This window comes from Sus scrofa, chromosome 6 (genome assembly GCF_054392235.1).
Source record: "Sus scrofa isolate SSC_HxYL_T2T_F1_AM1 chromosome 6, Sscrofa_HxYL_maternal_Yorkshire_Landrace_v2.0, whole genome shotgun sequence".
In the NCBI taxonomy this organism is placed as follows: domain Eukaryota; kingdom Metazoa; phylum Chordata; class Mammalia; order Artiodactyla; family Suidae; genus Sus; species Sus scrofa.
The window spans coordinates 68,771,901-69,043,743 of record NC_139388.1 but is presented as its reverse complement, the minus strand read 5'-3'; the positions used below and the strand labels follow the sequence as shown (position 1 = coordinate 69,043,743).

The following is a 271,843-nucleotide window of genomic DNA, read 5'->3' as shown; positions in this document are numbered from 1 at the left end:
CAGGCTCGGGGGCAAGAGGGGCTTCACCGGAATGTGTGGCTTTGATCCATGGGGCCCAGGGCGGCAGAACCCTGAGACCGGGTAGGGGAGGCCGCCCAGCCGAGAGGGGACCATGGCTGAGGACTCAGTCTTGAACAGTAGCCTGAACCGTGGCTCCTTCAGGGTCTCGGGCCCTACAGAAAGATTTGGGGGACCTGGGAGCAGAAGCCTTCCTGGGGGCCCTTTTAGTTAGTTAGTTTGTTTAGGGCCGCACCCACAGCCTATGGAGGATCCCAGCCTAGGGGTTGACTTCGAGCTGTAGCCGCCAGCCTGCACCACAGCCACAGTGACTCAGGATTCCAGCTACATGTGGGACCTACACCACAGCTCACAGCAATGTCAGATCCTTAACCCACTGAGCAAGGCCAGGGATGGAACCCATGTCCTCACGGAGACTAGTCGGGTTCGTGTTCCCTGAGCCACAGTGGGAGCTCCTGGGCAGGGGTGGGGGGCGGTGAATCTTTTCCAGGTGACCTCACAGGGTCTTGGGGCTCCAGCTTGATTCCAATTGCCTGGACTTCCCTGGCCCAAGGTCGCCCACAATCCTACTCCAGCCTCTCCCCCTCCTCACCCATCAACCCCTCAGCCCTCCCCACTCCCCCCACCCCCGTCTCCAAACCCACAATCTTGGAACCCAGAGCCTCCGGGGTCCCTGGGGCCTCATACCCCAACCACCCGGCCTGGCTCTGGTCAGCTTCTGGAAGGCTCCAGGTGGTGGAATGCAGGCCAGCAGCCACGTGCCGCCAGGGCGGGGCGGCCACACAAAGCCCGCATTCTCCTCCCCGCTGCCCTCTCTCCCGGGACGGGAAAGCCACATCCAGATTTTCCGTGAAGCTTTCCCATCCTGTGCCAGGTGCCTCTCCTGGCAAAGCCTCTTCGTCTCCCACTTCCTGGCTGGCCTCCCCCTCCATAAACGCCTTCAACTTGACAGCCTGGGCTCAGGGGGCAGCTGGGCTCAGCCCCCCGACCCGCCACCAGCCTGCAGACCCCGAGGGCCCCCTCCCTCCTTGCTCTCTGCCCAGGACCAGCAGGGCAAGGGCACAGACCCCTCCTGGCTCCCCGGGTGGTGGAGGGAAAGGCCTCAACTCCTGCCCAGTCCTCTGGCCTCGGGCGGGACTGGACATGCCCGTCGAGGACAGGGAGGGTTACAGAGCCTATTCCTGCAGCATCTGGGTCCCTCGTGTCTGCACGCGATCACCCTGCACGAGGCCGCACGCGGGCCACGTGGCGTCCCAGCACCAGGGGGCCATGTGGTGTTTGCTGTAAAGAGCAAAATCAATAACAAAAAGCACAAAAGTGTGGACACCTTGGTACCAAACAGGCCACGGAACAAACCCTTGTCCCGGTGGGAGCTGACACTCAGCCAGGGGCACGCGTCTGTGAGTGACCACGGAGGGGCCGTGGGGTCGATGTGGGGGCCTCAAACACCGAACCTGTCAATAAAGCGACTCAACTCCCCTGCCACCACCTGCTGCGTCCCTGGAAAGGGGGCGTGCGCTCCCCACTTACATCTCAAAATGACTCCAGAGAAAGTTAGGCAAAGCCCCGCTGGGAGAAATGAAACACCCCGCATGGCAAGGATGCCCTTCCTGCCCCACGGTCCACTGGAGGCAGAGGACCCTGCCTGGTCCCCAGGAGGTCACGGCCCTCAGCCCGACCACTCAGAGACACCCTTTTTGGGGGGACCTGGTGCAGCAGGGGAGAGAGCAGCCAGGAGACACTGTCCCCAGCATCTGGCTGTGGGAGAGCACTCGGGACAGTCACCCAGGGCCCATTCTCCACACGCCAGCTCCCAGCCCCGGCTGGCTCTATTAGGGAGCGTATGTTTTATTAATACCAGGCATTAAAGTTTAATACTGTGATTACAGGGGGAAAAATGGGACTTTACCTTCGAGGAGTATTAGAGAGTTCTGAAGTGAGCCTGCAAGGGACAGGGACGTTTGTCACCATTGGGCAGGGTGGCTGCCCCATCCATCATGCCCCCCGAGCCTCTGCAGCTGGCCGGTTGGCCTCGTGCTGTAATTGCCCCTGCAGGGTTCTGCGGGATCAGCTTCCACCCAGAGTGCTAAGGCCACCAGGGAGGACACATGGAAGAGGCTGGGTCCACCTCGCACCCAAGCCCTCCAGGCCTCTCATCCTATGAGGGGCCTGTGGGAAGCATCTCTGTCCCCTGGGCCCTCCCCACCCTTCCCTGGGGGTGGCGCCCAGCGGGCAGGAGGCTCACGCTCCACCCCTTGGAGCCGGGGTCCAGCAGGGCTGCTGGGGAGGAGGTGGAGTCCAGAAAGGGGGGCACAGATATCCACCATCCTCCCAGCCCATCTGGGCAGAGGAATGGGGCAGAGAGCCCCCCAGCGAAACTTCGAGGCCCGGCCACAGCACCACAGCTCAGGTAGCCGGGACACCTGCCACTTGCTGCAGAGACCCACAAGCCTGATGACTCCCCGCTCTGCCCGCCCCACCCCTGCTGGTCACAGCTCATGCTTCTCCCCACGGTGGGCCCTGCTGCCCTGCCCCACCCCACCCAACTCCCGACCCACAGCTTCACCCACGGCTTCAGTGGTTGCTCTTGGGAAGACGATGCTGTTGATGAAAAGACCTGGCAACCGGTGCCAGGGCGGGGGTGGCCCCCCAGCACCCACCCTCCCAACTCAAAGAGGCCAAGGCTGGCCGGGCGGGGCAGGATCCCGAGGAGAGACACGGCGGTTCAGGCCCACCTCCGCAGCCACTCCGTGGCAGGCATCACCAATCTACCGCCACGTGGCGAGCTCAGACCCAGCAGGCCCACGTCAGGGTGCGTTCGGAACGGGAGTGCCAGGCGAAACCAGATGTCGGAATTTGATGTGGGAACCCGAGCCGTGGAGGGGGCACCCAGAGCTCCCCGGTTCCGCTCGGAAGGAAGCAGGACCTTGGACCCCAGCCCAGCTCTGCTCCAGGCCGTGCTCCTGCCCCCACCCTGGACTCAGTGTCCAGCACAGAGCTGGGCACACAGCAGGGGCCTAATAAGAGTAGGTGGCCTGAGCAGCCACGTGTACAGAGCCTCCATGAGGGCCTGGGGAGACCTGGGAAGGCCCAGCCCAGGCCCCCTCGGCCCAGGTGAGAGCAAAGGCTGCAGCAAGGACCCTGGACTGCCTCCTTGAGGAGCTCCAGGGACAGGACCAGCCTGGTTCAGGGCCCCAAGGGTCCAGGGGTGCAGGCTGGAAGTGGGGAGCCAGCGGGAGAAGCCGTTCTGGAAGGTCCCGCAGACGGGATCCATTAGCTGCGGCCACCAGGCCCTTCCTGGGAAGCAGGTGGTATCAAAAGTAGCAGAAACGGTGAGTAGAGACAGATCCCAGCAAAGGGGCCCCAGGGGAGTGACCCAGAAGCCACCGATGGGCCATAGCAGCGTGGACAGGTGGAGACCCCAGCAGGAGACCCAGCCCCCCCTAGCTCTGACCTGCTCCCAGCCCTGGGACCAGACCTTCGGGGCAGGAGCCAGGATGGGGGATTGGAGGGGGCACACATAGCCTAGAGAGGCTGGGGGGAGGCTGCGGGGGAGGCCGGGGAGAGGCAGGGAGGAGGCTGGTGGGAGACTGGGGGAGGAGGCAGGGGGAGGCAGGGCTCCTGGGGGCTGCTCTTCACTCCTGGGTCCCCACACCTAGGGTCAGCCCTGGCCGGGGGCTCTGTGTCTCAGCAGCTCAGAGGCCATGCAGAACCAGGACTCACAGCCAGAAATTCCCACCAAAACTCTCATGAGGCCCTTGGTCTATACCCGATCTGTCCGTCTGTCCGTCCGTCTGTCTGGGGCATCCTTGAGCAGCCCTGACTTCAAGGAACCTAGAGCCTGGTTCTGACTTAGAAAAGCCCAGCGGGGGATGGGGGTGGGGGTGGGGGGCAGAGTGAGGATGGAGGTTTTAGGGGGTGGGGTGTCACTGGCAGCCCCAAGGCTGGAACACAGGAGGTGCCCCGCCCTCCACGGACCCCTGCACCCCTCCCTTGTGACTGGAGGGGTCAAAAGAGGAGCAGATGGAGAGAGGGGCTTGCTTCCCACTGGAGGCTGTTGTGCTTTCTGAACTTCATGTTATGTTTTAAAAAATACAATCCAATTAAAAATAAATATCCTCACGCTTGTCTGACTGTATATTTCCCTCACCCATGAAATGCTATTTGCCCCCAAAACTGAGCGGGGAGGGGGGGGTTACAGAGACCCAGGACCGCCTCTCTGTGTCAAAGATTGCATCTAATGCAAGAGGACGTGGCCAGAGCTTCAAAACCTACCGCGAGATGCAGTAGCCACTAGCCGTTGGTAGTGATTACATGAAAACTAATTAAAATAAAGACCATTTAAAATCCAGCTCCCGAGTCACACTGGCTACATCCAAAATGCTCAGTAGCCACAGCAGCCGGTGTGGCAGCACAGATACAGGATGCTCGTGGCGTGCACAGAGCTCCGAGTCTCGCCCTCGGCCACCATGGCCTTGGACTCCCCCGTACACAGTAGGAGCTCAGCACATACTCGAAGAGCTGCATCCTCACTCACTGCCTATGGCAGTGGGGGAGGGGGTGCACCCAGAACAGGGCACAGCACCTGAGCAAGGAGAGGGGCTGGCCAGGGAGGGCTTCCTGGAGGAAGCAGAGCCACAGGCAGGAGAGCTGATGCGCAAGCAGAGACGCTGCGCCCCTGGTCAGCACGGACCCTGGAGGCAGAGCTGAACGATGCTGAAATGACACACACCCAGGTGTGCCCAGACCCCGGGGGCAAGACTGACACGGGCTCCTGATGGCCCATCCTTCCTGGCCATCCGTCTTCTTGAGGATTCCGAGGAGCAGGGGTCCCCCGGGAGGGAGGTCTGCACCCTGCGCAAGTGGGAGGGGAGAGGGCACAGGGCGGATACTGGGCAGTCGGCGCCTTGTGGACAGTGTACGCCGGGCATCCCACAGGGGGAGCCGGGACCCTGCGGAGCCTGGTGGTCTCGGAGTCTCGATGCCATGGCACCACCTCCTCCGACCCCGAGAGCCCAGGCAGAATCCCGCGGCCTGAGTGCCCTCTTCCCACCTGAGCCTCCTGGCTGTTCCTTCAAGCTGGAAAGAGCAATAAGGCACCGAAAGAGACCCCTTTCCTCGTGGTGTGTTTTTTATTTAATTTTCCAACGAACACACTCTTTTATCATCCAAAACCGTGAAAGTAAATTAAGAAGAAATGGGTTTCTTTCAATTAGGCTCAGCGTTGCTTTGAGTAACTGCCTATAATTCTATTTAATGAAAAAAATAAAATCATTATTCCCCGTCTCCCCCTGCCCTGGCACAAACCCACAGACGGCCTCCATTAGCGTGTACCGTAGATTTATTTAATTAGAAAAATATTTTGTTTTCTCTGATTCTTTGGGAAAAGGGAAAAAAAACCCTCCAGGCACAAAATTAATCAAGTCTGTTACCTGGTGGTTAATGGCCCCTCCGCCAGGCACCTCTCCGCCCTCGCCACCGTCCCCACCCCTGCTTTCCACCCAGATCTGTACGCGAACCGCCCACAGGCCGCCCCGCGCCTCCCAGGCCGTGCCTGGCAAATTCGGATGCCAAGACCCTTGCCGCCAGGGTGGGGACCCCCATGGCAGGCACAGGGGGAAAGGGGCCAAATTCTTCTGTCGCCAGAAAATGTCAGCGCCCTGGGCATGTACATAATGCACAGGAAGCCAGCCGGGACGCACACGTGCTGCTTGTTAAAAGCAACCCCCTGTGACGGTGCCAGCCCGGGGACCGGACCCCCGCCCGGGGGCCTCCTCTGGTCCCCAGGGACCCGAGCGGGTCTGTGTGGTGGGAGGGACCAGCTAACGGTACAGAAGCTTTCACTCGCACCCTCCGCAGGGGGAGAAGCAGGGTCAGGGCTCAGGCTCCAGTGACCCCCAGGGTGACCTAGAGGGACCCCCAGCCCAGAGCTTCGGTGTCCTCACTGTCCTGCAGGCTTGTCCCTTACAGAGTCCCCAGAGCCATTGTCTTGGCACTTTGGGCCACCTGGGTCCTTCACACAGATGCCGAGGTGCAATGTCCCCAGGTCCGTCGGGGGTCCTGGGAGGGGGGACAGAGCAGGGCCCTCCCTGCCTTCAGGATGAGGAAGCTGGATGAGCCACAGCGAGACTGGAGAGCCGCTCCCAGGAGGCTCTGGAAGACACTGCAGAGCTGTGGATGGAGAGAAGCGGCGAGGCCGGGACTCTTAGCCCCATGCCCCAACCCCTCCGGCACCCCTTTCTCCAGGGCCAGCAAGCAGTGCCCCTCATCCATTTCAGGAGGTACCACAGGTCACCCTCCACGATCCTGCATGACCAGAGTGAGTGTGGGCATCCCTGAGGGAACAAGAGGTGGGAGATCAGCACATCCCCAAGGCTGTGGCGGGCGGGGTGGGCCGTGGGGTCACATCTGGAGGCCAGGCCTGGGCCCTGGCACCTCCTGGCCAGGCTGGACGCAAGGGACAGTCCAGGAGCGGGGCTTTCCCAACATGAAGGTGCGGCAGCCGCGCCTGGCAGGGTCGGACCCACGGCTGAGACCACGTCCCTCTGGAGGAGGGGTGTGCCTGTCCCCTGCGGCACCCCACACCCCACACGTGGCCCACAGGGGACAGGGTGAGGGACACCCACAGACAGCCTTACCTGGGGGAGTTTAACTGCCCTCGTGGAGCTCCAGCCAGGGACCCCAGTTCCACCACCCAGAGCTCAAGCTGTCCTTCTGGCCAGCTGGGGGCCACAGCCAGCCGGTCCGGCTCAGGCCCTAGCCCTTGGGCCTCCACCCTCGCTCCCCCAGGAAAGGCCTTCATCCCCAATCCAAGGGCCCACCACAGCTCCTTGACCATGGACCAAGGGTCTGCCCAGCCCACCTGAGAGGGGGTCATCCACAAGCCCAGTCTACACAGGATGGACTTCAGGCAGTGCGGACGGCTGGGAAAGTGGGAATCAGAAAAACCTTTCCTCCAGACACAACTTAGAATAGATTTACAAGGAGATCCTGCTGAATAGCATTGAGAACTTTGTCTAGATACTCATGTTGCAACAGAACAAAGGGTGGGGGGAAAAAATGTAATTGTAATGTATACATGTAAGGATATAACCTGACCCCCTTGCTGTACAGTGGGAAAATAAAAAAATTATTAAAAATAAATAAATAAATAAATAAAAGCTATTAGAATTTTGATATTAAAAAAAATAAAAACCTTTCCTCGAACTCACTAACCCTGGAAGGACAGGGTTTGGGAGGCAGGCCATGCTCTAAACCTCCGGCTGGTGAGTAGGCACCTGGCGGCAGCCTCGGCTCAGGGAGCAGGAGGCCGTGTGTGTGAGGACCAGACGCTGGGGCATCAGAGAGAAGCTGGACCCCTGCTGCCCCGAAGCCACCCCACCTTGTTGGGGAGCGTCCTCAAGTTGGGGAGCTCAGTGGGGGCTCACAGGGAGATGGGTGCTGCCAGGGCGACCCCACCCCCAAGACCGTCCCACCAGGTCCCGGCATTTGCCTCCCCCTCGGCCGGGAAGCTCCACCTGCATCCAGTTTTCCCATTCAAACAGAAAGACGGAGAAACCCAGAAACATCAAAAGAAGTGAGCCGGTCAAGCACAGCCCAGTGTCCAGAGAGGAGCACAGCCAGGCCTCCGTTCACTGCCCTCAGCTGGGTTCCCACACATTCTGACACAGTTACGACCATCCTGGCCACATGGTCAGCTCAGCCATGGTCCCTGGGATGGTCCTGTCCTCCAGAAACCGGCTGTGTAAACTCCCGTGGAAGTAGGGTTTTCTAGGAAAACTGGGCCAGCAGGATGTGCACAGGGAGAGAGACGGACTGGTAAGAAATTTGCTGGGTCCATGATGACAAGGCCTCCACACCTCGGCCAGCTGAAGACCCAGGAGACCGATGGAGAAATTCTGGTCCAAAATCCAGCAGATGTGAAACCCAGGAGGAGCGATGCTTGGGTTCAGAGTCTCAGGTCGAAGGTCGGCAGGAACAGGACTTTTTTTGGTTCAGACCCTTCAGCTGATGCGCTGACCCCCGACATCTGGGGGGTCCACCTGCTCCGCCTGATCTGCCAACTGAAACATTGTCTCTTCCAGACACACACTTGCAGCTGCCCCCAGACTCATACCCCACACTGACCGAACGTCTGGGCACCCATCGCCCAGCCAAGCTGACAGGTGAATTAAACCTCAGCCTGGCAAGAGGAGTTTACGTAAGTTGAGATTAAGTTAAGGACCTTGAGACGGGGTTATGCTGGATTTTTTTTCAAATTTTTTTATTACAGGTGATTTACAATGTTCTGTCTGCACAGCAAAGGCACCCAGTGGTACCTACGTGCCTTCTTTGTCTCCCGTTATCCTCCATCCCGTTCCATCGCAAGTGACTAGATACAGTTCCCTGGGCTATACAGGATCTCATTGTTTATCCACGCCAGTGCAGGAGTTTGCAAATATGCTTGATTAACAGGAGGGGCTGAATGTGACCCCATGGGTCCTTACTAGAGGGAGGCAGGAGGGTGGGGGTCAGCCAGGGGACATGAGAGGGAGCAGAGGTCAGAGGACAGGGAGACTGGGAGATGCTGCCCTGCCAGCCTGAGGATGAAGCACAGGGGCCACAAGCCAAGGACTGCGGGCACCCCCAGAAGCCCAACAGGCCGGGAGGCGGACACTCCCTAGAGCCTCCAGAAGGAACCCGGTTCGTCCACTCCTGCAGGACTCTGACCCGCCACATTCCAAGGTAATACATTTGTGTTGTCTTCAGGCACTAGATTTAGGGTCACTTGTTACAGCAGCCGCACGTAAGAAACACGGGCAGCCCTGGGGTTTTTCCTCTTAAGATAACTTAGTGAAGTGAGGGCAATTCCCCGTCATGACTGTACAGCCATTTTTCAGCCGCTCCTCCGGTCCCGGGCGTTTGGGGGCATCATAAGTGACCCTTGAGGGGTCTCTGGGTTCACAGCGCCCCGTGCTGTCCCGCGCTGTGTCCCTCGTGTGGATTCCCAGCAGCGGGATTGCTGGCTCCAAGTACCTTTAAGGCCGTTGGCACGATTTCCGAAAGCCCCGGCCCCTGTCACCTCTGGACGGGGCACGGGTGCTCATTGCAGGGTATCCTGGCCAGCGGTAAGGACAGCTTGCTTCGGTCCAGGCTTATTGGGGGGGTGGAGCTCTCATTCCCTCACAAACGGGAGGCAGGTTCCACCCCAGTCCCTGAGCCTCTGAGCCCCGCCGGTCACATGGGCTCTTCTGCCCTAATGGGCGCCAGCCTCTTGGCAGACGGGCTGAGGGCCCTCCTCCCAGGTTAGTGAGGCCATTTCTAGGCCTCTGTCCACTTTGTCCCCAGCCTGGAGAGGTGGCCGCTCGCTGAGCACGTGGGGCAGACCACAGCCCACCCCGGGATGTGACACACCTGGTCCTGTGGCTCCGAGACCCATGTGAGCAGAACGAGACGATGGAGGAAGCCCGGCTGTGCAGTATTCATGGTCAGAACCCCTCCCAGCCCCGGACACTCCCCCCACCGGGCGGGGGGGTGGCGGGGCAGTGCCCACTTGGTCTCCAGCCTGAGACCCAGAAGAGCTGCAGGCTGTGTGGGTGTGATCAAGCCCTTGCCTGCCTGCCCTGTGTGCCCTGCTCCCCACTCCATGGAGCACCAGGGGGGTTGGGGTGGTGGACGTCTGTCTGGCAATCATCTTCCAGACAAGCTTCTGGGGCCAAGTGTGGCCACTCGGATGGCAGCCCCAGCCAGGAGGGCACAGGGCCAGCAGCCTCTCCCCCACCCCTGCCACCATTCATGGTGACGGCGCAGAGACCACGTCAGAGCCCCTGCAGAGTGCAGAGCCCCCTCCCCACCCCGTCTTTGTGCCTCTCTCCTCCTTCCCTCCCTCCCTCCCGCACACACTGAGGCGAGGCCGCGCGTCTGGAAGGCCCGGCTGTGCGTGGAGCTCGGCCCCCCTCTGCTGGCACCTGTGCGCAATGACCACAGGAGGGAATGGCCACCTTGGGGCCATCACACCTTGCACCACAGGACCCAGAGGGCAGACCCTTCCCGCTGAGCGGAGCTGCGGACGCGGCCCCGCAAGGCCAGGCGCTGACTGCAGTGGGCAGAGCCGGGTCTGCCAGGGACTGAGCACGGGCAGAGCGACCCTGAGCTGTCCTTGGGGGTGGGCTCCCTGACCCCCACAACCTCGAGGGGCATCATTAGACTGTTTCATCTGGAAGGAAACTGAGGCGGGGGAGACACAGCGATCCACAGACGAGACTTTGCTCCATGGGGACCCCTCTTCCCAGAGGCCATGCCCCGTGGACAGGGAGAGCCCCCGAAGGCATCGCAGTGGCCAGCCACTGCCCAAGTGGAGAACTGAGGCTCGAGGACCAAGTCACCCCAGCCGTCGGGAGCGCTTCCCTCTGCAGGGACAGCTGACGCAGGTGGGCGGGTCCTCCCAGAGGCTCCCAGCCTGGGTGCCTCCCTCAAGCCCCCACAGGTTGAGTTCTCTGAGCCTCTCAACTGCCGTGAGTTCAGGGTCATGGGTACGAGGAGAAAACGGAGGCCCCGGAGGTTAAGGCAGGTGTTCCCTCTCACTACCAGCCTGGGGGCCCGTCCTCACACACACATGAGCACACTCACAGGTACAATATGCACACACGTGGAAACGTGTGCACTCATGCACAGCGCACCCAAATTCACACACGCTCAAATGCACACAGGTGCGCACACAGGTACACACGCAGCATGCAGGCGCACACGCGCGCACACACACATACACACAAATGCAGCACCAACACTCACCTGCAGACACAGCTCCCAGGCCGGTGCACACCCCTACCCACACGTGCAGAGAGCACCCATGTCCCTGGGGCTCTAGAAGCTCGGGGCATCCGGGTGAAGCAGGCAAGAGTGGAGCACGTGGAGGAGCTCTGAGGCTCAGGTCAGTGGCACGCAGCACTGTGGCACCCCTCCTCTACAACACCCCAGGAAGGAGGGCCGAGGAAGGCTGTGGGTGGGCTTGGGTCTCTGCAGTGCTGGTATGGGGGGCATGAGAAGCCCTGCGCAGTGAGGCCTCCAGTCGGCACCCAAGGGCCTGTCAGAAATGGGCCCAGCACATGTGGCCCCAGCCCACACCTAGAGCACTTGGCTAGTGCTGAGCCTGGAGGGGCCCAGAAGCTTCTGCAGCACCTCGGAGCAGGGGGCCCGGAACACACGACACTGCACCCCCACCTGCCCACACAAGGTCAGAGGTGGTTTTGCTTGAGTCTGAGAAGAAAAAGCACTCAGACAATTCTGGGACACCTGTGTTGTGGGGCCAAGGTCAGAGCCGCCACAACAGGGGAGAGCATGCAGCCTTCACAGGAGTGTGGGCCTTGTCCCCAGAGCCATGAGAAGGTGCTGGACGGGGCTTTGAGGGCAGCAATGCTCCTGGGATGGGTTTTGCTGACCAGCCGACTCAGCCCAGGCAAGGCTTCCCAGGACCCCTGCATCTCAGCGTCCCATAATACCATGCTATTTTTAAGACCTGAGACCCTGGAAGGTGTGCTGGGCACTGCCAGGATCTCGGTGTTTCTAGAAGTTCCAGGCTTCACGTTTCGCATCATGGAATTAGGGCCAATGATGGAGTGCTTGGTTTATTCAGAAGGAAACCCGCAGAGCTTCCCGAGGTCTAGACGGGGTACCCGAGGGAGCCACAGCCAGCAGCCACGTGGCCGCGGCGGGAAGCCGGAGGCATTGTAGCTCCAGCCCGAAGGGGCGCCAGGAAGGTGCAGTGTGAGCTCAATGGGGGAGAGGGTCGATACATTTCCAGCTGTGTCAGGATCTCCACGCAGACCCCACAAAACCCAGCAGACAAAGACAAACAGGAAACGCTAAACAACAGTGACGACGAGCTGCCAGTAGAGCAAGGACCATCCCTTAAAAACTGAGGGCATCTCCCAGTCCGCAGAGCAGTCATGACCAATCCTTATCCTCCCCTCATTGCCGTGGCCACAAGCTGGCATCATCAAGGCCCCACAGAGGTGGCATCCACCCCAACCCTTTGCTTCTGGGCCAACAAGCAAGTCCAAGGCTGCCTGGGTGCCCTGTGCTTTATCCCTGACTCTCTCTCCTCACCCTGCTTCTGCCGTGAGAAGAGCTCGGACTGCCCTGTGGAGGACACAGTGTGTGGACAAGGCTCAGGGACCCGGCCAACCCCCCCGTGCGGGACCACACAGGAGATGCGGCCTGGCCTGCAGAGTCCCTCTACCTGACCCGCTGCCAACCAAAGAGACACAAACAAATGACCAGCACTGATTGTTCTAAGTTCTGAGTGGCTTGCTACACAGCTGTAGCTGACTGATACAGAGGGGTTCACGGGAGGACAGAAGGATCAAAGATAGATATTTGGAGAAATCGGGCTCCTCACCATTCTTCTAAAGCATTGAGATGCAGAAAGAGCTTTTGTCCAGCTGGGTTGCTTTTTTTTTTTCAATCACATGACATTTAATTTTTTGTCCAAGATTCTTTGTCTTAATCCCTACCCCTACCCCCTGCCACGGGCATTCCAGCCCAGGCCTCTTGTCCTTATAAAGTTAAAATCCAGGGGAGTTCCCATTGTGGCACAGTGGAAACAAATCCGACTAGGAACCATGAGGTTGCAGGTTCGATCCCTGGCTTCGCTCAGTGGGTTAAGGACCTGGCGTTGCTGTGGCTGTGGTGTAGGCCAGCAGCAACAGCTCCAATTTGACCCCTAGCCTTGGAACTTCCATATGCTGCAGGTGCGGCCCTAAAAAGACAAAAAAAAAAAAAAAAAGTTAAAATCCGGCTCATCCTTAAGCTGGGGTTTAAATCCAGAGTAAAGCACAGAAACCTTACTATTTTTTTCCTGACTTTAAAATTGCAACAATAATTTTGTGTGTGTCTTTTTAGGGCCACTCCCATGGTATATGGAGGCTCCCAGGCTAGGGGTCGAATTGGAGCTACAGTTCACGGCAACACTGGATCCTTAACCCACTGAGTGAGGCCAGGGATCGAACCTGCATCCTCATGGATACTAGTCAGATTCGTTTCCACTGGGCCACGACGGGAACTCCAGCAACAATAATTTTTAAAGGAGGGAAATACCTGTAAACATGTTAGACATTGATGAGGAAATAAATCATATTTCCTTTTAAAATACTTCCATTTTCTGACAAAGCAAAACTCCCCAAGTACTTGCCAAATAACCCTTACAATTCCAATGAGTTAAACTTGATAGATAGATACATACATACATATATACATATAAAAAAATCTTTAAATTCTCTTAAAACGCCGACGCTGTTCACACTTAATAAAATGACGTCATTCAACTGAAAATTACAAACCTGAATAATTATTACAAATTTTCGAGTAGAAGCACAGGGCCAGTCTGTTGGACGATCTGGTATCCCAGCGTCTCTTAAATACTGCAAGTATCTAAAACACCAGGAAGAGGGAGATTTCTAAATTTAACACATTTAACAAACTGAGTCATTCTGCCTGTCATCTCCGTGCCTGATTCCTGCTCCCCAAGGGGACAGTGGGGGCTACTCACCAGGGAATGGTGGCTTGCCCACGGCCCGCTGACCTCTCTCATGATCCGCAGGGCTGAGCTTTTTATAGCCACGGCGTGGTGGACTCCAGACCTAAAAAGGGTTGGTCCCACAGTCCAAACCTTGGGTTTAAATCCGGGCATTGCTCGGTGCCCCTAGGGAAGCCAGCCGCCCCTGCTCAGCCCCAGGCTGGCCTGGCTCCTGGAATAGAGTTGGTCAAGACCAGCAGAGGCCCAAAGAGTCACGGTCAACCAAGTGTCCATGCCATGTGGCCAAGAAATGGCTGTTGTGAGCCACCAAGATGCAGGGCAGGGCTGTTCCTGCAGCCAAAGTGACCAGAGCACCTGTCACTGGTCCCCTGGAAACACAGCAGCATCTTCTGGGCCAGAGCAGCTGCCATCCAGCCTCTCACCCCCCTTCTTCCAACTCGGACTCCCCTCATCTTGCCCCCAGGAGGGGGTGGGGCGGGGGGGTGTCAGGATGTTACTATTATGACAGCTTTTGGCATTTTTCAGCAATAAAGCACTTTTTGGTTAAGGTGTGAACATTGGTTTTTAGGCATAGTGCAGTTGGATATTTAGTAGAAACACAGCGTGGCACAAACATAACTTCTCTACACACTGGGAAACCAAAAACTGTGTGTGACTGGCTCTGTCGCAATAGTCACCTTACTGCGGGGGTCTGGACCAAACCCGCGACATCCCCGAGGTACCGGTAGTCAGTTCCAAAACCACACCCTGCCTGCGACGTCTCCCAGTCGGGCTCGGCTGCTGGTGAATAAGTCCTGCGGGCCAGGGAGGTGGTTTTTGATCAAAGGTACCTGGGAGAGGCTTTGTCCCAGCGCACCCTTTCAGCCTGTTCAAGGCTCTGAGAAGTCCTGCATTAAGAAAGCACAGTTAGTTGTCTTTAACCCTGTATCTTCCCCACCACGTTACGTTGTTTTCACGTAATCCCTGTTGAAGTCTCTATCGCTTGTTCACAGCTACCCTTCCCAGACCCGCACAGTCAGAGCATCTCCTTCCCCCTGACGCGGGGCCCCGTCATGCCACTTCGGCTCCAGGGAGGGTCAGCTCTGCCCTCTGGCTCTTGGCCTCCGCTAGCGGCCATCAGCCTGGATCCGCCGAGAAAGTGACCGAGAAACGCACACACTGTTGTGAAGGGGACGCGTGGGTAGCTGTACAAACAGAACTCCACTCCATACTCAATATTCTGTGATGACCTACGTGGGAAAAGAATCTGAAAACGAATGGATGTGAGCGTATGGAAAACTGAATCTCTTGCTTGCACAGCAGACATGATCACAGCCTTGGGAATCAACTCTCCTTCCATAAGCCTTTTAAAAGGGAAAAGAAAAGGAAGGAAGGAACGAAGAAACAAACGCTCAGCACGAAAGGGCTGGGGGCCGGGGGGACCTCCGAGATGCCGCGCGTGTCTGAGGCCAAGCCGACTGAGGCCAAAATGCTCCAGTGACCATGACAGCACTGCGACAGCAGCTTTGTCGGAGAGGAAACTCAGGAGGCTGCAAGAGTGGAGACCATGTTACAATTCCTGAAGTGGAAGCCTGTGACAGCAGGAGGGCAGATCTGCGCCCAGTGGGCAGGTGGCTCTGGGCAGGTCTTTGGCCTTGGGTCGTCCTTGACCAAAGGCACCACAAGAGGGGGGTCACGGCCCCTTGGGGTTCACTGCGGCCCTCAGAGGAGGGGGACGGCCCGCCTCACAAAGCAGAGGAGAAGTGGTGCCCACAGAGAAGCGGGCCACGGGTGCTGCAGGAGGGCGGAGCCTGGCAAGTCAGGGAGGGCTGCCTGGAGGCAGGGGCCCGGCACCTGGAGCTGGGGCCCGGCACCTGGAGCTGCATCCCAAAGGATCGTGAGCTGGGTGAGAGGCAGTCGAGGGTCCAGAAAGAAGCAAAGGGAGGGTGAGACCCGCCTCACGCCCCTGAGATGGCATGTTTCCTCTCTGGAGGGACTGAGCCTGCCATTCCCGATCTGGATGGGGCTCCAGGCTGTCAGGCAAGGGGGCACAAAGAACGCAGGCCAGGGCCTGGAAGGGTGTTCTGGAAAAGGAAACCAGCCAGGCATGCCTGTGGAGGGTGAGGGGCGGAGAGGAGAGGGTGGGCGACCTGGGGCCGTGCACGCAGCCCAGGGCCCCAGGGTCCCACGTGCTCCCCCAGTGCCTCCCCCATACACCGGCATCAGGACCCAGGGGTCTCACTCCTGGGACCAGGGACCAGTCCCAGATCAGGGTGAGGCCTGAGGCCCAAGACCGAGGCTTTGGATTCCCAGGGAGGCATCAGGCCAGACCGCAGGTGACCGTGCTCAGGCCCGTGTGACCCTTACGAGGGCCACTACCCAGCCCCCCAGGGCACAGGGGTAGGGGTTGCATCCTCGCCTTTCATGAGCCCCCTCCAGGTCGGGTGGCAGTGTCCCCCTGTGCTGCTCGGCCACCCCGCTCCTGCGTCCCCGAGGGAGGCTGGCACCATGGAGGGTGGCCTGTCCCATGTGGAGCTGTACTGTCACCCTGGTCCCCCCAGAATGGGAGGGCACGTGTAGCAGACTGCAGCCCCCCGCCCCCCCCACAGCCAAGCTGACCAGGCGGGGCCGACGCAGCCCAGGGGACCCAGCAGAGGAGGTGGGCGAGGGGGCTTTACTGCTGGTTCCAGTCCAGGGAGGACCGGCGCCCTGGGGTGTCCCCAGGAAATTCTGTGGATGTGGAGAACCTTGGACACACTCAGCACAAAGGGTACGGGGGTCTCTCTCCAGAGGACCAGCCCCCTCGACAGGCGCACAGGGAACCTAGTGGAGGCAGAAGCTTCCCCTGCGAGCCGACAGGCCCTGTTTCCCAGCTCTGGGGTTCTTCAGCCGCAGCGCCACCCCAGCCCCACCTCCAGAGACGGCACCAATGCCTCCCATCCCTCAACCCCCATCCTTGGAACCTTAGCACCCCAGGGTCCAGGGGCCCAAACAGGAATTTACCTTCTCACAGTCTAGAGACTGGGAGGGCGAGAGCCAGGCATCAGCAGGGCTGGTTCCCTTTGGAGACCAGGGAAAACCTGGCCCAGCCCAGCATCTGCTGCTGCTGGCACCCCTTGGTGTTCCGTTCCGTGGCCTGTAAACGCACCGCCCTGATCCCTCCCCTCCCTGCTCCCACGACACCTCCCTGGGCGTGTCTGTGTCCAAACATACCCTTTCCACTAGGACGGTCCCCTGAGACTGGGGACCACGCACCTAATCGTGTCTTCAATGTCCTCTTATCTCCAATTCGAGTCACGTTCGTGGGGGGCAGGGGAGGTAGGACTCCAACACATCCTGGGAACATGATCCCACCATTACACTTAGTGAACAGTTCTCCTTAAAGACCCTCTCACCACCACCCCCCCTTTTCCTGGTTGCTTTTGTGACCCTAGCATCCTGGGGGCTTTTCTGGGCTCTACTCCTTCCGCCTCCCAGAGCCCCCACCCCAAGACCACAGCATGTCCAGGCATCTCTGCCCCACATGCTCCAAGGGGCAGTCCCGACAGCCTCTGGGACATGGAATCCCAAGTCACGAGAGAACGCTCCCATGGAGCCACCCCGGCCAGCCTCGCGGTCCCCCTCGCTGCCCAGCAGCTTCAGGGGCCACGCTCACGGGGTCCCGCATCCTGCACACTGGCCGGCCTGGGATTCCTTCCAGGAGGAGCCTCCCTGGAGGGCTGTGCTGAGCCCTCCCCAGCACTGTGGGGGTGGGGCTCTGGGAGAGAGGGGTATGCTACGAAGTGTTGCCTCAGCTGAGGTCCCCAAATGGTCCCTGGTTGGCAGGGAGAGCGGCCTTGCTCCTCTAGTTGGAGGCGGTCTGCTTCTGCTGCCCAGAGGACTTGGGGCCACGTGTCCCCAGCCCTGCTCCCAGGGTGCTGTTCCTCTGTGGTCACGACCCTGCCTGTGCCACTGACCCCAGAGGCTGAGCACCCAGCCACCTGTGCCACCCTGCTCCCCAGCTTCAGGGGAACTTGCTAAGAAGGCGTCCCTCCCTCCACCCCACACCCCCCCACACCTCCTTGTCATCCACCAGCTGCCAAGCCCACCTTCTTCTCTCCCTGAGGCTCTCCGGACAGAGAAGGCTGCCGCCCTGGTCCTCACGGATGTCACCAGGCTTCTCGGTCAGTGCCACAGCCACCCAGCACCTCACCTCCACCTGCACCTCCACTCCCGAGAGAGCCTTGGCCCCACGTGGTGGCTGCAGCCTGGGGAAGTCACTGCCCCACTCTGCACCAGCAGCCGGGCTCCGGGAGCCCCTCCCTCAGTGGGAGACCTGCCTCCAAAACTCCCTCCTGAGGGCCCGCCTTCTAGGACCACCTTGGTCTGGGCCCCGCAGAAAGCACAGCCCAACAGGGAGGCTTTGGGGCTGTGCTCTCATGGGGAGCAGAGCGAGAGAAGTGGGGCCAGGGGTCCCCAGGACAGGCTCCCATGTGCCTGATCCATGGGGCCCTCACGGCAGCCTTTGCGCAGGGAAGGGGTGTCAGCTCCCAGTCCCCGGGGTGTTCACTGCTACAGACTCTGGGCATGGCCCATGCACATCAGCAAGACGCCCTCTGGGACCAGGAGGTGTCGGCGCCCACGCCTCCATGGGCTGGGGAGGAGCTGGTGTGGCCGCAGGGTCTGAGTGGAGCCTGCGGGTGTCTCAAGCAGCACGTGTGGAACCCAGAGTCCAGGGCGTGCCCAGGGCGACACCTCAATCGCGTCATCACTGACCCCACAGCCAGGGGTGGATGAGGAGACCATAGCCGCTCGTCAGCACTGGACAGCGGCTCAGCGGACGCGAGGGCAGGACAGCAATGTAGGAGGTGTTAAGCGGAGGAAGGAAAGCCAGTAGCTTCCAGGGACGCCATCCTGGGCCAGCAGCATCCCCCGGCATCGGCCCAAGGGGGTTCTAACTGACGGGAAACACCAACAAAGCGACCAGGGCCAGAATTAACCTGGAGAAACCCAGGAAACCTGCGTGCAAACGCCACCTCGGAATATACGATGGAAGCGGTTGCTCGTGTGAAAAGCAAGGGGGAAAATGATTAAGTGGGTCGGAGTGGCTCAGAAATGGGCCAGCCTTCCTGAACTAATCAATACATTTGATCAAAATCCCCCTAAAATAAACAACAAGGACCTACTACTGTACAGCACAGGGAACTGTGTTTGATGTCTTGTAATAACCTATCGCAGGAAAGAATCTGAAAAAGAATAGATATCTGTGTGTGTGTGACTGGATCACTCTGCTGTACACCTAAACTGACAGAACGCTGTAAATCAACTACACTTCACTAAAAACTGTTTTTAAATCCCTCTAAAGCATAGCATGCAGCTTCTTATTGGAACCAATCAGACTTTAAAGCTCACGTGGGAAAGTATGACAGGATATGCCCAGTCTGGCCCCTGGCTGGTCCTGTGAGCTCACAATGGTTTATACACTTTCTAACAGTTGGAAAATATGAAAGAAATGAATAATATTGTGGGCCACGGGGAAATAATGAGATTGAGGCGTTGGCATATCCACAACCGCAGTTTCACGGGCACCCGGCCAGTCTATCTGCTGATGTCTGAGTGACCCTTTCTGTGCCCCGACCGCAGAGTTGAGTATTTGAGACAGAGACCTTCTGACCAGTGAGGGGGCCACTCCTGCTCTGGAGTAACTCAGAGCCAGGCTTGACCCCAGCTCCCCAGGGCTCCCTGAGTCCTGCCTCGGGCCAGGCTATGCCAGGCGCTGGTAAGGCAGGGGTCCGTGTGGCCCTTCCTACCCTGGTAAGCTGACCTTTCAGCCAGTGAGAGAGAGAGTAAAACACGTGACCAGGTGGGTCTGGAGGGGCTGGGGGGGGGGTCCCTCTGAGGAGGAGTATTCTACAGACCCTAACAGAGGGGCACAAGCGAGCCTACCAGCATCTACCAGGCAGGTGCTTTGGGAGGCAGGAGAGGCAGGTGCCAAGGCTGTGGGCAGGAAACCCTGTAAAGCAGTGCAGTCAGAGGGAGCGGGGGGCTGCACAGACACCACGTCCCGCTCTTCCGCAGGGGTCAGGGACAGGAAACAGGTGCAAACCTGGAGAATATGGGCCTACTGTTCTTTCTTCCTGCCTTCCGGCATATGGAAGTTCTCAGGCTAGGGGTCCAATCAGAGCTACAGCCGCTGGCCTACGCCACAGCCACAGCAATGCAGGATCCAAGCCATGTCTGCAACCTACACCACAGCTCAGAGCAACACTGGATCCTTAACCCACTGAGAGAGGCCGGGGATTGAATCTATGTCCTCACGGATTCTAGTCAGGTTGTCAGGTTCTTCACCCACTGAGCCACAACGGGAACTCCCCGGACCTTGGGTTGACGAAGAGTCTCCTCTTGGCAGAGCCTCAGACCCTGCCTGGAGCCCAACCCCCCACCATGCTCCACCCCTGGGCCCTGCCTCCAGCCTGGCAAGCCCGGGGTGGGGGCGGGAATCCTGCTGAGTCTGTCAGGGGAGAATGCCCCCAGCCTGATGGCTGATCACGTCAATACTGGGTCAAATTCCTCCTCCCCCCCACCCCCCGGCCTGCCCTCAGCAAGTCTTCTCTCCCCTTGATGTCTGTTCCTAGTGTCCCAGCCCCTTACCCCACCCCGTTCCTGGGCTGTGATCCCCTTGTCCTGCGGCTTCCAGAGTCTGACCTCTCTCCCCTGCTGCAGTAGCCTTGAATAAAGACGGCCTTACCATGGTCACAGGTATCAGAGCCGTACACTCTCTAACACGAACCGCAAGCCTGGGCCGCGGTCAGAGCCTCCTGCCCATCCAGAGACCACAGCCTGAGCAGGGGCACTCAGGCCCTGGACAGGGCCAGGGCCAGCCTGAGGATCCATCCAGCCGCAACGTCGAATCACAGAGCCGACTCCCACCCAGGCACCCCCCCCCCCGCCCGGGAGGGGCAGGTCCTCGGAACTTTATTAATCTAACGCTGGTTCACGTGTCAGAGTGCACGGCAATTTCTTGTAAAAATGATCCGGCTGCTAATTAGGCTGTTTATAACTTGTTTCCCTGGTCGCTAATGATAATTAACATGCAAATGAGCTCGGGGAGGGGAGGCTCTGGGGCCCCCAGTTCATTACCACGTTAATTACTGTTTGCATACTTAAGCATCGTGGATATAAATGGCGGTATTTAGTGTAATGGGCAAGATGATAATTAGGCCAGCGACATTTTGAAAAGTCATTTCGCTGTGTTATTTTTCTGGGTGATTAATGATTCTGTGCCTGGTTGATAAACTTCGTTAGTTCATAGCAATATAGGCTGTGTACACAAACGGGCCAGCAGGCCCGGCCCATTAATCTCTGCATCCCCTGATGGCTGCAAAGTTTCAGGAGAAGGAAAAGGCAACGGAGAAAGTTCGGCCACTTTGAGGAAAAGTGAACTTCCTGCACTTTCTGCTTTTAAGGAGCTGGCTCCCCAGAATCTGCTCTCAGCCATGGCAGCTGGTACCTGCTAAATTTGGGGCGATCCATGACTCAAGGCAGCTTCCTTTCGGGGAGCAGGGCCGGCCTCCCCGCTTCCTTCCTCCCTTCCCTCCTTCCATCCTTTCCTTCCTTCCTTCCCACCTGGCAGGTGCCTGCTGGGCAGTGGCGGCCCAACCCTGCCCTCCTGCAGCCAACATTCCAGCAAGAAAAGCCAACAACAAACAAGGGGACAGTGCCAGGCAGTGACGTAGGCAACGGGGCAGAGAGGGACGGGTATGTGGGGGGGGTTAGCACAGAAGTGAGTGAGGAAGTGGGGGCGGGAGGAGGGGGGCCAGCAGTGCAGAGGCCCTAGAGCAGGAAGAGGGTACTGGGCAGAGAGAGCACAAGGCGGGGCCAGAGGGCTGGACTGGAGGACCAGGGTGCTGGGAGATGGGCGGGGTTGGGGGCAAGTGACATGGGCAGGAGCTGTTGTTTAGGGGAGCCCCAGAAGCCTCCCTGATAAAAACAGGGGTCATCTCCATCAGCCTAGGACGTAAACATCGCACACCTGCTCCTAACAGGAGTGTCACCCACAGCAGTGCCCCTGAGGCAGAGGTGGCCCTTGGCAAACCGCAGCCACTGTAATTGAGATGAAAAGACAGGTGGGCGGTGGGTGAGGGGAAGGTGGGGATGCACCTCCCCTGCTGCATTATTGATGAGGCAAGGCTGCTGGGGACAGGTGTGGCCTCCGAGCCCGCTCGTGGCCTGCCGGGCCTGCAGGAGGCTCAGGGTGAGGCCAGCGAAGGAGGGGTCCAGGCCTGGGGGTGGTGAGGGAGAGGAGGGGCTACGAGGAGGAGAGGTCTCCCCCTCCCCAGCTCCGGGCCTGCAATTCCTGCCCACCTGCCGGCAGGGATGAGAGACTGAAACTTCATCTGATGACGACCAGGCCCCCACTCAGCCCCGTCCCCTGGATCCCGCCAGTGTCCCTGCCGGTGTGCTGGTGTTCGGCCGCTGTTCCACAGGTGAGCCTCCAGGGCTGGGGAGTGGGGGTGCCGCAGAGAGCGGTGGGGGTGCCCTGAGCCCTGGCAGTGGGGCCACACACCCGGGGAGCACAGCATGCTAGGGGGCTGCTGAGCCCAGAAAAACAACCAGAGCCTCTCCTGGCTCCTGGGGAGGGAGGAGAGCAGGGCCAAGAGCCCAGCGTCACCTTTCGGGGTGTCGGGTGCAGCCGTGGGCTGTGGCCCTTCTAACTGAGGCTCGTGGTGATGAAGGGAGCCTGCCTTCCCGGTGGGTGCCTGGGGAGGAGGGGAGGCCAGTGAACGAGGGTCCCCAGGGGAGCTTCCAGGGATACAGGCGGGGGGCTGCGTGGGCTCTCCCTGCCTCGTGTGCAGGGTACAGACCAGTTTGCCTCCAGGGTCACACCAAGGCCCCAGCTCGGAGCCCTGCCCCAGGCCTGTCTGCGGAGGCAGCTCACAGGTTTCTGGGTGGAGGAGGGGCAGCCTCGAGCTTCAAGTACTGGGGCCACAGCGGGGTCTGCGGGCCTGGCCGTGGCAGGAGCGGGACCAGGCCTGGCACCCACGCTCCAATTTCTGGGCCCGGTGCTGGGATCAGGTGGGGTGGGAGCGAGTGGGGGGAGTAAAGGCAACTGCTTCGGGGAAGGTGACAGGTGCACGGATGGTCCCCAGCCTGACACCTGCCAGTCCCTGTCAGAGGAGCCCCGGGGGACCAGCTCAGGGAGCTCGGAATGAGCTCCAACAGGCCCAGAGAGCTGGTCATGGGCCAACGACCCCACCACTCTGTGCCTTTCCGCAGAAAGGGCCTAGGAGCGCCCAGCACACCCCCTCACAGAAGATAAAAGCCATACAAGGGCAAGGTCAGCCTCAAGGCCATCACCAACCATCTGCGTTCATGAGCAACTTTTATTTCCAACTTCTCAGCTCTGCCCCTGCTCACTCCAAAGGCAGTTCTGGAAACGGGCCCAGAGCTTGCTCCAGCCACCAGGCCTTCACCCCAGTCAGGGCTGTGACCACGATGCATCAGGAAAAGGAGCCCCTGCTCCTGGTGGGACTGCAACATGGGTGACCGTGTCCCTCAGGGTAGTCATCCTGGCCATTTCGGGGAGTCCCTGCAGGGGAGGAGTGGTGGCACCCCAAATCCGGCCCAGTCTGCCCACATACAGGGCCAGCAGGCAGGCTGGACGGAAGCAGGAGGTCCAGCCCCTGGGGTGTCGGAACTTCCTCACTGCGAGCAGTAACGACCCCTGACCCATGACCTTCGGGGGCTGTGGGCTCTGGCTGGATTCTTACTGGGCTCCTGGCTCAGGGGGGCATCTGCCTAAGCATGTTCAGCCAGAGCTTAGTGCTTCCATCCCAGTGACACCCCGTGTGCCCCTGAGGCTGTCGGTGAACCACAAACTCCCCACAAAGTCACGGCCTGGCCTGTCAAGGCGGGGGGGGGGGGAGGCAAACAGTGCAAAGGGCAGGTGTGCAGGACCCCCTCCACCTGGACAGAGTCAGGATGACGGGAGCCCCAGACAGGAAGTGGCCTCCTTCTGAATCCAGTGGTCACATCAGGGGTAAAGTGACACACACTGGCACACAGGACACCTGCTCCTGGTCCTGCATCCTGAAAGGTGCCCTGGGGTTACCTGTATCCAGGTGTGCTGCTCCCTGGTAGTGGCTGCGATCATAGCTGCCGGCGCACGAAAACCACGGGGATCATCTGGCCAGCGCCCGAGGGTCCACAGGCACCATGTGCCAGAGCAGAACGCGGGGGTGGGGGGCGGGGGGCCATCAGGCTAATGAGACGGCGAACATCGGGCAGCCCTGCTGCCTGCGCGCCCCGGGCCCTTCCCACAGCCCCTGTGACAGCCGCGCTCCATTACGGCTCTTGCCTAATTAGGGTAATAAAATGAAAGCAGTCAAAACCATGGGAAATCTCTCAATAGGCTGTCACTGCTGTGTTCACCGCTCCGGCGCTGCGCCTTTGTGAATGTCAAGGAGCTAGAGAAGGGGCCAGGAGCCAGACCAGGGGGCTGGGCCCCGCCAGCCACACCTGCCTGACTCAGCAGACCTTGACCCCAGACGCTGCCTGTGCCCGTGGATGGGCCACGTTCCGGGGGCAGAACCCTGGAGGGATGCCAGAGAAGCAGCCCATCCTGCCTCATGCACACAGGACCCCAGTAGGCACCCCACCTGACTCCCTAAGCCCCACGAGGACCAGGTTCGCCTGGCATCTGAGACCTGTGGCCCCTCGAATTGGGAGGGGCTCTCACAGGACCACCTCTTCAGGGCCCTGCAACTCACCCACCTTGCGGGGTGTGGGGTGGGGGACACCAGTGCAGCAGCCCCGCCCACCTCTGCTGCTCCCCTGCACCCACCCTCCTTGCTGCAGGAAAGGACCATTCCTAAAATACCACCTGGCTTTCCTCAACCACAGGCAAGGGGACCCTGGGCCAGCAGGCACAGCCCCTTAGGGCCACCTCCTGGGGACAGGCCCTCTGATCAGAAAGAGGGAAAGGGCTGGGTGTGCAGACAAGGGTCTGGTCTGCCTGCTGGTGCTGCGTGTAACCTGTGGGGAGGAACACCCCCAGCCGGTAGGAAGGCGCACAGAAGCCCAGGGGGACCGGGTGACATGGGGGCCGGTTTCCTGGGAAGCAGCCTGCAGGAAGAGGGACGCAGGCTGGGTGGAAAGGGGCCCCAAAGTGGCCAGGGCAGAGTTCTGGGGATGGCAGTGGCCCAGGCCCCCGCACCTGCGGAAGCGCCTTCCTCACCTGTGATGATGGTGACGATGTGAGAGCAGCGAGCCGCCCCCCGCCCCACCGCCTCGGGCTCCCAGAGTCCCCGTACCTACTGCACCCCAACAAACTCCGGGTTCAGGCTGTCAGAGCCGGGTCCTGCTGCGGAGCCCCTCCCGGCCCCTCCCTGACAGCAGGCAGGACGCGGGGTCAGCGGCGCGGGGGAGGGACGGGCGGGGCGCTGGGGCGCCTGGCCGCTGGGGGCGCCGCGGAGCTGCGGGCCGCCCGCGTGTTGACGGTCTCCCGGGAAACGGACCCCCGGGCGCCTCTGGGAGCCCAGCCCCGCGGACCCTACGCTGGAGCCGCGCCCACCGCCCCTTCACCGCCCACCCGCAGCAAGCCGGGTGGCACGAGCCTTTCCCTTCCCAGCGCATCCGGCACGGACCCGAGCACAGGCGAGTGTGAGCGCGGGCGCACAAGAGAAGGGCACGTGTGTGCATGTGTGGGTACATGCGTGTGTGTGCGCGCACACATGTGTGAGTGCCTCTCAGCGTGAGTCCTGTATTGGGGCTGGGGGCTTGTTTGTAGGCACTTTGGGACCCAGGGGAGAAAGGACCGCGAATGATCAGGTCTTCGGGTCAGAAGGCTTCGGGAGGGGGGAGCATGTGGCAGGGCAGGTCCTGGAAGTGACCCCAAGGACTGCCCCTCTGACCTGGGCCAGCACGGCTCCGGACCCACACCCAAGCGCCAGGCAGGTGCCCCTCACCACCCCAAGGCCCAGGAGTGGGAGTGGGAGGGGCTGAGGCCCTGAGGTCTGGGGGTCCTGGAACATGCTCAGAGCGCTGAGAAGGTGAGGGATGCCTGAGTGACCTGGATTCATGGAAGGGGGGCCATCTTCGCAAGGGGCTCCGTGCTGGGAGGAGCAGCAAGTGGAGCGACTCCTCCCCATGTGGATACTCAGGGCTCTGAGGTCCACCGAGGGTTGATTGCTGAGCAGGGTCCCAGCCCCAGCCTCCTGAGGAGTGAGCCGAGGCCTAAAGCAGATCGTGGGCTGGGGCCCTGGCCTGGAAGATGTGCCCCGAGCCCGCAGAGACCACCTCCGGGGCAGGCCCCACTGATGCCCCTTGATGGCAAGTTCTCTGGCTTCCCTCAGGGGGCTCTGCCCTGACCCTGAGGTCTAGTGGGGGAGCCCTCTCTGAGGCAGGGCGGGGCGACCCAAGGGCAGGGGTGCGGATGGCCACCTGTGCACTCACCACACTCCCCCTCCAGGTGCCGTGGCGGCTGGACACGGGCCCATCGGAGGTCCGGGCATGATGTCAGCTCAGGAGCTTGTGGCCTGCCTTTGCCAGGAGGGTGACCAGCACCTGGCCCTGGGGGACACCCCACTGGCCGCCGCCTTCTACCTGGCCGCCTTCAGCTGCCACGCCCCTTCAGCCGTGCGGCATGTCCGAGCCACCCTGGCCGAGGTTCAGGGGTCGCCCGTGGTGGCCACCCTGGAGGCCTGGTGCCGAGGCGACAGCCAGATCCCGGCCATCCACTGGGACGGCATGGTGGTGGTTTCTCTGACCGGGACCATGGCCTCCGCCCTCCTGGCCACCCTCTGCCCGGAGCACCCCGCCACGGTCCTGCACTCCCTGGCCAGCCTGCTGGCACGTGGGCGCCACGAGGAGGTGGTCCAGCGCTGTGGTGCCCTGCTGGACACACACTGCCAGCAAACCCTGGAGCTGCAGCTGACTCGTGCCCTGGCCTGCATCCTGTCCGGAACACAGACGGACGACGGGGTGGCCGACTACCTCCAGGCCTTTGCGACAAGTGCTGACCGGACCGTGGCCTTCATTCACACACACCAGCAGCCCTACCTCCCGGCGCTGGTCAGCACCCTCCAAGGCTATGTCGTGGGGCACCAGGAGGCGGGGAACAGTGCCAGCCAGCAGGAAACTGACTGCTGGGAGCTCCTGGCAGCCCTGGACCCTGGGGGCACTTGGAGCAACGCCCTGTCCCCAGAAGCCCTGCTCCGCAGAGGCAGGTATGCAGACTGCAAGGAGGCATGCAGCCAGGCCCTTGACGTCGACCCAGCAGGCAGCAGACCCCAAGGTAGGCGTGCCCTCCTTCCCCTCCAAGGTCTGGGGAAGGCTGCTCCGCCATCACCTCACTACATGGTTAAATCCTGCCGGTAGGGGGGTGGGAGGTTGCGCTGGGGCTGGGGACACCAAGGGGACAAAATGGACAGGCCCCTGACCTTATGGAGCACCAAGAAAAGAAGCAAAACAAAACTTGTGCTTCGAAAAACAGATTAGGCAAGGCGCTACTCTAAGCCTGGTGATCAGGGAAGGCTTCATGGCGGAGGTGTCATTTGAGCTGAGACTGAAGGATTCCAGGCAGCAGAAACAGAACGTGAGAAAGAATTCGGGAGCCAGAATGGCTGGAGGGGCGGGGAGCAGGGGGAGATGGGGGAGCCTAAAGACAGGAGCCGTGGATAAGCCCTCCTGGCCTCAGAAGACTTTGGATTTTATCCTCAGAGCAACAAGATGCCATGTTGGCAGCACGGGGCTTTCAACTGTGGAGGGAGGTCTTCCGAGCCAGAGTGAGAACAGAACCTGCTCAGTCAGATTTCAGACCACGGTCCAGGTCTGAAACATCGCTGAAATGGCGAGATTATGGCCGGATGTAAGGATGGAGAGAGGCGCACAGAGAAAGAGCGAGGGATGGCTTTAAGGGTTCGTCTTTGGCAGCTGGGCTAGAGGCGGGGAAGGAGAGGGCAGGAGAGAGGGCACTGGGGTGGAGACACCCCCGCTGGACATACGGCTCCTGCCCGACCCCTTTGCTGGATCCCCTTCCCGGGGTGGGGGCGGGTGGCTGGGAGCATCCAGGAGCCACAATCCCGGCTCCCTGCCAGCAGTGGGCCTCCGTGCACACAAGGGGAGCAGCCACACCCACTTCAGAGGGTCGCAGTGCAAATTCAGCGACATTGTATCTGAAAATGGTGGCCCCCACCAGGGGCTCGATCAAGTGGCCAGGTCCCTAGGCATCTGGACACGGGGGCGTTGAGATGACGCAGGCCTGGCATGGGGCAGGGATGTGGGAGTCACCCATCCACACAGGAAGGGATTTCCAGTCGAGGTGGAGACGGGGAGGGGGCCGAGGAGAGGGTGGGGCCATGTTGCTGCCATTCACTCAGTGGGTGGACTCATTTTATGGGCTTGATAGGCATTTTCATTGAATCCACGCAGCAAAGGGTGCTGGCACATCCCCACGTGCCCACGGGCCTGCCAGGGGAAGAGGTGCGCCCCAGGCTCTGAGCTGCCGCGGCCGCGTCCACGCAAAGGGAGCAAGGAGCGGCTGCCGAGTGTGCCCGGGGCTGTTGGTCACCCCAAGGTGAGAGGGGGACCAGGCAGAACTGAAAAGGGAGCAGGCACATTTCCTTCTGGAAAGAGGCCAGACCGCATACCCCGAAATCCTTCTGCTGTAAATTACCGAAAATCGCTCAGCAGAGTCACGGAGAGCCGGGAGAGGAGGCCCCCAGTGCCTAAAGGACCAGCGCGTGGTGGCCCGTGAGCTGGGGGCATTCGGCACCTCCCAGGTGGACAGGCTTTCCAATCCCCATGGCCAGCAGAGACCCCTGCAGAAATCAGAGCCCCCAGAGGGCTGCAGCCTGGGGAAGACCGTTCCAGAAACACCTGCTCCCCACGGCCTCTGTCCCGCCTGGGTGCTGAAGGGATGGAGAAGCCTTCCCTAAGGATCGCAGCATCGACTGGGCCCAAGTCCCTTCTGTCACTGGGTGTTGTCACACAAGCCTGGCTTACCGTGTGAATAGAGACATCTGCCTAGAACACACTTCTTACAGACGTGGCGTCCTGACCCAGATGCATTCCAGCCTCAGGGTGACTCATCTGAAGTCCTTGGAACCATCGAACCAGCCCTCCCATATTTAGGGACATGCTCTGCCCTCCTTAGCCGGTGACACACAGCGACACGGCAGATGAGGACAAGACCCAGAACAAGAGTGGCTTTAACTCGCATCTCCTGGCATGTGAGTGTCCAGGGGCCTTGGTGCCCTGACGGCTTATCCTCTGAAAGGCCCCAGGGCCTCCGTCTCCACTTGTTCAAAATTCCTCACTAGGAGCTGCTGGGGTAGATGAGAGTCACAGCCAAGGCTGTCAGAGCTCCTTCCGGCACAGACACAGAGCGGGCTTGGCTTGAGAAGCGAGACCCACAGAAAACCGTGGAGAGACGTCCCGTGGTTCTGGAGGCCAGGCCTCAAGGGATGCTGCAGGCTCTGCCCCCACCCGCTTGGAACATTCCTGGTGCCAGGCAAGGAGGTGAACTAGTGCACCAGGAGGGCACACCCAGAGAGGCAGGTTCAGCCAACGCCAAGGCCCCAGACACGTGAGTGAGGCCACCGTACACCCTCCTGCCCAGTCAAGCCACCAGATGGCTGCAGCCACAGGAGTGCCCCCAGGGAAGACCCACAGAAGGACAGCCCAGCCCAGCCCAGCCGAAACTGAAGAAGAATCCTGGGCAGATAGAGATGGCTGTTGAGGAGTTCTCATTGTGGCTCGGTAGGTTAAGAACCAGATTAGTATCCATGAGGACGAGGGTTCGATCCCCAGCCTCGCTCAGTGAGTGAAGGACCTGGCCTTGCCGTGAGCTGTGGTGCAGGTCGCAGAAGCAGCTCAGATCTGGCACTGCTGTGGCTGTGGCGTAGGCCAGTGGCTATAGCTCTGATTTGACTCCTAGCCTGGGAATTTCCATATACCGAGGATATGGCCCTGACAAGATTTTAAAAAGAGAGAGGGAGAGAGAGGGTAGAAGACAAAAAAGATGAAACATTGCTGTTATTTAAGTCACTAAGCTTTGGGGCGGCCCATCACACAGCAATGGTAGCTGATACAACTCTGAGTCAAAGCACTGGGTTTTGATGCTTCAGCCAAAACCAAGTTGGATAATTCAGGACATTGAGGCTTATGTTTCCATAATAATATAACTTTGTACATTCGTTAGTGGAAGAAAGAAGAATATATTTTCATTGCAATAAATGAGGGAAAAGTATTTTGTAATATTTAACATCTCCAAAATGTAACCAGTAATAAAAGGAAACACTTCATTGAAAATGATAAAAATTTATCAAAAACCTACCAAATTACATTTAGAATGGATAAACAACAAGTTCTTTCTGTAGAGCCCGGGGACCACATCCAGGCGCCTTGGATGGACCCTGATGGAAAAGAATATAAAAAAAGAATGTTTATAGGAGCTCCCGTTGTGACTCGGCAGGTTAAGAGCCCAAAGTAGCATCCGTGAGGATGCGGGTTTGGCTCCTGACCTCACTCATCTGACACTGTGGCAGGCTGCAGTAGAGGTGGCAGATGTGGCTAAGACCTGGCATTGCTGTGGCTGTGGTGTAGGCCAGCAGCTACAGCTCCGATTTGACCCCTAGCCTGGGAACTTCCACATGCCACCGGTGCGCAGTAAAAAGAAAAAATAAATACATAAAAGGATGTATATATGTATATACCTGAGTCATTTTGCTGTACGGCAGGAATTGGCAAAACACTGTACATCAACTATAATTTAAAAGAAATAAATCGAGGAGTTTCTGCTGTGGCTCAGCAGGTTAAGACCCAAGTAGAATCCACAAGGATGCGGGCTCGATCTCCGGCTTTGCCACAAGCTTAGGCATAAGCCACAGACAGGCTTGGATCTGGTGTTGCTGTGCCAGCTTCGTTTCAGCCCCTAGCCTGGGAACTTCCATATGCCTCAGATGCAGCCCTAAAAAAAAAAAAAAAAAAGACATACTGAAGGAGGAAATGAGAAAGCAAAATTTGATACCTTTGATGACATTGAAAGTTTTAAACTTTTCTTTCGCCTGTAAATATAGAAAAGAAAAGTACAGGCGTTCCCTTGCAGGAACTCACCAGGTTAAGGGTCCGGCCTTGTCACTGCAGCAGCTCGGGTCGCTGTGGTGGCGTGGGTTCTGTCCATGGCCCAGGAACTTCTACATGTCACAGGCGTGGTGAGAGAAAGGAGGGGAGGGAGGGAGGGAGGAGGGAAGGAAGGAAAGAAAATGAAAGGACAAAGCCCCAACAGAAAGAAAACACCTGCACGATATTCAGTGGGCAGAAGATGGGTGAGTACTCAGCGTATTTGAAGAATCCCTTCCTACCGATAAGAAAAAATGCAGGACGAGAATTGGCAAACGCATTTGCCCGAAGAGAAAACACGAGATGGCTAAAACACCTGTGGAAGATAGTCCAACATCACAGTAACGAGGCAAATGCAAATTAAAACACTGCGGCACCATCTCCTACCCACCGGATTGGCAAGGAAGCATTTTGAAATAAAGGAGACTCACCAGCGATCAGGAAAAGAAAAATTAAACCAACAAGGGGGCGGCATTATAGCATTCTCTATCCCCCCACCACCAGACGGTCGAAATGTTTCAGTCTAACAATGAAGATTCCGGCTCTCGGTAATGGTGAAGTAGCTTGACTAGATTGTGTACCCCACAGATGAGAACTGTAACATCTGGGCAAACTAGAGAATGCAGGAAGGCCGCTGGTGGCTCCGTGGGTGAAGGGGGTGGGGTTGTTGCTGCTATGGCACAGGCTCAATCCCTGGCCCAGGAACTTCTGCATGCCACGGTGTGGCCAAAAAAAATTTACAAAGAAAAAGCAAATGCAAATATTTCGCAAAACTGAAGAGTGACAAAATGCAGGCAGAAACTGGAAATTGATCCTTAAAAGATGAAGACCGTGCAAGGTCAGATTAGCAGGCTTGCAGCTTTTCGCCTGGGGAAATTCCTCAATCCGCGGTTTATCCATGAAAAACAGAAAGTTGCCACTTTACTGGCTTGAAATCAGACAGAAGTTGGGGTTAAGAAATGCAGCCGTAAGGTTAGAACTCCTGGAGAGGAGGAGCGATATTCAAGAGGGAAGTGGGTGAGACCCCAGATCTGTGTATAAAATCCACTTAAATCCGTGGCTGGCCTCAAACTACACACGTGGGAGAGACTGCGGGGCCTGAAAAAGCAACACTGGCTTTTTGCTGCACGAACTAAGGGGAGCTTTCAGTCTTGGCCCCATTGAGAAGCCAGAGAGCAGGGGGTCTGATCCCAGCCACCTGACGTGCCTGCTAAAACAAAAGTCAGTTCTCTCCAGAGGAACAAAACCAAACCCAGCTTCCACAAAGAATCAACCAGATCTCTAGGATACAATTTTTAAAAAAATTACTGGTCATGCAAAGAAACGGGAAAATCAAACGTGAGCCACAGTCAGGAAAAAAAGAGGTCAACAGAGGAGTTCCCTGGTGGCTCAGTGGGTTAAGAACCCAACTAGTATCCATGAGGACGTGGGTTCCATCCCTGGCCTCACTCAGTGGGTTAAGGGTCTGGCTTTGCCACAAGCTGCAGCATAGGTTGCAGATGTGGCTCGGATCCGGTGTTGCTGTGGCCGTGGTGTAGGCAGGCAGCTGCAGCTCTGATTCAACCCCTAGCCCAGGAACGTTCACATGCCGAGGGTGCGGCCCTAAAAAGAAGGAAGAAAGAGTCAGCAGAAGCTGGCCCTGTTCCAGGCACTGGACATCCATCAACCATGTCATCCCGAAGCCCTGTGGGCATAGGCGTCTTGCTGTCCCATTGCCAACAGACAGGAAGCCGAGGTGCGGGCGATACAGCGTCCCCCCTCCACCACCACCGCTAAGCGGCCCTGGCTGCAGCATTCCTCCCTCCGGGGCCTGATGGGGCGACCTCATTTCAAAGATGGAAGCACTGGGTTCCCAAGTCACCGAAGAACACATGAAGCAACGTTGCTGCGGTGACAGCTGGTCCCTAGGAAAGTCACAGGGTCAGAACTTCAGCTCTGACCTGGGGGTGGGGGGAGGCGGGGAGGCAGAAGAGGGAATTTACTCCTAAAATCTATCACTGAAAGAGCCAGGAGGTTATGACTAAATGTCCACGCTGGCTGGGCTGGCTTCGAAGCCACGTGGAGGACTGCGCTGGGGAGGTACGCCAGGCAGGTGCCACCCTGGTTGCCCCCTGCTTCTGATGCTGCTAATGGACTTGGGCCTCCCGCCAGCACCGCCCCCCCAACAGGTGTGATGTGCTGGGCTCCCAGGAGGCTCAAGCGTATCGCCATGAGATGCTTCAGAGGGACCAGAGCACTCGGGGGGGGTGGGGCCCGCAGGTGGCACGGCTGGAGGACGTGGCCCGAAGAGCAGGACCAATGGCTCTGTTCTCTCCCCAGGGGCGCGTCTGGCCACCCTGCTGGTCACCCGCGCTGCCGCAGCCTTCTTCCTGAACAGCAGGGCCCAGGACCTTCTCCGGGACCTGCACGAGGCCTTCCATGAGAGCCCCTCGGCAGCACGAAAGCAGTTCGAGTCCGTGCTCTCCACCACAGACCAGGCGTGCCTGCGGGCCCGGGTGCTGGAGGCCGCGGAGGTGGGCTTCACCCACTTCCAGGAGGCCGTGCGGAACCGTCCAGAGCTCCGGGAGGACTCGGACCGAGAGCTGCTGGCCCCAGTGACCCGCGCGCTCCGTGTCCTGGTGCGCATGGCACCACCCGGGGCGCGTCCAGCACTGGGCACCCGCCTAGCCGAGTGCCTGCTGCTGGCAGGGGACGCAGCAGGCGCCCGGGCACTGTGCGAGCGTTTGCTGCGGCCATCACACACCGGGGACCGTGCCAGGGACCGCGCGCCCCTGCTGGCACTGCGCGGGTTCTGCGCACTGCACACCGGCGACACTCAGCGCGCCCAGGAGGACTTCCAGAAGGTGGTGGAGCTGGGGCCGCCGCACCCAGGCAGCTGCTTGCGAGCCCTGTGCGGCCGCGGGCTGCTGCGGGTGCTGGCGGGCAGCGAGTTCCTGGGAGCGCTGGACTATGTCACTGCCTGCCGCCTGCGGCTAGAGGAGGCCCTGCTCGTCACCAAGGCCTATGTACCCTGGAACCAGCGGGGGCTGCTGCTGACCGTGCTGCGGGAAGAGGGCCGCAGGATGCTGCAGCGGAGGCCGGACCCAGGATCCAAGAGCGCGCCAGGCTGCCGGCGTAAGGCTGCGGAGATACATGGCCCTGTGGCACAGGAAGGGTAAAAACTAGCCCTGAGCCCTCACCTGGGCTGCTGCTTCATTCTGGTCTCTTCCAAGGTCATCGGGGGGGGGGGGGGGCGGTATTTCCTACTACTTTGCAGATGAGTAATTTGAGGCAGGGAGCTGCTAGGCCATCTCCCTAAAGCACTGGGTCAGGTTTAGTGCCCGGGCCCAGGTCTTAGGACCTCCGATCCCAAACAGCAGGACGCGTTATGGACCTAGTTGACGTAGAAAATTCGAAACTCAAAAATGGAAGTGAGAAAATAAAACGTATCTGTAATCCCACTGTTAGCATTTCCGTGTAGCTGTGTCTCTTTGTGCATATAAAATATTGTACACAGAGATCCCATTGTGGCTCAGTGGGTTCAGGACCTGACATAGTCTCCATGAGGATGCGGGTTCGATCCCTGGCCTCGCTCAGGGGTTTAGGGATCCAGCGTTGCCACAAGCTGTGGCATGGGTTGCAGATGTGGCTTGGATCCTGCATGGCTGTGGCTGTAGCCCAGGAACTTCCACATGCCGCAGGGGAGGCCATAAAAAGAAAGAAAAATTGTTCACAAAACTGAATCTGTGCTCTGCATGCAAATATACTCCACTTTTTTAACCCCCTAGATCATGAACTTTTCTTTGCCACTGGACACGTTCCTCGGGCCACCAGCGCCCACACTGCGACTGAGCCATCAGCCCTTCGGGCGTCCCAGAAGCTCTGCCCTTGGCTGTAACCAGCCGGGTGACGTCCGGTCTCCACGATGCTTTGCCCAAAGGTGGAGGCACAGATGGAGTTCCCGGGTCCAGAGCATGGCCTCCCGTGAGGTCCTTGACTTCAGGAGCTGCCCAGCTGCCCATGTGGGCCGTGCACTCCAGCCCCGATACTCCTCTTACAAAAACTGTGGCTAGTGTAGCCCAGTGAGTGCGCGTGCAGCTGCTTGGATTTGCTTTTTCTGGTGGCAGGAAGGTGTTTTAGCAACGCTAAGAGCACTGAGCTGGAGGCCCCCTGGCAGGCATGTTTGATGTCAGCCCCCTACACACACATGCACGCACACACGCGCGCACACACACACACACGCACACATGCAGACAAGCCCTCCCAGTGCATTAATTTACTTGCTTTGATTTGCTGCTAAGGAGGAACTTTCCATTTTGTTCCAGGCCCTTTAGATCTCAAGGTTCCGGCCGCCCCTTTTCCAGTAGGAGCTCATCCCCATTCCCAAGAGGGCACCAGGGTTCTTCCCAGTGCTGCCTCTGTCACCCAGATGTGCTGCAGCCCTCCTGAGCCCTGCGCGGCCAACACTTTTATGTTGTTTTTGCCGCAAAGAAAACCAAGGCGGGGTTGGCTGGGGGTCAGCATACAGCCTCAATTCTTCATCTGTAAAATGCCTGCCCCACGTGGTGGGCAGGATGGGGGGTGAGGGCTCTGTGTCCGAAAGGGCAGCCATGGGCTCTGGGCATGGGGTGGGCGAGGGTCCTATCAGCAGATTGGTCTCTGAAGCCCAGCAGGAAGGGAGCTGCCTGGACCAGGGGCACAGGGCTGCCCTTTGCCTGCAGCCCCCCTCCCTGGGCAGGTGAAGGGGCTGCAGGGAAGGGTCAGCTGCTCTCTCTGCAGGGTTGCCCACGGTGTGTACCAGCTGGCCACGCTCCTGACCGAGCTGGACTCAGAAGATGAGGCTTCGCGCCTCCTGGTGGCCGATGCCCTGTACCGCCTGGGCCGCCTGGATGATGCCCACAAGGCCCTGCTGGTGGCCCTTTCCCGGAGGCCTCAGGCGGCCCCCGTGCTGGTGCGGTTGGCCCTGCTGCAGCTCCGGAGGGGCTTCCTCTACGACGCCAACCAGGTGAGGGGGCCCAGTGGGCTTCAGCAGAGTGGGCGCACACGGGGCCCAGCTCTGTGGCAGGCACCTGGCCTCCAGCGGCTGCGCACTCATCACCCACAGCCCAGACTTGGGAACAGGCCAAGCTTGTTCCAGCCCCACTCTGCCACCTCCAGCAGGTGCCTGGCCTCTCTGACCCTCAGTCTCCGCATCAGTGCCCTGGTCTTTCAGGTTCTCATGAGAATTAGCTGCAGCAGGCGGCCCAAGGCCCAGCCGGTCTCCAGCCAGCAGTGGGTGCTCGCTGCTCTTGTGTTATTTAGAAAAAGGGCCAGGAGTTGAGTGTAAGCAGGGCTTAGTCCCCAGTCTCCCAGGTAAACTAGGCTTGGCGGTCACCCTGTCCTGGGGAGGGAGCAGAGGAACCCCCAGGCCCTTGAGCCCGGCCTGCCTCCCCTCCCTCCAAGACCGCTCTGCCCCCAGGAAAAGGCTGCCCTCACGCCCTCAGGTGTTAGGAGAGCTTCCCAGAGCCTGGGCAGGAGACCGTGCCCCAGCGGGAGACATGGCTGGGGGCGGGGGCTGCAGGACCCAACCGCTTCCTTTCTCTGCTCTGGCCTGGTTTGGGTCCCACCCCCCTGTCCTGAGCCATAAGGGTGGGAGGGTGGGTGCTCTGGGCCTACCCGTCCTTCTACTTTGGGACCCGCGGCCACCGCGCAGGGCAGGGGCAGTGTCCGTGGGCCTCTGTGACGTTATGTCCACCCGCAGGGTCTCACTCAGCCCAGAGCAGGGGCTGGTCCGGGGCTTTTGCTCTGTGCCTTCTGAAGGACTCCCCCCCCCCGCCCCTTGTCACTTTACCATTTGAAAGCCCCCTTTCCCTAAACTTCTCAGACCAGAGGTGCTGGGCCCTGAGGCAAGATCTCCACCCCATGGCACAGAGGAGGAGGGGCAGCTCAGGGACACGGGGACCTCCACGCCCACCCCCGCAGCTCCTGAGGCGCAGTAGAGACAAGCCGCCCAGAGCCGGACCACACCACCTGGACCCCAGCTTAATCGGGGGGTGGGGGGGGGTACTGGGACCGGAAGTCTCTCCCGTGAGCCACGCCCACAAACCACGCCCCTGAGGGCTACATCCCTGAGCCCCGCCCCCAGGAGCCCCCTCCACACTCACACCCGTTGGGCCCCGGAGGACTGGGATGGAAAGGTCTGGATGGGGGTGCACCGGGCGGCACTGCGGTGACGCCCCTGCCCCTGCAGCTGGTGAAGAAGGTGGTCCAGTCCCGGGACACTGCCTGCCTCCAGCCCACCCTGGACGTCTTCCATCACGAGGACCGGCAGCGGCTGCGCGGCCACTGCCACGCGAGGGCCCTGTCCATCCTGCGGGCACGACCGGGAGGTGCCGAGGGTGGGGCCCACACCAGGGAGGCCATCGCTTACCTCTCTCTGGCCATCTTCGCTGCAGGTAGGAGAGCCCCGCCTGTCCCTGGGGCTCCCATCCTGTGCGGGGTATGTGGCAGCAAGGGGAGCCTCTGCCATGGGGGGAGTGTTGTTCAGGGGGAGCGCCTCTCCCTTAAGCCCTTCCTGGGAGCATGGGGGGGCAGATGCGCATGTGCCTGCTCTCGCCACACACCCAGGCAACCCGCCGTGCCCCTGGCGCTGGGTGCCCGAGGGTCAACGAGCGGGGCCTTCTGGTCCTGGCACCTTCACACCTGCAGCCCTTCGGTGACCAGCCCTTGGACCCTCCCCTCCCAGCTCCCACCCTCAGGTGCAGCTGCAGTGCCCCAGCAGCCCTCCCAGATGCCACCTCTCCGGGGTGGGCTCCCCATGTCCCGCAGCCAGTGCCCCCAGGTCAGTCCAGGCTGCCCTTCTGTCCATCTTGGTGCCGAGGGTCTGTGAGCTCCCTGGTGGCCCCAGGACTGGTACACCCCTGCCCCGACCCCTTTGGGCACCAGGACAGGTGCAGTAAGTGCTGGATGCGGGCAGACACACAGGACCTGGCAGTGCCCAGCCTCGGTCGCATCCTGATGCCGCCCCTCTTCCTCCAGGGAGTCAGGCAAGTGAGTCCCTGCTCGCTCGCGCCCGCTGTTACGGGTTCCTGGGCCGGAAGAAGACGGCCATGTTCGACTTCAACTCTGTGTTGAGGGCTGAGCCGGGCAACACGCAGGCGCTGTGCGGCCGGGCGCTCCTGCACCTGGCCCTGGACCAGCAGAAGGTACCGGCCCCACCTCCCCATCTGGGGCTGCGCAGGCGGGGGGCGCTTAGGGGAGGTATCCTCCTCTCAACCCCCGAGGACACAAGCAGCAGGGCCGGGCCAGCTGAGGGTGAGACATCCAAACCCCGCCTACACTGGGGCTCACATCCTGGGTTTCGAGGCGTCCTTGCCTGTCATCTGGAGTCCCCATGCTTCCCAGTGCAAGTCAGGGTGGACAGACGTGCCTCCTTGAGACTCCTGGGGGCCATTCCGTGACCAGCCTGTGGACCCTCCTCCCCCTCCCCGGCCCCACCCCTGGCCTCACTCCTGCAGCTGCAGTGCCCAGCAGCCCTCCCAGATGCCACCTCTCTTTCGAGTCATGAGAGCAATGGAAGCCTGCCTGCCCTCTTGGGTACCACCCTGCACTGTCTACACGGGGACTGTGGGTGCAGGTGGGCAGCGCGCAGCGGCCAGACATCGTCCATTGCCAGGCACAGAGCAGGTATTTTCCACAGAGAAGATGTGCCCAGAGGCAGCCGCAGCCCAACAGCCCTGGACAAGGGCACTTCTCAGCCAAAGGCAATGTCATTGGCGACTAATTGAAATCGACTGTCACCCTGATTCTTCACTGGGTCAAAGTACAGCCCAGAGGTGGCCTGCCTGCCAGGTTTCTGAATTTCTTAAGGGCCGGAGTCCTGAAACAAGACACGCCCATCTGAGATGCCCCTGGATGAGAGAGAGCATCTCAGGAAGGTGTGTGTGCCTGTCAGGGGCGGTTTCCCCCAAGGGCATTGGCGGCCTGATTTCTGTTCCAGCTGGGCACACACTTGTGGTTAGGAGCCCACCGCGTGCCCCTTCCTATGCTGGGCAAACACCGTGGTTCTCAGGGACAAGCCCATAAACAGAGACGGCTGCAGCCAGGAGGGCCCTGCTGCAGGAGACACACCCCCGGAAACCCACCCCCACTGCCCTCAGCAGGCCAGCAGCCCCTCTGAGAGATGCCTCAGATTAGCCGCTTCTCTCACTCTGCGCCGGGCAAGTGGCAGGTTGCAGGGAAAGTCAGCCTACATGGCCGAGAATCAGGACGTGGGAGCAGGGGCTACCCCACCCATCACACCCTTGACCTTCCTCCTCCTGGCGATGGGCTGAGGCCGAGCACCCACATGCCCTCTGGCCCTTGACCATGAGAGGGGCTGTGAGCAGCCTGCCAGGGTCCAAAATCCAGAGCGCTGCTCCCCGACCTCCAGTTTTCTGAGCAAGTCCTGTGCCACCCCAAGCCGTGTTTCAGAATCAGTGAAATGGGGCTGAAGGGCTTCTTCAAGGCCGTCGGATGCTCAGCCTGGTACCTGATCCCTAATGAGGATTCCATATGTGGCAGCTGGAATTCCCATGAGCCAGCAAGGAATTGGGCTTTTTCCCTGCCAAGGTAACCAGCTGGTCAGGTTTGCTGGAAGGTAAGCCCTGGCCACGGTGTAGGAAGGACCAGAAAGGACCGTCCTGCCATCCATCCATCTGACGTCTCTGTCTCTCCAAAACCTGCATCCCCTACACGCCTGTTCCAGAAGAGCCCCAGGCCTGGACTTTAAAAGTACCTGGACAGGGGTTCCTGTGGCGGCTCAGTGGGCTAAGAACCCGACTAATATCCATGAGGATGCGGGTTTGATCCCTGGCCTCACTCAGTGGGTCAAGGATCAGGCATTGCTGTGGCTGTGGTGTAGGCCAGCAGGTGCAGCTCCAATTCGACCCCTAGCCTGGGAACTTCCATGTCCCGCAGGTGTGGCCCTAAAAAGAAAAGAAAAAAAGTCTCTGGGCAAACTTGCAGTTCCAGCCAGGAGAGGGTAACTGGTGTTGGGCTGCTGAAGATAAAACACATGGAAACTACCCTCAGGCCCTGAATGACAGGCCGTGAGGAACAGCAGCCCTGAGAGAAGGGGAACCACGCGAGGGCAGCCCACGGTCCCCGGCTCTGCCTGGGGAGGCGTTCCTGTCGTTCAGTGTGCAAGGAAGGGCGGTGGAGAAGATGAGGCTGGCATGACCGCAGCCACCATCCCCCTCGCAGGAGGCCGTGGACGACATCCTATCGGCTCTGCAGCGCGGCCCGAGCACCGCAGTCCCTGAGATCCGCTCGCTGAAGCCAGAGGCCCAGGCCCTCATCACGCAGGGCCTCTCCTCCCGCTGCCGGGCCCTACTGAGCCAGCTGCGGGACACCGGGGCCCGCCTGAGCGACAAGGACACCCAGAGCCTCTTGGCGGCGGGGAAAGCGCTGATTGAAATTGACGCGGGGCAGCCCGGTTGGCACGTCCTCCTGGCAGATGTTCTGGCCACAGTGGGTAGGTGTCAGCCCAGGCGGGGAATGTGGGTGCCCGGCCCGGCCCCTCCCACTCCTGGGTTCATTCCTGTAAAATGAGAGAGAGAGACCCTGGACTCAGTGGCTTCTAAGTTCCCTTCCACCGGGAATCCCAGGGCCCAAGACCTGGTCCCCATGCAGGCTGCCAGGAGGGAGGCAGAGGAGTGCTTTGGGGTCTCATAAAAGGCTTAGTCAGATACCCGGGCCTCCTCCTTAGCTCATGTTTGCACAGCAGGTGTCACTGGGCGCCCTGTTCTAGGTGAGGTTATCTTGGGCCCACATGTGCCAAAATGTCAGTCTTTTCTGCAAAATCTTGAAGGTATTTCAGCGCTATTTTGAAAGGGGATCTCTCTGCAGCCTGCATTTCTGGACCTGTCACTGTCATTTCCAAGCCTGTGAGGTGCCTCCAGGTGCCACAACCTTCGGGGACCCGGGTCTGCCCTGGTCCCAAGCAGCCCTGCTCAGGAGAGAAAGCAGGTCCTTGCGGTGTCCGAGTTGAGGGGGCTCAGAGCCCTGCTGCTCTACCTGGGGTCTTAGCTTTTAGGGATGCCCCCGGGTCAGGGGACTGGGTCATCAGGTGAGTCCATGTGGTGCTTCTTCCCTCTGGGGCTGAGCCCCTCCATCAGCTGGCCGCTCCCAGAGCCAGCACTGAGGACAAAAGGCCCCCCGGCCCAGCCCCCACCGTGACTGTTCCTCCCCATCCCCGACAGGCAGCTTTGAGGAGGCTGGCACCTGCCTGCAAAAAGTCCTGCAACCCACCCCTCCAACAGAGGCGGCCCGGGCCCGGCGTGGCCTGCTCCGGCTCAAGAAGGGAGATGTGTTGGCCGCTGCACATGACCTGCAGTGCCTGGCAGAGTCGGACACCCAGGACCTCGGCTTCCTGCTGCGTCTCCTGGAGGCCTCAGAGCAGCAGCGTCTCACCCAGGTGCGCCCAGCACCCTAGCCCAGCCCCTTTCCAGCACCTGCTGTTAGACCCCCCGGGCCCCAGGCTCAGGGCGGCTCCACCTCCCCATGCCCCTGGTTTCAGCTGGGCGTGGGGCGGGGTGGACATGTGTCTGTCCTCTGAGCTGTCTGGCCAGCTCAAGCGGATCACCCAGCCACCTCCAGGCTTCCTCGCATGAGGCGTGTAGCCACAGCTGACTCAGGATCCAAGAGAGGGAGGGGACCCAGTCCTCAGAGCAGATTGAGCCAGCCGAGGACACCTGGCCCTCGCCGGCAGCCCACCAGGTCTGGCCAGGAGAGGCAGGTCCCTCCCAGTGAGCAGGTGGCTGTGGGGCGGGTTCCAGCACCTGGGGAGCTGAGAGTCCTTGAGTGGACTGGGCTGGACAGCTGCCCCTTTGGCTGTGTGACTTTTTGTTCCACGGCTTATTGGCAAGAATATAAAAGTAACTTCCACCAGGCACTGGGTGGTGCCACTGCCCACACTGGTGTCACCTCTCAGGCAGGACTCCTGGGGGAAGGGGGCTCCCTCAGAGGGTGGTGGCATCAGGAAGACCCTGAAACAGGGCAGTAGGTTATGGGGTGGCCCTGGAGGTGAGCCCATGATGGTGTCAGAGGCCAAGGCAAAGGCCCGGGGACAGGAAGGAGCTCAAGTGTTCAAGAAACAGGCAGTCAAAATACAGCCAGAGTGGGAGTTCCCATTGTGGCTCAGTGGTAAGGAACCCGACTAGTATCCATGAGTTGCAGCTCTGATCCCTGGCCTTGTTCATTGGGTTAAGGATCTGGCATTGCCGTGATTTGTGGCATAGCTCACAGACAAGGCTCAGATCCCACGTTGCTGTGGCTGTGGTGTAGGGGGGCAGCTACAGCTCCAATTCGACCCCTAGCCTGGGAACCTCCATATGCCTCTGGTGCAGCCCTAAAAAGACAAACAAACAAACAAATGTAGCTGGCGTGGAGTGCAGGGGGAGCTGCTTCGGGTGGCGAAAAGGTTTCCAGGCTAAGCTCTGACAGATGGAGGAGCGGGTGGGGAGGGGCAGAGGACAGGGTGTCCTCGAGTCCTCCGTGAGCACCTTATCCCCTCCACCTGCCGGAGGCAGAACCCAGCCTGGCAGGTAGGAGAGGCAGGCTGGGGGACAGAAACTGCACAGTGGACTTCCCTGCAGTGGCCGAATTTCCTCTTTTTGTTTTGCTTGAGGGGCAGAGGAGTGGTGGATGGGGAGGGGACCGCTGGGGGGCGTGGGGGGGTGGCCAGTAGCGTCTGCAGTCTTTGGAGTCTTAGTGACTCAAAATCAAGCTCCCACTGGGCCTGCGGCAAGTATTTCACCCGCTTAGGCTTTCGCCTGCCGACGGCTCTGGCGGCTCTATCACTCAGGGTGCGTCAGGATAACAGACCACACTAGGTGTTTCCACGAAGGGGTCAACAGAGGAGCTGGCTAAACAGGCCTTGGGAGCAGTAAGAGCAACGCGAGCAATGGGTAATGCAGTGGGGAGAGCCCTGGCAGGGCCGAGGGGGCCAAGGAGCAGAGTTTCCAGGCCCTATCACTCCCAGGAGCGGCCGCGGAGCCTGGGGATCTCAGAGGAGGGGGTCTGGCTGAGGTCCCAGAGCCCGGAGACGGGGTGCTCTGAGCTGGGAGGAGGGATCTAGGATAGGGTCTCGGAGTTCACAGGACGGGTCTGGGCAGGGGTCTGTCTCTGAGTTCGTAGGAGGGGCTGGGCGGGGGTCTCTGAACCTGCAGGAGAGCCCTGAGCGGGGCCGCCTGGAGGCGGGTTTTGCTACCGGGAGAATTAGCTCGACGCTAAGTCGTTGCCGGGCGACACGGACAGACCCGGAAGTAATCCGGAAGTGGTTGATCCCCGTTTCCGGCTACACTGCACCTGCGCAGTCGAGCAGGGACCAGGTGGAGTCAGGCGGAGGGGGGCGCTGCACAGAGAAATCTGGCTGCCGATCCACTTACCGCAGGGCCAAGCTTGCTCCCGTCCCGGCTCCGGCTGCTGCCCGCTCTGTGCGCGATCTGACGGGTGGGAAGGCAGGGCCACGTGCTCACCCTGTGCCCTGTGCTTTGCTGGGGACGTGGCGAGGGCGGAGGCCTTGGTACAACCTGGCCGCAAGGAGAAAGGAGGGAGAGCGGGAATGGCAGGGTCTGGAATGTGCCCTTTCAGGCCAGGGAGAGCCACGGTGGGTTCTTGCGAGCAGGAGATGAAGAATGAGGCAAGAGGTTTTATGCGGGGCGGGTGGGCATTTTGGCGGGTTTCGTCGAGAGGGGGCTTCAGCTACACTCAGAAAAGGAAAGTGAGCCTGAGGGGCAGAGGGGAGGCGTGGGCCCTCCAAGCTGGGCCACCCAGGCAGAGGGGGCCAGGCCTCAATCCAGCAGTCCCCAGAGAGAAGTGCTAGGGTGGACAGCGCCTTCTGGCCTCGCCCTGCAGCATCCACCCAGGCTGAGGTCCAGTCCACCACCACCCTCCCAGAAGCTCCAGTTCCAGGGGAGCAAACGCTGAACCCCTGCCCCGGGGTCATGCTGCCAGGCGCTGGCAGCGCAGTGGACGATGAGGGTCTCCCCTGCTTTGACTCTGGCGCCACAGAGTCTGCAAGAGTGGCTTGTTGATGAGCAAAGTGAGAAACAGACCTGCCTTTCTGACCTGGGGCTGAAGGGGCTCCTTCAGGACAGCAGCAAACAGCACCTCTACCCAACTGGCAGGGTGGGAGGCCAGGCAGCCCTATCAGTGGGGCCTGTCGGGGAGGTGACTTTGTGGGGAGAAGTGGAGGGAGGGGGAGGGAAGGGAGGAGGTCACCCAGGTAGAGAAGCTGGGCCAGCAGGTAGGGCAGTGAGAAGGGGGAGGACGCCTTCTGGGCAGGCCTTGCCCGCTGGAGAGCTTCCAGGGTGGTGGAATTGAGGGGTGGGAGTGCATCTCTGCCCTGGGCCTCCACCCCCTCCAGAGCAAGGGGCAGCTTTTGCACAGGGAGCAAGCAGTGGCCACTGTGCAGGGCCAGCGAGGGGCCTGCCATGTTCTGGGATGACCTGGTTCCCCTCCCTCCGTCCCCTGCATGCAGGCTGCAGCCCAGGAAGCTGACACCCTCCTGAACTCAGGGCAGCCGGGCCAGGCGCTAGGTTACTGCTCGCTGGCCGTCCTGGCAGGTGGCGGCCAGGCCTGTCACCTGCGCCTGCGGGCCACCTGCCTAGCCGAGCTGCACGAGTTTGGCCGGGCACTCAGGGACCTGGACCACGTTCTCCAAGAGGGTTCAGGGGACAGCGACCTCCAGACTCAGGCAGCGGACTTCTGCTCCCAGGGCCGCCTGCTGCTGAACCTGGGGGACGAGGCTGGGGCTGCCAGGGCCTTCTCCCAGGCCCTCAAGCTGGCGCCAACCCTAGCCCAGAGCAGCCTGCAGGAGCAGCCAGGCAAGGCCCCCACCACCCGCGCGCTTCTGTGCCGGGCACAGCGCTGCCTGGAGGAGCAGTGTTACACCGAGGCCTGGACCGCAGCCGAGGGCGGCCTCCTGGTGGATCCAGAGCACAGGGGCCTGAAGAGGCTGAAAGCGAGACTCAGGAGGGAGACATCCTCAGGCTGCCGGCTCCACTGACCACGGCTCCACTGACCCCGCGCCCTCCAGGCCCAGTCCTGGGGCCACCCGGTCATTATCTTTCCTGGTCCAGACCCCCGGCGTGCACCCTGCCCCCAAGTCAGGGATGCACTCACCTACCCTCCTCCCCTTCCCCCTCCTGGGCCAGTCGGTGTTGGACAACCAGCCTTGGGAAGAGCTTCCTGCTTGCTTGGAGTGACCATCCCGGGCAGCTCAGAGCCCCTCACCTCTGCGGCTACCTGGTCCCCAAAGCTGGGGCCGTCTTGACCCACACATGGGGCTCAGACCTCAGAGAGCAGTCTTGGTCCTTGTCCCCTGCTTGGTTGCAGGTTGGGCAGGATTCGGGTGGCCCTTTGTGGCCCTGGGGAGACGATGCCAGCCCAGGAAGCCCTTCTCCAGGTGTGAAGCAGTCCTTGACCCTGGCCCGACCTTCCAGCCAGCCTCCTACAGGGCCTGGGCCCCTCAAGGCCAAAACTCCCAAGCCGGGCAAGACCTTTTCTTTCATCCAGGTTGTTCTCCATGGAACCCAGTGCCTTGGGAGAGCGGATGTGCCCCCCGCCCCTGCCAAGCAGAGACCCCCAAGGAGCCCCTGATGGGCAGAGCAGCCAGCTCTGGCAAAGCTGTCTGACGGAAAGGACCAGCCTACGTGGGGGAAGCTCACCCGCCCCCACCACAGTTTGCCTGGACAACCTCTCCTGCAAGGAACAGAGAAGCCCAGCCCTTGTCCCGTTGTCACGGATGTCACCTGGCACAGCTGCAATTGCTATAGGCTCACAGCAACCTCGGGAGGTTCAAAGAAGCCAGGTCCCAGCTCTGCAGTTTCTCCCCCGTGTTCGAGAGCATGACTGCTGGATGGGCCATTGGGCGAAGTGGTGGATTCACTCCTGCTCCCCCTGCCCAAGACGTCCTGCCCTCATCCGTCCACTCAGGACCAGAGCTCGTCACGCTGCGTCTGCAGGTGCCTGATTTCCGCCCTGACTTTCCAGGAGCTGGTGCTCTTTGCAGACCCCCCTGCCCCAACTCCTCACTCCCTGGCTGGAGGCTGAGGAGCCAGGCCTGGATGTGCCCCAACAGAGCAGCCGTGCCGCCTGGCTCATCTCCGCCAGCACGCAGGTGGGCTCTCAGCCTGAAGCTTCCTCTCCCCCAGCTCCGGGGCAGAAGCTCGGAACCAACACTGTCCACCCCCGCCCCACCTGGCACTTGAGTGGTGCTGGGTGCATTTCCCAGGAGGTTTCCACGTGTGTAAATTGCTTTCTTTTTTCCCTGGAGACTGGGGAGTCTTGTCCTGTAAGCTAGATTTGCACGTGGCCACAGTCAAGGTAGCCAGGATGTACGGGAGCTACTCCTGAGCTCCTGGCTCTCCAGGCAGCAGCAACAGAGCACAACCTGGGAGCGGGGGGCCCTGCAGAGAAACCCTAATCCTCCCAGCTCCACTGGCAGAGCCTCTCCTGCCCGAGTCTTCCCTGCCCACGTCAAGCTGGGCGGAGGGCCGTGCCCACGTCTGGAGGTACACGTGAGGGATGTGTCATCACCCCAACCTCCCGCCATGGCGCTCGCGTGGACAAAAACCAGCAGACGCTGGGCAGCCTCCATCAGGTGGAGCTGATCTAAGCCAGACTCTTAGCCGAGAGCAGAGGCTGCACCTTCTTTTCTCAAAATCACAGTTTAGGTTACCAAGAAAGGGCCATGGGAGGATAGAGAGAGGACCCCCTAATTCCAGACAATCAAGTCTTGATCCCCTGCAAGTGAAACAATTTTGGGTCCAAGAGGGAAACAAATCCGAAATTTCGAGGTCCTGGGAAAATAATAGTAACGAAACCAGTCCAGGAGAGCAGCTGTGGGTTCCCACCATGGCCGTTCAGCCTGAGCATGTTACTGACCAGTGAAAATGAAGCACGTCCGCAATACGAGAAGTTAAAAAAAGACGGTAACCTGGAGGAAGTCAATGGACAGGAGTTAATAACAATAAAAGCAGAAATTGATAAATCATAAATAGAAAATGGAGGAGCTAATGCATCCAAAATATAATTCTTCACAAATCAAATTTATGCACCGAAAGCTAACTTAATCTAAAAAGATGGGAAAACACAAAGATACACAAAATTGTGAAGTAGCAGGGACAAAATCACACGGAGGAGGTTTAAAGAATAATAGGACATTACTAGAGTTCCCACTGTGGCTCAGTAGTAATGAACCCAGCTAGCATCCATGAGGACGCAGGTTCCATCCATGGCCCCGCTCCGTGGGTTAAGGATCCAGCATTGCCATGAGCTGTGGTGTAGGTCGCAGACATGGCTCAAATCCCACGTGGCTGGCTGTGGCTATGGTGTCAGCCGGCAGCTGCAGCTCCGATTGGACCCCTAGCCTGGGAACCTCCATAGCCCACATGTGAAGCCCTAAAACGCAAAACATAAGTAAATAGGAAATGACTTTTCTCAGGTGCAGGCAAATAAGTCTGAAGCCCGGGGTGAAGTGCCTCGGTTCCTAGGAAAATACTGCTTAAGCTGACTCCAGAGGAGACGTAAAAACTGCCCAGGACCATCACCACGGAGGAAAGAGTGGAGGGAAAGGGAGACTGTTAAGGAACTTTCCCCAAAGTGGCTCCCGTTCCAGATGGTGTCGGGAAGCTCTGCCAGCCTTTAAAGAACAGTCGATTCGTAATTGCTTTCAACACCTTCATAGCCAAGAAAAAGAAGACAAGCTTCCAAGTTCTTTTTTATTTTTATTGACATATGGTTGGTTGACAATCCCGTGTTGGTTTCAGGTGTAGCAAAGTGATCCAGTACACACACACGTATACGTCTGTGTTCTTCTTCTTTAGTTTGTTACAAGGGATTGAGTATAGTTCTTTTCTTGAAGAAAGCACAATCTCAACCAAATGAGAGCCACAAACCAGTTACATTTATAAATTCCCAGTTCAGAAACCCTCAATGAAATACCAGCAATTCTGAACCCAGTGGCACGTTGCCAGAATAACCTATCATGGGGACAAAAGGACCCTTCTACACTGCAGGTGGGAATGTAAGTTGGTGTAGCCACTGTGGAGAGCAGCATGGAGGTTCCTCAAAAAACTAAAAATAGAGTCACCACATGATCCAGCAATCCGGGCTTATATCTGGACAAAAAAAAAAATAACTCAAAAAGGTGCATGCATACACCCCAACGTTTATAGCAGCCCTAATTACAGTAACCAAGACATGGAAACAACCTAAATGTCCATCGGCAGATGAATGGATAAAGAAGATGTGGCACATATATGCAATGAAGTATTACTCAGCCATAAAAAAGAACAAAATAATGCCGTGGGATGGACCTAGAGGTGATCATGCTAAGTGAAGTAAGCCAGAGAAAGACAAACCTCATCGGGTATCACTTATATGTGAATCTAAATATGACACAAATGGGAGTTCCCATCATGGCGCAATGGAAACAAATCCGACTAGGAACCATGAGGTTGTGGGTTCAATCCCTTCCTTGCTCAGTGGGTTAAGGATCCAGCGTTGCCGTGAGCTGTGGTGTAGATCACAGATGTGGCTCGGATCTGGCATTGCTATGGTGTAGGTGGACAGCTGTAGCTCCGATTCGACCCCTAGCTCGGGAACTTCCATCTGCTGCAGGTGTGGCCCTGAAATAATTAACAAATTAATTAATTTAATTTAATATGACACAAATGAACTCTTGTGAAACAAAAACAGACACACAGACATAGAGAACAGACTTGTGGTCCCCATGGGGGATGGGCGCGGGGGAGGGAAGGATTGGGAGTAGCAGATGCAAACTCTCACCTATAAAACGGACTGTAGTTCCGCACAGGGAACTATAGCCGATATCCTGTGATAAACCATCATGGAAAGAACATGAAAAAAGAATGTGCGAATAACTGAATCACTTTGCTGTGCCGCAGAAATTAACACAAACTTGTAAGTCAACTCTATTTCAATAAAAAATAAACAAGAATTGCGCACCATGAGCAAGGAACACAGGAAGGCAAGGCTGGTTCAAAATTAGGAAACATGTTCCTGTGGTCTATCACAGAGAGAGAGCCAAGGAGAAAGTAAGCCCCGTGCCCTCTCCTGGGGGCCGTAGTGGGGGCACCAGACCTGCATGAGAGGTCCGCTCCAGCACGGCCTCTCCCTGCCCCTGTGGGCTCCTTCCTCTAGATGATACGCTGGGGGTCCCAGCATCACAGCCTCGTTTTCTGCAGCCCATGGTCAAGTCCAGACTTCACTCAGCCAAGTGGACTGTTAGAGTCACTCCCCGCAGCTGAGGTGAGCCAACACATGCAGTGAGAATCTCTGCCCATCGCGCCCATGTGGACAGAGCCAACCCGGCCCAACGCTGCACTCCCTCTGTGTGGTCTGACACCCTAGACGCCACTCCCACGTATAAATACGGGGTTTCTCGGTGTTCATCATGTCTTGAGCTTCTTTGGGCGTACACACACTCTCTTCCTGGGTCAGACTCTGTACTTGCCCCCAGTACAGAATGTGCCGAGACTGGATCCTGCTTATGGGTCTGGGGCGGATCGTGGAGGCTGAGTAGAATGAGTATCCTCTTGCTCGGCCCCTGTGAGGCCTCACAGGGTTTATGGGGGAAAGGCTCACCTCCTCCGACACGGGAGGGGCTCAGAGGACCCGGCGGCTCAAGGCTCCTGGCTTCACCTGAGCCAACCAGAGAGCCCCATTCTTAGTGTCAGGTCCCCATTCCTTCACAATCCGTGCACAGCTTGCTCATGAGAAACTTGGTGAGGCTGTGAAGGCAACGGCACAGTGACTGTACCACTCACAGGATCAAAGGTCCCATTTGACGTTCAGCCACATCAGCCCCAAGGCTGTGAGAAATGAGGGGGTGTTCAGGGCCAAGGCTGGAGCTGGGCTCAGACCCGAGCTCCCGTCCTTCTCATCAGCCACGTGCCAGCTCGGCTCCCGAGGCCCCAATGCAGCTGGCACATCACAACCAAGCACAGTGGCAGCAGGGTCACTCACGAAGCCGCTGCATGCCAGGAGTCAGAGCCCACGGCCAGGCCCCGGGACACCACCTGGCCGGCCCTGAACCCCATCTTTGGGGGTGTCTCCTGGGGCCACTCCTAGTGCCCATGTCTGTATCATCGGGGCCCATTCAAGAGACAGAAACCGCACGGTGACGCGACCAGCGAGAATTTAATAAAAAGCAGTAGTTGGATAGAACCGTGTTCATTACGCGATGGGGGGAATAACTCTTGGGATCGTGGAAGGAGCAGCCCCAGAGTCCCAAGCAGCCCACCAGCCCCTCCGCACAGGCGGTCAGCCATCACCTGCACCCCTCGGCCCCTCCGCAGAGCCCCGAGCCCCTCCCAGGGGTTCCCCAGCCAGGGCGCTGGGCCTGCCCTGCCCATCTGTCCTGTTCTGACTCGTGACAAACCTTACAGGGAACGGGGCGGAGGTTCCAGCTACCGGGACTGGGTCGGGGTCTCAGTGATGGATACCTGGGCGGAGGCAGCCTCCCCAGGCCCCTGCCCTCCCAACCCTAACCCACGGCCGGCGGGGGCTGGCAGGGGGTGCCCAGGCTCCCGAGGTGCGGCTCCCAGCTCTCCAGTTGCTTCTCCCAGTGCCACACCCTGTGCCCACCTGGACCTCTCTGGAAGGACCCAGCAGTAAAGGGCAAGCAGGCATCTGCAGCAACAGTGGGGACCCTGGTTCCCTCCTCCAGACCTGTCCTGGTCCTGGGACTGATGAGGGCAGGGTCCCCACCCTTCCTCCACTGGAGGCTGCCTCCTGGGACCCCCGGGCTGAGGCTGGGCCTTGGAACTCCACAGCCCACATCTGCTGGCTGCAGAGAGACAGGGAGGGTGGGCGAGGAGCCCCCCTGGCCCAGGGGTCCACCTGGGAGAGAGGAAATAGCCGCAGAGGGAGGGTCCCAGGCGGAGGCGGGGGCAGCCTATGCCTGAACACCGTACACCGGCTTCCGGCCACGGGGTCCCGGCTGGGGCTGCAGGGCTGTGGCTCCCTGGCCTGGAGACTCTCCCCAGCTTCTCCAGCACCTTCTTCCTCTCGGTTCCCCCAGAACCTCCGGCCTCCGTGCCGCTTGCTCACTCACGGTTTCTCTTTTTCACTGATGGAGCTACAGATGGGAGAGCAGGAAGGAGGCAGTGTGGGTGGGAAAGAGATGGGCCAGGCCCTGCATCCACAGGGCACAGGGCAGGGCAGGGGCCTCACCCTCTAGGAAGGAGCCTCTAGCCAGCGGGCTGGACCCCGAGCCACCTCCGTGGCTCCCAGTGTTGGGGACACGGCTCGGATCATCAGTGCGGGAAAATGAGACATGTGAACATGGGGAGATCCCGACAAGGCGCTTTCCTTCTGCAGAAGGGCGCCAGTGCTCAGAAAGCGCTTGCGAAAAAGACAAGACCCTCCCTACGGATCCCTAACTCAGGGGATGGACCTGTCCCCTTCCCATGGGTCAGGTCAGGGTGCACATTCTCCTCAGGTGGCTCATTTGAAACAAATTGTTGCTGGGAGAAGAGGGGCAGAGGAGGGGGTCGCAGGAAGGCGTTTCAGCCCAAACCAGAGCACAACGGAGTCCCCAAGGTTTCTTTGGATGGAAAAGACATGTTACTTTCCACACCAGGAAGGGCAGTTCCAGCTTCTCAGTCCCCTGGCCTTGACCTCCTCCATTCAGGCCAGCAGCCCAGGTCACTCCTGGCAGGGCTGGGATGGACGGGCAGCGGGGGGCGGGGGGTTGCATGGGGATGCTGCCAGGACAGCCAGGGGGCCGAGGAGAGCCTTGCCTGCAGGGCAGGGATGGTTTCTGGGATCCGAGCCCCTGCAGTGTTGCTCTCCCCCCAGGGCAGGGGGCACCCTAGGAGGCCACCTGAACGTGGGCTGGAATATCCCAGCAGGACCCAGCGCGGGCCTTCCGTGAGCAGGCAAGGCAGCCACCAGTGGACCCTGGGCTCTGAGGCCTGGCCCTGCCCAGACACCCCAGGAGCCTGGGGGATCCCTCGGTCCCTGGGGTTCTGAAACGGAAGCAGACCCGTGCTGGTGCTCTGGTGACCAAGTCAGGCCTGAAGAAGGGACTTCTGGGTTGTGACGGGGGTCTGCTCGAAGCCCCCCAACTCCAGACCCATCAGTGAGTTGCACGCTGAAGCCCTGGGGTGCCACTGCCAGGCCCGGAAGCCTCTCCTGTCCCCAGCCAAAGCTGCCTGCCTCCTGGGGGGCAGGATATTAGGCTCAAGTGTCCCTGGTCAGAGGGAGGCAGCTGGCCACATGTGGGTGTTTCTGGGTGGGCACTCTCCCCGGCAGCTCTGCCCCTGCCCCGTCATGATGAGCAGGCATGCCCCCCTTATATCCCAGCAAGGCCCCAGGACCCACCACCCTCACTGGAGGTGGAGGAAAAGGAACCCCACGGCCAGGGTGGTTCTCAGGCAGGGGGGCAGGATGAGAAGGGTCTGGTCTCCTTCCCAGGAGCCTTGGGGCCCATTTGGGCTGAAGCATCAAGAACGAGGGCAGGGCAGAGGGGTAGGAGGCAGGGCCTACAGCCTCCCCTTCCCACTCAGCAGGGGCCCCAGGGGCAGCTCTCTGCCCCTCCCCCCCAACCCGGATGGAACTTACTGACTCTGAGCAGGAGGGGTTCCCACCTCCAGGGAACGGACCCGCATCACAAAGGAGGCTTCCAAGCCTGGAAGCCTTACCAGCCACGCGGCCCCGCCTGCAGCCACGTCTCCAGCCCCCCGACCCAGCCTTCTGAGACCTGCCTGTGGGTGGCGGTCCCTCCTGAGTGACCTGACGGTGAGCTGCGGCCAGGTTTCCTGGAGAACCGCCTCTGAGCGCCAGCCCATTTCCCAGGCCGTGAGTGGAGCATCGCACACAGGGCCTCACCTGTCTCAGGAGTTGGCAGCCCCCCCCCTGCCCCGCACAGCCTCCCAACCCCTGCCCCGCCTGTAGGCACCCCTATTGGTCCAGTGGGCTGGAGAGGCTAGAGAGGCCACAGGCATGTCTCCAGAGGGGTGGGGACTTCAGCTGCCTATCGCTGGCCACCGCAGCCCACTTCTGCCATTCTCGGTGCCCGGCTCTGTCCTCAGCCCTCCACTTGAATGTCTGTACTGTGTAAGTACCTTTTGTCACACGGGCGCCTCAAAGCCAGCAGGACAGAGGGACATGGATGACCAGAGCGTGAGCTCAGTAGCCCTGATCAGAGAAAGAAGATGCTGGTGAACCAGGGCCACAAGCTAGGCAAGGCTCGGACTCACCCAGCCTAACCCCCCTCACTCCTCACTCATTCATTCAACAGAGGTTGATGGACGGCTCCAGGGGTAGGGGCACGAGTCCAGGTCCTGGGGGCCAGGCAGAAGGCGCCCCCTGTTCCCTGGCACTGACATTCCTGAGGGGGAGGGGGCAACAGAAACAGAAATAAGGGCCATAGACGCAGAACCAAAGGTGCGGTGGTGAGAAGCAGGTCAGGTCTGGGGGCAGGTGAGTCCGGACCCGGGGAAGGCCTGGCCAAGGTGACCCCGAGCAGGGACTTCCAGGGGAGGGGCATCAGGGACCTGGGGTGGAGGAAGGAGGGCGGTGGGGGTGCAGAGAGAGTGATGGGGGCAGAGGCTGCTGAGATCAGAGCAGGCCTGGCTTCTCTCTCATCAGGCCATGTGCCAGGTGAGGCCAGAGCATTGAGAGACGCAAGACCCACCCCCTGTCCTGGGACAGGACTCAGGCAGACCCCGGGTGCTGGCAGGTGAGGGCATCTCACCCAGCCCTGGTGGGCCTTGGGGCCGCGCTTACCTGCCCGTGGGCAGGACAGGGTCTGTCCTCTGACCTGGCGCAGGACTAGGCTCCAGCCCCCTCCCCCCCCAGGAGGGTGAGCTCAGATCAGGACTGGAAGCCCTGAAGGACAGCCAGCTCTCCCCAGGGGCCCTTTCAGAGGCAGGCCTCCGAGTGCACACTCACAGACATGCAGCCAAGAACATGTGCACACGTGTACACACACATATGCACACTCACGCACTCATCTGCTCCCCTGCACGCTTACATGCCCGCAGAGGGAGCAGGTGCCACCGTGAGCCCTCGGGCAGTCGTCCCCTCCTGACCCGGGCAGCAAACTCTCCTGCACCACTGCTCACTGCCTGGCTGTCACGGCCCGGCTGGCTGGAGAAGGCGCCCCCTCTGTAGTGACAGGGAGGAGAGCTGCCCTGCCTGGTCCTTCCTTGGCCTGGGAGGTCACTGCTGCGTGAGTGCCAGTCATTCTCGCCTCCCCCTTGCCCCTTGGGCTCCAGACAGGAACAGTGGGCAGGGAGCCCAATGGCCCAAGCCACCTCCCAGAGGGTGTCCCTGATGGCAGCCTGGCCCACAACTCCAAGACCCCCTCCCCCCCACAGCTGGAGCGCCCCCAGCAGGGGCCACTGCAGAAGCCCCTCCGCAAGCCCGGGAGCTGGGCCTCCAGGGTCGTGTGCCTACCCCAAGCTGTGAGCCTAGTGTCCCTGGACCACCCCTACCAGAGAGCATGCTTGGAAAGGCCCAACTCGAGAATGGACTGCCACCAGGGCCTGCAGGCACAGCCTGTCCCACCCCCAGCACCCCGAGGCCCTCTGTCTCCCGCCCAGGGAGGAGGAAGCCCCTGAGCTGACGGCCGCTGTGGACTTGGGATGGAGAGGGGGCCAGGCACCCGACATGCCCGACACCTGCTGCCCGCTGGCCTCAGGCTGGGCCTCCGGAGCTGCACGTCCCCCCTGCCCTGGCGCCCCACCCTGGGTGGACACCGCCCCTGCCCTTGGCCTGGGGCATCTCAGCGGTGCGCTTTCCCGGTCCAGAGACTTGTGATGGGGAAGCCCGAGAACCCAGTGGGGACCGTGCAGATCGCAGGCCACTCGGGGCAGAAGCACCGAGGCTTCCTGGAGGGGGCGCTGCTCCTGTTGCTGATCCTGGTGACGGGCGCCCTGGTCACCCTGGGCCTCCTCTACGCCCACAGCCGAGGTGAGTGGGGGCGCCCCCTCCTCCCGGACCCGCCACCCAACCTCCGGAAGGTCTGCGTGCCCGCCCGCTCTGGACGAGCCAGCCTCGTGCAGTGGGGCAGGCGGGGTCTGCGCTGGGTACCGGAGGCTGCAGGGCTGTGAGGCAGCCTGGAGAGGAGGGGCTCTGACCTGCCGGGGGCCGGGGCCCCTTCCAGAAAGCTCTGCCCAGGCGCGGGCTGGCACCAGGCTGCTTCTGCAGGCTCCGAGCCTGCGGGCCGCTGCGGGCCTCCCGAGATGCGGCAGACCAGGTCCCCCGATCCCGCGGCCCCCTCCACTCCGCGCAGGCAGCGCGGCCCTGCTGCCCGGGGCGCTGCAGTTCCCGGCCGGCCCAGCAGCAGGAGCCCGCGCTCCGGCGCGGGGGACCGCAGCGCAGCGGCCCGCCCGCCCGCCAGGCTCACTGCCGCCTCCCCGGCTGCCGACCTGCCGAGAACCTACTGGGCTGCTCCTCCCGGCCCCCCGAGGGCCCAGGTCTTCACGAATTCCCGGGCTCTGCTTATTGCAGGATGAGGGGAGGGGCCCGGGCTGGGGTCCGCGGGAGATGGGGGCGCCAGGGCCGCCCTGCGGAACTGCCCACTCTCCTGTCCCGGCCAAGGCCGATGTAGAGGAGCCGGGACGGTCCCCTCTGCGGTCAGGAGCATGGCGGGCGGGGGTGGGGGCTCGCGTGCCTGGCCCTGGGCACCGGGCGGCCCCGGTCCAGTCCCAGCGGCATCCAGGCTCAGCCTCCCGGCGCGCGCCTGGGGGGCTCAGCAGCCCTGCCGGCGGGCTCAGCACTCTGGAGCCCCTGCCCTCCCCGCAGCACCCCCAGCAATCGGGAGCACAGCCTTGGTACTGGATGTGCCCGCACTGGCTGGAGCCGCCCCGCGCTGGGGTGGGGCCACCCACCCCCGCCGTGAACCAGAAGTGGGCGCTGCCCAAGCAGGCGGTGGGCGCCCCGCCCTCCCCGCCCCCGGGGGCTGCTCTCCCTGACCAGGGGCCTGGCGCGACCCTGCCAGTGCGGCCGTCTCGGGCACCTCCAGGGCTCCGGTCAGGGTCGATGGGCACTGCACCTTCCTGGGCACCAGGCGGGGCGGGCGTGGAAGGAGGACAGCTTTGATTAGGTCCATTCTCTGGGTCGTTCAATTAGGGAAAGACGGGTGTGCTAAAATCTTGTCCTAGACAACTGTCAGTTTTCCCTGTAGCTATGGCAAGTGTTAAGCTGCTTATTTTCAGGCTACATTTTTGTGTGAATACAGGTTTAGCATCAGGCCTCTTCACTCAGTGTGGCTATGCAGTGACCCTTTGTCTTAAGAATGCCTTCTGCTTTCTTTTGGTTTTGTTTTAAATTCTGTACTGTCTGATATGAACTAGCATTTGCTCTCTACATGTTCGTTCTTCTTTGAAACTGTGTCTCTTTAGTTTTGGGTGTGTGGCCCCCTGTGTAGCTGGATTTTTGTCTCTATTTTCCACCCAGAGGATGTCGTCTCTGTATTCACTGTGATTGTGGAAATGCACATTTTCTCCCTGTTCTTTGGGGCTTCTGATGCCTCTTTTTTCTTGACTTCTTTGGCACTGACCCATTATTTTTCACTCCATTTTCCCCCAGCTAGCTTGGCAGTTTTATATTTCTAGTCTTTTAATGGTTGTTTTAGATTTTTTGTTTTAATATTTATTTCAAAAGTTATAAATCTTTTTCAGAGAAGGAAATGTTTGTGTTTTTTTAATAAAATTCAGAGCAGGGGGGGAGTTCCTGTCATGACTCAGTGGTTAACGAACCCCACTAGCATCCATGAGGATTTAGGTTCTATCCCTGGCCTCCATCAATGGGCTAAGGATCCAGTGTTGCCATGAGCTGTGGTGTAGGTCCCAGATGCGGCTCGGATCCCACATTGCTGTGGCTGTGGTGTCGGCCAGCAGCTACAGCTCCGATTAGACCGCTAGCCTGGGACCCTGCATATGCCGTGGGTACGGCCCTAAAAAAAAAAAAATTTCAGAGCAGGACATACTGTCCCTTGCCCACACTCCTGCCTTCCTGGCATCCTGCTCCTCAGAAGCAGCTATAATCGTCCAGTGCTAAGGTCGCCAAACTATGGCATGTGGGCCATATCTGGCCCACTGCCTGTTTTTGTAAATAAAGTTTTATCGGAACACAGCTGTGTCCATTCACTTATGTTTGGTCCATGGCTGCGTTCCTGCTGCAAGAGCTACGTTGAATAGGGGAGACAGTCTCATGTGGCTCCCAAAGGCTAAAATATTTCTGAGCTGGCCTTTTATAGAAAGACCCTGCACTGGGCAGGGTGTCTTCTCACATGTCTAAATCTCGTCTCTGGTCCCTTCTCTCTTTGTTGTCTGTGTTCGATCACGGGAAGGTGCCACGAGGTTGTGGTTAATAACCCCCTGAGTCCAATAGCCTGGCTGGGCTTTACCGGCACCCCTCCCACCCTATGCCCCCCCCCCCACGGCCAACAGCCTGGCCTGTGGGCTAGCCAGCCCCCCCTGCACACACGCATCCTAGCTCTGTGACCCTGGAAGTTTTATTTCATACCTCTTTGCCCCAGGATCCTTATCTGCAAACTGGAACATAACACAGAGGTATATACATGAGGGTTCAATGATTCGGTGCCTCAATAACCCTAGGAAAATGTCTGTCATGCTCTTTGATCAGCTTTAATAATGATTTTGTCATTGACCTACTATCAATATTGTTATTGACATCCCAAACGGGAGGCCAGTTTAGCTCCTCAAGCCACGCAGGCTTCCGCTGTCCTGGCAGAAGTGTATCCGTTACTTTGGGATAAATCCATCATCATCACTACAGTGGTTCTATTAAGTGGGTATTTTTTACAGCTGAGCTACGAAGAATCATTGGATTACATTTCCTTTCCTTCTTATTATTTGATTTTCTTATCACTAATTACCTGATTTAAGAAGTTTCTTTTTTTTTTTTTTTTAACCCATTATTTAATGACAGGAAGTTCCCATCATGGTTGAGCAGGTTACACACCCGACTAGCATCCATGAGGACACAGGTTTGATCCCTGGCCTCACTCAGTGGGTTAAGGATCCAGTGTTGCCATGAGCTCTGGTGTAGGTCACAGACACGGCTAGGATTCTGCGTTGCTGCGGCTGTGGCTGTGGAGTGGCCTGCAGCTGCAGCTCCAATTCAACCCCTAGCCTGGGAACTTCCATGTGCCTCGGGTGTGGCCCTAAAACAGCAAAAGGGAGCAGCTTTTTATTTTGCACAATGGTTTACAATTTGCTCTCTCCTGTGAAAGGTTATCAGTTTGAATGAAAAGGTCCTTCCGACAGTTCCTGACCTGAGACACAGGGCAGAGCTGGTTTGATGGGCTTTGACCCTCCATGACTTATTCTACTTGCTTCTGAAAGATCCTGCTCACCCCTGAGAGCCAAGGAATCTGTAAATCTTCAAAATAGGATAATCCTTTCTCTTCACAACAATCAGCAGGTAGTTATCAGGTGTGATAATATCAGTGGAGCCTACACAAAATCAAGGATGTAACTGTCTTTCCAGAATTCCATGAATTCTAGCTCTGGGTGAGCCTTACCAGGCTCGCTCAGCTTTTTTCTTTTCCTTAGCCAATGCTTTTCATTCTTTAAGGAGATCCAAATTCCCATCTGGCATCACTTTTCTCCATAAAGAACTTTCTTTAACATCTGTTGTAGTGCAAATGTGCTGTCAGTGAATTCTCTCAGCTTCTGTTTTGTCTGAGAAAGCCCTTGTTTCATTTGCATTTTGAAAGATATTTTCTCTGGGCATAGAATTCAGGGTTGGCAAGTTTTTTTGCTTAGTTACTCTGTTGCCTTCTGGCCAATATAGTTTCAGGTGAAAAGGCTACTGTAATTCCTATCTTTGCTTGTCTATGGGTAATGTTTCTGCTTTGTCTGGCTACCCTCAAATTTTTCTCCTTATCTTTGGTTTACAACAGTTTGGCTGTGTCTAGGGGGGGTGCATGTGTTGGTATTTATACTGTTTGCCTCTTCGGGAATTTGGGCCTTTACTGTGTTTCACTAATTTTGGAAAACTCTCAGCCATTCTATTCAAATATTTCTCCTGCCCCTCTCTCTGTCTCTGTACACATGTCTATAGGGTGGTCTGATATTATCCCACAGTTTTTGGATGCCCCATTCAAATTTTGTTCTTTTTTTTTTTTTTTTGTCTTTTGTCCTTTTAGGGCTGTACCTGTGGCGTATCAAGGTTCCCAGGCTAGGGGCTGAATAGGAGCTGTAGCCACCAGCCTACACCACAGCCACAGCCACAGCAGATCCAAGCCTTATCTGTGACCCATACCACAGCTCACAGTGACGCCGGATCCTTAACCCACTGAGCGAGGCCAGGGATCGAACCTGCAATATCATGGATCCTAGTCGGATTCACTTCCACTGAGCCACGACGGGAACTCCTTGTTCATTCTTTTACTCGTTGTGATACAGTTTAAACAATTTGACCCTAATTAGTCTTCAGGTTCACTGGTTCTTTCCTCAGCTATATCCATTGCACTGGTCAGCCAAAGAAATTCTTCACCTCTGATAACATGCTTTTTTTATTTCTGATATTTCCATTTGACTCCTTTTTATAGTTTCCATCTCTTTGCTGAAATTTCTTATCTGTTCATTCATATAACCCACTTTTTCTATTAGATCCACTGTAATTTTGGAGTCCTTCTCTGATAATGCCAATATCTGAGCTACCTCTGAGTCTAGTTCTCTGATTGCTTTCTCATGTAAGTGGGGGGTGGGGAGGTGGAATTTTTACTGAGTGCCGAACACCCTGAGAGAAACAGCAGAGACCAAGGTGAGCAGTCATACCCAGAAATAGGCAGCCTGTTCTGTCAGTCTGTTGGTATGAGAGGCAGAGATCATCTACTCAGGAGTCGGCCGATTTGGGTTTTTTTTCACTCTGTCCCTCTCGGTGCACCTTAGACTTCACCTTTCTCCAGCTATGATGATGCTTACCTGTGCTTAGAGAAGAGAGCCTAGAGGGCCAGAGGTTCCCCTCTGTTCTGCTCCAGCCTTGGCTCTCGGCAGTCCCTGGATGTGTGCGACATAGTAGGTTCTCTCCATGCTGCTGCTCCTCCATTGGTGGTAGTTTGTTTTTTAGTGTTTGGCTCATGCTGGGGTGGGGATCTGGTGTTTGGCCCAGTCTCAATCTTGGAGTGGAGCTGTCACAGCATCCCTGCCCCATCCCTGTGTCCATCACACTTTGCCTTGTCCCTGAGTCTCCTGCCCTTCCCCTAGTGGCGGGAGACCTCTAGCCAAGTCAGTCTAGGATATTCGCACCCAGAAATGGGCAGGCATATTAGTCAGTTAGTCTAGGGACCTGGAACACAGCTTTAAAGCAATCTTTCAGTAATGAAACTTGTTTATTGAAAAAGGCTTTATTTGGCATTCAAACTTCAGTAATCATTTAACCAGTTAAACAAATCCAGGCTTAGTTACATTCTCTCAATATCTTGAAGATTTAATTTCACTGTCTTCTGACTTTTATTGCTGCTGTTCAGAAATCTGGTACAAACTAATTTTCATTCTTGTCAAGTGAACTTTTCCCCTGCTGAGCTATTTTCCCTTTGGCATTCTGCATTTTCACCATGGGGTATCCAGCGATGGAGCTCTTTCTGTTTATTCTGCTTTGGATCTGTTGGGATTCTTGGGAGTGAGCATTAATAACTCACCGATTTTTGAAACTTGTGGCCACTGTGTTTTGTTTTGGTTTTGTGTGGCCACACCCATTGCATATGGAAGTTCCCAGATCGGGGACTGAATCTGAGCCACAGCTGGGGCCTACACCACAGCCATGGCCACACTGTATCTTTTAACCCACTGCACCAGGCCAGGGGTTGAATCCACACCACCATGGCCACCCAGGCACTGTGGTAGGATTCTTAACCCACTGTGCCAAAGCAGGGACTCCACCACTGTCTTTTTAATATTGTGTGTCTCACATCATCTCTGTTCTTCCCTAAAATTCTGATTACATATGCACTCAGTTTTTCTCCATCTTCCATGTCTTTTAAGGAAAGGTTTATGTTTCTTTGACATTGCCCTGCATTCCAGGTAAATTCTTCAGAACTACATTCAAATTCACTAAATCTACCTCCAGTTCTGTTGTATCTACCACTTAACCCATCCATTTTGGACTTTTTAAAATTTAATTTCAACAATTACATTCTCTTTATTTCTAGAATTTCCAAGTGATTCTTTTCTCAAGTAATTCTTTTTCCATTTTTCTTTGCCCTTGTTTTTAACTTTTCTTTCAGTAGTTCAAACACATTTGGGTTTTTCTGCATTAGCTAGCTACTGCTGCCTAACAAACCACCCCAACACTCAAGGGGCTTAAAACGACAATTATTAATCCTAACAGACACCCATAGGTGGGCCCTTGTCAGGCTCAGCTGGGGCAGCTCTGTCTCATGATTTTCACCCTCCTCTGAGGACCAGCAAGCAGGTCACTCTCCTTACAGATGTTCAAGGGACAAGCAGAAACACACAAGTCCTCCTGGACCCAGAGGTGCAGTGCATCATGTCCACCTCATTCTGTCACCAAAGCCACAGGACAAGCCCACAGTGAAGAGAGGGGGAAATAGTCTCTGCCCTCAGTGGGAGCAACTCCAAGAGCACAGCTGCAGGGGGACATCAAGGTGTGGGGCCCATGATGCCAGCTTCCACATTATGGGTCAGATGATCCCCAAATATGAAATCCTTGGGGTTCTAGTCTGCTGTGTACTGTTTCAGACATGGAAGCTTGTCTGTTCATAAACATGAGTCCGCATTCAAATTGGCTTTGTCTCTGAGAATCCCGTGTTACTTGGGCTGAGAAAGTTTCCCTCCAGAGAATACGTGTGTTTGTTTCCATCAGGCACCCTGGGGTGCTACCAGCCTAAAATTAATCTCTCAGCTTGAGGTTTCCTTGACCACAGGGTCAAAGGAACTCACCCCGAACCTGCATGCCAACCAGCCAGTGGTTATATGTTCTCCAGGGAGGACGGCTGTTTTCCACTCAGTAAAGTTCTTCCTGGCCCTCTCCTGTTAGAGACAGAGCGAGACAGCCAGACAGACACAGAGGGACTGAGACAGAGACAGGGAGACAAGACAGAAAAAGGAAACAAATTATTTCCATCAAGGCCAACCTTCAGGAGAACAACAAAATTTTCAGAGGAAAATGTCAGTTGTTATTTTTTGTTGTTGTTGTTTTAATGTAGAGCGTCTACGTGAAAATAATAGGCATATTCAAGTTATTTTTGCTTGAATTTATTCAAGCAAATATAAAAAAACAGAGACACACGTCAATTAAGGACAAGGAAGGCAACTCCCTCTGGAATCTCAATGGGAAAAACATCCCTGTTTGGGGTCTGTTTGCTGTGTGTCTTCTTGCTCCTGTTCAAGCATAAGAGGAAGATTTCTTTTGGTTTTTTATTTTTCTTTTTTTGTTTGTTCGTTTGTTTGTTTTTTAGGGCCACCCCTGAGACACATGGAGGTTCCCAGGCTAGGGGTCAAATTGAGCTGTAGCTGCCAGCCTATACCACAGCCTCAGCAACATGGGATCCAAGCCATGTCTGCAACCTACACCACAGCTCACAACAATACCAGATCTTTAATCCACTAATTGAGGTCAGGAATCGAACTCGCATCCTCATAGATAATAGTCAGGTTTGTAACCCGCTGAGCCACAGCAGGAACCCCAGAAGATCTCATTTCTATCCAGCCTTTGTGGCAAAGGCCTTTCTGTTTTGCTTTTTGGCTTGCTCCGAAGGACAGAGATTTTGAATGAGAATATGGGGGCCGGATGCCCAGACTCCGCCCCGGCTAGTGTCCAGCCTCAGGTGCCTCACCCCACATGCCTGTTGGTCTTCTCATCAGGAAGATGGAGGAGGGGACACTTACAAGCTTCTGTGATGATTCAACAGGTGGCGTGAGTTAAAGTGTTGTGTGCAAAAAACATGACCATCTTGTCTGGTTCCATTTTGGAATTGTTTTCCCAAGAGCCCACTGCATCCTCAGGCAATCTTCTTTTTTTTTTTCCCTTTTGCTTTTTAGGGCTGCACCCGCAGCATTTGGAGGTTCCCAGGCTAGGGGTCAAATTGGAGCTGCAGCCGCCAGCCTACGCCACAGCCACAGCCGCACCAGATCTAAGCCACATCTGCCACCTACCACAGCTCACAGCAATGCCAGATCCTTAACCCACTAAGCAAGGCCAGGGATCGAACCCGCGTCCTCATGGATGCTAGTCAGGTTTGTTCACTGCTCCTCAGGCAAATCTGGAGCTATGGCATCCAATGACCTTACCCCACGTATTCCCCCCAACTGGAAGGTTATGGCAGCCCGTGCTGGGAATGCTGGGGGGGAGATGGGAGGGGTACAGGCATGGAGAAGGCGCAAACTTACCGTCCAGGGCTGGCCATTTGTGCTGGTTTTGTCTGTCTAGCTGCAGGTGAGTCTTTCAGAGGCCGTGTGGGTTCCAGGAACACATCATTTACCCGGTTGACCCTCCACTTACCATCCTGGTTCTGATCATCATTCCTTCCCACCAACCAGGGCATCCACCTGGCGACCTGCTCTTTCTGTGTGAAGAGAGATAGTGAGAGAGTCTTTTTAAAAATATTCCTTTCCATCATGGCCTATCCCAGGAGATGGTGTACAGTTCCCTGCGCTGTATGGTGGGACCCCATTGCTTCTCCGTCCTCAGTGTAATAGTTTGCATCCACTAAGCCCAAACTCCCCCTCCCTCCCTCTCTCCCCCCTGGCAACCACACGTCTGTTCTCTATGCCTGTGAGTCTGTTTCTGTTTTGCAGATAGGTTCATTTATGCCATATTTTAGATTTCACATATAAGTGATATCATATGGTATTTGTCTTTCTCTTTCTGCAGAATGTCATAGAATTAGAATCAATGTATGCAGCTTTTTCAGCCTGCTTTCTTTCACTTAGTAATAAGCACTTAGGATCCATCCATACCTCCTGTGGCTTGGCAGCTTTTTCCCCTTACTGCTGAATAATAATTCTGTTGTATGAATTTAATACAGTTTGTCCATTAACCCGTGTTTTCTTCCAGTTTTTTGAAGTTATAAATAAAGCTGCTCTAAACTTTCCCATTCGGGTTTTTGTGTAGGACATGAGTTTTGAAGGCATTTGGGCAAACACCTAGGAGTGGATTTGCTGGATCCTCTTGCAGCACCGTGTTTGCTTTTGTAAGAAACTGCCAAACTGTCTTCCAAGGTGGCTGCACAGCTTTCTTCCACACTAGCTATGACAGCTCTGCACTGTCACCAGAAGTTAATATCATCAGTTCTCTCTCTCTCTCTCTCTCTCTCTCTGGCTGCACCCTCAGCATGTGGAAGTTCCCAGGCCAGGGATCAAACCCACACCAAAGCAGCAACCCAAGCCACTGCACTGACAATGCCAGATCCTTGCCCCACTGAGCCACCAGGGAGCTCCATCATCAATTATTTATTTATTTTTTTTAGACATTCAAATAGGTGTGCAGTGGTGTCTCGTTGTTTTAATTTACAATTCGCTGGTGATAAATGATTGATTTGCACATCTTTGCAGAAGTTAATTTTTCAACCTTGTATCTTCTTTGGTGCCTTCACATCCTTTGCCCAGTTTTTAGTTGGGAATTTGTTTTTTCACTGTTGAGTTTTGAGAGCTCTTCATCCTTTTTGGATATCAGATATGCGTCAGCAAATATTTTCTCACAGTTTGTGGCTCATCTCTTCATTCTCTTGACACATCTTTCACAGAACAGTTTTCATTTTAATAAAGTCTCACTTGTTAGCTTTTTCTTTCAGGGCTCGTGTTATTTGCCTTGTATTTGGGGGGCCTGACCCATGGCATACAGAAGTTCCCAGGTGGGATCGAACCTGAGCCACAGCAGTGACAACACTGGTTCCCTAACCTTTGTGTTGTATTTTAAAAATCATCATCAGACCCAAGGTCATGTAGATTTTCTTCTGTCTTCAGGAAGTTTTATAGCCTTGGGAATGGATAAGCCACGAGAGCCTTCTGTATAGCGCCGGGAACTACATCTATGTCCACTTATGATGGAGCCCGATAATGTGAGAAAAAAGAATGTGTGTGGGTGTGTGACTGGCTCACGGCTGCACGGTGGAAAACTGACAGAACACTGTAAACCAGCTAAAATGGGAAGAAATAAAAATCATTAAAAAGAAAAAAAGGAAATTTTATAAATGTGCATTTTTCTAAATAGCTGCACCTGCCGCATATGAACGTTCTGGATCCGAGCTGCAGTGGAGACCGACACTGCAGCTGCTGCAAGACCGAACTCTTTAACCCATTGTGCCAGGCTGCGGATCACACCCACACCTTTTGCAGCCTGAGCCACTGCAGACCGATCCTTAACCCACTGCACTGCAGTGGGAAATCCAAGATGTGCATATTATCTTTAAGTCTGTGGTTGGTTTTGTGCTAATTTTTGTGCAGGCATAAGGCCCGTGTCTAATTTCTTGCTTCGTTTTTGTACTTGAATGTCCAGTTGTTCCTTTGGGTACATTTCTTGAATGGCTATACTTTCTCCAACAAATTGCCTTTGCTCCTCTGTCAAAGAAAGGTACCTGCATTTGCGTGGATCCATTCCTGGGCTCTCGAGTCTGTTGGACTGATTGATCTATGGGTCTCTTCTTTTGCCAATACCATGCATCCTGGATACTAGCAGCCTTATCATAAGTCTTGAAATCAAGTCCTGTGTCTCTTCCAGCTTCCATTCTCCTTCACCACTGGCTGTTCTAGCTCTCTATTTTTGCTCTACAACCTTCAGAATCAATTGGTCAATAAACACAAAATAGCTCACTGGGATTTTGTTGGGAATTATCTGGAATCTGTAGATCGAAGTGGGAAGAATTGACAATAATACTGTCTTCCAACCCATGAACACAGACTATCTCTCCATTGACTTAGATGTTTTATTTTTTCATCAGTGTTTTATAGTGTTTCACACACATGTCCTGTACATATTTCGTTAGATTTATACCTATCTCTTTCATTTGTTTAAGGTGATATTGTATATTTTTGTTTTTGTTGGTTTGTTTGTCCTTTTTCTGCAGCATATGGAGGTTCCCAGGCTAGGGGTCCGATCAGAGCTGACGCCACCTGCCTACACCAGAGCCACAGCAACATCAGATCCGAGCTGTGTCTGTGACCTACAACACAGCTCATGGCAACACCAGATCCTTAACCCACTGAGCAAGGCCAGGGATCAAACCTGCATCCTCATGGATGTTCCCTGGGTTCGCTAACCACTGAGCCACGATGAGAATTCCTAAGGTGATGTTGCAAATGGCATTGCCCTTATAATTTAAAATCCCAGCTCATTGCTGATATACAGGAAAGCAACTGACTTGTTACGAATGTTATGTTATGTATGTTATGTATGTTGTATGTTATCCCTGTGTCCTGAGACCTGCTATGGTCTCTTGTCAGTTCCAGGGGGGATTTTGCTTGATTCTTTGAAATGGTCTACACAGACGATCGTGTCATCTGCAAACAGAGTTTTATTACGTCCCGTTCTACCTGTGTGTGTACCTTTTATTTCCTTCTCTTGTTGTTCTGAACCAGCAGGACCCCATGCGGTGCTGGCTAGGACAGCGCTGCCTGTCCCCGTCTTAGGGGACGTTTCCCGTTAGCCCTGCGTGGTTTTGTACATGTCTTGCTCCGTTCCATTTCTTTTCATCTTTTTCTTTGTGGTTCAGGTTGGATAACTGATACTGACCTTTACATGCTGACACTAGCACTTTCGTCTGTAGAGGCAGGGGGTTGTTAAAGCTAAAAATTGAATTCTTCGCCCCTTGTCTCACATTTCCACTTAGTTCTTTTTTATAGTTTCCGTTTGGTAAAATTCACCTCATAGCTCCATGCATTGTCCGTCTTTTGTACAAGACCGTGTGACTTCAGCATTGGGGTCATTTTAAATACTTTGCTGACTCTGACACGTGATCACCAACAAACGCCCCTCTTTGCGCTGTTTCGGGTCCCTTTGGCCTGCTTCCTCGTGGGGGAGGGTTTCTCCCAGCTTTCCTGCCCCGCCCCCGCCTTCAGGCACCGCCTCCGTGCAGGGAGGGGGGCGCCGGTGAAAGAACCTGAGGGCAGGTGCGATGCTCTCTGGGCTCTCGGGAACCTGGATCCCTCCCAAGCCAGCGGCGAGCTCGGAGCGCTCCTTAACTGGGCCTCCGCTCTGAGGCCCCGCCCCTTGCCCGCCCCTTGCCCCTCCTCCTTCTCCGCCCCCTGCCCCTCCTAGAGTCCCCGCCCCGCCGCTGGTGAAACAGCCGCTACCCCCAGTCACTCCCGGGAGGGCTGAGCTGTTTCTGGAAGGCGGTTCTTTTGGTCTCTTTATGTTGTTGGCTCTCTGCCGCCTTCCAAGACTCTCCTGTCTCCTCTCCGGCTTGCTGTCCTTGTTCGGTGTGTCTCTTTGGCGGCCACTCTTCCGCCCCCTTGTCCCGGGGCTCCCGGTTACTGAGCGCGGCAGACGCCCCGGGTGGCAGCCAGACGCCCCCACTCAGCACTTCCCGTCTCTTTCTCACCCGTGGGATTTCCTTGTCTTCTCCGAAGCTCAGATGGACCTTTAAACCGCGGGCCTCAATCTGTGTATCACTTTTCTCCCGTTTGCCCGGGACTGGGCGCCCCTTAAGGACGGGGCGGGTCGGGGACCCGGACTTGAATCTCCAGAACGCGGCCCGGGGCTGGCTTGTGAGGTTAACAAGTGTCAGGTTCATGGACTATTCGTGGAAGTGGAAAGAGCAGCAACAGACAGGAGCAAAAGAGGCACCTGTCCCCACCCCAGCCCCAGATGACACGTCTGGTGAACACTCCTGCCGATGGTCTGGCCCCCCAGGGCCACCCAGCTTGTTCAGGGCCTCCTGTCCCCTATGCAGGCTCGAGGGTGGGCTAAACTGGGTCCCAAACCTGCCCAGAGCCCCAGCCTGGACGAAGCCCTGTCCCCTCCTGCCCGTCAGGCCTCCGTGGGCTCCCTGGAGGAGGATGGGCAGGCCTGCTGGGCTCTTCCCTGGGCCTGAGTCTCCTCTTCCCCCCAGCAGCCCTCCTCCCCACGCCCCCTCCAGGTGTGGACAGCTGTCCCAGAAGATGCCGCTGCTGACCAGGCAGCGCTCCCACCCCGCGGGGCAGACAGATGGGGCAGGGCTTTGAACCTCCAGCTGCCTGCAAAAGTGGAGGGGCTGGAGCAGAGGGTGGCCAGTGGGCCAGAAAGTGACCCCCGGAGGACCTCCTTCCCCCTGAAGGAGTTTATCGCTCTCCCTTGGCCCCCGGGAGCTGCCCACTTGCCCAAGGGGACGCCCTGGCCCCCACGGCAGAGGAGGATGTTAGAGGGCCCTTTAGGGAAGAGGCCCTGCCTCAGGCGCTCGGCCCGGCCGCTGGGGGCCCCCAGACAGTAAGGCTGGCAAGCCAGGGGAGCCCCTTCCCCCTCCGCTCGGGTCTGACTTCGGCTGGGGTCCCGGTGTCCCGGTTCCCTGGTGACCAGCCCTCACGACAGCAGCACACTGGAAGCGCCTGGACTCCCCCGCCCGCCCGGAGGAGGAGGATGCCAGGGTGGGTCCAGGCAGGCCCCAGCCCAAGACGGAAGGCTGAGTGCTGTGTTTCTCCCCAGGGAAGCAGCTGCCACTCTTTTCTAGCCGGCTTTGCTTCTCAAAGGAAGAGAAGACCGTTGTAAAACGAGCACCCCGAGGTAGCCCCGCCGTCCCCACCTCGGCCCGAGCAGCGGGCTGGGAAACCGGGCCGGGCTCCACAGCCAGCCAAGGGCGTGTGGCAGGAAGGCGGGGCCCTGGCCCTGCCCAGGCATCAGAGCTTGGGGGGAAGAGAGGGCGGTGGCAGGGATGCAGCCGAGTTCACCCGCTGGGGGCGGGATGCTCCTGGGGCTCAAGAGCCGCTCCCCTTGACACATGCGGATGCCACAAGGGGGTGGCGGTGGGGAGAGCATAAGGCTGTGCGGGGATGGGACGGCATGGCAGGCTGCCTGAAGGAGGTGACCCCTGGCGGGGTGAGAGCTGGCTGGGCAGACAGGCAGGAGGGCAGAAGGGCCGGCTCCAGCCCTCAGGGGTCTGGGGAAGCTATGGGGGTCAGTGGAGCCAGAGGGTCTAAAGGGGCTCCCAGGGCACTGCTGAGATCAAGCCAGAATGAGCTTATGGTCACTCTTAAGTGGCCCCAGGCCCGCCCTCGCCCCACCCCCCAACCGGGGAGGGTGCAGGCTGCCCCCCGGACGCCCTCAAGGCCACAGGCCAGAACACCCACGGGGCGGGGGCAGCGTGGAGACTAGACCCTACCTGCCCCATCCCTCCCCACTCCCTGTGCCCCTTCCCGCAGCCCCCCCCGCACCCCGTAGGCCCCTACGTGCTCAAGCTGCTCCTTGTCCTCAGACCTCAAAGCGCCCGAGGATGCAGTGGAGCTCTGCACCAGCCCGGGCTGCGTGATGGCAGGTGAGCCCCCCGCCCTCCAAGCCTCCCTCCGTGCAGGGCTGAGGCCCGAGATGCTGGCTGGCAGCAGGGCCTCCGCAGTGGGTGGAGGAAGCAATCTGCTCCTGCTTCTCACCCACCACCCCCAGGCCCCCAGGAGGCCGCGCCCTGCCCCTCAGGCCCCTGTGACCCCAGCGAAGCTGCCGGGACCGCAGGGCCTCTTTTCTGCCTTCGTGAAAGATCGCTCTCTCTCTCACTCACACACACACACACACACACACACACACATGCACATGCACATGCACACACTCCAGGTTTCTCCCAGGAGTTCGTCTTAAAATTGGGCGCCATATGCCATCATTTGCAGATAAAACACAGTGAAAAGGGTGTGAAGAAACACTGGTGTAAAAACCCAGAAATGTGATTTTTCAGCCCCTTTGGGGTCCGGGATGGAATCCTGGGGGGGTGCCTCCTGTGAGGTCCCATCTGGGTGGCACAGTGTGAGGGAGGGTCCCGGGTGGGCTCCAGCCCCGCCACCTCAGCTGGAAGCACTCAGCCGGGGACCTCGGCCACACGCTCCCTGCGGACTCGGGCTTCTGGGGTAGAGGCATCCATCCAACAAAAGGGAAGCCTGCGGTGGGTAAGAGCCCCTCGCCGGGGACCGGCTGGCCGGGCAGGGGCTCCAGGGGCAGGGCCAGCTGCTGAGCCCAGAGGTGCGGTGTGGACTTGGGTGGGGGGGCTGGCCACGGGTTCCGTTGCCTCCGGAATCCCCTGCTCCACCCTTGAGGCCAGAGGGTGACCCCGCCCCGTGGGCAAGGGCTGCATTTCCGACAGCCCCTCGGGCCGCCCACACCGCGATCCCCTCTCCCCCCAACCCACCCACCCCGGGGGCCCGCAGCCGCCAGGATCCTCCAGAACATGGACCCATCCAAGGAGCCGTGTGACGACTTCTACCAGTACGCCTGCGGGGGCTGGCTGCGGCGCCACGTGATCCCCGAGACCAACTCCCGCTACAGCGTCTTCGACATCCTGCGGGAGGAGCTGGAAATCATCCTCAAAGGTGGCTGTGGCCTGGAGCTGGGGTGGGGCCGCCGCCGAGCCCTCCTCGGGCCGGGGCACCCAGGCCCAGCGGGGCAGGAGGGACGCCTGTGACTGCATGTGGCCGAGGCATGGCCACCTTCGACCTGCCCCCCAGCCACCACCTCAGGCCTCTGTCCAGCTTCCTCCTCTGCCCACAGGGGTGCTGGAGAATTCGACCGCCAAGGACCGGCCGGCCATGCAGAAGGCCAGGACGCTGTACCGCTCGTGTATGAACGAGAGTGAGTCGGCGGGGTGGGAGGTGGGGGGGCGCTGCCAGGACCTCGTCCCCCTCCAGGACCCCTCGGCCCTGGGGCAGAGCGGGATGGAGTGGTACCACTCGGAACTCACGCCAGGGGGGCTGTGTGCCCCCCCACCCCGTCCCCGGGTCCAGGCTCCCCGTGGAGTCCGTCACCAGCTCACCCCCTGACCCCAGGAGGCCACAGTGTGTCCAGGCAGGAGGAAGACGATGCGGAGCCTGCCTGAGCCCCAGGGAAAGTGCATGCGTGCATGTGTGTGTGTGTGTGTGTGTGTGCGTGCGTGTGTGCGTGCGTGCGTGTTAAGGAAACATGATCAGTGACACTTGCTAAAGGTGTGAGGCAGCCTATTTAGGGCGTCTCAGTAGGTGCAGGAACCACTGCAGTGGGGTTTGCGGGGGGAGAGCCTGGCCTCCACTCCAAAAACGGGGCGTCGGGGGGGCTAGTGGGGATGTACAGCCGAGGAGCAGGGGCTCAGCCGATGGAAACCGCTAATGGGGAACACCCGCAGTGTTGGGGGGCTTGTCTGGGAACTAACCTAATAGGATGCTTGCTGAAGGCAGGGCCGCTGGGGCCAGTGGGGGACGAGGACACTGAGCAGCCGTCTAGAGGGACCAGACATGGAGGGCGGGGGTTCTGTCAAAACGACCGCAGAGTCTCCTCCAAACCACTTTGACCAGGAAGCGCACTGATGTGCCCAGTGGGGGTTTAGGAGCCTGACTGAGGAAGCAGAGAGTGTGTGTGTCTGTGTGTGCATGTGTACACATATGTGTGTGTATGCATGTGTGTGTCTGTGTGTGTGCAGGCATATGTGTTTCTGTCTATATGTGTGTGTGGGTTTGTGTGTGCATGTGTGTATACGTGTCTTTGTGTGTATGTGTGTTTGTGTGTACATCTTTGGGTGTATCTTTGTGTGTCTGTTGTGTATGTGAGTTTATGTGTCTTTGTGTGAATGTGTGTGAGTGTTGGGGGGGTTCGGGATTTTTCTCGGGGCTTTGAAAGCTATTAATTTTTTTTTTTTTTTTGGCATTTTCTTGGGCCGCTCTCGTGGCATATGGAGGTTCCCAAGCTAGGGGTCTAATCGGAGTTGTAGCCACCAGCCTACGCCAGAGCCACAGCAACGCTGGATCCGAGCCATGTCTGCAACCTATACCACAGCTCACGGCAACACCGGATCGTTAACCCACTGAGCAAGGGCAGGGATCGAACCCGCAACCTCATGGTTCCTAGTCGGGTTCGTTAACCACTGCGCCACAACGGGAACTCCTGAATCCTATTAAGAGGATCCATTTAGATTTCCCGTTGTGGCTCAGCAGGTTAAGAACCCGACTAGAATCCGTGAGGATGCAGGTTCGATCCCTGGCCTCGCTCAGTGGGTTAGGGATCCCGCATTGCTGTGGCTGTGGTGTAGGCTGGCAGCTGCAGCTCTGATTCAACCCCCAGCACAGGAACTTCCATGTGCTGCGGGTGGGGCCATAAAACGAAGAAAAAGAGGATTCTCGCACTTGGGCACCTGCAGGCTGACCCACCCCCAGCCCCGGGAGCCTGCTTGGGGCTTGCAAACCCAGCCTGTGGCGTCTGCTCCCCTCTCCTTGGCAGCAGGGGTCAAGGCCGGCTGTTTCCCAGGGGTCTCCTGGAGGGCAGGGCTTGTCGCCTGGTACACCTGACCCCGGTTACGGGGGTGTGTCCGTGGGATCCCCACTTGCGCACTCCTCTCCCCTCCATGGAAGTGCAAGGTCACGTCACCCAGGCTGGCCAGCACCCACTGAAGGAGACTTCCTGCGTCCCTTCCCTTACGGGATTTCTGGCCTGAAGGCCTGAATGTATGTACAGAGGACAAAGGCCAGACTGCATGTCAAAATACACCTCTGCCCAGTCTGCCGCCAGGAGGCCCGTCCATCAGCTACGGGACCAGCCCGGGAAGCCAGACAATAGCACTTATAATGGCCAGCCCTGGACAGCCAGCCCTTGATCCGTCACTGGCGGCTCTTACGTTTTGTCCCTGCTTCCAACTCAGGAGCAAAGAAAGACAGCTCAGAGTGCCCCACCAGCCACGCGGGACACCCCCCTCCGGGCGAGCCTCAGGGCTCACCCAGGCCCTTGGCTCCTGGAACCTCCCTGCCCCCACCCGAGGGCTCCCTTCCCAGGCTCCCGCAAGTCCAGTTGCCCGGCCAGGCCCTCCCAGCCCAGAAGACTCTGCCCTCGCAGTGGGCCCCTCCCTATTCCCGCCTTCGCTTGGTTCTTGACCGAAGTTCTCCCTAGCTGCCAGGGACGCTTTGGTCTGTGCCCTGTCCAGCAGGTGCAGGCTGCCCGGCGCTGGAGGGCTTCAGGGCTTCCTGACCCAGTTGGCACCCCCCACCCCCGCCACCAGGTGCCCAGTGCCACCCTTTCCCGCACCCATCAGAGCACTGCCTGGGCACCCCCCCCATGGGGCCTCCCCTCCCCGCCCTCGTCCTGGTGGCACCTGTGCCTTCACGGTCCGCAGCCCCTTTCACGCCTGACTCCCACCTCTGCTCCTTCCAGTCGCTGCAGAGGCTGTGACAGGAGGGCTGGACTTTGGCAGGGGAGCAGCGCCCTCCAGGTCTGTGTGACAGCGGCTGTCACACCCACCGGGCATCGGGGTGAGTGACTGCTCCCTCCCCCTCAGGTGTGATAGAGAAGCGGGACTCAAAGCCCCTGCTGGACATCCTAGAGGTGGTAGGGGGCTGGCCAGTGGCCATGGACAAATGGAGCGAGAACGCAGGTAAGGCCATGTGTGGTGGTAGCTCGCAGGGGTGGGTGGCCCTGGGCCTGAGGCTCCTTGGCACTGAGGCTTCCAGGCCCAGGCCGGGGAGTTTGCCGTAGCTGCTGGCGGGCTCTGAGCGGCTGGTCTGTGCCGGCTCTGCAGAGGGGCATCCCTCCCAGAGCCCAAGAGGGGGACCCAGGGCTCAGGTCCCCAGCACGTGTCCTGCTCTCTGCACTGGTGGGGGGGCGCCCCTGGCCATCGGCAGCCACCCCCACAGGGCTGCTCTCAGGGAGCCGTTGCTCCCTGTGGACAATGTGGGGAAGCAGACCCGAGTCCCCCACCCCAAGGCCCGCAGGTGTGCTTGCCACCAAAGGCCGGGCAGGGGTCCCCCGTGCCCCCCAGTTCTGGGCTCAGGAGCCTGGGATTCGCCGTCGGAAGAGGGCTGGGCTCGGACGCCAGGGCCGGCGGGTCTCCAGCATGGGGCGCTGACCCCCAGGCCCCGGGTGGGAGCTGGAGCGGCAGCTGGCCGTGATGAACGCGCAGTTCAACAGGCGGGTCCTCATCGACCTCTTCATCTGGAACGACGACCAGAACTCCAGCCGGCACATCATCTACGTACGCGCCAGGGCAGGGCACGGGCGTCCCCGAGGGCCGGGGTCGGCAGGGGGCCGGGGGCTGGCTAGAGGCTCTCACAGGGCCATGGCCAGGGGCACAGGTGGGCTCTGGGTTTCTGTTGGGCCCTCCAGGGCCTGAGAGCTGGCCCATGCGGCCCATGTGCCGAGCTGGCCCTCGGGACCGTCCGGCCAGGCCCTTGGCACCAGTGCAGAAAGCCCAGCCTCGGGGCCACCGCGGGCCACAGCCAGACCTGGTGCGGAACGTGCCCACCGGCAGTGCGGCCCCAGAGCAGGGCAGTCCAGACGGAGCTCCTGTCCCCACCGGAGCTCCACGCCCAGCTCCATGCCCGGTTCCCACACTGTGTCTCCAGATAGACCAGCCCACCCTGGGCATGCCGTCCCGGGAGCACTACTTCAGCGCGGGCGCCAACCAGAAGGTGAGTCAGGCTGCCCAGCACTGTCCTGCCTCCCCCCACCTCCGCCCATCACTTCAGGGCCACCCGTGGCCCCGGGTGTCCTCCTGACCCTTGCCCCCCACGGCGAGCCTTTGAGGGCACCTGCGTGAGTCAAGCCAGTGCTGAGGGCTGGGGACGCAGGCATGGACCTCTGCCTTTATCACCACCATCCGGGCGTCCCTGGACACCTAGAGCCGGGCCCGAGGACCAGCCCAGCCCGGCAGCCCCAAGAGGCACACCCGTCACCCCCATTTCATCAGGGCAAGACTGTGGTCCACGCTGCAGGCTCACTGCATGGGGCCAGGAGAGATCTGAACGCAGGCCGGCCGGGCCCTGGGCCTGCCCCTTGAGCCATGCTGCTCCTGCACCAGGAGGAGAGAAACAGGAACTGCTGGCAGAAGGCGGGCAGGACAGGGCCAGCGGGGCCGATGGGGGGAGTCGGGGGAGGGAGAATGGGGAGCAGATTGAAAAGGCAGGAGGCAACATGACCCACGGCCGTGAGGCGATAGGGCAGACCTCCGGGCAGAGGCGGCGATGAGCGAGGTTGAGAAGGGTGGGTCCAGTGTAACCAAAAGAAGGAACTGTGGCTGGGGCAGTGCGGCCTGGACAGCAGACCAGGGGGCCCGACTCAGAGCAGCCGGGACCCAGCATCTAGAAGGGCACACCTGGCAGCCAGGGGTCAGGTGGGCAGCTGCTGGCCAGGACTGGCCTGGGGGCCTCAGCAGGAGGCTGACTCACTGGGAGAAGTTGGCCTCTGCAGTTCTTGCCTGCAAATGAGGGAGCCCGTCCAGACAGGCCACAAAGAAGGCGGCCGTGGGGGCCTAATTCCTGGCTAAGGCAGCCCCCTCAACCCTGGCACCAGGTGGCCCTGGCCTCTCCTGGCACCTGCTGTGTACCTGGCACTCTGTAGGCGGCCATGTGACTCCCTGGACTAGGCCTCCAGGTCCCAGGAAGCTCAGGAACCGAGTCACATATGGAAGTGGGGGAAGGAGGAGGGAGCCCAGCCCTGAGAGTCTGGGTGTGGCTCCGGTGCAGCCCATGGCGTGGGTCTGAGGGAGCAGGGCCCACCCGTCCACGGAGCCCACGGCCCCCACCCCAGCTCGTGGGGGTGTGAGCCCCTGATCTGGAGGCATTCGCTGCCTGGGCCCCCCTCCCTCAGGGCATCCTGGGGGCTGTTCTGTGCACCCCGCCCCCACAGAGAGCTCCATGGGGGCCCAGGTGGCCGAGGCCGCCAGACTGTCCCGCATCCTCTGGCCCAGGTTCGAGAAGCCTACCTGCAGTTCATGGTGTCAGTGGCCACGATGCTGCGGGCGGACATGAGTCTCCCAGAGGACAGCAGCCTGGTGCAGGAGGACATGGCGCAGGTGCTGGAGCTGGAGACGCAGCTGGCCAACGTGAGGCCGCAGCCCAAGGGGGTGGGGGGACCAGACCCGCCACCCGCCCCCACGTGACCACCCGCCCGCCCCCCACAGGCCACGGCCCCCCAGGAGGAGCGGCACGACGTCACCGCCCTGTACCACAGGATGGACCTGGAGGAGCTCCAGGACAAGTTCGGGCTGAAGGTGAGCCCCGGCCGCCGCCCGCCTCTCCTCTAAGCTTACAACCTGCCCACCCCAAGCAGCAGCCTTGGACCTGATCACCCAGCCACTTCCCGGACAGCAGGTGCCAGCTGTGTGGGGATGCAGGGCCACCCCGTCTGCGAGCAAATTCACCCACTCGAGTCGGACAGACTCCCATGCAGGGCCTTCTGTCCCCACGCCCAGCTCGGGACCCCAGCACTGTTCTCCCCCTGACGGAGGGCACAGACCCGCCCCCTCCCCACTGGCCGGGCCTTAGGCTTGAGGGCCGGGGCTGGGGAGGGGCAGCCTAGCCCGGAAGAGGGAACTCGGTTTGCAGCCCCCCAGCCCCCACACTGCCTGCTCTGACCACACTGAGCAGAGGGACCTCGGCCTGTGGAAGGAGGGGCAGGAAGGGGGTTCCAGCCACCGCCCACTGACTGCAGCAGCTACAGGCCCAGGTCAGAGGGAGGAGGGCGCAGCTGGGGACAGAACCAGCGTCGGAGGGCAGAGATGAGGCCCGTAGCTCCTGCCTCCAACCAGAAACCTAAACATCTAGAGCCAGAGCGCAGGACGGGAAAGTTAGGGGAGCCCCCTGAGGGCTCCTTCGCCAGGGGCTCCAGAAGCCCGATGGTCCCTGGATCTTCCCTCCTGGCTCCCAGGGGGACCCGTTGGGGCACCCCTCCCCTAGAGCCTAACGGCTCGCCCCCTTCCCAGCAGGCACTTGCTGGGGCCTCTCCCTGGACAAAGCTGGCAGCCCCGCCTGGAGTCTGGGTCAGGAAGGAGAAGTAGCCTGCAGAGTGGGTCAGGGGACAGGCAAGGGGGGATGAGGGCAGCCAGGAGGCTGAGCGCGGGAATACCTGGAGGGGGGCCAGCGAGTGCCAGGGTCCTGCCGCACGGGCGAGGGCGGCTAGAGGCCAGCCAGGACCAGGGAGGGTGGGTGGATGGACTGCGCCAGTTTGATGGGACAGGACTTGCCTCTGATCGAAGAGGATCTGGCTGCTGAGCAAACAGGAAAAGGACCGAGGGCCAGAAGCAGGGAACGTGGTCGGGAAGCAGCACCGCCCAGACGGGACGAGGCGGCAGCAGAGGCGCGGGGAGAGGTGGCTTCCCAGTCTGTTTAGAAGGAAAACCCGGAGTTCCCGTCGTGGCGCAGTGGTTAACGAATCCGACTAGGAACCATGAGGTTGCGGGTTCGGTCCCTGCCCTTGCTCAGTGGGTTAACGATCCGGCGTTGCCGTGAGCTGTGGTGTAGGTTGCAGACGCGGCTCGGATCCCGCGTTGCTGTGGCTCTGGCGTAGGCTGGTGGCTACAGCGCCGATTCAACCTCTAGCCTGGGAACCTCCATATGCCACGGGAGCGGCCCAAGAAATAGCAACAACAACAACAACAACAACAACAACAAAGACAAAAGACAAAAGACAAAAAAAAAAAAAAAAAAAAAAAGAAGGAAAACCCAACACACCAACACAACCTGCAAAGGGACCAAGCAGGTGGAGTGAGAGATGGGAGGGAACACAGAGGCCCAGAGGTCCCCCCGAGATGAAACGCGGAGCAGGCGTGAGGGCCCGCGCAGGAGCCCAGGGCTTGGGCTGTGGGGTTTATAACACTTAGAGTTGCTGTGTGTGAGCCTGTCCACACAGCCTCACTCAGATCAGGAAGGAAGCCGTCCCTGACACCCCACCTTGTGCCCTTCCCCCCAAAGCAGCCCCCACCCCCGGCCCTTCCCACCACAAGCTGGCACCGGCTTCTTTGGGTCCACGTTTTGTGGGTGAGACCTCGTCTCCCCAGGGAGGCAGCAGCGACCTCTCTCTCGCTCTGAACACACGACCGCCACACCCCTGTGCTGCTCTAGCTGGGCCTCTGGGTCAGTTCTTGTTCTGGATCTCCCTGAATGGTATGGCTTGGGTTCGTCCGTGTGCGTGCCCTTTGGAGAGCCCGTGGCAGCATCTGTGGCAGGTGTGCTCCTAGGGAAGAAGTGGCCAGGTCCTGACATAGGTCATCGCACAGCTTTACGCGCCCTGACGGGAGCGTGTGAAACGCCCTCTCTGGGCTCTGCAGTGTCCGTTCCTTCCCTCTTAGCCCATCTGTGGACATGCCGTGGAATCTCACCCGGGCTGTATTTGTCTTGCCACCAGCGCGACTTCACTGACTGGCCAGCGGTGGTCCTTTTGTGAAGCCTCTCTTCCTCTGTCCCCGTCGGGGCTCTGCCTTCTTCTCACCGGCTTTACTTCTTTGTATGTTGGGCATGACCCCTTGGCCAGTTCCGGTGGAGCAAACATCTTCTCCACTTGGTGGCTGTGCTGCTTTCCTCTCATGCTGGCTCTTTTTCTTAAAGGAGGTTTTAAAAGAGTCCGATTTAGGAGTTCTCTGGCGGCCTAGCTGGTTAAGGGTCCAGCATTGCCACTGCTGTCGCTTGGGTCACCACTGTGGTGCAGGTTCCACCCCTGGCCAGGGAATTTCTGCATGATGAGGGCGTGGCCAGAAAGAAATAAACAAAATGAAAAGAGTCCCGTTAATTGATCAACTTCTTCAAGATGGAGCAACCTTTGCTCTTGGCGAGTGTTCTCTGTGTCCTGCTTTGCCTGTCGAGGCCGTTTAGGTCTACAGTCTACCCTGAGTTGACTCTTTATACGCAAGGAGAAGAAGGAACGGTTTCATTTCTACCGGGTGGCTGTCCAGATGGTCCAACACCATTTATTGAAAAGACTCCCTCATTAGCCATTGCGCTGTACGCCACCTTTGTTAAAAACCGAGTTCCCGTTGTGGCTCAGCAGGTTAAGATGCTGACATGGTCTCCACAAGAATGTGGGTTTGATCCCCGGCCTCGCTCAGCGGGCTAAGGATCCAGCATTGTGGCAGGCGGCAGTGTAGATCGAAGAGGTGGCTCAGATCCCGCCACATTTGACCCTTAGCCTGGGAACTTCCATACGCCATGGGCGCCATGGGCACGGCCCTAAAAAGACAAAAGAAAGAGGGAGAGAGAGAGAAGGAAGGAAGAAACGGGGAGAGAGGAAGAAAGGCAGAAGAACAAAAAAACAAAAACCGAGTGTCTGTGTGTGTGTGTGCGCATGTGCCTCCGTGTGTGTCTGTGTCCCTGTGTGTGCACCGGTGTGGGTCTGCACTCTCTTCCATTCCATTGGTCTGTGTGTTCCCACACCAGCACCTCCTGCCTGCATGGCCACAGCTCTGTGATGAGCTTCGATGTCAACCGACCTGTTCTTCAAGATCAAATCCATTGCTCCCGATCTTTTGCATTTTCTCACAAGACCCAGAGTCTGCTAACCTGGGGTTTTTGTGGATTTTTTATTCCACAAAAAATCCTGCTGTGATTTTTTTTTTTTTTTTTTTTTTGTCTTTTGAGGGCTGCACCTGCGGCATATGGAGATTCCCAGGCTAGAGGTTGAATAGGAAGTGTAGCCACTGGCCTACACCACAGTTCACGGTAACACCAGATCCTTAACCCACTGAGCGAGGCCAGGGATCGAACCTGAAACCTCATGGTTCCTAGTCGGATTCGTTGCTGCTGTGCCTTGATAGGAACTCCTCCTGCTGCAATTTTGATAGGGATTTGCTCCAAGTCTAGGTTTCCGTTTGGGGAAAATCAGCGTCTTTATGAGGTTGCATCTGCGGATCTGTGACCTCCCACGTATTTACTTCCGTGTGTTTATGTTTCTTTCATTTCTCTCAACACGTTTTATAGTTTCTATTTCAAGGCTTGATACATCTTTCATTAGATTTGCATTGGATTTGTTCCTAAGTGGTTTTTTTTGTTGGTGGTGGTCGTGATTTCGTGTGTGTGTGTGTGTGTGTGTGTGTGTGCGCGCGCGTGCTTTTCAGGGCTGCACCTGTGGCATATGAAGGTTCCCAGGCTAGGGGGTCCAATCAGAGCTGTAGCCACCGGCCTACACCACAGCCACAGCAACATCAGATCCGAGCTGTGTCTGCAACCTACACCACAGCTCATGGCAACACCAGATCCTTAACCCACTGAGTGAGGCCAGGGATCAAACCCACATCCTCATGGATGCTAGGCGGGTTTGTTACCACTGAACCACCAGGGGCACTCCTGATGTTTGAATAGCATTGTAAATGGTATCATTTTGTAATTGATCTTATGTTTTGTTGCTAGTATATAGAAATACTTGCATTCAGCAAATTTACTCAATGCATTAGTAGTTCCAATAGTTTATCCTTTCATGTTTTATATACATCCTCATGTCCTTTGTGAAAAACGTGATTTATTGCTTCCCTTTCAGTCCTTACTGGTTTTATTTTTTCTTGTCTTTTTGAATTGGCTAGGACTTTCAGCGTAATGCTGCAAGTCCTGACAGTAGGTATGTCCTGATCTCAGAAGAAAAGCTTGCAACATCTCATTGCTTAATTTCGTTTGCTGTAGAGTGGTTTTTGTTTGTTGTCACTGCTGTTGCTGTTTAGACCCCTTTATTAAATTATGGGACTTTTTCTAATTTACTAAGAGTATCACGAATAGACAGCTTTCGATGCCTTTTCGGCATCTATGGAAATTACCATGTGATTTTCTGTCTTCATTCAGTCATCATAGTGAATTATATTGATTTTCAAATGTTAGACCACACTGTATTCCTTGAGTAAACCTATTTGGCAGTTGCATTATCCATTTTATATGGGTATGGATGAATTCCAATTACTAATATTTTGCTTAGAATTTTTGTATCAATTATCGTAAATGAGACTGGCCTATTTTCTATCAATATCTTCATTTCAGTATTAAGGTTGTTCTTGGCCTCAGAGATAAATTGCAAGAGTTTTCTCTTTTTCCTTTCTCTGGGAAGTTGGAGTGCTCCTGGCAGTGTGTAGTCCTTAAATGTCAGATAGCGTCCACTGGAAAAGCCGGATGAGTCTGGAAATTTCTATGTGGGAATATTTTAAATTCACTCCCCAGTTTATTACACATCAAACCATTTATATTTTCTATGTCTTCCTTCATTTGCGCTAATGCATGGTTTTCCAGGGACTCTTCCGCTAGACTTGGGTTGTCAAATCCATCAGCGTCATCTCTGCTCACACGTTGTAGGCCCTGTAGTGACGTCACCTGCCTTTCTCCTGATTCTCCCTGCGCCTTCTCTCCTGGTTCTTGCATGTTCTTTGGTGGGGGCTGGGTCTTAGTAGCCCATGAACTGTGTCGGCCCCTCCCTTCCCCTCTCCCCGCCCCCTCATCCCTCTTCCCCAGGGATTTAACTGGACTCTCTTCATACAAGCCGTGCTGTCCTCCGTCAACACCACGCTGCTGCCAGATGAGCAGGTAGTGGTGTACGGCATCCCCTACCTCCAGCACCTGGAGGACATCATTGACGTCTACTCCCCCAGGTGAGGCCCCGGCACCCTCCCTGCTCTCTCCCCACCGCCAACGGCCCCTCCTCTCAGGACAGGGCCTCGCAGAGCGGTACTCTGGGGCACCGGGGGGCATGATGGGGGCAAACAAGAGTGACCCGGGGAAACTGGCCCTAGAGAGGTGAGCCCCTCCCTGAGGCACCCAGGGGCAGGCAGGATGGAGCTGGGGGACTGTCTTAAAGCTTTTCTCCGCCACCCTGCACTCCCTGCTCGGGTAGAACCTGCTGTCCAAGGGCCCACAAGACACATCCTCTGCGGGGCAGATCCAATACACCTGTCCCAGCGCTGCCCTCTGCCCTCTGCCCCTGCTCAGGACCATGCAGAATTACCTGGTCTGGCGCCTGGTGCTGGACCGTATCAGCAGCCTGAGCCAGAGATTCAAGGACGCCCGTGCCAGCTACCGCAAGGTGAGCAACACCCCCACACAGCCTGACTGGGCACTCGTTCACTGATGCTGCCGAGCACCCGCTGTGGGCCGAGCTCGGAGGTCCCCTCGGGGCCCAGAGCACAATCGAGGCAGACGAGGCACCAACCCTCTTGGCCATAGGCCGTCGACAAACCCAAGATCTGCTCTTTCCAAACCAGTGAGTCAGAGGCAAGGGGTGGGGAGGAGGCAGGGGGAGCCTCTCAGTGAAAGTGACCGTGAGACCTTAAGGCAAGAATGGCCCAGATGTGAAAGGACAGCGAGCGGGTTCCCAGGGAGCAGAGACCACCAGGCCCCCGGGGCCACGCAGAGGAAAGGATGGGATGGGTCAGGGCGGGAGGCAGGGCCGGCAGTCGAGGGCCAGACGGCACCTGGTCCACTGGGGTGTTCAGAGTGGGAAGCTGCCATGGAGTAGAGGGTTAAGAATCCCACTGCAGTGGCTTGGGTCACTGTGCAGCTGTGGGTTCCATCCCTGGCACAGCACAGTGGGTTAAGGATCCGGCACTGCTACAGCTCTGGCATAGGTCACAGCAGAGTGGGGTTCAGTCCCTGGCCTGGGAACTCCATATGCAGCAGGTGCATAAAAAAAAAAAAGAGTAGGGGGGAGTTCCTGTCATGGTGCAGCAGAAACGAATCCGACTAGGAACCATGAGGTTGCAAGTTCAATCCCTGGCCTCGCTCAGTGGGTTAAGGCTCCAGCGTTGCCGTGAGCTGTGGTGTAGGTGGCAGACGTGGCTCGGATCTGGCGTTGCTGTGGCTGTGGCGTAGGCCGGCAGCTATAGCTCCAATTAGACCCCTAGCCTGGGAACCTCCATATGCTGCAGGTGCAGCCCTAAAAGGATAAAAAACCAAAAAAAAAAAAGAGAGAGAGAGAGAGTGGGAACCACAGTCTGATGTCCTGCTCATGTGGTCATTCTTGTTGCTGGGGGGACACAGGCAGAGCAGAAGCAGGTGCCACCACCCAGGTGGGGGCTAGGGGCTGGACCAGCAGCAGGTGGAGGTGCTGACACCAGGCAGTTGTGTGGTTGAGGGACGAGGACCCGGAGTCCCCAGAGGCAGGGCAGAGCAGGCTGGGGCGAGTCAGGCCTCCTGCTTTGCCACGCGGGGCTGAAAAAATTACGAGCCGAGCATAGGGAAGGGAAGCAAGTCCCAGAGCACAGAGGAGAGAGTCATATGACTTCCAAGGGGGCGGGAAAGCCCAGGAAGGTGTTTCCAGATGCTGGGCAGAGCTCCAGGTTGGCTGAGATTTGCGGCCAGAAACCTAACGCTGGACACGTTTCCCTCTTGTGCCCAGTGTCCCTGGGGGCAGGTGGGCAGGCATTCTCTCTGTCACTTTGGAGACGGGAAAGCCAGGGCCCAGACAGCTGACGGCTCAAGGCTGTGCTGGATGAGGCCTCCAAGGTCAATGCCACCAGCCTGTGCTTTGGGGCAGGGGGCGGCTAGAGCCCATGAGAGCAGCGTCTGGTCAGACAGCCAGGCCAGGTGGCAGGGACGGGGACAAGGAGGCACTCGGGGCCGGGATCCCTGCCGTCCCAGCTGCTCCCCTGTCCTCCCACTCCCGGGCCGTCGTTCAAGGGTCTGTCTGCGCTGACATAGCAGGCCTCAGCGGCCCCTCGCCCTGCTAGCGCCACCTCCGGTGTGCAGCAGTGACTCGGCAGACCCCAACTGAGCGCCTGCTGTGTGCTCGGGGCAGAGTTCCTCCTGCAGCCTTGACAGGGGCCATGCGCATGCACACGCATGCACGCGCACGCATACTCACCCCCCCACACACACACACCTTCACACACTCACACCCTCTCCTCCAGGACAGTAACAGGAGGGTCCCCAACCCCTCCTCGGGCCATCGCCCCGTGACCACTGCCTCCTCGAGGCCACATCTAGAAGATTCTTTTTCCCTTCTGTTACTCTGTAAGCTCTGAGGCATTTGGAAAGGCATGAACAAACCCTGGGCCAGAGGATGCCCGGGGCTCCGAGAACCAGAAGGGGCCCTCTCCAGGGCTCTGTAAGGGCTTCCTGCCCACAGCTTAGAGCAGGCAGTCCCAAGCGCCAGGCCTTCACAGGCCTCCAACCTTTCTGTCAGACAAGGCCTCCTATGCTCTTCCTTCCTTCATTTGTTTTAACGCAACAGACTTGCTTTTAACTCACTCACCAATTTTAGTCGCATGCTAGGCAACCCATCCCTGCAGTCCCATGGTAAGTGCACAGAGTTAAACATGCAAATGAGTGCAGAGCCCCTAGGAAAACACAAAGGAAGTATCTGCGTTCACCCGTGTCCCCCACCCGCCGTGGGCACCGGGGTCCGAGGACAGGGAGGAGGTCGGTAGGCGCCGTGGAGGATGACCGAGCGGGGCCCGCCAGGCGCTGTACGGCACGACAGTGGAGGAGGTGCGCTGGCGGGAGTGTGTCAGCTACGTCAACAGCAACATGGAAAGCGCCGTGGGCTCGCTCTACGTCACGGAGGCCTTCCCTGGGGACAGCAAGAGCGCGGTGGGTGCTCAGCGACCCGCCCCACGGGGACCCCAGCCCTGCACCTCCACGCTCACATGGTGACTCAGCCCCAGCAGCTCCTGTGCGCTCAGTGGCACCTCAGTGGCACACGTGCTCACCCGGTGCCCCACTTGTGGGGGGGGTTGATGCGGGGAAGCCCAGCCTGCCCCCATCCCCAGCCCCGAAGGCCACCTGGTGTGAGTCCAGGGCTGGCAGGACTCACCCAGGACAACACACCGCCAAGGGGGCCCTGTCCTGGGGGCCTTTCCTGCCTCCCAGCCCCACCACATCCAGAGTGGCCCGCACGGGGCTTTGGGCCAGCCCCCCGCAGAGACCCCAGCGCTGGACGTCCAGCACCAGGGCCGTGCGCTGCCCACAGGTCAGAGAGCTCATCGGCAAAGTGCGGGCGGTGTTCGTGGAGACGCTGGACGAGCTGAGCTGGATGGATGAGTCATCCAGGAAGAAGGCTCGGGAGAAGGTGGGCAGGAGACCTCGGCCAGGCCTCCCACCAAGAGAGGGCAGCGCCTGAGGGGTGATCATCACCAGGAAGGGGCTGTGGGCAGAGGGGAGACGGGAAGCCAGGCCTGGGAGGCCCTGGCAATTGGGGGGGGGCACAGGAGCAGGAGCCCCACCCCAGGCCCTGAGCTGGTGGTGGGTACCAAGGTCGGTCTTCAGCCGACCCCTTCCACGTTCTGCCCCCTAACCTCCCTACAGCCCTTCAGCCCCCTACCCACATGGCAGGGGGCAGAGCCAGGATGCCCACGGTGTGGTGGGCACAGACCGGCCCTCTCCTCCCCAGGCCATGAGCATCCGGGAGCAGATTGGCTACCCTGACTACATCCTAGAGGAGAAGGACAAGCACCTGGACGAGGAGTATTCCAGCGTACGTGCCCCCCCCGGGTCCCCCCAGGCCCCCTGTCCCCCACCCACCCAATCTGCCCTGAATCGGCCCCATGGACCTTGGGCCCTCACCTGCCTAGGGTGTGGAGTTCTGCCCATAACTCAGCCGTCTGGCCACATGCTGGGCACTGGCACTACCCCGACACAGACGGGCAACTGAGGACGGGAGGGGCTTGGACCTCCCCAGTCGCATACGTGCACAGAGCCAGGCTTGGTCCCTGAGTCCCGCTGCACGCAGAGCCTGTTGGCCACGTGCAGGACTGCCTGGCAAGTCCCAAGGCCAGTCCCCAGCCGCCCTCGACCTCCCCCGGCCCGGGCCCCTGGGGGACTCCGCACGCCCGTCAGAAGTGACCCGCCCCTCTCCTGTAGCTGAACTTCTCAGAGGATCTGTACTTTGAGAACGGTCTGCAGAACCTCAAGGCTGGCGCCCAGCGGAGCCTCAAGAAACTTCGGGAGAAGGTGGACCAGAACCTGTGAGTGGGGACGGCCCGTGGGCACCAGTGGGCTGGGCGCCGGGCAGGCAGGAGAGGGTGGTGGGTCTGATCAGAGCCCCACCCCCACCCCACGCTGGCCCTCTGCTTGTGGGACCCCAGGGAGAAGCCCAATCTTTGGGTGGGCAGCGCTGGCCCCATGGGGGGCTGCTGTGCATGCACCCTCGCGGTGGGCTCTGGTCAGAGGGGTAGGGGGGCCTGGGCTCCAAATGACCCACTTGTCTATCACAGCTGGATCATCGGGGCCGCCGTGGTGAACGCGTTCTACTCTCCAAACCGAAACCAGATCGGTGCGTTCACGCCCTCCCCCCACCCTGTCCCTCCATCCCTCAGCACCAGAGAACCTGAGCAGCACAGAACAGCAGAGAGAACTGAGTCCCGGACGCACCACCACGCGCCCAGCCCTCTGGGCTTCTGAGCCTTAGTTTTCTCCTCTGTAAAATGGGGGTGGGGGTCATACCTCCGCAGCTGGGGTGTCAAACGACAGGACCCCTGGGGTGGCTGCCCTGGCTGGCACACAGGCGCGCCCGCTCACGGCTCATTCCGTCTCCCCTCCCCCGCGGCAGTGTTCCCGGCCGGGATCCTCCAGCCCCCTTTCTTCAGCAAGGAGCAGCCCCAGGCCTTGAACTTCGGGGGCATCGGGATGGTGATTGGGCATGAGATCACCCACGGCTTTGATGACAATGGTAGGGGGCCCCCTGGGGGTCAGAGCGGCACCTCGGATCACAAACACACCCCAATTGCTGGCACCCAGGGAGGCTGGCTTTCCCACAGGGCTGGACCGTCCTGACCTTGTGAGGGCGGCCCTGTGTCCCCAGGGTCCACGCACTCCCCTGACATCACAGCAAGGGTCATTAGTCCACAGTGCCCCTGGGGTGCCAGGACCGGAGACCCCAGGCCCTAACCTTGGGAGCGGCACAGGCACCACTGAGCCTTCGGCCTCCCAGAGCCCAAGCAGCCCTTCGGGGGCCCACTCTGCTCACAGACGTGAGCTCCAGACCCCGCGCCCCCTGGGAGGACGTGCTGGAGGCCCGGTGGGCAGCCCCCTCTGCCCCTGCCCCCTGGGAGGACGTGCTGGAGGCCCGGTGGGCAGCCCCCTCTGCCCCTGCCCCCTGGGAGGACGTGCTGGAGGCCCGGTGGGCAGCCCCCCTCTTCCCCTGCCCCCCAGGCCGCAACTTCGACAAGGACGGCAACATGCTGGATTGGTGGAGTAACTTCTCGGCACAGCACTTCCAGGAGCAGTCGGAGTGCATGGTCCACCAGTACGGGAACTACTCCTGGGACCTGGCAGACGACCAAAACGTGAGCGGCCACTGCCCACCGCCGGCCTGGGAGCGGGAGGGGAGGGAGCCGGGCAGCCACCATCCTGTCTCCTGCGCAGGTGAATGGGTTCAGCACGCTGGGTGAAAACATCGCCGACAATGGAGGGGTGCGGCAGGCGTACAAGGTGGGTCCGAGTAGGGCCCCTCGAGGTGGGGAAGGGGAGCATCCAGCCCAGGGACAGGACCCTCGGCATGGCAGGGACTACCCTGCCACACTGCCGCCCAAGCAAGGCCTGGCCAAGGTCCCTTCTCCATCCGACTGCAGGGGCAGCAGTGCCCGGAGGGGCCTGCCGGCCGCAGGTGGGCGGGCACCATGGCCATCTGCCTACGTGCTACCCCACCCTTAGCGGAGACCTCCACACCCTGGGGAGGCCACTGTCCAGTCCCAAGTAAGACAGTGACAGTCACCGCACGCTTTCCAGCCTCAGCAACTCCCGGGCACTGGCAGCCTCAGACCCTGGGCGTCAGGAGCTCATTCTGGCGGGGCCGGGGGGCACCCTGTGGGGGCTGCCTGGCAGTGAGCCCCCCCAAAGGTGTGTGGATGGCCACTGAGTAATTGCCACGGTGGGCACCCACCGCTGGGTGTGCTCAGAGGGCCCCTCACTGCAGAAGTGGGACTGCCCACGGGGGAGGCCAGGGAGCCAGACCTCCATTCTGCCCTGGCCAGAGGACTCTGGAGTCCTGGCCAGGCTGGTGCTGCCCCGGGGTGGGGATGGGGGGCCGGGCCGGCCGGGACAGCACCCTGTTTGGTGCCTACAGGCATATCTAAAGTGGCTGTCAGAGGGCGGCAAGGACCGGCAGCTGCCAGGCCTGGAGCTGACCCACGAGCAGCTGTTCTTCGTCAACTACGCACAGGTGGGAGTCACGGCCCCCCGCGCCCCCGCACCAGCTGGAAATCCGCCGCCCGTCCATATCCTTGGAGAGCCCCCACTGTGGGGTGCCTCCCGGGACGCCACGGGCGGGCAAGTCTGGCAGAACCAGAATTAACGGGCCAGGAAGGCTTCCCAGAGGCAAAGGATGGCAGGGCCATTGGAGCTGGGGAGGAGCCTGACGTGGCCGTGGAGGAACCGGGGCCTGGCGGGACCCCTGTGCCCAGAGAGGAAGGAAACCGCACTCCATTCTTGCGGCGTCCAGGGGCGCCCCGCCTCCCCAGGCCCGCCTCCGCCCCCTCCGGGGTCCCCGCGGGTCCCCCCTTACCCCGCCCAGCCCCGCCCCCAGCCCCGCGGCCTCGCCCCTCGTGCCCCCGCAGGTGTGGTGCGGCTCCTATCGGCCCGAGTTCGCCGTGCAGTCCATCAAGACTGACGTCCACAGTCCCCTGAAGTACAGGCAAGTGGCCCCCGCGCCCCCGCGCCCCGCGCCGCGCGCCTGGCACCGTCTCAGGCTCCTCCGTCCCCCCGCAGGGTGCTGGGCTCGCTGCAGAACCTGGCGGCCTTCGCGGACGCGTTCCACTGCGCGCGGGGCACCCCCATGCACCCGAAGGTGCGATGCCGCGTCTGGTAGCCAAGGCCGAGCCGCGCTGCGCGGCCCACGCCCACCCGCCGCCCCGAGGCGCCCCGTCCGCGCTGAGACCGTACAGCCGGCGGGAACCGGGCGTGCGCCCCGCGCCCGTCTGGCCACCTGCGCCGCGCCCTGCCTGGAGCGCGGCCGCCGCCCCGGGCACGTGCGGGTGCGGGAGGCCCGGCCCGGCCCCCTCGGCGCGGGAGGCCCGGCCCGGCCCCCTCGGCGCCCGCTCGCCCGCCCACGATGGTGTACGCCGACCACCCAGCCCTGTAGACGCAGCTATCGGTCTTCCCGCCCGCTCTCCAAAGCGCTCCTCAGTTGTCCACCAGCTTCCGATCTAAGTAAACGCTTTCGAGAAGCGCGCTGCCGTGTTTGCGTAGCAGGGGCCCCGAGGGCAGTGGGGTCACAGTGCGTGAGAAAGTGCCCGGTTCTGCCGCTGACCGCTGGTGGCCAAATGGGGAACTGCAGGGCGCTCAGGGGAGGAGGGGGCACCCCAACAACCTCCCCGGGGGCTTGGTGCTGGGGGCACAGCAAAGACCAGGAAGCCCCCGAAGGTCCGCCCTCAGGGGGCCACGGGTCAGACACGGGGAGAGGCTACTGACTCAGGAAGGCGCTGAGGTCCAGGATGGGGCAGGGGGCCCCCAGGTGCAGCCCACTCTGGATCTGGGGCTTTGTGTAACTGGAAGCCAGTGAGGGGTTAAACCTTGTCACCTGCCTGAGTTTGGTTTTGTTTTTTTTGCTCTTTAGGGCCACACTGGGGGCATACGGAGGTTCCCAGGCTAGGGGGAGAATCGAGCCACGGCAACGCCAGATCCCCGACCCACAGAGGGAGGCCAGGGATCGAACCTGCATCCTCATGGATACCAGGTGGGCTCATTACCTCTGAGTCACAATGGGAACTTCCTGCCCTTTGTTTTTAAACGACCACAGAGAGGATGGGGGACCAGGGAGGCCAGCTGGAAGGCCACTGTGGGCATATCCAGGCCTGGAGCAGGAGCACAGGGGAGGTGCCGTGTGTCATCTGGACCTAATCAGAGGAGGGGGGGTGGACCGGAGTCCTGCTCTAGACCTGGTAGGTGTTGGGTGCTTGTCACCCCCTTATGCTGGTCGAATAGGGGGAGCTGGACATGTCAGCTGGGCCAGAAGCCCCCTAGGCTGGCCACCCCCAGGGTGCAAATGACGATTCTCCAGAGAGTGAGGGTCCTTTCCCTAAAAGTCCCTGATGGTCCACCAGACGGGCAGGCAGGATGGAAAACATCTCCTTGGAAACCATGAGCTGCGACCCAAACCCTCAGGGGCCAGGCTCCTCCTCCCAGGGCCTGGGGCGATTCCTCACTACCAGCCGGAGCCCGACCCCACCCCTGTCCCCTGCTCTCTGGGCACCCCCAACCCGCCAGGGAAAGCAACTTTCCTTGGTGAGGAACGCGACGCCTCGTGCATGACCGCCCCGCTGGCCCGGGCGAAGCCAAGAGTCGGAGGCAATGAAGAAACGCTGCCCAGGAACCACCCTTTAATGCTCGATGCTGCCTGTAGACCAGGCGGAGTTCAGCCCAGCCCAGAGATTCCGGAGTTTCTTCACACCCAACTTGCAGTGTGTCCAGGGCGGGAGTCATGGGGGCCTGGGGTCTTCACCTAGAGCACGCCTCCTCATCACACTGCGGGGACAGGGGCCCCGTCAGGCCGGCCACATGTCCCAAAGCCAGGAGCAGCTGACCCCACCCTCCAGGGTGTGTGGCCCAAGCAGAGGAGAGAGACAGTCCCCTCCATTTAGGGCACAGGAGGCCGGCCACCAAGACCATGCTAACATGGCTTACAGTCACCCCCCCCAAGGCTGAGAGGATGAGCGGCCCCTCCGCCTGCAGCCAGAGTAGCCCACAGGCCTCTGCAGAGGGCCCTGCTGTGCCTGCTCGTCTGGCTACCCTGCCCTGGCCTGCCACTGCCGTGAGCCCAGAATCATCTAGAGCCCACAAAGTCCAGCTTAGCATCTGACCACATCAAACATTCAACCCAGGGGAGTCGGGGGTTGTGGGGGATGGGGTGGGGTCTTAGCAAGCAGCCTGCCCTAGGCCGGGCTCACCTGGGGTGGCTGGTGGGTGCAGGCCGCCTCTGCAGAGATGCATAGAGCCTGCAAGATGCTCTCCTGGGGGGCGTAGTCGCCCGGAGACTTCTGCACAAAGTGCAGCAGCACTTTGTCACCACCTGCAGCAATGGGTGGTCAGGGTGTCCCTGTATGGCCACCACCCACCTGAGTACCGAGAAGAGGGAGCTGTTCTGGCCACACCACCCAGCTAAGACGAGACTCAAAGCTGGGCCACGTCACACGGGGGACTGTGGCAAGATCGATAAGCCGGAGGGAGGGAGGGAGGGAGGGTCAGGGCAGGGTCAAGTTCAGCAAGACCTTCCCACTGAGTACTGGCCCCCTTCCCGCTCCCCAGCCCAGGACCAGTGTTGGCCCCTGATGCCCCTCCCCTGGCCCACCTTTGGCCACCACCAGCAGCCCTCCACTCTGCAGCAGATCCCCAGACAGATTCCCCTGGATGCCCGCAGCCTTGGCCTGGAGGGAGGGGAGCAGGCCCAGGTCAGCCCCAGGCAGAGGCCCCTGCAGCCGAATCCCACATGACCTTGGCCGGCACAAACCTTGGCGGCCACATCACGAACGGGCTTCCCCAGGGCGGCCGGCAGGATGCTCAAACTGCTGTACCTGCCAAGACACAGTGGGCTTGTTCAGGCTCTGACTTTTCACCAAAGACAGCCCCAGCACCTGCCCACCGCCCCCCCCCAGCGCAGCCCCAGCACCTTTGCCCCACACCGCGTGCCTGCCCCTCCCCCAGCACCTGCCCCCCAGTCGCCACAAGATGCACAGTCCAGTCCCTACAAGCAGGCCCCACCCCTTCTTAGCAGAGGCTCGGGACACAGGGCAGAAAGACCAGCAACCGCCCAGCCAGGAGCAGCTGCCAGAGCCATGGGGCACCCAGCCTGTGGCCTGGGGCCCCACAGAGGGTGTGGGAGGGCAGACTGGGTAAGCCTGGGGAGCTGGCTCAGCTGGTGCTGCCAATCAGACGAAACAGCCAGCCCGTGGCCCAGGCACGGGGGTGATTGGAAGGGACCCTGACTGGGGCACTAGACCCAAGCCCCCTGTTCAGCCAGCTGGGCGCGGGGGGGCCCTCGGTGAGAAGCCTAATTTTCAGCTGATAACAGATACCCAGCACCCAAGGGAGAGTCCGGCAGAGCTGGCAGGAGGAGCAGTTGCGGGGGGGGGGGGGGGCGCAGGGAAAAGAGGAATAAAGAAACAGTGAACCCCCATGCCCCAGCTCACCGCTTGAAGCCCAGCTCCTTGTAAAACTGCTTGCTCTCATCCAGATAGAGATCTGGAAAGCAGAGGGCACAAGTCTGGGCCCTAGGCCCACCGGCCACCCCAGCTCATGCTCCTGCATCCTGCCCTCTGTCCACCCTTGGTGCCCAGCTGGCCCACCTAGGGCCAGGAGGGGCAGAGCAGGGCTGAGTGTCCCCACTGTTAGAGGTGAGCAGAGGCCCAGAGGTGACAGAAAGGGAGGAGCAGGACTTGTCTGAATTGTGCCACTGGTCCCAGGGCTCTGCAAGGGCACATCCTGGGTGCAGGGGAGAGGCCAGTGGGGTGGGGGTGGGAGGCAGCCGCCAGCTGGGCCCTTGTCCCAGAGGGTGGGGAGGGGATAGAAGCATCTGGGGACCTTGGATCTGGCGTCTGGGTAGGTGGGGAGCTTGCAGCTGATTTGGTCAAGATTTTTGGTCCTGATTGGAGGCCAGAGTTACTGCTGAGCCAGTGTCCCTCCACAGAGGAAGGAACAGCATGGCTGGGGCAGGCGGGTAGAGGCCACAGCTGGGGATGCAGAGGAGGGGAGGGGACACAGGAGCATATCAAGGCCCCTTCTGGAGTGAGAAGGGCCAGGGCTGGGCAAGGAGGAGGCAGTGAATGCGAGCAGAGTTTGAGGAGGGGGTTTCAGGGCGGTTGGGCAGTTTAGGGGGTGTTGCTCCAGGGGCAGGAGGGTAGGGAGTGCAGGCACCTCCCGCGAAGTAGCCACCGTCCAGGAACTCCTGCAGGCCCAGGGCCTCGGGCCCCACGCCCACCAGGCGCACGCCGTGCTGGTCCAAGAGCCCCTTGAGGCTGCTGAGGTCCCGGGCGATCCAGCGACACACCATGCAGCCGAAGCGCCGAAGGCCGGCCACCACGCACGCCTGCTCCTGCCACAGGCTTCGTAGCTCCACGGCCTGCGCGGGGGCGGGTAAGGGGCGCTGCCAGACCTCGGTCCCCGCGCACGTCCACACCCCCAGCCCCACTCCGCCCCACGCCCCGGGCCCGCAGCAGCACCGAGCAAGCCCAGCCTACTCCCCCGGCCCCGGCCCCGCCCCGCGCCCCGGCGCCGGCCTCCGATGCCCCTGCCAGGCGCCGAGGCGCACCCACCGCCCCGGGCCCGTCCGGCCTCACCTCCCCGGTCACTGCGTGCTTCAGGACACACGCTCCCACGCGGGCAAGGTCCACCGTGCTCATGGCGGCGACCGCCCGGAACCCCTGCCGCAAGCCCGGCTCCGCACCAGCCCTCTCCGCCTGCAGTCCTGCGCGCGACCCGGCTCCGCCCCAGACAGGCCCCCAGACGTCGCCCCGCCCCGCCTCGGGACTGCGCGCAGCCCGGCTCCGCCCTGGCCCCGCCTACCCCAAAATAGGTTCTCGCGGTATGCAAATTAGGCTCTTGGTCACCTATTTTGTATATGCATAAGCCTGTCAGCCAATGGAGCCGCCGCACTGGTAGCGGGGGGGAGCTTGGCGTCCAGGCGCGGTGCGCCTGCGCAGAGTGCCTGGCTGGGGGCGCGCTCCCGTCGGGTAGACATAGACTTTGAGAGATAGAACAGCGGCGGGGGCCCCGGGATCACCCGACAGACGGCAGCAGGAGCTGCCACCCGAAGTTGGAGTGGCGGCGACGAAGCGTGCGGTTTGCAGGGCAAGGTTAAGGCGAGCAGACTGAGTGTCCCTATCACGGATGGGGAAGCTGGCGGGAGTCCCAGCTGGCGGAGGAGTCCAAGGGCTTTTAGCCTCTCCTGAGATCTGTTTCATCTTGAAAATCCGTGAGAATGCAGCGTTTTCTCAATTACACGTCCGTGTTGGCTTTAATCATAAAATACTATCAATTTAGTGCCAGCTAAATATCTGCTTTTGACCCCAAAACTTCGGGTACAATGGTCCCAAAAGAGATAGCAGCTTACTAGGTGTCTTGGGAATTTGCCTTGGTTTCTTCCTCACGACGCCTTTCAGGATCACCCAGTTTTTACCCACGAGGGCCCAGGCACGGAGGCCGAGAGTGGAGCCAAGGTTACACAGACAGTGGGGTCCCACCTGGTCATGCCTGAGCCCCACTCCCCACGGTGGGTCTGCGACACCTGGCCCTCGGCCTCACTCCCCAGCAGACAGCTCCAGGCCCTGGGCCAGGCTGCAGAAGGAAGGGGCAGGGGTCTGCCCTGAGTTTGAAGAAGCGGGAGCCCCCCCTCTTGACACCACACTGTATTCCATAGGACCCCCAGTAGAGAGGGGCAAAGCTGAGGCCCAAGAGGGGTGCTGCTGCCTCCTTAGCCTGCCCTTGGGCCTGGGAGGATGAAGGTGGGAGTGGCTGAAGGCCCAGGCCTGGAAACGGAGTTACTATGTCAAAGGGAGAAAGATTCCGTTTCCTGGTGTTGAAGGTAGGAAGAGCAAAAATAAGGGCAGGCCCTACGGAGACAATCTCTGCAGGACCCCTGGGCCAGCAGGAAAGGAGAAGCAAGGGGGAAGTGGCCCTGTTTCAGAAGCAGGAGCGCAGCCCCAGGGGCCGTGGTACCTCCTGGGTCTCCGAACACAGGTGTCCAGGTGTCAGTGCGCTGCTCTGCATTCCCACCTCTGCTCTCTCCAAGGCACAGCAGCCCTTTGGGATGGAAGCAGACCCTGGGGCCAGCAGCACAAACGTCACATGTTCTTCCTGGAGCATTGACCCGTGGTTCTCTTCCCTGTCATTCCTGGGGAACGTGGCACGGTATAGGGCAATGCACGAACACCAGAAGGCCACCTGGTGAGCCATAGCTCTGATCGTATCCAGGCTCAGGTCACAGCTCCAGGACCCTCCAAGCTCCATCCCTCCAGTCTGGATGAGGCAGACCCCAAGAGTATGTCAGGCATCCTTTGGCCCCTTAGAGATATGGATTTCCCTGGAGCCAGCGCCACCATGTCACAGGACCTCTCGAGGGTGTGGGGACAGGACGGGGAGTCCCTGTCCAAGGGACCCTCTGCCTCCGCGATGCCCACTCCCTGCCGTGCACTCAGAGCTCCCGGCCACCCTCAGAGGGCAGTGGGAACACAGGGCAGCTGCACATACCTGGGAGAGGTACTGGGATGAAAAGTGAGAGGCCCCGAGGGCAAGGCTGTGTCCCCGCCGAGAGCCTAAGTGTCCCTCATGCCTTTAATGCTTCCTTGTCCTCTTTCTGCCCTGCTCCGGACTCCTTGCCTGGGCCAGGTCCTACCCTCATGACTTTAATGCTTCCTTGTCCTCTTTCTGCCCTGCTCCAGACTCCTTGCCTGGGCCAGGTCCTAGCTGGGCACCAGGAGCCACGCTGCGGAGATCCAGCTGTGGCCTTTGGGAGGGCCCAGGCCTCCCCAAAGGGGCAGGGACTCAGCAAGGTTGGCGACAGTCTCAGGTGGTGTCAGCAAATCCTTGCTGTGTCCTCATCCTGGGCCCCCCAAAGGCTCTGGCGGGGAGGCCACAGCCGAGGTTGCTGGGCAGCTCTGGGTGTGACCTCAGGTCTATCTGACCCTCCAGCCCCCCCCCCCCCCGGGGTGAGGGGGAAGAAAGCGGAAAGAGAACCAGGACCAGGATGAGGAGGGAGAGAAGAAAGGGGAGGGCAAGGGCAACAGGAGCAGGGAGGGAGTGAGAGCAGAGACGCGGCACGGCTGGTGCCACCGCCAGTGGGAGGAAAGAGAGAGGAGCCTGCGCCCCTTCTCTGCAGCAGTCGCCCCAGTCTCCGACCCCCTCCCAGCCAGGGATCAGCACCTAAGTCAGCTCAGGGAACGGAGTGGGCACCGGGGGTCCTGCTGCAGGAGGAGGGGTCCTCGCTTCTTCAGGAACCTCCGTTACCACCTCCCTGTGACTCCAGAAGGGCAGGAAGTCCACCCTCAGGCCCGACCCAGAACCACAGGGGCCCAGAGATCTGGCAGCTGCACCCCGGGAAGCTGGTACATGCTGACACTCGGCTCTGCCCTGCATGGCATGTGTGCAAGCCCAGCATGCAAGCAGGTGTCTTCTAGATGCCAGCCCCAGACAAGGAGCAGCCGGGTCAAGCCTTTGGGCTTCCTCCTAGGGGAGGGCCCTTATCTCCCAGGGGGGCGTGGAGGAGACGCTCCCAGGGACCACCTACGGGCCCAGGGCTGGCACTCCTCCGGGGTCCTGTCCAGAGAAGGTCCCAGGCGGGCCTTCCACCCAGTCCTGCCACCCAGTGCCTGAAAGATGAGAGGGGCGGGCAGAGGTGCCCAAGAGCCCAGGCCAGGAGGGGAGCTAGGCTTGCAGCCCCAGGCCTGGGTCTGGGATCTGTCTCTTCAGAGGACTTCACTGGGCAGGGAGACCTGGAGGTCGAGAGGCCCAGCACCTCCGGCCCCCCTCTCTTGGCCTGGTCTGCAGGTGGTATGGGGCCTGGCCCCGGGACAGTGATCCCCGTTCTTGCTAATGCAGAAGTGGCCTTGGTGGCCGCCACACGGTACTGTCCATGCTAGTTCACTTCTGCCTGGAACCGGGCCCATGGCTGGGGTCCGAGAGCAGGAGCTGAGAGCAGCAGCAAGGACTCCTCCGGGCGGTGGTGAGCACCCAGCCTGGGGGGGGACCAAGCAGAGGCCTGGGCAGCCCCTGAAGAACTGAGGGCTCCTACGGGGGTCCAGGCGACATGGGGTGATGGGGCCTCAGCCAGCCCTGCAGCCCAGGGGTGTGTGTCTGGCCCCAATTCTGCCTCCACCAGAGAATGGGCAGGTGCGGCCCCAGCGCAGCCACGTGTGGTGCCCAGAGACGCCAGACACAGGGGGTGTGAGGCCCAAAGGGCCTTGAAGGATATTAGGAGCAGCGGCAGTGGGGGGGCCAGCCAGTGGGAGGATGGGCAGGGGGGGCTGAGACGTTCTCTCCCCTGGGCTCAGACGGGAAGCAGGAACCACAGTCAGCTAAGGGGGCAGGTCCCCGCCCAGAGCCACCCACCCCTGAAGACCCACCCCTCAGACGGGACTTAGTATGCAAACCAGGCTAGTCAGATGGCAGAGACAGACCCGTGAGAGCACCCCCTCAGCTGGCAGTGGGGTGGATAGGGAAGGCCTGACCCCCTTCTGAGGGACAACCTCATGTGTCATTGCCCCCAGATCCCACCCCAATCAGAGAGGGGTTTTCTTGGGGGGGGGGGAGTAGGATCGGTATGCACCTTGAAGCTCTGAGCCCCAATCCCTGCCCTGCTGATCCCCAAAGCATTCCAGCCTCCAATTTGGTCTGTCCTTCCTCCAGGGGTCCCGCCTCCCCAGACCACATGCCCTGGGCAGGAAGGCCAAGGGTCCGAGTACTGAGCCCGCAAAGAGGGCCCCTGCAGCTGTGGTATGTGGGGACCATCAGGGCCTGAGCACCTGCCTCCAGGGACCACAGGCCATGAAGGCATCAACCGACCCTCTTCTCTGGCGGGGACTGTCCCAGGCTTGGGTGCCCATGACACAAATGTGTCCTGGAGCTCAGGGCCCAGGTGACAGGGTGATGGGGGGCTCACAGGTGTGAACCGAGGTCCAAGTCTCACGTGACAGACCCCCCTCAGGGAGCACCCCTGGGAGACGGGCTTGACCGGGCGGAGCAGCAGCAGTCCTGCAGGTATGGGTGCATGGTGGCAGCAGGATTCGGGGTTGCAGTCAGCTTTCTCACCCCGGTCATGGACTCAGCATTGCAGACACTCGCTCAGGCCATCGAGGCGGGTGGCAGAGGTCCCAGGGTGCAGGGAGCACACAACATGCTGGGCACCTTCACCTGTACCCTGCAGCCCGGGGTCCATGGCCCTCGGGGCTGGGAGGGGCTGAGTGCCAAGGGAGCCCGCCCATCACTGGTACCTGGACACACTTTGCAGTCATGACACCACCTATGGGGACCGAAAGGCCCCTGAGCCCTTCCCACCCAGTAGTGCCTGCTGCTCCCACCAGGGAGCCTGCAGGGGGCAGGGGGTGAGACCACTGGGTGAGAAGGTAGAGGCCTCCATGGACACCCAGGTCTGGGGCTGTCACAGCGCCCGCTCTGAGCCCCTGACTCAAAAATGGGCGAGCCAGTACCCGGGATGGGTCCCCCGAGCAGTGTGGCTGTGAGGGTCTGGGGGGGAAGAGCGGAAGCTGAAGGGGGTGCCCTGGGGCGCTCATGCCCCCCACCCCCAGTCTGTGCCCCCTGCCAGGGTTTTCAGGCCGCCCTCGGTGGGGGGCGCTGCGAACAGAGGAGCTTCTGGATGCGGAAGGGGCAGAGTGTCTGCCCTCAGCCCACGGCACTGGCCCCCCAAACTCGCCCCCAGAGGAGGTCCCTCCAGGACTGCACTTGGGCAGCTCTCAGCTCCTCCTCTGTGCACCTGGTCACCAGCAGGGCACCCCAGTGGGAGACCCCAGAGGAGGAGGCGCAGTGCCTATGGGAGATGGCATGGCCTTGGTCTCGCCCTCTGTGAAGTGGGGCAGCAGCCCCGGCAGGGGGCAGTGCCCAACAGGGGTGACACGGATGGACCCAGGACAGGCTCCGAGAATGATAGAATGCCTCCCCCCTCCACTCAGGCCTTTCCTTTGCCTGCCCTGGGAAGCCCTGAGTCCTCTGGACTGGCCAGCCTGCTGGCCTCCCTGCTGCCTGTGCGGGGCCTGCTGAGCCCTGGGAGCAGCAGGGGCAGAACAGGGAGGCGCTCAGGGGCTCACAGGCCCACCCAGCAGGGGAGTCAGGCTGCTCTGGGCCTGGAGCTGGGGGAGGCCTTGGGGGGGCTTGGCAGTCAGGGGCTTCCCTGAGAAGTAAAGGCCTAGCCTGGCAGGGAGGGTGCCACCCCGCCCACCTGTGGTCTCTGCCCCCATGGCAGCAACATTGGTCCTTATCAACCAGGACGGCTGCTGGGTGCAGGTGGAGTTCAGGGTTCCTCAAGGGACGTACCAGCCAGGCTTTCCAAAGGTACCGGGAAGGGAGGCACCCTCCCCAGGTCAGGCTCACCCAGGGCCCTGAATGGGGCTGGGGCAGGGCACAGAGGAGAGTTTCTGCTGGTGTGGACATAGCTTTCCTGCCTGTGTCCCCCAGTCCCTGAGGTCAGGCACTCAGATCTGGCACTGCTGTGGCTGTGGTGTAGGCCGGCAGCTGCAGCTCCAATTCGACCCGTAGCCTGGGAATTTCCATATGCCACAGGTGCAGCCCTAAAATAGCAAAAATAAGAAAAAAGGGTTTTTTGTTTGTTTGTTTTTTCAGAGAAAGTAGAGGTGGTCCTTGGGGTGGTAGAATGTCCTGAGCTTGACTGGATCAGCGCCCCCTGCTCCGATCCCCGGACCACAGGCGTTACGGTGGGAACACCAGGTGATGGCCCCTGGGATCCTTCTGCGCTATTTCTGACAAGTCCCTGTAAATTATCTCCAAACAAAACATGCAATTGCAAGAATAAAGAGAAAAGAGAAGCACTCCGAGTTGAAGTTGCATGAAGAGTTGGCCAACAGGAGCTGGAGCTCACGCTGGGGCTCCTGCACCTACAGAGGTGACACCCGGGGGTTTCACCAGCTTCCGTCCTCAGCCGGAAACAGGAAATGCTGCCTGGAGGCGGCGATGTGTGGAGGGCTGGGCGTTGGAGGGCTGGTAGTCGGAGGGCTGGAGTTCCCTTCCTGTCCACCTTCAAGGACGATAGTTTCTCTGTTTAAAAAACATGTGGGCGATCCTGTCGTGGCTCAGCAGAAACGAATCTGACCGGCATCCGTGAGCACGCAGGTTCGATCCCTGGCCTCGCTCAGTGGGTTATGGATCCAGTGTTGCCGTGAGCTGTGGTGTAGGTTGCAGACGAGGCTTGGATCCTGCATTGTGCTGTGGCTGTGGTGTAGACTGCAGCTGCAACTCTGATTCAACCCCTAGCCTGAGAACTTCCATATTTCACGGGTGCAGCCCTAAAAAGACCAAAAAAAAAAAAAAAATGTGAACCATATCATATTTTCCCCCTGAATTTTTTTTTTTTTTTTTTTTGGTCTTTTTGCCTTTTCTAGGGCCGCTCCTGTGGCATATGGAGGCTCCCAGGCTAAGGGTCTAATCAGAGCTGTAGCCACCAGCTTACACCAGAGTCAGCAACACGGGATCTGAGCCAGGTCTGCAACCTACACCACAGCTCACAGCAATGCCAGATCCTTAGCCCACTGAGCGAGGCCAGGGATTGAACCCGCAACCTCATGGTTCCTAGTCGGATTCGTTAACCACTGAGCCACGACAGGAACTCCCTGAATTGTCTTCAGAAAATAAAAAGATCACTCCAGCTGGCCTGCCTCCTTTGTTGAAATATGGGCACAGGATGTAATTTCACAAAGAAAGCCTGGGACAGTGAAGGGAACATTGGTTTGTGGCCACAGCCACTCACCCGTTCTTGCCGGTTCGAGCAGCGTTTATGGGGCAGCCCTGAGTCCCCACCCCGCCTGTGAAATGGCCAGGCTCACCAATGTCCTCCGCAGAAGGACTCAGGCAGCCCTTGGTCGGCCCCCAAATAATCTATCTTGTCCGGGGCACCCCTGCACTGCTGCTGCGGTATCTGACAGGTGACGGATCCGCTCCCTGGATTTGCCCCCGAGCCGTACTGACCAGCTGTCCACAGGACCCAAAAGCAGAGGCCCGTGTTTAGGGCCCCAGCCCGGCCCTGGACAAAGGCCCTGAGGTAGGCTGGCCGGCAGAAGAGGGGCGTCTGCGCAGGGACCAGGCAGTTGCCTGTGGCAGGGCTAAGGGTCTCTGACAGGGAAGCTGGAAGGCGCTGGGCAAGCCCCAAGGCCTGGCTGGGATGACTGGGTGCACGGAGCCACTCCCCTGCCACAGACAGTACAGCACTTGTAACACACAAAACCCTGGTCCGGGACCCCTCCTTCCACCCCCGGCAACTGCGGTAGGCTGGGCTGCCCAGCCTTGGCCCAGGTGGGCAGGAAAAGGAGAGGAAACCAGTCTACACTTCGGGAGGAGCGCTGCGCCCAGCCAGCCCGGCCCCCTCCTCTGGGTCCAGGAGTTCTTGCAAAGCCGCACCAGGGCCTCCCCAGAACCCTCGTGGGAGGGCTGCACGGGCACGCTGCTCGGATGCAGCGGCGAAGGGGAATTCTTCTGGAAATCACTCTTCAGCTCAGCCTGAAACCCTCACTGGCTAGGAGAGGTCCAGAGGGCTTCACGGAGGCGGCGCGCCTTCCCGGATCCATCCGCGGTGCGGGCAGCGTCAGGGAGGCTGCTCGGCGGGAGGGGAGCGTGCGCGCAGCCGGTGACCTCGCTGCGAGAGCAGGGGCAGTCTGGCCGCCCGACCCTCAAGCTCGGGTGACATCCCCCGCCACCACCCGCTCCAGGCTGGGTGCGGTGATCACCAGGGGTGGTGCCACCTCAGTCTCCACTGTGTCCCTTCCCCAGCTAGGCCCTGGGCTGGCGCCGCGCAAACTTCTCGAACATAAGGGAGAGCAGAGACAGTGCCCCCCACCCCGAGTGCGCCCTGCGCCCTAATCGGGGTTCATTTTAAGGGTGCTCAAAGGGCCACGCCTGCCGCCAGGAGCGAGGAGTCGCGGCGTCAGGCATGGAAGGAAGGCGGGAAGGCGCTGGCGGAGGTGCCTTTATGGGACGGGGTGGGGGCGGTCCCAAGGCTAGGCGCACCGCCCCCACGATGGGTAGCCAATCGGCGGCCAGAGCTGGACAAAGCTGGGGCTGTCAGAGGCCGATGGGCTGGGAAAATGACGTGCCTCCGCCCCCAGCAGGTGGGCTGTGGGCGGGACCAATGGGGGACACGTGGGGAGCCAACCGGATGCCCCTGCTCCTGAGTCCAGCCCTCGAGCCCCCACAGAGCGGCCCCAGCGGTCCAGCCAGGGGTCCGGGAGGCAGGGCCGGGAGAAGTGTCCTTCCGTTGCGTCTGAAAACCCAGGGCGGTTCCTTCCCTGACACCAAAGACAAGGGTCCCTGCTGGCCACCCTCTGGTTACCCTCTGGTCACTCCCTGTCCACCAGGGACACACTCGGTCCCTCCCATGAACCTCTCCAATGCCTCACACCTGACCAGCAGCTCTCTCCACCAGGGGACCTGCTGGACCTGGCCATTCTCATCAGGTGACAAAAGTGGCTGCAGGGGCCACCCAGGATGTGGGAGCAGCATGAAAACACAGCCTGCAACAGAGAGGGTCCTTACCAACAGGGCTGAACAGAGGGGTCAGGGCCCCTGGACTCCCGCTTGCTTTAGAGAGGGCCGGCTCCTCCTCCAGGACACTACCCTGACGCCTCCAGGCTGGTCCTCATCTGATGTGGTCTGGGCACTTAATTTCTGGGGGCAGGTACCCTGACGTCCCCCCACCCCACCCCACCTCTGCTCCTCCAGGACCTGTTTCTATTGTTGTTTGTTGTTCTGTTTGGTTTTGGTTTCGTATTTTTAGAGCTGCACCCGCAGCATATGGAAATTCCCAGGCTAGGGGTCGAACTGGAGCTGTAGCTACTGGCCTACACCACAGCCACAGCAACACCAGATCCAAGCCTCATCTGCGACCTACACCACAGCTCAGCACAACACCAGATCCCTAACCCACTGACCGAGGCCAGGGGTCGAACCTGCGTCCTCATGGAACCAATCCGACTGGTTTCCTCTGAGCCATGGGAACTCCAAGGATCTGGTATTTTTAAACAGCTGAACCCCGGGGGGCTCTTCCTGCATCTCAGATGAAGAAGCTGAGGCCAAGGAGGAGGCCCTGCCAGCCCTCTGCCCCATGTCCCCTCCTGTCACCTGCACTGTGTGGCAGAGCAGGGTCAGGTGGGTGAGAGTTTCCAAAGAGGAGGTAAGAGCACACGGCCAGACTTGCAACGCGGTGGCAGCACAGCGGCCGGCGAGGGACGGTCGGAGAGAGAAGGCCCAGAATGAGTGATGGGGCCCAGGAAGTGTGCCAGCCTCGGGCAAGTGGCGGGGCGGGGCAGGTGGCTGGCCTGGGTGGCCGCGCAAGAGCCTGAAGTGCTCAGCCCCGGAGACCAATTGGGGCCCCTTGGCCAGCGGGCAGGCGCTGCCCCATGGACGCCGGCGGTGCTGGGGGGTGGCCAGGTAGCCCGGCTGCGCCTCTGCTCACCCCGCCCGCCTGCGGGCCCTGAAAGGCTGGGAGCCTTTTGTGGGAGAGCAGCTGGCGGCCGGCCTTTATGTGGGGCTGTGGGAAAGTCCTGGGCCAGCCTCTCACAGCCTCTCAAAGGCAGGGATTATCTCGGCCTGCGGGGACATCCTCTCAGGGACATCCCTCCCGGCGTGGTGGGGGCAGGGCGCCTCCGCAGAAGTCCTGCTGCCAAGCCCTGGCCTCACAGGCCCCTTGGCCAGGAAGGGCCCCCTGAGTGGACCCCCCGACCCTCACTCCCTGCCTCCAGCCATCCAGCTGCCTGGCTCCGAACCGCCCGCCACCCAAGGTGGGGCTTTGGGGGAACCCCACCCACTTAGCCCCCGTGGGGCTCTCCTTTCTGATGGGCCAGGCTCCTGGCCCTTTGGGGGTCACAGCCCCCTCCCACCCCACTCCCACAGCTGGGCTGACTCAGGGCAGGCCCAGGGCTGTGGTCGGGGGCCTGGCTGGGAGGGCGGGGTGTGCACATGTGGCACCTACTGCGTGCGTGCGGGCAGAGCAGGACGCACACTCATTGGACTACCTGAAATCCTGAGAGGCGGGCAGACGAACTCCTGCCCCGCCGAGGAGGGGACAAACCCAGACCCAGCTCCCTGCCACTGTCACGCCTTCACCCCCTCCTGGGTGCACTGCAGCCCCAGCACCCAGCCAAAAAGCTTTCCTGTGCCATTAGCTAGCTTCTAGGCGGCCCAGAGGTGGGCAGGGATCGCCCACCCAAGAAACCAGACCAAGTGGGCAGAGACCAAGGCTCTAGATGGCCCTGGCATTAATGCCCATGGCGACTGCGAGCTGCCCAAATATCCTGCCATTATCCACTCCCTCCACCCTCAGCACACGCCCGTGGTACTGTCATTAGCCCCATTTTACAGACGAAGAAACTGAGGTCCACGGAGACCAGCCACTAAGTGGCGGTGCCTGGACTTGCATCCTGAGCCCACAGCCCTGTCCCGAGGCCGGGCTGCCCACAGAGGGTCTCCGGAGACTCATCCAAGCAGCAGCAATCTGAGGTGGGGGCGGGGAGGTGGCCCCGGGTGCCTCTGTCGTGCCTAGCTGTGCCCAGCCAGGGCGTGCAGGCACCGCCCAGGGGCTGTGGGACAGGAAGACAAGGCCAGGCCAGATGTGCGGCCTTCCAGCACGTTGCTGGGAAGCCGCTGCTGCTTCCCCAACCTTCAAAGGCGACTCAGGGCCCCGCCCGCTGGACGACTGCTCCCCAGATGGCCTCTGGGCCCGCAGCTCGGAACACAAAGCCGGGCGGCCCGTGTGAATGAGTTTGTCGCCGGGCACGCGCCTTTTGTGCTGAATGAATGCCCTCCTTGGGGGGCGGGGTGTGGGAAGCCACCCGGAGCGGGCCTCCCGCCCGATTCCCGCTGGTCTGGGGTGGGCAGGGCGGCGGGCGGCGGGCGGTTATGAGGAACACAGCCCAGGGCCAGGAGCTGGCAGCCGCCGTGGACAGCCCACACTCTGTGCCCACACTCCTGGGCCTTCCCAAGTGGCATCAGAGCAACAGAGACCCCGGGGTCCTGGCAGGGCCGTCCCGTTCCCGTGAGAGCGGGCTCCAGGGTAGGTGGCAGCTGCCCCCTGCTAGACACTTCTGGTTGCAACCAGGAGCCACCTGAGATACGGAGGGCAGGGCAGGACAGTGAAGACGGGTCACTGCCAGACTTGGGGGCAGCCAGGAGGGGCCACCTTCCAGAGCTGTCACCTCTGTCACCTCTACCCAGTGCCTTCAGCCATCACCTTGCTGAGCCTCACCCATGGCCAGGCTCTGGGCACTCTACCTGGCACACAGCAGCCACTTTAAGTGGGTAATTATTGCCCAGCCAGGGGTGGGCAGCCTTGCCATTGCCACCCCCTAAGCCTTCTGCTGGCCAGGATCCCACCCTTGGCTTCATCTGTGAACCCTGCCCCACTGAGTGGACCAAAGGAGACCCCCAGCCCCGCAGTGGGTGGGAAGCCCCGAGCCCCTGCCAGCAGGCCCTGACCGCCAGCTATGAGGCGGGGTCTGCAGGAGGCAGGGCCAGCAGGTACCCGAAGAGAATGCTGAAAAGACTTGTCATTTGGAGTCAGGGCAGGGGTCCTATGAGGGGCTGGAGGAGTCCAGGATGAGGGTGGAGGGCCCTCGAGGGCCACGGAGCCTGCGCCCCACATCTGTGATCCGTTGGTCCCCTAAGACCTGGCAGCAGAGGGTCCCGGCTGGGATGGTACCTGAAGAGCTGGGGTTCTTCTCTCCTTTTGCCATCAGAGGACTCAGTTGGGGGGGGTGTCAGTCCAATGAGGTAAAGAGAAAGCACTTCCAACTCGGCACCCCAGAGCTACAGGTCCCCTTCCCACCCGCTCCATCCCCCTTAGCTGATCCACCAGCAGGTGGGCAGTCCTGACCTCAGGGCCCTGTGCCCTCTCCTGCCGTCCCCCAAATCCCTCATCTTCAGCATCCCCCGCCCCCCACCCCGCCAGAAAGCAGGATGCCCCCCACCTGGCTTCATACGCAAGTCCCCAGGGACCTGACCAGGAGGCAGAGGCGCTCCTTAAAGACCAGCCAGGCCAACCCAACCATCAGATGGGGAAAATGAGGCCCAGAGCAGGCGGCCTGGTCTCCAGCAGGCCCACAGCTGAACCACTGGTGGATGTGGGGCCTGGCTGAGCACATGTTGTTAAGAGCGAACTTAGCCAGGGAGCGGAAGCGGGGGCGCTCTCAGGACAAGATGGATCTTCCACAGGTGTGCCATGGTACACGTGTTCTTGGGGGCGCTGACCACCTGGTGGGTGAGAAGAGAAAGATCCCCCCAGGCCCTAGAAGAAGCACAAGCGGGGATCTGGAGGCTGAGTGACCTTGGTGCTTTCTGGGGGAGAGGGACCTGCCCCATCTGCCTGCCCCGGGCTCCAGTCCAGCCACCAACGGGCTGCTTGGTCTGGGGCACAAACTTCAGTGGGCTTTGGTTTGCCTGCCTGTGAAGTGGGCATGAAGTAGCCACCTCAGCAAGGCGGCCACTCCTGAGGGGCTCCCACACCAGCCCCCGGGGTGGTAAGGACAGAGGTTAACACGGCCACAGTGAGGGGGCAGAGTCATCTGTTAGGGTCCAGGCGGCTGCATCTCACCCTTGGCCCTGCCTCGCATCAGGAAAGCAGCAGTCTCGGTGGTAAAGCAACTGCCTGGCTGCATTCCAATGAAAAGTTATTTATGGGAGCTGAAATTTGAATTTCAGCTCATTTTCAGGCGTCTCAAAATATTTTTCTTCTTTGGGTGGTTTTTCAGGGATTTAAAAATGGAACAACGTCCTTCTTAGAAGGCACAAAAATGGGGGGCCTGATGCTAACCCAGATCTCAGCACCCTACCTTAACCCGGTGGCCCCTCCAAAGCCTAGCAGGTGGGCGCTGGCGTCGCCCTGCCCTCCTTAGATAAGGAAGCGGAGGCGCCCGGGTCAGTGCCCTACCCTAAGTCGCCGGGCGAGACACCGGGGAGGGTCTCAGCAGTCCTCCGGCGCCTCCCACCCGCAAGCCTCCCCACGGGCTCCCTGCAGCCCGGGCGGGAGCTCCGCAGGCGCCGATCCGCGCCCCTCCCGCGGCGGCGCGGGCTGTGGGTCCGCGCTGCCCGGCGGTTCCCACACTGCGGCGGCGGCCACGGAAGCGTGCCTGCCCCCCGCGGCATTAGTGCCGGGGTCTGCGTCTGAATGAATGAGGGCGGCCGCGGGGGGCGAGGGGGGGCAACTCCCAAAAGACCATCTGGCTCCGCGTTATAATAGAGCAATAAAGGGCTTGTCTGCCTTTCAGAGGTTGGGAACGAGCTGCTCTCTGACACCGCGGGGTTTTTAACCAGCTGGGGACAGCGACCCGGCCCTGCCCCGGCCTCGGGGGGTGGGGGGGGCGGGGGCGGGGCGCGGCCACGTGGGCCGGCGCGGCCCCTAATCCGGAGGCGCCCGTGAGACGCGCGGCCTCCGCGCTTTCCCACCGCCCACCTCTGCGCGTCCCTGCGGCCACCGCCCTGGCCCCGCTGCGCACCTGCGAAACCAAACCCTGGCCCAGGAGGCCGCGGCTGGTCGCGCCTGGGCTCTGGCCCAGGAGGTTCCACCATCCGAGGGTCGCCCTCTTTGGACGTGAAGCCTGGTTGGGTCGGGAAATGCCAAGGTCCCCAAGTCTGTCCAGGGCACTGGGCTGGGCTGCCATCCTGGCGGACCCCACCCCCACTCCCGAGTCCCTCATCTACTGACGCTCTGCCCAACCCCACCATCAGGTCCCAGGGGAGCAACTGACCTGCATCAGGTGAAAGGAGGCGGCGGGGGGGGGGGGGGGGGGGGGGCGCTGGGCAGCCACCCCAGGGCAGCTTCTGGGGAAAGGTCCAAGCCCCTGAATCACAGGATCTGATCAAGTCACTGGGTTGGTGACCTGAGCCCCCAGGGGGCGGACCCCAACTGGGCAGGCCTTGGAGATGGACCCTTGCTCTGCCTCCTGGACCCTTGCACACAACCCTCCCTGGGCCCCCTTCTCCGCCCGGGCCCCCACTGCAGACAGAGAGGTTGCTGCATGGATGGGGACGTGGAAGACCCCGTTCCCTGACAATATGGCCCTGACTCAGTGCACCCCGTGAGAATCACAGGCAACTCCAAGTCGTCAGCCCCAGCAAGCAGGCTCCTTCTGGGCCAGGGGCCCAACAATGCCTCAGCCCCCCTTCAGCCACCCACAGTCCCCTCCAGCAGCCTGGACCCGGTCTCTCCATCAGGTGGTCTTGGCAGGGAGAGTCCACCCTGCACAGGCAAACTGAGGCCCAGAAGACCAAGGGCAGAGCCCAACGTCAGCCTGGACGCCCCCTGCACCCAGCCCCCCCACCCCGTGCACTACTGAAATGCCCGTGCAAGACCATCCTCAGGGATGTGTCCACACACGTGGGGCACTACAGACCCAAGAACCTGGCAGCCAGCTGTGGAGCCCGGCCGACCAGGGGGAAGGCCATCGTGGTGCCGTCTGGCATCCAGGGGGAGGTGCCACCAGGTGCCCCCAGCAGAGCCCCTGGAAACCGCCCCACCTTGGATGGGGGCTGCGGCGGGACTCTGGGCACCCAGCCTGGAGAACTGCGGGCCTGGGGATCAAGTCAGAGGCTGAGAGTCTGGCCCTCTGGGGCGGGCCTGGGCGGGGGGTCCATCGGGAGGAACAGCCCCGGGCCAGAGCCAGGGGTGGGTAGAGAGGAGCCAAGCACAAAGACAGAGCTGCCCGCCCCTGACCCGGCCCCTCCAGCCGCACCTCTTCTGACCTGTGGGCAGGAGGGTCTGCAGGGCCCCAGCTGTCTGGCTCTCACTGTGGCCTGGGGCCAGTCCCCTCCCCTTCCAAAGCCTCAGTTTCCTCATCTGTGCAATGGATGTGGGAGTTATCATCCCTAAGGCCCTTGGTCGCTGTCTGGGGGGAAGACCCTCCCCTGCGCTTGGGTGCAGAGGGTGCTCAGGAAGGGCCAGCTCTACCTAGGGCACTGGGGGCAGCCTGGCTGACAGGGTGACTGGTGTCCACCTCGGGCAGATAAGATGCCCAGCCCCGACAGAGGAGACGCAGTCTACAGGTCTGGCTGGAAGAGGCTCCCTGCATGGGGGCTGGTGTGTGTGCCCATGTATGTGTGCCTGCCTGTGCGTGTACACGCCTGTGTGCGGGAACCCCAGGAGGGGTGGCACAGAGCAGTGCTTGGCCCAACTCAGGCACCCCTCCCTTCGGGGCCTCTCATGGCCAGGCAGCGGGGCAGGGCTGCAGAGGACACCAGAGACGTGTCCACACAGTGACCAGCCAGGGAAAGAGGGCCAAGCTGGGGGCCGGCAGGGGTCGGGGACGGCAGTGCCAGGCCCTTGATCTCAGGCACAGCGCACAGTCACAGGCGCACATGGGTGGGCACACATACCAGCACCCACGCGGGGAGCCTCTTCTAGCCAGACCTGCAGACTCCCAGCCCCATTGCAGCTCACGCCCAAGTCAGCCCAGCCATTCTCTTTGCCTGGACAAAGCTCCCGGAATCCCTCAGGTGGGACACACCCAGTCTCCCTTCAAGGACCTCCTCGGGCATCGTCTCCTCCAGGAAGCCCTCCTTTGGTTTCCCCGCCCTTCCTTTCATCCCCCGAAATCCAGGGCCCTTCTGAAAAATATCGGCGCCTTGAGTCTTCCCCAAGACACTCCCACACTCCCCTGGCCCCTGCAGGAGCCTCAATGTGCATAAGTCCTTCTAGAAATTTCAGTGGTAGGTGCTCCTTCAAGAAAATCTGGACAGTAGTTCCCGTCGTGGCACAGTGGTTAACGAATCCGACTAGGAACCATGAGGTTGCGGGTTCGGTCCCTGCCCTTGCTCAGTGGGTTAAGGATCCGGCGTTGCCGTGAGCTGTGGTGTAGGTTGCAGACGCGGCTCGGATCCTGCGTTGCTGTGGCTCTGGCGTAGGCCGGTGGCTACAGCTCCAATTCGACCCCTAGCCTGGGAACCTCCATATGCCGCAGGAGCGGCCCAAGAAATAGCAGCAACAACAACAACAACAACAACAACAACAACAAAAGACAAAAAGACAAAAAGAAAAAAAAAAGAAAAGAAAAGAAAATCTGGACAGAAAAAAAGAAAAAGAAAAAGGAAATCTGAAGAATGAAGACAGAGGAAGAACTCACCCAATTTCCGGCCCCCAAACCGCTGGCATTTGGGAGCTTCCCCTCACCTCTCACCAGTGTCAGGTGGGCCTTGTGGCCACAAGCTGGTCTGTCTTCAATGTCACTCCACGGTGGGCGGGACCACACACCCAAAGTGACTCCTACATGTAAGGGTCTCTCCAGCTCCAATTTCAGCTCTTCTCTGGCCACCCATGCCCAGGGCAGGGGCCCGGGCTCAGTCCCCTCTCAGCCCAGCTGTGCCCAGGTGTCTGCTGCCCAGAGAAGGGAAGCCTGCAGGGAGAGGAAGGAAAGAGCTCCGTCTTCTATCCGGTTCTTTGGTTTGGTTCTGGGGGGTGCGGGGAGCTAGGATGGAGGGGGCTGGGGAGCGGAGGGCTGGGACATCTTCCTGCACACACCCCCCCCGATCACCCCCACTGCAGTGCAGCCATGCAGCGGTTGTTTCCACACTTTGGGATCCACGCCTTTGCATTCAAGGCAACAAGGCAGCCCGCATGCCTGGCAGGCCCCCTGACAGCTGCGGGCACCCTCTGTCTGCTGTCCTGGTCACCCGTCTTCTGGAGCGCAGCTCAGGCCAGGGGTCCACGTGGAGGGGAGAGCCCAGCCCGGCTTGGCGCACCCCTTCCCTCCCTCCACCCACCTCCGCAGGTTTGAGTCCCCCCGCCCCCCCGTGGCTCCAGCAATCTCTCTATGCCCATGGGCTCTGGGCAAAGGGGATACCAATGCTGGCTCCGGTCCGCAGGCAGGTCTACGCTGGTGCATATACCGGGGTGCTTAGCCCTGCCCGGTGTGAAATAGCAAGAAGTGGTTGAAAACAGTGTCTCATCGTCATCACCCAGTCAGCTGTCCCGAGCACAGGATCCCGGACACGGCTTAACCTCCGTGACCCCCGGGTCCCCGCCGTGGAGGGGGTGCCCTCACCTCGCAGGCCCTTCTAAGGAGGTGGATTCCTGCTCCTGCCCAGGGCCTCATAGAGGCGCAGCAACTGGGACTCTCCCCACTGCCCCTTCAGCCCTGCCAGGCTCCCCACGGAGAGACCAACCCCCTCCCGGCCCCCAGACACAGCAGCCTACAGTCCCAGCCCTCCAGGGCCCCCAGGGGGCTTGCGTGGCAGGGACTGGACTCCCTTCACACCTGGGACATGAGCTAGCGCCTCCCTGCTGTCCTGGGCGCCTCCTCAGGGGTCTGCAGGGGGGGGGCGGGGGCACCGTGCTGCGTTTGGAGGGGCCAGGGCCAGGGCCAGGGCCCAGAACAACCCCAGGGGCGCCTGGCTCCGTGCTGTGTGCAGCCTGGCGGCCACCATGGATCATCCTGTCCCCCCTTTCCCAGGGAAGCCCAGCCTCACTCCTGCCCTCCTCCGCCTGCCTCATCCCCACCTCCCAGCAGGAAACCCTCTAGGGGCCACCTGCTGCTCCTTAGGATCCCACTCTGCGGCAGGCAGGGGCTGGGGTGTCCCCTCAGACCCTGTCCCCTCTGGCACAGGGTCAGCTGAGACTGGGCGAGGGCCTGGCGGGAGGAGGGAGGGGCTCTTTGCCAAGGAATCGTCCTTGTTCAATTTCACATAACCTGAAATTCACCATCTCACCCACTTCTGAGTGCCCAGCTCAGTGGCATGAAGCATGTTCCTGTCCTGCAACCGTCACCCCCGCCACCTCCAGACCGTTCTCTTCTTCCCAAACGAACGTCCCGTCCCCTCCCCGGCCCGGCCCCATCCTCCAACGTTCCGTCTGGACTCCGGCTCCTCCAGGGACATCGGGAGTGCATCACACAGGCCTCGGGCCTCTGTGTCGCTGATGCCACTCGGCGTGACATCCTCAGGGCTCGTCCCCGCAGCCGCGGGCATCCGTGTCCTCCCTTCCCAAGGCTGAGTGTCACTGCCCCAGGGACAGACCGTGTGTTCTCATCCTCAGCTTGGGATGGACCCTTGGCTTCTTTCCACCCCTCAGTGACTGTGAAGACAAGGCATACAAGTGTCTCTTTGAGACCCTGCTTTCAATTCTTGGGGGTACAGAGCACGAGTGGAATTGCTGGGCCTCGTGGGAAGTCTGTGCTTAATTCTGGAGGAAGCACCACAGCCTCCTCATGCTCCACAGAGGCTGTACCACCCGCATTCCCACCCAGAAACTTTCCCTCGACCTGGGGGCAAAGACCGCTGGATTCCACCCCCACCCCCAGCCCCATGGTGCCCTGTGCTTAGCGGTCAGCCCGGGAGGGGTGGAGTTGGGGGCATGGGCTATTTAGAAATGGGTAATGGTCCTAGTTTCCTGAATTCCAGCAGTATCATACCCGCTGTGGGGCATGGAGCAAAGGCCTCATGGCTGTTTCCAGGGGCATCGACTGTCGGCACCCAGCCCAGCCTAACTGGCCAGCCCCTCAGGCCTAGCGAGCTCTCAGGGTGGGGCAGGACGAACTCTCCTCCTCACCAGCTGCCGGGCAGCCAGCGCGGAGGGTCTGGCCCCCCTCCACATTCTGGGAGCTTCTGCGCAAAGCCTGCCAGCCATGAGCGGCCCTGGCCCTCCCCCCCCCCCCAGCCCACCGCCCTCCTGGGCAGCCCCCCCAGGCTGCAGGGCCACTCACCTCGGACGTGTGAGCCGGGAGCCCAGCGACTTTCCCACACTTTGGCCCCATTCACAGCGTTAAACGGCCCACAAAGGCCAGGCGTGTGCCTCGGAGGCCGCGCTGCCATCTGGCCGGCACTCGGGGAGGGAGCGAGGCTTTCATCCAGTGGCCTGAGATTTAACACCATGCATTTCATATTTCCCACACCTTGAAAGTCGATCAAAGCTGCTCCAGTCCAGGGGGAGGGGGACAGGGGAGGAGGAAGGGAAGTGGCCGCCCCCACAGGCCACCCGCCACCCTCACCTCCACCCTGGCCCACTGAGGGTGGGCGTGCAGTTGGGGTGGGGTGGGGGCTGGACCACATCTCCTGGCACGTGTCTCCTTTGGGCTGGGAGCTGGCTTGGGGGAGGCAGCCAGGGCAGACACACGTCCCAGTCAAGTGGCCCCTCCAAAGCTGGGGGGGCAGGGGGACACCCAGCCTGGGTGCCGCCCTCAGTTCCAGGCAGAGCCTTGGGCCCCCCGCTGCCAGCAGCAGCCCTGGGGTAGGCACACGTGGGCATGTTTCCAGCTGATGGAGGCAGCGGCCCAGGCTCAGCCCCCTGGCCCTGTGACCCCTCTTCCTTGGCCAAGCACCTTCTTGGTGCCAGGTTGGCAGGGTGTGGGCCATGGGGACCCAGGTGACTAGGCCATGCTGCCCTGCCCTTCTCAGCCTGCCTCTGGGGAGTACTCGGGAAGGGGAGGGACCCAGAGAAACGTGGTGGCCACCCAGCTCAAGCCCTGCTTTGGCTGCACAAACGGCTCCACGAGTGCCAGCCCACTGAGTGATCTTTGTGGACTGAGGAACCTGCCAGCCCACGCTGACAGTGCCAAAGGCCGTGGAGCAGAGCACGTGTCCTGGGCACTCCCATCTCCAGTTTGCCCGATAAGGCCAGATATCTGGGGTAGGACTCCATCTACCCAAAGCACAGCCTAGGCTCGGGCTGTGGTGCCCCTCCCCCTCAAGGGCACCTGCCTCCCACGGCCTGTGCCCTCAAGACAGGTACTCTGGGGAGGAGCAGTTACCAGAGGCGAAAATGGGCTGCCTTCCATCCCCTTCCAAAGTCACCTGAAGCTTTCACCCTGGGAGCCCTGCAGCCTAACCCATCTCAGCAGGTGACCGGCTGGCTCTCACTCCAAGCAGAGCCCAACCTGGTCGTCCCAACACCATCCGCCTTCCCAGATAGGCCCATCTCTGGGTTACCAAAGGCTCCCTGTGCTGCCGACTCTTGAGCTGGTCCACCTGACAGGCCACTCGTGGCTCAGAGTCACTGCCAAGACCCTCGTGAAGGCCCTGCTACACTCGGATGTGGCTGCCATCCAGGGAACTGGGCTCCGTGAACACTGACTAAAGCGCCCTGATGCCAGCCGCCGGCTCCCCGCTGGACCTGGCTGGCTCTCACCCTGCCCCTCCCTCCAAGGCAGCCCCAGCCTCACCCCCTCCCCCAGTCCCTGCAGACCTGGACTCCTGGTTGCAGAAAACCAAAGGAAAGCAGCTGTTCTGGGCGGAGGGGTCCCTCCCCTGGGGACCCAGCGTGGGGCTGGGGGCTGGCCTGACCAGGTACCGAGAGCCTCTGTTCCTCCGGTGGGTCTGAGCTGGTACAGCATTCATGTGGGCTCCACGCAGGAGCCTCACCATGTCGGCCACCTGGCACCCCCTTCCCACTGCTGGCAGAATGCCTAAGGCCGGCAAACCCTACACGTGCTCGCGGGCTGTGCAAAAGGCCGTGGGCGGCCAAGGCTCGAGTCGCGTGGCAGCAGTGACCGCACCCCTGCAGGGAGCATGCAGGGAGTCATGTGCCCTCCCTCGCATGTTCACTGGATGGCCTCCCTCGGACTCCCATCCAGATGGGAATGGGGGGACCCTGGAGGGCAACTGCTGGTTCAGAGCACCCAGATGCCTCAGCCTGTAAACTGCTCCCTGGAGGATGGGGTGGTGCAGCAGCCCTGGGGGGACTGCCTAGGTGCCCGGCTCCATGCGGGACGTTGCAGGTACGCTGGCGCCCTGAAGCTGCCCAAAGCCCAACCAGGGAGGCACGGCAGCCCTTGTTCTAGCTTGAAGTCACGTGTCCCAGGTGACAGTCTGGGGACTTGCCACCTATGCCAGGAGGTCTGACCCTAAGAGCCTGGGCACCTACTCCACCCGTGCGGAGGGAGACGGCTGTGCCTGTGCAGGAGAAGCGAGGCTTCCTCTGATCCCCCCCACGCCACCCCACCCCACCCCCGAGGGGCAGCCGGCAGGTCCCGGCGGGGAGGGCGCCCATCCCCCTGGGAGCCGCTGCACTTGTGTATTCTAAAGCTTTTCCTTGATCTGCCAGCAGCGGGGAGTCGGTGGGGAGGAGGGAGGGTGCAGAGAAAAGGGGAGGGGAGGGGCGAGGAGGGGCGCCGCTCCTTCCTGCCCCCACCCTCGGCCCCGCGGCCTGGGAAAAGGCAGCATATTGAGGCGCGGGGCTCCCAGCATCAGGCCCCGGGATGCTAATGAGGGCGAGCGCGTTCCCACAGCCCGGACATTGTGCCGCGCGGCCCACCTGCTCCTCGGGGAGCGCCCATTGTGCCCGCGCCAATTCACAGGCAATTTAGCGTGCGCTAATGGGCCGGCGCCTTTGTGCGGCCCGCGCCGCCATTGGCCGCCGAGTGTGGGAACGGCCGCGGCGCCCGGACCCCAGGCGCCAGCCCGCCGCCCGCGCCTATATAGGGGCCGGGGTCCGCGCCAGCCCGGGACGCGCCCGCTCCGCTCCCTGCCTCCTCGCCGACTCGCCGCTGCCCGCGCCAGGCATGGCCCCCAGCACCGTGGCCGTGGAGCTGCTCAGCCCCAAAGAGAAGAACCGAGTAAGTGCCCGGGCCGCCCGGAGCGCGGCCCCCCGCCGCCCCCGCGCCCTCGCGGCCCCGCTGACGCCCCCTCCTCCCGCAGCTGCGGAAGCCGGTGGTGGAGAAGATGCGCCGCGACCGCATCAACAGCAGTATCGAGCAGCTGAAGCTGCTGCTGGAGCAGGAATTCGCGCGCCACCAGCCCAACTCCAAGCTGGAGAAGGCCGACATCCTGGAGATGGCCGTCAGCTACCTGAAACACAGCAAAGGTGAGCCGGCCCCCCGCCCCGGCCCGCCCCGCGCCCCAACGCCCCCGCGCCGCGCGCCGTTCGCCTCACCGCCTCCCGGCTCCCCGCAGCCTTCGCCGCCGCCGCCGGCCCCAAGAGCCTGCACCAGGACTACAGCGAGGGCTACTCGTGGTGCCTGCAGGAGGCCGTGCAGTTCCTGACGCTGCACGCGGCCAGCGACACGCAGATGAAGCTGCTCTACCACTTCCAGCGACCCCCGGCCGCGCCCGCCACGCCCGCCAAGGAGCCCAAGGCGCCCGGCACCGCGCCCGCGCCCACCCCGGCCAAGGCCGCCGCCGCCGCCGCCGCGCGCCAGCCCGCCTGCGGCCTCTGGCGGCCGTGGTGACCGGCGGGACCGGCGGGCAGCCTCCCTGACCCAAGGACCAGAGGGCCAGCGCGGGCCTCCGGCGGAGGGAAGGGCCTTCCCCTCGTCTGTGCCGCCCCTGGCTTGCACCAGCCCCTCTCCAGGGGCTCTCTCTCCAGGCTGGCGGGCCAGCGGGAGGGTCATTCTCAGAGAATGTGTGCGCAGAGTCCTTGTCACTTAGGACAATCAGGGCCCATCTTCTGCCAAATGTCCGACCCCATGGGGTTGCTCTGTGTTTGCATTTCAGCAAGTGACTTCTGGGAAGTCCCCGCTGCTGCGGGGGTTCTATGATATTTGTAGGCGGCGGGGCTCGGCCAGCCAGCGCCCCGCGAGTAGAGGGCTTGCTTCAGATCCGGTGCTGCCGGGCCAGCGGGCCGGCCGTGCCATGGGCACATTTGCCTTTTGTAAAGGCGGAGCTCAAGGTGTATCCTCATAGGAAAGAGAGTCAGCCTGGATGGGTGCGGAAGGACCAGGCAGGGCCATGGCTGAGGGGCCCCTGCGTCGGCTTGGTCATCTGGTTCGGGGCTCACAGTGGGCTGTGTGTGGGGGGGGAGGGTCCTCCACATGATCCTTAAAGGATTCCCGTGTGGGTGGGTGTGCGTGGGCACGACTCTGTACTCAGAATTTGAACTCTCGGTCACGTGGGAGCCACGGGACTGCTCTTCGAGACTCTTCTAATAAAATCTGACTACTCAGCCCCCTCCACCGCCTGTCTCTTGTGCCTCACATGGGCCCCTGGCAGCCGCCTGGCAGGCGGGTCTGCCGGGATGAAGCGGGGGGTGGGCTCTATGCTGGCATGCAACCACGGGTGGGCAGTGTCCCGGCCAGTGACCCTCTGGAGGAAGGGCTGGGCACCCACTGAGGGGAGGAGGGAGGAAGGAGGAGGGAGGGGGGAGGGAGGCAGAGCAGAAGCCAGTGTTGAGGGGCAAGGGAACAGGCCCAGAGGCAGGGGAGAAGCAGGGCTTGGGGAAGCAGAGGAGAGGCGGGCTGGAAGGGAGCAGGCCTTGTGGAGCTCCCTGGATGCAGGAGGAGGGGATGCGGTGGGGAGGAGCTGGGGGGCCTGGGTTCCAGCCCTAGACCTCTCTAGCTCCCTGCGGGTGGGGGTGGGGACCTTCCGGCTCTGTCCAGCTGAGAGAGACCAGAAAGCCACAGCCTGCCAGGGATCTCTTGCTGCAGCAAATGGGGCTTAGCTGGCTCCAACGCACAGGAGATGGTGGCCTCTCCCTGCATATCCAACAGCCTTCGCACTTGGACGAGCTCCTGAGGGCACCTTCCTGGACAACCCACAGGTGGCTGCCCAGACTTCCCTGCAGCCCGACTGCTCCCTGGAGCAAAACAGGCAGTGCTGGCAACAAACCTGCCAAGGGCAGGCCTTGCCTTGGAAAGGGCATCTATTTTTAGGCAGGCCACAGGCTGCAGGAACCTGGAGGTGCCCAGGCTGGCCCTCCCTCCTTCCTGCTCGCCTTCCATCCCTGTCTGTCCACCCTGCGGGGGACGTCCAGAGCAGTGCTGCTAGTGGCCTCTGGGGTCCCTGCTGAGCCCTGGGACTGCCGAGCCAGGGATGGGAAGCCCCTCCCACGTCCTCCACATCTACTGCTGTAAGGCAGGCACGTCCATGAACTCAGCAGGGGCAGCACTCAGCAGGGGCAACCGCTGTCCTCGTGGGAGTGCCCCCTGGCCAGGCTGGCCCACAAGGCTGCTAGCCCTCCTGGTGCACCAGCCCCTCCCCCGAATCACCCCTGGAGCTCTGAGTTTTTGTCTCTGGAGGGCCTGTGCTCCTATGGGCCCTACCAGGCAACTGGTAGCACGCTCAAGGCCGGAAGCCAAAGACTCAAAGTAGCTGGTTCAGGGTCACCTAGAGGCAGGTCCAAAGCCACCTTAAGGGCCAACACGGGGCTCTTTCACAAAGCGCCTCGCTGCCTTAGGAGTACACCCATCCCCGAGGTTCTCAGTAACCAGCCCTGGAAGCCCATCCCCAACACCAACTGGGAGCTTTCTCAGCTTGTTCCCTGCAAACTTCCACAGTGTCCCTCTTTTGCCAGAAAAGTAACCTTTTCCAGGCAGGCTCTCGTGCCTTCCCCTGCATTTTCTTGCCCCCTTTTCTTCTTCTTCTTCTTTTTTTTTTTTTTTTTTTGGCTGCGCTGCTGAATGTGGACGTACCTGGGCCAGGGATTGAGCCCCAGCCACAACGCAGACTACATACACCAGACCCTTAACCCACTGCATCACAAGAGATTCTGGGCGGGGCGGGGTGGGGGCTCCTAGGGGGCAAAGTCACCAACTACTCCTTGTTTGCATGGGAAGTGGGGCACCGGCGGCCCTGCGCTCCCAGGGATCCAGGCTGGTGGCGCTCAAGCACCTTTGCCGTAGTTGCCAAGCTTTTCAGTACCACTCGCTGACAGAAGCGGTCCGTCTGGTGGGCTGCAAGCCCCAGGTGCCGCCTCTGCACTTGCTCAGATCACTTGAGGTCAGCATCCGGCCAGCTCAGTGAAGGGACAGCAGAGACGACGACAGCCCAGAGGTTTTGCGTGAGCTGCCCACCGCCGGGTCTCTGGAGCCCGCTTCCTGGCCAGCGCGAGTCGGCGCTTCGAGCTGCAGCGGAGACGGGGGGCGGGGGCCTGCCCGGGATCATTAGCATAATATATGCACAGGAGGCGCTTAACAGTCAAATATATGCGCATATATCTCCATGGCTGATGAGACTGGCCGGGCACATTCAAAATGGCGGAGTGTGGAGCGAGCGGCAGCGGGAGCAGCGGGGACAGCCTGGACAAGAGCATTACGCTGCCCCCCGACGAGATCTTCCGCAACCTGGAGAACGCCAAGCGCTTCGCCATAGATATAGGTCGCTGCGGGCGGGCGAGGGGAGCTGGGCGGCGGGGGTGGGCGTGGGCGCGGGGCCGGCGGGCCGGGGCGGTGGCAAGGACGAAGGGCGGGGCGTGGGCCGCGGCGCCAAAGGCTTGTCGGGCTTTGTAGTCCGCGGCTGCGGGCGCGCATGGCCTATCGGGCCTTGTAGTTCGCTACCGTCTACAGGTGCACGCTAGCCGTGGCAGCGGGACTACAGCTCCCGGCAGGCGCCTCACGACCGGAGCGGGGCATGCCGGGGTTCGTAGTCCCGCGGGAGAGGCTGCCCGGCGGGAGCTCAGGGGCCGGCGGTTTGTCGACCTAGGCGCGGACTCAGGTCGAAAGTGCCCGTGCCCCGCCCCCCCGCAGGGCCCTCCTCCCACCCTGGCGCGCTGGCCCTTGTCTCCGTTGAGGAGGAGGCGCGGCGACCCGGCCGGCCGACCGCCAACGCTAGGCTGCTGTCGCCCTGCCTGCGTGCGGCGCGCTGAGTGGGGCGGCCCTGCCTCTCGCGGTCGCAGCCGATCCGGGCTGCGGCCCGAGCTCGCGTGGTCCGGGACCCCCCAAGGCCTGGCCCATCGTGGCGCTCCTCTCCTGGAGGGGTTGGACCGGCCCGCTCCCCTGTCCTTGGGTGGGTGGGGGGGTCCCTGGAGTCACGGGTTTTGGGGGAGGGGGCCGTCCAGAGAAGTGGGGGCGGAGAGTGGCCCGCGTCCCTAGTCCCCACCTGGAAACCGCAGTGGGCTTTAGGAGACTGGCCTGGAGGCGGGGCAGAGCCAGGCGGGGCGGGGGTGGGGGTGGGCGTGGGCAGCTCTGTGACCTGGAGCTTGTCTCCCCGAGAGGGAACCTGAGGGATCCGTGCTCTGCTGGACGTCGTGCCGGGCTGGGTGGGAGCCCCAGCCCCTGGGAGCCACCTCCCATGTTCTCTGAGCCCTGCCTGCACTGCTGTGGTGGCATTTCCCCGGGGGGCGTGTGCCCTGAGGCCCCAGGCTTGGTGCCGCTTGAGTCTGCTCCAACCAGTTGGCACCTCCCGTTTCTCTTCCCCCCCGGGGTGTTCTGTGTGGCTCCTGGGGCCAGCTTGTGGCCGCAGAGGGAGGAGTGCCTGCCTGGTCCAGTTCCTTGGCAGAAGGACGCTCAAAGGAGTAGTTTCAATGGTTGGCATTTATTTCCTTGTGAGATCCCCCCACCCTGGGGCTGGGTGCTCTGTCTCTGGTTCTTCGAAGGACATGTTTGTTGCTGTGAAGCACAGACTGGCTCATGCAGCTGGTGAGAGGTCACAGGTCAGGGCAGGCAGGGGTCCTCCACCCAGGAGTCCACAAAGCCAGGGTGCTCGTCAGCGTGGGGTTGACAAGCGGGCTTCCGGTTTCCTCTCCCCTCCCCTAGCCTCCCAGTCCAGGAGAGCTCAGTTGCTGGGTCCTAGGCAAGGCTTTTCCTTTCTTGCATGGGGCACCCCTGTCCACTGGTATCCCCTCCCAAAGCGTCTGATGCTTTGTGTCAACACATTCTTGAAGCTGACTTGACTCCAGGTTCCTGTGGAAGGAAGGGTCCCTCAGGTGAAGGCAAGGGGTGTCCTGCCCGCCTTGGTGCCTGGGGTAGAAGGTCAGCCCTGTGCCAGGCCCCCGTGGGTCTGGGCAAACTGGATGGAGGGTCTTGGCTCAGGTTCCTCTTGTCAGTCAGGGATGCCCTGTGGCGTCCACAGTGCTGTGTGCCATCACCTGGTCCCTGCCCTGGTCAGGTGTGACTTGCAGGGGCAGGGGGCCCAGGTTGGCATCCCCTCTCATCCTGAGGGATCCTGGGACTAGATGAGCCCACCTGCGCCCCGCAGGCTCCGCCCTTCTGCTCTGTGCACTGAGCCGTTCAGGGTGACTGTCCTGCTCCGCTTGCACCCAGACCACCATCCAGTGGCTCCTGGGGGGGAGAAGGAGGCATTGCCCCACTCAGGGTGTGTGGTGTGCGGGACCCCCACAAACCCTAACACTGTGTTTCGGTGGTGATTTCAAGCTAAGCTAACACGCTGTCTGAGATGGCACGTCTGTGACCCAGGCCTCTGTTTGTGGTAACTCTCGATGAGCTGCTCACAATGCAGCTTCATCTCTTCGTGTTGCTTGTCCTTTGGGGAAGCCGCTTATTCACAGAGGTGACTCAGGCCCAAGCGCTTTAGTGACGCTGGTGGCCAGGCCATGGGTGGGGGCAGGGAGGAGGGATCAGGAGGCTCCAGGCCAGGTTCGCAGCTTGAGCTCGCGGCCTGGGGCTGAGACAAGCCTGTGCCGCGGTGCTTAGTAACTGAACACGGGGCCCATGAGGCCAGGTCACCGCAGGTCGGGAGGCCCTGGCCATGCTGCCAGGTGGCGGCTCCACCAGGCCAGGTGTGACCGAGCTCACACTGGGGTGGGGTTGACCTGTGTCCCCTGCCGTGGTCCTTGTGACCTTGGTGTCTCCAATATGCTTCCCCCCCCAGACGGTTCTCATACCTTCCCTCAGTGTTTGTCACGAGCCAGCAGTTGTTGACACCTGTAGCCTTCTTCTCATAACGAGGGAGTTCCCTCTGAAAACACAGTTGGTTCCAAAGCCGTCTGGCGGGGCTGAGGCTTCCGCTTCTCCGCTCACCGGCGGGCCTTGAACAGCTGCGAGCTCCCTGGCGCCTCCCCCGAAGCCTCACTTCGGCTCAGGAGAGGGCTCCCCTCATCCTCGGGAAGGACACCCTGGGGGTCTTGACGTGCCGAGGCCTCATCTGTTTCCCCGTGGTCGCCGGGTAACAGGGGGCACCTGGCTTCCAGCGATGCCCTCTGCAGGGCCTCATGGGCGTCCCCGGCCCCGAGCATCTCCCAGGCAGGCCTTCCTGGGCGCTCCCGGTGAGAACAGCCCCCTCCGCCCCTTTCCACAGGCCGCCAGGTGTGTGCTTTTCCATAAACGCAGTGAGTGTGTCCACTCTTGCCCCGGGTCCATCCTCAAGATGAGAGCTTGCAGCAGAATTTCCCAGGCCACCCGTGATCGCCGAGGTCACCCAGAAACAGTCGTTTCCTTTTCCTCTGGACGTGGCGCTGGAGGGGAAATGGGCCCTCTCAGCGCTGGTCAGGGGCCCTTTTCAGAGAAAGCAGAACGTGTGGCTCCTGCAGTTCATCCGCGTCCTCTCTCTGGCCCTGCAGGGTGTTCAAGTTCAAGCAGCATCAGATTCTTTGTGGGCAGGGCCTAGGTCTGGCAGAGGCAGGCGTGTGGAAGGGTGGCCTCTGGGTCCCTTCCAGCCGCTTCTCACCCTGCTGCGCCTGTGTCTCCCGCAGGCGGCTCTCTGACCAAGCTGGCCTACTACTCCACCGTGCAGCACAAAGTGGCCCGAGTGCGCTCCTTTGACCACTCGGGCAAGGTGAGCCTCCTGGCGGCCTCGCGGTGGGGAGCTTCCTGCCGATAACCCTTCCCTGCCGCCCCGCTCAGCGCCCCGCCATCCTGGGCCCTGGCAGAAGTGCCCCCGGCCTGCTCGCTCTGCCCTGCCTGCTCTGCCTCCCTCCTGTGGGGACTCGAGGGTCCCACGTCCCTTCGGGTGACCGAACTGCTGCTGGGGTGCTAGGGGTGGCCTAGAGCCAGCCCCTCCCTGAGGCGGCACGCGCGGGTCCCCGCCTGCATCCCCAGGACACAGAGCAGGACCACGAGCCACCCTACGAGATCTCCGTCCAGGAGGAGGTCACCGCCAGGCTGCACTTTGTCAAGTTCGAGAACACCTACATAGAAGCCTGCCTGGACTTCATCAAGGACCACCTGGTTAACACCGAGACGAAGGTCATCCAGGCGACCGGGGGCGGGGCGTACAAGTTCAAAGACCTCATTGAAGAGAAGCTGCAGCTGAAGTAAGTGGGACCCAGTCGGGCTCTGAGGAGGTGGCCGCAGTGCCCCAGGCCCTGCAATTCCCGCGTAGCCCAGCTCAGGGAGCTTCAGGTGGCGGCTGGGGGCCAGGCTCTGGGCCGGCTGCAGCAGGATGCTGGGGGTTGACCCTCCGAGTGGCTCAGGGGACCGAGGACCATGGGTGGGCACGTGGGGAGGGGCGAGGGCCGAGAGGAGGGAGATGGAGCCTCGAGACCACGTCTGCTGTGTTCCCATGGCAACGCAGCGATCCCCGGCCCCCGGGGGCCCTGGCCCTGTCGTGGGAGCAGAGGCTGGGGCCATTCGTGCCCCAGCCAAGTGCCGGGCCCTCAGGTTCCTGCAGCTGGCCCACCCCCGAGTCTCGCAGGGCCAGGTGGTGACTTCGCGAGCTGCCCGGCAGGCTGTTTCCGAGAGCCAGGTGTGCTGTTGGAGCCAGAAGGCGAGCCCGGGCTGGCAGCACCGGGCTGCGGGCCGAGGCTGTGCCATGGCCCCGCTGGTTGCAGTGGCCGGCCCTCCCTCTCAGGGTTGACAAGGAGGACGTGATGACCTGCCTGATAAAGGGCTGCAACTTCGTGCTGAAAAACATCCCGCACGAGGCGTTCGTCTACCAGAAGGACTCCGACCCCGAGTTCCGGTTCCAGACGAACCACCCCAACATCTTCCCGTACCTTCTCGTCAACATCGGCTCTGGCGTCTCTATTGTGAAGGTGAGGCCTGGCTCATGGAGGAGAACGATGCCTCAGCCGTGGCTTGTTGGGCTACTGGCTACGTGTTAGGGCCCCAACCGGGCACAGGGCCACGGACACAGATGGCCCGGCTGCAGTGTTCACAGGCCCCTCCTTCCAGCATCAGCATGTGCCCCACCGCCCAGACGCATCATCACCCAGGTCTGGGGACGCCCCTGGGCCACTGTGTCCCGAGACCTGCCTGCTGACACACCTGCCACCTTTCTGCTCCAGGTAGAGACGGAGGACAGATTTGAGTGGATCGGCGGCAGCTCCATCGGGGGTGGCACCTTCTGGGGGCTCGGGGCCCTGCTCACCAAAACCAAGGTATTGGGCAGCCGTGGGAGAAAGCCCCCACCTACGCAGGATGTCAGGCTTCCCCCGCCCCCCTCCGGAAAGGGTTGCTTGGGGGTCTGAGGCTCGTGCTTGGCTGGGATTGTTCTGAAAGTGAGTCATTCCTGGCCCTCGTCCTGAGTCCCTGAAGGACGGGCGTCCACGTGGCCGCAGCATCTCTCTTGGGTGGTCCTGGGCAAGAGGAGCTGGCTCCCCTTGGTGGGCTTGGTGTGCGGGCTGTAGGGGTCCCGTCAGCTCCTTGCTTGTCACGCGTCTCCGTCGCTCTGTCCCTGCAGAAGTTCGATGAGCTGCTGCACCTGGCGTCCCGAGGCCAGCACGCCAACGTGGACATGCTGGTGCAGGACGTCTACGGAGGGGCGCACCAGACGCTGGGGCTCAGCGGCAACCTCATCGCCAGCAGCTTTGGGAAGTCGGCCACTGCGGACAGAGGTACCGCCCGTCGCCTGCTCTCGCTCACCGGGTGCACGCTGCCCCCAGCCGCCTGCCCAGCGGCTCTGCTTCCGTCCCGCAGAGTTCTCCAGGGAGGACATGGCCAAGAGCCTGCTGCACATGATCAGCAACGACATCGGGCAGCTCGCCTGCCTCTACGCCAGGCTCCACTGCCTGGACCGGGTCTACTTCGGCGGCTTCTTCATCCGCGGCCACCCGGTCACCATGCGCACCATCACCTACAGCATCAATTTCTTCTCCAAGGTGACGCCCCCGCCCCTGCGCCGCCCCCGCGCCACCTGGCTCTGCCAGGCCGTTTGCCGGGGACAAGGCCCGGGACGGCCTCCCACTGTCCAGGGCGCCAAGTGAGCCTGGACGTGGCCGTCGCGCTGCGCCTGGCTGACGCGGGGAATCGGAGGGGTGTTGATTTTGTGACGGGAGGTGTTCAGCCTCCAGCCGGCGGGCTTTTCCATTCTGCTGTCCCGTACAGTTCCCTGCCTGGTGCTGGGACAGCCGTGTGGCGGGCAGCCCCCGCCCGCTCGAGGGGGCGGCCCGCATCCCACCAGCGCGCAGCCTTGGGCCTGTGCACAGCGAGGCCGGCTTCAGGGGGTGTTTCCACGGCAGGGGGAAGTCCAGGCGCTGTTCCTGAGGCACGAGGGCTACCTGGGAGCCATCGGCGCGTTTCTCAAGGGAGCGGAGCAAGACAGTGAGTGCCGCTGCTGCGGGTGGCGAGGGCAGGCGGGCGCAGCTACTGTCGTCAGGGGACCGAACTGGCTGTGAGCAGGGCATGGCCCACATGCAGCCTCGCCTCCGAAGGCCCTGGCCTTCCTGTGTCCTCCGGCTCCTCGTCGCTGTCGGTCTGGCGTCTGCAGGTGCTTTTCTGGTCTTTCCTTGTTGGAAGACTCGTGAAAGACCCGCAGGTGGGATTCTGCCCCAGGAGGTGCAGGGCCGGGTGCGTGGGGGTCAGCGCCAGAGAGCCAGCTGACTGTCACCGGGTCCCCAAGTGCGGGTTCACCCTGGAGGTAAATCAGGGGATGCCGTTAAGAAGCTCAGAGAGGCCTAAGCACTCCGTGCATGAGGCCCTAGTGCCCGTGAGACAGCGCGACAGGACGCTGGGCCCTGGGACACCCGCAGCGAGTCCTCTCCCCGAGGCAGTGAGGCCCGCCGCCCGACCCTCAGGTGACGCCCCTCTCTTGTCCCGCAGACCCAAACCAGTACAGCTGGGGAGAGAACTACGCCGGCAGCTCCGGGCTGATGAGCTCGTCGCCTGAGCTCTGCCCGACCCAGAGGGCCCGGAGCGGCACGGTGAGTACAGGTCCCAGTGGCTCGCTTCCCTGGGGGAGGGCCCCCCGCGCTGCCGTGGCCAAGCTCAGAAGCGCCCCCTCCTGGTGCAGGCCGGTCTCGAAACCGGACTAAGGGTCTCTCGGCAGGGCTGTGGGGCTGTTCACAGCAGAATCAGAGTCTAACTCCTGGTCGCAGGCACCTGCTCAGGCCCCTTCGCGCAGTCCTTTCTCTGTGTGACGGTTCCAAGGTGGGGCCGAGCCTGCAGAGTCTGGTGTCCTTGGGAGGTTCTGCCTGGCCTGCAGGGGGTCGAGGTCCACTGTGACTCGATGGGGGCTCCCCTGGCCTGCCAGGCCGGCCGGAACCAGCGTCAGCCAGACACGGAATGGTACCGCCCTGGCCCCGTCCCTGCGCAGATCAGTTCCACGGGTTGTTGCCAGCTTACTGACCGCGTGTCACAGATGTGTTCCTGTCGCCATTCGGGGAGTGGTTATCAGAGCCTGTGCGCTGGGCATGTCGACCCCCGCGGGTGCCTGGTCTGGGCGCGCTGGTCGGGTGCCGTCCTCAGGACAAACCTGTTTTGAGGAAAGGCTGCTTTTAGGTTGTAGATGCAGGTTCTCCGAAGGGGGAACGAGCACATCCCATCCAGCTCTCACTTCCCTGGGGACAGCCCCCCCGTTCCCACAGCGAGACCCGTGCCCTGTGCCACATCTTCCACGCCCAGCTGTGCCAGGGCACCGGGCCCTTGGCGCCCTTTGCGCTCTTTGCGAGAGCAGGCCCCATGGCCAGGGCCAAGACCTGGGCTGGGTAGGACCTGTGACTGCTGTGTGGAGAAAGGGCCGACACCCCGCAGGCCCTGCTTCTGATTCGCCGAAGGGTGATGCGGTCCCTGCTGCAGAGCTGGGTGGGTGGGCACGAAGCCCTTTAACCAGCTGCGAAGCTCAGTGTGGTCCTTATCCGCTGCAGGGCAGGCGCTGCGTGCCCCGGGCGTGATGGGTTCTCAGTGGGGCTCCCTGCCTTACCCAGGGAGGGCCCTGGCTGGGGGCGTCCTCAGGCGGGACCGGGCTGGGCACAGACCCAGCCTCGGCATCTGTCAGGGAGGCGGGTGTCCTTTGCCGGTGAGGAGGGAGGCACCCGCCGCGGCCTCTGACCCGGGATTCGCCCCAGTTCCTGCCGAACACGCTGTTCCAGGCACAGCCTAGAAGCCATCTCTCTCACGGGCAGGCCTTGTCCAGACCGTCCCCGCTCAGAGCACACCTGCCTCCCCGTCTGCTGGTGGCCAGTTGGAGCATCCCCAGCAGAGCAGGGCCCGGGCCCAGCTGGGGGCTTCCTGAAAGGTGTGGAGGGCCTGGCGGGCAAGCTCCAGGGTCAGTTGCTTCTTTTGGCCCCAGAGCAGCTGCATGGTGTGGTTTTCATCTGAGAACAGGACCAGACATGTAGGACCGTTTGTTTGGGAGATACTTCGGTCACCCCGCGGGGCTGGGGCGGGGCTTCTGGGCGCCAGGCCCGTGATGCACACACATGCCATCGGGGAGGGAGCAGCGTGTCCAGTCGGGACTCAGCAGCTTTGCCCAGGAACCAGCCCTGAGCAGGAACTACGGGACCAAGGCCTGCCGGGCAGTGAGTGAGGGTGGCGGCCGTGGCACCCTGGGCAGGAGAAGCAAGGATGGAGAGGCTATCAGTGTGAAGGGGGCGCGGCAACGGTGGGAGAAGCAGTGGGAGCGCAGGCGCCAGGGCCCGGCGCCTGGCAGGAACGGGCTTGGGGTCAGCCATCCGGCGCAGGCCACCAGAAGGGCAGGAGCACTGCAGGCTGTGAGAGGGCCTGGGGGGAGAGGGGCCCACGGACGGGGCAGAACGAGGTCGTCCCTGTCCTGCCCGCAGAAGCTTCCACTTACCCTCTGCTCTTTGTGCAGAGAAGTTGCTTCTAAGACTTGGGGGTGGGGTCTCGGTCTTTCAGAAAAAACCCATCTGACCCGCCCCTGCTTCTGGTCCCCAGTTTGACTTGCTGGAAATGGACCGGCTGGAGCGGCCGCTGGTCAACCTACCTCTTCTCCTGGACCCTTCTTCCTACGTACCCGACACGGTTGACCTCACAGACGACGCCCTGGCCCGCAAGTACTGGCTCACCTGCTTCGAGGAGGCCCTGGACGGGGTGAGGCCCGGGGCGGGGCGGTGGAAGATGCGTGCGAGAAACCGGCGGCAGGCCGGGGTGGCCCCAGCCACGTCTAACCACCTCGGGCTCCCGGGGGTGGCGGGAGCGTGATGGAGAAGGGTGGCGGTCTCCCCAGGAGCCCTTGGTCTGCGCATTTGAGGCGGGATCTGTGGCGCCTAGGGAAGAACGTGACCCTGAGTGGTGTCAGCAAGGCGCGGCCTCTCGAGCTGGCTGAGCAGCTCTGCTGGCTGCTGTGTTTCTCTGGAAAGCCAGCGGTTTGCATAGGGGTCGGGGCAGCAGTGGCCGGCCTGCAGGCTCTGGAGGGTGGTGTCTCAAGGCCACAGTAACTCCACGGGAAGCCCTGTGCCTCTGCACAGCCCCCAGGGAGGCCCGTGGGATCTTTCCTCAGAGTGAGAGTCCCACCCTGCTGTGAACCCTGCCCAGACCCTGAGCCCTGGGCAGGCAGGAGCTGGCAGCGAGTGTGCCTCCTGGCCCTCATGTTGGAGGGTGAGAAGTGAGCTTTGGGTTGGGGTTGGTGGACCCGTTCCCACCCAGCAGATGACGCATCAGGCTGGCGAGCCCATCACAGTGGCTGCCACCAACGCTGCCATCTGTGGGTCCGGGCCGCTCTGAGCACTGCTGACTGCCCCGTGCTCGGCAGGTGGTGAAGCGCGCCGTGGCCAGCCAGCCGGGCTCTGTGGACGCAGCTGAAAGGGCTGAGAAGTTCCGCCAGAAGTACTGGAACAAGCTGCAGACGCTGCGGCACCAGCCCTTGTGAGTGGGGCGGCCCTTGTGGGGGCAGCGCGCCCGGGGCCGGGGGCTCCCTCGAAGCTACTCCAAGTTTCCCAGGAAGCCACGCGGCCTCCCCACGTGGCTCGGCAGGCAGGGCGCACCCCCTCGGCCCGGCCGCCCCACTGGCTGCCTGGGTGTCTCCCTTGGGGCCGCGGGTGCAACGGGCAGCGTGCTGAGCCCTTCTGCCCGGCTCTGTCCCCAGCGCTTACGGGACGCTGACCGTGCGCAGCCTGTTGGACACGAGGGAGCACTGCCTGAACGAGTTCAACTTCCCGGACCCCTACTCCAAGGTGAGCGCCGCTGCTTGGGGCCGGCGTGGGGCAGTGGGCGGGGGCGGCAGCCTCGGAGCCCAGCCTGGTGACCGGCTGGGTCCCGCAGCCGCCTGGTGAGGGTCCACCCCCCAGGAGCAGCCGCTCCGCTGGCAGCGTCGGCCGACAGCTGCCGCACGCGGGCACCGCGCTGGCTTCCTCTTCAGGGAGGTGTCGTGGGTGGTGGGCATGTGGCGCCGAGGCCCCTCCCGAGGCCAGCCTGGAAACTCAGGGTCGGTGCTGAGAAGATCTGTCCTGGTGATGAGCCGTCAGAGCCTGGCGGGAGGCCAGGAGGGAGCTCCTTGGGCTCTTTGGTCAGGAGGCCACGTGCCCTGGAGCTGTGGCCGGGGTCCAGGGCCAGCTCGGTGCACCGGGCCCCCCTCCCCTCCCCTCCGCTTACACAGGAGACCGAGCAGCGGGAGGTCTGTGCTGAGGCGAGCAGTTGGTGCCCCCGGGGCCCTGGGTCCTCCGCCCCGGCCCAGACGCCCCGGGTCAGGCTTCGGAAGCAGCTCCCAGGGCAGCGTCACCCTGCACGGCCTCCGGCACCACCGGCTCTCGGCCCCCGACCACGATGTCCCGCATCAGCAGCGCTGACCTGGCACGGCCGTGGTGGTGGAGATGCCCCCGGGGACGGCCCAGGGAGCCTCTGTCCCCACGAGCAGGCTCAGGGCTGGCAGTGTCCCCGGCAGCACCCCTGGCAAGGTGCCCCCTCGCCCTGCCCACATCCCGACAGGCCTCTCCCCGCAGGTGAAGCAGCAGGACAACGGCGTGGCCCTGAAGTGTTTTCAGAGGGTGATCCGCTCCCTGGACGCCCTGGGCTGGGAGGAGCGGCAGCTGGCCCTGGTGAAGGGGCTGCTGGCCGGCAACGTCTTCGACTGGGGAGCGAAAGCCGTCTCCGAGTAGGTGCCTGCTGTCCTCACGGCCCCAACCCTCGGTCCGCCCGACTTGGAGCCACCAGGACGCAGCTCAGGGCTCGCACCGGGCACATGTGGCCTTGGGTGTGGTCAGGACCCCGCCTCCCCGCCCGCCCATGCAGGCGCAGGGCTTTTCAGGATTAAAGTACACGTTGACCATCACTGCCTGGAGGGGCCCCGCCATGCGGGGGACACGCGCGCCTTCCCGGCCCCCCATCCCCGCGTGTCCCGGCCCACCGGCCCTCTGGCGCCTCCCCCCTGTACCTGGGTCTCGGCTGCAGCAGCGCCGCTGCCAGCCCTCGCACCCACCCACAGGGGGCTTTTGTCCCGGACACCACAAGCGCCGCCCGCTTCATCCCTGCCCTGGGCCCTGCTGGCCCCTGGGCAGCACGTTGGGGCAGGGCTGGTGGCTGGCATCGCCCCCAGGCCTGGCTGCAGGCACAGAGGCTCCCCAGTGCCCCAACCCGCTTCCGTGACTTGAGCTCCGGTGACAAATGGCAGCGTGGGAGGGGCCTCACTCGGGGCTCACAGGAGCAATGCGGAGGCCTGGGTCAGGGCTTTGGGTGACTTTGTGTCCTCCTCTCCTGTGCAGTGTCCTTGAATCCGATCCCCAGTTTGGGTTCGAGGAGGCGAAGAAGAAGCTGCAAGGTAGGGTAGGGTGCCCAGGGCTCGTCTCTCCGGCTGGGATACGGGCTGGGCTGGGGGCGGCTCGTGGGCGGGCAAGGGCGCTGGCCACTGGGAGGGCGCAGCTGAGCTCAGCCCTGTGTCCCGCAGAGCGACCCTGGCTTGTGGACTCCTACAGCAAGTGGCTGCAGAGACTGAAGGTACCGGAGCTGCCCACCCCCTCTGTCCTGTGCTCTCGAGCCCAGGAGACAGGGCCCTGGGCGGGGTTCACGGGAGGGGAGGCAGAGCAGGGATGGGCACAGAGCTGCCCCCAGGTGGGGGCCAGGGCATCCAGCCAGGCCCCCGAGGAGTGCCCAGGGGCCCCGGAGAGTCTCCCAGCCCCGGCCCAGACTGCGAGCACATGTCGACCGCTCCCCGCTCTGAGCTTGGCTCCCGCGGGACCAGCGGTAGCTCAGCCGCAGTCCAAGGTCCTTTGAGCAACAGTTCTGGAAGCAGCAGGGGCTGGTCCTGCCCTGGCGGCCGCAGCACCTGCGGGACCAGCAGCCCCCGCCCGTCCGCGGGGGGCGTGGAGCGCGGAGGTGTCTGGAGCGCTTGGATGCGCCTGTTCCCGACTGAACGTCCTGGTTTTGTCTTACAGGGGCCCCCTCACAAATGTGCCTTAATTTTCGCAGATAACAGTGGAGTAGACGTCATTTTGGGAGTCTTCCCCTTTGTCAGGGAGCTTCTCTCTAGAGGGACGGAGGTGAGTGCGCAGGGCCGGAGGCAGGACCCTTGCCCGGGCTCCTGCGCTCGGTGGGGGCGGCGGCCAGGGCTCCTCTGTGCGCGCAGGTAGGTGCGGGGGAGGTGGCGGCCTGGCGGGAGGAGGAGACCCACCTGTCCTGTCACGGGGCTGAGGTCAGCCTGACCCCAGTGTCCCGGGGGCCATCCTTGTCCTGAGCCAAGAACCGGCCCTTTTGGAGGCCCCCAGCCGTGAGAGGTCGCCAGAGGTCATGGCCGTCCACCGGCAGCCGTGGGAGGGCGGGCAAGCCCAGGCTGGCTTGGTGCCACCCGTGGCCAAGGTCCCTAAGAGCCTGGGGCCTCCTGCCGCAGGTGATCCTGGCGTGCAACTCGGGCCCCGCCTTGAATGACGTGACCTACAGCGAGTCCCTCATCGTGGCCGAGCGCATCGCAGCCATGGACCCTGTCGTCCAGTAAGCTGGGCGGGGGGCCGGGCCGGCGTGGAGGTGGGGGCACCGTGGGGCAGCCGCCCACCCCACCTCACGGGGCAATCCTTGTGCTCGGCAGCTCAGCGCTACGGGAAGAGAGGCTACTGCTGATGCAGACGGGCTCCAGCTCCCCATGCCTGGACCTCAGGTATGCGGCCGGCCCGCCCGCCCGCGGAGGCCAAAGTCAGCCGGGCAGGGAGGGGCCGGGGGGCGCAGGGACACCGGGAGGAAGGCACAGGCACCTGGTCCCCGCCTTTAGACACCTCTCCTGGGGTGATTAGCGCATCCCTTGGGGCCTCCCACCTGGCGGGGGGCCCCTAGAAGGCAGAGAGCCCGGCCGTGGAGCAGCACTGCACAGGAGGGCGTGCCTGGGCTCGGGACCGTAGCCCCCCGACTGCTCCAGGGTTGGCATGACCCCCTCTCCAGGCCCACTGGTAACCAACAAGGGGACGATAAGAAACCTGTCGAAAGGAGTAAGACGCTTTAAAGCTCCAAGCAGAGGCGTTTCCCCAGGGCCCAGTGTTCTGAGCAGGCTGCCCGGTAGTAACAGCTGTCCCCGAGGCCCCGGGGGACAGCTGCCAGGCTGGCTGTCCTGGGAGCGGGCTGGACTTGGGGCACCTGCGGCTAGGGAGCCGAGGGTCGGGGGTCTCGCTCACTGCCACCTTCTTCCCCAAAGCCGCCTGGACAAGGGGCTGGCCGTGCTGGTGCGGGAGCGCGGCGCCGACCTGGTGGTCATTGAGGGCATGGGCCGAGCCGTCCACACCAACTACCACGCGGCCCTGCGCTGCGAGAGCCTCAAGCTGGCCGTCATCAAGAACTCGTGGCTGGCCGAGCGGCTGGGCGGCCGCCTCTTCAGCGTCATCTTCAAGTACGAGGTCCCGGCCGAGTGAGGCGCCGCCCCGCTTGCCGCTCGTCAGGCGCGCGTCTCGACGACAGCAGGGACACCGCGCGCACATCGGAGTATCTATGTCGTGCTTCTGTGCCTCAGAGCTGGGGGCATCCAGACGCGGGCACGGCGCCCGTGGCCTTGGGTCGGGCTTCTTTAAGGCTGCCGTGCTCGTCGGGGGGAGACAGCGTCTGCTCCCTGAGACGCGCGTGTCGGAGTATATTTAACTGTTAAATAATCTTTTATATATATATATATATACATATATATATAAATATAAATATATACATATATGCCTCTGACAGAGGATGCCGGAGCCTCGGGGCGCAAACCAAATAGAGTTTCCAGAGTGAGAACAGTGTCTCTGCCTTGGCCGTTTGCTTTGCTTTGGACGAGCAGGAGCCCGGGCCCAATCTGGGCGCCTGCGGGCAGCCCCGCCGACCCCTTCTCCGTGGAACCTGACCTGGGGGGGCTCTCCCTTTGGGTGCTTCGGGAACTCTTAGGCCCCCCCCTTAGCTTGGGGGCTGGAGCTGTTGCCGTGCCACGTGGCCTCCAGCATCTCTGGCCCCAAGAGGGAAGGAGGGGCAGAGTGGGTCTCTGAGCAGCACTCCTGATTCAAGAGCCGCTGAGAGGCGGCCACGGGCCTCAAGGGCCCTCAGAGCCTCTCAGCCGTGGTGGCCGGCCCTCTTCTGCTCACAGCACATCAGGCCACAGAGGTTTCGTTGCCTGGTGCTCAGCACCCTGCCCGTGGGGAGGGCCCACCCTGGCGCTGCTGCCAGAGGCCAGGGACCCCTCCCCAAGCTGGACCTGACCCTCGGGCTGTGGACCGGAGCCACAGATGCCACGTCACTGCAGAACTGGCCCTGGTGGCAGCTGCGAGGCTGCCTGTGTGCGCCAGTGGTCTTGGGAACAGGGAGCTGTGTGTAGTCCCACCGCCATGGCCCCCGGGCCTTGGGGGACAGCCCTGTGTGCTGAGGAGGCCCAGCTCCCCGGCACCTGGGCCCCTCACCTCAGGAGGACGCAGAAATGTGAGGCCACTGAGGCTGTTGCCTGCAGGGGCCTGTGCCCGGCCCTCTGTTCCCCAAACCCCCTCCTACCTGCCACCCTGCTGGGCCCTGAAAGCTGGGGCCCTACCCCCCTCCCCTGCCCCAGGAGCCTAAGTGCGGTGGTCTGGGGCCAGCGCTGAACTGCAAGGGGTGCGTGACCCGTCCGGGGCCAAGGCCTGCCCCCCAAAAGTGGGACTGGGAGCGAGGGAAGGGACAGGGCTGTAGATTGGGGGCTGTGGCCTCAGGACGCTGGGCCAGCCAAGCCCCCATGGGCACAGCCCCCAGCCCAGGAACAGCAGGTCCTGGCCCCAGAGGGACTGGCCAGCAGCCCACATGGAGCAGACGTGAACGTGTTTATTGGAGTCGCGTTCAGGGGTTTACAGAGTCTGAAACATCCCATACAGAGCAGCGTTTGTGCAGAACAAGCCAGGACTCGAGGTGGGGGTGGCGGCTCTCTGGGTCACTCTGGGCACGTGACAAGCATTCCTGGGGGCCTCGAATGGCAGGACCGAGCACACGTGCCCACGCACACCCACGCGGCCAAACCTGGTGATGGTGGAAAAGGACACGGCACCATGTTCGTGGGGTAGGAGATCGGTCTCAAAATTTAAACCTCTCTCTGTGTGTGTACACAGATCTGAACATGTCCTAGGCTCCCTCCTTCCCCAGGAGGAGGCACAGCCGCACCCAGATGGCCTTGGGGCCGGCTCGGGACAGCAGTGGCGTCCAGCCGTGGGGCTGCCTCGAGGGCGGCTGGTCAGAGTCTGAGCAGGAGGCTGGTGGGGGCAGCACCTGGCTGGTCAGTGGTGCCCTTGGCGGGAGCCAGCACATCTCCATAGCCCTCTTGGCCCACGGAGCAGGCGCCCTCAGGGGTACCCCGCTCCTCCTCCGGGGGTCCCCTCGGGCCCTGCAGCCGCTGCTGCCGCTCCTGGGCCTGGCGGGCACGGCTGGCGATGGCTCGCACCCGGCTCTGGCTGCGGGAGGAGGAACGCCGCAGGAAGCCCGGGCCCCCCGTGACCCCCTCCCTGGCCAGGCCCAGGCTGGTAGGCGACGTGATGTCCCCTGCCTGCTGGAAGCCGGTGAGCCAGCGCAGCTGCTCTGTCAGGGCGTCCGGCCGCACCCCCTGCCCTGCCGGCCTCTCTCCAGCCAGACCCAGGCTGTGGCCCAGGCTGTGGCCGAGGGGCTCCACACGTGGGGCAAAGTCATCAGCCGTCAAGTCCCCAAGGCTCTTGGACTTGGCCGTCACGGTGCAATCCCCGAGGCCCGCCAGCGGGAGGCGGCCCCGCAGCTGCCGAGGGGCCAGGGGGCGGGGCTGCAGCTTTTCCGGCGCTGCAGGCAGCTGGCCCGCCACCCGCAGGTTGGGATTGGATTTGCTCTTGGTCACAGCGGGCAGGTCCAGGCGGGCGGCCGGGGCCGAGCAGGGCCGCAGGGGCAGACAGCCTGCCGCAGCCCCTGGGAGGCTCTCGCGGCCCAGGCCCAGGCCCGGCAGGGAAAGGTCGATGACTGTGTCACCAGACGAAACGCTAGAGGACGAGGACACACTGCCACGGTGGCTGCCTGGCTCCAGCCGTTGCCACAGCCGGTCGCCACCTGTGGCATCTAAGTACATGGCGGGGCAGGGCCCGGCCAGGGGCCACCGCCCACTCGGGGGCTCTGAGGACCCCTGCCCCTCACTCTTGGCCCTTCTGGGCAGAGGGCCTGGAGCCCGAGGATGGCCCCTGCCGTCGGTCTGGTTGCTGGGGCCTCCGCTGCCACCCGCCCACTGCCAGCTTTCAGGGGCTGGCTCGGTGTCCCCTTGGCTCCTGGTCCTGAGCTGGGGGGGGCCAGAAGCTCCCAGAGCCACCCTTGGGGGGCTTGCTGAGTTGGCGCCGGGACCTGCGGAGCACTGGGGCCCTCCGGGGGAGTGTTGGGGGTGGGCAGCCACGGGCAGGGGGGCACCGGGGCCCAGGGCTGGCTCCTCGGCAATGGTTTCCAGGCTGCACAGGGAGGAGACGGACCTCTGCGTGGAGAAGGGGCGGGTGTCTGTAGGAAAGAGGGGGGGAGTGTGTCGGGGTGTCCCCATGGCTTTGCGCCCCAGGCCCCCCCCGGTTAGGCCCCCCAGACACACAGAGCTGCCCCCCACCCTGCCCTCCGGCTCCAGGGCTGCTGGGGCCAGGGCAGGTCAGGGCACTGGGAGGCCGGACCCCCGTTACCTGGCACTCGGCTACTCTCAGTTCCTAACTAGGGAGGCAGCATGGGGACAGAAAGGAGAACAGAGAGGTCAGAGGGGGCGGGCCAGCGGATAGACGGGAGGATGCAGGCTGGGCGGGTGCAGGGAGGGAGCGGGAGGGAGGCTCAGCTCCCAGCCTGCCGTCCCCAGACTGGGCCTGCTTCTTGTGGCCTGGGGCCCTGAGCAGTCCTCTGTCACCACCAGCCCTTGGGGGTTGGGGGGGGGGCAGGGGATCTGGAGCTGAGCTGCTCCTGAGGGAGTCCCCAGGGCTAAGGCCACTTGCAGTCTGCTCCCCCGACCCCACACTCAGCAAACTGAGCCCCGTCCAGCGCCCAGGCCAGACTGCCCAGAGAACGGCGGGCAGGCGGGGGCAGGGGGGAGGGGGATGTGGGGTGGGAAGCCAGCAGCCTGTCCCTGAAGGGAGGCGGGAGGGTGCGTGGAAGCTGCCCCCGGGGGCCTGCAGTCAGGCCACGGAAAGGGGGCTCGGCACGGGCCCTGGGGCCGGTCTCCAGAGGTCACACTTTCAGCCACTGGCCTCAGCAAGCAGAGCCTGGCTCGCAGACTCCCCGGTCCCCACCCCAGGGCCCATTCCCTTAGCCCCTTGGGCGGACAGACCAGGGACCAGGGGCTGAGGGGCCCGAGGGACCAGCCGATGGAACACAGGAAATGAAGGCGCGTGGAGTGAGCACACGGAGGCGATGGTTCTGACACGGAAGCGCAGCAGGGACGCCTGGCCAGGCCATGCGAGGGCGGGGGGGCCAGCACGGGACTCTCGGAGGGGCCTCTGGTCTTACCGGTGGAGAACACGGGGGATTTACTCCTAATCTCCTCCAGCTTTTGAACGAACAGGGCATTCATCTCCCGCTGCAAGGCCCCCGCCTGCCTGCGGGGGGCGGCCTCGGGGCTGTGGGGGGCGACCTCGGGGCTGCCCGGGCTGCTGGAGTCTGAGGACACGGAGCCACTGCCGCCTGGACCCAGCCGCCGGGCCCCAGGGCCCTTGGGAGCCCTTCCGCTTCTCCCGGGGACGGCGCAAGCAGCCCCCAGTGCATCCGCCCAGGCCCGGGGCTGCTGGCTGATGGCCGAGTGCCCGCCCTCGGGCCCCGGGCTGGACGGCCGCCCCCTCCGCAGGCCCTCACTGTCCTCGCCGGCGCAGGAGCCCACCACACACTTCATGCAGGTGGCGGCCATCCCGGCAGGCCCAGGGCCTTCGGGGGCCCGCGGGGGCGGCTCCTGCACTGGGCGCCCCTCCGCCGGCGCCTTACCTCGGGGGCTGCAGCTGCCCGGCTTCTCCGGGGCCGGGACCTCCAGAGCAGGGCCTGGGCTGGAGGGTGCCGTGTCGCCAGCCTCCCCCTCAGAGCCCACGTCCTGCGTGCCCAGGACCAGCTCCGGGAAGGCCTTGCGGCCCGGCTTCTGGCTCTTGGTTGGGGCGCTGGCCGTGCGCCGTAGGAGCCGCTGGCTAACGGAGGGCCGGGGCGGGGGCCGCCCAGCAGCATGACTGTCCAGGGAGCCGGGCTTTGGGCCTCGGAGGAACAGACCTTTTAGGCCCAGAGCCTGTTTGACCTGCAAGAAAAAGAGACACATAGCCGACGGCCAGGCACAGGGGCCGGAGACCACCCAGCCCCGTCCAGCTGCGCCCCGGCGGGCCGCGGCCTGGGTGAGCCCGCTGCAGCCCCAGGGCCGCCTCACTGAGGGCGCTGGTGGGCGTCTGGCTTGGGCTACTCAGGGCTGTGCGTCAGGAGGAATGTCTCCGGGCCAGCTCCACCAGGGACAGCGGCTGCCTGGGCTGCAGCACAGGCAGGGCTACACCTGCCTGCACAGGGGTGGGGAGCATGGGCACCAGTGGAGGGACGGCAGCTCTGGGGCAACTGTGCCAGGGAGGGCTGGGGACGGGGCCCCGAGGGTCTCCCAAGCAGAGACCTCGTCCCAGCCCCATGCCCCCCTCGCTGGCCCCTCGCCCCCAGCTCTGGCAGGGCAGGTTGGCATGGGGCCCCTCGGGTGGTTCTGGTGTGGAGAGCAAGACGGGGTGAGACCCAGATGGAGCAGACCCCAGCCACGTTCCCCGCCCCCAGGTGCCGCGGCCGAGGAAGCAAGCACAGCCAGGCCAGCCCAGCGGTCCGCTTGCCCGTGCTACTTCTTCCAGGAAGCCTTTCTGGACTCCTCCCAGCCTCGGCCTACTCTCTGTTCACGCTGGCTTGGTGCCCCCTAAACCACTGGGCCCGGGGCGGGGGGTGGTCCCTGCAAGGCCTCTCCCCGCAGCCTCCCTGACTGAGGAGGGCAGCCGGGGTCCCCAGATATGGCTGACAAGTGCCTGGGTCAACCCCGGACAGGCTGGCAGGGTCCACACATGCAGAGACCCTGAAAACAGCTCCAGGCCCCAGTGACATAGGGGCCCTTCTGGGCAGAGGCATCGGTGGCCAGCACTTGAATCAGCTGCCTGATTCAAGATCCCAAATCCAGAGCAATTTGGTCAAAGTCGGCTGGAAAGTCATTTAGAAGAAGGTCCAGAATTCAAGCTCGGAGCTTCTGGTCCCTGGGACTCCTCCCACCCCCCCACCCCCGCCCCGGCACTGGGCACTGTGACACACACAGAGCCAGAGAGACACACAGGTAGGGGGCACACAGAGGGAAGTGGGGGAGAGGGCACAAGCACCAACAGGAGGGCCAGCGGCCGGGGACCAGACACAGAGGGGGTGGGGCAGGGAGGACGTGCGGGGTCGAAGGCCAGGGGCGGGAGCAGACACACAGGTGGCCTGGCTGAAGTCCTGGACCTGCCTCATAAATGCCTCTCTGTGCCTGAGGGGGGCGCAGGGGACCCAGAACCACGTCCCGACCCAAGTCACATGAGCTGACAGTCTCCAAAATGCTACCAGGAATCACGGATGCTAAGGGGACGGCCTGAGCATGCAGGTGGGGGCGGGCAGGCCACGCCGCCCCCGCGCTGGGGTACCTTCAAGCTCCTAACAGGGCTGCGCTTCTAAGGTGGACTTTGGACATAGAGAAGCCCACTGCAAGACCAAAGAGACAGGGTGAGCCTCGCCACACCGACGGCGGGCGCAGAGCCGCGGAGACGGAGACAGGACAGACGGGGCAGACGACGGAGCTGGGAGGCCTGCGGGGCCCACAGCGGCTGGTGCCCAGGCCGAGGAGCTCGGCAGGAGAGAGACAGTTAGTGCCGGCACCTGCGCAGACCCCCGCGTGTGCCTGACAGACGCCACCTGCCACCCTGAGCACGGAACGGGGCCTGGGGAGTCAGAGCGGGATCCATCCCGGGGCAGCGGTGCTGGCGGCTGGCGGGGGGACAGGGGGGTCAAAGCCAGGCAGACGCCCTCAAGGCGGGACAGAGAGCCAGGGGGCCCTGAGAAGTAGAAGGGGGAGGCTCAGGAGAACAGGAAGGGACTGGGGATCCTGAGGAAGGGCCGTGGCATCCGTCTCCAGGGGGCCATGGTGGCCCAGGATGTGGCAGCAGGGCTGGCGGAGACATGTCAGAGGCAACCCTTTCCTGATGGGGACACATGCCCAGTGAGGTAACCGCTAGGCCTCGTGGCCCTGGGGACAGGGAAGGGGTGGGGGTGGGGCTGTGGCTGGTGTACCCCTTCCCGCAGCCAGTGGCCCTGCAGGTGGCACTCACCTTACCACTGATGTCACTGATGGCGACGTGGACAAAGATGGAGGCCTCTTCCATCCCCTCCAGGTACACGTGCCGATAGCCTGAAACGGCCGGGGTCGAGGCTCACCCTGGCTCCCGCCCGTCCCGTCCGCGTCTCCCACGCTCAACTTAAAGGGCCCAAGGCCCTGAATACCACCCGTGAGCCCAGCCCTGGGGACTCCACCTCCTCCGGGAAGCCTGCCCACATTGCTCTGGCCTGCAGGGACCTTTTCCTCTTCTGGGGGCTGGGGGGGCTTGGTAGCTGGAAGTCCCCTCCCCCCTTCCACCCACCCAGTGCCGTGGCCTTGACCCCTCCTCCTCAGCTCCCCCTGTGTCCCCACGCCCACCCGTGGAGGGAGCCAACTGGCAGGAGGAAGCTGAGCCCACCCACCCTGTGCTGGAGCCCTCTGCTGGCCCAGGCTCTGCCCTCCTCACCCCCCACCCCACTGGCCCTCTGCCCACCTGGCATCATGCTGCTGAAGGCCAGCGTCCTTTGGCCGATGAAGTCACGCCCAATGGGGTCATGGTCCCAGACGAGGAAGCGCACCAGCGCTATCTCGGGCATGTGTACTGTGAACACCAGTGTCTCCTCCCACATGGGGTTGAATCCTGGAGGCCGCCAGGGGGAGGTGTCACTTCCTGCCCCCTCCTCACCTCGCAGGCAGGCCCGTCCGCACCACAGCTCCACCCCGGAGGCCACCCGGTGGGCTTAGGGTTAGTCTTCCGGGGAAGACTCCGTGTCCAGCAGGGGCGGGGGGCAGCCTGGACAGTTACCTGAGGCACAGGAGGTGGCTCTTGCCCTTCCCTCCCAGTCAGAGGAACTCACGGGCACAGGGGCAGTGACAGGGTCCCCTCCCGCCCGCCCGGGCTGCGCCCTCACCATTGTCGTCCACCACGCGGGTTTGCCCCTTGTCGCAGTCCACGGGGAGTCCGATGACCTCCACCTCCACGAAGGGGTCAATGATCTGCACGGAGGGCGGGGGTGGCGCGGGTCCAGCCTCGCCCAGGCCCCTCCCGCCCCCCAGGCCCGCCTCCTACCTCCCCTCGGTCACCCAGCACCGAGTCCCGCGGCTTGGGGAGCTGCTGCCCGCTGATGACCCGCAACACCAGCTGCTTCTTGAGCTGCCCCGGCAGGGGGTCCTCGGAGTGGGGGTTGAAGAAGCCTTCGGGGCGGGCGGGGCAGCCTCAGCTCCCACCTCGCCCAGCCATGGGAGGAACGGGAGGGAGCCCCTGCCCCCCCACCCCCCTCCCCCAGCAGCTGCGTGTGGGTCTCCTCTGTCCACCCACGACGGGGCCCGACTCGCTCCCTCCCGCAGGGGAACCCGGGGGCTCAGGCGTGCGAGGCCTCTCGCTGCCTCTGGGGGGGCGGGGGCTGAGCACGTTGAAAGGTGGAAAGCTGAATGCAGGTCAAGGCTGCAGAGCACAGGGGCGTGGAGGAGGATCAGGGTTCAAGTGCGAGGAAACCCACAAGAGCATTCAGCGGGTCACGGAGGAAACGGACGGTCTGGGAAGGGAGGAGGCCGCTCCTTAAAAGGCCCAGCCAGCCCTCGCTCAAGGGTGTCTGGCCTGGGGCCCCGGCCCGCTGGGGAGGGGTTCTCAGTTCCTGCACAATTGGGGGTCCTTCCCAGAGCGACCAGCCAGGTGGCTTTGCGGGGTCCCCCCTGCAGGCTCCACGCAGCCCACCCCCAAGTTTTGGGCCCACAGCCTCACCCTGGCACATGCACTGGGGCTTGAGCACGTAGCCGCAGCTGCCGTTGGCACTGAACTTGGCCCGGTTCAGCTGCAGCATCCGCCCCTCCGACTGGTAGTTCAGGGCGACTGCAGGGAAGGGTGCGAGGCAGTCGGTCAGCGCCAGACCCACGTGCCCTTGTCCGCACTGCCCGAGAACCCGCGTCTGCCTATGAGAGCAGGGGACCAGGGCCACATGTCCCCCAGGACTTCCCCGGAGCAGACACCTCGGGCCCCGCATGCCTGAGGAGCCTGGACAGACTCGCGTCACTTTCCTGCCTCGCCCTGGGCCTAAAGCCCCCGGCCCTGGGGCCCCACCCGTGCCAGCCTGGTGAAGGTGGCTGGATGCCACGAAGGTTCTTCAGAGCCACGGGCAAGACAGCCAAGCACAGTGTCCGTGGAGCGCCCGGTCTCACCCTCCTCACGCCCTGGACCCACCCATCTGGCAGCCGGCGTTCCAGAAGGGCTGCGGGTCGTAGTTGCTGGAGTCCACGCGGTAGGAGGAGGGGTAGATGCGTGAGAGCTGGTGCTGGTTGAAGCGCAGGTACTGCATTGGCTTCTGCTGCAGGATCTGCTGGGCCTTGGTCTCGCTGAAGGACGACACCTGCCAGCTGGATGCCACTGCAGGCGCGAGGGCAGCGTCAGGACTGAGCTCAGCCCAGCGCCCCCCGCCCCCCCCACACCCGGCGACCCTCACCCTCTGTCTCCACGTCATGGATGCCCACAGACTTGGTGTACTTCACCAGGTCCGAGAGGGCCCGGGACAGCTTCACCGTCTTCTTTTGCCGAGCGGCCCTGCGGGAGGGCAGGGCGGGGTCAGGACTCTGGGTGGCGCCCCGCCCTGTCCAGGCCCCAGGGCTTGCCGGGCTCCCTGATTGACCCAGAACGTCCCTCAAGCATTCACTGCGCCCCTGCGTTCCAGGTGTCAGGACACAGTGGACGGGCTGAGAGGTGACACTGGGGGAGGGGCAGGTGCTGAGCCCACCAAGGAACCTCGCCTAGGACAGGTGCTACCGAAAGGAACGCACAGACCCACCCTGGCCAGCCTGGCCACTGCACCCCGGGGTCCACACCCTGGGCCCCCACGCCCTTCCCACAGTGGATCCTGAGCCTGCACATCTGACTCCTGCCGTTGCCAGGACAACAGCCTCGGGGTTCCTGCCGCTGTCTCTTCAAGGGTCCAGACACTGTCAGGACACTGACCCTCGGCTCTGGCTGCCTTGGGAGTCCAGGTCCTCGTCCCCCTCCTCCACGCTGGCCGCCTTCTTTAGCTTGCTGCTCTTTTTCTGTGCAGAGGGAGGGTGCAGTCGGGACCCACGGAGCCCAGGCTTGGCGGGGCCCCCTGCAGAGGGTGCCTCGTGCGGGGGGAGGGCCTGCTGTCCTGGGGTCCTGGTGCCTAACCCTTAGCTGGGCCTGCCACGCCCTGCTTGGCCTGGGCCCTGGGTGACCTGAGCTCTGGGCACTGGCCAGTGTGGACCCGGGGGGCTGGTCAGGGCTCCAGACCCAGCACATACAGCAGGATGAGGCAGTCGGGAACGCCAGGACCCTCGGGGCTGGAGGAGACCCCCCCAGGGCTGGCTGGCCCAGGGAGAACTGGGCACACGGGGGCAAAGAGCGGGGTTGGCTCAGGCAGGGCCCCCGTCTGGAGCCCAACGGACCTTGTGCTTGGAGAAGCTGCTCACACGGAGCCGGCTGTTTCGTCTGCTTGGCCCGGCGTCCTCCCCGGATGCCACGTCCTCCTCGCCCTGGGAGGGGAGACAGCCGTGGGCGGGGGGCTGCTCCCAGTGCCCAGCCCCCGAGAGGCGCAGTCCCCAACCCACTCTGGGGGCGCAGTGTCAGCAGCCAGGAAGCAGCCGCCTGGGACCAGCGCACAGGGCCCAAAGGAGATGCTCGCTCTGCACATGCCCCTCTCAGGCCCCGGGATGTGCTGTTTAAACTCCTTAGGTTCCCAGGGAATTTTTCTCCCATGGATGCTGACTGCATGATAAATGCCGTTTGTGTGTCTGGAACATTCCTCAGCGTGCCTGCTTATGTAATGCTCGGACGAGGAGGATCCCTGCGGCTCTGGAGTCCTGGCCTGCTTCTTGCAGCAGCAGAGGTATTTACCTACTTAGACAACCCCCAGAGCTGCGGCCGTGCACCGTTCACTCAGCAAAGGCTGAGGTTCCTTGCCACCATTTACAGAACACGCGTGTCAGCGGCTCCCTCCTGGCTCCCGGCCCCCGGCCCAAGGGCTCCTGGGCCAAGGCACAAAACTGCCACCCACCCTGATGCTCAGCCACATCCCCAGAGCAGCTGGGAGCCTGTATAGTGTCCCAGAGGCTGCCGCAGCTGCCACCAGCCACCCCCAGCCCCTTCCACGGATGCCCCCCAAACTCTCTCAACATTGCTCAGGATGTGCCCACCGGGGCGGGAGCTGGCTTCTGTCAGGCTCCCTGGAGCCGTGCACCTGCAGCCAAAGTCCCGTGTTAGGGAGGGGTTTCAGCTGAAGGCACATGCATCGGCGCATATCTGCACCTGTGCCCTGCTGCGCCCATGCGTGCTTCTACATGCAGCCTGCGGGCGCACCTGCACGCAGGCACACCTGCACACGGGCGCATCTGCACACGGGTGCCTCCCTGGCTGCTGGCCTCTCCCCCAGCAAAGGAGCGGAGCCCCTCAGGTCTGGCTTTCTGGCGCGTGGCAGAGGAGCCTGGAGCTCAAGCAGGGGCACAAGGCGTCCCATGCCCAGCAGAGGAGGCAGGATGGTCAGTGTGTGCCCCAAGGGCAGAGGATGGGGACAGGCTTGGGGCCCCATTGCCTGGGCTCACACACTGGAAGAGGGAGCACCTGGCCAGAGACACCACCACTATCAGCTGCCCTCATGCTGGCCGCTCCTCTGAGCCCTGCCTGCGCCTCCGCCCCCTGGTAGTCAGGACAGGCGCCTCCCAGCTCCTGCCTCCAACCGGGTCTGCCCTCCCTGTGCCCTTCCAATTAGCAGAGAGCAGGGAGAGGCGCTGCTCTGGAGCCCAAGGGCACAGGTCCTCAGTAATGGAGGCGCTTGGGTCTGACCTGGTCTCTCCCAGGCCCCCAGCTCCCCTCCTCATCTGTTAGGGATGTTCCACAGGCTGGTGGGGCGCTGGACGTGTGTTTGAGCCAGCGAGCTGACACATCACCCAAAACACCGTGGTCACCCAGCACAGGAGTGCCCACGAATCTGGGCACAACCCAGAAGGGCACATGCTGGCCCAGCATCCTGAAGAAGTGCTGCAGCCAGAAACCACTGTCGCTGTCACACTGAGCCTGGCAGGGAGGCAGCGCCCATGAGCACCCACAGGAGATGGGGGCAGCAGGGCCACTTCTGGCTGCTCCCACCCAGGACATGGTGTCGACGGGCCTCTGTGCTCACAGGAGCCCGGCAGGGCGGGGACGCCTGCACCACAGGCAGGACACCCATACCTGGGACAGAGCTCAGGCTGCAGGGCCTGGCCTGGCAGGTACCTCTTGACTGAGGAGGTCCAGTCCTGGCCACACGTGGGCGCCAGGTCCCCCCAAAGGAGCAGGCCTATCCCTGGCAGAACCAGCACCCACTGGGTTGTGCCCAGCCTGTGGATGGGCATCCATCCATTGCCTACAGCCACTCCCATGGCACCCTGGGCCCCTGCCTCCTCCCAGAGGGACCCTTCCTGGGGCCTGGGGAACGGGAGGCCATGGCAGGGAGACAGAGGGGTACAGCAGGAGCAGGTCCACGACCCCACTGCCCAGATACTCCCCCTCTGCCTTGACGCCCCCTCAGGGAACGCTGGCTCCACCCCCTCGTCCCCATCGGAGGTGGGGCCACTGCGCTGGTGGGAGGGGGTGAGATTCCCTGCTCCCCTCCCAGCCCAACCCTGGGTGGCGCCTCCTCTGGGAAGCCTTCCCTGAACACCTGCCCTGCACGCAGAAGGCCGCCCTGACACGAGGTCCCGGGGCCAGACTGCCCTGCCAGTCGCCTCTGGTCCCCAGCGGAGGGAAAGCAGATTTCACACAGGCCCTGCGGGTGGGGCAGCACCACCATGCACGCTGCCCGTCTGCCCACCCGCTGGAGCTGTGGGCGCTCCGCATCCTCCCTGCCTCCACGGCACGTGACCAGCAGGGGTCAGCCGCACAGGGCCACCCTCACGTTTCTAGGGTGCCAGCTGCACCTTGTACCCCATGGTCGGACACAAACACCCACATTCAAAAACACTTGGACTTTCCACACGGCACAGCGGAAATGAATCTGACTGGCATCCGTGAGGATGCAGGTTCAATCCCTGGCCTCGTTCAGTGGGTTAAGGATCCGGCGTTGCCATGAGCTGTGGTGTAGGTCGCAGACACGGCTCGGATCTCACATTGCTGTGGCTGTGGCGTAGGCCAGCAGCTACAGTGCCAATTCAACCCCTAGCCTGGGAATCTCCATATGCCGCAGGTGCGGCCCTAAAAAAAAAGCCTATTGCTCCAGGGGTGCCCCTCACCCGGCCAGGGAGGAGACGCCTCCCCACCTAGAGCTCAGACAGCTGGTACCCCCAAGAACAGGGAGACGTCCCCCAGCCCACCTGCACAACGCGGTCTGCACGGCCGACCGGCACCTCCCAGCCCCACGGCCCACTGCTCCGCCCGCCACAGCCCCTGTGAGGGCCCCTGCCTTCCACCTACTCAGCTACTGTGACCGTCCTTCAGCGTTTTCGGGGACCCCCCAGACCGCACCACAGCCGCTCAGCCTGGCTGCCCCCCTGCCCCCCACAGCACGTCTCACTTCATCTGAGACCTCATCACCCGTGTTCTCCACACGAGCTACCCCCAGAGCGCAGCGCATCCCTGCAAAGCCAGCCCCACCTGACAGCCTGGAGCCCCGTCGCCCCCGCAGGAAGTGAGGCCCGGCCTCCTGGCCCCGCCCGCCTGGCCAAGTCCTCTTCTGTGAGGAGCTGCAGGGCCCTGGGGCCGCCTGCCCCTCCTGCCCACAGGGGGGAGGGTGTGGGCCAGAGCCACTGCCCGCAGGCCTCCAGGGGCTGCCCAGGCCACCTGCGCAGTGACCGGGGATGGCCCTGGGTCCCCCAGGATGGGAAGCAGAGCAGCCCGGTAGGAGAGCTTGGAGAACCTAGGGTAGAATAAAGATGCACCAGCAGGCAGGGGGCTGGGGCTGTGTGCGCGCAGCTGTGCGTCCAGGTGTTTGGGGGAAGGTGAGTATGTGCAGATGTGTGTGTGCAAGTGAGTGCGGGAAGCTACGTGAGCAGGTGGGGGGGGAGGTGAGTGTTGGAAGGTGCGTGTGGGGGTATGTCCAGGTGAGTGCGTGCAGGTGTGTGTGCATGCAGATGTGCACAGGCGTGCAGAGACCACACACTCGCGGCCCCTCACCCAGCTGCAGGCCCACCCCGCTGGCCTCAGGCACTCACCTTTCTGGCCTCTGCCTTGTGCCCCGGCGGGGGCAGTGGGGACACAGGGATGTCACTCGGGTCCTCACAGTCCCGGATCTTTGACTCCTTCATCAGGGAATCCAGTTTCTTCTTGGCAATGTTTTCCACGCGTTTCCGATTGGTGGAGGCCTGCGAGAGTCACACCGCCAGCCCATCAGCCTCGATTCCCAGGCTTGCGGGCAGCAGGGTCCCGGGCAGGGCCACAGGGGCCTGTAGGGAGCAGGGCCAGCGCCACCCCACCTGGCGTCTTGCAGGCAGCGCTGGCTGCAGGCTCACGCCCACGTCACACTGCTGCTCCTCAAACCAACCCTGGCTGCTCTGGGGTGCACAGCGGGCATGCGATGTGCCCCGGGGCCACGGGCAGTGGTGAGCGGGACCCGATCTAACCCTGCCTGTGTCAGCGGCACACCTTTGCCCCTGGGACCCAAGAGGCAGCTCACCTGGTGCACCGTGGGCAATCTGGGCTCTGAGAGCCACACCGCAGCTCATCTGAGAACTCATCTTGAGCCTCAGGGAGATGGGCGGGGACGGGGACAGTGCCTGGCTGGACGGCCCGCAGCGTGGCTCTGATGCCCTTGGACCCTAAGCCGCCACACCCGGGCTGGAGTAGGTACAAGACGGCTATCACAGCACGTGCGTTTACCATTGCCTCTGGCCAGGAGCATGCACCCTAAGCAGGAGGAATCCAGGGCCTCGCAGCCTCACGGCTTCTCTAAACCAATCCACTGGCGTGGCAAGGAGGCTCCTGCATGCTTGTGTCCCCATCCATGGGCCCCTCCCGCGAGGGGAGGAGTAATACCTTGACCCTCTAGGCGGGATCCAGAGGAAGGAAGATGCTAATTAGAGAGCCCCCCACCTTCATTTCGCTGCAGGAAACCCCTGCTGAGTCCTCCGCCACCCAGCATAGCCTCCAGCCCGGGCTGCTGGATGCAGAGGTGACAGCCCTCTGGCTGGGGACGTGGCGTTCATGCCCTACATAGAGGGGTAGGTGGGAGGCCTGGGCTGAGCACCTGCTCAGCAGCCTGGCAGCTTTGCAAACCACCCTCGAATCTGCCCAATGCCCCTCCCTGCCTGCCTGCCGGCTCGCGTCCTACCCACAGGGAGGCCTGCCCTCCAGGGCTGCAGCCCACGCCCCGTCCCCACTCACATCCCCATTGAGGAGCTTGCAGTCCTCCTCAATCTCATCTGCGCTGTCCTCGTCTGACACCTCGCCCTCCTCGGCGTCCTCGCTGATATTGGCTGGGAGTTTCTTGCCCTGGTGAGGGAGGGTGGACCGTGGGAGGGGCCCCGCGGGAAGTCCTGGGAGGCTGGCACCCACGGGAGCAGCGGCGCAGGAGCCTGTGGCTCTCAGGCCAGGGGATGGGGTGGCACAGGAGAGAAACGGCCAGGGGTGATGCAGAGGGCCCCTCGACTGAGGCCAGGGCAGGGGCAGGGCTTGCCGTGACTCCTCAAATCTATCACAGACAGGGGGACACCTGCCTGGAGCCGGGCACTGCCCTGGCCCTGACCCCAGGTCGGAGGCTCAGCAGGATGCTGGCCCCAGGCGAGGCAGGCAGGGCCTCACCTTCACCAGGATCTTGCCCTTGAGCATGTGCGGAGAGGGCAGTTGGGTGGCATCCTCACTGCTCACTGATGACAAGTCTAGCTTGTCTCCGAGGATGTCGGTCAGATACTGGGCCATCTTCTTTTGCTGGACAACACTGCAGTGGTTCTCAATGGACAGAATCACTGGGTACCTACAGCCCAAAGGTGGAAGGGATGGGATGAGGCCAGGGGATGCCGGGCCCCACCCATGTAGGACCACAGCTCACTTGCACCGCTGACCAAGGAGGGAGCGTCACAGGGTCCCAGGAGAGATGGGACTACCTGCCACTCTGGGAGGGGGCCCGCAGTGACTTTCCAGACCAACTGAGCGTGTGGGAAAGGAGCTGGGAGACTGCAGGGATAGGTACAGAGGGCACCCCCGCCATTAGAAAAACAAAGGCAATTCGAAACTCCAGGAAAAAATAAAAGGAAATGCTGCAGCATATCACCAAGTCATGGTTTAAGAACGGTGTGGACGGAACTGGGGTGCAACACGGAGCAGGGGGTCGGCCGTGAGGAAGGTGATTCCATCCGCCAGATGCTGAAGGTGCTGTCCTGTGCATGGCTCTGGGGCCCAACACCAGCCCCATAAACAAGGCACAGCTTGGCACACACCATCTGGGGGACACCGTTCTTACTCGCGTGGGGCACGGTGGGCCTTGCCGCACGGGGGTTTTCACGATCAGTTCTTCAGCGGTTGGAATTATTTTTTCTAGCCTTGTGCTCATTTACTGGGATTTTTTTTTTGCCAAAAGGCAACAAGACGGTTTTCGCAACTGTAAGAGGCCGGGACCTAGAAGCCCTAACGACAGAGCCCTGGGATGTGGGGGCAGGGCGGGCAGCAAAAGGGCTCAGCCCCTGATTGTGCAGGCGAGGGACTGGACTGGCGGGGGATCCTTGTGCCAGCCAAGATCGTGCGGCCACGTGAGGCTCTGGCTCCCCGTGTGTCCAGCCCCCACCCGGAGACCCCCTCCCCTGCGGAGGCCCCCCTCCCCCTCTGCGGGCCCCTGTTTCTCGTTCTAAATCAGCCTTCCTTCCCCGCCGTCCTCCTCGTCGGTGAGCCCCGCTGAACCAAGGAACAAACAGCGTGGGGAGTCAGCCTTCTGTTTCCAGAAACTAAACTGGATTTTGTTCAACAGTGTCTACAGCCGCGGCTGAGGGACAGCAAATCGAGTCTGGCCGCCAAATGGCTTCTGAAGGGCAGTGAGGCCGGACCCACCACACAGGTCTCTGCCACCAGCAGGTGTCACCAAGGGCGCGTGGACAGGCTGCTTAACACACACGCCCACAGCCTGCATGGCCCCCGCTTGCCAAGCCGCTGCTCCTGCACCCACCCCTTTCCCCTCCTGGGAGCGGGGGTCCCACCCCCTCCTCCAGCCCTCCCCCTCTCTCCACGAGAAGCCCCCAAGCCAGCCGCTCAGCCGCCACAAGCCCTGCTCCCCCAAAGGACACAGGGGAGGGCGGGAGGGCCTGTCCCCGCAGCCCGGCCGCAGCCGCTCACTCGTTCCTGGCGAAGGCGTGCTTGTTGATGGCCTCGATGACGTCTTTGAAGAGGATCTTGGAGGTCAGGGTGTAGCCATGGTGCACGACCGGCTCCCCATCCGCCCCGTCCCAGCAGTCCACTGCGCCGGGCAGCAGCCTCAGTGCGGCCCACGGCTGGCCCACCGGCGCCCGGAGACCCTCAGCCCGTGGACTCCAAGCGGAGGCTCAGCCGGCAGCAGCAGGAGAGACCTCCCCCAACCCCTGGCCAGGCAGAGGCCGGACCCTGCCCGCAGACTCCAGGGCGCTCCTGGGGCCACCCCACCTCCCACAGGAGACGCAGCCCCTGGGCCGAGGGGATATGGGGTCCCAGAGCCCCCCCCACTCACCCTCCACGCAGCGGCAGCCGGCCTGCAGGACCCAGGCGTACATGTCCACCCTGGACTGGGACATGAGCTGGTCCCCCACGAGGTAGGTGTTGTGGGACGAGGTGATGAAGTAGTGGCTCAGCGGCCGTGTCATGTCCTGGTGCACACGGTGGTGCTCCGGGTTGAAGATGTCGCCGGCGGGGCTCCGGGTGTAGTTGGTGAAGCCTGCCGGGGGAGCACAGCAGGGCCGGGGGCTCAGCCCCACCCCTGGGCTCACCTCCGGACCCCCCGCCCCCACGCCAAGTGGACCTTGGAGTGACCCGCTCAGGCGGCCGGTCGGGGCACACAGGCTGCCCGTCAGCACCCGCTGGCTGGCAGGACAGCTGGACCACTCACCATCAATGCCCATGGCCCCCTTACTCTTGTTCTCTGGGCAGGGCTCAAACTGCTCAATGATGTCTCGGCAGGTCTCCAGAGTCACGCCCGTCATCTAAGCCAGAGCAGGTGCTTGAGCCCCGGCTGGCCCGTCTCCAGCCCAGCCCAGCCCCAGGCCGCCCCTCGTCCTCCACCACCACCTCCCACCCCATCAAAACCGCCACATGGTGTGGCAGGACTGATGCGCTGGTCCCTGCTGCATGCTCCCCGCTCAGGGGGCGTGCTGAGCACACCCAGTGCCACGAGACTTGGGACTCAGTGGCCAGCAGACCACAGGAGGGTCCCATGGCTTAGGAAGAGCCAACACTGGCTGAGGATCCTTGGCAGGGGGAGGGGTCTCTGGCCTTGTCAGCTGGGCCACCCCCATCCCATTCCCAAGACTAGTGGACCAGGTGGGCTGCCAGGGGCGAGGCCCAGAGCGAGAAGGTGTGGGAGAGCCAGGACGACGTCCCACTGGGAGGAGCCCCTCCTGTCGCCGGCCTGAGTCTCTCACAAGAAAGCTGCACACAGCAGCTGAGCCAAAGCTGGTCCCGCCCTTCAGTGGGGACGTGCGCCAGAGGCTGAAGAGTTTCCCAGGGCCCTGTGGGGCAGGAACCCCAGCTCCCCGAGGCAGGCCCACCAGAGGGGCTTCCTGGACATCGCCAGGAATGTGGGAGTGGGTATGGGGGGGTGAGGGGCAAATGGGCTCAGAGCTTGGGGCAGCTGTGAACCCAGGAGGCTCAGAGTCCCAGGGTCAGGGCTCAAACCATCCGGCTCATGGACAGTCTTGGCCCCAGACTGGAGAGAAGGTGCTGGAAAGTTTAGGGCAAATGTTAGGGAGAAACTGGTCAGTCCTGCCCATCCCAGATGGGCAATATTCCCTCCCCTCCCCCAAGCACACCAGCTGACGGGACGGAAGACGTATAGCCTGGCTCCCACACCACCCAGAGTGGCCAGGCTGGGAACGGGTGCCCTGAGCAACAGGGCCAGCCAGGCTGGAGCCAGCCTCCTCTGCTTGGGCCAGCCCCCAGTGCTCCCACCAGCAGGACGGGGGTACAGGGGAGGCAGGTGGGCGGCCACAAGGATAGAGACCTGCAAACTGTCACAGCGGCCGGAAAGGAGCCTGGGGCACAGTCCGGAAAGGAGCCTGGGGCACAGCCTGTTACTGCCAGGTTTGGGGCAGCCTCACCGGGCAGAGCGGGAGATCCAGGGCAAACGCCACCCAGTCCCTGCCATGCCCAGTGCCCCATCTGGCCCACGGTGACTCTGCACGGGAGGCAGGGGGGCACGGAGGCCTCTCAGCTGCCCTCGGCCGGGGGTCATGGCCCCAGCTGAGGCTTGAATGTTGCCCCCCACCCCACTCTCCGCCCGAAAGCAGCTCTAGGAGGGTCCCGGGAAGTTACAGGCCTGGAAACCAGTCCTCACAACCTCCTCCCTCAGCCTGAGGGTGGGGCCGCATGCAGGCTGAGGTTGAACGGCTCCTCTGGGGATGCTGGCCTTCCCCCCTGCCGCCACCCACAGGCTCCCAGCCTCCCTCCAGCAGAGCGGGCAGCACCAGCCTCTGCCTGGGCCTCAGGCGAGGGGTCTGGACACTGAGCTTCAGCCGGGCAGGGCTCGGGGAGCATGCAGCCTCTCAGAGGGCCCATCCGGGGTCGAGGGAAATGGGCAGGCAGACCCTGCTGGCCCCAGAGATCTGGGCGTCTGGGGGACAAAGGTTTGATGGAGTCGGCCATGGTCCTGGTGCTCTGGGGGTAGGAACCAGCCAGACCCACGTGGCTGGACAGGGCGGGAAGGCTGGACCACGGAACCCCAGGCCAGAGGATGCTTGACGCTACAGTCAGGGTCGTGGTCAAGCTCACGGTCAGGGCTGAGCTGCTCTGCTTGGCAGCCGGCCTGGCCCGTGGTGAGGACCGAGGCAGGTCCCTTAAGTGGACCTCGAATGCCAGGCTAGTGCCCCCCTTCCCCGAGCTCTCAGCCACCCTGCTGATGGGCTCGGCCCCCCTGGGAGGCCAAGGTGAGGCCACAGCAAGAGGAAGCCTCCAGCTGGGGCGCCCTCACCTTCTGCTCCCCCTCCAGGAAGCGCTGCAGGTCCGCGGCGTCCAGGTGGTCCTTGTGGCCGCTGTAGGTCAGCATGAGCAGGTAGAGGTCCCGGCGGGTGGACATCATTTTGTAGAAGGCACAGAACTCCTCGAAGCCCAGTGTCCCCTGGTGGTCATCCGTGTCCGCTTCCTGAAACGCGAGGCCTCTGGGTCCCCTCATGCCCCTCCCTGAGCCACAACCACTCCTCAGTCTGCCCAGAGTCAAGGATCCCCCACGCCCTTCCCATGTCATTGCCCAGGTCCCTGGCTCATGAGTGCCCCCAGGCCTTGCAGCAGTGCCCTCACCCTGCCTCTCCCTCCAGGAAGCCACAGAGTGACCCTTACACAAACCTCACCCACCTTCCTCCAGGCCCTCCAAGGTCAACTTACGTCTGAATCTGGCAACTTGCCTCACCCCACCCTGGAGAACCGCCCCCCCGGAGCCGACACCCCACCTGGGGGTTAACGCCCAGCCTGTGGTTAGGGGGTCTGCCCATTGATTCGGAAAGTGCAGGACGAGGGGCCGACAGGAGCATCCTGACTCTGGCTGCCACGGCAGAGCTGCGAGGACCTCCTTACGCTCAGACAGCAGCTCACACAGGACACCCCCGCCTCCAAACCAGCAAGCCCACTGGACCCCTACTGAGGCCACAGGCTCCTCCATGAATCCACTCACTCTGGGAGCACCTACGGAGGCATCAAGCCCTGGGGACCCTGAAAGCCAAGGCCAAGGACGGGCCCAGAGGACAAGGGCACCCAGTGATGGAGGCCGGGCTGCCCAAGGAAGACTGAAGTGCTACCGGGCTGCGGGGGGGGGGGGGGTGTGCTAGGACTGGGCCCTCGGGCCCCTGAGCACTGAGGTCGTGTCCTTGGCCCAGCGAGTGGGGTGGGATGAAGATGGGGTGGGTGCAAGCCTGACTTGCTGGGAGGTGACTGCCCGGCAGAAAGCGAACCAGGCTCAGCACCATGGACAGCAGTGTCGCCGCCAGGCCCCGCCTTTCCTCCCGTGGAAACGGGGCAGCTGGGAACGGGACTGAGGGGTTCCCTCTGAACCAGGAGAGTCACCAGTGAGCCAGATGGCTGCAGCCACTCCCATGTCCCCGACCCAGAGACCGCAGGGCTCCTGGGAAGGCTGGCCCTGGCTTGTGCTCCTGGCCGCCTCCTTCCCCCCAGCACGGAGGTGGGCGCCCAGCAGGGCCCAAGCATCTTGCTCCAGGACCGAAGTGCCCACTCCAGGTGCCCATGCCAAGGCTGAGACGGGGATGAGGGGTCCCACCCAGAGCCACTTGTGCAGACGCCAGTGAGGACCCCGAGCCTGTGCCAGGTCAGAGGGCAGCCCCATGCCTGAGAGCCAGTGGGCCCTGCTGGGACCGAGGCCGGCTGGCAGCCCCGGGGCTGTGGCTGGAGCTGGGCAGAGGTGCCCACTCTGCTGAATGTCCGGGGCAGGATCGCCTGCCACTGGGCTCTGTGCGGGGTGGCGACTGGAGATATTTTGGGATGAAAAGGCCCTCGGGGACCCGGAAGGCTGGATCTGACCCCTCAGCCCCAGAAACGCCGCCTGACGGATTGAGCGGCTGTGCTTCTTACCATGAAGGGAAACGGCAGCAGCTGAAATTACAGGCCGGCCGGAGCCGATCTGCTGAGCCAGCCTCAGGGCCACCCAAGGGTGCTCACCAGGCAAGAGGCCTACAGCCACGCCAGCTGCACCCACGTAGTGCTGTTATTTTAGACTTAATGAAACAATGTTCTTACCCACCACACGGACCTCTCCTCTGATCATGCAGTTTCAGGCGGCGGAAGCAATATTGAGATGCCTCGGCAATAAAGGTGACGCTAATTATCAGATCCACCGTGCAGGGCCCGGAGGGCAGTCCTCCTTCCCGGGGCCCCAGAGGACTGGCAGAGGGCAGCGTGCAGATGGGCAGGGAGGCCCAGGCGCTCAGGGCCCACCGTGGACAACGGCCACTTGGGGCTGAGCTGCCCAGGGTCTGCGGTCAGAAGCCCCTGGCCAACAGTCCCCTGCTGGTTTCTCTCCAGGGCTCCCCCTGCAGGTCCCAGAGGCCTCCTCCAGTCTGAACAGCACCCGGACACAGCCAGGCCCGGGGCTGGTCAGAGGGCTTTGTGGGGAGCCCCTCATGTGCCTGGGAGGGCGGGAGAGACCCAGGCTCCTAACAAGAGGGGCAGGGTTTGGGTAGGGGCTCTCCAGAGCTCCCCCCGGAGGTGGGGGGGCACTTCAAGCCAGGACTTTGCCGGGAACCCTCTGGCCCCAGGAGCCTGCATGCACTCCCACTGCATTTCATCAGGGGCGCTCTCCTCTCGTCCTGCCCCCAAGGCCCTTCTGAGCCCCGGGTCCTAAGCCAGCCTACTGCCTGGCCCCTGACACATCTTGCTGTTCTGGATGGGACCCCTGACCTGGAGGCGGTGTAGGCAGGGGACAGGTGGGGGTTGCTCTGCAGGCCTGAGCGGTCTGCCCGCCCCTCCCCACCCAGGCCAGCTCTGTCCACTGGGGCCTTCAGGAGGGGCTCTGGGAGGCCCCCCTGCCCCAGTCCCCGTCAGCAGTCCTGGAGCTCTCTCACTGCCACCCCTGCCACTCACACTCAGGCCCGTCGGCTCGGAGCTGGCCAGCTCCCGTAGCACTCCAGCCAAGCGTGACCTCCTGTCCATCATGAGAGCGCAGGAGGGGGCTGCCAGGGCCCAGGCAGTGGAGTGGCTGGCTGTGTGCGTGTGTGCGTGTGTGTTTGTCTCAGGGCACGGGACCTGGTTCTAACACACAGAATGCACTTCCCAGGCAGCAGCAGGACGGCAAGGCCCGAGTCAGGGCGGGGGCACTGGCTCACCCTGACCCCAGACCTGCTGACTCCGCCTGCCTCCCCCAGCCCAGCAGGCGTTCCAGAAAGAGAGAAACTCATTAGACAATCAAGGCAGCTGCTCAGCTGAGGGTGCATTTTCCTAACTGCTAACACCAGGGTGGCTGGGGACTGGCGGCTGGGCGGCGGGTAACCAGAGCTGCTGCTCACAGGAAGGCTGGGGAGTCTCGGGGCGGGGGGGTGGGGTGTGCAGCCGCCTGTGGGTGGCTCCCCTTGCTGACCCAGTGCCTGTCCAGACGGCCCGTCCACCAGCCGGGGGAGGCCCTGGGGGCTGCTGCTATGGTGTCCACACAGCTGCCAAGAGGTGGCAACTTGGGGTGTCTGACTGCCTTCCCCCCACGGGTCCAGGAAGGCTGGCCAACTGCCACCCCGCCATTTGCTGCAGCTTGGATGGCACCGCCTGTCACCCCCTGCCCCTCCCAGACACACACCTGTGCTCCTGGAAGCCCTCGTTCGGGGCCCCATCTCCACAGCTCGAACTCCGCCCCCCGCCCCCAGCCCTGCCAACCTCACCTTGAACATCTGCTTCACCCGCTGCCGGGGCAAGTTCACGTTCAGCTTGTGCAGCAGCTGCAGGACCTCAGTGATGCTCAGGCTGCCGTCGCCGTTCTTGTCGGCCTCGTCAAACGTCTGCTTCAGCCACTTTGGGGCCAAGTTAGGGGCCAACGTGGGTCCAGCAGGGCCAGCCCCCTCCCCTCCCCCGCTTCCCGAGCAGGAACGGCGGGGGGGGGCCTCCCACCCCAGCGCCCCTCCCCAAACATGGGAGCCAGCCCAGGTGGCCAGTTGCACCCAAGGATATTGGTCGCGGGTGCGCTGGCGGCGGGCCAGGCTGTCCTCGTCGCTGATGCCGGCCATGAGGTAGCGCAGGCCCGTGACCCAGGTGCGTGCCTCGTCCCCGCTGGGCGAGACCAGGTCCAGCGACTCGCGGTGGCTGCCGTGGTAGATGCTGAAGCAGCAGTTGGGGTCAAAGCTGCCCTCTGGGTAGCGCTGGAAGATCTCGGACTGGCGCCCCTCGCTCACCTCATGGATGGAGTCAATGGAGACTGCAGGGGGTCAGGGCGGGGGGGGGGCATGGTCACAGCGCCCCCGGGCCCGGGGGCCCCACCGCAGCCCCGAGGGGCTCTCAGCCACAGCTTGGGGAGGGGGCGTTTTAAGGGACCCTCAGGGTGGGAGGGGAAAACGCAAATGCCCTACCTTCTCAGGCTGGTGAGCCCCTCCCCTCTCTGCTCCGACCCTGGTCTGCTCCCTCTCCCTTTGGGCACCCCCCACCAAAGTGAGCCTCCCGACCCAAGGGCCTGCCCTGCCCACCCTCTCCACCCTTGAGCACACGAGCGTTCATGGCGGGGAGCTCAGATTAGGGGGAGACCCCACCCACCTGCTGGCCTGTCACTCCTTCCCCAGAGGGGCTTCTGTGACCCCCACCCACCTGCTCCCTGCTCTTGGCTGCTCTGTGTTTCGCTTGTCACTCAGCATGATCCTCCTGTTGAGCGGTGTCACCCACCTCACACGCGAGGACCAGCCTCATGTCAGCGAAGTTCCCAAAGGACGCCCAGTGCCGGGAACAGCGCCCGGCACAGAGCAGGTGCTCCCGGGGGAGCACAGGGGCTCCCGCCTCACTGTGCGGGGCCCACAGGGGGGCCCCAGGCCCCTCCTCCAAGACACCCTCCCAGGGGGCTGCACGGAGTGGCTGTCTCCTGGGCCCCGCAGTGGCAGCAGTGCCCTCAGCAACCGCTGGGCTGAGGCCCTGCCCTGGCACACCTGGGTCTCTCCAGTCGGCAAAGACAGAGGGCCCCTCCCGCCTATAAGGACCCACATCTCTTCCTGACACTCAAGCCCCAGCCCGGCCCCTGCACTAATCCTCCAAGTTCACGGCCGCCCCCCAGCCCCATCCAGGCAGCCCTGCAGCCTCCACAGCCAGGCTCCTGGGCTGTCCTGCCCTCAGGGCCCCCAGCGGGGCCTCCCTCTGTGCTCCTGAGAGGACTTATCTCCCTCGAGACTGGAGGTCCTTTAGCCCCAGCATCTGGCACAGTCGCCCCCAGTCCAGGGGGCTCTGCTAGGTGGGCAACAGGGCCAGGGGTCTCTCCCCACGGCGTCCAGAGATCACCACCAATCTCCAAGGCCAGCTGAGTGCACGTGCCAAGCCAGAGCCACCTGGAGACTTCCAGGGCCCCAGGTCTCACTGCCCCTTCGGCACCCCAGGGGCTGCTCCGGCCCCGCGCCCTGAGTGCTGGGCCGCGACGCTCCCCCACCACTGTGCTCCGCCTCCCCCACTGCCACCCCCGGCACACTCACTCTTGGCCTTTTCATTCTTGCGGGAGGGCCGCCAGCGGATGCAGGAGCGATGCTCGTCCAGGAAGTAGAAGCGGACTAGGCCCTTGGAGCTGCCTCGGAGCTTCACCATCTGCGTCCCTGCCTGCATGGCGCTCATGCAGCGCTCCACTGGAGGCCCGCGAACCCAGCGCACAGACACCACACACAGACAGACAGACAGGGGTGCCGGTGAGCGCTGCGGCAGCCCCTCCCCCACCCCTTGGGCTCAGGGCCACGCGGAGACCCCCCACCACCAGGGTACCAAACCCAGACCCCCGGGTCCCAGCCCAGGTCCAGATCCATTCTGGGACCCTGCACAAGGGCTGGATCCACGCAGAGAATCAGACTCTGCCCAGCCCTGCTCCATGGCCCTGGACCCGAGTCCAGGCAAGGTGCCAGATGGACCCTGCTTGTCCCCAGCTCTGCCCTGCCCAGCCGCCTCCTCAGTATCCCCTCACCACCACTACCTGCCCCAGGGTGTGACACATGAGAGGGCAGGGACACGGTGATGAGCCACTCTCAGGAGGTCGCCGCTCTGGCACAGGGTGGGTCCTTGGTGGGCAGCAGGGAGGTGGCCCCCATGACACCCAGCCTGCTTTGCTGGCCCAGACTCCTGACAGCACGCACCCCTTCTGTGGTGCCTTGAGGAAAGCCACCCTCCGCCCAGGTGCCATGAGGGTGGCACCACACACATCCACCACTGAAGCCCCAGAGGAGGCCCCACAAGGCCAAGGCCCCCCACTGGGCGGAGACCTGGGGAGGAGCTGAGTCCCAGTGCCCACGCCCAGCCCACGGGGCCCACCTGCCTTCCCCACCCCCGGCCTTTCAGCCTCCCATCTGCAGCTTGCTTGTCTCCCAGGTCCTGGGGTGGGGGGGGCGACCAGGACAGCAGCTCCTGGCCTGGAGAGGCTGGGGGCTCCCAAAATTCCAGGGACAGGTCCGTCCCAGCCCCCCTCGCACCCTTCACAACTGCCCATGGAAAGCCCAGGACCCAGAGTGCCACCCGGTGAGGCACCCAGGGATTAAACCCCCGACATGCCCCAGGGAGGGAACCTCAGGGGCTGTGGGGGCTGTGGAGGCTGTGGGCAGAGCCAGCCTGAGGGGACCAGCCTGTGGTCCCAGGAAGCCTCTGACCTTGAACTGCAGGCATTGCCGGGGCAGGGGGCCCAGTGGGAGCCGCTCACAGGTGGGCTGGGCTCCATGGGAGACACTGGGAGCTAAGGACACAGTGTGGCAGGGAGCAGGTGGGGATGCCGGAGGGGGGGGCCTCGGAAAGCCCCAGAGGCTTAGAACAAGGTTCTGAGAGGCGCACCTGGACCAAGCTCCACCTGTCAGCTGGAGCAGAGACCCGGACGGGCAGGCAGCCCTGAGTGGGCCTTCCACGGGCCAGCGCCGCTGAGACAGACTCTCGACCCTGCCATCACCTGCAGGGCAGGCCTCGTCCCCCAATGCCAGGGCGCTCTGCTGCTTCTAAGGGCCACACACCTGGCACCAGCCTGCTGGCCACACCACACCCAGGCTGAAGGTGCCACTGCCCCCACAGGCCCAGACTCACCCCTCAGAGCGGCCAGCAAAGCCACCAGGGCCATGCCCCAGCCCCACCGTGCCCCTGGCTCTCCCTGCAACTGCTCAGCTGGGGTTCAGCCTCCAGACCCTGAGAGGGGGTCAGAGAGGCAGCCCAGGGGAGGCTGTGACCCCCAGAGGGAAACCCCAGGAGTCAGGAGTTTGTGTGGGGAGGGGGGAGCGCCCCCCCCCAGGCCTTTCACACTCCTAGGAGCAGCCCCCACCCTCCTGGTCCCAGGGACCCTGGGCCTGGGCGGAGCTCCAGCCAGGGCGCTGCAGGCCCGTCCCCGCCCAAGAGACCAGGCAGGCCTGCCCCCTTACCTAGTGGGCCAAGACGCCACCGTGGGGACACAGCCACGCTCCCGCCGACACAGAGGAAGGCCTCTGCCAAGCAGGCCACTGTTCCCTTGGACCGGCTGCGGGTAAACGGCCCAGGGACAGACATGCCAATGATGATGGCTGGGGGCGGGGGGCTCCCGGAGAGGCCAGCGCCCTCGCCCCGCCTCAGCAGCAGGTCAGGCGGTGGTGGGCAGCCCAGGGGCTCTGCGGGGCCCCCTTGTCTCCTCCGCTTCTTTCTCCTCCCTGTCACTGGCCCCGAGGCCCCCTCAGGGCTGCTCCAGGCCCCTCGGGCACTGGCTGGACTATGACCTGCTCTCCCAGAAGGCCCCCAGCCAGGCCACCCCCACCGGGGCCGCAGAGGGGTCCCAAGAGAAGCAGTGTGCCAGGGTTTGGAGGTGGGGGAGCGGCGGCGCCTCCACCCGCCTGTCTTTGCCCAATCCCCTGCGCTAATCCAAGCCTGGATCCAACCCAGCTGGCCAGAGGATTTAGGCCAAGGGAACTCCCAGCTGGGACCAGGAGGGGACCAGGCAGGTGGCAGTGTCATCCAGGCCCCAGGCCACCAGCCCCCACACCCTGGCTGAGTAACGACAGGCAGGACAGAAGAGTGGCCTCCTTGGGGACCCTTAGGACCTAGCAGCACAACGGGGGGTCCAGGGAGCATGTTCAGGCCCTGCCAGGAGCGGTCTTCCCGCCCCCCCGGGCTGGGTGCCATGCTCCAGCCCTGCCTGAGCTCAAGGAGGAGGTGCGGCTCTCACCCCCCATCTCTTGCGCTCCTGGGGAGCTCCAAGCAGGTCCCCAAGTCCCAGTGGACCTGGAGGTGGGACCCAGGCAGCACCCTGCCCCAGCGCCCAGCAGTCGGTGGGCTGGAGGCCTAGAGGCTGGCTGGCCGGGCCTGTCTGGCTCAGGGAGGCCCCAGGCACATGGGGCCCCTTTCTGCTACGACTCCCGGCTCTGGTTGAAGGAGGCAGGTCCCCAAGGGTCCACCCCTCACGCCTCCTTGCTCAGCTCTGGCCCCTGGCATGCAGCTGCCATGCCCAAGGACCAGCCCCAAGCTTGGCCTTCCCTGGTGGAGGGGCACATTCATCATGGCATTCTGCCCCCGGGGGCCGGGGCTGGCCGGGGCCCCCTGCCCTCTCCTGACCGGCCTGCCTGCTGCCTGCTAAGTGGACACAAGGCCCAATCAAGGCCATGCCAGCCGAGGCCCAGACAAGGGCAGCTCAGGGCAGCCAAGCCCAGAAGGAGCCCACTGCTCTGCAGGCAGCTCTGGGGCAAGCGAGAGACATCAAGGGTATCTCATGGGCCAGGGCCACTAGGAGCCCGAGGTGCCCGAGGCAGGCCGGCCTGGCCAGCAAGGTGCACGAGGCTGGAGGACAGAACCCCAGCCTGGTCACGGCTACTGGCCTCCCGTTCCTCCCGCCCCCGGGCCCATGAGCCCCCAAGCCCACCTGGGTCTGTGTCCCAGGCCGCCGGTGGCAGTGCCAAGCCTGCAGGCCCCAGTGCTCACGGCCATCAACCCCACTGCTCCTGGGCTGTGTGGGAACAGATGCCCTCACCCCTCCAGCCAGCACAGAGGGCAGGTGCCAGAGGCCAGGCAGCTTGGGACAGTCGCTGGGGTCCAAGGTCAGGTTGGAGGGTTGGGGGGACCGGGCCGTGAGGATGGCTCCTGTGGCCTGAGCACAAGAACCAGACCCCTGTGGGCAGATCCGATGTAACTGACTCCAAGCCAAATGCCAGAACCCAGTTAAGAGCCTGTGCCCGGAGGCACCGGCTGGGTGGCTTTCAGGAGGCAGCTCTGCTGGAACTGGAGACACTAGACTCTGAAGCAGGAAAGGGGAGCGGGTCCTGGGCATCCTTAGGACAAGGCTGGAGCCCCCTGAGCTGGGGACAACTGCGGGGAGGGGCCCAGAAAGCCCAGGGGAGCAGCAGGACCAGAGCAGAGCCAGGAGGCGGGGGGAGGTCCAGAGACAGTTCTGGCTGAGACCTGATGGCCCAGACGCTCTGTGTCCTGGGCCCGGTGGATACCACCCTCCTGAAGGGCTGCCCCTTCTTGTGGTCACTGCCCCCGTTCCCTCCTGGGCCCTGGCCGTGCAGTCCCACCCACACACGGCCTGGGCTCCTCCAGCCCAGCCCACACCGGGTCACACCTGGTCTTTCCTCCGCGGCGCTGGCCTCCGCCTCCACCCCCCAAAGCACCCTCCTAAGGTCTCACCCCTGTGCTCTCAGCCACCAGCCCAGGGAGCTGGGGGGCCCCCATCTTCCTGGGCAGGGGCTCTGGCACGGGGCACTGAATGAGGACAGCATATCCTCCACAGCAGCCCAGGCCCTAATCCTGCACTGACCAGGCAGATGAAGGCTCAGCTAATCCGGCCCCACACAGGACCCTGCTGGTAAGGCTCCTCCACCGCCCGGGGCACTCAGGTGACCCCCACGCCCCCAGCACTCCAGCAGACTCGGGGGTGCAGAACCATAGCCGCTGCGCAAAGCTGCGGGTGCCCCCGGGCTGCAGGACTCTGGGGGGAGAACAGCTGCCCAGGGGGTGGCCGCGTCACCCCCACCGTGCAGGTGGCCTCGCTGGGTGCAAAGGCCACGCCCAGGTTAGACCCCGAAACCAGGAGGCGTGGATCCCTGCCTCCCACCCCCCCCACCCCAGCCCCTCAAACGCACCAGGCCAGCAACACCAGCTGGGACCCCTACATGTGGTCACCCAAGCCAGCCCCACCCTTCTCCCCCCTGGAGTCACACTTGGGGCCTAGGTCCCAGGACCTGAGAGGCCCCCACCCCAGGGGCTGCCTGAGGCAGACCCCAGGCTAACACCTGGAGCAAGAAGGGCCTAGTTCCCCACGCCTTGACCGTTCACCCACCGACACCTGCCCCACCGCCCGGGGCCCACGCACCTTCGCTGGGGGTGGGAGGAGTCGGGGGAGGCTTCCGTTTCTCACAAGGCCCCAGACCCCAACTGTGGTCCGTGCCATCAGTCTACATGGCTGCCCAGCCAGCCGCCGCCCGGCCCTGGGGAGGCTCAGGCAGGGGTGGACAGACACCCCCGGCCTCCGGCCCTCACACTCGGCCCACCCTGTCTGACAGGCCCACCCGGGAGGCAAGCCCTGCCCTGGGACCCCCGCAGCCCCAGGCCAGGAAGGGGCAGGAGTGCTGCATCGGGGCCCTGCCCTGCACATGCCAGGGGCCACCTGGGAGCCCCTCCTGGTACGGCCCTCTCCTGGTCCCCTGTCCCGAGACCCTGAGTTATTCCTCCAGTCTTCACCGCTGCCTGACAGGACCACATGTCTCTGTCTGCACCCCCTGTGACCCCAGGACTCCCGGGTAGGGCCACCAGGTCCCACCCAGCTCTGCCCCTGGACCAGCTCACAGCAGGAGCTCCAGTGTAGGTGAGCACGGGGCCAAGGCCACCAAGCCAGCTCCTGGAAGAATCACAGAGCCAGCATCTGGTGTGGCCGTCATGGGCACTGCCCCGCCGTCCAGCTCTCCAGGGCCCAGCCACACCAGGCAGCGCCCACACCTCCAGCTGTGGCCTGGGAAGCCTGGTGTGCAGAGGTGCCCGGCAGACAGGACAGGCAGGGCCGCCTCCCGAGCGCCTTGGACCCCATGAGACACCCAGGGAGGCGTGGGTAGGACGCTCCTCACCTGAGCACCCCCTCCCGCCCCCGCAGCGGAAAGGCTGACCCAGCAGCAAAGGCCCTGGCCGGCCTGGGCTCGGTCCCCCCCGCAGCCGAAGGCCCCCAGCCTCTCACTCCTTCCTTCCCAAGCCCCACGGGGGACACGGCCATGGGACACGGGCAGCAGCTGCTCTGAGGAGGGACAGCCCTCGAGGTCGGGAGCTGGGCAGCCTGGCTGAATTCTGTTTTTATGGCATAGATGGACCTCATCCTAACACAGCGGGCAACGCGGGAGCCGCGCAGTCGGTACCTCTGCCGAGCCCCCATGAAGGCTGGAAAATCAATTTAATCTTCCAACAAACCCCACAAATTACACCCATAGGCTTCCCAGCGCGAGCACACAGACACACAGACACACACACACAAACACACACACAGACGCACACAGACCCATGAGTGCTGCGGGCACTCCCCCAGCAGTGCACACAGGGTCCCCTTACCCTTCATGGGGCAAACCTGCCCCCCCACCGCATCTGCCCCCAGCCCCTCCCTCCTCGGATGGGTCTTTGCCTTCCCCAAGGACCTTTGAGCGGGCCCCTCCCAGATCCACTTGACGCAATCGTCAGCAGCGGCGGGACCCCTGGGGACGAGGCGCCTCTGGCCCTGCCACCAGCCTGTTCCTGCCACCAGCCCCCTCCGCGGGTCAGCCCTCTGGGTGCTCAGCCCTCTGGGTGCTCTGGGTGCTCCGAGAAGGGTAAGGAAGACAGGCCCCGCCCAAGCCCCACACGGGCTCCAGCGCCCACGGGGCCTCAGCCCGGCCCCCGGCCAGCGCCTCAGGGAGGGAGGGACGGACGGGCCCACTCACATATGGCGGAGATTTTTTAAACGTCTGAGAAGCAGCGCGTCCCCCCGCACGTCTGGGCGCCTCCTCCCCAACTATTTTTATTTTATCAGGGAGTGTGAGTTGGCACCTCAAGCCCACCCTCCCAGGCAAGACCCCAGGGTGGCCGTGCCCAGGGCTGGGGGCACAGGAGCCCAGGCTGGCCCACAGGATCCATGCCAGGGCAGTGGAGCCGGAGGGCCATTTGGCCAGGTCAGCAAGGCTTGGGCTTGGCCCCAGACAAGCCTGGCAGGGGGAGGCAGAGGACGGGAGGTGGGGACAGGGGAGCAGAGGACGGGGTGGGGGGAGGAGCGGGGGAGGAGGGGAGGACGAGGAGGGGGAAGCAGCTGGGGAGGGAGATGGTTGCCAGGATGTGCCCTTTTCCTCCCGCAGAGCCCACGCCCAGGGCAGGGAGCTGGGCCCCCCAGCGGGAGAGATGCGCGTTTGATGCCAGGGGCCTGGCCTCCGGTAGGGTGGGGTACGGCCCAACTCGGCAGTGAGGAGGGTGGGTGGGAGGTGAGCAGGCCAGGCTTTGCTCTGCCCAGGCTGCTTCTGTCCAGCCACCCTCTCCAGACCTCAGGGAGCTGGGGAGCGAGTGACCTAGACGAGGGGACAGACTCTGATGGTCTACACCTTCCACCTGCCCGCAGAGGCCCCAGGTGCTCCTGCTCCGGGCGGGAACAGCAGCAGCCTGGCCCCCCAGCCCGGGCCCCTGCCAGGATCAGCCCCAGGGACCTTTCTGTCCACCACCCGACAGTGACGGAACAGAGCATTCACAACGGTCCCACCATACATAGCTGTCCCCTCTCCTGCAGCAGAGGGCACAAGCAACAGGCCATTCTCTGAGACAGGGGGTGGGGGGTGTCCAGCGCCCTGCCCTGCGCCTCCCCCTGGAGATACCCCACACTGTCATGGGGCCTTCTGAGCACCACGGGGGCCTGGGCAGCACAGCGGGGTCCCAACGTTCAGCCTGCCCCTGCCCACCCAGCAGAGCCTAGGGTCTGCAGTCCCTGCTCAGCAGTGGCTTCATCACATCCTGTAGACTTTGGGGAGAAGCCTTGCCCACAGCCATCCGTGGCCTCCTGCCCCCCGAGGGCCCTGCTGCCTGTGTTCAGGGCCCCCATCTCCCGGCCCTTACTAAGCGAGGCTGGCAGGGCGTGGGGCAGGAGGGCCACGCACCCACCTAGGTCCAAGCTCCTACCTCGAGCTGGGCCCCAGGGAGCCCCGGGGAGCGGCTGGAGGGACAGAGCGGCTCACAGCGGCACCGGGGGTGGGGCTCGTTCCTGAAAAGTCACCAGATGGAGCCCGGTCTGCCTGTCGGAGGAGAGGAAACTCCTGCAGGGTGCGTGAGGGGGCAGCTTCCAGGGTGGGGTCCTTGCGGTCCTGGCCAGTTGGCCCTGCCCCCACCCCACACCCACCCAGGCCGGCACAGGGAGGCTGGGCGGCAGCTGGCGGGGCTGGACAGCCGCCGGGCAGAGCGGGCACAGAGCCACGGAGGAGACAAGAAACAGAAGGCTGAGCCTGCGGATCCATCCCCCAGCCCGGCCGGGCCATCCAGCCAGGACAGCAGCCACCCCGAGAGCAGCTTCTTCGAGAGCCCAGGGCCTCAGCACAGAAAGGGGGTCCAGAAAGGGGGCGGGGCCTCCAAGTCTGACTTCCTCAAGTTTCCCACACATCCTGCAGGACCCCCACCTCACCTGGGCACTGGGCCAGCTGCCCACCCCTGCCCCCCGCCCTGTGGAGCCTGTAGGCCCTGCCTGGGTAAAACCCCCAAACGCACACTGCTGACCTGGGAGGAAGCTCAGGAGGGGCCACAGTCACCTCCACAGCAAGGGCCTGACCGCCAGGGAGAGTTTTCAAAGAACAGCACCTCAGCTGATGGGGGGCGGGGAGCAGGCAGGGCCGGCTCCTGCTCAAGGTGAAATCGGGGCCACATGAGTCACCAAAAGGCCTGCCTGTGGGTCCCTGGATCCGGGGACACCCCAGGACAGGGTGGCGGCCATCCCTGAGTGGAGGCTTCACAATGGCTCCGAGGAGCCTGCCTACTGATGGAGGCTTCCTTGGGCACCACACCTGCGTTCCCTGTTCCCACGTACCAGGACAGAGCTGGAGGGGGCACAGGGCCTTGGCGCTGCTGGAGCAGGTGGACTCCAGACAGCCGACCCCTCCACGCACACGGGGTGCAGTTGAGGGCTGCAGAGGTGGGTGACTTCCTCTCCCCACAGCTTCCCAGGAGCCAGGGGGACCAGCCTGTCCTGGGAGAGGTCCAACGTCCCATCTGGACGCCCATGCCCCCTGGCCTTTCCCACACGGGAAGGGGAGCCCGCGTGTGCATGGCTGGAAGCAAAGTTCCAGGAAGAAGCAGGCATTTCTGATTACTCATCCCATCCTCAGCGCCCTCCCCGGACAGCTCTCAGTGACCCTGGAGCCCCCCTCAGCTCGGCCCTCGAGGGGCCGCCGTGACCCTCCCTCTCACGCTCTGCCCCAGGAGAGGGGCTCTGCTCAATTTTCCAGGGGAAGGGGGACAGGAGCGGTGAAACCACCACTCTCAGCTCATTAGCTGTGCAGACGGAGGCCAGACCCAAGACTCCAGCCATCTGCTCCCACCCTCAGCGGCCTGTTTGAGACTCTTCTGTCACCGAGAGGGGAGCACCCGCATGCTTGTCCCAGCAAATAAGGGCCATGCCGCACGTCTCCCCCCGCAAGCCTGGCTGAGCCCTCAGCCCCAAGGATGGGGTGTGGGGGGTGGGCTCACAGATGCTCCTGCTGCCATCCAGTCCCCTCCCAAGACCAGGCCCTTCCCTCACTGGCTGCAGACCCAGGCCATGTGCAGTCAACCTGCACCTCGGGGCCAGTCCCCGCTTGGCTGCAGACATGTGTCCTGCACCCAGGGCTTCTGACCCGGCTGGACAAGCCCAGAACGGCTGATACCATGACTCTCTGCAGGCCAGACTGACAGAGATATGCTGGGCCAGCACCCCCCTCCAGGGACCACCCACTCATGGGAGCTCTGTCCTGCCCTGGGCTACGGTCAAAGAGGGGGTGCCCCCAGGGTGGCCTGAGCACACGACCAAGCCAGGTATGTCTGCACCACCAGCCCATCCACACCTGCCCCACTGTCCTCCATTCATAGAGGACAACTCAGCTCAGGACGGGGGGTGGGGGGAGGGGGGAACAGGCCCTCCTGAAGCAGCCACACAGGCCAGGCACTCACTTCTCACGGGCACCCTAGGAAGGCAACCCCCTGCGGTTCCTCCCTTGAGAGAGGCTCAGAGAGGGTGGGCACTTTGCTTGAGGTCACACGGCTCATCAGACGAACTGCCAGGGACCCATCCTTAGTCTGCGGGGCAATGACACCCCTGCTCACCATACCAGCTTTCCAGGGCTCTCCGCCCCCCCCCCACCCCCACCCTCGAAGCCCGCGGCATCAGAGGGCAGAAGAAATCAGGTCCAGAACAGCCAGGATGCAGACAAATCACCAGAAGGCAGCGCCCCCCTCCACAGACCCCAGCCCTTCATCAGGAAGTTCTCCTGTGGTCTGGCGCGAGTCGCGCCTGCGGCGGCGAAGCACTGGCTGCTTCCCCCCTTTGCCTCTCCCACCCCTGGTCTGGAGCAACTGCTGCTTTGGGGACAGAGACCCTCTTGTGAGAAGCTCTGCCCCATCCTGTCCCTGCAGGACAGGGCTTGACACCAAGCTCCAGCTGTTATCCCAAGCTCCTCAGTGCTGGGCAGCCCCGGGCAGACTCGGAGAGCTCCCTGCTCCCCTACTGACCTGTGCCGTCTGCCCAGGCAGTGCCGGCCCCAGGTCAGGACAGATTTGAGCAAGAAATTGCCCACCCCAGGTGCCAGGGTTCGGCAAACTAGGGCAGGTCCCTGGGCAGAGGCTGCCGCTGCCCTGTCCATGGTACTGACGGCCCAGGGCGGTTGGGGGTGGGGCAAACAGGGTCCCAGAGGTCGGGACACCCCAGATCTGACCCCCACAGAGGCTGATGCCTCCGGGGGCGGGCTGGTGGTCAGGGGACTGTGGGCTCTGCCAGGGTGCCTCTCCCCACGCCCGTCAGGACTGCCATCCCCCCTTCAAGAGATAAGAGCCCCAGTGGGGGTGATGTGAGGACCGGAGGGGGATGCGCAGGTGTGGGTGGGGAAGGGGTTGCCCAGAGATCCTGGTGGGGGAGCTGGGCACTGCCCATGTGGGGTCAGTGGGTCACTATGGGCAGCTCAGCCTGTCCCTGGACTCCCCGCCGGGGTCATACTAGCCTTTTTCCTCCAGCCCCTCTTGTCCCCTTACCTCGGTCCCGGCTGAGCCCGCCGGGGTCGCTGGGCACGTCCATGGCCCACAGGCGCTACCGACACCGTGAGCAGCACAGCCCAAGGGGTCCCCAGGCAGCGTGCTGGCCCCACGTGTCCCCGTGAGCCGTGCGCCCCTCGCGTGCCCATGCCCGCTCTGCGCTCCACGAAGAACGCGCTGCCCGAGCCGCCGCTGCTGCTGGGACCGCCCCTCCCCCGGGAGCCCCGCCCGCTTTAACCCTTCGCTGCCTCGCTGCCTCGGCTGCTGCTGCCACCACCAGGCTGGGGACCAGAAAGGGTGGCTTGGTGCAGGGGGCAGGGGTGGGGGCGGGCTGAGGGGGAGAGGAGGGGCAGGGGGTGGGGCAGGGCTGCACATTCCTCCAGCAGGGGCTCTGACCACTGCCCACCCCCACCCCTGCTGTCCCTGGCCTCCCTCTCACCCCCAGGCCAGCCCTCCTACCGGAAGGGGTAGCTGAATGGACGCCCCCCCTTCAGGAGCTACATGTCCCCCCACCGCTGGCATCCCCCACAACCACAGGTCCTTCTGGTCACTGCACACAGCCCCCCCCCCAGCGCCCCCCAGGAAGGCTCAGCACTGCAGGGTGGCTAGCGTGACATTTCACTGGTTATCCTGGTCGGGTAACCATGTGTGCAGGGTAACGACAGCCGGTGTCCAGGAGCCCCCTGGTGATGGCCCAGCCCCTCGGCCTCCAAACCCCTCCTGTGCTCCCTCGTTTCTTCCCACTTGGCCCTTGGCGAGGGTCCTGCAGAAGCCAGATGGGGGTACCAGAGAACAGCCCCCCGGCCCTGCACACCACCAGGAGCTGGTCCTGCTGGGGCCAAGCAGGGGACGGAGTTTCAGGAGGATGAGTGCCAAGCAGCCCAGCTGGTCCCCATCCCAGCAAAGCCTGCCTCTCCCAGCTGTGCTCCGGTTTGACCTGCCTCATCCAGCTTCCAAGGGAAACAACCTTCCCCAGATCAACAAAAGGGCTCTCTCCCTCGGGTGCTGTTTTGAAAGCTGCCGTTCCTGCCCGCAGCCCTGTTTGGCAGCCCCAACCCATAGCCCCGAGGGTGGCCTGGAGGTTTATGGGGGTAAGGAGGCCTGGTCTGTGGACAGGCAGGCATCCAGCCTGAGCAGAAGGGCCTGGGGCTCCCCAGGTTCTGAGCTGCTGCCTCCCCAGAGTGTGACTGCGACTGCTCCTTGCCAGGAGGCCCCTGGGCTCAGGGGTGGGGAGGGGTTGACAACAACGCTGTCGCACCGCCACGTGGACCCTCCCTGGGGAGGGCCCAGGGCCCACGGCCAGCTCCCACCACCCCTGGTGGCCCCTCCTGGAGCCCTGGCCCCTGGCTTGGAGCGGCCACCGCCTGGGCCCCAGGGACCTGCCCTCGTGAGCCAACACTGTGATACTCTTGTGTCCACGCTAGTCATGTCTGAACAGTCAGGGTCCCCTCTGGTCAGTGGGGCTGTGGAGATGGCAGAGGGAGGGGCAGCATCAGGTCTGACCGAGGCTCCCGCTGGGGTGGCCAGAAGGGCCCTACAGCTGAGGCCTGGGGAGGGGCCGTCCAAGCAGAGGCACCAGTGCAAACATGCAAAGGATGACAGGGGCCAGGCGGTGGGGGAGGGTGGTCCAGCGGCCCACACCTGCGCTTTGAAAGTCCGGCCCCCTCTGGGAAAGGGCCAGGAGCCCCGAGATCTCAGGAGAGGGGAAACGGAAGTCAAAGGGAGACAGAGGCCACGTCTCGGAGTACCACCTGGGGGAGGGGACGTGCGGACGCAGGGTCCCAGGAAGGGGCTCTGCCCGCCAAGCAGCATCTCCCTGGAGTGGACGGAAGGGCCCTGAGCCCTCCCCCGCGGAGAAGCCGGATGAAACCCAAGTTCAGGTTCTAATGAATAATCCATCGGTGTTGCCAGCCCCACCCACCGCTTGCATCCCAGTGAGATGATTTCCGTTACTGGGCCTGCGATTAAAGGCGGTGATTAAAAGCTGCCTGCTGCACATGTTAATTTGCTTAAGATTCTGATCTCCTAAATCTCCTTTCTGGGCATTTAAGCAAAATTCTGCCTTTGAGAGCATTTGGCCTGGCTACCAGTGGGTGGGACCTCGCACGTGGAAGAAGGGCCTGCTGGCCCCCAGGAGTTTCACTTCCTTCTTATTTGAAGAAGGGTCTGGAATCAACAGTCAGGTGATGGGGAGTGGCCTGGGGCCCTGCGTGAGCCCCACCCCCGGGTGGGCTCCCTGGGCCCTTGACCCTCACTGCCGTCCCTCCCCCCAGCCCCCTCCTGCAAGTGGCACCCCCGCCTCAGGACCAGGCCTGCCTCAGGGCCAAAGGGGCAGGGGGCGTTGCCAGGCCTGGGGTTACAAGGGGTGGGTTCCCCCGCCCCTGGGGACAGCAGGTGTGGCTCCACAGGTGACACGGACAAGAAGGATCCAACCCAGGGCTGTCCCCGCTCTCGCCCCCCTGGGACGGACTGGGTCCATGTATTCTGGGTCTAAAACGCTGCTTTGGGCAGGGACCAGTCTGAGACTGGACTTGGCCGTGAGCTCCAGCTGGGAGTTCGGTTCCCAAGTACCACCCGGAGGAGGCTGGAGGGGGCCATGCCCTAAGACATGGGGCCGGCTGGGACCTTGGACCTTGAGCCCTGCGTGCCCGGCCAGGTCTGGAAGCGGGCATCCTTGGGTGCCGCCCAGCCCCGCGTGCTCGCCGTCTGTGCTCCCGAGCCAGGCTCTGCGCAGGACCGCAGCCCCTCATGCCCACTCCTGACTACCAGAACCGCGTCAAGACCCTGCCCCGCCCCTCCCTGCTCACGGTGAAGCCCCACCCAAAACTGCCCCTGCTGCTCCAAGAGCTCCATGGGCGGCCCGCAGCTAGCGCCGTGCTAGGTGCAGGCCCTGCAGCATGTCCATCTAGTTCTGTCTCAGGTGGGGTCAGCGGCAGCAGTGTTTTCCTGCTCTATAGCCTGGACAGAGACCCCAAGAAGGGCAGGAGCCGCCCAGGGTCTCCATGGCAAAACCTGGGTCCCCAACTTCCAAGGCCTGCCGGCGCCCCGCCACGCCCTGACACCTGCTTTCCACTTCAAGTTTCATAACTTACTTAAAAGATATGATGCAGCCCCCCTCTCAATGTCCTGCAGGAAAAGCTCCTACACCTCTGATCTCCCAAAACCCCATCAGGCAGCCCCGTGCCGGCAGCAGGTGACCAGAGACAGGGCCAGGCTGCAGACCTGGGCCACAGCCAGACTAGGCTCCTCCTGATTGGGGGGGTGGGGGCCAAGGGCCTATGTGTGTGCACACGCATGTGCCCAGGGGCCGTGCACACCTGTGTCATCCTGCCTCACTGTGACCCGTGGGAATCCACTGGCCTCTGGACTCAGCTCCCCTCTCTGCAATGGAGAGAGGCCCGGCCTCCAGCTGGGGCCTGGGAGGAAGGTCTGGAGGGCAGGGTGGGGCTGTGGGTACGAGGTGGGGACCCAGCTGGAGCCAGGCCACCTTGTGCCGAAGGTCCAAGGATGGCTGCCACGCGAAGAGGACAAGCTGAGCCCGGGCGCACTGCCGGGCCCGGGAGCAGGAGGCCGGGAGAGGCCACCGTCCCACCAGGGCAGGAAAAGCATTCCCCGCCCACAGCCACGGGCACCTCAGAGTCCGGCGTCTGTCCCACATAAATCTCCAAGGAAATGCCGCCTGCAACCCCCTGCAAGAAACAGGTTTGCAGGTGCAGGCGGGCTGTGCCAAGGGCCCCAGCACACGGGGCCTGGAGCACAGCAGAGGGACCACACAGCGTGTGTCCCCGATGCAGCATCTCCAGCACTGTGTCAGAAATCCTGAATCTGCAGGCCCCCAGGGACGCCCAGGTCCAACCTCTGCTTTGCTGGCAGGAAGACGGAGCAGTAGGGTCTTTGCCTGGAGTTCACAGCCGTGCAGAGGCTGCGTCAAGAGCACGAGCCAGGCCCTGACCCCCGGCGGGTCACCCCAACAGTCACACGGGCCCCCGCCGCCACCTCGAGGGTGAGCTCCGCGGCCCACGGCAGCCAGCACGCGCCCGTCTTAATCACCTCACCGAAGAGTGGTGCGTGTGTTTAAAGACGGAAAGGCGGCCCCTTGGGTGATGAGTCGGTACTGACGGCCCCGCCGCTGGGAGAAGCACGCGGCCCGGCAGCCGCGCCTGGAAGTTTTATTAATTATTCAACATTGAAGCCAATTTGGTATTGCTTCCTTGGTTGGTTTAAGGATTCTGTAAATGCTAGGGCTTCTGCTAAGGGACGGAGCCGCTGGGGAAGGATGTCCTCGTGGGTGGCGGACCCACCCCCGCCCCCCCAGACACACACTCGACACGCCAGTACGGGCTAAGCAACTTCCTGCTCTGGGAAGCACCTGGGGAAGGAGAGGCAAGGGGCATGGGGGGCCAGGCAGAGGACGTCCCCCTACAAAGACCCCCTGCTGCCCCGGGCCCGGATCCCCTCGTGGAATCACCCTGATGATGAGCTGAGCCGGGGCCAGGCCTGAGCTTGAGGTCACAGGGGAGCCCTCAGCCTGGCTGGAGAGGACAGACCAAGGGGAGCCAGCCTGACCTCAGCTCCCCGGAAGGAGCACAGGCCGTGGGGGACACCAAGGGGGGCTGGGCAGAGCCAAGGCAGCTCCCAGGCATATGGCCAGCGCACGCCAAGCTCCAGAGGCGAATCTGGGAAAGTGGGATCCAGGCCAGCTCAGACAGAGACGTGGGGTGCTGGGTGAGCAGCCCAGGAATCCCCCTAGTGCAGAGGGCCTGGGCGGGAAGGGTGCTGCTCTGGGCCTGGCATCCCCCACTACCACCAGCAGCCCCCACCAACCCCAAACAAGGCATGAATCTGCCCCCTGGTCCCCCAAGCCTGGAGGAGCCAGCTTCACAGGGAGCACTGCTCCCTCTTCCCAGGCGGAAGAGCACAGTGGCCACCATCGCGAGGAGTGGCTGGGTTTGGGGTGTATGGGGTCAGCGGCAAAGGGAAGGTGGGGTGCCACTGGCCCGGGAGGTCATGACCCCACAGCTCCTCGAGGGCTGCCCGGTCAGAAAGGGTGCTGAGGCCCCAAGGGTGGTGACGAGTGCCAATCTGGCCAGAGCCCTGGGGCCCTAGACATGCTGGTGGGAGGAGGCAGGAAGAATGGGGTGATTGGGGGCGACGATGGGCTGGCAGGGAGGGGAGGCCGCAGACAACGCGAGGGAGGAGGAGCTTCTAGAAGGCTCTGCCTGAACGGTCGAGGTCACACTCACACCCAGGACTCAGCCCCCACGAGGACACTGGCACCCAGAGCCGCGACACATATCCACACGCCTCCCTCTCGCTTCCACCAGGACAGCCCTGAGCCCTGATCAGCCAGAGGGGCCCGGCGAGGTCACTGGGTCAGGGCCCAGCCCCAGGCTGCTGTGACCCCATTGGACAGAAGCCGGGGGAGCAGGCACTGCCCGTGCCACCCGGCCAAGCCTCCCTGCACCAGCCTGACCTAGATTCCACACCCTCATGCAGCAGCCAGGCAGAGCCATGGCCGGCCTGGCACCAAGACAGCCGGCCAGATTCCAGGCCAAATGCAGCCTCATGGGCACCAGCCCAGCCCACCCAGGGCAACCCTCAGCACCCAGGTAGGGGCCGTCAGGAGCTGCCCACCTCCTGCCAGGACCGGGTGACGTCTTCAGCCCTGCCAGCCTTGCTGCACCACATGCCCAAGCAGCCCATCTTGGCTCCCGTGTGCCGCCCAGGCATGGGGCTGGGCAGCCACTTGGCCACTTGCATGTGGATTAAAAATACAAACATCCTTGAAATTAGAAGCACGTGCATGCAGTCGGCCCTGGCTTTGGCCCCCAGGCCCGCAGGACACGTTCCTTCCCAGCCGGGTCAGCCACCAGCTTGTGCCCAGACCATCCCTCCCTCCCCCGTCTCCCTCCCACCTGTTCCACAGCCCCTGCCCCCACCCCACCCCCAGCCAACAGTCAACATTTATGAAGCACCGGCTGTGTCAGGCAGCGCACTTGGGGCCAGGAGCAAACAGGGGCAGCCCCCACCCTCAGGGAGCTTTCAGTCCAGGGAAAGGCGGGGTAGCTGCTGGTGGTCCCAGCTCCCTGGGGAGCCCTGGGCACAGGTGGGCAGAGGCCGGAACTTTGCTGCTTTTACAAAGCCCAGGAGAGAACAGACCACTTCACAGGAGGCCAGGGGCGGGGGTGGGGGGCATTCCTTTGGTGGGGCAGGGGTTAGGGTACAGAGGGCACGAGGGCCGGGACAGGAGCCAAGCTGTCACCTGGGCCACGCGCACGGCAGTGGGAAGAGCTCCAGGTCCAGGACCCGGCTCAGGGCACAGAGGTGCCAGAGGAGCAAGGCGGGCTCCTGGGCCTCCTAGGCCGTCAGCACGCGCCCCACCGCTGTGCCAAGGACGGACAGCCCTGTCACGGCGCCTGCCTGAAACCATTCTCCAAGTGCCGCTGCCCCAGCCTTCCCGGCGGTGCAATTTTGTGTACAAATTATTTCTAAATTTACTCCATCACCGCATTCCGATAACTGCTTACTTCGTGTTCACTGGTAGAGTGGAAACCATTTAAAAACCCGGGGTGGAAGCTCAAGAGTCTCCAGCAAGAAAACTGTGTGAAGAAGGCAGAGGGCTCGTGATGGGGGCAGCCTTGGTCATGACGACTGGCGGGCGGGCAGGCCAGGTGCCGGGGCAAGGCCACGGAGGGCGCGGTTTGCGGTTTAGCTCCGAGGGCTCCTGGCAGGTGGAGAGAGCCTTGCTCAACCGTGCCTTCAAGATTCCCAAAGTGTCCCCAGCGCGTGGCGAGCTCCAGCCCCTCCCTGAGCTGCGTGTTCACCCCCCAGCTGTGTGTTCAGGCCCCAAGCTGTGTTCACCCGCCCTCTCCCTGAGCTGCAGGTGCGGCGGGAGGAGCCTTCAGGGCTGTCTTTACAGAGGGGCCGGGTCACCCCAGGGCAATGGTCAGCACAAAGTGAGAACACCCTGGGCCTCAGCGTGAGGTGTGGCGGCCACGGTCAGGGCTCCACCCCCCCACCTCCTTTTGGACCCAAGGAGCAATGGCTGCTACGCACAGACCTTCAAAGACGGGGAGCAGGGAGGCTGCCAAGGGGAATGAAACTCGGCCTGGGGACCATCCCGCAGAGCTGGGTCTGGGCGGGCGCGGGCAGGGGCCACAAAACAACAGCAGCTTCCCAGGGCACAGGTCTGCCCAGGGGGCCTCAGCCAGTGCCCAGCCCAGAGCCACTGCCCCTCCAGCCCCTGCCCCGCCCTGGAGTCATTCCTTCCGAGACGCGGGCAGTGACCTGACCGGCTGGCAAGTGGGAAGCAGCATCTCAGGGAGTGGGGTGGAAAACAGCAAGGGGGGTGTGAACACATACCTGGGAGAGGGGTGTGAACACACAGCTGGGAGAGGAGTGTGAACACAGCTCTTGGGTGTGAACACACAGCTGGGAGAGGGGTGTGAACACAGCTCTTGGGTGTGAACACACAGCTGCGGGGTGAACATACAGCTTAGGGAATGGGGTGACACACAGCTTGGGGGGGGTGAACACACAGCTAAGAGGGTGTGAACACACACATGGGGGGGTGAACACACAGCTGGGGGTGAACACATAGCTTGGGTGGTGAACACACAGCTCGGGGGTGTGAACACGCAGTTCGGAGACGGGGGTGAACACACAGCTGGGGAGGTGAGGGAGGAATGTGAACACATTTCGGGGGTGGGGGTGAACACAGCTCGGGGCGGGGGGAGTGAAGACACAGCTTGGAACCAGAGGCCCTGGAAAACATAGTTTCTTTCCAGACCAGAGAGATCCCAGGACCAGCCTCGACCCAGTGACCCAGCGGGACAGGGGACAGCCGAGGTCCTCGGGGCCGGGTGCAGGCCAGGCAGAGGCCGCTGCCCAGCAGGTGGTCAGTCTGGGCGCTTTCTTTCCATGAGCTTCCTGCTCAGCTTCCTTGAGGGCCCCAGCCTAGCCAGTCACCTGTCCTTCGCTTTCCAGGCCCCGAGGATGACAGGCCGGGGTGGCGACAGGTCACACTCCCTGCCACATGGTGACAACCACGTTTCCCCTCCCAAGCACTTTCACCCACAGCCTGGGGTGAAGCGAGCCCTGGAAGGACATGGGAGCCCCAGGAGCCATGACCTTGGCCCGCCTCCACCCTCGTCCTCGGCACCCCTGCCCCCCGCCCCCTCCACAGCAGATCGCGTGGGCCCCAGCACCCATCAAGCTCCACGAATGCAAATGTTTATTTTCTCTTTAGGGCAAAAAAGGAAAGAAGCAAGGGGGTTGGCCTATGGGGTGAGTCACTGGGTGCTCAAGCGAAGGGCGCGGGGTGGGGGGGGGCAGCCCAGCGCCCTGGGGCAGGACAGGAACTGTCCCGCCTCAGCCACCCTGCAGGGGCCGGGCACTGCCGTAATGCGAGGTGAGTGGATGAGCCTGGCCAGCCTCTGGCCAGCCGCTCGGAGGAAGGCTCCCTTCTCCGGGGAGTCCTCACGGACCACCTGCAGCTCCTCCACGCCCCTCAGGGAGGGAGGCCACCCAGCAGGCTCACCCTCCCTCACCCTGGGAGGAGGGGGTGCCCCCGCCATGGTGGCAGACCTCGCTTCCCCAGGGAGCATCTGAGGCGCCTTCCCCAGAGAAGCCACTGGCAGTTGCGAATGGAGGCAAAGGGGAGGGTTGCGCCCCCACTGGTGGGGCTGCTTAGGTCAAAGGCCACTCCCCTCCCCGGGCCCTGCAGCCCCTACCCCAGAGGGCAGGGCGGGCAGAAGCCCCAACTTGTCAGGGACAGGCTTCCCCTGAACGGCCCCTCAGGGCTGGATCCCATTCTTCTCCCCAAGGATGGAGCCAGCAGCCGGTCAGTCCAGGCTAGCTCCCGAGAGTCGCCCCCTGTGTCTGGCCCACCCCGAGAGAGCCGTGAGCACCCCAAAGCCCAGCTGCCACCTCCCCCCCAACCCTGGCAAGGGCTGGCCTGTGTGACAGCCATCAGGACAGGACCAAGAGCCACCGCAGTCACACATGGGCACCTGAGGGCAGGACCCGGGGTTCTGATTGGCTGCCCGCTCCTGACGGTGGCAAGGGACCCAGGCTGACCAGAGGACCTGAAGCGCAGGCCCATGGAGGGTGCAGACCGCCTCACGCTGCCCATTCCTGGGAGCGAAGGCCCAGGCCCCATCCCTTCTGGGAGTCTGTGTGGCTCCAGCCCGGCTCACAGCCCACCCACTGGGCACAGCCCTTCCCGGGCCTGGAACAGGAGAGGGGTCCTACTCCAGCTGAGGGCTGGTCCTCTGAGGACCGGGCAGAAAGTCGAGGCCAGGGCAGGGAAGGGCGCCAGGCGGCGGTGGTGGGGGGACGCGTCCAGCCCAGGGTCCCTACGCGGAGAGCACCCCACCCCTGCACTCCCCGCCCACCCCACGGGCCCAGATGGTGGCGGTCACGCACGCAACCTGGGCTCCACGGGAGGCCACCTGCTGAGGTCCCGCCTGGTCCCCAACCGGGCCTGGGGGTCTCAAAGGGGCCAAGCAGCCCCCGTGACCTTGTGCATCCCCAGGAGCAGGGCCCAGTGGCGACGGCTGAGTCACCGTGCAGGGCTTTTTAAGGCACAGCTGAGAGCGAGGGGGCAAATTTAGGTCTTTCTGAGGAGACAGGCGAGCACGTGGCAGAGAACACGAGGTCAGGGCTGAGCTTGCAGCCACGTGTCCCCCAACGTGAGGCCCCACGGATCCTGCGGGTGTCGGGGGCTGCCGCTGGGACGGGACCTGGCACCCCAGAGGTGGGCTGCGTGACGGACTCGCTCACCTGGGGGGCCGGGGTGGGCCTTGTGCACGACGAGGGGTGCAGTGTCCTACAACGGTCTGTGGACTTTGAGGCTCTGCTAGGAGGAAGGGCAGCGTCCTGTCCCGGGCAGCAGCCAGAAGAGGCTGACGGCCAGCAGCTCTGATGTGCTCTCTGGTCCCGGAGGCTTGCCGACTCCTCCTGAGACTACAGAGCCAAGCAGTGTGGGCTGGGGGGCCTCTGTCCCTCCCTGTCCATCTGTCCGTCTCTCTGCTTTCCTGGAAAAAGTCCCCCAGGACCGTGCACGGCCTAGAGCCTGGCCTTGCCTGGCACCCCCGCCGTCCAGCTCAAGCCGCAGCCTCTGCTGAGCAGCCCCGTGAGCTGGGCCGGGGAGGGCACCCCAGGCAGGACCCTCAGAACTCACAGGCAGGCGGACGGGGGCAGCCCCCCCTGCCACGCACAGCCCCCAAGGCCACCCCGAGGCACATCCAGGACCCCCCAGCTCAGCCCACCGATCCCCGTGCGCTGACGCTGTTTCCTTCAGACACAGAACGTGCCTCCCAATAATGCCAAGGCCCAAAATAGCCCCACAATGCGCCACGTGCAGAGCTCCCACCGGAGACGATGCAACTGCCGGGAGCACAGCTGCAGAGTCACTTTAAAAATACTCTAAACACGCACACGCAAACACACACACAGCGCGCTTCCAGGAGGCCTGCCCCGCCCACGGCAGGTAGTGGGTGAAGGTGGGGGCACAGGAGGGAGAGGGGCCGGTCCTCCCCCTGGGGGCCCAACAGGAGACTCCAGGCAGGGCGTGGAGGGGTGGGCGGGGCACCCCGAAAAATGCACCCACCCCTGCCTGCAGCAAAGTCCTCCAGGGCCCTTGACGGCCAGCCCTCCCTACCCTTTGCCCCCAAGACCTCTTGGATCAAGCGGGCCTGGGTAGGAGGTGCCTGGGGGCGCTCACCTCCACAGGAGGCTCCACCTGCCCCCCACCCAACTCGGCCCCCTCCTGGGCCCTCAGCCCCTCCTGCTTTCCTTGCTCCCCTCACCAACCCAAGGAGCAGCCCATGACCCAGGCCTGCGGGACGCATCCGCAGGCCAGTCGAGCCGCCATCCTCTGGCGCTGCCGGTCCCAGGCCAGGCGCATGTTGTCCAGGCCAGAGCACGTAGGAAGCATCTACAGGACCCTTGGCAGCTCCAGACCCAGAGCTCTGGTGCCCGGCCGCAGGTACCCACTGGGTCTGCTCCCATTCCAGGGGGTCCTGGGGGGCCACTCCCTGCACCCTACAGCACCACGGGGTGCAGGGAGAAATCCGCTCCGTGGTCCAGTGGCTTTTCTGAGGCCGGCTTCCTGCCCATGGACAGCCCAGCAGGGTCCAGACGCGGCTGAAGCTGATCTGGACCCCATGGACGGCTGGCGAAGCCCAAAGGGGCCCAAACCCTCTCCTTTCCCAACCTCAGGGGCTTCAGTCGAGAGGGGAGCTCAAGGGCTCTGCCGGGTCCCAGACCCTGGGATTCCCCAGGAAGGCTGGGGTGGAGGGCCAGGACCACACAGGGCATTGCTGGCCCAGCCCCTGCAGGAGAAGCCAGGACGTGAGCCTCCACAGAACGACCTCATTGCAGCCCACCCGGGGGTCGCCATGCCGGGCCTTGCCTGCTGGGCTGGACGGGCAAGGCGATGAGCACAGGCTGCAGTGACATGCCTTTAGATGCTCGGCCCAGTCCCTTGGCCCAGTCCCTCGGCCCAGCTCCACCCAGGCGGGCGCAGGCTGGCCTTGCTCTTGGGGAGCAGCCCCCCGCGCCCCCCTCACCCTCAAGCCCATCCTGGCAAACGAAGGCCCGCTGGAGCCCTGGCCCTTACCGCCCACTGGCTGGCGCACGGCCACCTGCTGCTCTGGAACTGCACTGTGCCAATCCCACTGCAGCCTGAGAAGTGGGCCACGGCCTGGCCTGGAAAGCCGTTGCTCAGAAACTGGCTCCCAGTCACGGGATCTGCTTCTGCGGCAGGCAGCCTGCAGGGAGCTGCTCGCGGCAGAGGGCCCCTTCCTCAGGGCGCACCCGTGCGCCCGGACCTGGGGAGGGGCTCCGCAGTGTCCCTTCCCCTCGCCCCCGGGGAGCAGCCCCAGAACCCCCGCCCGCTCCCTCCCACAGCAAGGCTCCAGAGGGGCTGGGTGAGGAGACCAGGCCCGGGGCTCCCCTCGCTCCCCTCTCCCCACGTGAGAAATGCAGGAAGGGCTTTCCAGCGCCCCCTGCCCCCGCGTTGGCCACAATCCTGGGGACCCTAGGGCCACGGCAGCCCACCTCAGCTGGGGGGGGGAGGGGACAAGCTCAGGCGGGGCCCGCTGTGGGGTCTGCCAGAGAGGGGTGATGGCCTCCCGGGGGAGGCATGAAGACCCCGGAAGGGCAGCCCCGGACACCTGGGCTCGGCTCTCCTCTTTGGGGGGGACAGAGGCCGCGGCATGGACGGGAGGGTATGGGGCCCTGTCCCTGCCAGGAGGCCAGCGGGCCCCTCCCATGAAGGGCAGAGGGACCAGCCTACTGTGCGCACAGACGATTCTGTCTAATGAGACAGCTGAGGGCCTAGCAGCCCCGGGACTCAGGCAGTCACTCGCCAAGCCTCGGCATCCTCATCTGCTGAAAGGGGCAGAAACAGGACCAGCGCACACGGGGGAAGGGCCCCCAAGACCTAACCGATGGGCGAGGCTCTGGAAAGGGAAGCCTGTTCCTGCCTCTGGTCGGGGGGGCCCTGGCCCAGGCCCCCAGCATCCCCTCACCCTGGGAATTATTTGGGTGCCTCCCCAGGGAATCCACTTTTCTGGGAGGCTGGGGCAGTAAGCGCCCTGTGAGGAGGCCCCCTGGCCCTCCAGAGAGAAGCATCCCACCTCCCCAGCCTCCCGCTGCTCTAGATGGCAGGGCCGGTTCCCAAAGACCAGTGACATGGGGTAGGGGGAGGCAGGAGGGGAGGGGAGGGGAGAGGGGATGGGGAGAGGGGAAAGGGGAGGGGAGGGGATGGGGAGAGGGGATGGGGAGAGGGGAGAGGCAGGAGGGGAGGGGGAGGGACGGGAGGGGAGGGGATGGGGGAGCACTGGGACTCTGGGTCCCCTCCAGACTGGGAGCTGACTTAAGCACCTTGGCCGGGCCGCGCTCCTGCCCAGGAGATGGGCTGAATGGTCAGCAGAATGGTCAGGCATTTCCCTGGGAACCTTGGGTTTGCTTCCTGAAGGTTCTAGTCCTTGGTCTAGCACCCAGGCCCTGGCGTCCCCCTGTCTCCCCTCTCCTTTTGTAAACTGCGTGGTCATGGTGCAGGTGGGTGAGGCAGAGTGACACGGCCTGCCCACCTGGTCCCCAGGGGTGCCTCCTCCTGGAGACAGAAGGAGGGCTGCCCTCATTCACCTGCGCCGCCAGAGGGGCCGTCAGCCCTGCTGGGCCTCCCGCCCAGGCCCTTGTGGAACGCGACCCCCACTTTATAGGTTTGGCATTTCTGAAGGATGACAAAGATCCCGGGGCTTCGAACGTGTCTTCTGTGTGAACAGACACTTGTGCACAGCGAGTCGATGCCAGCACCTCCCACAGCTCAGGCCTGAAGCACCACCTCCCGGCAGCCCGGGTGCTGGAAGGGAGCAGGGCTGGGGGCCCAGAGCCCATGGGACACAGGAGGCTGAGGCCCACCGCCCCCTGGGCCCACCGACCTGCGACCTGCAGTGCTGGCTCGGCCCCAAGGGCACGGCACAGAAGCAGGGAATCTGCTCCCCTGGGCAGCGTAGCCTCTCAGGGGGAGTGGCCGCCCGCAGCACAGACCTGCAGGACAGCCCATCACCCTTCTCAGTGAGGAAGTGAGGGGATCGCGGCACTGTGGGTGAGCTGCCTGTGGAGCTGATGCCCGGAGCTGGAGGAGACGCTACCTGGTGGGGGAGGGGGCTTCCCAGGGAGGCAGGGGCCACAGAAGGCACCCTCGAGTGGCCAGGAGCTGACAGGGCTTCCCAGCGGCCAGCTCTGCTCTGGGATCCATCTTCATTAGCCACGTTCTTGGTGACAGTTTCTGGCCTGTCCCTAAAGGTGGCAACCCTTGGTGACCCTCCCCCAAATAACTGTGGAGTTGGGGAGGCACCACTGAGCACACGCAGCTCTGGGCTCTGGACCCTACGGTTAGGAGCCAGGCCCCACCCCCCCATTCAGAGATGGGGGCACCTGGGGGCTCCAGGAGCACCTGGGCCACTTGGTGATGTGGAGGCCACCAGGCTCCATCAGCTGCCCCTGTCTGGGCTCCAATCTAAATGGAGCCCCGGGTCCTGCTTTCAGGGTCCTGCAACCAGAGCCCATCTCCTCTGGGGGCAAGTGAGGAAGCCCCAGCCCCAGCACAGCCATCACCCCCATCACAGTGCAGCCATCACCCGCCTCCCCCCACACAGCTATCGCCCCCCACCCCAGTGCAGCCATCACCGCCCCCCCCACAGCCCCTGGCACAGCCATCACACACCCCCCACCGGCGCAGCCATCACTCCCGGCTACAGGTCCCTGCTCATCCACCACCACTGTGCCCCCTTTAAGCAGATGAGGGCCTGAGGGGGGGACCAGTACCTGGCCCAGGAGCCCACAGCCCAGGAAGCAGCTCCGCAGCGGCTCCTGGGCCAGGCCTGGCGTCCCCAGGGTGAAGCTGAGCAAACAGCAGGTCCGGGAGCGCTGGGTGGGTGGGAGGCAGCAGTTAGGACCAAGCTGGTGAATCTGCTCCTTTTACTCGCTCTGGCTGCAGGAGGCCCCCAAGGAGGCCCCAGGGGAGGCCCGAATCTTCAGTGCTCAGGAAGGCTTTGGGGGCTCTTAGGAAAGGGGGGGCATGTGGACATGGGTTCAAAGCCTGTGCTGAAAAGCCACTGAGAAAGGACGGAAGGCACCTCGAGGCCCCGGAGCCCCTCCTGGGAGGCTGCGGGGTAGGGGGCCAGGGCCTCCATTATCATCCTGGTGCCAGGGGCTCAGCCACAGGAAGGGGACGGCCACCTGCGACCCAGCTTCAGAGTGCCAGCCACGGCTGGGCGGGTGCTGTGGCTCTCTTGGGAGGCCCCGGGGGAGGCTGAGCTCAGGGCGCAGAGCAGTGGCCTCACTCACCCACGGCGCAAGGCTTGCAGGCCACCGGCAGCCTCTGCTCGGCGCCGGGCACTCCGAGGCGGAGGAGGCAGAGGGAACCACGGAGTTCCGGGGAGCATCCGGGAGCAGGCAGGAGGGCAACTTGGGGAGGAGGGCGAGGAAAGGGTGGCAGAGGTCCCCGCGGGTGGCAGGGCCAGAGCTCCACACATGGACTCTCATTTGCCCTGCCCCGTGCTACTACTCGCCCATTTCACAGGTGAGGACGTTGAGGCGGAGGCCTGTCCAAGGCCACACAGGGGCTGGTGGCAGAACGGGGTGCCAACCCACGTCTGCCCACTCTGGGGCGGTGCCCCCCACCCCGGCCCACCCTGGAAGGGCCAGCCGGGGCAGAAGGTGCTCCCAGGAAGTGCAGAGCCCCTGCGGACCTGGCTCCACTCTCCGCTTACCCCACCGGGGACCCCACCCGGGATCCTGATGAAACACATGTTTCTATGGAAACAGCCCCAACCATTCTTGAATCTGCTCCTTAGGTTCCAGGGCCCTGGGGCTGTGCTGGGTCAGGAAGGCCTGCCCAGAGCCGCTGACTCTCACACTAGGGCTGCCCAATCCACTCCAGGTCCAGGGCCAGGCTGCAGCCCCCTCCTCTGCCAGCCAAGGGTGGGCCTTGAGGAGAGGGGCTCTGGGGACAGTCTGCCGGGGGCGGGGGGGGCGGGTTTGGGAGCAGCTGTGCACTGAGGGAGGGTCAGGCCCCCCGCCCGTCCAGGAGTGACCTGGCCTGGCCTCCACATCCCCCAGGAGGCCAGGACCTCCAGCGCCCCCTCCCCTCCCCAGCGCAGGGCGAGGAGAGACTGGGGGAGGTGGGAGCCTGGGAGGCAGAGGCCCGGGGCTCCACAGCAGGCAGCACAGCCACCCCACCCCAGGTCAGAGACTTCCACGCCAGCCCCAGCCTCAGCAGGGAGGCCCCGGGGGGGGGGCTGAGGTTCAGGCCCCTGCCTCTGGAGGGCAGGGTTCGGCAGTGAGTGCGGCGGACAGAGACCACAGCCACTGCAGGGGCCCCAGTGATGTGACCACAGCCTAGAACCTGTTTAGGAAAGGTCTTTGCAGACGTGGTCAGGTTCAGGATCTTGAGACGCAATCATCCCGATTACTCAAGGGAACTTTCAATCCAACGACAAGTGTCCTTAGAAGAAGGGGCAGGGCATGCGGGGACCCGGCCCCGGGAGATGGAGGCAGAGGCTGGAGGGATGCAGCTGCTGGCCCGGGAAGGCGGGGGGCCAGCAGACGGGCGGGCAGGAAGGACCCCCCCCCTGCAGGTTTCAGAGGGAGCTTCCAGCCTCTAGACGCCAGAGAAGAAACCTCTGTCTGTTAAGCACCCCAGCTTGTGGCCATGTGTCCAGGAAGCCCCAGGCCACCCTGGCGGCCCCCGTTCAGGAAACAGGATGCACTCCTGAGGAGTGGGGAGCCTCTGCCCGGGGCTGGCTGCCCAGGAGGGCACTGGGACAAGGACCACAGCAGCCTCGGGCCCAGGAGCCTCCCCGCTCCCAGCATTCTTTACTTGAACGACTTTGGTCAGAACCCACGGCTCCCTGCAGTGGGCAGCTAGGTGACGGCCTGAGGTCCCACAGCCAGCGAGGGGACCAGAGAGGTCTGAGACGGCCCACCCCCCGACGGCCCACCCCCCGCCCCCACCCCCATCTGCCTGCCTTCCTGTCTCCTGGGGTCGGGGCCTCAGTCAAAGCGGAGCCCCCAGGCACAGCCCTCCCCAGCGCCTCTGCACCCGGCCCTTGTCCCTCCCTGCTCCGCACACCACCACCCCCGCTGGGTCCCCCTAGCCACTGGGAAGGACCCCCTCTGAGCACAGGGGGAAATAGGGGGACCCTGATGTACCAGCCACTCACCCTCTTCCCTGGGGGGCCTGGGGGGGAGGATGTGCACAGGTGCAGGGTTCACACGCATGTCCGCGGGCCCCGTGGGGGAAGGAGACGATGAAGGGTCACTGACCCTCAGGCGCAGGTGATGGGAGCATCTAGGGGCCCTTCCCACGCAAATGCTGGGCTCTGAGTGGACAGCCCCAGCCCAGGCCTCCTCAGGACCAGCTCGTTTGACCTCAAGCCCGAGCCTCCTGGAGCCCCCAGTCCATCTGCGTCTGACACAGAGCAGGAGCTGCCAGAACAGGTGTGAAGAGTCTGCCCTGATCTGTGGGGTGGGGACCCTGTGAGCAGCACCCAGAGGCTGCTGGGAGCCCGAAAGGAGGGAGGAACGCAGGATGAGCTCTGGGGCAGAAGGGAACCCGGGGCATCCCCCAGACACCGTGCCCCCAAGGGACGGGGACACACACACACACACACACACACACACACACACACACACACACTGTCTCTCTCGGCTGCGGGGGCTGGAGGTTATGGGAGACCCAAGCCAGATGTTCCCCAGGGAGCAAGCGCCCGCTGGCCCCGAGCCCCTCTGCACAGCCTGGGCTGGGCTGGGTGGCCAGGCAGCCTCCTTTGTCCCTTTGTGCTGGGCGGCAGAAGTGACAAAAGCTCCGCTCCCGGCTGGCTGGCGGCTGCTGGAGACATCTCCCAGGAGCCCTTCCTCCCCGTGCCGTGGATGCGGGCCTGTTACACAACAGACCTAAGAATAATCCGGAGGGCGGGCAGTGCAGGGGAGCCAGGCCGTCCTGCCTCCCGCGACCCCTCAAGCTGTGGCGGGGGTGGGGCCCACGATGTAGGTCCTGCCTCTGCCAGGGGCCTGGGTCTGTCTGGAGGCCCCAGGGACGCCCCGGAGCATACCCACCCCCGCACCTGGGGAACCCAGCCGCAAAGGCCTGGCTCCCACCCCCACCCCTGGCTGCTGGGGCCTGTCCTGGCCACTGGGAGTGGCAGGCAGGACCCCGGAAGGCCCAGGGCTGTCTGTGCCCCATGCCCCGGGAGGGTCCAAAACCCTGCAACTTTCAGTGGGTGCGTTTTCCAAGCGCCTCCCGGGAGGCCCCCAGCCCACAGGGCCATGGGTGCGGGACGGGGACGGCTGGCCCAGCAGTGACAGGAGCGCCGCCACCCACCCCTTGCCTTGCCCCCCCCAGCAGGTGGCAGGCAGCCCGTGGGTCTCCAGACCTGACCCCCCCTTCCAGGAAGCGGGAGGCATGGTGGCAGGACAGTTACCAACTAATGAAGTAGTCCTATCAGGCGCAGAGTAACCGACTGTATACAAATTGGCCCACAGCTCTTCATCTATTGCAGACATTAAAAATTAAAATCCAATTACAACCCGTATTGTCAAACCTGGCTGCTGCCTCTTACGGCAACCCGTGTGCCAGGCGGGGCTTATGTAACCTGAGCTCTCAGCTGCACAGAGTGAGGGCTGGGGAACCTCCCACCCACAAGCCCCTCTTGCACCAGTGGGACCCCACAGACCTGGTCCAAGCACCAGCTAAAGGGCCGCTGCCTCGTCACCTGCCTGGAGGGGCCACCGCCAGCCTGCCGGACACCCTCCTGGTGCCCCCAGCTGCTCCCCAATGGCGGCCTCATCAATTCTGCCAGTGGCTGGGCGAAGGCCCCACCTCTGGAGCCCCCAGCCCAGCCTCGTGCTCACCACGCACCCTGGATGGGCCACGGCTAAATGTGAAGGCCCCCGGACCCCCCCTTCTGGGAAGCCCCAGGGGCAGCAGCACTGCCAGCCTGACGGAGGGTCAGCCCTCCCGCACCCCCGGCTCAGGGCACAGGCCAGGGCAGGGCCACCAAGGAGCTGGGCCTGGGAAAGGGGTCCATGGGGACCCTTCAGATGTGCCTGACGGCACAGGCTCTACCTGCCTCCCCATCCTCTCTGGAGCCCCAGACCCTCCTCCAAGGTCTGCACGGAGGATGTGGCTGTGGCCCAAGTACCAAGGGAACGTGAAGGGACGCGGGGTGGTTGGGCGTCTTCAAAGCCAGCATCTTCCATTATCCCAGCGTCCCGGGGAGATGTGCAGCCTGCTCCTGTCGCCGCCACAGGAGAGGAACGAGGACCTCCAGCCTGCCTGAGCCCCCTCTGTGGCTGCAGCTCTCTGACTGGCAGATCACAGACGGGCCCCCAGGACAGACGCACTGGGCACCACGGAGTGTCACCTCTCAGAGGTCAGGCATAAAGGGACAAGAGAGGACACAGACCAGGTACATTTTCATGGGTGAGGGTGGAGAAGGCCATGGGGAAAGGCCAGCCTCGGCAAGGAGTCAGGGGACGCTCTGTCCAGCTCGAGGGGCACACTGGGCAGGGTAGGGGGAGGAGAGGAGAGCGGAGACCTCCTGTTCCCTTGGCATCTTCCCTCTGCCAGCTCCAGAAGTGTCCACGTCCCTTAAGACACCTGTCCCGCAGCTTTGCTGGCTCAGGCCAGGAGGACTGCTCCCCCAACCCTGGCAGCAGCACCTGCAGACAGCCTGGGGCAGAGGCGCCCCAGATCCTGGCTGGGTCCTGCCTGCCCCTGGAGTGCCCACGGCTGCCCTGCCTGCTGGCGCTGGGCGTGGTGGGCCCAGGGCCAGCAGCAGCACCTGCAGCCCTGGCAAATGGGCCAGGCCCCTCTGCGGGCTTCTATCCTCCACCTCACCACAGACCGGAGGGCAGTGTCCCTGCTTGTACCGCCCACATCGAGAGAGGGGACCGGCGGGCTGCCCAGGACTGGGCTCGCGGGGCTCCCTCTCAGACAGCCATCCTCAACCAGGGGAGGAAAGTTCGCAGGGGGCGGCCCTCAGATCCCTCAGGCCGCACCTGTGGCCTCCAAGAGAGCCCGGGACCCCTCACCTGCCCGGCGCCATCCTACACCCACACCCGCCCGACCCCTCCGAGATCGGGGCCCTCCCCTACGGGGCGTGGACCTCGGAAGCAGCTTGGCCACCAGGCGGCACGAGGGGAGCAGCGCGCGCCCCTTCCCCGCGCAGCTGGGACCGGCCGCCCGAGGCAGCGGCGCCCCCGCGCGTCCACCGAGCCCGGGCGGGCGCAGCAACAGGAGCGGCGCGGCACCTACTGTGCTTCCGCGGGGCGGCTCCCGCGTCCATTGTCTCCGCGGCGGCGGCGGCGGCGGCGGCGGCGGCGGGGGGCGGCTGGGGCGGGGGCGCCGTCAGCGGCCGGCCTCGAGCAGGGGCTGGGGCTGGGGCTGGGGCTGGCCCAGCATCGCCCCGCCGGCTCGGAAGCCCGCGGCGGGCTGTGCGCGCGGCGGGCTCGGCGCGCTGACACTGCGCCCCGTGGAGGCGCCGCGCGCGGAGAGCGCTGTCACTCGTGCCGCCCGCACCACACCCCCTGCCCGCCCCGCGCGGGGAGGGGGCCGGGGGCGCGAGCGCGCGGCGGGCGCAGAGCCCAAGCGCGGGATGCGGGGTGCACAGTGGGGCCAGCCTGCCCGCCCCGCGCCCTAGCGGCCAAAGTACTTTCCCTGCAAAGATGCGCCCGCAGCCTCCACCCCCCCCAGCCCCCGTCGGGGTGGCCCCAGCCGCGGTCCGGGAAGGGGGCGGAGCCGGGAACGGCTTCCCCATCCCCAGGCAGCGGGAGGCTTCTCTGCTGGACACTAGGCACCCCTCGGCTCATGGCAAGGGGCAGCGGGCCCTGAGTTGGTGGCGAGAGGAGGGCGCTTGGCGCTGCTGTCTTGGAAACCGTGACCACCCCGCTCCCAGGTCTGAAGAGAGCATGCAGACCAGGAGCAATAATGGGAGCTGGCCACTGTCCCCTCCCCCCTACAACTGGCCCCACGCCCCCGGGGCAGCGGGGCCCCTGCACACTCCCCCTCTCACTGCTCCAGGCCCTGGAGGCCCTAAAGCAGCAACAGGCAGGCTCTGGGCCCTGGGAACCCTCCCAGCCAGCAGGCTTCTCAGGAGCCCCCCCTCTCCGCCTCTCCCCCCTCCTTCCACTGCAGTGGAGGAGGGGAGAGACAGGTGCCGCCAGGCACCATGTCCACAGAGGCGGAGGTCCCACCAGCTGGCCCTGATCTAGTGACAACAGGGGACAAGATGCAGGCTCATGTCTCAGCTCCCCACAGATCCATGAGTGGCCTCAGCTAAACCCCTCCCCTCTTTGGGCCTCAGCTTCCCCACAGGTGTAAGACCTACTGGTTACTAGGGTTCTTTCCAGCTTCCTACAGCCCAGAGAGGTCCCCGACTTTCCCCAAGCCACACAGCAGATTCCTTGGCTGTGCCACAGACCCCAGGGTGGGTCTTGAGGTCCCTCTCAGTGCCAGAGCTGCCCCACGAGAGACCCGCTCTGGCATCTGCCCAGGCCAGCTGACCTCCAGAGGTTTCCTGCCTTCCAGGTGCCCCCGACAAGGGCTGAGCTCCAGCCGCCACCTGCCCTGCACCCCTGCACTGGCCACTGTGCCCAGGCGAGCATTTGGGGTCCCTGGTCTGGCTGAGGCTGGGCCGGCTCGGGTGGCCTTGGCTCAGGGTGGCGTCAGGCGTTCCCACTGGGCTGCGAGCAGAGTCCACAGACATTTCAGTGAGGGGCTGTCAGAGCGATGCATCCAGAGGGGCAGAGGCAGCAATTAGCTCCCCGCCACGGCGCTCCCTGCGCGGGGTCAGCTGCCTCCTGGCTCCCTGGGCCCTGGCTTCCTCTCCTGGAAGATGATCTCCAGCAACTTCTCTGCCCCCCACCCCCACCCCGTCAGGGTCAGGGCCTGACGCCCAGGCCAAGGCAGGACCGCCCACTCCTCTCCCTCCTCTGCAGCCCCAGCCCCAGATGACTAAGGTGGACCGGTGTCAGAAGGTGGAGGGTGGAGTTACCCAGAAACGTGGAGGGAGCAAAAGGGGTGAGAGCGAAAGAGCCCAGCAGGTCCTGGGGAGCTGGTGGGAGCCAAGCCCGGCCAGGACGGGACTCCCACCCGGAGGCCCCATGACATTCACACGGGTGGGTGCTCACCACAGGGGCCTGGCAGGCAGGGCTGGGGGCTTCCTTCTGCACGTTGTCCATCCCCAGCCTCCCAAGGCTGCCCTGAGGGACAGCCCTGAGCCCCTCCCGTCACTGGTGTGCTGATGGGCCCTGCGCTGGGGGCAGGCGGATGGGAAAACGGTGCGGTCCTAGTGTGCGCGGGCCTGCCTTGGCCTGGGCATCAGGCCCTGACCTAGGGGGTGGGCAGAGAAGGTGCTACCCACAGGTGGGAAAACTTCCTGGGCACCCCGAGGGGGCAGCGCCTTCTACCTGCCCACCTGCCCACCTGCACATCTGCCCCAGGCAGCATGGGGCTCAGCTGGGGGGGAGGAGTGGCTCTGTGCATGGGGACAAAGAGACCAGTCCCACTCCGACAGCCCATGGGGATGTGCCCAGGGGACAAGGCTAAGAGCCCAGGACTTGGGGACAGAGAGACACCAGGACACCCACACCCAGAGGCAGAGACCGAGAAACCAGGGGCAACAATGAGACAGGACCTGCTCCTGCACGAAGCCAAAACTGAAATGCAGACTAGAAACTTCGAAAGAAATCTCCGTCCTGAGCCAGAGACTCCGAGAGTCCCTGGAAGGAGACCACGGACACTGGGGCCGGCGGGGCTCTGGCCCCGGCCCTGGATAGACAAGGAGCTGCATGCCGCGTGCAAGGAGCCTGCCGCCCACCGGGTTCTCTGGGGCAGCTGCGGCAGCCAGGGCACACAGCCTGCCCCCAGCCCAGCGTTGCTCCCACTGAGAGCCGCCCTACCCCCCTTCCTCCCCACATCCACGCAGGCTGCTCTCCAGGCCTCCCTCAGGCTGCCTCTGGCCTCTGGGCCTCCCTCCCCTTCGGCTCCAAACCCTCAGGGCGTCTGCTCTCCTGGTAGGTGACACAGGAGCTCTCAGCCTGGTACCCACTCCCTGCCCCTCCCACTTGGCTCCCAAGGCCCCTCCTCCAGGAAGCCTTCCCTGGCTCTCTCATCTGTCGTGCTCACCCACTAGTGACACAGAATTTCCCTTGAGATGTCACCAGGACCTGTGCCGTCCAGTGAGATGATGAGGGTCCTGCAGGCAGGGCACCCCGTGCCCACCACTTCCCCCAAAATACCAGCCGACCTGGCTGCAGGTGGCCTCAGGAGTGTCTGCAGACCAAACTGAGCTCCGCCCCCTGTGCCCCGACACCATCCCCATGGGCAGCGTTGCCCGGGCCCAGGAGTAACGGGGGCCCTGATGAGAGCCTGGCTCAAAGCTTTCTGCAGCCTGAGGTCATCAGCCAGATCACACGGGCCCAGAGACACACACACAGAGGCGGCAGGAGGCACAGTGAGCGCCGTAGCCAGAGCAAGCGCACGCTCGCCAGATCAATGAGCTTAATTGGGCGGATGTGCAATCTCACCCGCTAAATTTAGAAAGTGTGTTTCAGTTTTCACCAGCATCTGCTCTCAAGACGTCTTGTTCTCAATCAGAACTCAGGACAACGCGCAGAATGATCCCAGCTCTCCCGTCTCCTGCTGCCTACACACGGCGCCCGGAGCCCGCAGCCGCCCTGGCCAGGCCTGGCCACTGCCCATCCAGGTGGCAGCCAAGCATCTCCAGGGGCACAGGAGGACGGCTGAACGACCTGGCCCCCAGCCCACGGCAGGGTTCACCCACCTGCCCCAAGGCCCCAGGGCACTTTGCTGCAACAAGGGGGTGCCAACCAGGGAGGGAGGCCTCTGGGGGCACCTCTGATGGGCCAGGGGTCTTTACAGGCACTGCCAGCTCTTGGGCACCATTGATACCACATTTCCTTTCAGGGGGAAACCGAGGTACAGCGAGAGGAAGGCACTTGCCCCAGGCCCCCCAAACCAGGTACCCTGTCCCCAAAGACACCTTTGACTGGCAGAGGTGGGTGTTTCCAGCTGGATCTGGCAGCACAGGGAGGGGGCCCCTGAACTGGGTCAGGACTGAGGGGACCTGGCCAAGGCCACATCTAATAGGACTATCCACAGGGCCAGAGCCTCAGCTCTTCCCGGCCAGCCTGGACCCCTGGGGAGGACAGCGCAGCCACACCTGGATGGGGGAGGGAGCTAGAAACGCTAGATGCCAGGAACACGGGAGCCCCCCACAGGATCTCTCTAGCCCTGGGACCCGCAGGGGAGGTGCCTGTGGAACGGCCAGGGAGGGAGGCTGCTGGGCAGGTGCGGGGCAGGGGCTGCTCCAGTTCTCCCAGTGCCAGAGCCCAGGGAGCTGCTGCTCAGAGCTAGGGTAGCTGTGGAGGCCAGGAGGAGGTGGGATGCTGCTGGGCCCAAAGGCTCAGCAGGGGTAGGAGGGATGGGCCTTTGACCTGCACAAACCAGGGGTGGCTGGAGGTGCCCTTCCTGGGCCCTGGGTAGGGGTGAGACAGGGTGGGGAAGCCCAGTCCCCTCCCGTCCTCCCTGCGGGCACCACACCACCACCCCCAGTGCCCACCACCGCCCGCTCACCTGGCTGGGGGTCAGTAGCCTGGGAAGCCAGGAAGGACCTAGGTGACAGGGAGGGAGGGGGGGGAGGGGAGTGTGTCTTGGAGGGGATGGCGGGGGGAGAGGGGGTGGCCAGAGCCCGGGAGGTGCTTCCCAGCCAAGCAGGGACCCTCCCTAGGGCCTTCCCCAGGGGGTCTCTGGACCAGGAGACACTGGACCCTGCCCCCCTTTTCTCACCCCACCCTGAGCCCCCAGCCTACTGCACCCATCACTGTTATAAACCAGCTATGGTCCCGTATGCTGGGCTGATCATTCGCCTGTTCATTTACCTGCTTGTTCCTTCATTCCTGTAACCACTGACACTTTCTCTGAGTCCCCAGGGTGCCCAGGTGGTAGCTAGGAAACCAGGGAGCCCTTAGTCCCCAAGACCCCTGTCCTAGAGGAGCCCTCTGCCCACTGGCCAGCACAAGACAACCACCTCACCATGGCATTTACAAAAACTGTCACAGCGGACACTAGGCGGTCCCTAGAGGGGGCAGAGCAGGAGGGGTCCTCAGGTGGGGGAGCTGAGCAGAGGGAGAGGGGCTGGGGGGCGTTGAGGAGGGAAAGGGATGCAGGGGCCAGATCACAGAGGGTCTTAGAGACAAAAGCGAGGGGGTGATCCTGGGTTCGGTCCCAAGGGTCACTGAGAGGGACAGCTGGGGGGAGGGGGAGGGGGACCGTGGAAGCAGGCAGTCTGGCCGCTGGCCCTTGCTCAGCAGGGCCAGGACACCCAGGTGGTTCAGACAGGCAGGGTGGGAGAGGTGGAGAAAAGTCTGGGGCCTCAAGACCCTGAGGCGCAGAATTCCGGCTCCAAGACCGCGGCCGGGGAGGGGCTTGCTACTCCATCACGCCGGAGAGCCGGGGGTCTGAAGTCAAATTTTCATGCTGATGGGTTTGAGATCCAGGCAGAACCGTCCAGCTGGCCTCGGGAGGCCCGGGGTGCACCTGGCGCCAGGGGGAGAGGCCAACGGGATCCCAGCGGGAACACAACCAGAAAGGTTCTGTCCATCTGCCTGGCCAGGAAACCCAGCACCTGGGTGCTTCTGTGTTTGCCTGAGTGAGGCATCTGGGAGGAAACGCTTTCACCGCCCACGCCAAGGCGGGCGTGTCTGACCCTCTGGGCCTCCTGTTGGAACTGTGCGTCAACTAAGAGTTAATAGACCGCAAGCGAGCACCAGAGGGAAGCGAGTGAGCTCATGGCACTTGGACGGAGGCGCTAGTGCTCCATCTACCCAGAGGCAGGGTGTGACTTTGCTTTTCCCAACCAGGCCACACTCTGGACACCGAGGAAAAGGATCCTCCACGTGAGGGGAGCAGGTCCCTGCCCAGAGGCCCTCAGGTGCGCAGGGACTACAGGGGCCCAGAGCTACGGCTGCTTTTCCCTGGTGTAGGTCGCCTTGAGGGCGCGTCCACATGTCCTGCCTTCTCCAGAAAAGCTTCTGAGCCTACACCAGGCAGGGCCTGATTCTCAAAAGGCGGCCGCAGAGACCTGGCACGGAAGCCGGAGGCGGGAGCTTCAAAGAGCTCCCTGCGCACATGAAGTGCTAGGGCCGCCGCGCCGCCAAGGAGACAACGCGAGGCACAGATTAGAGGCTGCGCGAATCTCCCTGCAGCAGGAATATAGCAGCCAGTGCTCAGAAGTCCCCGAGCTGGTCATTGACGGCTGCGGCGCCACGTCCCCCAGAGTGAGGCCATTGTTAGCATCAGGCTCCGGAAGAAGCTGTGACGTTGGAAGGGACCCGCTCCAAGCCCCCAGGCTGCGCGCTACGGGCGGGAGGCGGAGAGCCAGGTGGTGACCTGGGAACAGTGAGAAACCCGCACACCCACCAGCTCAGGAAGGGGGGTTTTCTGTACTTTCAAAGCATCTCCTCGGAGTCCTGCTTTCAGTCAGGAAAAAGAAACACAAGCAAGACCAAGGCAGAGCCGGTGCCGAGTCCCGGGGGGGAGCAGTGGATCTGAACACACCGTGGACCCGAGGGTCCGGAGTCCCCTCGCCCCCCAGCCTCATGGCCTAGAGGCCGCAGCCACCTCAGCCCCTCGGGCTCTGGGTCAACAGAGACACAGACGCACACTCCAGCTGCCAGAGCACAAGGGCCAGCGCCTCCTGCTGGCACTGGAGGGGATACAGGCCACTGGCCGGGACATCTGAACCAGCCTGCGTCTTGGCTCCAAGCTCAGCCGTTTCTCAAACAGTGTCCTGGCTGCCCCCGGAGAGGCCCAGGAGGGCTGGCGGGCTTCAGAGGCCCGCTCCATGCAGCCTGCCGCGGCCTCCCCACCCCGGTCCCCCACCAGTCAGCTCCAACACTCTGGCCTGTGTCCTGCCCTCCCAGCAACTCCCTGGCCCCCTCAGTGGGCCTGTCTGGCATCAAGATGCTAGCAGCCTCACAGAGCCTGGTGGGGGCCCCATCGGGACCAGGCTGGGGCACAGGCACCCTCAAGACATGCAGCAGCACCCCCCACCCCCATGCCCGGGGATCTGGGCGGTGCTGCCCGCCCCAGCGGGGGGCCAGCCCCCGGCCTCGGCCCCTCCCGCATCCCCCCCATCTCTGAAACTAAAGGGCAGCTCATTTGCATACTCCCTGTCCCTCAGCCTGTGGAGTGGGATTAAGTGGCTCTGAAAGAAGCCGTTACCAGGGATACAGGAGAACCAGGCTAAGAAGATGACACTGTGGCTGGGGCTGTCCCACTGCCCCAGCCCTGGGCCCGGGTCCAACACGGTCCACCTGCCCAGGCCCAACCCGGGGAGCACCATCCCTGCCAGCCACCCTCACTGCCTGGCTTGGAGCAGGGCCTGCCCCCAACATGGATGCAGCGGATGCATCCTGGTGCAGGGGGCACCGAACAGGCACTGGGTCATGTCCCTGGGCCCCAAGTAGCCGGCTCCAGAGCAGCCCCCAGGCCCACACCTCCCGGGCACTTCTCGGACCCTTAGCCACCCCCCACTGTCCACGTGTAGACAGGCTGGCATCCCCCAGGACAGGCGCTGTGGCTCACAGGAGCCCAGAAGCTCCTCGGTCCAAAGCACGTGAGTAAAAAATGTTGCTGCCACATCCGTGAACAAAGGATGCTGCAGCCATCCAATGACCACAGCTGCCCCCACGGTGACCCCTGAAGGGACGAAGGGTCGGAAGCACAGGACGCTGGTCCAGACGGCTGAGCGGCCCATCAAAGGATGCTGTCGGGGAGCCCAGACCCAGAGAGGCGCTAAAGTCCTTAACTCGAGATGTCTGATTATCTTCAATTAACAGTCACCTTTTGAAGTTCCTGCCACTTGGTCTTTGTTGCAAAAACTCCTATATCCCCTGGCTGCCCCCTGACCTCTTGGGGCCGCCCCTCCACGCCACTGCGAGGCTGCCTCCCCGGCTCACATCTTTATGTTTTACCTGCCATGTAAAACACAATCCTCAACTCTTGTGCTTTTTTCACTTGACATCTCGAAGGCTCCCCAGACAGCCTGCAGGATGTGCTGGCCCACTTCCCAGGCTTTGAGCCTGTCCCCAGCCCAAGGTCTCCCTGCCCTTGTGACTGTGAATCCTCCCTGGCTCACTGGGCGGCTGCCTTAGGAGTCTTCCAGAAGCACCTCCAAGGCCAAACCAGGTGTCCGCACTGCTGTTCTTGTCCCCGCACCTGTGCAGGACCTGCACAGGACAGCGCCAGCAAGCCAGGCGCAGAGAGGGGCGCAGGGCGCGGGGAGTGTCAGCAGTCGGAGGGTGGAGCCCCTTTCCTCCACGTCATTGGCGAGCTGGATCCTGTCACCACCAACCTACATCCAGAACTGCAGGCTCCCTCCCCCGCACCCCTTCCTCTGGGCGTCCGTTCCCCACTGAGCTGAAAGCAGGGCCCAGAGCCCGGGCAGGGGCTGTGTGCCTCTGAGCAGACCCACGCCTCTGGGAGGAGGAGACCCGTCTGGGCACATCTGGGGAACGTGGGAGGAACAAGTCAGGGCCGGCCCTCACCTCTCAGGCCTGGGGGACATGGCGCACGCAAGCCCACAGGCAAGCATGCAGGCACACGTGCACATGCACAGACCCTCGTCGGCGTGCACTCAGTTCCTGCCGCATACACCGTGCACACGCACAAAGACCCTCCCGCCACCCCCTCCCTCTCCTGGGGCCACAGCCCCCAGGAAGAGCAGGTGCTCCTGGGCAGGAGCACGCGTGCGCACATGCACGCCCCACGGAGATGCAGATCTGACGTCACTCCCGCAAGCCCCACGCTGGCCAGGCACGGTGCAGAACCTCACCCCAGGAGTGTCCCAGGAGAGCTGAGTCGGGGTCCCAGGAACTCCTATGTCCACCAAGGAGGGGCCACCAGGAGCCCCTTACCTCCCGGTGTGGCAGCCAGAGGCCGACCTGCCGCTCAGCAGAGAGCCCAGAAAACCAACCGGAAATCCACATTCCCCGGGGTCTCTCTCTCTGGGGACAAGATCCCAGAGCCCTGTGACCAGCCCGGGCACCCGGCTCCACCACACAGCTAAGCCAAACACACTGGTGTGCCGGGCACCTGGAACCACCCCCCCCAGGTCCACTCACCCCCTCTCCCAGGGGGTCTGAGCGCCCTCATATCCTGCTGCAGCAGCTCCTGAGTCGGGGGTGGCAAGCCCAGGGCCAGAGGGTGCCAGCTCAAACCAGGCCCAGGCCGGCAGGGGTCGGACACACAGAGCGCTGCCTCAACTCAGCCCAGCACGCTGGGCTCTTGGGGCAGAAAGCAGCCCACTGCTCTGGCGGGAAGGGAATGGTCCCCACCTCCTGGACAGCACAGCCTGCTGTGTAAGCCTTCCTCCCCGGGCGGTGGGGCCCATGCTATCCAGCTGCCCTGGGAAGGGCAGGGCACCACGGGGCACCCCTTCCCCTCTGCAGGGGCACTCACACCTGGCCAGGCTCACCTGCACATCTGTAATTCTGAACGAATGTTGGAGCCAGGATGCAGCAAAGCGAGAAGAGCTGTGAGCCCTGGCAGGTGGGGTACAGCCCCAGGGAGGGTGCTCAGGACCTCCCACTCCCTGCCCCCGCCCAGCCGCACCCCGAGCTCTGAGCCCCTTTCAGTGTGGATACCAGAGTCCCGTGGTTGTTAAAGTTGAGAGGGGAGTGAAGGGAGGCCACCAGTGTCACTGCCAACAGGTCGTAGAGAAACGGCAGTTAGGGCCAGGCCTGGAGGTGCCATGTGCGGCCCTGGGACACCCAGCCCAGCAGCCGAGACACGGGCTGAGGCCAGCGAGCTGGCACCGAGCTCTTGGGGGTCTGATGGGGCAGGACAGGGCTGGCAGTGCCCGAACTGTCTTCCGAATGAGTTTGTGCCAGGAGAGGTCCACGCCAACCCCCGCTCTGGAGGAGCAGGCAGGGCCCCCTCTACCCCAGGAGGGACCAGGACACCACGCTCACCAGGGAACCGAACCCGGACCTGCGCTGCCGTCAGCCCGAGGCCTCACTCACCCACAGGCAGAATGTTGATGCTCAGGAAAGGCCGTCTGCTCTCCAGGTCGGGGCCTGGGTCCTCAGGCGAGGGCGCCATCGCGGAGGGACAGAGGGCTCTGGGCTGTGGGGGCGGCTGGCAGGAGGTGGGACGGGCCTGGATGACCAGCTAGGGCCAGCCACCTGTGGGAGGCAGGAAGTGGCCACTCTGAGGTCTCGTCCCAGGCCCAGCGTCCCCATTGTGCTGGAGCCTGGCCTGCCCCCCATCCGACCTAGAGAGGGCGGGGGCCGCGGGGCTGGTGGGTGAGGCCCATCCAGCTGTCCAGGCTCCGGCCAGGGCTGGGTGCAGGATGCTGCCTGGCAGCCTGGCCCCGCCCCCCTGGAAAGAGGCAGCCTCCGAGGCGGCGGCCCAGGCCAGGAGAGGGGCAGGAAGGACCGAAGTGTGGCCGGAAGGCCACAGGCAGCCTCTCACCGGGGACAGGAGCTGTGGGGGAGGGGCAGGTGACACCAGAGAGCCCGTGACCGTATTAACGGCTTCGTCGCTAAAGTGTTGTCTGTTTCTGGGTGCTGGCACTTGTTCCATAGCCTGATGAAGTTCAAAGGCCAACCAAACCCGCCAGCCCCTTCTGTTATGACAGTGCTGGAGGCTCTGGCCAGCCTGGGCCACGCTGCAGCTCCAGGGGCCACGGGAGGAGCCCAGGGCATGGGGCGAGGGGGAGGGGCCTCGCCTTTGTCCAGCCCTCCCATTGCACTGTCACTGTGATGTCTCAGGCCCTTCCAGCCACCACTTGGTCCAGCAGTGGGGCAAGGCCGCGCTGGCATCCCGGGTACCATGTGCCCCTTGGCTGTCTGGGCTCTAGGCCCTGAACTCTCACCACCCCTAAGGGGCCCCAGGCCCCGCCCAGCCTCCCATGGCCTCCCCGCTCCCATGGGCTCAGTCCCACCCCGGCCTCTGCTCGGCCCCTCTCCTGCCTGGGCCCCCTTTCCACCTCCTCCTGTCCATCCAGCTCCTCCGCCCCAGGCCGGCTCCTTCAGACACAGTCTCCGGCCCACTCCCTCCTCTGAGCCTCCTCCCTGGGGGCCACAGAGGCCACAGAAGCCAGGCGACAGGCCTTGGCCGCTGGGCTCTGGAGCCCTTCTGACGTGTCCAGGACAGCTTCAGGCCTGACCCTCAATGGACACCAGGATACCAGGCCATCCAGAACCCAAGTCAGGCTCTGCCCAGCAGGAGAAACCGCTGGGGGCAGGCAGACAGCGCCCCTCCCCCGGGCCCTCAGAGCAGCCCCACCTTGTGGCCCTTCTCCAGCTCAGGCTCCAAGAAGAGGCCCCGGTGGCCTCAGCCCCCAAGTCCCCCCTCAGCCCACCCCCTCTGGGATCAGCAGCAGACCTGGAAGAGGCCAGCCAGGCATTCTCCCAAAGGCCCAGGGCCCCCAGAGGCCTCACCCCCCCAAGCCCATCTGGGCCTGCCCAGCGTTTCACAAGCCCACCTCCCGTCCTGGCGCCCTCCCAGCTGCCCAGCCCCCAGGCTCACCTGCAAGGTGGTCCCCAAGACGGTGGGACCCCACCACAGGCCCTGGGCCACACAGCCCGAGAGGCCAGCGCCAGCTCCGGCTGCCGTGCGGGCTGCTGCCGGGTTTCTGAGCAGGCACCACGGCTTCCTGCTCCAGCGGGAGTCCAGGAGCCATGCCCGGACACGCCTGCCAGAGCGCGGGCCGGGCGTGGGGTTCCGGCTAGGCTGGCACAGTCGAACCTAATTAGGCAACAGCGCCCACTGCAAGCCGAGGCGAGGCCGTGGAGGACCATGAGGTCAGCCATTGGCGAGCTGAGCCCCCTGGCAGCGCAGGTGCCCGTGAGCCCCTCGCCACCCATCCCCGTGCCCAAGCCATGCCAGGGCCTCTGACAGAGGCCTCACTTCCAGCCAGGCTGGCACCTATAACTTCTGAGGCCAGTAAGAGGGGGCGTCTGGAGCAGGGTTGGCGTCCCCATGGGGAGGGGGCTGAGAGTCAGAGCAGCCGGAGCTGATGACGCTGTGAGCTGCTCCCCAGCTCAGCTGCTCGTCCTCTTGCTGCCCGGCCCCCAGGCTAAGGAGGGGCCCCTCCCAACTCAGGCCTCCGGCCTCTGCTCGAGAGCCACCATCACGCCCTGGGAACTGGCCGCTGCCCAAGGCGAGCAGTCACGATGGCGTCATTCAGAGCCAGGCTGGGCCACACGGGTGGGGGGACAGGGCAGAGAGGTCCATAGACACCGGCCCCCAGAAGCCAGCCCCCTTAATCAGGACACTTGGCACAGACCCAGAAGGGCCAGAAGGTGGCCCAGGCTGAGCCCAGGTGCCCAGGGTGCAATGTCCACACTCAGACCAGCAGACCCGCCTCCACGAAGTGCAGGCCCCCCGCCTCGCAGCCCCCAAGGGGCCGTGGCTGCCAGCCCACCCACCCTTGTGGCTGATATCTTCGCAGAGGGCCCGGGTGTCCCTGAACCCCTGGCTACAGCTTCTGTTCCGACACCTGCAGTGCCCCTCGTCCATGGGGAGGCAGGCTCGACCTCTGGCCCCGCTCAGTGGGTTGAGGATCCAGCATTGCCGGGAGCTGTGGTGTAGGTCGCAGACGCGGCTCAGATCCTGCATTGCTGTGGCTGTGGTGTCAGCAGACGGCTGCAGCTCCGCTTCAACCCCTGGTCTGAGAACCTCCAAACGCAGCAGGTGCAGCCCTAAAAAGACAAAAAAAAGAAGGGTGGGTGATTGAGGCCACGTCACAGAGCACTGCTTCCCAAAGTGTGACCTACAGACACCACGGCTTCCTGCTCCAGTGGGAGTCCAGGAGCCATGCCCGGACACGCCTGCCAGAACGCGGGCCCAGAACCTTCCAGGGGCCCATGAGATGGGACCTACGCTCGCAATGGTCCCCTCCTCCCCCACACTGACATTTGCACCATGGCGAGTCACACTTGGCACGGATCGCGGCAGCGGCTCCAAGGCTACGGGGGGGCCCGTGCCAATGCCCCCCATCACCAAGCACTCAGGATTAAACAAAAGGCCAGCCCCCCAAGGATGTCCCTGACACAGCAACAAGAAGGATGCATCTGATCAAACTGCGGCGCTGGATGTGCATCTTTCTAGTTTCTGCTCCCGCTGATGCGGAAAGGCTCCTAGGTCCACGCAGAGCCGCCGCTGCTGACACGGCCGCAGCCCGCACATGTGTCCCACCCAAGGGGACAGCAGGCAAAGTGGCTGTGCCATACCGGTGCATCCAGCTGGTGGCTGTTTCCTCAAAACCACATGAGATGAGCCTGCCCCTTTGAAAGAAAATAAATAAAATGACGGGCTCTGTCACCAGCGAGAACAACCACCACTTAAGTGAACGCAAGCACTGGGAGAACTTGGACCCACACTGCGCGTTCAACAGCTTCCACACGTGAAAGGCTTTTTCTCGTGAGACAGGTGGTGGCGATAAAGCGAGAGAATGAAATGCAGACCAGGACAACGTCCAAAATCACGCACACATGAAGGTCTTTCCCAAGCGAAACCACAGCAGTGGGTGTCAAGGTCACGGAGTCCCCGATGGCCATGGATGCGGCTGCAGTCTTCACAGTGCAGGGAAATGTCAGAGTTCCCTGGTAGCAGAGTGGGTTAAGGACCTGGCATTGCCACTGCTGTGGCGAGGGTTCGATTCCTGGCCCAGGAACTTCCACACGCCGTGGGTGTGGCCAAGAAACGAAAACAAAGTGTGGAAGCCACCTAAGTGTCCATCGACAGAGGAATGGATAAAGAAGACGTGATACCTGTACACCGTGGAATATTATTCAGTCATAAAAAAGAATGAAATTCTGCCATTTGTGACACCGTGGGTGGAGGTGGAGGACATTGTGCTAAGTGAAACAAATCTGACAGAGAAACAAAAACTGTACAATATCACTTACATGTGGAATCTAGAACACACAACAGACCGGTGGATATAACAGAAAAGAAGCAGATTCACAGACGCAGGGAACAAACTGCGGGAGACCATCTCGCGGGGGTGGGGAGGGCGAGGTACAAACTTGGCTGTAGGAGAGGCTCAAGGATGTCTTGTGCAACGTGAGGACGCCAGCCAATACGTACACAATATGTATATTTTTGGCCACGTCTGCAAAACAAGGAAGTTCCTGGGCCAAAGATAAACCCCCACCACCGATGTGGCCAGAGCTGCTGAGGTGAGTGTGCTGGATCCTTAATCTGCTGTGCCTCGGGGGAACTCCACGGAGCCAATATTTTGTAATAACTGTAAATAGAGTGTAACCTTTTAAAAAGCCTAAAAAAAATGTTTAAAGGCCATTGTAATAAAACAAAAAGCATTCTGAAAAGTACCTAAAACCCAAGGTGCACACTGAACACGTCTCAGGGTGTGTCCCAAGGGGGGTCCAGGGCGGGCGAACACAATCAGTCAGTCTGCCCAGGGCCGTCCAGACCCAGGCTGGGAGGTGGCGGGCAGTGGTCCCCGGAGCCCTCTGCGCCCCAAGCCTGTAGAAGATATTGCTGTGGAAGTGGGGGTCTCCAGATCCGGACCTGGTTTGAAGGCTGCCTCCGCGTAGCCGGAAAACTCCCTCTGGGCCTTGGTCTCCTGGTCTGTAAAGCAGATGCAAGGAGACCCCTCCCCAGCAGGAGATGGTGGGCACGGAGTCACCAGCTGGCAGGCCGCCACGGGCCCCTCTGTGTCTTCCTGCCCCAGGGCCCTTCCTCACCCTTGGTCCAGGAGCGCGCCCCTCGGAGAGAGATGGGCCCTGGGAGCCCCCACCTCCACGGGCAGATCCCGGCCCTCTGTCCCCCCGGAACCTCACCCTCTCCACCCAAGCGCATTACCTGGGCCCCAACAGGCCCTGTCCCCCAACTCAAGTGGGAACCTTGACAAGCGCGGCAAGCTCAGTCCACACATCACATCACGGTGCAGGGGCTCGATGGGATCAGACGCCCCCAGGACCAGAGGAAGGGCCGGAGGAGGGATGGCAGAGGCCCCGCCTGAAGGCCCCCAGCCACAGCAGCTCCCTGGCCTTTGGAGAGGAGGCGGGTCTGCTGAGCCCAAGAGGTGAGTGGAGGCTCAGGCTCGGGCTCGGGGGGTGGCACAGGGCATCCCCGTGTCCTTAACGCAGCTCTCGCTAAGCTCCTGACCAAATGACCAGAGACCCAGGGCGGCCGAGGGTCCCTGCACCCACCCTCAGCCCACAGTAATCCGCAGGCTGGCAGGCAGGCAGACGTGGCTGGATCTGGCAGGTGCCAGGGGCCCAGAGGGGCCTGGTTGAGCTCAGGCTTCTGTGAGCAGGAGCCATTTGCAAGAGAGGCCTCAGGGAGAGGGGGCGGCCAGCACAAAGGCCCGGTGGAGGCCCCCGTCCCGTCCAGCTTCCCCAGTCACAAGCCCCAGCCGTCTTCCAAGCTGTTTCTCCCTCACTGTCCTCACATCCCAGGAGAGGCGGGAGACAGCCCCCCCGCCTGCCTCCAGCTGCCCCCCCATTTTCTCCGGGGTGTTGTTACCCCTCCAGACTCAGCAGCAAACTCAAGGGCAGACAGAGGACAGACAGCAGGACGAGCCACCCCTGGGTGACCCCTGCAGACCCCATCCTGGGGACCGTGAGGGTGGCCAGGACCACAGACCTGGGAGGCCCAGCCTCAGGGGCTGCTGGGACCCCAACAAGAGCAATTCCCGGGGGTGGCAGAGAGTGGAGGAGGGGACCTTGGAGAAGTCGTGTTTGTGGTGCAACAGGACAGGAGGGCTCAGGTCACTGAGGTCGCAGGTGCACAGTCCGGGGCAAAGAGGATGCCAGCGGCCGGGCGTTGGGGTGGGGTCCTCTGCCTGAAGTGGGAGCCTGGGGGCAGGGCTAGGAGCCCGTGACCCCCAATGGGCCCAGTGTGGGGGGCTCCTGTGGGGAGGGTTCTCCAGGCCCGGGGGTAGGGGGGAGTGGGACAGCCCTGCTGAGGCTGTGAGCACAGGTAATAAACCAAGACAACAGACAGAGCCACCAGCTCCAGGAAGGGAAACGCCACCCAAGGCCACGGCAGCCGTCGCCCACCCACCTCGCTGCCCTGCTCTGCCGCGGCGGACCCACAGAGCATCCTGCGCTGCCCACCCGAATTCCAGACCAACCCAGGGACCCACCGGCCCTCGCGGCGTCTGCAGACCTGGGGCGACAACCCGTGTCCTCCGTCCCCCAGAGCCTCCAATGAACTGGGGGAAAGGCTGCTGCCTGATTAAAGAGGGCACACACTGGACCCAGGGCCCCCCACCCCAGGAGGAGCTGTGTGGTAACAAGCCCCCCTCTGTGGCACGCCCTGCAGTCTGGTCCAGGGACAGGGCCGAGGCAACGCCTGCCCCCAGCCTCTGCCCCGAGGCCCCTCCCAGGCCAGGGCCACAGGGCCAGACCCCTGTCCCTTCCCCACCTCCGGAGCGGGTCCGTGTCCTGGCCCCTCTGAACTTTGACCTTCAGCTCTGCCCTAGGGGTGGTGCCCCTTCCCTGCTGGGCCCCTCGGGCTCGATTCCTGTGTCCTGCTCCTTGAAGCCCTGACAGTGGCCCCAGAGCTCTGGGCCAGCTGTGCTCCTGTCAGACACACCATTGGGCCAGGACGCGGGCCTCTCCGTCCCAGGCCAGCAACAGGGACACGCTGGCCCTTGCCACAGGCAGGGTTCCTAGCCAGCTGCCGGTGCCCTGCAACCTCGTACCATCACTTCCTAGGCCAGCCCAGGCCCCAGGCAGCCCTTGACCTGACGCCAGCTAACGAGTCATGGACAGAACACCACGGCAGGTCCCGAAGCAGGGCCTCCCCTGCCAGCGGCCCCCACACTGGGGGAGGCCTCCGCCCGAGGGGTTGTGGGAGCCCCAGCTCAGTTCTGGGGGTGCCACCCACCTATGGCGGTAACTCACCTCCTAGTCCAGGCACCCTCATCCTTGTGGGGGAAAAGTGACTCCGGCTCAGATCGTCACTGTTGGACAACAAGACACGTGAACATGGGGAGACGTCGACAAGGCTCTTGACTTCGGCAGAAGGGCGCGGGCGCTCCAAAAGCGCGCGCAAAAGCGGGAAGAGCCCCCATTTATCCCGATCGCAGGTGATGGACCTGCCCCTTCCCATGGGTCAGGTCAGGGCGCACATTCTTCTTGGTTGGCTAACTTGAAACAAACGGTTACTGCGGGAGTTCCCGTCATGACTCAGTGGTTAACAAATCCAACTGGGAACCATGAGGTTGCAGGTTTGATCCCTGGCCTCGCTCAGTGGGTTAAGGATCTGGCGTGGCCGTGAGCTGTGGTGTAGGTCGCAGATGCGGCTCGGGTCTGATGTTGCTGTGGCTGTGGTAGAGGCTGGCGGCTGCAGCTCCAATTAGACCCCCAGCCTGGGAACCTCCATATGTCACGGGAGCGGCCCAAGAAATGGCAAAAAGATAAAAAGAACAAAAAAATTACAAATTAAAGAGGGCGGTGAGGTGGGTGTCTCAGGAAAGCAGGAAGACGTCCTTTGATAGAAAAGACTCATGTTAATTCTCACATCCTGAGCCCGCCCTGTGCCCACCGCACTCCCACCCTGAGCACCTCCAGGGACCAGACCCGCGGCTGCCGCCACCACCACCACCACCACCACCACCACCGGCTGGAGGAATGTTCTCGGGGTTTGTCCCAAGGGAGTCTCTCTGCCCTGATGGTCATTGGGGTCAGGGCAGGGCGGTGGGCTCTTTCCCAGCCCCACACCCACCCAGGCTGGGGCTGCAGGGGACGGAGGAAAGAAGCCACGCCAGCCCCACACCCGGGGCCAGAGCTGGAGCTGCCCACAACGCACCCCCACCTCCGACAGGAGGCACCCCCTCAAAGGACAGCAGGGCCCACCTCTGCTCAGCACCCCCGAGGCACCTGCCCAGTCAGGGATGGCAGCAAGGCTGGTGCCGCTTTCCCATGTCCCCCGGCCCCTCTGCCACCCCTGGACGATGAGAGGCACGTGCTCCCCCTCTTAGGACAGGTCGAGGAACCGGGGGTCCAGGGAGGGCTCTGCGGGAGCTCCATGCCCTGCCCCCACCTAGGACAAGGGTGCACACAGTCCCATGTCCGGCAGCCACGGAAACCCTGAGCCCTGGAGACTCGCGGGGAAGTTCACACGGTGAGACCGCCTTGGCTGGCGTCAGAGGCCTGGAGCCCACCCATCCTGCCCTGCCTTCCGTGGGCCAGGCCAGACCCCACGGCAGCCACCCAAGCAAGAAGGCCTCCCAGCAGAATGACCCAGACCAGGTGGCCAGCCGGCCAGCTGGCCACCGGCTTGCCCACCAGGCTGCCCACCTCGTTCTCCTTTGGTTCTGATCCAGATTCACTCTCAGGGTGAAACTCTACCCGCTGACCTGCTGGAGCAGATGGGCCAACGGCGCCACCTGCTGGCCATTCTTGAATTTGATCCTAAACCCAAGTCATCTTCCTGGGGGCCCTGGGGACCTGGGGGCAACCCCAAACAGCAAGCCCCCCACAGCACCAACCAGGAAACTGAGGAGGTCTGAACCCAGCTGGATCCCAGGCCCCATGTCCCTGAGAACAGACACTCAGTAACATTTACGGCCTCACCCAGCCCGGTGAGTGTGCCAGTGAGAAGACAGGGGAGGATGCTGTCCTGGGCAGGGAGCTGGGACCTGCCAGTGGGGTGCGGTGCCCAGGGAAGTGCCCACCCCTCAGGCTTCCTGAAGGAGCCAGCTGGTGATCTTGAGAAAGGGGACAAAACCTCCTCCAGGGAGTTCGCATCGTGGCTCAGCAGTAACGAAGCCAACTAGTAGCCATGAGGATGAGGGTATGATCCCTGGCCTTGCTCCATGGGTGAAGGATCAGGCGTTGCTGTGAGCTGTGGTGTAGGTCACAGACGCAGCTCAGATCCCGTGTCTCGTGAGCTGTGGTGTAGGCCGGCACCTGTAGCTCCGAGTAGATCCCTAGCCTAGGAATTTCCATATGCCACAAGCGTAGACCTAAAAAAGACCAACAAATAAAAATAAAAAATAAAAAATACTCCAGCTCCAACTTGGTGCCAGTGGACACAGGCCAGGGCGTCTCTGTGGTCAGGAAGGAGCAGTGTGTTTCAGCCTGTTGGGTGAGGACTGACCAGAAATTTCTGAGGCATCAGTGTCTCCCCCAGGCCCCGCTTGTGAGTCTGTCCACCCCAGGCTGGAAGCCAAAGGAGCAGGCAGCCTCTGCGTTCAGGAAACAGGGTGTACCCACAGGCAGGGGTGCCACTCTGAAGGGACAGAGGCGCTTCATTAGCAGGAAGGACTGTGGGACCATCCAGCTTCTGCCCCTTCCCTCTAAGAGCTGCCTACAGCTGTGGGGCCCCGATAAGCTCTAGACTGTGCCCACAGCTCAATTCCAGGGGGTTGAGCTGCACCAGCCTGGGCACGTACCCACAGCTGATGCCGGGATACAGGAGCAGAAGTGAAGCCAAGAGCTGCAGCCTGTCTCAAGCCACGGCCTGCTGGCCAAAGTCACTGCTGGTGACTCCCCCACCCCCTAGGTTCACCTGCATTTTTTCTCTCCTGCTGGTCCCACAGCCCCCCCTTTGTGCCCACAGGACGGGGCCCTTTTTCACTGGGACCCCTCTGGTCTGGGGCACAGATGCAGATGTTGTGACCTGCTCCAGGCCCAGAGCCCTCAGGGTGCCCCACTTCCTCCTCCCACTGTCCTCCCCCGGGGCTCCTCCCTGGGTCCTCCTTGCAGCTCAAATCCAGCTGTGCCTGTGCCCAGGTGCTAGTCTCTCCTACCTCTGTCCCCCCTAGTGCATGGCCTCCCAAGGCCCCCAAGTCTCCCTCGGTCCCACTTATGAGAGCAGCTCAGAGAGGTCAGGGGTCTGCACTTGTGGGGCCTGGGGGGCCACCAGTATAAACACCGTAGTTCAAGAATCCGTACTCCTGGCCCCGCCCTGGGCCCCAGATCCTATTCCGCCAGCCCGCGGGGGGCGGGGGGTGGTCGCAGGGATTAGAGCACAAGGGATGCCAGCACCCCGCGGAGGGCACTGCAAGGAGAGGGAGCAACGCCCTCCTCACTTCCTGCCCCAGAGAGCGGACGACTGTCTCCGCACCGGGGAGGGCGCCCGCGCCGGCTCTGACGTTCCTCGCAATACCTGAGGGCTGTCCCCATGGCCCCTCGCCCCCATGCCCCGCCTATCCGCCCCTCCTGCTCTGCGCCTGCCCTCCCCCGGGCCGCGATCGCCCCGCACAGACCCGACCCGGCACAGAGCCGGGCGGGCTCGGCTTTGGCCTCTGCCGCCCCGCCCCGCCCCGCCCCGCCCCGCCCCGCCCCGCCCCGCCCCGCCGGCTCGGCCCCGCCCCGCGCGCTGTGACGCTCAAGGTCTGTGCCGCGCGCCACGCCGAGCCCGAGCCCCGGCCGTCATCTGGCGCCGCCGCGTGGGCGTGGCCGTCTCCGTGTCGCCGAGGCCGCAGGTCCCTTCGACTCCAAGCCCTCGGCGATGGCTCTTACGGCCGCCAGCCCCCCGGAGGTGGTCCGTGCGGCGCAGAAGGACGACTACTACCGCGGCGGGCTGCGGAGTGCGGCGGGCGACGCCCTGCACAGCCTGGCGGGTGAGGCCTCTGGGGGGGCCCGCGGGTGGTCCTGGGCGCCAGGCTGGGGGGCCAGGCGGGCGGACGAGCCCCAAACCCGTCGGCTCGGCCACCGCGGGCTCGGCCAGGCCCTGCGCGCCGCGCTGAGACCTGAGCTGCAGGAAGAAGCGAGCGCCTCGGTCTTCGCCCCCGGCTGCCGGGGGCGGGGTGGGGATCAGGCGCCAGCTGTGGGAGCGTCCACGGCTCTGGGGACACACGAAGGCCCCCGTTGAGCAGCGGCAGTGGAGCCCAGTGGACGGACGAAAGCCTGGGGTGGATTTTGGCCCACAGCTGGGCTGCTACTCGGAACAGCCGAGGCGAGGCCGGACCGTAGATTCGGGACTTGGGTGGCCGTCAGCAGGGAGGCACCCACTTGTGTATTTATTTTTGCTAATTTTTTGCCTTACTTTGTGTCAGACCCTGTTCTCTGTGCTTCAGAACATTAACTTCTTTTATTCTGAACACATCCCTGCAAGTTAGGACCTGTTACTGACAGGGAAATGTTGTAACTTGCCTGAGGTCACTGCCATTGTTGTGGGGAGCTAGGATTTGATGCTGGACGGTGGGCTCAGCTTGAGCTTCTGGTCACTGTACTACCCCGTCTGTCCTTGTGGCCCTTCTGGGCTCTGGAACAGTTGCCCAGGTGGGTCCTGGAGGGGGAGAGGGCTGTTGGTGGGTAGGTTCTCAGGACACTCAGCGGCCCAGGTGAGGCAGGTATGGATGGAGCAGAGTGGACAGCACAGAAGGCCAGGGAGAGAACAGAGTGTGGTTTAGACCAGTCTCAGCCATTGGAGCGGGGACTGGGCGGGGCCCTGGCAGCAGGAGAGAGAGCTGTTTCTAATTCTCACCAGCGCACCGCCTCACCCCCCGGCCCTCAGTAACAGGCTCTCTCTTCTCTCAGGTGCGAAGAAGTGGCTGGAGTGGAGGAGAGAGCTCGAGCTGGTGTCGGATGTAGCCTACTTCGGCCTCACCACACTTGCAGGTAGCAGCCCCAGGCGGGACCGAAGGACCCACGACACACCCAGAGGACAGGAGAGGGGCTGCCAGCCAAGGAAGGAGCTTCTGGAGGTGCTTCCTGGTGTCCCTGGCCCAGACCAGCCTCAGGGAAGCAGAGCCCCTTCCCTGGATGAGAGGCCAGGCCCAAACCCAGGCCAGGGCCCCTGGAAACTGAGAGTCCTGTCATGCAGGCCCCGGGACTGTGTGTCTGTGGCTGAACTCATGGCCCCGGGGGCCCGCCCTGAGGGAGCCTCGTCTTTTAGAGGAGGGGCGGCCGTGGTAGAGGGAAGGAGATTGCTGCCAGGTCCCCATCCCCCACAGGCTACCAGACCCTTGGGGAAGAGTACGTCAGCGTCGTCCAGGTGGACCCGTCCCAGAGCCGAGTGCCCTCCAGGCTGCGCCGCGGGATCCTGGTGGCTCTGCACACCGTCCTGCCCTACGTGCTGGACAAGGCCCTGCTCCACTTGGAGCACGAGCTGCAGGTGGCCGGCGACAGCACCCGGCCCACGCAGGGCAGCCTGGCGCCCACTGCACGCAGCCAGTCAGCCCCAAGGCGCTGGGTGCGCAGGCGGACGGCCACCCTGACGGAGCAGCAGCAGAGGGCGCTTCTGCAGGCCGCGGGGATGCTCAGGCAGGTCCTTGGCTGCCTCCGGCGGCTCCACGTTGCCTGGTTCTACATCCACGGTGCCTTCTACCACCTGGCCAAGAGGTTCACTGGCATCACCTATGTAAGTAACTGGTGCCACCTGGACCTGCTCGGTTCTGGCTCATCAGCAGGGAGCTGGCTTTTCCGGGCCTCTGTCCACGAGCAGTCACAGGCCTGGAGCCAGAACCTTCCATGGGAAACATGGGTTGTGTCGGCTCCATTTTGCCAAAAGGCCCACGGAAGTCTGCTTTCCATAAACCCTGAAGGTCGGGCTGGTCTGTCTTCCTGCAGCCTGCGCTTGAACTCTGTGCCAGGCCTGCCTCCCACGCCCCTTCCAGGCTGCCCGCCAGAGTCAGGTATAGGGACCCCGGTGGTGACCCCGCAGCAACCACGAGGCCACCCTGCTGCCAGCATCCCCACCGGTCTCCACCCTCCACCTGCAGATGCCCCTTCCCTTCGGGGTCTCAGCTGCCGCCCTTGCTTCCAGATTCACCCTGAAGGCCTCCCCAAGGGTCTGCAGGCGCCCCGCCCCAGGCCTCGCTGTGCCGGCTCTGTTGGTTGAGGTGTTTGCTGAGCTGCTGCAACAGACACAGGGTGCATCCAGTCAGGGTGTCAGGCTCCAGGCTCCAGCTGTGTGGCTGACCTGACTGTCCCCACTTCCAGCCAAGGCAAGGAGATGGACGTGCAGGGCAGGCCCCTCCCCCTCGAGGATGTGGCCTCAGTGTCCTCAGCTGCAGGAGGGGCCGGGTGGTGCCTCGCTCTGTTCCTTGGACAGGGCCACGCAGCCGTGTCTGCAACACTGAGCCCGCGCCTGTCCACTGGGTGTGCTCCTCAGGCTCGTTTGCCTCCGAGGTCTGGGTGCCTGGCCGTCCCCCTCACCCTGCGGTCCTCCCTGCAGCCAGTGTGACCTGCAGAGTCTGACCCCTGGGCTCTCATCCTCACTCAGCACTCGGCTCCCCGGGGGACCAACGGGGCCACCACTCAGTGCTCAGAGCCGGCAAGGAGCGTCTGCTCCCCGAGCAGCCAGAGGCCAGTGGTCCCTCTCCATCCTCCTTGTGCCAGAGGGTGGGCCAGGGCTTCATTCACCCGGGAGGCCTGGCCCTGGGGCGGTGGGTGCTTTGTGCAGCCGATCATGGGACTGTCCCTCCACGTCCTTGGCAGCTCCGCGTGCGCCGCCCGCCTGCCGAGGACCCCAGGGTGCGCACCGGCTACAGGCTGCTGGGGCTGCTGTCCCTGCTGCACCTGGCACTGTCCGCGGGCCTGCAGCTCTACAGCTCCCGGCAGAAGCAGCGCGCCCGGCAGGAGTGGAAGCTGCACCGCGGCCTGTCCCACCGCAGGTACGCGGGCAGGGGGCGCACCCCAGGGCGCCTGGCATCGCCACCCACCCAGAGCAGGCTGGGGACTCCGCTCTGTCCCACCGTCCCTCCCCCACCAGGAGCCATGTGGACGAGAGAGTGGTCAGCACCGCGTCCCTGTGCACGCTGTGCCTGGAGGAGCGCAGACACGCCACCGCCACGCCCTGCGGCCACCTCTTCTGCTGGGAGTGCATCACCCACTGGAGTGACACCAAGGTGGGTGCCAAGGCAGGCCTCCCGCAGGGGCGGGAGTGGGGCCACGTGCGGGGCCAGGCTCCACGGGAGCAGACGGGCTGGCTCTCGTGGCTCCACTGCAAAAGGCCTCTGGCTGCCTGCACAGCCTTGACACCCTGGGTGTGAAGCCCACCAAGTCCAGTGACCAGAGCAAGTGGCTGTGCCACCCCACCTTCCCCCCGGACCCCCTGGGCCTAGACCCCGCCGGCCTGTTCCCATGCGGGTGCTTTCCCAGTTCCAGGCCGCTTTTCGGGGGGCGCCGAGCAGAGTGGGCCTGCCTGGGCCCGGCCCTTCCCAGGGGTGAGAGGGACCCGGTCCTGAGGGGTGGACGGAGGACACGGGGTTCACTCCCTCAAACTCCTGAGCCTCTCAGGACAGCCATCATCTGTCCCAGGTCGCCGTCCCTGCTCTGCTCCCCAGGGTTGAGGCCTTCAGGTTTTGCAGCGACCCCTAAGATATCATTGGAGATGCTGGTGGGGGTGGGCCTGGGGCTCAGCTGACACGGCAGTGACCCCTCCTCCCCCAGGCGGAGTGTCCCCTCTGCAGGGAGAAGTTCCTTCCCCAGAAGCTCGTGTACCTGCGGCACTACCGCTGAGCCGACAGCCGGAGGAGGGGGTTCGTTCTCGAGGTTGGTTTGACTTGCGCAGAAACCCTAGACTCTCGCACCTTCTGTTCTTTGTCACATGAGATACTGTGCCAGCTGCTTGGGAGGACAACGCCGGCCCTGGCAGTGAACTGGCTAACCCAGGTCCTCCAGACAGGTTCGGACGTGGCCTCCGCGGCTCGCCAGCCCTGGTCTGCAGGGCCCAGCGTGCCTGGGTCACTCAGCTCCCCTCCCTTCCCCAGGCCAGTCACTGCGCGGGAAGGTTCAACACCAGGCATGGGAGAGGCCGGCCTTGCAGGCCAGGACTGTGTGCGAGCAGGGAACCAGCAGCTCGCCCCCAGGTGTGGTGGTCCGCAGGGCAGGGAGCTGCTGCTGGCCGAGCACAGCTGCTCTCAGGAGCCCTTCCTGCCGCCCGACACGCTCACAGGTGTGCCAGGTTCGTTTCCCGTCCTGGCCTCACGGCACGAAGGCTCTCCTGCTGGGAGGGCCCAGTGGGCTGGTCTTGCCCAGAGGCCAGCTGCCCACACCAGGGCACTGCTGTGTCCCGCCCACTTCCTGCCACCTCCGTTCTTTTCAGTTTTTAAAACTACGCAACTGATGCCAGGGGTAGGACTCTGCCCTGCGCCGCCCACAGAGGTGCTGAAACGGTCACGGCCCAGCGAACGGATGCCCGCAGGGAAGGCCTCCCAGAGGCCCGCCTCAGTGCCAGGCCGCTGCGACCACAGCCCTGCCGCAGACAGGCAGGAGCCTCCGGGGGCCCAGAACCACTTCTGCTCCCCAAGTGCAGGCCCTTTCCCTGCACGTCGTAGGCTTGAGTGTTCACTATGGAAACTGAAAAACAGGCAGAGGCACCTCGAGTGCTGCAGTGTGGTGGTAAAAGTGCCGACTGGAGGGAGTTCCCGTTGTGGCGCAGTGGTTAACGAATCTGACTAGGAACCATGAGGTTGTGGGTTCGCTCCCTAGCCTTGCTCAGCAGGTTAAGGATCTGGCATTGCCGTGAGCTATGGTGTAGGTGGCAGATGAGGCTCGGATCTGACGTTGCTGGGGCTCTGGCTTAGGCTGGTGGCTACAGCTCTGATTAGACCCCTAGCCTGGAAACCTCCATATGCCGTGGGTGCAGCCCCAGGAAAGACAAAAAAAAAAAAAAAAAAAAAAAAAGTACTGACTGGACAGCGTTTACATGTGGGCTGAAAATGTAGGTCCAGTTCCCATCATGGCTCAGTGGTTAGCGAACCTGACTGGCATCCATGAGGACATGGGTTTGATCCCTGGCCCTGCTCAGTGGGTTAAGGATCCAGTGTTGCTGTGGCTGTGGTGTAGACAGCAGATGCAGCTCTGATTCAACCCCTAGCCTGGTAACTTCCATATGCTGCAGGTGCATCCCTAAAGAGACTAAATAAAAGAACATTCAGGCCCAGGTATAAAAAAGATCTTAATACGGCCTCTTAAAAGTAAGAGGAGGTGCTTCCGCTGTGGCGCAGTGGGTTCGTGAACCAGCTTGCTTCTTGGAGGCACAGGTCCAGTCCCCAGCCCAGAAATTTCCATATGCTGTGTGTACAGCCAAGAAAGCAAGCAAGCCAGAGGAGCTGGTTCGGATGCAAAAGTCGGCAGAAAGAAGTGCCAGGCGATAAAGACACTGGGAGCAGGGAGCGAGAACCGCCAGCCTAAAGACCTGGGAGAAAGCACACCTATTTGTCATCAGCTTCTGGGCCTGGGGACCGTGACGGCCCCACCCTCGGCAACAGGGTCTGGGGAGGAGGCGTCTCTGGCCAGGCTTCCTGTGCAGCAGGCTGCAGCGTTTCAGACAAAGACTACACGAGAGCGGGAACACGACCTTTAATAAAGTTGGGACTGAAAAGTCATTTGGTAAAATGTTTACGAGTGTTTGTTTTTATCACATCAAAAAAGGTGCCATGCAGATCAGAGTTGTTTCCCCATAGAAAGTGGAAAAAGCCAGGTGTTAAAACCCATGAGACTGGGCAGTCTTGCCAGCTGTTTCTGAAAAGGGACTGCTGCATGGGAAGAAATTTAAATTAAAAACAAAACTCTCCATGTATCAAAGAAATGTGTCAAAATAATCTCAAACAATTAAAATATAATATATATTTATAATTTCAGGCCCTCAAAAGCAATCACGGCAGTTAAGAACACAGTTTTGAGTCATCAGGATAAGAGGCCGACCCGACACATCTCTACTGAGATGAAACTGGGAGACTGGCACTCGAGCCCAGGGTCCCCCCGGGTCTCCTTCACGCGCAGGAACCGGTGAGCTTCCTCCAGGCGGGCGATGGGGTCACGGGTGGCGTCCCTGGCGCTGGGCATCAGGGTGCCACCTGCCCTCCCCGCCCTGCCCCCCGGCCACCCTGCCTGGTCGCCTAATGGCCCTGAAAAATAAATCAATGCGATTCAGTTTAAATGCCAGTTTCTTCAAGAACCTGGTATTTCAGTTACAAATAATTGAAGCTCCTTTTTAAAAAGAAAACAACTCCCGTGATCAACTACTGTACGCGCAGGCGGCGCAGCGGGGCGGTCTAGCTGGTGAGCGTCTTGGCCGAGTCCTCCTTGCCCCTGTACGTCCTCTTGCCGTGCGTGAACGGGATGTACCGGTACTTGATCATGTGCTGGGGACAGGCACACAGGTCACAACAGCCCCCTGGGCCGCCCCTGCGCTCCCCCAGGCCCCCCGCCCCCCTCACAGGGGCAGGCAGGCCTGGAGTGGCTGCCCGGGGCCCAGCCGGGGCGCCATGCCCGGCAGACCTCCTGCACCCCGCGCCTGAGCCAAGCCCTCGCAGCCGCTCAGAGCAGCCACGCGCCCCCCCGCAGGCCCTGGACGCTGTTACCTTTATCTGCCTCTTCATGGTGATGCAGAAGAGCATGACGAAGTACATGACCAGGATGGGCCAGAACACCGGGACGTTGAAGGCCTCGAAGAAGGTGCAGACCATGGCCACGAGGACGCCCTTGGTCGCTGCGTGCCTGGGCAGAGGGACGCGGTCAGAGCCCACGACGGCCTGCACCGGCCCCGCCACCTGGGAGCAGGGGCGCTGTGACCATGACACAGCCCAGTCCCCGGAAGGCACCAGGATGCCCGAGATCACAAAGCACCAGACGCCAGCAGCTGCGCCGACACTGCTCAGGGCAGCTGCGCGGGGAGCCGAGAGGCCTCACGGGCAGTGCAGGAGCCGCGTCCAGGAGGAGCCCGTCCCAGCCTCGAGGCTCCCGTGCCACCTGCCCAGGAGGCCGAGGACAGGCCGTCGGGCCTCAGGCCCAACCCCTCAGGGTCACGGCCCCCACCCCACCCAGCTGCCCCAGCCGCCCCAGCCCGGCGCCACGAAGGTGAGGTGAAGGTGGCAGCGTGCTGCCTGCCGCTTTGGGTCCCCGACACAAGACAGACACGCAGAGATCCCCGCTCCTCCACCCTCCTGCCACATTGTCACATCACAGATGGGACGCCTCCAGGGGCCTGGGGGACGAGGCAGCCTTGCCCCAGAGCAGGGCACTCACAGTCCACCAAGTCCGAGCAGGGACAGAGCTGGTCCACCTTGGCCAGCCAGTGAGTGGGGCGCCGTGCAGAGGACCAGGGACCCACTGTGCAGCCTTCCCCCGACGCCACATCTGTGACCTACCCCGGACCCCATCCCAAAAGGGCCTCTCCGTGGCTTTGAAGCACGTGTCACCTCGCCACCCAGAGCCGCGGGCCAGGGGCTCTCCTAGCGAGGCCCAAGGCCCAGCCCCCGTCCCGGGCAAGTCGGCAACCAAGCAAGGAGACAGGACAGCATGCACGTTTCCCCAGGGGGAGGGGTCCCGGCTCTGAGCTGCTAACACGCCTCCCCGCCACGCATGGGGTCACCGGCTGGAAGGAACTCACCAAAATTTGAACTCCGGGAGCCTTCGAATGAAGGGCCGGAACTCCTCGTTCTGTTTGGTCGGCAACGAGGGGCCATCATCTGAAAGGCAGAGGGTCGGTCAGAGCCGGAGTAGGCCTTTCCCCTCGTGGTTCCCATCACTGCGCTTCTGGGGTCCCGAGGCCCCTGGCCCAGCAGCCCTGCCGCGGGCCGGGACGCCACCCTCGAAGGCGCGACGGCGCCGCCCACCCTCCAGGAACCAGTCACCACTTGGAAGATGGACACCGACGCGGGGCCCTGGCACGGGACAGCCGCCTGCCCACACGGGAAGGCGGCCTCCCCCGTCACAGAGGGAGACCCCGAGGCCAACCGAGGGACCTCTGTTTCCGAACGCCCTCAGCGCTAAATGAAAAGGTTGGTTCCTTTCAGACGTTCATCAAATACTCTAGACGGAAAATTCACAGGCTCTGCTCGCAACCTGGATGCAGGCTCACAAAGTGCCTCCATCACAAGGAGGCCCCTGCAGGCAGGAGGCTGCAAAGGGCTTTCCAGTCGACGGAGGCCCCCACCTGGCCCGGGTGTGCTAGGTGCAGTGCGATCTAGAACTTTCAACCCATCGTCCTGGGAAATCAGAGACCACCACCCTCTACGGGGCCCGCAGCCTCGTCTGCCGTGGGAAGCCGCCCACAGAGCCCAGTGCCGGGAGAGGGGACACGGACAGGTCGGCTGTCCCAGCGTCCAGGCTCAGCCCACTCCTGCGTGCGGAGGGGATGGGGCCCCCAGATCGCCCCACAGCAGATTCCCCCGGGTCGGAGTGCACGCTTTAAACTCCAGGCTCCAGATCCCAAATGTTTCCAGAGAAAACAGCACTGTGCAGCTCCCAGGGCATGAGCTGCCCTGAGGAGCACGGCAGCAGGTGGGCGGCCAGCACGCTACCTGAGTCCTCCATCAGGGAAGGGTCCACTTTGGGGGAGAGGAAAGCTATGAAGAGATTCAGGTGGTAGATCCCCAGGGCGTAGGTCACGATGTACCAGCCCTGGAAGAGAAGGGGACATGGTCAGTGACGCCACCCGCCACCAACTCCTCGCATGGACCGAGCCTGGCCACGGAGATCACAGCACGTGACAGAAGCGCAGTGACGGTCCACCGTGACAGCACCTCTCATGAAGGTCCTGAGAGCGGACAGGCCAAGGTCCCAGCGGCCAGACGCCCCCTGGGGCCGGGAGACGCACCCAGCCCCTGCCCGCCCCACGCTGAGCGCCGCCGTGGCTCCCAGGGCCCGGCCCCCGACGCTGAGACAAGCCATCGCCGTCCCCCGCTTCCTCCTCCCAGCAGCGCCTCGCACCGCCAGCCTCCCGGTTGGCAATGGTAGACCTGCTGCCCAGGAGAAATCCGAACCGGAAAATCAGGAAACAGAGAAGGCGGTCAGAGGGTGTCCAGGAGCCAACCCTGCCCCGGGACGGCCAGGCAGTGACCACTCCGCTCGTTCTTCCAGAAGAGCCGAGACGCCTAAGGCGTCTGCACCAACAAGACGGGGTCTTTCTGCTTAGGCTCTTCAGCCAGACACATGAACACTGGGTGAGACGTCAGTGGCTGAGTGTTTCCCCAGCCCCACAACGAGGGCTATGGCGGAAGGGAGGCCGAGTCAGGCACAAATTCGATTCAGAACACGGAAAACCCACCTGCACGAGGTGCCCCGCCACCCCCACCCAAATCCCTGCATCAGGGTCTCTAGGTCATTCTTCCTGTCAGAGAATGGCTTGAGGTCTGATTTTTTTTTTTTTTTAATCTAGACCCAATCACAGTAAATTCAACATTAATCGCAGGCACCCGACACACACGGCGTCCTGCTCCACTGAGCTGGACTGGGCGCGGCCTCCTGCAGGACACGGACAGAAATGGTTAAGAGCCAAGGACAAGTTTCACCCTCCGCTCAGGCGAGAAGCCGGCGCAGCACCGGGCAGAGTGGGGCGCCCGGCCAAGAGTGTCCGCCCACGTCCCGGGAGATGCCTAGAAGGAGGGTGCCTGCTGTCCAGGAGCAGACGTGGGTCCCAGTCGGAGACACAGCGCTGACGAGGCCTGAACCGGCCTCCGCCTGGACGCAGGTGACGCCGGGGACCCTCACTAGGGCCCAGGTGGCCACCAGGTCCTGGTCCCTGAGGAAAGCCCGTCCCCCGCTGGCCACCACACCCCCTCCTCAAATGCAGCACAGCTCCTGGCGCCCAGGGGATGAGGTGGCCGGACCAGGTTATTCTGTCCCCAGGGTCCCCAGCCCCCGGGCATCCTGAGGCAGCGTCGGGAAGGGGGGCACTGGGCAGACCAGGACACGGGGAGCACTGTCAGGGTCACCAGGCCCCCGGCTGACACTGAGACTCTCGGGAACCCCAGCAACAGGCTAGGAGGCACCGTGGCACGGTTGGGCTAAGAATCTGACTGCGGCAGTTTATGTCGCTACAGAGGCACAGGTGCCATTCCCTGCCCAGCACAGGGCATTAAAGGATCCAGTGTTGCCATAGCTTCGGCTCGGAATCAAACCTGGGCCTGGGAAGTTCCATACGCCTTGGGTTGGCCAAAAAAAAAAAAAAAAAAAAAAAAGGAAAGACAGTCTCTAGAATTCTCCTGTGGCTCGGTGGTTAAGGATCCAGCATTGTCACTGCTACAGCTCCGGTCGCTGCTGTGGCGTGGGTTCAATTCCTGGCCCAGGAACTTCCACATGCCATAGGTGTGGTCAAAAGTAACAACTCTTAAAAACAAAGGGCATTCCTGTTGTGGCACAGCAGAAACGAATCCAACTAGTATCCATGAAGATGCGGGTTCAATCCCCGGCCTTGCTCAGTGGGTCAAGGATCCAGTGTTGCCGTGACCCGTGGCATCGGTCACAGACAGGCTCAGACCTAGCATTGCTGTGGCTGTGGTGTTGGCCAGCAGCTGCAGTTCCGACCTGACCCCTAGCCTGCGAACCTTCACATGCTGCGTGTGTGGCCCTAAAAAGCAAAAAAAAAAAGTTTTAAAAAATAAAAATGAAAAACACAAAAATCAAGTCCCTGAGCTTCTCATATTTGGTGCTTAAAGGAAACTGATCATCAGACACCATTTCCTTCACCATAAAGCCCCTAATCCCGAGACAGAAGGACCACCACCCCCTCACTCAAGGCACGGGGACGCCGGCCGGCCCGCCTCACCTGCAGCAGGTAAACGCGCACCATGTAGACGAAGCTCAGGCCCAGCGTCACCACCCATCGCACGGCCGTGTATGGCGTCGACCTGTCCAGCCAGGACTGGTAGATCTAGAGAAAGGAGCATTCGCGCGTTAGGGAGCCTGCCAGCGCCAAACTTTAGACAGTGAGTCGCTGGCGCCAAGCAGTGACAGCACTGGGCCCAGCAATTCCTGAGGCAGGTCCAGCCCTCAAGGCAAAGCAGAACCACCTGTCACAGCAGGAGGTCCACAGCACGGGCCCCGAGGGTCACCCCAGAGAGCCCGAACTCCGAGCCCGCGAGGAAGGGGATGAGAGAAGGTGTGTCCACGTGGGCGTCACCACCAGCGCGTAGGACTCCACCTGCTCCCCCAGCCAGTACCAGCGCCCACCCAGCCTGGCAGGCACCTGCACAGCTGCACAGCGAATCCTGGCTTTTCACACATCTGCACGTTGTGTGCACACGTACTCGACAGACAGACATGGAGTCTTTCTTTTTAGAACTAAACCTGTGGCATATGGAAGTTCCCAGGCTAGGGGTCAAATCGGAGCAGCAGCTGCCAGCCTACACCACAGCCACAGCAATGCCAGATCCAAGCCGCTCTGCCACCTACACTGCAGCTCATGGCAACTCAGGATCCTTAACCCACTGAGCGAGGCCAGGGATCGAACCTGTGTCTTCACAGAGACTATGTCGGGTTCTTAACTCACTGAGCCACAACGGGAACTCCACAAATTAATTTTAATTTTGAAATTTTTTTCTTGCCTTTTTTTTAAAAAAAGGGCCGTACCTGCAGCATGTGGAAATTCCCAGACTAGGGGCCGAATTGGAGCTGCAGCTGCCGGCCTACACCACAGCCATAGAAAAGCCAAATATGAGCCACACCTGCAATCTACACCACAGCTCATGGTGATGCTGGATCCCTAACCCACTGAGCGAGGCCAGGCATCAAACCCACATCCTCACAGAAACTAGTTGGGTTCATTTCCGCTGAGCCACAGTGGGAACTCCTAATTTTGAAATTTTAATTTTGAAAACCTCAACCATTCATAAGAGGGAGGCATAAGCCCGCAGGCGCCCATCGCCTATAGCTTCACTAATCATCAGTGACTCCAGACACTGTTTCCTTTTCGTGTCAGGAAGCTCCCAGACTAGGGGTCGAATCACAGCTGCAGCTGCAGGCCTATACCACAGCCACAGAACGCCAGGGGTGAGCCCCAGTGGCAAAGCTGGATCCTTAACCCACTGAGCGAGGCCAGGGACTGAAAACACAGCCTCCTGGACACCATCAGTGTCTTAACCCACTGAGCTACAACGGGAACTCCCCAGATGCTGTTTTTAATTTTAAAAACCAAGATGTTTTTAGTTCAAACCAAAGCAGCAGTCTGTGCAGCTCTTCTTCCCCAGACCACAGTCCCTACAGGGTCAGGTGCCCGGCCCGCTCCCCAGCCCCAGTGCTGGGAGGGGGGCGGCAAAGGCAGAGCCGGGGCCCCTGTGCCTGTACCACCCAGGAGCTCGGAAGGGTTTTCACACTTTGAACGCTGCTGGAAAAAACTCACGATACTTCTGAGAGGGACTGCGAAACCAGAGGCGGTGACGCCCTCTCCTCGGGGACCGCCAGCACACTCAGGCCCCAAGGGGGAATGTCCCAGGTCAACGCTCATTCAAATTTTTACACTCCTCAGCTACCCCAGACCCACCTGCCCAAGCCGTGTGAAGAATCTGTACACCACGGAAGGCTTCCCATGGACAGAGTCTCCCACGCTGTCACCTTCGGACATTCTGCAAAGGAGAAAGACACGAGACGCTCTCACATTCAACAAGTATTAAGCGTCCGACCCTTTGCCCTACTCTCATCAGTCTATCAGGCAGGCTTCTCGGTACTTGCTCTTTCATCCGTACCCCCGCCTCGTCCCGTGTGTCTTTACCACGAGTCGTCCAGGAAAAAGAAACAGGCAAGTGACAGGCCTTGGTGGAAAGCCAGGGGGACGCACACGCAAAGTGACACGGGTGGACTTTCGCTTCTGCGAATGTCGCCATGATCACACCCCTCCTGCTGGTCCCCAGTGGCCACCCTCGCTGCCTGCAAAGACCTGGGGACACGGTTCTGTGTCCACCTCCCTAGGGCCGATCCACCACCCGTGTCGCTGCCCCCACACCTCCCCCCTCCAGCACCTGCTCCCGCCACCTCTTCTAGGCCCTGCCCTGGTTTCTGTCCAGGCTACAGCACAGTGCCAGCAGCCAGCCATGCGCCTTGCAGGCCTCTCAAGACCAGGTCCCTCCAAGGACAGGAATGTGTCACCTGCAATTCTCAGGTAATCACCGTCTGTGCCCCAGTTCCCGTGCATGGAGGTAACCCTATCCGCCCCGAGAGGAAGCGGATCAGGTGGGAAGCAGGCAGGCCTCAAAGCAAGGTCAAGAGCCCAGCCCGACCTCAGCTCTTCCAGCCGACATCTGGCCTGGCTGCCCCCAAACCTGTGGGCCACACCTTCCGAACCTGGCCCCAGGCACGGGTAGGGCTGGGGGACAGAAGTGGACTGCAGCTCTGGGTTTCTTCCCGGGGCCCCTGGGCAGCGTGGCAGTGGCCGGTGGCCTTGGCTTCCTCACCTGGAAGACGCCACTTGCTGACACAGCAGCGCTTCCCACCCAGACAACACCGCCCGCCCCACTGCGTCACCCACACCTGCCCAGATGCCCGACATGACTCTGGGTCCTGCTAACCCTTGAATAACGCAGGGTTAGGGGCACTGGCCCCCAGCCATTGACAGTCCGGAGAAAACTTTACCATTGCCTCTGAGTCCGCAGTGCCCCCAGCCTGGATCGTGCCGACTGCAGCACGCGCATCACGAGGTAACCTGCGTGTAGGGGACCCAGGCCGTTCGAACATGAGCTGTTCAAGGGTGAACTGTCCAACTCAGATATGAAAGCGACCTGAGCAGTCCTAGGCCCACTTGCGTTAAAAGCGTAACTGTGGGGTTCCTGTTGCGGAAACAAACCTGACCAGCATCCATGAGGACGCGGGTTTGATCCCTGGCCTCGCTCAGTGGGTTAAGGATCCAGCATTACCGTGAGCTGTGGTGTAGCCCAGCAACCACAGCTCCAATTCAACCCCTAGCCTGGGAACTTCCATACGCCGTGGGTGTGGCCCAAAAAGACAAAAAAAAAAGTGTAACTGTGACCCCATGACACCACTTCCTGGAGCTGCCATGCAGAGGGGGCAGGGCGTCAGGGGTGCCAAGGAGCCCCAAGTCACGCCCTTTGCTCTCCCGGGAGCCAAAGCTGAAGCAAACAGGTGGCCTGCAGCTCCTAGTGCCCTTCGGGGGGGCCGGCTTTACAGTCGGCTGAGGAGAAGCCCGTAGTTTAAAAGGGGCTGAATTCGAACTTGCTACCCGGAGGGCCAGCCGCCCGCTGAGGCCAGAGCCGGGCCAGCAGAAAACTACGGCGGCAACATTCTCTGTCCCGTGGCTCCCTACAAATTTTCCCCAATTTTACTTTTTTATGACCCAAGTGTTTACCGTGAAAATGCTTCTGCTCGAAGGGAGGGATCAGGAGGAACGTGAGAAAGAGGACCGCTGCCCACCCCGTGGGCCTGCGTGCCCTCCATAGACACGACGGCTCAGAAGCCGCATCCTTTCAGCTGAACACGTGCAAAATCCCCCAAAAGCACGCTGGCCGGCTCCAGACCACCCAGCAAACAAGCTGCAGGTGAACCGCGGCCCCGGCCTCGGCTGAGCTCCCGACGGCAATGACATGAAGGAGGTGAACTTTGGAGTCTCCGGCCCGTCTGGGGCCGCCTCAGCACACGGCTGTGAGATGCAGGCGACAGGTCCTCAGCCCCCACCCAAGACCTCCCGGGGGGAGGCTCAGCCAGGCCCTTAGAGCCGCCTCGGGAGCAAGCCAGCCTCTGCCGCACACGTCAGCCCCGTTCCCAGATCAGGGCCTGCCGTCCCTCCCTCTGCTGCTTAGAGGCCGCCTCTTCAGAGAAACACCCTCTGTGCCCAGCCCCTTAGCTCATGTCACCCTGTTTTCTTTTGTGGGACAATCATCTGCGACTGCTCTCCACTTCATTTCTCTGCTCCCTCCCGCTAGGAGGCAAGCTCCTCCAGGGGGAGTCCTGGCCGGTCCACTGCTGGGCCCTATGGCCTACAAGGGCCGGCCACTTAGCCAGTGGGGTGGGGAAGTGCTGCCGGACCTAAAGGCTTCAGGCTCGGCCACGAGGAACAGAGGAAAAAGCAAGATCAACAAATCATCCCAGGAGTTCCCGCTGTGGCTCAGCAGAAACAAACCCGCCTAGGATCCTTGAGGCTGCAGGTTTGATCCCTGGCCTCGCTCAGTGAGTTAAGGATCCGGTGTTGCTGTGGCTGGGGCAAAGGCTGGCAGCTGCAGCTCCACTTCGACCCCTAGCCTGGGAACCTCCCTATGTCACAGGTTAAAACAAACCCAAAATCCACCCCAACAGAGGCCATGAGGATCACATCTGAAGTTGTAGCCAAACCCTCCTGGGCCTATAGGTCCAGAGCCATCATTGCACCTGTTTGTGGAGTGGTTCTCCCTGCTCAGACAGCACGTAGGGCAGAGGAGCAGGCCTGCCTGGCGCCCAGGTCAGCCACCGCTTGGCTCCCACAAGCTTGCAGTTCACTGCAGCGCCCCTTCCCTCATTCCTCCTGGGTTCCCAGCAGAGTAATTTCCCACACTTTCAACCTCTGATGTCGTTCCCTGTACTACTCGGCGAGGCCCCGCGGCCGGCTCCTCCCTCCCCTGCGCGTAACCACTTTCCAGTCTCCACCTGGCCCTGATCACACGGCACCTACACTCACCAGGACCTGGGAGCCCTCACACACCTACTGGCGTCCACCTTACACATCTTGCGAAGTGGGAGACCAACCCGGCCGAGAGGAGGCGCCCTGGGACACTCCCAGCCCCAGGTGCCCAGGGCAGGTTTCCGGAGGGCAGCTCTGGGCAGGCACGCGGGGCGCCGTCGGCCGGGTCAGCCCGAGCGCTTGGGATCCTCGATTCAGAATCGCCAGGACCTCGAGCGACCCAACTCCACCGCGACGCTTCCACCCAAACCCTGCAGGCCAGCCTGGATCGGCCAGGACACCGAGGCCCCACGGCCCGGGGCGGCCGGCGGAACCCTCTCGGGACACGCCAGCGGGGGCGGGGGTCTGGTCACCGCGGGGACCCCGGGCCCGCCCCTGCCCTGCGCTCGGCCGCCAGCACCCCGGCCCGCGCCCTGCCCGTCCCGCCCGCCGGCACCTCGCGGTCCGCTGCGGCCGAGCGCGGTCTCCCGAGGGCCGCGGGAAGGAGGACGCGGGTGGCGGCCGCGCCGGCGCTTCTCTCGGTCCTAGAACGAGCAGCCGAGCACTTCCGCTCCGTCCTGTGCGGCGCCGCCTCCCGGCCCTCCAAGATGGCTGCCGGGGCGGGGCCGAGAGCCTCCAACCATTTCCGCTTCCGGTGCGGGGGGCCCAGGCCGTTGGCGGGGCGGTCGCGTCGGCGGAAGGGACGTAACCTGCGGAAATTCGCCGTCCCGCGCAACCGCAGTCGCGTCCTCTGGCTCCCGGCCCAGAGAGTTCCGCTCCAGAGATTGGTAACGCCCAGAAACTGAAACCAGGCCACGCCCCCCGCGACCAACGAGCCAATGGAGGAGGGCTGTGAGGTTGCTAAGGGAAACCTCTAGCGGCAAGATGGCTTCTGCCAGGGAGGGGAGCACGAACTCCCGCCTGACAGACCGCGACCCGCCAGGGCGGCCACCGCAGGACGGTAACCGCTGACGCATCCTACCAGGCCTCGGTCGTGGTGGGAGGGAGGCGGGCAGGTCTGGGAGCTCGCTGAGCGCCCCTGGCCCCTCACGTTCACTTTGGGAAGTCCGAGTCCTGAGCCGGGGCCAGAACCTGAGGCCCCGAGCCCCCCGACCTGCTCCTTCCCCGCGCCCAGCCCTCACGCCCGGGAAGACGGTCCCAGTGCCCGCTGGGTGGGCGGGGGCCCGGGCCCAGAGTAGCAGAACCGGCCGGGTCCTGGAGACCTAGCCAGGAGCAACCCTAGTCGGCCCTAGGTGTCCGGGCCGGCGCAGGACCGCACCTCCTGACGTCCCCAACGCGCAGTTGAGAAGGGCCGCACCCGTAGTATATGGAGGTTCCCAGGCTAGGGGGTCTAATATGAGCTACAGCTGCCGGCCTACACCACAGCCACAGCAACGCCGGATCCTTAACCCACTGAGCGAGACCAGGGATCGAACCCACAACCTCGTGGTTCCTAGTGGATTCATTTCCACTCCGCCAGGATGGGACCTCCCAGAAGGACATTTGATAGGAGTTGTTCATAGCATCAAAGAAGTGGGAACAGAGCGATCCCAGTCCATACCACTAACTTCAGGTAGAACTCAACCCTCGCTTACAGCAGATGCCAAAAGACACCGAGTCTGGCAACCCCAAGCTTCCCTAGAGCCGCCCCCGCCAAATCTGGTTTTGAAACAGGAGGGATGGTGGGGAGAGGGCCCTTCCCCCTCCAGGAACTACTGGAGTTGGGCGTGGGGGATGATGTGCCCAGCAGCTGAGTGGCAAGAAATGAAGTGGGGCAGGCCCTTCCCAGGTGCAGGTGTAGATTTTTGTCTGGAGAATGTGGTGCAGTGAGGTCCCCGCAGAGAGATGGGGGGCTCTTTCCACCCCTACCCACCCCCACCTTCACCCAGCTACTTTGGCTCAGCTGAAACGTCCCCTCTCCAGGAAAGCTCTCCGCCAGGCCTCCCGAGGACCCTGCACTCGCTCGCCCCAGCCCCCTCCCCCACCTCTGCACACCTAGTAGTTGCTCAGGTCTTTGCTGCAGTTCCAGTCCTGACCCAAACTGAGCCTGTGGGGAGAGTTCGCCGGAGGTGATGCCACGGACACCTGGAGAAGCCCCCAGCCCATCCCCACCTCACTGTTTGCTGATCATCAGCCGGGTCACCTGTGCCACGTGCTCACCTGTGTGTCTTCCTTTCAATATTCAGGTTACGGAGTCTACGTTTACCCGAATTCCTTCTTTCGATACGAAGGAGAATGGAAAGGAGGCAAGAAACACGGTAAGGATGGCCGGAGGCCTCTCCCCTCGGCCGCGCCACAGCCCCGAGGAGCTGGGGCCACGCCAGGTGCCAGCCACGATGGGCTCTCAGCTCACCAGTGCCAAGGAAGGGCCTCGCCTGTGGGGCTGAAGACCCAGCCGGCCACCCTGGTGGTAATAAAACTGGCTTTCTTGTCATTTCTGATGATAAAGACACTGCCTTTTTCGAGAGAAAACACAGACAGCAGAGAAGAGCAGGTACCACATGCAAGTCCCTGGAGTCCACCGCAGAGGTCGGCCTGGTCTTTCCGGGTTAGGCCCCCAATTGACATCTGGTTGGGGTTCAGTCTGCTCACACTCTCTGTCCTTCCGACTTTCTGCTGAAGGACTGATCTTTCAGTGTTATGACCTATTATTGTATCTGTCGGCTGCCAGTATTTTCTCTTTTTCTGGCTTTTTAGGGCCACACCTGAGGCATATGGAGGTTCCCAAGCTAGGGGTCGAATCGGAGCCACCGCCACCGGCCTACACCACAGCCACAGCAACGCGGGATCTGAGCCGCCTCTGTGACCTACACCACAGCTCACAACAATGCCAGATCCTTAACCCAAGGATGAGCGAGGCCAGGGATCAAACCTGCATTCTCTTGGATCCTAGTCAGGTTCATTTCCACTTAGCCACAACGGGAACTCGCAGCTGCCAGTATTGTCGATATCTTTAAGCTTTTGACGTTCACTGTAGTGTTTTGGCCACACAAATGTCTCTCACTTTTGTGCTGAAGTCTCCAAATCCCTGCCTCCAGGCCGGGACTCCGGACAGAGCCTGGCCTGAACCCGGTGCTTCCTCCCTTCTAACGCATCCTGCACCCCCAGCCGTGGACTCTTTCTCTGTCCTTCCGCCATTGTGCTGACACAGGCCAGGTGGCCGGCGTGTCCCCTCTGAGGAGGTCTGGGGGCGGGGTCCTTGCACTCATGACAGCCAGTCAGCAGGATGCCCAGTCATGTGTCATGGACGCGCTCACTGGTGGGCACGCACGTGGGTGAGCTGGCAGGGAACACGTGCGGGACCCGAGTTGGAACCGGACGCTGGGACCCCCGCAGCCTCACTGTCCTCCGCGAGCAGCGAGCCAGCCACTCCCGGCCATTCCCTGCCTCCGTGGTCTCCTCCACCAGGGCGCGGGAAGCTGCTGTTTAAGGACGGGAGCTACTACGAAGGCGAGTTCGCAGAGGGCGAGATCACGGGAGAGGGCTGCCGGCACTGGGCCCTGTCAGGTCAGCCCCGCCAACTCCTTCCTCCTACAGCAGCTCTGGTGTGGGCCAGCCCCTCCCTCCATCACCTGGGGACCCCCACTTTCCCGAATGCATCCCCTAACAGCCTATGCCTGCCGGGGCCAGGGCAGCTGCAGTGCAGCCTGCAGTGTGGCCAGGGGCCGTCTGCTGAAGCTCCTACCCTCCCGGGCAGGCAGTAGGTTCTCAGTGGGGAGAAGACTCACCCAGACCCTGGGCGCAGAGATGGCCCCAAGAGGGTCACCTGGCGCCAGAGTCCTCACTGTACCCAGGAGAACCCCAGCAGGAGAGAGAGGCCCTGCTCTCAAATGACACTTGCTGTCACCATGAACTGGGGACGGGCAGGACTTGGGAAATGGCCCTAACCCGGACCCTGCTCCCCTGCCACCAGGGAACACCTATACCGGACAGTTTGTGCTGGGAGAGCCTCAAGGCCACGGCGTGATGAAGTACAAAGCCGGTGGACGTTACGAGGGAGAGCTGTCCCACGGCATGAGAGAAGGTGCTAGGCTTTGGCCACCAGCCCCTGGGGCGGGAAGCTGCAGGACCTCCTGAAGCCTCGGCTCAGTCACCTCCTCCATGTCCTGGAGACAAAGGCAGGAGGCCACAGTGCAGGCGGAAGCAGGTTCTGCCCCAGGGTTGCCAGAGGGAGCAGAGAGGTCACTCTGGTCCTCGAGTAGGTGGTCAGGCCCAGCACTGCCGCCAGTTCTCAGTGTGAGCTTACACCTGCACAGCCTTGACTGCGCGGGGCACCGCCCAGCCAAGGGCAGGGCACTTCAGCCTCCAACGCTGGGGAGCCAGGCCCCTGCGTGGTGTCCCTCCTGCTCACTTGGGACCTTTGAGGTCTGTGCCTGGAGCCACCCTTGCTGCCTGGGGCGGCCAAATCTAATTGCGGGGCCCCGGGACCCCAGGCGGCCAGCCCAGAACAGCGGCCCTGCTCCTGGGGCGCCACCCCAGCCCTCTCCCAGGCACAAGGTGACACTGGGCTCTTGGCTCCTGCATCAGGACACGGGCATCTGGTGGACGCAGATGGACAAGTGTACTGGGGGTCGTTCCACAAGAACAAGCAGCACGGCCAGGGGCGGATGGTCTTCCGGTGAGTCCGCGGGCTGTCCCCTCCTCGAGTGCCCAGACCTGAGAGCACGTCAGTGTCTTTTGATATGATTCTGGCCTTTCTCCCTTAGTTACCCATATTGGTTCTGTGTGTACTTAGTGGGAAAAACATCAGTCCCACCCCCAGAAAATGCCTGGCGGGCGTGTTGTGGGGGAGGAGCGGGAGAGAGTTGGACGGCAGTGGCCGGAAGCTCCGCTTTCACACCCGGTGCCGAGCGTGGCCAACTCCGCAAACTCCGAGGCAGCTTCTGTGCACGTCCTGCCCTTGGATTTGCAGGTTTGGCCTGCCCCCATCACCTTGGATTTGCAGGTTCGCCCTGCCCGCATCATCCTCTCCAGGTCTTCACACCTGGGGCCTGGCGAGCGGACGCTGGCGGCCGTGTCCGCGTCAGGACCGGCCTCCTGTCTCTGCATCCTGCCGGGCGCCGATGCCATCTGTTCTGGGCCTATTTTTGCCTCATCCCGGTGGCGCGTGCTGAGCCCCGGTCGGAGGAGCCGGTCTGCGTCAGCACAGCCACCTGGCCCTTCCCGGGCTGAGCGTGGCCCCTGCCCTTATGTCCCTCAGGAACGGAGATGAGTATGAAGGTGACTGGGTCCAAGGCCAGCGCCAGGGCCATGGGGTGCTGCGCCGCGCCGACGGCTCCACCTACGAGGTACCTGGGACCTGGGCTGGGCTCTCGGGCCCCTGGGCACCCTCCACCCCAGGCAACCCCACGTGCAGCTCCGACGCTGCCCTTCAGGACCCTGCGAGGCAGGGTAAAGCGGCTCTTCCCGTTTTACTGATGAGAAACCTGAGGTTAAAAGCAGTTAAGGGCCCCGGCCAATACCTGTCATCCCTCTGGTTCCCGAAACGCCCCTGAGCCAGCACTGTCACCCTGTGGGAAGGACACCATGGAGCCTTCTGAGGGAAATGCCCTGGGGTCTGGGGGTGCGGGGGAGGCCCTCCCCCTCCTCGCGAGCAGGGCTCTGCGCCCCGTCCCCGTGTCATCGGGCAGCCACCACCCTTGGCTGGGTGGGGGTTTAGGGGCTAAGAGGCAAGGAGATACAGGCCCAAGGGAGACCCTCTGGGGACCCCAGAATCCACCGCCCTTGCTTTTCCTGGACACCAGCCCGTGTGCAGAGTGAGCGGGAGCTCGAGGTGCGTCCTGCCCGGGCCTGGCTCCTGCGCGCAGCCGAGGATGGCACAGCAGTCCACCTGGCGGACGAGGAGCCCCATCGACCCTGCAGACACACGGCCGGGGTGGAGAGGGCCGTGCGAGCTGGGCCAGACGTTGGGATGGGCAAAGCTGGGCTCAGAGGCAGGAAGACGCTGGCGGGGCCGGAACAGGGTGGGTGGGGAGCCAAGAGGTCAGGCGGGAGGTCCCGGCAGTCCCGCGTGGAGCCCCGGAGCCACAAGGGGTGGGAGTTTTATTCTAAGCATCCTGGAAAGTGCTGGAAGGAAACGGTGGCCTGATCCCTGCGTCGGAAGGTCCCTCCGGTCCTCACATGAGCAGTGGGAGGTGGAGAGGCGACGACAATCTGCGTGGGGTGAGCCACACTGGGGACAGTCGGGAGGCCAAAACGCCAGACTGGCCGACAGGTTAGACGTCGAGGCAGAAGCAGAAACGAGGATGTTCCCTTGGTTTTTGGCGCGAACACCCGCTGGATGGTGGCGCCCACACCGGAGTCTGCCCAGGGCACGGGCACCGCACCAGCAGTTGGGACAAGATGGGGGGAAAGTGGCAAACTGCTCAAAGGGATGAAAGCAGGAGCACGGACGCCACGGGTGTGAGAGGAGACACCCCCAAAGACGGGGTTCGGGGCCGGCCGGGTGGTGTCCCAGGGCCTGGCCGGGACTCTGACTCCCGGTGTGCAGCGGCTTTGGGAGTGACCCTGCTGCCACTGTGCTCGGCTGTGACGTGCCTGCTGAATCTAGGCCTTGGGAGCCGAGGTGGCACATGGCTGATGATGCTGAGACGTCGGCCGTGAGGCCCCTGGGGCCCGGGGACCCGTCTGGGAAGGACGGGAGCTCGGGTCTGAACCCAGCTCCAGCCTCGGCCCTGAACGCTCCCTCGTTTCTCACAGCCTCTCTCGGTGCTGGAGCAAAACTTGACTCTGGGCTGCAGAATGATGCAGTTAGTTGAGCTCACATCTCTGCCAGGCTTTTCCTGTGGCAGACCTGAGATGGGTACAGAACGGCCCGAGAGACGAGGGACAGCCAGCCCTGCGGAGGCTCGGACCCAGCAGGCAGGGAGGGTGTGGCCACAGCTGGCTGAGTGCGGGAGTTGCCCAGTGTCAGTGCCCAGAGCACGTGTGCAGGACGCGGCCCTGTGCTTTCGGAGCTCACGGTGGACCTCTGGGCCCACAGGGTCCCTGCAGCACCACATGGTAAAAACCCAAATCAAGACGCTTTAGGGTCTGGCTCCCCTGACACAGTGGTCGAGGAAGGGTGCATTTGGGGCTGGGAGCTGGTAAAGTGGCAGCTGGCCTGGCCCTGCCTGAGGTGGAGTGGGGAGTGTGGGGTCTCACAAGGCCCCCCAGCGCCCTCGCCTCGCCCAGGCCCCCTCCTGGGGCCTCAAGCCCCCGTCCAGGCAGCAGCGGCTCCCAGTGCCACACGCACGTACACTGCTGCCAACCCGCTGGGCTGCTGCGGTGGGCGGTTCGCGTGGAGCCCGTTTGCAGGCGTCGCTGTGACCTGGTGAGAGCGCTGTCTCTTCTCCCAGGAGGGAGGTCCATCCATCTTCGTGGGGCCAGGCTCAGGGCTCAGCCTGGGAATCACGGCCACCGGCCTGAATCTCCAGAGCCGCCTGGGAAGCAGGAAGCACAGGGAAACTCGGGAGAATCCCCACCCTCCTTCAGCATCCACACAGACTGCCGCTCTGGTGGTGCCAGGCACTGCCCTCGGCTCCTCTGATCCATGGACCCCCTCCACCCCTGTTTCCGCCACGGGAGGCCTCCCAGGCCAGATGGCACGGTGGGCTGGGCTGGCTGCCCAGAGACTGGACCCGGCCTCGCTGCTGCCGTCCACCAGGGGGCAGTGCAGCCCTGCCGACCGCCAGGCAGTGGCCTCCGAGTGGACGCCTGGGGCTGGTCACCCACTAGAGGTGAGGAGGCGGCTCAGCAGCGGCTTCGTCTCCCTGGGCACCTTTCAGGGGAACGAATCTTCCCCCAGAATTCAAACTCTGCCCGCGTTTCCCGGGCTCGGACGATCTGCCCGCCACCCAGGCCCTGAGTGTCCCCTTGTCCCTCCAGCCCCCTCTGCAAACGGCATCCAGCCGGTGTGGATGCAGGGTAGGCACAAGGGCCGGCGCCTCCAGGCTGCTCCCTGGTCAGGGGCACAGGGAGGTGAGGAGGCAAAGCTGGGTGGACTTGGGGCTCCCTCGTCTCAGCACCGGCCTCTCCACGCTGGGGGGTTGCCTCCTTGGCCTGACCTCTGACTTTGGCATGAAGGGGGGTGGAGCCGCCGCGATTATGCCCCCACTCCCCGCCTGCGCTCTCACTAGCTCCCTGACTGGATTGTAAAACACAGTTGTGATGAAACCCACGGTTTTGATCATTAAGTGCACAGCTCAGCGGCCTCAAGCAGGTTCCATACTCAGCCGACACCACCACCCTCTGTCTCCAGAACTTTCCCGAAGGGGAACCTGCCCAGTTAACACTTCCCAGCCCAGCCCCCGCCGCCCACTCTCTGTCCTGGACTCTGACCCGCCAGGGAGCCCTGTGAGTGACCACACATCTCTGCCCTTCTGTGTGTGGCTGACCCACTGAGCACAGGGGCCTCCAGGTCCGTCCGTGTGCGAGCAGGTGTTGGCCTCCCTCTTTAAGGCTGTGTAATATTCCTTCCACGTGTTGTCCAGTCCTTGGCTGTCCATGGACACCTGGTCTGTTTCTGCCTCTTGGCGACTGTGAGGAGAGCTGCCAGGAGCCCCCTCCAGCTCTGGGAACAGCACGGCTGCCAGATCGGGTGGTAATTCTATTTTAACTCGGAGGAAGCCAGCCCCCATTCCCACTTTCTTTCTGATTTCCTCCCAGGCCTCGTGTTCTCTTTCTTTCTGAAGCACGTGGTACTGGGGTGAGCCCGCCTGGCAGTCACGCAACTGAGGGGCATGGCCTCTCGCTCTTTCGCGGGACCTCCGCGGCCCGCGCCCTTCCTGGACCCAGCCTCGCAGCCGCGCTCTTGAGCACAAGCAGGGACGCACCTGAGTCCTCGGGCCTCACCCCGCAGCACCCGGCGCCCCTCCAGCCCTCCTAGCACCTACCCGGAGCACTCCTTGCCGTGATTTAGGTTGGAAGAGATGGAGGGTCCAGGGGAAATCGCCCAAGCCTCATGGAACTGGAAGGGAGACAGAGAACACGCTCTGGGTGCCCGTCCCCTTGATGCTGAGCTGGGGAACCTTTAAAACCTTAGTTCTAGAAAAACCTTTTCTTTCTTTCTTTTATTCAGGGCCGCACCTGTGGCATATGGAGGTTCCCAGGCTAGGGGTCGACTAGGAGCTACAGCTGCCGGCCTACACCACAGCCACAGCAATGCAGGATCCGAGCCTCATCTGCAACCTACACCGCAGCTCACGGCAACACCGGATCCTTAACCCACTGAGCGAGGCCAGGGATCCAACCCACTTCCTCCTGATACTAGTCAGACTCGTTACTGCTGTGCCACAATAGGAACTCCTAGAAAAATCTCATTCCTGAAAAAAAAGTGGTAAATCTGTTTTTGTCAGAAAATAAGAAAAATGCATCCCAAGGCCAGAGCAACACCCCTTCTGTCCAGACGGGGCCATGTGGTCAGGCCTGGTCCATCCTGGGACATGGCATCTCTGGCTGCTGCCCCCCCCAACCCCGCCACTCTCCAGTTGGGTGGCCCTGCATTCCCAGTGTGCGGTTGTGGACATTCTGTGCTGTCGCCATCCCCCCAGGATGTGGGAATACGTGTGCCCAGCAGCAACAAGCTCACCACTCCTGCTGAGGATGTGACTGCCCTGGTGACCTGTGGGGATGGGGCAGCCAGGCAGAGAGAGGCATCCTCCTGGCCTCCTGCGTGGAGTGTGGGCCGTGGCGGAGACGTGGGCATGCCGCCGGGTGAGGCTCAGCCTCTGCCTGTGAGCCGCTCCCCACCTGTGCGGCTGCACCGTGGTGCCGCCAACAGCCACGCCTCCGGCTGTCCCTGGGGCGCCATGTGCCTTGGCTGCATTTCTCGCCTTGGCTTTCCCGGAGGGAGGCCTGCTGGTCGGTGCACCTGCTCGCTGCACAGAGCAGGTGGCCGGCCGTATGCACGTCATCACCTGCTGGCGGCCCCGGCCTCCCTCTCCTCACCTGGGCGTCTGCAGGGACAACAGGGGTCTTGTGTTCCCAGCCCACTGTGCCGGCTGGGAGGTCACAGTCCAGGCATAGGGGGCCCTGGCCCAGGAGGACCGGAAGAGGCGTCTGGGCTGATCCGACCCCAAGCGAGTAGGGGCCGGGCTGCCGAGTGGAGCGGGGCTGCGCACCTGCCCGGCGGGGCTTCATGTGGCCGGATGTCGGAACCCTCCGCAGTAAGCAGCTTGTATTTGCATCAGCAGAAGCTGTCACACTTGGAAATCCAAGGAACTGATGGCCAGGATTGTGAAGATCAAGACCGATACCTCAGGGACTTGCTGCTGGTGGGGCCATGAGGGGCCTGTGTCTGTGATGGAGATTGATGGGCAGGAGCTGCCAACATGCCGACAGTGTGGCCACCGCTGCCCGGGCAGGTCATCCCGAGGCTAAGACCCCGGCTCTGGACCACCCTGGGCCAGGCAGGCCAGCAGGAGCTGTGCCCCGACCTGGTCGAGGAGCCTGGCATCAGTGAAGGCCCTCGTCCTCCGGGGCTGTGGACGCGGTCAGGGCAGATGCTGTGGGGAGGGGGACCCTCAGCCCTCCCGTGGGGTCAGCCAGAACCTGGTGCCCCGAAGGCCGGAGGGGGAGAAGGGACCGGTGGGCCGGGCGGGTGGGAGGCTTGGCGTGCCTGGAGACCCGGAAACGCCAGACGGGGCAGCGCAGCTGCAGAGGCGACGCCAGCACGAGCACCAGCACTGTCCCTGGGCAAGAAAATAGCATCGAGTAACTAGAAGACTGCTCCCGAAATGAGACGAGTCAAGCATGTCTCTCTCAATTTATTAAAAACTCGCTGTGGCGTGGGCAGCACCAGGATGCAGGTGCCTCCCCGGCCCGGCTCAGCACGTTAAAGGATCTGGCGTTGTGGCACCTGTGGCCTAGGTCACACCGTGGTGTGGATCTGACCCCTGGCCTGGGAACGCCACATGCCGTGAGGCAGCCACAACAGAAGAAAGAAAGAAAAACTCCCCTGGTGGAGACAGCGCCTGAGGAGCCCAGCCTGACCACTCGGCAAGGCTTGTCACGTCGTCACACGCCAGCGTGCAGACAGCCCCAGGGTTGCCCAGCCGCCTCAGCGATGGATGTGTCTCGCTCACCCTGGGAGGCCTTCTCCTACCTCAGCTCCCAGCCCCCTTGCTTCGTGTGCCGTGTGGGCGGGCCAGGTGGCCCTGTGGTCCTCACCTGCCTGGCCCCGAGGTCATCTGGGTGCCACCTGGCCAGCAGGACAGGGAGCAGGAGGGAGAGCGAGTAGGAGTCCCGCACCTGCTGGCCTGGCCTCCGTGAGCCGTGCTACCACGCACTTGTTCACGCTCAGGTGCGCATCTGAGAAGGGCCGGACCCTTCAAAGGCAAGATTTACTGCATTAATTAAAAGAGTCTACGCTGTTGGACCAGTGACGCTGTGGGAACACGTCTGTCGCGGGCAAGTTCTGTGTCGCAGCCTGAGCCGCAGGTGGGCTCAGATTCCGGAGGGCAGCTGAAGCATCTCAGGTCTTCAAGGACCCTGGTAATGCTGGGCTTGAGAGCACGGTGGCTTCCTGGTGGGATGGGCGCGGGCACCGTCCTCCAAGGCATGTCACTGTGCCTGCACCCCTGGGCGGACGGCAGAGGTACGGAGCCCCACGCGGTCCATGGGCCCAGAGGTCCTTGAGCTGTCAAGAGAGGCAGCCTGGCTCAGCCGAGCCCCTGTTGCCTTTTTATTCATTTGTTTATTTATTTCAATGGCTGTTCCCATGGCACATGGAGGTTCCCAGGCTAGGGGTCAAATCAGAGCTGCAGCTGCAGCGGACACCACAGCCACACAACAAAGGATCTGAGCTGCATCTGCGACCTACACCACAGCTCAGGGCAATGCTGGATCTTTAACCCACTGAGCGAGGCCAGGGATCGAACCTGTGCCCTCATGGATGCTCGTCGGATTCGTTTCTGCTGAGCTCGTCGGATTCGTTTCCCCTGAGACACGAAGGGAACTCCAAGCCCTGGTTGTCTTGATGGAGTGCAGATCAGGAGTCCTTCCCAGGAGGCCGAGGCGGCTGTGTGACGGGGGAGCGGGACCTTGCACACTGAGTTCCCAGCCGGCTTCCAGTATCTTGAACCTGTTTCCCACCCACCCCGGGCGTCCTCAGCCCTTGGCCCAGCTCCGGGGGTCTCGTGTCCATGGGGCGGCCCCAGCACCGCCGGGTCAAGAATGGGGCCTGCGGCAGTGAGGGCAGCAGCACATGCCCAGGCATTGAGTAGCACAGCCCCTGGAAGCCCCCATGGAGGTAGCCCCCTTCCCCGGGGCCCCTGCCTTCGCCAGGGCTCTCTGGGGCTTGACCATACCCCCTTATTCCATCCGTTGGTGCCCAGGCCTGGGGGCTGAGCCGCAGTGGTGTCTGGGTGCCTTGGGGGTTCACTTCGGCTCATAATCATTGCATTCGATTAACCGTGAGTCCTGCTTCCTGAGCTGAACCGCTAATGTCTCTGGTTTGGGGGCGGTCATGAGGGGAGGTCTTCCTAGAAAGCAAAGCATCCAGCAACTTCTCCACCTACAAGCATCAACCCCTTCCCAGCAGACAGACCTGCGGGGCTGGGCACAGGCAATAAGGCTGGCAGGGGTGGGTGCCACAGCTCGGGGGCAGCCACCCTGCCCTCTAGGCCACACCTCCCCTGGCCTCTGACCCCCCACCCTGCCCAGGGTCAGCGAGCATTGCTGCCCCCGGCACACGGGCACATCACAGCGGCACCCCCCGCTGTGCACACGTGGGCGCAGCACCCCTTCCTGGGACCAGGTCGCACCGATGCTTCACAGAGGCCTTACTGGCGCCAGGGCCGCTCAGCTACTCCAGGCTCCCCACCCCCAACCCAGACGGGGCCCCCATCTGCCCTGGTACCTGGGCCCCACCCCCGCCTTGGTCAGGCCCTCTGCCCCCAGACACAAGCTATGCATCTCAGGGGATGTCGCCTTCGTGTCAGCCCTGCTGGACGCTGAGCTTTCGAGGAACACAGCCCCCGTTTGGCCTCGGAGTCTGGGGGCTGGAGGAAAGAGGCTGCCTGTGACTCCAGGACAGCCAGGCCTCTGCCCCTGCCACCCCCACTGGCAGCCCGGCCCCTCCTGAAGCCACAAGCTGTTGTCCACCCGGGAGCCACAGTTGTGCAGAGCCAGGGCTGGAGGCCTCCTCCCGTCCCGTGCTGCGGCCACAGTGACCCTGTGTTCTGAACAGCCACGGGAACTCCTTTCCCCCGGCTTTGGGGGATCTGAGCGCCGCGGGGCTGCAGCTTTCCGGAGCCCCTCCAGAGCGCCCAAGGTGCCCGCGTTTCTTCCCCATGCCCCGCAGCACCCTCCCCAGGGGCAGAACCTGCTGTCCGGCCCCCACCGCTCGGCCACCTTGGGAGGATGGGTCCAATGAGCGTGTGCAGGAGAGCGGAGAGGAGCCGAGCGTGCCTTTGGCTGATTCCTCTTTAATAGGAGTAATTCGTGGTGGGATAAAACAGCAGTAAGATCTCAAAATTTTCCACGGAAATAATTTTTCCTGCTATTGACATCATTCTTCCACTTTGTGTGTGTGGTTTACAAAGCAGGCTTCTAGCGGGGGAGGCAGAGCGGGGGCTTGCAGCGAGCCGCGTCCCTCCAGGGCACGGCTGTGCGGGTTCAAACTGTGTTTTTAATTGGCCTTTCGTTATCCTGGAGCCCAGCGCCCCGGCCCCACAAGCTCAGCCACACCCGGGCCTCCCCGTGCTGCTGCGCACAGGTTCGGCGTCTCAGGGCTCAGAGGGCTTTGTGCTGAAAATGTGCCCTCTGGAGCCGTGTCTTGTTTGTGTCGTCTCTTTGTGCCGTTGTCCCCAGACCTCCCGGCTCCTCGTGAAGCAGGTCACGTCTGCCAGGACAGGTGGGTTCCGGCAGCTCTGGCCCCCGGAGGCCTGTGCGCCCAGGCACCTCGGGCTGTGCCGGGTCTGAGTGCACGCGGTCCCCCCGCAGGGCCAGTGGCACAGGGGCGTCTTCAGTGGACTGGGCAACATGGCCCACTGCTCCGGGGTCGTCTACCGAGGGATATGGATCAACGGCCACCCTGTGGGTAGGTGCACCTGGCCTTCCCCTTGGCCTGGCGGGGTCCCCCTGTGGGGTCACATCGGGGTCTGGCTGTCCTCTCTCGGGAGGTGTGGACCGGAGGCAAGGATGAGGTGGAAACTAAAACCCCTTTTGGCGCAGCGTGCTCTGACCTGTCCTCACTGGGCTCCCGACAGCAGCGGCCCCATCGGACCTCAGACTAAGGGGGTCCTGGTCCAAGCCAGACACCCAGCCCGGGGTCTCCGGGTCACAGGGGTCTCCCCCCACGGAGCTCTGGGCATCTGGCCCCCGCACAGCCTCCACCCAGCCCCCACCCTGCGTGCCCTGCACTGCCCTGCGAGCCAGGAGGCCTGTCACTGCCGGGGCCTCCGCCCCCTCCCGGGCGTGGGAGCTTCTGTTAGGTTCCATGACGAGGGTGCTGCCCCAGGGGTTAGTCTGGCCAGGGACTCAGGTCACTGGTCAGAACCTCAGACTCCTGACCCAGGCCCGTGTGTGCAGGGCGCAGTCCGAGCAGTGGGTGGAAGCACCTGCAGGAACCGCCCCCCTCCCCTGACCCCAGGGTCCCGGACACTGCCGGGCGTCCCCCCAGCGCTGGGGCTCCCCGAGGAGATCAAGTCAGCACTGAGATGAGACGTGATGGTGCTGACCCCCAGGACAGGGTTAAGCTGGTAGTGACAGTGATGGTCTTTCAGCCCCGAGGGCTGCGCTCCTCAGGGCCCCTCGTTAGGTGGGAGAGGCCTGCCCAGCAGTGTGGGACCCAGACCAGGGCTCGCCGCTGTGGCAGGGGCGGGGGGAGGTCCCGGCCCCACGCAGCTCTGCTCTCCTCTCTCCAGCACGAGCCACCAGGATGGTGATCTTGGGCCCAGAGATGATGGACGTGGTCCAAGGGTGCTCCCTCACGCTGACCGTCGAGCTGCAGCAGGACAATGGGGAGATCGCCACGAGTAAGCGTCGCAGGGAGACAGCCGCGCTTTCCCGAAAGAGAGGCGAGTGTCAGGTTCTTGAGTGGAAACACAGGATGCCACGGGTGGCTGGCATCCCGGCCATGCCGAGGTGGCCTGTGCCTGAGTTGGGGTTGCCAGCTGGCGCCTTTGTGGCGAGGACGGTGGTGGGCGAGCCCTCCAGCTGGGAGGGGGCAGCCATGCAGTGCGTGTGCGTGTGTGTCTCTCTCGGTCAACTCACAGTCAGGACAGAAGGGACCCATGGGCGCAGGGCCAGCCACTCTGCCTGGCAAGAGAAGGGTTTCTTGCTGTCCCCCGTGGGTGATTGAGGGGCCAGCTCCCCCTCTGTCTGGGCTGCTCTTTAGATGCTCTAATGAGCCCTGCAGCCGAGCTGGTGCACAGGGTGCCAAGGGCAAAGGGCCGGGCAGGACCACGGCTCTGGCTAGGAAGCCACAGCGCAGAGCTAAACCAGGTCTGATCAGTGGCAACTGGTTGACTTGCAGCATCGCTCACAGGCCATAAAATGGGTCCATATTCGTGATTCGGTGGTTTTGTAGTGAGCTTAGAGTTGAGCAGCCATGGCCACACCAATTCCGTTTCAGAATTTCTCTGACCCCAGAAAGACCCCGAGTTCCCGCCCTATCCCTGCTCTCCACTCCAGGGGCCACGGATGTCTTTTTCTGGAAGGGCACGTGGCTGGTGTCCTACGAGGCGGGTGATGCTCTGTACTCCCTTTGCGGGCCACTAGCCTTGCATCCCATCCGCGGAGCGCCGGACTCCCCTGCTGGGTGGCCTTGGAGTTCGTGGCACTTGTTGGCGGCGGGGAACATTTGTGTGCAGGCGTTTGTGTAAAGGTGTTTTCCTTTCTCTCAGGTGTGAACCTGTGAGTGGAACTTCTGGGTCAGCTCGTGTGGCAGATTTGTGCTTGGATGTTTGAAGTAACAGACAGGGCCTTTGCAGAGTGGCTGCTTGATCCCTCCCCTCCTCCCGGGGGATGTCAGCTTCCTCTCCTGGTGGGTTTGACCCGCGTTTCCCTAAAGCGCACGACGTCGAGCAGCTCGTTGGCCATTTGTGTGTCTCCTACGGAGACGTGTTGGTGCACGTACTTTTCCCATTTTTAACAATCGCATTGTCTGCCTCAGTTTTTAGCTGTGCGAGTTCTTCCTGTGTTCCGGACACAAGTCCCTAATCACATAGATTCTTTGCAGATATTTTCATTTTCTTTCAGTCTGTGGCTTATCTTTTAATCTCCTTAATGGTATCTTTTGAGATGCCAAGTTTTGGAATTTTGGCGAAGTCTAGCTGGTCAGTTTTTTCTGTTCAGAACTTGGTCTTGATGATGTGGCTCAGGATGCTCAGCCCAAGTTCACGGATTTTTTCCCCCTCTTTCCTTCCACAGCTTTTGCTCTTACGTTTAGTTTTCTGATTCCCTTTGCGTTAATTTGTGTGGCGAAGAGGTCTAAACTCATCTTTTTCCATGTGGATTCCAGTTGTCCCAGCACCGCGTGTTGCAAAAACTGTCCTTTCCCCTGTCAAAGTGGCCCCTTGACCGTGAGGGGGGGTTGACATCTGGACGTGAGGGGTCTACGTTCTGCTCTGTGGATCTGTGTCTTTCCTGACGCCCCTGCCAGACCATCCTGATTCTTGCAACTGACTGCTGCGCTTTGAGATTGGAGAATACCTTCAACTTGTTCTTTCTCGGAGTTCCCTCCGTGGCTCAGTGGTTAACAAATCCAACTGGGATCCGTGAGGCCGCGGGCTCGATCCCTGGCCTCACTCGGTGGGTTGAGGATGCAGCATTGCCGTGAGCTGTGGTGTAGGTTGCAGACGCGGCTCGGATCCCACGTTGCTGTCGCTGAGGTGGAGGCCGGCCGCTACAGCTCCGATTTGACCCCTGGCCTGGGGGATAAAAAAAGAGCGAAAAGAAAAAACTTTGTTCTTTCTCCATATTGTCTTGGCTCTTCTGGAACCTTCGAGATTCCATATAAATAGTTTAGGATCGGCTTGTCAATTTCTGGCCAACCAGAAGCAAGCCAGCCCTCTGGGGTTTCGTTAGGGATGCTTTGACTCTGGCGGGAGAGCTGCCCTCAACAGCGCCGAATCCTCTGACTCCTGCCTGGAACAGCCTTCGTCCATTTCTCTTTCCTTTCATCAGCGTTTGTAATTCTCAGTGGGTAGGTCTCGCACTTTTATTAAATTTATTGATACATGATTAATAACCTATTTAATTATGATTTGTTTATTAATAAGTCGTTTAGTCTACTATTCTAAGCAGAAGTGTTTTATCTTCAGAAATTGCTAGACGACAATTCGTTTTTATACACTGACCTTGTGTCCTTGGGCCTTGCTGAACTCATTTGCTCTGCCAGTTTTTTTCTGAGGATTTCTTAGGATTTCCTTTTCTTTTTTTCTTTTTTTTTTTTTTCTTTTCTTTTTTCTGGCTACAGCTGAGGCACATGGAAATTCCCAGGTCAGGGATCAGATCTGAGCTGCAGTTGCAGCAGCGCCGGATCCTTTAACCCACTGTGCGGGGCCAGGGATTGAACCTGCAGCCTTGGCCCTGCAGAGACACCACCGATCCTCTCGCACCACAGCGGGAACGCCAGGATTTTCTAGACACAAGCTCATGTCATCTACAAATAAACACAATTTTACTTCTTCCTTTTCAGTCTGGATGTGTTCTCATCTTTTTATTTTTTTTCCCCCTTGGCCACACCCACAGCATATGGAAGCTCCCAGGCCCGGGATTGAACTGAGCCACCACTGCAGCAATGCTGAATTCTGTAACCTACTGTACAGGGCCTGGGATCATGCCTCTGCAGTGACCCGAGCCACTGCAGTCAGATTCCCCCCGCCTCTTTTTTTTTTTTTTTTTTTTGTCCTTTTAGGGCTGTACCCGCAGCATATGGAGGTTCCCAGACTAGGAGTCTAATCGGAGCTACAGCTGCCAGCCTACACCACAGCCACAGCAATGCAGGATCCGAGACTTGTCTGCAACCTATACCACAGCTTATGGCAACGGGATCCTTAACCCACTGAGCGAGGCCAGGGATCAAACCCACATCCTCATGGATACTGGTCGGGTTTGTTAACCACTGAGCCATGAGAGGAACTCCTAGACCGACAGCGTTGTGCCAATTTCTGCTGTACAGCCAAGTGCCCCGGACATGGACATGTATACCTTCTTTTTCTCATATTATCTTCTATCCACAAGAGATCGGATAGAGTTCCCGATCCTGTATAGCAGGGCCTCATTGCTTATCCATTTTTAATGCAACAGTCTGCATCTCCTAACCCCAAACTCCCCGCCCATCCCACTCCCTCCCCCTCTCCCTCCCCCTTGGCAACCACACGTCTGTTCTCCACGTCTGTGTGTCTGTTTCTGCTCTGCAGGTAGGTTCATTCGTGATATCACGTGGTATTTGTCTTTCTCTTTCCGTGTCGTCGGATTCTTAACCTGCACCGTGGCAGGAGCTCCTGGATGTGTTCTCTTTCTTTTTTGGCACCAGTTCATCCCCGCCAGCAGCGGCCGAGGGTTTTCATTGCTCCCCCTCCTCAGTGCTTGCTCCTGTCTCCTGGTCTGTCATCCGTCTGGGCACAGGTGGCCTCTCCCATTTCTCATCTGCGTCTCCCCTGTGAGTAGCAATAGAGCACTGACTGGCCATCCAGACATCTCCTTTGGGGAAATATCCGTTCTATCTTTGCCCATTTAAAAATTGGGGCAGTTTGTCCTTTTATTGTGAGTTATTGAGAGTTTTTTTTAAAGTCTGTTCTTTCCCTTCATTGAATGATGTGGGCATTTGATTTGCTAAAATTTCGTTTAGAATTTTTGCATGTCTGTTTATAAGGCTATTGATCTTGATTTTTTTTCTTAGGATGCCTTCGTCTGGTTTTGGGTTATGGTAACTCCGACCTCGTAGAACACGTTGGGGAAGTAGCCTCCTCTTCAACTTTCTGGAAGCGTTTGTGTTGAATTAGTGTTCTTTCTTTCTTAAATGTTTGGAAGAATTCAATATGAAGCCCGTCTGGGCCTGGACTTCTCTTCGTAGGAAGATTTTTAATGACTGAGTCCATTTCTTCTGGATACGAGGCTTTTCGGGTTTTCTATTTCTTCTTGAGTGAGCTTTGGCGGTTTACGTCTTCCAGGTTGTCACATTTCTTCACATGAGCTTGTTTATAGCATTCCTTTGCTCCCCCCTTAATACACCTAGATCACCTCTCTTCTTCCCAGTGTGGATGATTGGTGTCTTCTTTCTTTTTTTCTTGACTAGTCTAGCAGGAAGTTATCAGTTACTGTATTTTGGTTTCATTGATTTCTCTATTGCTGTTTCTTTTCTATTTCGTTAATTCCTGTTTTGATCTTATTACTTCCTTTCTTCTGTTTAGTTTGGGTTTAATTTATTCTCCTTTCTTAGTTTAGGTGGGAAGTTTCTAAGGTTATTTCAGACCTTTCTTTTCTAATATAGAAGCTTATTGCTATTAATTTCCCCCTCAGTACTGCTTTAGCTGCATCCTGCAATTTTTGATATGTCGTGCTTTCACTTTTCATTCAATTCAAAAAGCTTCTGATTTCCCTTTTGATTTCTTTTTGGACCCAAAAGTTTATGAAGAAGTGTGTTGTTTCACTTCTAAGTATTCGGAAAATTTCCAGCAATCTTTCTGTTATTGATTCTAATTTAATTCCATGCGGTTATAGTCGTGCTTTGTATGTCTTTAATTCTTTTAAATTTTTTGAGACTAGTTTAATGGCTCAGAATATGACCTATTTTGTGTGCACTTTGAGAAGAGTGTGAATTCTGCTCTTGAGTGGAATTGGGTAGAATATTCTGTAAATGTCAATCGGGTGAATTTTGTTGGTATTCTTGTCGAGTTTGCTGATTTTCTGTCTGCTTACTCCATCCATCATTGACAGTGGTATATTGAAATCTCTAGTTATACTTGTGTTTTTGACAATTTCTGCCTTCACTTCTTTCAATGTAATTAACTAATAAATTTATTTATTTATTTTAAGGCCACACCTGTGGCATAGGGAAGTTCCCAAGCTAGGGGTTGAATCAGAGCTACAGCTATGGGCCTACACCACAGCCACAGTAACGCCAGATCCAAGCCACATCTGTGACCTGCACCACAGCTTGCAGCAATGCTGGATCCTTAACCCACTGAGCAGGGCCAGGGATCAAACCCACTTCCTCGTGGATACTGGTCAGGTTCATCACCACTGAGCCCTAATGGGAAGTCTGGGTCTTGCTTTTTTATCTAATCTAACCCTCTCTCCTTTAACTGAAGTGTAGGCACCATTCACATTTAATGCAATTACTGATATAGCAGAGGTTCAAACAGCATTTCACTACTTGTTCTCTATTTTTCTCAGCTGTTTTTCCTTCTTTATACTCTGTTCCTTTCTTTTTTGGGATTCATTGAGTATTTTTTCTGTTTCCATTTTATGTTCTCTGCTGGCTTATCAAGTGGAACCCTTTGCTCTGTCATCTTAGGGGTAGCTTTAAATTTTACATTATACGTCTTTAACTTAGCACCTACTTTCAGGTATTACCATCCCACTTCCTGAATAATATAGGGGCTTTACAGTATATGCTTCCTTTTCTACAATCCCAACCTTTTCTTTTCTTTCTTTTTTTTTTTTTTTTTCAGGGCCACACCTGCGCCATATGGATGTTCCTGGATTAGGGGTCAAATCAGAGCTGCTGCTGCCGGCCTACACCACAGCCACCAGCTTACACCACAGTCACAGCAATACCAGATCTGAGCCTCATCTGCAACCTACACCACAGCTCTCAATGCCGGATCCTTAACCCACTGAGCAAGGCCAGGGATCGAACCCACGTCCTCATGGATACTAGTCAGGTTCATCCCTGCTGAGCCTCGAAGGGAGCTCCTGAACAACCCTGATCTTTATGCTGTTGTTTTCTGCACATTTTACATTCATGCGCCTACTAAGCTGTATAACACGTTGTTATTAGTTTTGTTTTAACAGCCATTTATTTTTGTTTTTTGTTTTTTTTTAATGGCCTCACTCACAGCATATGAAAATTCCTGGGCCAGGATTGAATTGGAGCTGCAGCCATGACCTGAGCTGCTGCAATCAGATTCTTAACCCCCTGCGCCACAGTGGGAACTCCTCATTTACCTTTTAAAGAGTATTTAACAAACAGAAAGAGAAATGTGGTCTGTTTGCCAACGCAGTTACCACTTCTGGTCCTCCCTCCTTCCCCGTGTTCAGCTCTCTATTTGCTCCATTTTCCCTCTGCCTGAAGGATGTACCTTTTAACCGTCCTTGTCACACATGTCCACTGGTGACGGGTTTCCTTTCGACTGGCTTTGTCACCACGCACAGGATCGTGGCTCATGTCCCCGTGCCTCCTGGTGTCACCTATCTGTGCCGTCTCCCCTGAGATTCTGCCCTCGTGACACCTGCCCTCCTCCTCTGGCTGTTTCTCAGGTTCTCTCCTCATCGGGGTTCGGGGGTTCGATCCTTTGCCTGCGGTGTGGTCTGGTGTCGTTTTCCATGTGGCTCTTGTGCTGGGAATCTGCTGCACTTCTTGGATCTGGTGGTTTACGGTTTTCATCAAACTGGGGGCTCTCTCAGCCCTTATTTTTTCTGATGGGGTCTCTGTCACAGCCTCTGCCCCATTCAGCCCCCAGGAGTCCATGTGTCACCCTGTCGTGGTTTCCCCCCCTCCTGTCCCCTCCTGTCCCTTCCCGCTTCTTTCTCCCCACGCTTCTTTTGGGTCATTTCCGTAGCTGTGTTTTCAAGTTCATGACCCTTTCTCGGCAATATCCAATCCATTTTTGGTCCCTCCACTGTGTTTTTCGTCGCGTAGTTTTCATCTCTTAATTCAGATTTTTTCTTTTTTTATCTTCATGTCTCTACTTAACTTTTCATCACATGGAATACAGTTGTGACAGTCATTTTGAGAGATGTCCTTTTCTGCGAGTGCTAGCATCTGTGTGGGTTCTGGGTTGGTTTCAGTGGACGGACTGGCCTCTGCGTTATGAACTACGCTTTCTTGCCTTCTCCGCATGCCTGGGAACCTTTGGGTGCTGGACCTGGTGAATTTTACCTTGGGAGCGAGACACGTCTGTGTCCCTATAAACATTCTTTTTTTTTCCAGCCATGTCTGCAGCATGTGGAAACTCCTGGTCCAGGGATCAAACCCAGACCACAGCAGTGACCTGAGCTGCTGCAGTGACAACACCAGGTCCTTAACCCACTGTGCCAGAAGGGAATAACCCTATAAACATTCTGAGCTTTGCCCTCAGACACAGTTGAGTTAGTTTGATCCTCTCAGGTCTTGGTTTTAGGATTTATTGGGTCTGGAGGAGGGCTTGGTCCAAGCTGCTCCCTCCCCATTACTGAGACCTCTGGCCAGCGGGACTGGCCCAACCTGTGACGCCTCGGGCCCTCTGCTCTCCTTCTCCCACCACCTGTGCACTAACCTGGGGTCCTGTCCTCCCTGCTCCTCTCTCCTGCCCAATCTCTGTCTGCACCAGCTCCGTGCTTTCTCCCAGGCGGAGACCTGGGCAGCTGTGGAGTCCACATGGTCTGTTTCCTGTCCTTTAGGGACCACGGTCCTTGCCTGAAGTCTAGGATCTTGAAACACCAAGGTCTCGTTGTATTTCGAGGGCTCTTTTGGTTGCTTCAAGTGGGAGGGCCAGAAACGGAAGCCGACCCCACCGCCGTTGGTCTTGACACGACACTGGGCCCTTCGCTCTCCGAGTCAACCCAGTTCTGACACCTGCCCCGCATGTCTCCTTTTCTAGATCTGCAAACCGGAGGCTGCCCGGGGCCCTTGCTGGCCTTGGTCAGTGCCCGTTGCCTCTGAACCCAAGTGCATTTGACCAGGCCCGTGCTAGGCGCCTGGGGCAGGGGGGTGGGCAAGTGGGACAGAGCCCATCCTCCCGGCCAAGGTGAGAGATGGGTGATGGGCACGAGGAGCAGTCCTTGATGTGTCCGCTCGCCAGCGTCCCCCACAGCCCTGAGCACATAGCCAGGGGAGCCCTGAGGCCAGCCAGCAAGGCGAGGCTGTCCGGAAGCAGGGACAGGCTGGGGCCAGAGGCACAGCGGTGCCCTGCAGCCCAGAACTGGGCTCGACGCTCCCAGGTGGGGCGGACAGCTGGGGAGGAGCAGGGGTGCGGGGGCCTGGCCTGGGGACGTCCTGCCCGGCTGGACGCCCGGCTGCAGATGCAGGGCCGGGGAGATGGGGGGCGGGGGGCGCCAGCCCTCGGCCCTCGGCCCTCGGCAGCCCTGCTCTCCCCGCAAAGGCGAGGACGGCCGGGTTCTGGAGATTTCCGCGGGCATCAGGTACGTGCAGCTCGCAGCCTACTCGGACGTCAGCTTCTTCAGAGTGGACGACGGCCACACGCGGACCCCTATCCAGACCCCGTTGTGAGTAAGGGTGACCCCGGGTGACACCGTGGGGGGAGGGGTCCCTCCTGGACTCTGAGGAGGAAGGACTGGAACCGCTCCCCCCAGAGCCCCTCCTGCGCTGCCCCCACTCCTGCCAGGACGCTGCGGGCCATGGGGACGTGACACGCTCAGTCCGGCAGAGGCGGAAGGGAAACCAGGCACCATCAGATGTGGGGCCGAGCAGGGAGGCCGGGGCTGCCGTGAGACGCCCTCCTCCTGGTCTCAGAGTGGCCGCCTTGGCCCTTTTCCTTCCTGGACCGGCCCCGGGGCCCCACGTCCCCTACAGCCCCACGTCACCCGCTGGGTGCCCTCCCTCCGCAGCGGGTTCCAGTGCATCCCCTACCCTCTGACCAGCTCCACGTCCGGGGCCCAGGAGCCTGAAGCTGCCCTGGGAGGTGCCGGAGCCAACTCAGCCATCCCCAAGGAAGACCCCAGCGGCCTGCCCGGTGAGTGAGTTAACCCAGGGGTCAGAGGGGGAGGCGGGGTCAGAGGTCACGGGGTGACAGCGATGCCCCAGAGCCGGGGCGGGAGAGGTAACGCTGACCCTGACAGCAGCGGACGTGGGAGTCCCAGGCCGTCCTGGGAGGCAGCACCAGGCCCGGGCCGGACAGCTCTAAGGGACGGTTACTGCCACCTCCAGGCTCAGGGCCCAGTCGGGGGGCGGTCCTGGGCGGCCGCAGCGCTTTAACTGTGCTCCACATGCTTACCCCGTGTTGCCGTGAATGTAGAGGGAGCCCTTTTTTTCATCCTGTGACCCGGGCCGATGGTCCCCTGAGGTGGCAAGCCCACCAAGGCCACTGCCACCAGGAGGCCTGGGTCAGCCTGGACAGGACGCCTGCGTAGTTGCCTTGGCTTTCCTGCTGATTCCGCTCCCCCTGGAGCTCGCCATGGCCGGGTCTCCGTGCGCACTTGGCGCCAGTTCTTCCCGGAGACGCACGGCCCAGGGCCCAGCAGAGCCCGACCTCCAGGCCCGGGCAGGGGACCACCTGCTTCCTGGAACGTGGGCCCGGCTTCCCACGGTGGTCCTGGGATTTGCCTGGAAGCCGGTGCTAGAGCCCAGGGGTCAGTGTCACCCTCGTCGCTGGTGCTCAGGGTTCGTCTGGGGCGAGCGTTCCAAGCCCATGGCTGGTGTCTCGGCGGGGAGCCTTTGAGTTTTGAGGGCAGGGGTCCAGCTGAGCATCTGCAGGGGCCCTCCTGGTCCCCAGGCCCTCGGGGAGGGAGTCACCGCTGTGCCCCACTCTTCTGGGAGGGTCGCTCTGTAATTGGCCTGGGGTCCACGCCAGGCAAATTCATGCCACTTTCCTGGCCCTTTGAAGGGGCCCCGTCCCCCAGCCAGCATCAGACCAAGGCCCGGGTCCTGCCCTCGTGGGGCGGGGGGCCCGCTGGTGTAAGGGACCCTTGGTGGCCTGGCCCGAGACCCCCTCTCTGCTCTCACCTTGGTCTGTGGAAGCAAATTTAGCCGCATCATCAGGGAACGTGCTTGTGTTTCATGTCTAAGCGCCCGCTGGGCGCCAGGCCTTCCCTGGCAGTGATTTCAGAGCTGCCAGGAGGTCTCAGTGGAACCCGCGCCAAACACGAGGGCCGCGTGGGCCAAGTGTGGGTTCGTGGGCTGGACGCAGCGTCCTAGGATGCGGGGGTCGCGCGGTAGAAAATTGCCTGTGGGGAGACCGAGCAGAACAGCTTTTGTTTCCAGAAAACCCGCTCATTCCAGCCTCAACCTTCCGCATTTTCGCCAAATCCGAGGGCTCCGGGTCCCCCACCAGGTACATCCAGGGACCCAGAGGGGCTCCGCTGTTTTCTGGCTGAGCCTGCCAGCCTGGTTCCTCTGTGCACCAAGAGGACGTTACAGGGTCTGCCTGGGAGCTGCCCGAGGCCCCTGCCCACCCCTCCATCCCGCCGCGGGTCTGGTCCCAGAAAGTGCCCCTCTCAGAACCCATGGCTCCCTCGGGGGAGCGGGCTCCCGCCACAGAGTGCTGGTGACATGCCCCCCGTCCCCAGGCCTGAGCCCCTCGGACTTGTTGGCTCAGGGCCACGGACTCGCCGCGCCGTCCATCCTCGGGAGCACAATTCAGCCGGTTGCGAGTGGCGCATGGCAGTGGTCGGCCGCGGGTACGAGAAACCCTAAGATAACGACGGCTTGAACCCAGGGCCTGGAGGCGACTGCCTCTTTGGGCGAGGAAGGGGGGTCCTGGGGGGCACCTAGGGGGACCTGGAACCCCGGTGCAGAGCAAAGTTCCAAACTGGCCAGAGGGGGACACGGGGCTGGGGGTGGGGATTTTAGTGAAGTGGCTGCGGGGTGAAGAGCTTTTGGTTTTAAGCTTTCGGCCTCCCTTGTCCTGAAAGAGAGCAGAGCTGGGCCTTCTAGCACCTCCCACCCCCCGCCGTGGACAGGAAACAAACCAGGAATAAGAGTGAACTTTTGGAGTTCCCGTCGTGGCGCAGTGGTTAACGAATCCAACTAGGAACCATGAGGTTGCGGGTTCGGTCCCTGCCCTTGCTCAGTGGGTTAACGATCCGGCGTTGCCGTGAGCTGTGGTGTAGGTTGCAGACGCGGCTCGGATCCTGCGTTGCTGTGGCTCTGGCATAGGCCAGTGGCTACAGCTCCGATTCGACCCCTAGCCTGGGAACCTCCACATGCCATGGGAGCGGCCCAAGAAATAGCAAAAAAAATAAAATAAAAAGAGTGAACTTTTGATCCCCCCCACGCTGACCTCAACATGACCGCCGCCCCTTGGTTCTCGGACCCGCGTCTCCCTTCGGCCAGACCTTCCTGCAGCCCCACATCTGCCCGGTGCTTCTAGGCGAGGGCCACCAGGGGCATGGAGGGCAGCCCCTGCCAAGTCTGAGGGTACCAGCATCGCTGTGAGTGCTGGGAAGTAAGGGGACCGTCCCCTCGGGGCACTGGCCGCAGCGGGATCCGCACATGAAGGCCTCCAAAGAGCAGCCCCAAGAGTTTCAGATCGAAAGGTGACTGAGCTCAAGTCCTGAAGTAAATTTGGGCCAGATGATCCCTGCAGCCACTGTCCGGGCGCGAGGGAGGCCCAAGCTGCGGGCTCCTGTGGGTGGGCTTCTCACCTGCCCCCTCTCAGCCCAGAGTCCACACGTGCTGGACAGCTCTCTCCGTCCCGCGGACACCGCGTGCTCACGGGCGCCCCTACCCCAGCCCCGGCTCCCCAGCGGACTCGGCCGTGGGGCCCAGAGCCCCTGCTTAGATGGGCTTCTTCCTGGACGGACTGTGTGCTTACGATGAGGTCTGGCTGCTTCTGACGACGAGATTGGCTTCAACGCCATCGATGTTTGCATCTCACATAAAAGTCCAGAGGCGGGGTGACATCCCTCCCGGTCGCCAGGAGCTCCAGTTTCTGTTCCCTGGTCTGCCATCAGTCCTCTTCTGTGCAGCGCCTCGTGGTCCTGCAGGGTTGCACACACACCAGCCATCGTGCCCCCATTCCAGCCAGCAGGAAAGAGGGAGCCTAAGGAGCAAGGGCCCTTCCCTTCTAAGATGCTTCGTGGGGTGTCACACCCACTCCTGCTCACCCTAACTGGCCAGAACTTGGTCACCTGACCACACCAGGCCACAAGGAGACGAGGAATGGAATTTGCCAGCTAGGACCAGGTCTGTTATCAGAGAAGAATGGAGGATAGGTCTTTGGCACTGACCAGCCATGTGCCAAGCAGTTTGGAAGCCTGAATCCGCAGTGCCATCCTCACGCTACCTCACGCTACACCAGGCCCTGCTGGGTGCCCAGCCAGTGGGAGACGGTACCCCCACCTGCCTCTCCCTTTAGGAAGTGGGCTCCGTGTACAACCCTCCCTGCCCAGCGGCCTCACCTCCAGTCCCACGACAGGACTGGAAGTTTGGGTTTGGTAAATCGGGCTGGTGGTGAAGGTACTGACCCTCTTAGAGCCACGGGGTGGTCGTGCCGTGGGGCTATTGCAGCTTTGGGAGCTGACGAGGGCAGGCAGCCCACCAGACAGGGCGGGCTGGTGGGAGTGAGTGCTGGGGGTCAGGAGCTTCCCCTGCCCGGCCATGCCCTCCTGGCCTCCTGCCTGGGGGTGTGCACTCACCAATGACAGGCCGGGCCCGGGTGTGGGGGGCTCTCACGCTGGGGTCCTGGGCCGGGGCTCCGTGGGCAAAGAGCTGGGTGCCCGGCCGCAGGGTCGGATCCAGCCTTCCTGGCCGGGCGCCTGCAGCTTTGCTCCCAGAGGTGGTACTGGGTGCGGGCGGGGGTGAACTACTGCAGCCTCCCACCCCCACAACACACCACTGGAGCACAGCTCGTGGGTTCAGACCTTGGCACAGTTGGGTTTGGGGGCTGCACTGGGAGCGGAGGGGGTGCGCGCAAAGCAGAAGCATCACGGCCGTGAGGCTGACCTCACGTTGGAGCAGAGCACCCGTGGCAGTGTCGTCTTACATTTTAAAGCAATTACCCAGTTTCAACTTGTTCTCAGACTGGAGCTCAGACCACAGAAGGCAGGAGCAGCCGCAGGGTGCCCCTCGCCCCCCAGCCCTGCCGCAGGCGCTCAGCTCGCCGGGCCCCTCCCCTGTACCCCAGAATTCTCTGGACTGAAGGGAACGTGGCCTCTCCTTCTCCATTTTGGAAACTTGGGTGCCTGGAGCCTGCACCCAGTGCGGGGGGGGGGGGGGGACCTAAAGCACCCCAGGGTCCCAGCCCGGCCAGCGGCCCCACCCCTCAGCCTCGCACCACCCAGCACCTGTGATGGGGGCTCGGACCTCACCCCCGAGCTGGGGCCGGGTCTCAGGAGCGTCTTTCTTCCCACACCGGGCGGCAATTAGGAAACGAAGCCTCTGAAAACCTGGCCTCCAATGATACAAATCAGTAAACGAGGGAAAATGCTTTCTCTTTCCAAAGGCCTAATGTCAGTAATACGAATTCAAAACTCCGTATTTTGTTATTTTGTTGATATGAAATATTTCAGTTGTTTAATTATTTTAACTTTTGAATAGACAATGTGCTTTTTCTTGAGAAGAAAAGACGATTTCATAGACGTGGACGCTTGCCAGATATTCTTCCAAACCCTATTTTGGTGAAATTATAGCATCCAGATTGGAGGAACAAAGCGCATTGATTTTATATTCAAAAATTTTTTTATATTTAGTCTCTTAACCTTTTGTAATTCCCACCCACAGCTTTAAACGGTGGGACCCTTTCATGTGAATTGTTGTCAGCGGGGTGTCTGCCTCGCAGCACCCCCCCGCCGCTGCCCCCCGTAATTTCAGCCTATTGAATCCTCATGCAGGTGCTGGCAATTGCCAGGAGGACATTGTCAGGCCGGCTGAGCCCGGCAGCAACAGTCCCCGGTAAACGGGATCTGGGGACCTAAAAACGCCACAGCCTCGAGAGAGAAGCCCGGCTCACTTTTGGAGGCACAGAACCCTCCCCAGAAACGTTTCCATGGATCCTAGGGTCCCTCCTCCTCCCTGAACTGCGCTTCTGAGCGCCCTTCAGGCGGGATATGGGGAACCACCACCCGCAGCCAAGAGAGGGTCTTCCAAACCCAACCAAGGTGCCCTTTGCCGCCAACCCGGTCTTGCCAATAAAAGTGACAGAACGTGTGGCAGACAACGCCTGGAAATCTCAGCGCCTCTTGGGGCACTAGGATGCTTTAATATTAATTGTCTATGGTTCATTACGGCACAGGAGCATGAAAGAGCCACATCCGTAAAGGGAAGTTGTGCTGTAAACCCCTCGCCAAGGAATCACGCCGTCTCGGGGAAGGTCGCAGACAAGCAAAGCTACCGCGCTCCTTCTGGGGCCCCAGTCAGCAGGGCGGTGGGGCCTGACCCCCAGCCGAGGCGAGCACCCCGCTGGCCTCTCCATCCCTCAGCAGGACGCCTGTGTGGTGAGCACCCGCCTCTCCGCGTGTCCTGCGGCCCCATGGGCACCGCCAGCGCGCAGACCCCTGGCACTGCCCCCAATACCCCACGCCCTTCAGCCACTGATGGTGGGTTCTTGGCGACCATCTGGTGGGAACCACAGGGTGGAGAGAAAGAAGGAAAGCGGGCCCCCGAGTTCCCAGCAGAGCTGAGGTCAGGCACCGTGGGGAACTGGCACCCCGTGGGCACTGGCACTGGGCACAAACACATCCTTAGAAGGGACTGCACCGCAGGGCACCTGGAGGTGCCTCTGGGCAACATGGTGCCAGCCTGGCCTTCTCAGCACCTGGTTGTGGCCTCAGAGACCTGTCCCCAAGGGGGCGCAGGAGAAGCCCCCAGGTGACACGTCCTCTCAGACACACCAGCAGTGAGGACGCCCTGCCAGGTGGGCACGAGTCAGCTCTCCCCATGACCTCAGGAGTCTAGACTATCTGCTTGCCGGGCCCCAGACACTGAGGACCACAGCCTTGCTTCCTGGCTTCCCCCATATCTAGACAGGACCAGGAGGCAGGCTTGGCCTTGGCTGCTAGCAGCTTCCAGCATCTGGCCCCTGCCTGGCCCCTGCTTGGGAACCACCGTTGTCCTGGGGGCGGTGGTGCAGGCCTGGCCCAGGCCCCCTGACTGGAGGGGACAGAATCAGGACAGGGTGACACACAGGAGGGAGCTGGGCTGGCAGGACGCCCTATAGGGAGGCGCCAGGGCCATGTGTGTGTCTGTGTGAATGCACACGTGTGTGAGCGTGCATGCACAGCCAGGTGTAAGTGTGTGCTTGCACCCACTGTCAGGGCCTGGCTTCCCGGGAGCATCACGGGGAAGAGGGCGAGTCCCAGGCCCCCCACCTGCTTCTGGGTTCCTGGCGTCTGGAAGCCTTGGAATCAGCATTTCGTCCTTCGAAAGGCCACTTGCCGGCTAGGTCCCCTCCAGTCCTGCCTGTGCAAGGGAAGGAGGCCAGAGGCAGCCGACTTTAGGGTGAGCTGTCCAGAGGGCCGGAGAGCTCAGAAGGCAAGATGTCCAGCTGTGCCAGGGGACAGCAGCCCATCCCCACCGGCTCCCACCGGAACCACCTGCGGTTTCGCAGAGGCAGCCATGGCCCCCATCAGGCAAGACTGTGCCTTTCCCGCCTCCTCCAGTCCTGGGCCATCTCCCAGCACTAAATGCGTCGCGGGCATCGGGCTTGACCCCCAGCTTCAGGGGCAGGAGGGCAGGAATGGGAGGCATGAGGGGTCGGTCACCTGTGGGGCTCAGGGAGCCCTCAGCTCTCATGTCAGACCCTCCAGACTGGACCCCAGGCTGCAGCAGGGCTGTTTGTCCACCGGAACACAGGGGGCGCAGCCCAGAGGGAGCCCTCGCCTGGCACCTGGCCGCCTGGAGAAGGGCCCAAGGGTGCCATCTGGCCATGCGTGGCCTTCAGGCTGCCTCCCCTACCCTGGTCATTTAGACTCACAGCCCCGCACGGCCCCCAGTGGCCGCCCAAATGCTCACTGTTCGTGTCTTTCTAACCCACCTGCTCCCTGCTGATGGAGTCTGTCCTGAAGGTGCGCCGTTCTCTTAGGGCCGATGCCATCTCAGGGGCTGGGTTCCCACAAGTGAGCAAACAGCTCTCCTGGAGCTGACTGTCCACCCGGGGCGGGGGGGGGGGCTGGGCCTGCAGGAGCCTTGTTTATTCCAGAGGCTTCTTCGTCTCTCGCCTCTGTGTCCTACACAGGTGACTAGGGAGTCTAATTGAGTGGGCTGTAAAAAGATAATTAATCGGCATTTCCCTCCCAGAGAGGTCAGGCTGCCCGCTCTCCCTGGCAGGCTCAGCCTCCGCCCCCTGGAGGCAGCCCTGTGACCTTTATCTTGCTGATAAAGCCATAGCTGTCATTCAAGTCGACAGAACTCACTGCCAGAGCTGGAGTTGGGCATGGTGTTTACAGGGCCCCCTGGCTTGGCTGGCCAGGCATGGGGGCCCAGAAACGGGGCCCCAGGGCCCTGGAGGCCAGGGCAGGACCCACACCAGGGAACGTGGTCCCCACAAGGGGCTGGGGAGTGTCTTTCTCCTGAGCAGCATCCTTGGGGCCCATGGAGCCCAGATTTGGGGCTGATGGCGCCTCAGGGGCTCTGATGCCCCTTGGAGTAGCTGTGGGCCTGCCCCCAGGAGCGGCGCTGGGGGGCCATGCCGTGGCCTCACCGTGTGCCCAGCGGTGTCTCTGCAACTGAGTGTGTTGTGAGAAAGCGGCACCCGCCTTTCCTGTGGTTGGTTCGGCCGCTCGGGACCAGGTTTGCCACAAGGCGACGTGGTGAGAAAGCCCTGCGGCAACGTCCTGGGAAAGGAGGGGAGCGGAGGCCGCCTAGCATCCAGAAAGTGTGGCCTGGCTCGGCCGAGGGAGGACAGGGCCCGCTCATGCTGAGGCTGCAAGCCGTTGGGTTTCAATCCGGATTGTGGGTCCATGTGCTGGAACGGGAGGGGCGGATGGATGGCCAGAGCTGGAACCAGCAAGCAGGGCAGTGGCCTGGACCCCGAGATGGTGGCCATGGGGCTGCCGGCAAGGACAAGGACCAAAGGGGCATGGGAAGACCAGTATCAGGCGGGAGAGAGGGTCTTGCCCAGGTTCCTGGCCAAGTAACCTGTGGATGGGGCGGCCTCTCACCAAGACGGGCGCCAAGTGGCAGGAGGGCAGGAATCGGGCTTGGAGACAAAGAGGAAGCAGTCAGGTGCCCAGCACAGGCAGCACACACTTGCGGGATGGGTGCCCTCGTCAGCAACAGCACCCTCGGCCTCCTGTGCCCACGCCGGCCTGATTCCAGAGGCTGCCCTGCCGCCCGCCCTCCTTGCCTCTTTGTGGGAGCCATCCCTCGGGATTGGATGCGCTTACGGGTCCCGGGCCAGGGTCCAAATGCAGTAGAAGGTTCCCTCCCAAGACTCAGAGCTGCCTTCGTGATTTGCAGCCAGAAGGGCCCTGGAGCCCTCTGCTCTGTCCCTGGATGGTGGACGGCCCCCCTCGTGGCTGAGACGGGGAGGCAGTCCTGAGCCACCCGGGGTTTTCTGCATCCTTGCCCCACGCAGTCCGCCCACTGGGTCTCACAACGTGAGTGCCGGGGGCCGTGGCTCTCACTCTGCATCCGAGCCTCGGTCCCTTGTCATCCACGTGGCAATCAGGGCAGACCCTGTGCTCCAGGGCGGCCTGGTCTCCCGGAGAACCTCCTGCAGGGGCTGGACGCCCCCGACGGTCAGGAAGACCAGCCTCTGCAGACGGCCCGTCGGCACATGGCAGAGGCGACGAGCGCAGTTGCGTCCCTGCCGCGTCCCCAGCCCGGCCACGGTGCCTGTGGGCCCAGGCCCGAGGCGGCTGCTCTGACTGGGGGCCGCTGTGGCGCAGTCACCTTGGCAGAGGGCTGTCAGGACGGGGCCGGGGGCCTTTATAAAGGAGTCAGTCTGTGAGCTCCTCTTGCAGCTGCGTGGAAACCGGCGGCGCGTTAACAAGCGGAAATTATGCCTCCAGCAGCGGTTCCCCGTCGCTGCCCAGGACGCAAAGTGCGAGGCAGCAAAAGAAACGTGAGAAGGGCATTCGCTGGGGACGTCCTTGCAGACGGAGACTTTGCTTTTTATCGCGGCCCTAATGACGCGATTAAGACACCTCTGAGAAAAATAACTCGCCGCCCGTAACTTGGAGGTGCCATGGGGCCATCTCCCCCTCTCCCTGCAGAAGCTGGGCTCCAGGGAGGGGGGTTAATGCAGCTGCTCAGGGCTCCCCCGGTACCCGGGTGAGAGATGCCCCTCCACTCACCCAGAGCCCCCCATCCACCGGGGACCCCCCACCCACCAAGGGGGCCGCCCTGCAGGCTCGGCTGTGAGGGCCTTCAGCCGCCTCCCTGAGGCTTGGCCGCTTCTCCTTGTGGCTGCTCCCCACCGCAGGGGGCGGGCAGGGACCCTCGGGGCAGAAGGCCCAGGAGCCCAGCCGCCAAAGGACAGCGGGCATGACATGCTTATATTTGGGAGGGTCCCAGGTGCCTGGGGGCAGAGCCCCTCCAGGTTCGGTGTGGGCCCTTGGTTCAGAAGAGGCAGGGAGGGGGTGACTGGGCTGCGAGTGGGATGGGCAGGCATCCCAGTGGGGTGCCCACTGCAAGGAGTTTCGGGGTCTCCTGGGGTGTTGCCTCCATGGGGACTGCTGGCTGCAGGTTCTTCCGTGCGTGTCACTGAGGAGCCCCGTGTTGCCTGCACGCACAGCCGTCGTCAAGTAGGGATGTCGTCTGTTCCCACTGGTCAGAAGAGAGCGTTGGGCTCTGGCCGAGCACAAGGCCTCCGACCTGCAGCCTGCGCAGTCCTGCCCCAGACACCCAGGGCCTCGGCCAGCAGGGCTTTGTGGCAAGAGCATCACCTGCCAGGCCCGGAGCTGGCCCCAGGCAAAGGGGCACTAGGGGCAGTGGAGCCCAGAGCACACCCGCCACAGAGCCTGCTCTGTGCGCACCTGCCTCGGCCCACACATGGACATGGCATGTGGCCCACATGCTGGCCCCGGGGCCGGGATCCCCCGCCCCCCGAGACCCACATGACTATCCGTGTCGCGACCACCTCAGCCACACGGGCACTTCAGAGAGGCCACGGGGAAGGTTCTCTCCCATCTTTGCCTCCGACACTCGGAGGCCTTTCTGCTCTTCGTTGTTCTGAGAACCTCCTTTCCTTCAGCCAGGACACGGGCGGCCCGCTGCCCTGAGGCCTGTCGGCGAGTGGAGCGAGGCTGTGCCCAGTTCTCTGATGTCCGCCTCAGGCCCCCTCCGCCCGGGTACCACCCCATCCTCTTCCTGGACAGCCCCCTCGAGGTACGGAAGGAGAGCCCAACGTGGGGGTGCCGGCCGTGGAGCACGACAGAGCCCCTCTGACGGCCCCACTGCTCCTACAGGGCGGGGGCAGACCCGGCGGCCCAGAGCCCGGGAGGACGGCACCCACAGCGCAGGACCCGCCCGGAGGCAGCAGGTAGGCCAGGGCACCTCTCATGGGCTTGGGGCTCGGTTGGACCGCTTATCCGCTGGGCCCCTCTCCGCTCACCTGCCCCGACTCCTCTGGGGCCTGGGACGGCACAGACACCGCGAGCAAGGCTCGGCCTGCCCGGGACTGCACACACTTCCTGAACCCAGGGCCTCGCCTGGGATGGGGCAGCGCGAGTGGAGCCCACTCCTGCCCCGTGGCTGTCCTACTCGGGGACAAGGCAGGCAGGGTGGAGCCGCCACAGGGGCCTGCGGGACCCTCGGGCATGTAGACAGAGGTTGGGGCCCCACGGGGCAGGCACCACAGCCTGATGCTTTGTCTCTGCACATCTCACACGGGCTCAGGCCGCTGTGGGCCGCCACACCCCTGGGGCCGCAACCAGCCTGTCCTGCAGAGAGACAGCAGCTGATCCGGGCCAGGTTCAGGCTTCTGTCTGCCAGTGGTCAGAGCTGGTGCGTGGTCCCGTGGGCAGGTGAGGGCACACAGGGACTTGCTCCTCCAGCCCCGACCCTGCCCTGCGGGCGGAAGCCTGGATTCCAGAGAACTTTCCAAAGAGAACCTCCTACCCCCAACCCCCGCCGAGCCACGCAGCCCCAGAGGCTCAGGTGGGACTGACCCTCACCTCCCCCTAGACCCCAAGCTCCGGGGAGCCCTCAGCCCAGGGCTGGCCCCTCCTGAGGCCACCCGAGGCCTCCTTTGCAGATAGAACCTGTAGGGTGTGGCCAAGTGGAGCCAACTTGGGCCAGAAGCAGGATGTGCTGGCAACTTGGCCATGGACTCCAAGAAAAAAATCACGGCTTTTGAAAGACAGGCTGGGTGAGGCAGGAGGACATCGCCGCTCAAGTGAAAGAGAAGGGCCTCAGCCAGGGCGGGGTGCCAGGCCCTCCAAGATGCCCGCCTGCCACCAAAGCCCGGCCTCCGACCTGAGCGTGAGGCCCATCAGCCCACAGGAGCCAAGGTCAGCATGCCGTGGACACCTCTTGATGCCAGCTCAGGGCACACGTTGAAATAGCCACGTGAAAGAGCAGAGAGGCCTGTGAGCACAGACGGAGCAACAAAACTCTAGGAAAACGAGAAACACGGAGTGGGCAGAGGGCCCGCAGAGCCGTCCTGAGCTGCTGCGGCCGCCGACGCTCCCTGCAGTTAGCTTGCTCTCAGCTGGTGCCAGCGGGCATGGGATGGACTGGGACGACGGAGGCTGGCGCGGCGTCAGCAGGCTGACAGGCCTTTCCTACTTACAAGGTGGAGCTGGGATGCGCCGTTTCCAGGGGGAGGTGCCCTCCTTCTGCATTGTTCTGAGTCACGGTTTGTGCATTAAATATGAAGCTCACTTTACACGATAACCAGAGTACAGACTCAAAAGAAAAAGAGGCAAGACCCTATGAAACACGGAGACCCCACGTTGGCCCCTTGTCTTGATCTGGGCGGTGGGCGTGAGAGCCAGCGGCTGGGGCGCCTGAGGCGAATGCCCGGGACACGCACAGAGCAAACGCTCAGGGCCAGAGCCCTGCGTGATTTTGTAACCATGGGACTCGCAGCTGACGCTGGCGTGGAGACGTCTATTTCTGCGCAAAGAAGCCTCGCCCTGCCTGGTGCGCAGCCAGCCCATCCCCCGTGGCTGGGCCCGGGGCGTCCAAGCTCCTGGAGTTAAGTGTCCTCTCTGGGGGGGGCACCGTCCCGGGAAGGGCCCATCCTCCCCAGGGGTCCCATCTGAGCTGGTTCGCCGCATACAGAGATGTTTTACTGTGAACTCTCCTGCCGCTCGTGGGCCACCCGCTCCCCAGCCGGGCGTGGAGGGCGGGGCCAGTACCCAAGGATTCCCCCAGGCCTGGCGCTGCCGCGGGTGACATGGGCCAGGCTGCCATGCAAACCCTGGGGGTGCCACAGTGCCCGAGCCCACCTTCCTGGCCCCCCGCCAGGCTCTTGCAGCCCTGAGAGCAGTTGCCTCCTGGGACCCCAGAGCCCCCACAGCCCAGACGCCCTGCACAGATGCAGCACTGGCCTCCAGATGTCCTGCAACCCCAGGGGCACTGCCCCCTCAGTCTTGTGTGGTCCCAGCCCCCATCAGGGGACAGCGTGGGGAGCCTGCCCCAGGCACCCCGCACCTCCTGCAGGGCCGTGCGGTGTGGGCCCTCCTGACTGCCCCGCTGCTTCCTTGGGCTCTTCTGGGCCTCCAGGCCCTGCCCCAGTGTCCAAACCTGGCTCTTGACCCAAAAAGCCCACCTTTCAGATTTCTACAAAAATCGTCTTTTCTGGCAGCCAGGCTCTGGAAATCAGAAGCACCTGGGCTTTCAGCAGCCGCATCGGGTTTGCGTTAGGAATCCTCGGGGAGTTCCCGTCGTGGCGCAGTGGTTAACGAATCCAACTAGGAACCATGAGGTTGCGGGTTCGGTCCCTGCCCTTGCTCAGTGGGTTAACGATCCGGCGTTGCCGTGAGCTGTGGTGTAGGTTGCAGACGCGGCTTGGATCCTGCGTTGCTGTGGCTCTGGCTTAGGCCAGTGGCTACAGCTCTGATTCGACCCCTAGCCTGGGAACCTCCATATGCCGCGGGAGCGGCCCAAAGAAATGGCAAAAAGACCAAAAAAAAAAAAAAGAATCCTCGGGAAGTTCTAAACCTGGGGTTCCCGCTACGCTCACCCCCTCCATGCGGCCAGGGGCAGGGCCGACCCTAAAGGGGCAAAGGTTCCGCCCTTCCTGCCACCCTGCCCGTCCCCACACGCACCCCGAGGCCGGGCCCCTGCTGGGACTCGGGTTTGAGAATGGTGGACCTGTCGGCCTGGGGCCTGGGCAGAGAAGGGGTGTGTGGGCCCTGCAGCAGGTCCTCAGGGACCCTCAGTGCCAGCCCCCAGCCCCACCCAACACACCTGTCTCCTGATCGGCCACCACGTTGTCATCTCATAGGTGCCTGCGTTTCCCGGGAGGCCCCACAGGCTGCAGCCACCTTCTCTGGGACCCACTTTCTGTAACGGCAGCGGGGGGGCCTGCAGGCCTGACCCAGCATGTCTCCCCCAGGCTGGCTCAGCCAGATGCAGAGACCACAGGGCCCGTCCCCGTCTGGCGAGGCCAGCCCCACCCTGGGTCCTTCTGAGTTCCGCTCTGGTCTGTTAAAGTCTGCCTCCCATTTCTACCGTGAGCTGGGGGGGCTGGGGGCGGCGAAGGCAGAGGCTGGGGGTCTGCATGGGGCCCCCGTGGGCCTTACCCTGTGGCAACCACAGGGGCCCAGGTCAGGGGTCACTGCTGGTCCAGCTGGAGGCTGGCCGAGACCCGCCAGGGCCCCCAGACCCAGGCTCTCCCTGCCCCGTCTTCCCTCCCGGGTGGGGGTTCTCTGTCTCGGCCGCGTCTGAAGATGCCCATACTGACAGAGTTGGTTACGAACTACCACCACCGCCTCCTGCATCCCGGCCTCGGGCCGACGGGCAAGCACTTGCCCGCAGACCAGGCTCCCCCGGCATTATCAGTTTTTGTTGGAGGGCGATGGGGTGTGTGGAGCCCTGGAGGATGCGGGGGGTGCAGCCGAACCCTCGCCCTGACAGCAAGTGATGCTGGAAACGCTTTCTGTGTCCCTGGAACTCCTTCCCAGCAGCTTGAGTTTGGGGCCATCAGACAGGGACGACCGTGGCACCCGACACCCGGCCATGACTGTGGGGCCACTGGGCTGGCGTGTGGGTTTAGCCTTTGGATCAGACCCCAAGGCCCAGGAAGGGTGGAATAAGCAGCTGGATTCGTGGGGCCGCCAGCCCACTGGGGACCCGAGGGGGGACCAGGAGCTCTGGTGCCTGGGGAGGAGGCCCCATGTCGCCCGGGTGGCCCGTCCCTGCTCGGGCCTGTGTCTGCCCATCAGTGTCCCATCCATCCCTTACAATAGACGGGGGAAAGGTGGCTCCCTGCCCACAAGGGCCGGCCCCACTTCAGGGCTGCGCAGGACTTCATGTCACTAACAAGGGGGCGCCCTCGGGAGGAACCCCTTGCCGTGTGCCACATGTTCAGGCTTCATTTGGCCGTGTCTCCTTGGATTGAGAAACTCTACCCTCGTGCTCCTGAAACAGGCCTTTCAGTGAAGAGAAGACATCCTGCAAGGCAGTCCAGCCCTTCCAAGAGCGCAGCAGCGGCCCCCCAGGCCCTGGACCTCTGCAGAAACAGCCTCGAGTGTCTGTCCCTGGGGGGGCCCTCACTGCGCAGACCCCACCCCGCAGAGGGAGTGAGGCAGGGCGCCCACCAGGCCAGACCTCCATCCCGAGGGCCCCGCGTGCGAATGACCTGGAGGGGCTGAGTCCCGGGGTTGCAGAAGGGGTGTGGCTGCCTGGACGCTCCCTGGCAGCCCCTGGCTCTTCCCAGCAGTCACCCTTGCGGCGTCCTCGCGTCTCAAAGTCTGGTTCCCGAGTGGCTGCCCCGCCACGGTCAGGGGAGGCTGCCCTGACCGCCTGTCCAGGGTCGGGGTCCGGGCGGGGGATGCGTGGAGGGGGCGCCGCTCTGCGCCAACCGGACCCAGGAAAGCGGGCGGGCAGCCGTGCGTGCAGCGCTGCTGTCCCGGGAGAGCGCGGGCTCCGCCACGGGCCTCACTGCATTCCTGCGGAGACATTCCTGGCATATTACGGAATTTCACAACATGACACAGAGCCCTGTCAGTTCCTGGGTGACGTGGGGCTGTGTCAGCTGCAGAACGCGGGCTTTGCTCCGCAGCCGTGGCCGCGCGCTTGCCCAGCCACGAAGGAGTGTCCCGTCGCGGTGGGGGCCTGTGCCCTGGCTGCCTCTTCCCCAGGGACCCCAAGTGCACCTTCGTGATGGAAGAGGCAGCCACCCACAGCCCCGTCGGCCCAGGGCCGGGCGGAGGGCCGCTCCCCACCTGGCCCCTAACTGCTCCCTAGTGGCTCGGCGGACCCACCAGCCAGAGCCGGACACAACGGCCAGAGCCCCTCCCCCGCTCGCTCGGAGAAAAATAGGTTTAATTAAGACTTCCGCAATTAGTCATTGTATCAGTCACCAGGCCAACACAGATGGAGACAATTCATCTTCTACCTGAGCAGACAGCTGATGCTCCATGAGCCCCACCTCCACGCAGGGTCGCAGCGGCCGCACGTGGAAGACAGGCTTCGTGCCCTCGAAAGAATGTCCCCCAGCCTGCATCCCAGGGTCCCCCCCGCCTGCCACCCCCCGCCTCATCTGCATTGTCCGGGACAGCCCTGGGGGTGGGGTACAGTCCTGGAAGCCCACCCTGGACAGCCCCACTGGCCCCAGGGATGCCCTGGGCAGGAGCCACCAAGGCCAGGGGGTCCCGTCTGAGTGCGGCCCCAGCCCTGCTGCACCGGGGTCAGTCAGGGACCCCATGAAGGAGGATCTCCCTGGCTGCGGGCTGGGGTCGGGCTCCGAGCTGGGCTCCGCCAGCAGCAGCTCCCCTGAGCCCCCATGGTAGGGTCCCTCCCCGGGACCCCCAGGCCTCCTGGCCGCACCTGGTTGCCTCTGGGGACCAATTCTGGTCCCCCCCCCAACTCTGTGTCCCACACAGGGCTAAGCCCATGGGGCCACGGACAAATGCTGCAGAACTGCATCTGAAGCAGCCTCAAGAATCCCCACGGAGGACCGGGATGAAGCCCACATCCCCCACCCCCAGCACTGGAAGCTCCTCCAGGTGGGCGATCGTGGAAAACCAGAGAAACGGGACATTCTGCTCTTTTTAGAAACTTCCAAAGACAGAGGCATGCGCTTGTCTTGTCGGGGCAGGAATAACAAACCAGAGCAGGTGTGGGGGGGAACAGCTGGGCCAGGATCCCCCCCCCAGGGCAGGGCTGTTTCCCGCCTGATACAGCAGATGGAGAGGCTGGAGGCCAGGCGGGCCTTAACCCTCCACACGCCGGCGGCCGGCGACCAGCAAAGCACCACTCTCGATGGCCCCCCGAGCAAGGGGTCCCTCAGCAGGCAGGCAGACACCCCCACACAGAAAACGTCCCGCAGGCTTCCCAGGGCCTGGAGCTGACTGCACAGCGGTGCCTGGTAGGGCTGAGGAGCCTCCGCAGACACGGGCCGCGCTGTCTGGGAGAGGGGCCGGGCTGGGCCTGCGCCTGTCACTCCAGAGGCTCAGGGTCCCAGAGAGGTGACGACACTCTCCGGCCTGGCCCCAAATCCGGACGAGCCATGACGCTGTGGTCGGCCGACATCTAATTTGAGAACTTTCCTGTGTTTTCTCTGCGGGGCCACAGGCGCCTGGGGCCCAGCTCCTCATGGGCTGCAGAGCCTCTGTGTCCAGCTTCCCCTACGGGTCTGGACTGGCACTTGGCTCAGCCCCCTAAACTGGCTCCTCCCGTGGGTGCTGGTGGTCCTGCGTGATGTCCCCCCCCCCCCCAGGATCCCAAGCCTTGACCTGGACTGCCGGGGGCTCTCCTAGGCCCAGGCCTCGGGAGGGCATCCCATCCCCTCACAGGAGGTCCGCCCCATGTAGACGGGCTCCCCCCCAGATCAGGTCTCAAGGGTCCACACTGCATGCTGTGCCCATGTATCCACTTCAGAGATTGGAAAAACAACGGCCACAAGGGTCAGGCCCGCACCCGCAGCGCCCTCCCCCGTGGGTCTGTGGCTGGGGCTGAACAGGCCCGGGTCATGTGGGCTGCAAGAGACACCATCACTCCAGAACAAGGACCCCTTTCTCTGCCCCCAGGGTGCGTCTGGCCACAGGGACCCGACACCAACCCCGTACGCCCTCTGCTCAGCTGCCCGAGGGAAGAATGGGGCATGTACAGATGCCCTGCCCTCCAGGGCCTGGCCGACCAGCCTCAGCTTCCTGTCCGCCGTGGCCCTTTTCTCGGCTCTGCCCGTCAGATCGCCTGTCCTGGGCTGTGAGGAAAAGCCACTGAGAAGCCACAGGCCCCAGAGCTTGTCTGTGGCCCCCAGGCCTCGCTGACCGCTCTACTCGGGGTCAGACGTGTTCATGGTCATTTCAGCGGACAAAGTCCAGGGCGGGTTCTTGGGGGCTTGTGACCCCAGTGCAGCCCTGTGACACAGCAGCTCTGGCAGGATGCTCTTCAGGGACCCTCCAGAAAGGAACGGCACGGCCACCGGTGCTGAGGGGACCTGGGCAGGTGAGCGCCTCGCAGGAGGCCCAGCTTGACCAGGTATCCCGCTGTGTCAGGCAGAGGGCAGGCCCCTGGGCCTCACGGGGGAATGGGGAACCCCATGGGTGCTTCGCCAGTCACAGGCCTCGCCTCACAGGGCACATCCATCGGGGCAGGTGCCCTCGCGCAGTCCCACCGGGGAGCCCTGCCCTGGGGATGGCCCCTGACAGAGGAGCTGGGCTCTGGACACCAGGCGTCCGCTGGGTCCATAGAGGCGGGTAACAGGCTTCTGCTTCCAGCCAAGACGCAGTGAGAGGCCGGGATTTGCCCTCCCACAAGTAAACAAGACGAGATGGGCGAGACGCGGGAAGGGGACGAGATCCAAGACGGGAACACAGTGGTGAGCCCTGGGACCACCCTCACCGCCTCAGGAGAGCCCGACTGCAGCGAGGAGGGGACCCAGGCAGGTTCAGAGGTACCCAGGGGGGAAACGTGGAGCCGGGAGTCCTGGAGAGCAAAGGATGGAGCCCCGGAGAGGAGAGCGCCCAGAGTCTGCAGAGTCCAGGTCGGCATGTGCCTGGGAGGCGAACAAGACCAAGGGGAGCCCGTCCGGAGCTCCCACGGGCGGGAAAGGCGCTCCGGCCCACGGCCAGGCAGGAAGACCTCCGAGTCCGTGGGCGTCGGTAGTTCTCGCAAGGGTCCTGCCTTAGCAGTGGGGTGTCATTAACCTTCCCCCCCAAAAAAAACCTTCAAACCAAGACCCAAAAGGATCACACCGTCTCTAAGCAGCGCAACAGCACGAAGGACCCTTCGAGAACAGAAAACATCCAGCACCAAGAAGGTAAAAGCCACACTGAAGGCATCTGGTCCAAGGCCTCCGGGCACCGGGCGTGCAAGGCTCACGCGGCCAGAGGCAGGAAAGCTGGTCAGTCACAACGGCCCCTGAAGGGCCCAGTGAGAGCCTTCAAGACCGGCGGTAATGATTGGATTCGGAAGATGTGGTATACATACACAATGGAATACTACTCAGCCATAAAAAAGAATGACATAATGCCATTTGCAGCAACATGGATGGAACTAGAGAATCTCATACTGAGTGAAATGAGCCAGAAAGACAAAGACAGATACCATATGATATCACTTATAACTGGAATCTAATATCCAGCACAAATGAACATCTCCTCAGAAAAGAAAATCATGGACTTGGAGAAGAGACTTGTGGCTGCCTGATGGGAGGGGGAGGGAATGGGAGGGATCGGGAGCTTGGGCTTATCAGATACAACTTAGAATAGATTTACAAGGAGATCCTGCTAAATAGCATTGAAAACTTTGTCTAGATACTCATGTTGCAACAGAAGAAAGGATGGGGGAAAAATATAATTGTAATGTATACATGTAAGGATAACCTGACCCCCTTGCTGTACAGTGGGAAAATTTAAAAAAAAAAAAAAAAAAAAAAGACCGTCGGTAACCGGACCGAACGAGACAAGGTATGAAAAGGCTGAATCGAACATCCGGAGACGAGGCCGCGAGGCCGCAAGGCGGGCGGCGGGGATTTGGAGACGAGGCCGAGGAGAGCGAGGTGGAGAGAAAGGCCCAGACGGGACACAGGGGGCAGCGCGTTCCCAGTAACCCGCCAGGCGGGTTGAGGATGCAGCTTTGCCTCCGCAGCAGCTCGGGTTGCTGCCGCCATGCACAGTTTCGATCCCTGGCCCAGGATCCCACCTGCTGCAGGCACAGCCAGGAATAAATCATTTAAAAGAAGAAATACTTAGCCAGGGAGACGACTCCAAGGGGCCAGACATGCCCCAAGGCGGAAGCTGCAGCGGGCGCTGGAGGCGGAGATGGAGACGCCATTGAAGAAAGCCGCCAACAGCGCCACAAATCTGATGACAACCATAAACCCACAGATCCCAGAAACTCAAGAGCCCCAAGCCCAGGCAGCCTGGAGGCAGGTAGCTCAGGGTGGGGGGCAGGACCCCCCACGGGGCGCGCCCGGCCCTCCCGCCTCCCCCGCGGCCCCCACCCCAGCCTAGTCACCGGTGGCCCCGGGGCGGGCTTCCCTGCTGACCTGGGCTCCGGGGGGCTGGGAAGCTGATCCCAGGGCTTGGCACACAGCTGGTGCCCAGTGCCCCTTTCCGAGCTCCCTCAGGACCCCCGCCTCGCACTGCCCGGTCCCCTTGCGGCCAGGCCCCGCGCCCGGCGGCTCCTCGGCCCCTCTGGCGGCTCCTTCCTGGCTCTGCCGGTTTTCCCGAAGCCCTGGGGGTTCTGTAAAAACTCTCAGGATTCTTGTAACCCCGTTTGTTTCTCTTAAGGCTGGCAGCCTGACAGGCTCTGGTTATTCTTAGAGCTAAATTATTTATCTGCCCCCCTCCCCCGCGCTTCAGAATCTTTAACGTGGCTCCTGGCTGGGAGCCAAGGCCCACTTCCCCCACTCAAAATGAAGTAATTTTAAAATCTTTTGTCTTTAATTTTTTATCACCCCAACCATGCATGTGGTATTTCAGCTTGGCAAGGTCAGAACCGGTGGGGGGGTCACAGAGCCTGTGCCAGGAGCCCCAGTGCTCCGCCCCCAGCTCCGATGACAGGAAACCGCCAGCCGCGGAGGGCAGGGCTGGGGCTCCCCGCCCCCGGCTTCCCCGAAGTCCCTTTGGAGGATAATTCAGGTCAAAGCCCAGCCCATGCACCTGGCGTGTCTGGGCCTCTAGAGCCCGAGGATCCAGGGTTGCCGTCCGTGCACACGGCCAGCCCCCTCGTGCCCAAGGACACAGACGGGACCGAGGGTGCTGCTAGACCCGGCTGGGGCACCGTGCTGTGCAGCCCGAACTTCCCTCCAAGTGGAGCCCGGGCCTGCTCACCAGGGACGCAGCCAGGTCTCCGGGGCAGGTGACCCTCCCCTGGCGGCAGCAGGGGGCCCATCACACCACAGAGCGGAAGCCTGCCCGCTGAGACAGACTCGCCAAGACTGGGCTGCTCAGTGTGGCAGCTGCGACCTGAAGAGAGGGCCTCCATCCCTCAGCCAAGTGGGCCTGGCCCGGGGACCCCACTCCCTCCTGGCTCCCCTCATGAGGGTCCCCGGGTGCCCCATGCCCCCCCCCACCACTATGTCCCACTGAGTCACTTCCTGCTGGGAAACAAACGCAGCTCATGGGTCCCTTCCAAAGAGACTCAGCAGGTCAGCTGTCTTCCCCGAGGCCCCCTGCTCTGCCCGGGGGGCTCCCCCAGAGCCTGCATGGTGGGGGCACCGTGGAGGCAGCAGTGGGCTCCTCCGCCTGAGGGCACATCCAGGTGTAGACGGTGTGGTTCAGGGGCTGAGGGCCAGGGAGCTGGGCCCCAGGCCTCGGGGGACCAGCCCCCCAGGGCAGGCAGAGGCGCTGGTGCCCACGGCCCCCCGGGGGCAGTGGTGGGCCGGGGACGGACAGTCACACGTCAGCCTGCCCAAGGCCTTTAGTGGCTCCTCCTCTTCTCCCCACAGGCCTGATGGGGTGGCCACTACAGAGCCGGCAGCAGCGGCAGCCTTCCCAGGTAGGTGGGCAGCGGGCGGACACGTATGCCAACCTCCAGAGGCTGGGTGGCCTCTACCTTCCTCTGGAGGCACCGTCAGAAGGGCAGCTCCCAGGCTCCGGGCGGGCCTTGGCTTCCCCAAGGGCCCCCAACAGGCTCCGACCCCCCCAGGCAGCACCAGACCGCCCTGGGCAGCTGGAGGAGGCCGACAGGCCAGGGTCCCCACCAAGGCCCTTCTCTCTGAAGAGTCCTGCCTCTTTGAAGAACGGCACGTGCCCAGCAGGGCCCCTCCCTGTCCCTCAGCCAAGGTCCCTGCTTCCTTGTCTCCATCCTGACTGGAAGGCCACTAGGCTTCCAGGTGTGGCCCCCACCCCTCGGGCCACTGGGAGTGATACAGACGCTGGCTGCTGGGCAGGAAGGCCCCTGGGCAGGGCAGGGCTGGGCTTCCCAGCCGTGCCCCCGCTTCAGGCGGGCACTGGCTGGCCCAGCACCATCCACACACGTCTGCTGACCGGCTGATAGAGCTGGCACCGGGGTCACCCCATCAGGACCCCAGGACCCTCACGTGTGCCGAGGAGGTGGCATGGTAGGCAGAGAAGACGTGCTGGGGAGAGGCCAGCGAGGGAGCGGCTGCATGTCCAGCCCGTGCGGGGGCAGCCAGGTGGACGGCCGCGTCTGACACGTGGGCCAGGCCGGCCCAGGCTCAGCCAAGACACCGGGGCGAGGCGGGACCACGTGGCTGTCGGGGCTGGGCCTCAGGCGGTTTCGGAGGCGGCGAGTGGCCCCCGGCCCGCCCCTCTCCCCTCTGCTGGGAGCAGGGCCTGGGGAGCAAGGTCAGATGTGGGCTGGGGCTCGGCTCTGCGGCCGCTGCCCCCCGAGCCTGCGCCCGCTCCCTTGGCTGCGGGCTGGCGGAGCCGCGTGTTCTGGGAACACCTAGAAACCGGCTGCTTGGAAACACTGCGCGTTGCCATGCGCGGTCCTCCAGGCCGGCCAGGGAGGCCTGCCTCTGGCTGCGGAATGTGGGCCCCTCCCAGGCGCCCGGCCCGGCCCCCAGGCTCCCCAGAACCGTGGGTTCTCCTGAAGGAACTGACTCCAGGCCCCGCAGATTCCTGCCAGCCCCAGAGTCTCTTTCAGGTCCTGCCCCAGGCACGTGGGGCGTCCGTCCGCGGCCCCGGGCTGGTCTGCCTCGCCGCGAGGAAGGCGGCCTGTTTTCCAGCACCGGGTGCTGGAATGTTCCCTGACGGTGGGAGCCGACGCCTGCGCCGCATCGCAGCTGTGGCCACATTCCTGGCGGGAGCCCGGCCAGCCCTGCGCGCTGCTTCCACGCCCGGGTGCCAGCCCCGCGGGCTCGGCCGGAGAGGGCGGTTTCCACGGCAACCTCACTTTCTGTTATTTCTTATTTTCCTTTTTATGGTTTCTCCAACTCTGGAGCTCTCCAGACAGTTTACGGGCTTCAGGAGGAAAAGGCCTTCCTTCTCGCAGCCCCCAGCGGGTGCCCCCCACCCCACCCCAGAGCCGCCCCCTCCCACAGAATATATGCCAGACGGCCCTGCCTTCAGAGGGTAATTATTTTTAAAAGCAGTCTCGAGGAAGCGAATTATTTCTCTCCTAAAAAGATAGGAAAGGATTTTCAACAGAACTCCTTGCCCTCTGCCACACGGCCCCGTCCCGGGGAAGGGGTCTCGAGCCCAGCCCCTCCTGCAGAGCCGGCAGGTCCCTCCGTCTGGCCCCAGCTCTGCCCCAGGACAGGAGCCTCAGCCGGGCCTGCGTCCCGACCTCGGAGATGGGCTTGTTCACCCCAGACGCGCGTGATCACCTCCGCAGCTCGGCCCGCAGCCCGGGGCGGGGTCCCTGGGCGGGGGCAGGATGGAGTAGGCAGGCGGCGGCCGCCAGGCTGAGTCCAAGCGCCCGGGTCTTGCAGGCGAGTACGTGGTCCTGGTCTGCGACGTGACCACCCCTCCGTTCCTGGGCCACACGCTGCCCACCGCCTTCAAACACCTGCGGGTCTCGGCGAAGGGGGCGGGCCAGCGGCCCCACGTCCCCGGAGAAGGCCCCGAAGCCCCGCGCTAAGGGGGCCGGCCCCGTGTACCACCGCTGTCTTTAATAAAACGCTCAACGCTGACTTCCGAGTGGCCCCCAACCAGGAGCCCAGGACGGCTCCCCGCACCCCCAGACACGAGGGCAGCTGGTCCCCAGGCGGTACAGCGGCGCCATCCACGCTCCCCAACCCCCTCCGGCTGAGCCCAGGCCAGGAGGCCCTGGTGCTGCGAAGCCGGCCCAGCCGACCCCTCGGCCCAGCATGGCCTGGAGGGTGGCCTGGGGAAGTCAGGACGGCTCCCAGGCAGGACATCAAGAGGCCACAGGCAGGCGACGGGTCTTCCAGAAACGGGTCGCGGCTGCAGGGACGCTGCCTCCAAATGCACCCACGACCAACGAACCGGGGGCAGCAGGGGGACACGCCAGGAAGGCCTGTGGGCGGCCCAACGTGAGGCCACACGGAGCAGCTGGCAGAAGGTCCTCCACCTGCCAGCCCCTCTCCTCGGGGTCCGGCCACACTCCCGCGCCACCCCCCCCCGTGTGCCCAGCCCTCCTCCCCACGCTCAGCTGACCACCTGCCTCCTTCACAGAACATGAGGAAAGGGCAGGGGACCCCCAGAGCCCTCAGCCCCTCCTGGCACAGTGCTGCTTCCCGTAAACGCCCTGCCGGCCCAGGGCCCTCCAGACAGCACGCATTGCCCTCCTACGTGCTCCGTCCACACCCACCCCCGCGAGGACCCCCATCCTGCCTTCAGGGCTCACACCTGCCCTCCCTCCACCCAGCGCCCCTCCGAGGGGCCCCCCGCCCCCACCCCCGACGACTCAGCGTCATGGCCAGGCTTGGTCCCCACCTCGGGCTCACTGGTCTCCTGACCCCAGACACCAGCAGCAAGGCTCAGAGGTCAGCGACAGCGGGCAGCCCCTCAGGCGACCAGGGCCCTTTGGGCTTAAGGCACCCGCAGCGGCCTTAGGCTGACACCCCCGACTCTGTCCTAAGGCCCGCATCTCTGGCTCTGCAGCCCCACAGCCTGGCCGGTCTCCGGGGTGCAGCCCCGCCCCTGCCACCTCGTGCCCCGCACTGGCCCCTGCCTCCGACACCTCTTCTCCACGTCTTTACCGGGACCCGAGCAACCAGGGCTGGTCCCCACGACGCCTGCTTCCCCCGCCAGCCACGCAGGCCCTGGTGGTCTTCCACCAAGCCCAGTGCTGCTGCCTCGGAGCCTCTGCATGCGTTCCTCCAGCTGCCTGGCTGCGGGGCTCCCTGGCATCACCTCCTCCCAAGGCCTCCTGGGCCACCTGCCCCACAGCCTCCCCTCCCGCAGCAAGGCCTCCTCTGCACAGCCCCAGCCAGCGCACCCCTGCATTTCACTCCGTCGTCACCTTTGTCACATCCCAAACGTAGGCTTCTTTCTGTTTGGGTCACCAGCACAGCTCTGCACTGGCACAGCATGTGGCCGACAGGAGGCACTCAGACAGTGCTGGTATCAAGGGGTGAATGCAGCGCCCCCTCTGTGCTGGGCCGTCTGGAGGCCAGGAGGCAGAGGAGGCGTGCTGGACAGAGGGACGGTGAACAGCCGGAGGGCCGGGCCGATGGGCGAGGGATGGGCAGCCTGGGTGGACGGAGGGAAGTGGGAACAGAGGGAGGGATGGGTGGGGATGGAGGGTGATGACCAAGGGGGGGGTGGAGGAATGGGGTGTGGAGGGGGGAGGAATGGGAGATGAAGGGTGATGAGTCTGGGGGATGGGGGGATGGCGGAGGGATGGGGGTGGAGGGAGGGAC

General features: G+C 62.4%; 9 protein-coding genes and 2 long non-coding RNA genes across 56 annotated transcripts; 6 read left to right on the top strand and 5 right to left on the bottom strand.

Moving 5' to 3' along the window:
- The first annotated feature begins 21,859 nt into the window (after positions 1–21,859).
- Positions 21,860–48,665, top strand: TTC34 (tetratricopeptide repeat domain 34). 3 transcript variants are annotated; one of them, XR_014806964.1, is made up of 9 exons: positions 21,860–21,975; positions 25,959–26,783; positions 32,930–33,764; positions 35,369–35,594; positions 36,819–37,023; positions 37,607–37,773; positions 39,812–40,086; positions 40,870–41,024; positions 44,091–47,027. XR_014806964.1 is itself a non-coding variant. In XM_021095208.2 (9 exons), exons 2-9 carry the CDS (start codon positions 26,000–26,002, stop codon positions 44,616–44,618), a joined length of 3,231 nt encoding a protein of 1,076 aa, XP_020950867.1. In that variant the 5' UTR covers positions 24,979–25,144; positions 25,959–25,999; the 3' UTR covers positions 44,619–48,665. The 3 variants fall into 3 exon arrangements, 2 of the variants coding, with proteins under 2 accessions (XP_020950867.1, XP_084818742.1); XM_021095208.2 differs by lacking the exon at positions 21,860–21,975 and adding an exon at positions 24,979–25,144 and having other exon boundaries at positions 39,812–40,082; positions 40,810–41,024; positions 44,091–48,665; XM_084962616.1 differs by lacking the exon at positions 21,860–21,975 and adding an exon at positions 25,024–25,150 and having other exon boundaries at positions 39,812–40,082; positions 40,810–41,024; positions 44,091–48,665.
- LOC146402531 (uncharacterized) lies at positions 22,855–23,701 on the bottom strand. The gene is made up of 2 exons (XR_014806967.1): positions 23,601–23,701; positions 22,855–23,078 (listed from the first exon to the last, which is right to left on the bottom strand). It is a non-coding gene; the product is annotated as an uncharacterized LOC146402531 (long non-coding RNA).
- A 3,569-nt stretch (positions 48,666–52,234) lies between the features above and the next one.
- On the top strand, positions 52,235–88,545 carry MMEL1 (membrane metalloendopeptidase like 1). 10 transcript variants are annotated; one of them, XM_084962620.1, is made up of 24 exons: positions 52,235–52,381; positions 54,397–54,559; positions 68,201–68,278; positions 68,967–69,026; positions 69,901–70,062; positions 70,241–70,321; positions 72,984–73,079; positions 73,558–73,676; positions 74,047–74,112; positions 75,390–75,494; positions 75,603–75,692; positions 80,899–81,035; positions 81,373–81,466; positions 83,842–83,970; positions 84,350–84,448; positions 84,770–84,853; positions 85,240–85,343; positions 85,593–85,651; positions 85,928–86,047; positions 86,530–86,663; positions 86,743–86,808; positions 87,443–87,538; positions 87,933–88,009; positions 88,084–88,545. In XM_084962620.1, exons 2-24 carry the CDS (start codon positions 54,406–54,408, stop codon positions 88,181–88,183), a joined length of 2,310 nt encoding a protein of 769 aa, XP_084818746.1. In that variant the 5' UTR covers positions 52,235–52,381; positions 54,397–54,405; the 3' UTR covers positions 88,184–88,545. The 10 variants fall into 10 exon arrangements, with proteins under 10 accessions (XP_084818746.1, XP_084818745.1, XP_084818750.1 ...); XM_084962619.1 differs by having other exon boundaries at positions 52,243–52,381; positions 75,390–75,524; XM_084962624.1 differs by having other exon boundaries at positions 52,263–52,441; positions 75,390–75,524.
- A 1,131-nt stretch (positions 88,546–89,676) lies between these two features.
- Positions 89,677–92,775, bottom strand: PRXL2B (peroxiredoxin like 2B). 6 transcript variants are annotated; one of them, XM_005664949.4, is made up of 7 exons: positions 92,646–92,775; positions 92,224–92,428; positions 91,500–91,551; positions 90,821–90,884; positions 90,662–90,737; positions 90,261–90,350; positions 89,677–89,838 (listed from the first exon to the last, which is right to left on the bottom strand). In XM_005664949.4, exons 1-7 carry the CDS (start codon positions 92,706–92,708, stop codon positions 89,834–89,836), a joined length of 555 nt encoding a protein of 184 aa, XP_005665006.2. In that variant the 5' UTR covers positions 92,709–92,775; the 3' UTR covers positions 89,677–89,833. The 6 variants fall into 6 exon arrangements, with proteins under 6 accessions (XP_005665006.2, XP_084814122.1, XP_084814120.1 ...); NM_001113441.1 differs by having other exon boundaries at positions 89,812–89,838; positions 90,261–90,382; positions 92,646–92,708; XM_084957996.1 differs by having other exon boundaries at positions 90,662–90,884.
- A 21,358-nt stretch (positions 92,776–114,133) lies between these two features.
- HES5 (hes family bHLH transcription factor 5) lies at positions 114,134–115,902 on the top strand. Its single transcript, XM_021097834.2, has 3 exons — positions 114,134–114,569; positions 114,652–114,817; positions 114,907–115,902. Exons 1-3 carry the CDS (start codon positions 114,330–114,332, stop codon positions 115,179–115,181), a joined length of 681 nt encoding a protein of 226 aa, XP_020953493.2. The 5' UTR covers positions 114,134–114,329; the 3' UTR covers positions 115,182–115,902.
- Positions 115,903–117,911: 2,009 nt separating this feature from the next.
- Positions 117,912–131,920, top strand: PANK4 (pantothenate kinase 4 (inactive)). 3 transcript variants are annotated; one of them, XR_014806965.1, is made up of 19 exons: positions 117,912–118,044; positions 121,316–121,398; positions 121,662–121,876; positions 122,413–122,596; positions 122,849–122,941; positions 123,244–123,397; positions 123,480–123,661; positions 124,022–124,103; positions 124,602–124,702; positions 126,675–126,830; positions 127,492–127,604; positions 127,825–127,912; positions 128,678–128,829; positions 129,437–129,492; positions 129,619–129,668; positions 130,140–130,210; positions 130,558–130,658; positions 130,753–130,821; positions 131,350–131,920. XR_014806965.1 is itself a non-coding variant. In XM_003356124.6 (19 exons), the coding sequence occupies exons 1-19, from the start codon at positions 117,921–117,923 to the stop codon at positions 131,561–131,563; spliced, it is 2,322 nt and encodes a 773-aa protein (XP_003356172.1). In that variant the 5' UTR covers positions 117,912–117,920; the 3' UTR covers positions 131,564–131,920. The 3 variants fall into 3 exon arrangements, 1 of the variants encoding a protein (XP_003356172.1); XR_014806966.1 differs by having other exon boundaries at positions 128,678–128,833; positions 130,106–130,210; positions 131,350–131,502; XM_003356124.6 differs by having other exon boundaries at positions 130,106–130,210.
- A 1,019-nt stretch (positions 131,921–132,939) lies between these two features.
- On the bottom strand, positions 132,940–198,629 carry PLCH2 (phospholipase C eta 2). Of its 3 annotated transcripts, none has more exons than XM_084962603.1 (23): positions 198,522–198,629; positions 197,012–197,173; positions 156,685–156,831; positions 155,182–155,435; positions 154,906–155,034; positions 151,506–151,676; positions 149,430–149,523; positions 149,055–149,258; positions 148,688–148,808; positions 147,167–147,338; positions 146,750–146,857; positions 145,582–145,731; positions 141,847–141,933; positions 141,392–141,474; positions 140,886–140,983; positions 140,627–140,809; positions 140,171–140,278; positions 139,499–139,623; positions 139,341–139,425; positions 138,923–139,069; positions 138,443–138,522; positions 136,077–136,374; positions 132,940–134,627 (listed from the first exon to the last, which is right to left on the bottom strand). In XM_084962603.1, exons 2-23 carry the CDS (start codon positions 197,088–197,090, stop codon positions 133,363–133,365), a joined length of 4,188 nt encoding a protein of 1,395 aa, XP_084818729.1. In that variant the 5' UTR covers positions 197,091–197,173; positions 198,522–198,629; the 3' UTR covers positions 132,940–133,362. The 3 variants fall into 3 exon arrangements, with proteins under 3 accessions (XP_084818729.1, XP_084818730.1, XP_084818731.1); XM_084962604.1 differs by lacking the exons at positions 197,012–197,173; positions 198,522–198,629 and adding exons at positions 134,798–134,825; positions 167,387–167,551; XM_084962605.1 differs by lacking the exons at positions 197,012–197,173; positions 198,522–198,629 and adding an exon at positions 158,587–158,725 and having other exon boundaries at positions 132,946–134,627.
- An 8,748-nt stretch (positions 198,630–207,377) lies between these two features.
- On the top strand, positions 207,378–213,812 carry PEX10 (peroxisomal biogenesis factor 10). Of its 15 annotated transcripts, none has more exons than XR_002344851.2 (8): positions 207,378–207,543; positions 208,463–208,543; positions 208,879–209,285; positions 210,365–210,540; positions 210,639–210,774; positions 211,319–211,420; positions 211,639–211,832; positions 211,974–213,268. XR_002344851.2 is itself a non-coding variant. In XM_084962601.1 (7 exons), exons 1-6 carry the CDS (start codon positions 207,432–207,434, stop codon positions 211,385–211,387), a joined length of 981 nt encoding a protein of 326 aa, XP_084818727.1. In that variant the 5' UTR covers positions 207,378–207,431; the 3' UTR covers positions 211,388–211,420; positions 213,515–213,812. The 15 variants fall into 15 exon arrangements, 5 of the variants coding, with proteins under 5 accessions (XP_084818727.1, XP_005665009.2, XP_013854378.2 ...); XR_014806958.1 differs by having other exon boundaries at positions 210,039–210,540; XR_014806961.1 differs by lacking the exons at positions 211,639–211,832; positions 211,974–213,268 and adding an exon at positions 213,515–213,812 and having other exon boundaries at positions 210,039–210,540.
- On the bottom strand, positions 213,218–223,840 carry RER1 (retention in endoplasmic reticulum sorting receptor 1). 4 transcript variants are annotated; one of them, XM_005655986.4, is made up of 7 exons: positions 223,693–223,840; positions 220,137–220,218; positions 218,424–218,528; positions 216,178–216,277; positions 215,265–215,343; positions 214,237–214,372; positions 213,218–214,017 (listed from the first exon to the last, which is right to left on the bottom strand). In XM_005655986.4, exons 2-7 carry the CDS (start codon positions 220,215–220,217, stop codon positions 213,928–213,930), a joined length of 591 nt encoding a protein of 196 aa, XP_005656043.1. In that variant the 5' UTR covers position 220,218; positions 223,693–223,840; the 3' UTR covers positions 213,218–213,927. The 4 variants fall into 4 exon arrangements, with proteins under 4 accessions (XP_005656043.1, XP_084818728.1, XP_020950862.1 ...); XM_084962602.1 differs by lacking the exon at positions 223,693–223,840 and adding an exon at positions 223,278–223,664; XM_021095203.2 differs by lacking the exon at positions 223,693–223,840 and adding an exon at positions 223,254–223,583.
- Positions 223,841–224,102: 262 nt separating this feature from the next.
- Positions 224,103–270,148, top strand: MORN1 (MORN repeat containing 1). 9 transcript variants are annotated; one of them, XR_014806953.1, is made up of 14 exons: positions 224,103–224,196; positions 225,422–225,493; positions 226,644–226,742; positions 227,149–227,259; positions 227,763–227,853; positions 228,436–228,523; positions 237,159–237,255; positions 238,082–238,192; positions 246,470–246,593; positions 246,969–247,060; positions 257,180–257,313; positions 257,394–257,467; positions 267,998–269,588; positions 269,948–270,148. XR_014806953.1 is itself a non-coding variant. In XM_084962599.1 (14 exons), the coding sequence occupies exons 1-14, from the start codon at positions 224,121–224,123 to the stop codon at positions 270,094–270,096; spliced, it is 1,368 nt and encodes a 455-aa protein (XP_084818725.1). In that variant the 5' UTR covers positions 224,103–224,120; the 3' UTR covers positions 270,097–270,148. The 9 variants fall into 9 exon arrangements, 6 of the variants coding, with proteins under 6 accessions (XP_084818725.1, XP_084818724.1, XP_005656040.1 ...); XR_014806952.1 differs by having other exon boundaries at positions 246,936–247,060; XM_084962599.1 differs by having other exon boundaries at positions 267,998–268,047.
- On the bottom strand, positions 252,191–258,116 carry LOC146402530 (uncharacterized). Its single transcript, XR_014806963.1, has 3 exons — positions 254,018–258,116; positions 253,746–253,878; positions 252,191–253,443 (listed from the first exon to the last, which is right to left on the bottom strand). It is a non-coding gene; the product is annotated as an uncharacterized LOC146402530 (long non-coding RNA).
- Positions 270,149–271,843: the final 1,695 nt, after the last annotated feature.

Excerpts from the sequence above, each read along its gene's own strand:
- PANK4 (XM_003356124.6), top strand. The coding sequence starts at position 117,921 with ATGGCGGAGTGTGGAGCGAGCGGCAGCGGGAGCAGCGGGGACAGCCTG. Across the intron at positions 127,605-127,824 it reads ACGCTGCGGCACCAGCCCTT|CGCTTACGGGACGCTGACCG; the intron begins GTGAGTGGGGCG and ends CTCTGTCCCCAG. Across the intron at positions 130,822-131,349 it reads TCCCCATGCCTGGACCTCAG|CCGCCTGGACAAGGGGCTGG; the intron begins GTATGCGGCCGG and ends TCTTCCCCAAAG.
- RER1 (XM_084962602.1), bottom strand. The coding sequence starts at position 223,300 with ATGTGTAAGGTGGACGCCAGTAG. Across the intron at positions 220,219-223,277 it reads TGTAAGGTGGACGCCAGTAG|AATGTCCGAAGGTGACAGCG; the intron begins GTGTGTGAGGGC and ends TCTCCTTTGCAG. Across the intron at positions 215,344-216,177 it reads TTCCCTGATGGAGGACTCAG|ATGATGGCCCCTCGTTGCCG; the intron begins GTAGCGTGCTGG and ends TCTGCCTTTCAG.
- PLCH2 (XM_084962605.1), bottom strand. The coding sequence starts at position 158,710 with ATGTCTGTCCCTGGGCCGTTTACCCGCAGCCGGTCCAAGGGAACAGTG. Across the intron at positions 149,259-149,429 it reads GGGGGCCATGGGCATTGATG|GCTTCACCAACTACACCCGG; the intron begins GTGAGTGGTCCA and ends CTCCCCCGGCAG. Across the intron at positions 148,809-149,054 it reads CGGCTGCCGCTGCGTGGAGG|TGGACTGCTGGGACGGGGCG; the intron begins GTGAGTGGGGGG and ends TGCCCGGCGCAG.
- PEX10 (XM_084962601.1), top strand. The coding sequence starts at position 207,432 with ATGGCTCTTACGGCCGCCAGCCCCCCGGAGGTGGTCCGTGCGGCGCAG. Across the intron at positions 207,544-208,462 it reads CGCCCTGCACAGCCTGGCGG|GTGCGAAGAAGTGGCTGGAG; the intron begins GTGAGGCCTCTG and ends CTCTTCTCTCAG. Across the intron at positions 210,541-210,638 it reads CGCGGCCTGTCCCACCGCAG|GAGCCATGTGGACGAGAGAG; the intron begins GTACGCGGGCAG and ends CTCCCCCACCAG.
- MMEL1 (XM_021095207.2), top strand. The coding sequence starts at position 54,232 with ATGGAGAGGGGGCCAGGCACCCGACATGCCCGACACCTGCTGCCCGCT. Across the intron at positions 83,971-84,349 it reads CTGGGGACAGCAAGAGCGCG|GTCAGAGAGCTCATCGGCAA; the intron begins GTGGGTGCTCAG and ends CGCTGCCCACAG. Across the intron at positions 87,539-87,932 it reads TCTTCGTCAACTACGCACAG|GTGTGGTGCGGCTCCTATCG; the intron begins GTGGGAGTCACG and ends GTGCCCCCGCAG.
- PRXL2B (XM_084957996.1), bottom strand. The coding sequence starts at position 92,708 with ATGAGCACGGTGGACCTTGCCCGCGTGGGAGCGTGTGTCCTGAAGCAC. Across the intron at positions 92,429-92,645 it reads AGCACGCAGTGACCGGGGAG|GCCGTGGAGCTACGAAGCCT; the intron begins GTGAGGCCGGAC and ends GCCCCCGCGCAG. Across the intron at positions 90,885-91,499 it reads AAGGAGCTGGGCTTCAAGCG|GTACAGCAGTTTGAGCATCC; the intron begins GTGAGCTGGGGC and ends GTGTCTTGGCAG.
- TTC34 (XM_021095208.2), top strand. The coding sequence starts at position 26,000 with ATGATGTCAGCTCAGGAGCTTGTGGCCTGCCTTTGCCAGGAGGGTGAC. Across the intron at positions 37,024-37,606 it reads TCTGGCCATCTTCGCTGCAG|GGAGTCAGGCAAGTGAGTCC; the intron begins GTAGGAGAGCCC and ends CTCTTCCTCCAG. Across the intron at positions 40,083-40,809 it reads AGATGTTCTGGCCACAGTGG|GCAGCTTTGAGGAGGCTGGC; the intron begins GTAGGTGTCAGC and ends CATCCCCGACAG.
- HES5 (XM_021097834.2), top strand. The coding sequence starts at position 114,330 with ATGGGCCGGCGCCTTTGTGCGGCCCGCGCCGCCATTGGCCGCCGAGTG. Across the intron at positions 114,570-114,651 it reads GCCCCAAAGAGAAGAACCGA|CTGCGGAAGCCGGTGGTGGA; the intron begins GTAAGTGCCCGG and ends CTCCTCCCGCAG. Across the intron at positions 114,818-114,906 it reads CTACCTGAAACACAGCAAAG|CCTTCGCCGCCGCCGCCGGC; the intron begins GTGAGCCGGCCC and ends GGCTCCCCGCAG.
- MORN1 (XM_084962598.1), top strand. The coding sequence starts at position 224,121 with ATGGCTTCTGCCAGGGAGGGGAGCACGAACTCCCGCCTGACAGACCGC. Across the intron at positions 257,468-267,997 it reads GACCCGCCCGGAGGCAGCAG|GCCTGATGGGGTGGCCACTA; the intron begins GTAGGCCAGGGC and ends TTCTCCCCACAG. Across the intron at positions 268,048-269,947 it reads AGCAGCGGCAGCCTTCCCAG|GCGAGTACGTGGTCCTGGTC; the intron begins GTAGGTGGGCAG and ends CGGGTCTTGCAG.